This window comes from Anomaloglossus baeobatrachus, chromosome 4 (assembly GCF_048569485.1).
Source record: "Anomaloglossus baeobatrachus isolate aAnoBae1 chromosome 4, aAnoBae1.hap1, whole genome shotgun sequence".
In the NCBI taxonomy this organism is placed as follows: Eukaryota; Metazoa; Chordata; class Amphibia; order Anura; family Aromobatidae; genus Anomaloglossus; species Anomaloglossus baeobatrachus.
Window position 1 is genome coordinate 188,896,317 of NC_134356.1, and position 288,358 is coordinate 189,184,674.

At 44.9% G+C, this 288,358-nt stretch overlaps 1 protein-coding gene across 1 annotated transcript; it reads left to right on the plus strand.

The window, feature by feature from the left end:
• The first annotated feature begins 85,768 nt into the window (after nucleotides 1-85,768).
• DRD1 (dopamine receptor D1) lies at nucleotides 85,769-220,838 on the plus strand. The gene is made up of 3 exons (XM_075342343.1): nucleotides 85,769-85,874; nucleotides 86,226-87,050; nucleotides 218,431-220,838. The coding sequence occupies exon 3, from the start codon at nucleotides 218,887-218,889 to the stop codon at nucleotides 220,240-220,242; it is 1,356 nt and encodes a 451-aa protein (XP_075198458.1). The 5' UTR covers nucleotides 85,769-85,874; nucleotides 86,226-87,050; nucleotides 218,431-218,886; the 3' UTR covers nucleotides 220,243-220,838.
• The last annotated feature ends 67,520 nt before the right edge of the window (nucleotides 220,839-288,358 follow it).

Below are 288,358 nucleotides of genomic sequence, written 5' to 3' on the forward strand. Positions count from 1 at the left end.
CAGACCTAATACTGACACACAACTAGAAGTAGCCGTGGGATTTGCCTACGATGACCTGGTCGCCTAGGCACAGCCGGAGAACTAAATATCCTTACAGAGAGAAATATTAGAAAAGCTAATCTGCCTCGGAGCAGTTCCCAAAGATATAGATAGCCCCCCACATATAAAGACTACGGTGATATAGGAAAGCACAAAACACATAGCTAGAGAACAAATACAGCAAAGATGAGGCCCAAACTATCTATATAGGATAGGAAAGAGCACTGTCTGCAGCCGTAAAAAACCCTAGTAAATAACAGCACACTTGATATGGAAAAATACTGAGCCTACACAGGCTCTCCCCCACTATATTAGTACTCTGGTACTGGGATCCAAGAAATATGCTAATATAGTGGAGGGACTGAATTTAGTACCAAGCATGAAAAAACACAATACATAGCTGAACATGGAGCAAGGCACACAATTATTCCCTGCAGGGAATGATCCAACTCCACCCAGAACTCCACAAGGCAAAATCCGTAATTAAACATTAGTATCAAAACAGAAAAAACAATAAGCAAGTGAAAACCATCAGCAGAGGTACAAAGACTAACTTATCTGAGACGAGTTCTTTTATACACAGCAGGAAGGGCTGGCTGCAGATTATCTTTAGCACACAAGAGTTACATTGAGCACCGGCAAGGAACAAGAGCAAATTACTCAGTTGTATAGGCCCATTCAGAATGAGCTGATTGACAATCCTTCTCAGCTGGCTGGTTCCCATTCAACAAGTCAACTGCACTACCAGCACTGACCACAAGAGGGAGCCCCAAACCAGAACCCAATTTGAATGTATTCACAATACCTATATGTGTGAACTAGGTACTAGCTTAAAATTGTTTGCAGCAGCTGTTACTAGTTCATTGGCTGCAGAGGGTCGCTGCACAAAGTGCTCCTTGATGTTTAATTCTTTCATGTGATGTGACTAGAGTTTTGTGTGTCTTCTCTGTTAGGGTTTACTCTTTCCCCTTTAGGACCCTGTGGAGGTTTTTTTCCTTTCAGCTACTAATCAATATCCCTTACCCTCTGTGTCTTTATATACATGCATTTCTCCTTGGTATATTGCTGGGGATAAAGTTAAGCTACCATACGGTCCTCATTGCAAGCAGTTGACTTGTAATCATCTGGAGAATCATTGTATGTTGCTATTCCTCTCCCTAAGTCATCCTGGAGAACATTTGTTTGTTTGCTTACCCTAATTGTTTTCACAGTTTCTTTTTTAGGACTTATTGGGGTTGACAAGCGCTCAGCCCACCCTTTCTTTACCTAGGACCCAGTTCAGCGTTAGCTAGGGCCAAGTATTCTGCTTGGTGCAAAGGTGAAGAACCTATCTAGGGATGTCAGGGAAGCCAGTGTCCACCAGAAGGTTTAGTCACAGAGCAGCATTTCCCCCTCCTCTAGGCACAGAGTTTCCCTCTTCCCTCCCATTTTCGCCATTTGCACGGTATTACCCCACACCAGTTGTTGAGGCTAATCATGAAAGTTGGCAGTCACTCTATGTGACTGCAGACTAGTGAATTCTAACATCACATGCAGTGCGTGTTGTGAGGATTCTACACAGCCAGAGGTGAGACCGAGCAGTCATGTGACCGCAAGTATGCAATATGCATATCCTGGCCACATTATGACTAGACATGCTTAACCTCAATTAATTCAAATGCATTAAGCAAGGCAGCACATGTTTAGTTAGAATGTGTTCATAAATATGCATATCCCATACGTGTGGTCATATGACGCTGCCGGCAATGTGATTCATGAGTCACATAGAGTGACTGCAGACTTTTGTGAAAAGCCTGGACAACCCCTTTATGGGGGTGTTCTCATGTTTAAAAGTTATCCATTATACATGGGATCTTCAGCACTCCTATTAGAATGAATGGTGAGACAGTGCACATGATTGACCTCTACTCCATATAGCCAGAATCAATGGAAGCTATGGCAGTTGAACCCCCACTTATTGTAAAGTTATGCCCTATCCTTTGAATAGGAGGTAATTTTTAATCTTGAGAATATCCCTTTTAGGCTCATTCGCATGGCAGAAGTTTTACTTAAACACACACAAAATATCCGATTTTCATTTTCATCAGTGTTTTGGATCAGTATGTCATCAGAGTTTGGTCACCATCAGTGTTTAATCAGTTTTTCTTCTATTCAAAAAAATTTGATGGAATTTTCTCAATCTTCTCAAACTTGTTTTATCACTCACATAAATTCGGACATGTGTTTGTGTTCTGTGTTTTTATGATGTAAGAAATACACGAGCATGTGAACAACCCCAGATGCTATCCGTAAAAAACATTGACAGAACTCGCACATATAAAACTGACGTCTAATGAGTAGTGATGAGCGAGCATGCTTGTTACTACTCGGTACTCGCACGAGTATCACTGTACTCGGTCTACTCGGCGGGGACCGAGTAATCTCGCGATACTCGTGCTGTACTCGTGGTCTTCATTTCTGCATGTTGGCGCTCTTTTGAGAGCCAGCCCTCATGCAGGGATTGGCTGGCAGACCACTGCAATGCCACAGCCCTGTTAGTTGTGGAATTGCAGTGATTGGCCGGCCTGCACAGCGTGACCGAGCCTTTATACCGGCGGGCGCGCTGTGCTCTGCTCACAGCTATCCAGACAGTCAGTGCAGGGAGAGGGTCGCTGCTTCAGGGAAAGGTTTGCGGCCCTTTATAGCTATTTCCGTAGCAGGGCTGCAAACAGTGTGACCAAAAGTCCTTCTCAGGACTATTCTAGTTGTATACAGGCAGGCAGGGTATAGCCAGGTCGGAGTACAGTAGCAGAGTCCTTCTCAGGACTATTGTTGCTGTATACAGGAAGGGTATAGCCAGGTCTGAATACAGGCTAGTGACCAAAAGAGTCCTTGTCAGGATTATTGTAGCAGTATACAGGCAGGCAGGCAGGCAGGGTGTATAGCCATTCCTAGTGGTGACCGTATACCAGCCTTCATCATATCTGGGGCTGGTGTACACAGTCTAAAACAGTCCTGATAGTGTCAGACTTCTCAGTAATTGTCGCTCCTAAAAACCTGTTAGGTTCTTATAGCGTCCGTGCTTGCATTTAAAAACCGCACGTGTGTGCCTGTCGGTGGCAGCGTACAGGTGCACTTGTGTGCGTTTTTCACAAACTATTATATAACGCACAAGTCTAGTGTATAATACACGTCAGTCAGCAGTGGCTGATAGTGTCAGACTTCTCAGTAATTGTCGCTCCTAAAAACCTGTTAGGTTCTTATTGCGTCCGTGCTTGCATTTAAAAACCGCACGTGTGTGCCTGTCGGTGGCAGCGTACAGGTGCACTTGTGTGCGTTTTTCACAAACTATTATATAACGCACAAGTCTAGTGAATAATACACGTCAGTCAGCAGTGTCTGATAGTGTCAGACTTCTCAGTAATTGTCGCTCCTAAAAACCTGTTAGGTTCTTATTGCGTCCGTGCTTGCATTTAAAAACCGCACGTGTGTGCCTGTCGGTGGCGGCGTACAGGTGCACTTGTGTGCGTTTTTCACAAACTATTATATAATGCACAAGTCTAGTGTATAATACACGTCAGTCAGCAGTGCCTGATAGTGTCAGACTTCTCAGTAATTGTCGCTCCTAAAAACCTGTTAGGTTCTTATTGCGTCCGTGCTTGCATTTAAAAACCGCACGTGTGTGGCAGTCGGTGGCAGCGTCAGGCTCCATATTGTCCCTGGATAGAGACGTGCATGATGGCCTGTAAACATGAAGTGCCCATTGTAAGGAAGTGGGTCTATTGTAGTATAGCCCTTAGGCAGGGCAGCCAAAAATTTGGAGGCTCCACATTGTCCCTGGATAGAGATGTGCATGAGGGCCTCAAAACATTGTTCCCATTGCAAAGGAGCGGGTCTCCTGTCATTGTAATGCCCATTCTGAAAGAATGGGCGAAAAAATTTACCACTGGGGGTATACCTGAAACAACGGCTTAACTATTGTAACGGTCATCATGATGGCGCATGAGGAGAAGGAGGAGCAGTCCAGCGATTAGCCAAAGTCCAGAAGTGTGTTACCATGGGTGAGTAAGGGTACATGGCAAATTCCCGTTACAAACTTTAAATTCCGCTGTCATTTGCTGGTGGTGTGGTGAAGTCTGGCCCAATCCAACCCTTGTTCATCTTGATCAGAGTCAGCCTGTCAGCATTTACAGTTGACAGGCGGGTGCGTTTATCTGTAATGATTCCACCTGCGGCACTAAAAACACGCTCTGACAAAACGCTAGCGGCAGGGCAGGCCAGGACTTCCAAGGCGTAGAGAGCCAATTCATGCCACGTGTCTGTCCAGCTTGGATACCCATTAATTGTAAGGCACAGAGGAATGTCGGAGTACACTTGTTTGATCTGCAAGGTACTCCTTGAGCATCTGGGCAAACTTAGGATTTCTTGTGGCACTACCCCTCACCTCAGGGGCTGTGGTATGTGAGGGGCTGAGAAAACTGTCCCACATCTTAAAGACTGTTCCCCTACCTCTGGCGGATTGGACTTGTGCCCCTCTCGGCTGTACGCCTTGGTTGTCCACTGATTCCTGACCTATGCCGCTAGCGTTTTGTGAGGGGAATGCTTTGCCTACTTCCGTGACTATGGCCTTCTGGAACTGCTGCATTTTGCCTGACCTCTCCGCCTCGGGAATAAGAGACATAAATTTCTCCTTTTAGCGTGGGTCTAACAGTGTTACCAACCAGTAATGATTGTCGGCCAAGATGTTCTTAACGCGAGGGTCACGAGACAGGCAGCTTACCATAAAGTCAGCCATGTGTGCCAGACTCTTAACAGCCATCACTTCAGTATCCTGACCAACACGATGACTGAACATGCTGTCCTCCTCCTCCTCCTCCTCCTCCTCATCATCTACCCTGTCCTCTGGCCAGCCACGCTGAACCGAGGATATGACTGCATGTCATATCCTCAATTTGGCCAGAGAGTTGCTCCATGTCTTCATCCTCCTCCTCGTCATAGTCCTCCACTGCACGTTGTGATGAGACGAGGCTGGGCTGTGTGTTATCACCCACACCCACTACTGTTTCTTGTTCAAACTCATCGCGCTCCGCCTGCAATGCTTCATGGTTGTTTTTTGAGCAGAGACCATTTTAGAAGGCAGAGAAGCGGTATGGTGACGCTAATAATGTCGTCATCGCCGCTCACCATCTTGGTGGAGTCCTCAAAGTTTTGGCGGATGGTACATAGGTCGGACATCCATCTCCACTCCTCAGGTGTTATGTGTGGAGTTTGACCCATTTCCCGACGGCTTAGGTGATGCAGGTACTCAACAACTGCCCTCTTCTGCTCACATATCCTGACCAACTTGTGCAGAGTTGAATTCCAACGCGTGGGGACATCACACAGCAGTCTGTGAGCCGGAAGATGCAAACGGCGCTGAAAGCCGGCAAGGCCGGCTGAAGCAGTAGGTGACTTTCGAAAATGTGCAGACAGGCGGCGAACTTTTACCAGCAGATCAGACAGCTCTGGGTATGACTTTAGAAACCGCTGAACCACGAGGTTGAGCACATGGGCCACGCATGGAACATGTGTCAGCTGGCCTCGCCTCAAAGCCGCCACCAGGTTCCGGCCATTGTCACACACGACCTTTAGGTTCAGAGTTGTGAGCCAGTGATCTGCCTGCTGTTTCAGAGCTGTCCACACCTCTTCTGCATTGTGGGGTTTGTCACCTATGCAGATTAGCTTCAGCACTGCCTGTTGCCGCTTCGCCGAGGCAGTGCTGCAGTGCTTCTGTGTCGCCCTGGACAAGCCAGGGGCCACAGAGCACAACACTTAAACACCCCACACTCCCTGCAGGCATATCATAGTCAAAACACAAAATCCTTGTTGCCTTCCCCAGGGGCTGTTGTCCACACCAGGGTGTGGAGCCAGGCGGTTGGTCTCCACCCACCAAGGAGGAGGGAAAACACAGGCAGTGAGAGTTAAGCTAAGGAAGTGGAAGGAGGAAAGTAGTAGAGAGGAGAAAAGTGACAGCAAAGAGCCTGAAGTTGGTCCGGGTGTGTGGCCCGGACAGGACAGCAAGGTTGGCAGGATGTGGTGACCGTCTGCAGTGGAGGCCGATTGGAGTCTGCCGTAAGGACCGTGGACGGGTGGTGACCCGGCCGTACCGGACCGGTATACAAAGAGAAACCAGCACCATTGGCAGAGGACTTTCGAATCCCGGCAAGGCTTGGTGTCGCCGTGAATTTGCCAAATCCGTTAGTGAAGGGGACCTCAGGGTTTCCAAACAGCCAAGTCCCGATAGAAGGCAACCGTCCAACCGTGAAGGGGAGACACCGCCACCGCCAAGGGCAACCGTCTCCCAGGGCCAGCGCCTGTGGGCAAAAGGGGCTCCTCCGGCCCATATCCAGGTCGGGGAGCGGGTTACCGGTGGGAAACCATCACTACCAACACTGAACTTAGGTGCAGGGAGAGACAGTCATCACTAACCTGCAGGGAGGAACAACCGCAGCCGTCCGAGGGACCCGTCCATCCAGCCACTTGTTTTACCGTGAACTGTGTCATCATCATTGGGCTGAGTGAGTACCTCCGTGCCGTGCGGCACAGCGCTGACCCTGCGACCCTGCACCTCATCAGTCCCCGCAACCCGCCTGTCATCCATCTCTACCCCATCACCGGGCCCCGGGACAACCAACCCCCCTACCCACGGAGGGGAGAAATAACAACAAAGCTGCTCCCTGTCACAGGCTCCCGGGATCCCCGTCCAGAGCAGCGGTGGTGTCCACACAATCACCACAACCGTGGGTGGCGTCACGGACAATATCCCCAAAACCCAAACCACCCCTTTTCACTCACGGGCGAGTAGCGCCGCTCGAGTCCCCGGGATCCGGCCATCGCTCGAGCCAACGAGCAGCAGCAGCCGTAGAGCAGCGGCAGCCGGACCCGAGCAGTGGGAGAGCGCACCGTCCCCTCCTCCGCCCGCGACACTTCCAGCTTGGGACTGGTGTGGAGGGTAAAGTGGATCAGGATGCGCAGGAGGAGGAGGAGGCTGAGGAGCATGACATTCCGGAGCTGTAGAGTGTGGGTGAAACCCTGACTGAGGTAGGGCCTGCAAAACTTGGTGTGTGAAGGACGTGTTCCGTCCCTCGCTCAGACTGGGTCCCAGCTTCCACAATATTAACCCAGTGTGACGTCAACGAGATGTAGCGGCCTTGCCCACATGCACTTGTCCACGTGTCTGTGGTTAGGTGGACTTTGGCTGAAACAGCGTTGTTCAGGGCACGTGTGATGTTTTGTGACACGTGGTTAATGGTTATGCAATGCGGGGACGGCACACCGGGAGAAATAGTGGCGGCTGGGGACCGAGTAACGTGGGACAGCTGCCACCATCAGGTCGCGGAATGCTTCTGTCTCAACCAGCCTAAAAGGCAACATTTCCAGCGCAAGCAGTCGCGAAAAGTTAGCATTTAGAAGTGTGGCATGTGGGGCGTTGGCAGTGTATTTGCACCTGCGTTCAAAGGTTTGCTGAATGGATAACTGAACGCTGCGCTGGGACAAGGACGTGCTTGATGATGGTGTTATTTCTGCGTGGGTAACTGCAGGTGCAGGGCCGGAGGAGGCTTGTTCGCAGGCAGCATGGACAGGGTATTGGCTCGCATGCACAACCAGCGAAGACGTAGCAGTGACATCAGCAAGCACTGCTCCTCGACTCTGTTGTACTTCCCACAAAGTCGGGTGCTTGGCTGACATGTGCCTGATCATGCTGGTGGTGGTCAGGCTGCTAGTTTTGGTACCCCTGCTGATGCTGGCATGGCAGGTGTTGCAAATGGCCTTTTTAGAATCATCTGGAGCCAACTTAAAAAACTGCCAGTGTCAGAGTTCCTGGTTTTCCAGTTTTCTTTTGAAAGAGCTTGCCCTTTGTTAACATGGAGTTTTCTGTTCTGTTGCCCTACTTCCTGTCCATCTGTTTAAAAGCCGCCCCTAAAGCTTAGTCCAGTGCCTGAGTATACTGCTTCCTGTGTGCTCCTGCCCTGCTGCTTTTGGTTCCTGATTGTTATTCGGATCCTCTTGGAAAACAACCGACACCGACTCTGGACTTCATCTGGTATCATCTAGCTGTGCCCGGACTCCGTTTGCCGTCTTTGGTCGGCACTTCTGCCCGGTTCCTTCCGTTTAATACCACTCTGGACTCACATCACGTACGGACATTTTTGGACTTACCTATTGCCCTTTTGTGTCCCGGCTGCTGCGCATTTAGGCCTTCTGGGGTGATTGCCAGACAGTCCCTGTATAGGGGTTCGCTCTTGGTGGTCTCCCTGGGGGAGTCCGGTGCGCGGTCCCGTGAATTCCCTTTCGCTCCGTCCCTGGAAGGTATTTCCTGTATTTATGTTCTACTGTGTTTTTGTTCCGTTTATGTACATATTTGCTGGTTGCATATTATAAACGTCTTGCACCAAGAACTCGTCTCTGGTTGTCATTGCCCTAACGCAATCGAAATCCTCAATACATACAATAGTATTACAGCCAGACTCGGGAAGACCTAACATTTGTACAGGCACCTTGTGTCGTGTTGTTCCGGGGAAGAGTTGCCTGACGTCTGCCTGGGGCCACCACTCTGCTTCTTACTGCCTGTTGAGATGCTACGCCTCCCTCCCCCTGTGCACTGCTGTCCTCGCTCTGCATATCCTCCTGCCAGGTTGGGTCAGTTACTGGATCATCCACCACGTCGTCTTCCTCTTCCGCACCCTGCTCCTCCTCCTGACTTCCTGACAATTGTGTCTCATCATCGTCCACCCCTTGTTGAGACACGTTGCCAACTTCGTGAGAACGTGGCTGCTCAAATATTTGGGCATCTGTACATACAATCTCGTCATGGCCCACTTCAACAGGAGCTGGCGAGAGGCCAGAATGTGTGAATGGAAACGTGAACGAACAGCTCTTCCGAGTGTCCAAGTGTGGGATCAGTAATGTCCGTGGACGTGTACTCGGCCTGGTGGTAGGAAGGAGGATCAGGTTCTGAAATGTGCGGTGCAGTATCGCGGCTACTGATACTTGACCGTGTGGAAGACAGAGTGTTTGTGGTGGTGCCAATCTGACTGGAAGCATTATCCGCTATCCAACTAACAACCTGTTGACACTGGTCTTGGTTCAAGAGCGGTGTACTGCTGCGGTCCCCAAGAATTTGGTACAGGACGTGCGAGAGAGTAGATGTGGCCCTTTGTTGTGGCGAAATTAGAGCTTGCACACAACCTCGGTCTCTGCCTGCACCACCATCACGTCCACTTCCTTGTTCGTTGACAACGCCCTTGCGCATTTTGCAATGCTGTGCTGATGTGTATTCACTAGACTTGTGCGTTATATCCAAGTTTTTGCAAAACTCACACAAATGCAGCGGAAAGCTGCCACCAACAGGCACACACGTGCGGTTTTTAAATGCAAGCACGGAGGCACTAAGAACCTAACAGGTCTCTATCCAGGGACAACGTGGAGCCTCCCAATTTTTGGCTGCCCTGCCTAAGGGCTATACTACAATAGACCCACTTCCTTCCAATGGGCACTTCAGGTTTACAGGCCCTCATGCACGTCTCTATCCAGGGACAACGTGGAGCCTCCCAATTTTTGGCTGCCCTGCCTAAGGGCTATACTACAATAGACCCACTTCCTTCCAATGGGCACTTCAGGTTTACAGGCCCTCATGCACGTCTCTATCCAGGGACAACGTGGAGCCTCCCAATTTTTGGCTGCCCTGCCTAAGGGCTATACTACAATAGACCCACTTCCTTCCAATGGGCACTTCAGGTTTACAGGCCCTCATGCACGTCTCTATCCAGGGACAACGTGGAGCCTCCCAATTTTTGGCTGCCCTGCCTAAGGGCTATACTACAATAGACCCACTTCCTTCCAATGGGCACTTCAGGTTTACAGGCCCTCATGCACGTCTCTATCCAGGGACAACGTGGAGCCTCCCAATTTTTGGCTGCCCTGCCTAAGGGCTATACTACAATAGACCCACTTCCTTCCAATGGGCACTTCAGGTTTACAGGCCCTCATGCACGTCTCTATCCAGGGACAACGTGGAGCCTCCCAATTTTTGGCTGCCCTGCCTAAGGGCTATACTACAATAGACCCACTTCCTTCCAATGGGCACTTCAGGTTTACAGGCCCTCATGCACGTCTCTATCCAGGGACAACGTGGAGCCTCCCAATTTTTGGCTGCCCTGCCTAAGGGCTATACTACAATAGACCCACTTCCTTCCAATGGGCACTTCAGGTTTACAGGCCCTCATGCACGTCTCTATCCAGGGACAACGTGGAGCCTCCCAATTTTTGGCTGCCCTGCCTAAGGGCTATACTACAATAGACCCACTTCCTTCCAATGGGCACTTCAGGTTTACAGGCCCTCATGCACGTCTCTATCCAGGGACAACGTGGAGCCTCCCAATTTTTGGCTGCCCTGCCTAAGGGCTATACTACAATAGACCCACTTCCTTCCAATGGGCACTTCAGGTTTACAGGCCCTCATGCACGTCTCTATCCAGGGACAACGTGGAGCCTCCCAATTTTTGGCTGCCCTGCCTAAGGGCTATACTACAATAGACCCACTTCCTTCCAATGGGCACTTCAGGTTTACAGGCCCACATGCACGTCTCTATCCAGGGACAACGTGGAGCCTCCCAATTTTTGGCTGCCCTGCCTAAGGGCTATACTACAATAGACCCACTTCCTTCCAATGGGCACTTCAGGTTTACAGGCCCTCATGCACGTCTCTATCCAGGGACAACGTGGAGCCTCCCAATTTTTGGCTGCCCTGCCTAAGGGCTATACTACAATAGACCCACTTCCTTCCAATGGGCACTTCAGGTTTACAGGCCCTCATGCACGTCTCTATCCAGGGACAACGTGGAGCCTCCCAATTTTTGGCTGCCCTGCCTAAGGGCTATACTACAATAGACCCACTTCCTTCCAATGGGCACTTCAGGTTTACAGGCCCTCATGCACGTCTCTATCCAGGGACAACGTGGAGCCTCCCAATTTTTGGCTGCCCTGCCTAAGGGGTATACTACAATAGACCCACTTCCTTCCAATGGGCACTTCAGGTTTACAGGCCCTCATGCACGTCTGTATGCAGGGTCATTGGTGAACCTCAAAATTTTGGACTGCCCTGGCAAAGGAAAATACTACAAAGACTCAGTTCCTCAAAATGGGCACATTAGACTCAGAGGCCTTTATGTACGTCTCTTCTCAGGGACATCGGAGTGCCACACAATGTTTTACGTAAAATCTTTTATGTATTGATCTCAAAAAGTAACATACATTAGCTCTATCTCACTATTGGGTATGTGCCCTTAACATTTCCGCCATGAAAATTCATTTTGGTGCCATTTTGGAAGGTTTTCTGGTGAGTCCGTAAAAATGGCGTAAAACGCGGACAAAATTGTTCACAGCTGTGACTTTTGAGTGATAAATGCTTCAAGGGGTCTTCCCCATGCTGTTGCCATGTCATTTGTGCACTCTTCGGAGACTTTTGTGCCATTTTTAGGGTTTCTACATGCTGCCGGTGGTCATTTCACAAAAATACTCGGGTCTCCCATAGGATAACATTGGGCTCGGTGCTCGGGCCGAGTACACGAGTATCTTGGGAGGCTCGGCCCGAGCTTCGAGCACCCGAGCTTTTTAGTACTCGCTCATCACTACTAATGAGCCATTATTCACACTTCAGGGGGATGTAATCGGGCTCTTGAGTTTTCCGTAATATAGCCAATACAGCTTCAAAGTCCATTCAGTTTAAAAAAAAATAGTTTGATGTATGTTACTACTACGTACTTGGTCCTCAACATTATCTAGTCTCGTCTGCGTCTTCGAAACAAACTGAACTTCATGTTTGAAAAATACAAGTTGCTGTGGAAAAGAGATCGTGCAAACACAGAATACTTCTTTCCAAAAAATTGAAGAAATGAGGCACTGACTGGTTTGCAGAAAATTTGAAAAGGCTGGTTTATTCAGGCATGGGGGAGGGTGCAGGGATAACGTGCACACGGATAACGGCCGTTTCGCACCGATTGCCGATGCTTCCACGGGTCCTTGGTTCTCAAGAACACGCTGAACACCTGAACAGGTGTAACAAGGCAGAGTGTTGGCCTCATGATTCAACTAGTGGATATTGGAGTGTGATCGTTCATTTTTTTCAAAAAAATAGTGCCCAGTGTTCCTTCTATTTTTGGTGGATTTACAGAATACTTCTTTAGGCCCGTTTCACACGTCAGTGAAAAACACTGACGTTTTTCACTGGCGTGTAAAACAGGCATATGTCCCTACGTGTGCCGTGAATCACGGCACACTTGGGTTGTCTAAGTGCAATCCGGGCTCCGTTTGCCGTGGCCCGTGATTGCACTTATAGATTAACTCACCAGTGTGCGCTCCCGCTCTCCATGGTGCTGATCGCTCCCGCGGTGCAGCATCCGGCCGGCGCTGACCCCTGCAGCAGCTGCTTCCGGGTCGGCTGTGTCGTGCATCATGAATATGCGCGACAGTAATGAGCCGGCTCAGAAGCAGCAGGCTGCACGGGCTGCAGAGGACATCGCTGGAGCCGGGTGAGTAAAAATGATTTTTATTTTAAAAGCACGTTTTTTTCTGGCACGTGTCTCACGGATCACACCACTGCGTGGTCCGTGGGACATCAGTGATGCCAGAAAAAAATGGACATGTCTCCGTGCGGCAATCACGGACACGCGGGTACGCTGCACGGAGACACGTGCAGTGAAAAATCACTGATGTGTGAGCAGACTCATTCATTATAATGGGTCTGCGTATGTCAGTGATTCTGGTACGTTTAAAAAAAAGCACAAACGTCCCAGAATCACTGACGTGTGAAACAGGCCTTAATCTGAGTTATTTTGTTAGTTTATGTTGTATTATAGGTTTTTATTCTAATTTTATTAAAAAGTAACAAAAGATGTAATAAAAACTGTTCAAATACATAAAACTAACAAAAAGTATACAAGGTTATATACATTTTATGTTTAAAAACATCTCTGGGCACAATAAAAATACAGACACAATGGGGCAGTTTCATCAAAGTGTTTTTTTGCCAGAAAACTGAAGTAATAACACTTAAAAAAGTTACAGATTTTTTTCTGCAATGGGAAGTTGAACAAAAATATTGCTATTTTTTACATTTTCACACAAGTATCAAGCAACTCTGCTAAAATAAAGATTTGTGCATGATCCCTTATATTTGTAAAAAAATTCCCCACAGGATTAGTCTTCCAAACAAAGCATGGTTTATTGTATTTGCTTATATTGCTATATATTCTTCAGACACAAGATGGCAGAATTATATCACCTTTCATTGAAAATAACGCACATAGTAACATTGGTTGAGTTTTTGGTGTATACTCTTTCATGCACAGTGTTTGGTCTCAGATTTGTAACCATGGAGTTCATTCACATATCCAGCTGCTTTATCACTTTAGATGTTTGCCTGTTTGTTCAGAGAATAATTTTATTCAAATAATATCTTACATCCGTAGGGCTTGTTAACACCTTGCTATATACTCTGCTGAGGCTGCAAGGATATTTTAACTAGATAATAATAGGAGTAGGTTGATTTTAAAGGGAACCTGTCATCTGTTTCATGCCTTCCTAAATACGGGGTATAAGAATCAGACACTGACTGTAGCCGGTTGTGTTTTATTCTGAAACACTGGCATTCCAGAGAGATCATACTTTGAATTGCCAGCTGAGAATGATTTGCCTCTGCTTACTAGTCCGATGTAGTTCCTAGGAGGACATCTCTGTGCTGGAAGTGGCAAAATTTCAAAATTCTTTCACAACTCTGTATTGTGCGACAATTGTGCTACTTTTCAAGGCATTTTACCAACGTTTTCTGGGATAAAAGCTTTAACGAATCAGTACTATATTTTCAAGTTGCCTTTTCAAAGTAGTTTTATTCAGACATGCTGCAGAGTTTCAGAACATGAAAAAAGCAACAAAAAAGAGGAATAAATATCATTAGTTACAGCAAACATGGAACTGCAGCTGTACACTACCTAGGCCAAAAACTACTACTCCAGCAGGATACAGCTAAGTCCTCACTAGGTGGAGGCATCACAGGTGCTGGAGGAGCAAATCACACACACGCTTCTAAAACATGGAGGGGGCGATTGCTGGATGGTAAAACTGCACACTGATGGTTTGCATAGAGCGCTGTTCACACTAGCAGACCCACAGTCTACTATTAGATCAGGTGGGCTGCCAAGCCGTACTCCATCTGTGCATCATACAGGGACACGAACTCTAATATGCAAAAAATATGAGGTTTTTAGTTGGTGTTATGGCCATAAGACGGAAGCCTACAACCCTCGTCACGGGAACCTCATACTTGTCCCTACACTATATATAATATAATAAAAAGAGTTTCAGAATAATACATACCTGCTTAGTCAGTCAGTGACTCATTCATGCGTGGTTTGGGCAACATGAATCTGATCACAGGTTCCCTTTAACATTTGTTAGTAGTTAATAATGGCAGGCTGTTGGTGGGAATATTTACAATTTGTGCCTAATCAGATGAAATTTTAAGGCTTTTTTTGACTAGGTTACAAGATTTCTACTATTAGAGTCGCCCACAGGTTAACACCTACTATGGGTGGGCTACTATGAAGAAATGGGCTATCAGACCTTCTCATAAGCAGAGCTTGGCATACTCCTTTTGATGCACTATATACAGACACACCACATAGCCTAGGTCGTAGAACTAAGAGACCCATTAGACCTAGGAAATGACCAGCTATCAGGCTACTGAGAAGACTGCCAAACAGATTTAGTCTGAGGAAAGGCAGAAGTCTAAAACTGAAAATAGTTTTTTTCCGTCCTCCATTTAAATAGTTCAAATAAATCTATTTTTAAATTTCAGAACAAAGGAAAAGAAAAACATAGAAATATAAGGATAGGACGTGAATCCCATGCATCTTTCCAAATTTCCTTGGTTATACCATAGGTCATACACCTATTTGGAATCTGATATCTACTGTCTCCATCTGTTTTTTTTATATGTGGATTTATTGCACCTTTGTGATCTATTAGTAAATTATGGTCACTCATTTAATTGTTTATATATTTTTTATTTCATTATTTGATTGTCTATTAGTGATGAGTGAGCACTACCATACTGGGGTGCTCAGTGCTCATAACAAGTAGTTGGCTGCTCAGATGGGTGCAACTCGAGTACCTGAGTATAATAGAAGTCAATGAGGAACTCAACCATTTTTCCAGGAAATCTGGAAATCAAGAAAAATGAGTTCCCCATTGACTTCCATTATAGTCATGTAATCGAGTACAGAGTAAAAGATTCGGGAGAGACACGATGAACAAGAGTAGGTTTTGGTCTTTCCCTCGGGGTAGGTCCATTTACTTAAGGCAGAATTTATGGATGTAGGAGCAGCCACATCCCAGACTGTGGTGAAGAGATGATGAAGCGATCTCGGATTCTGCCTCTATTGTGGTCGCACAGTACATGTCCTTAAAGACTTCAAGCAAACAAGCCATTTGGAAACACCAAAGTCTGGGTTGTTATTGAGTAGATCACATGGTACCATATTATGCCTCAGAAAAAGTACTGCTGAATGTGGAATGACTTTTCCAAAATTAGTCAGTATCTACATCTGCTTTCATTGACTGTGGGTCTGTTGCTAATTTAATTAATTCAGGACTGGTTCTAAAACTAGGATTAGGAACAGTTAGGTTGGAAGAATCCATTCAAATTGTTGTCACTGACAGGACACTGTTACTTCAGAACCTTGTCCAACTGGTAACGGTGGAGTTCATGCCCACAGTGGGAAGTCTTCATGCTGAGTCCATCTCCTGTTATATATTGGATAACTTTCCTGGGGATTGTGGTTGGGAATTCCATAGCTGCGTATTCATAATCCTCTCATTGATTGGTGTCAGAGAGATATTGTCAAGTGGGGTTATTTTAGCCATACCAAATGTCTTATTTATGTACAAGTTTTCTCCGCTAGTCTGGAGGGTCTGCGGGGGTATATGAAGTACTTCAGAGATGTTTTCTCGTTAAAAGAGGCAGAGGTAATACCTCCTCATCATCCTTATGACTGTGTTATCAATTTTATCGCTAATGCCAAATTACGGAAAGTAATTTGCGAGGTCCTGAACAGACTGCCATTAAAGATTATGTAAATGAAAGATTACAGAAAGGTCGTAATCGTCCTTCATCCTTGCCTGTAGTTACTTTGTTGAAAAGAAAAAAAAAAGAGTCTCCATTCTTACCTCGATTTCTGTGAATTAAACAAAATTACAATTAAGAATACCTACCTACTTCCACGTATCCCCAACTTATATAATCAATCCTATACAAATGGTTTTCCAAACTTGATTTTAAGGCCCCGTTACACTCGTTAGTGATGTCGTTGCGTCTGACACGTACGAGCGACCGCTAACGATGGAAAATATTCACCAAATCGTCCATTGTTGACACGTCGTTCATTTTCTAAAAATCGATGATTGTTGAGGACGCAGGTTGTTCGTTTTTCCCGAGGCAGCACACATCGCTACATGTGACACTTCGGGAACGATGAACTACAGCTTACCTGCGGCCGCCGGCAATGTGGAAGGAAGGAGGTGGGCGGAATGTTACGGCCGCTCATCTCCGCCCCTCCGCTTCTGTTGGGCGGCGGCTTAGTTACGCCGCTGTGACGCTGCACGAACCACCCCCTTATAAAGGAGGCGGTTCGCCGGCCACAGCGACGTCGCTAGGCAGGTAAGTCCGTGTGACGGCTCCTAACGGTATTGTGCGCCACGGGCCATAAGTAATTGGGTTCAACCTCTGGACTGTAAAGCATTGCAACATTTTATGGGATTTGCCAATTACTTCTGAAAATGTATTAAGAGTTTCTCAAAGATTGTTAAACCTCTTACTGATCTCACACGTAAGTAGACGGATCTTAGGGTTTGGTCATCTGATGCTTTTGGGTCCATTATTAAATTAAAAAAGTTGTTTATGTCTGCTCTTGGTCTTATTCAACCTAATCTCCAGGAGCCATTCATTGTGGAGGTGGATGCTCCTTAAATTGGGGTAGGGGCTGTATTGTCTCAAGGTCCCAAAACGTCAACTAACTTGTAGCATTATGTATTTTTCTCAAAGAAATTCTCATCTGCTGAGAGAAATTATGTTTGGAACTGTGATTATTTGCATCGCCATTTTTTTTATGTATTTTTCATGTACCCATTAGTCATTCACTGTCAGTTGCGTTATTTTTATTGGTCATGTTTTGTGTTAGATTATCTGCAGCTCCATCTTTTTATTATATACTCACTATTTACCCACCTCTTTTGTTTATATTTTTACTTCATCCGTTTGTACTCATTTTGATAAATACACTTATCCTACTCATATGTCCAACGCACTTATCATTTTACTTTTATTTATTCCCCTAGTTACAATCCTTCCATCCTTTATTGCCATGGTAACCCAGTCCTCTTGTGCACGTGCATGTTTGCCAACATATTCCTGGACAAATCTCTATGGCTGCTGATCCAGTCATGTGACCCAGCTTGTGCTCACATGATTTTCCTTGCATGTGTGGCAGCCTTGGTCTCATCGTCATCACCCAAAATGCGCCTGGAGATAGGCCTGCCCCCAATTTTGTCATTGTGCTGTGCTCCAATAGAAGAAAAAAATAACCCAGCTTCTGGAATAATATAAAATCTTGTGCAAGCTTTATTTTAAATGACGTAAAAAATGCTTGTTATTACAGGGGACAAAATAGGGAGCCCATGTGCGGTTGGATTATTTTTTTCTTCTATTGGATCCCTGCACTACCAGAGTGTTATCCTTGCATGCCGGACCTTGCCACAGCTGAGCTGGATCACCTTCTTTTCCTTCTGTCTGTGCTGTGCGCCTATTGGGGCTGAGGACTCATACATGGTGTTTGTACCATTCATGGGAATAGGCTGTGGATGGACAATGTTGATACCTGCCTGTTTTATAGTTTCGCGTTTTATCACTCCTTTCATGACGTCTACCTATTGGAACTTAGGACTTACCTCTCGCCTTTTGCCCTCCATGTGAGAACTAGTTATGTATGACTGTAAATATCAGCTCTTGCAGGTTTGATGCCACCCCCAGATTAAGGCAACATGCTAATATGCGCATCAGAGCCTGTCACCACACTCTGCAGGAGATAACATTACTATAGAGCTCTCTCTTGTTTTACCTTTTTCTTTCTGAGTGTTACTCCATGATAGCCATCTTGCAACAATTCACTGACATATAATTGTTTATCACATATTACTAATTGTGTTATATTCCTTATACTTTTTGCATGTATTTTTGCAGGAACTAAAGAGTTGAGTGTGTGTTTCCTCAAGGAAAGAGTTTAGAAAAGATGTCAGATCAGGTGACAAATGTGTTGCAGTTACTAAATATAAGGAAAAGGGGAAATATAAGGAAATATGGAGGTATTTCTCATGAATTAGGGGATGGTGTCACGACGTGCTCTTCTTTACTAGCAGATGACGATGTTTACTTGCAGATACTGCAGATGTCAACTGAGTATGTCTTCCATCCACCAACTGTCACAGCTGTCTCTCTACATTATGAGACTAGTGACAGATTCAGGACTTGAGAGTCATTTCCATTCTTGACTTTCAATATTAAACGTGTTTCCTTTCCTTTGGCAGTCATAGGATTAATGTCAGTTTTCTTTCCAGCAGCTTCTGACTCCTGGTAAGGTGTTTCCAGTTTGGGACCTCTCCCAGTCCTTTTATATAACCTCTACTATCTGCAGAGGGTGCCAGTTATTCTCTCTGCCATTTGGATGCTGGGCCTAGAGGTGGAAGGAGCTGCTGAAACCCTCTCTTGAAGTTGCTGTGGTGGCTGCAGTCTTAGGGCTGACTACAGGAGTCTGTTGTTATGTTTCCCCATGTCTGTCTTCCTTCCCTAGTGTGTTGTTTTAGTGCAGTGGTGGGGCTAGCGTCCCTTACCTGCCCACTCACTGGCTCAGATTCCTGCTTGGAGACAGGTGAGGAACCTGTATAAGGACTGGTTATGAGTGCAGGGTACAGCTGCAGGTAAGTGGAGGAGGTGTCCATCTTCCTCTGGCTAGTCCTAGGGATCTCCGTTATTAAAGTGTTCCCGGTGAACCCTTTTTTGTTGTGGTATTTCCCCTGTCGTTATGTGTTTTGGCTCACGCCTGACCCTCTTCTGGTCCAAGTCATGACACCATCCCCTTACATTAATTCATGACAAATAACTCCCTTTTGGTTTCTGTCTGTCCCTTACCTCCAACCATTAATTTATTCTTCCTTTTCTTTTATGACTTTTTAAATCTTAATAACAAGTTTAAAAACAAATCAGGCTGTAATCTCTATTTTGTCATTCATTTTCAGTGTATGCCGTTTGAAACCTGCTCCTATTTTCAGGCTTCTCTAATAAGTACCTGCCCCTCCCAGGAAGCCCATTGTGACTTCCATGTGTCTGGGATACAAACAGATGTGACAAAGCCAGGAATATCAAAAACAATATGCTTTTCTTAATAAATACTTTCATTTTTTTTCTAGATTTTATTATAATTGCTTAATAAATAATAATTATTCAATATTAATATTTTTTTCCATCGTACATTCTCTTTAAGTCACCCCATTAGGGGTTCACAATGAGGATTGGAGCATTGTGGTCAGGCTACCTTTTTTGGTACGGTTACGCGTGTTTTCTCAAGTATGCTGACCTTAGATGTACTTGAATATTCCATTTAGATTTATTACGAATGTCTAAATATACACTTCATACTCATCTCAAATTATTAGTATCCTGTAGAATAAATACATAATGCTGACAAAAGTGACGAAACACATTCAACTTACAAACTTCATTCCTCTACCTTTCAGTAGCTGTATCTCCAGACTGTATCCAATGAACCTCCCTCCGTAGGAGTTTAATATTAACCCCTCTAGTGTTGCACGTTACCTGTTCTAGCACCTGCAGCGAAGATCGCTTGCATTGTGCTTTTTTCTCTCAAAAATGTCGTGCCACAGTGGTTTCCTCATGTTTTTTCTCTTTCTCATTACCATCTAATGTGCCTTTCAATAACATTTCTTTATGCAACCTGATCACAGATCTATTTTCATTAAGGCACAGTTTTACTACTAGAGTTGATTACCCTATATTAGACATCCCACATAGATATATTACCAATTTGGTGTAGCTGAGAATTTGTCTGTTCCTTGCCATAAGCTTAAAGGTAAAAACACAAGCTTGCTGTTTAAATTGGACTGTTGGCATCTTATTGTTTCCAATTGACAATACTGTGCAAGAATATAGCTCTCTGAAGCTTTGTATACTAAAGTATTATTTTAAAAATTTTACATAAACTAAAAAATATTTCTGTCAAAATTGACAATTTTTTTAGGGTTTAGTTTGTAAAATAGGGTCACTTATGGGTAGGTTCTGCAATTTTTGTACCTTAGGAGCTTTGCCAATCTGACATGGCATCTGCAAACCAGAGCAGCAAAAACCTCACTATCATATGGTGCTATTTCCCTTCTGAGCTTTGTACTGTGCCTCAAACAGTAGTTTTCCACCCCATATGGGGTATTGGCGTACACTGGAGAAAATGCGGAACAAATTGTACAGTCCACTCTCTCATGTTAACTTAACCCCTTCACGACCTTTGATGGATCTAGCCGTCATGGTGCCCTGGTACTTAAAGACCCATGACGGATACATCCGTCATGGCGAAATTGCGGCCCCAGAGCCCCGGGCACCACGATCGGTTTTCAAAAAATGTAGATTCGGGAAGGAGAGGACTTGTACCTGACCTCAGGAGGGGTGGTGTCTCCTTCCCGGACCTACGGAGGCTGTGATTGGCTGAGCGGCGTTCGTCAGCCAATCACAGCCAGTGTAATGTTTCAGCCATTGAAAATGGCTGAAGCATTGAAATCCAGCTATGTCAGTGCAGTTGCAGCACTGGCCATTGGCTGGAGCTCGGTGAGCTGTACTGCACCCCCCAGCCCGGCTCTGATTGGAGAGATCGGCCTTGTGACTGATCTCTCCAAGCACCGTGCATCTGGGACCGGGTGAGCTCACTGTAGGAGATCGCTCTCCTTAGCTTCTCCCTTCGTGGAATCCGAGGAGAGTGATCCCTGCGGGTGCCCATCTGTGAGTCACAGCCCCCGATCCACCGCTGCCCTCCTCCATCTGCTTTGCCCCTGCTCTCCCGCTGCACCCCTTCATGTGACGCCGCTACTCAGCAGAAAGAGAGCAGCGGCGTCAGATGCAGGGGGTGGCACAGCGGGAGGAGAGCAGCAGCGTCAGATGCATGGGGGCATCTGACGCCGCTGCTCTCCTCATGCTGCACCCCCCCCTTGCTTCTGACGCTGCTGCTTTCTTTCTGCTGCCTCCTTGTATCCGCTGCTGCGCCGCCCCTGCATCTGCCGCTCCACTCCCCCATCAGCCACTGCACTCTCCCCATCAGCCACTGCACTCTCCCCATCAGCCACCGCACTCTCCCCATCAGCCACCGCACTCTCCCCATCAGCCGCCGCACTCTCCCCATCAGCCGCCGCACTCTCCCCATCTGCCGCCGCACTCTCCCCATCTGCCGCCGCACTCTCCCCATCAGCCGCCGCACTCTCCCCATCAGCCGCCGCACTCTCCCCATCAGCCGCCGCACTCTCCCCATCAGCCGCCGCACTCTCCACATCTGCCGCCGCACTCTCCCCATCAGCCGCCGCACTCTCCCCATCAGCCGCCGCACTCTCCGCATCTGCCGCCACACTCTCCCCATCTGCCGCTGCGCCCCTGCATCTGCCACCTCACTCCCCAATCAGCCTCTGCCCCCTCCCTGATCTGCTGCCTGCTCTCTTCCATCCCCTTAATCCTCTGCCCCCTCTCCCCCTCCCAGATCTGCTGCAATCCTGCTGCCTAGATCCATTCTGTAAGGTAGCTATCCCCAATCTTACCTCCAACTCCCCTTCTACTCTTCCCCTCTCCCCCCCTTCCTCCGCCGCTCCTGCATCCATTGTGCCCTCACCCCACCCATCCTCCGCCGCTCCTCCATCCGCCGTACCCTCTCCCATCCTCCGCTGTGCCCTCTCCCATCCTCCGTCGCGCCCTCTCCCATCCTCCGCTGTGCCCTCTTCCATCCTCCATCCATTTTTTTTTCCATCCCACCTAGTCCCCCTCTTTTTGCAGCACATCCGTGCTGAAAGAAATACAAATAAACTTAGTTTAGGGCCAGTAAAATTATACTGTAGTAATCGTCAACTACAGTATTTTTTACTGAATATTGTAAGGGTCAGCCCAGTGTCACACATGAGAACGATGCAAAAGTCTCACACCGCATCATCCGGCACGGTCGCTCACTTCCAGACAAGAGTGTGCGGCTGTGCTGGGTGATGCGATGCGAGATTTGTGCATCGCTCTCACGTGTGGCACTTGCCGTAGTGTCAGTTGCAGGTGCTTTTATATATATATATATATATATATATATATATACATATATATATATATATATATATATATATATATATATATATTATAAATATATAATATAAATATATATATATATATATATAAATATATATAAATATATATATATATATATATATAAATATATATATATATAAATATATATATATATATATAAATATATATATAAATATATATATATATATATATATATATATATATATATTTTTTTTTTTACTGACGTCTGTATTTTTTATTTTGCCAAACTAATATTTCTTTGTATAGGAGGGTCTAGGTTCCAACATGGGGTCACATGTGGGGGAGCTCCACTGTTTGGGCACATTAGGGTGATCTCCAAACGCAACATGGTGCGGCTAACGATTCAGGCTAATTTTCCATTTAAAAAGTCAAATGACGCTCCTTCCCTCTGGAGCTCTGCCGTACGCCCAAACAGGGGTTTTCTGCCACATATGAGGTATCAGCGTACTCAGAACAAATTGCCCAACAAATTTTGCAGTCCATTTTATCCTGTTACCCCTGTACAAATTAAAAAATGGAGCCTAAAATAACATTTTTGTCGGAAAAAAAGTACTTTTTTGTTTTTTTGCCTCAATGTATGAAGCACGTGAGGGTTCAAAGTGCTCATTCCCCATCTAGATTTATCCCATGGGGGGTCTAGTTTCCAAAATGAGGTCACTTGTGGGGGAGCTCCATTGTTTAGGCACCTCAGGGGGTCTCCAAACGCAACATGGTGTACGCTAATAATTTCAACCAATTTTGCTGTAAAATGGCGCTCCTTCTCTTCTGAGCCCCGCCGTGTGCCCAAACAATTACTTTCCACCACATATGAGGTATCTGTGTACTCAGGAGAAATTGCACAATACATTTTATGGTGCATTTTTTCCTGATACTCTTGTGGAAAAAAAAGCTACCTGGTTGAAATGACAATTTCATGGTAAAAAAATATATATATATTTTCACGGCTGAACATTCTAAACTTTTGGGAAGCCTCCAGGAGTTCAAAGTGTTCAGTAAAGATCTAGATTCCATGAGGGGTCTAGTTTCCAAAATGGGGTCACTTGTGGGGGAGCTCCATTGTTTAGGTACCTCAGGGGGTCTCCAAACACAACATGGCATCCACTAACGATTCCAGACAATTTTGCGTTTGAAAAGTCAAATGTCGCTCCTTGCCTTCCGAGCCCTGCTGTGCGCCCAAACATTTGATTTCCACCACATATGATGTATCTGTGTACTCAGGAGAAAATGTACAATACATTTTATGTTGCAATTTTTCCTGATACCCTTGTGAAAAAAAAGCTGACTGGTTGAAGTAACAATTTCGTGGTATTTTTTTTTTTTTTTATTTTCACGGCTCAAAGTTATTAACTTTTGTGAAGCCCCCAGAGGTTCAAAGTGCTCAATAAACATCTAGATAAATTCCATGAGGGGTCTAGTTTCTAAAATGGAGTCACTTGTGGGGGAGCTCCATTGTTTAGGCACCTCAGGGTTTCTCCAAACGCAACATCGCATCTGCTAATTATTCCAGACAATTTTGCTTTCAAAAATTCAAATGATGCTCCTTCTCTTCCGAACCTTCCCGTGCGCCCAATCAATTGATTTCCCCCACATATGAGATATCGGTGTACTCAGGAGAAATTGCACAATTAATTTTATGGTGCATTTTTCCTGATGCCCTTGTGAAAATTCTAAATTTTATGGCTAAAGTAACATTTTTGTGTAAAAAAGTAAAATTTTCATTTTTTCCTTCCACATTGCTTTGGTTGCTGTAAAGCTCCTAAAGGGTTAATAAACTTCTTGGATGTAGTTTTTAGCAGTGTGAGGGGTGCAGATTTTAGAATGGGGTCACTTTTGGGTATTTTCTGTCACCTAGGCCTCTCAAAGTCACTCCAAATGTGATGTGGTACCTAAAAAAATGTTTTTGTAAATTTTGTTGGAAAAATGAAAAATTGCTGATGAAATTTGAACCCTTCAAACTTCCTAATGGAAAAAAAAATTGTTTAGAAAATTGTGCTGGTGTAAAGTAGACAAGTGGGAAATGTTATATAGTAACTATTTTGTGTGATATATCTCACAGGTTTATGGGCATAAAATTTCAAATTTTGAAAATTGCGAAATTTTCGCCAAATTTCCAAAATTTTCACACATAAATGCAAAAAATATCGGCCTAAATTTACCACTGACATGAAGTACAATATGTCACGAAAAAACAATCTTAATCGCCAGGATCCGTTGAAGCGTTCCAGAGTTATAACCTGTCAAAGTGACACTGGTCAGAAATGTAAAAAATGGCCCGGTCTTTAAGGTGAAAACAGGCTGGGGGCTGAAGGGGTTAAAGGGAACCTGTCACCAGATTTTTCACTATTAAACTAAAAGTGTCGCCTTCTTCAGCTCCTGGGCTCCATTCTATGGAGGTGTACCTTGTGCCCTGACTCCCCTTCCAGACCCCAAAAATAACTTTATAAAACATGACCGATAGGTATGCTAATGACCTGTGTGGCTCAGATGGGTGTGCTCATTTTCTGCTCCTGTCCCCACTCCTGCCATGTTTCATTGCATTTTCAAATCTCGCGCCTGTGCAGTTATGTCCGTTCGCGCAGGCACAGTTCGCTCTGCCATACCGCGGGCAGAGCAGAAAACATAGCTGCCCTCGCATGCACCGGTGAGCTAAATGCGCAGGCGTGGGATTATGGTCAGAGCTGTGTATGACCTCACCAGCGTCATCCTCGTAGCTGACCTAATCCTCATGCCTGCGCATTTAGCTCACCGGTGCGCGCGAGGGCAGCTATATTTTCTGCTCTGCCCTCGATATGGCAGAGTGAACTGCGCCTGCAGGAGCAGACATAACTGCAAAGTCGCGAGATTTGAAAATGCAACGAGGATGATGACGGAGGCATCATCACTTCAATCAAGAAAGGAGGATGGCGACCAGCAGCAGGAGGGGGGAAAGGAGCAGAAAATGGGCACCCTCATCTGAGCCACACAGGTCATTAGCATACTTAGGTCATGTTTTATAAAGTTATTTTTTATTTTTGGGGTCTGGAAAGGGAGTCAGGGTACAAGATGAACCTTCATAGAATGCAGCCCAGGAGCTGCAGAAGGTGACACTTAGTTTAATAGTGAAAAATCTGGTGTCAGGTTCCCTATAATGAAAATTAATAATTTGGGGCTAAAAGAACATTTTAGTGGGAAAAATTGAAAGTTTCATTTTTTTTTCTTTCCACGTTGCTTTAATTCATGGGAAGCATCTAAAGGGTTAATAAACTTCTTGGATGTGGTTTTGAGCACTTTGAGAGGTACGGTTTTGAAAATGGTGTCACTTTTGGGTATTTTCTGTCATTTAGCCCCTCAAAGTCACTTGAAATGTGATGTGGTCACGGAATAAATACATTTTTACCACACAAATGTTGTATTTGCAATAGAGTTTACATTTACACACAGGGAAATGGGTAAAAATGGCATCAAAATTTATCATACAAGTTCTGCTGAACTTGGCTATACCCCACATGACTGTACATTACTGCTTAGCCACGTGGCGAGACTCAGGAGGAAACGAGCGCTATTTGAATCTTGGAGCGCAGATTTTAATAGAATAGTTTGTGGACTCCATATTCAGAGCCCCTAACTGCTAGAACAGTAGAATCCCCCCTCAAGAGTCCCCATCTACAGGTGTAGTAATGTTTTTGACTTCAAAATTGCAAATCTGCTATTGTAGTGTTTCTGGAGACCTCCCCCCCAAATTACATGGTTTACAGTAATGCCAAACATATGAACTCTAAATCTGGATTACGTACACTGGGGGGCTCAAGGAGGGGGCATTTAGATTTGCAGGCTCAGAATTCTCTAAATTTCTTTTGGGGGGAGCTATTTCACTCTTCTAAAGATTTTGTGTCACCAGTATCATGGAAACGTCCTATATTTCCATTAACAGATTACAGATCTGAGTGAGGTCTTCTTTTCAAAAGTGCACTGTGGCTGACTGTACTTTTATAGTACAGACTGAGTTCAAGGTTAATCTCTCTTAAGCCTTATTTTAGGAAATTTTCCGTTGGGGGTTTGGTCTAAATCATGTTCTCAGCGGGAGAACACAATGAAAATATACTGTGTCAGTAATCCTTACTGTGGGTACGTATGGTGCGTTCTCCCACACAGGACACTAGCATCTCCACAAGATCCAGAATGTGAGGAAGTCTGATTATAGGCACGCACCTTTATTGTTTTACATTTCAGGACATAATAATAAAATAAAACCTGCCCTTAAAGCACCACTCCATCAATGTTTTATTCAGTTTTTTAAATCTAAGCCCCCTGCCCCTGGTATTAATCTCACCCTCTGGCGTTTTGATGCTTTGTCAGTGCCTCTCTGGTCCCACTGCACCATCTTGTAACTGTAACTTCTGACTGGTCAAAGTCAGAAGTTACTTCACAAGCTCACAATGTATATCTATGAAAGCTAGAACTTTGTTCTCATAGACTTATATTGAGTTGTGACTTCTGGCGCACTCCAGCAAACACTGGAGCTACCAGCAGGTCACAAATCACCCGAGCCTGACAGTAGCTACAGTAATAACAGATAAAGACAGCATCAGATGAGTATAAGACAGGGGTCAGGAACTTATATTTTAAGCACTTCACCAGCAAAATATTGAAGTAATTGTTATCTTTATTTGTTTATCAATTCCGTACATCGTTTTGAAATCAACTATTCTTTACGACATTGCTTATTCATTCCTGTGATTGGTTAGCTGCATAACATAATTGGGTCTATATAAGATCCGATGATGCCATACTCCACTCACTATACCCCGAAATAGTGTAGAGAGAGTGTTACAATCAGCGCCGCCATTGCCGGAAGCAGCCTGCTGCGGTTCCTGTTACGCCCAGGCATCAGCTTCCATTTTTGGCTGTGCCTCGGGTCGTCCAGCTGGCTGGTTATTCCTCCACGCCTAAGTGTAGAGAGGTGGCTAGTGTGCATGCGTATGCCGATTTACCCCAGCCAGAGCCTATATCCAGTGTTTCACCTAGTCAGCATGCTCAGCCTGTTAGTTCCGTTCCTGAGGCTAAGTCCTCAGTTTACTACTAAGCATGCTTACACACATTGTGTGAAAAGCCTCTTTACCCAGGTACTTGGCCTTCATGCTGTGTCCAAGTCCTGTGTTTTTCCTACTGAGCATGCTCAGCCTGTTAGCCCTATTTCTGAGGCTAAGTCCTCAATTCAGGCTACTGAGCATGCTCACACACTTAGTGCAGTATCTGAGGCTAAGTCCTGTGAGGACTTCACTGGGCATGTCCGTGATGTCACAGGGCCCGATAGGCTGGATAGCATTAGGTGCCCTGATGATGTGGCCACTCCGGACTGGCTCGCGGAATCCAGCCCCTATGACTTGGCACCCCATCATTGGTCTTCTGACAATGACTGGTAGGGTGTTTGGGGGATTGCTGCGATTGTGTCATTAGTGACGCGGTGGGTGCGGATAGGCTACTGGTGACATCACTAATGATGTGGAACTCCGCCATTGGCTCCTGTCGGTGCCATCTTGTGTGACGGGGTGTTTGGGGTGGACCTTAGTTATTAAAAGATCCTGGAGAGCGCACCCCAGTGCGCAGTAATCACACATGAACCCATATGTTTGCTCAGAGAGGATTGGCAGCTATTGCAGCCTTACAGCCTTAGTACTGGAAGCAGTAGGTATGGTTAGGCATCCGGTGCCCTTCGCCGCCAAGATCCACGGTGAAGCACGGTAGGGCCAGTCATCCCGCTTTCCCTCCTGCCATTCCAGTCTTGCTGTAGCAGTCCAGTGGTGTTAACTGGGCTGTGTCTTCTGCACCTACTGTCCTGCACTAGCATGGTCTGTTACCCCCAGGACTCTGTGGAGTTAATAGGTCATGGTTTGGGTGTGTGGGCCCTGTGGCATTAATAGGGTTCCTCTCAGGATTGTGTCAGGGTGGCTCTGGGCGGTAGCTGTGATTGAAGCTTGAGCCTTGAATGCCCTGTCCACACTCACAGGGTAGGGGATATTGTGTTTGGCGGGGGTGTGGACCTGGCTGGGTTCGTGGGTCTGTCATACCTCTTGAGCGGCTGCATGTTGCCACTGACTACGGCGACCCAGGTCCTTACCACAGTAAATACAGAGAATCAGACAAAAAGTTGTTTTTTAACCTTTCCTTTAGTTCAAAGCAAACAAAGTTACAAGTGTGGAAGCAGGCACATATCTTTAGCACAGCTTCTTCATTGTACTTTTTCAGATAAATAACAATAAAGTTTCTCAAATTTATTTTCCTATCGGACTACCTTTGCTTACCTTTTCTTTAGAGGATCTCCAAGGGTTTTCTGCAAGACGCTCCATTGAAAGACAAGGGCCAGGGGAATGCCTTAGTTCCAAGGAAGAGCCTTAAGCTCAAAGTTGCAATCAAAGGTTCCGGACACAAAAGTGGATCCTTGCCGCATCAGAGTTGGTGCTTACTCCTGCTAGGAAGGGTCAGATGCCTGGCTTGCAGTACATCCATTAGCACAGTCTTCAGATTTGGGAACATTCGTTTAATCTATTTCGAAGCTTCACATCTCTTGTCAGTAGTTGCCGTCTCCCAGAGAACTTCAAAATGTCATACCATTGTTCTACTGTTTCGGAGCTTACGAATTTACCCATTTTCTGCAGCCTTTAAATAAAACTTGAACCTGCATGTATGTTCTCAACTCAAGTCAAATCTCTTCTGAATCTAAAAGGGAGTCAGTCTAGTTCTCCAACGGCATACAGAAGCTCTTCACCCTCTGGGTTATTCCCACAAATTCACTACTTCTTTCCCTGCTGTAACCTAATTGCTGAGCAGTCCTATCTTAACAACAACCTATTATTTACATTCCTAACAATGCTACATTTAGCAGTACATTATATACTATCTCATCCTACATTACAGTCTAATCTTATACCTACATTGCTACATATCACATATATTGTTATACTCTATCAATATGCTTGTGTTTTCAGGGACAAGAACCTGGTCACATACTCACAAATGGACGTTGTGTTATAGCATTACAGTCCTTGCTGGTGCTACGTTAAATGAACAGTCCTTTTCAGGGCTAATTCAAATAGATTCTATTCTCTAATATCGCTCTTAGCTTGAATTAGTGTAGGGAGAATTGCTGGAGAAGGGATAATGTATTAGAGGCATCTAGTTAGGGACTATTGCCTTATAGTTCTTGGTGCTGGCACGCACAAATAAAAGTCCTTTCAGGGCTAATTCAAACAGATTATATTGTTTTATAATACCTCTCTTAAGGTGGCTTTACACACTGCAGCATCGCAAACGACATCACTGTAACGTCACCGGTTTTGTGACGTAATAGCGACCTCCCCAGCGACATTGCAGTGTGTGAAACACATCAGCGACCTGGCCCCTGCTGTGAAGTTGCTGATCGCTACAAATCGTTCAGGACCATTCTTTGGTCCTTTGTTTCCCTCTGTGCAGCATGATCGCTAGAAACTCTCAGTGTGTAAAGGGGACTTAAATGTGCAGGCAGCAGGAGCCGGCTTCTGCGGACACTGGTAACCACGGTAAACATCGGGTAACCAAGAAGCCCTGTCCTTGGTTACCCGATATTTACCTTCGTTACCAGCCTCCGCCGCTCTCACTGTCAGTGCCAGCTCCTGCTCCTTGCACGTGTCAACATAACAGAGAGCAAAAGAGAAGGGTGTTTGATACTGCGCCAAAGGATCACAGGAACAGATGTTTAGATTAATGCATCTTTATTTCATCCAGGTCTACGCGTTTCCGGAGCCACTGCCCCCTTCCTCAGGACCGTCAGGAAAGACAAAACATCAAATCTGTCCTGGTGGACACCAGCATGCAGATAAATAGACAAGATAACATCATGACACCACCCCTTCTTGAAAAAAAGGGGTGGGAGGAAACAGTAAAAAAAAAAAAAATAAATGTCCATGCTGATGTACTAAATGTATCTTTACAAATAAAATTAAACCATGACTGGTATCACATAATCGCAAATGTCAGTCAGGATACACATATTGGGTCAAGAAAAATAATAAATTATGAAAAACTAAAAAACCTGTGTTTGTTCAGTGAAATGTACAAAAATATATATGAATTTATATATTCCATAGTGTATATATGTCAACATGTGTGTTTTATACATATGAATCTGCAATCAACAGAAGAGAGTCAAGAACCCACTCCTGTCGGGCGTTCAAATGATCACCATACATAAGAGAGTGGAGGCATAAACCGGTGCAGCCACCCCTGTGTGACACATTAAACAGGAAATGAAAAGACAAAATCACTAAAATAGTGACAGTGAAGGATCAAGTGAAAGACAAGGATAACCTGGAATTTAGAAATGAAAAAACCTCCAGATGGGCTCCAGACTTTGAGGATCTACAGGCAGTTCACCAAAGTTCATAAACGTGGGAAAATGAGTGACTGCGCCTGCGTGCAAGGTCTGTCTCAAGAGCTCGCGGGTCAAAGGAGTTCAGGCCCGTGGGAACCAACCTACCACGCCTGCGTGATTCCCGACTCGTAGTAAGCTTACAAGTAGCAAGTCCTACATATTAGTATCCGTGCAGTGATCGCTAGAAAAACAGCGCTAGCAGTTGATGAGTGCTGGGAACACTGAGAGATAAGAGGAGATTAAAGTGAAAAAAGGAACAGAGACACTAGGAATTGAAATCAACCGTGAATATATAAAAGACATATAGAAGAAAAAGAAATAAACAATAAATAGGGGAAAAACAATTTTTATATAAACTATGCCGTGGGTTCATAAAACTAAAATAGAGGTATAACGCACCTTATTTTCGAGGCGCAAAAGAGTGAAAAGACACCAAGATCAAGGAAGAGATCACCCTGAAACTAATAGTGTGCTGGTATACAATCATAAAAGGAGGAATGTATATGTCACTAAAACTAGTGTATATGTATGTATACCCATGCGTTCATCTCCATCAATAAATAAGTAAGTGAATAAATAAATAAATTAGTGGAAAATATGCATTCTGAAACAACCATTATAAGAGTGTAAAACCCATATCATATATATTATATCAATTACATTAAAACTACGCTATAAAAATATTATATAAATATAAATACAATGATAATGATTAATAAAAACAGCGATAGACCTGATGGTACTGGACCATAAAACAACCATAAAATATAACAATAAAATCACACTGATATAGGTGTGATATATATATAAAAAAAACCTTATAACAACAACAAAAAAGTATGCCATAAAACTCAATTAAAATCATAATAAAACCATCCGGAGAAACAGATCAATGCTAGACTTGATTTTAGTGGAATAAATCCGTGATTTCATTTAGACCTTGGGGTTTTAAAGTATTCAGCTTATAAATCCAGTAGGTTTCTTTTTTATTTAGAAGTCCCATCCTATCGGGAACATATGGGGGTATCTGTTCTATAGGGGTAACCTTCAACTGGATTTTTTTATTATGAAATAGAGTGGTATGACGAGAAAGTCCATGGAGCATGAATCCCACCTTTATATTATGTCTGTGTGAGTTTATTCTGTTATGTAGAGCTTGTATCGTTCTGCCTATATATATGCACGTGTAGCAGAGTACACATCGGGTAATTAACCCCATGTGTGCTGTAACTATTAGAGCAGGGAGCCAGTGCTAAGCAGTGTGCGCTGCTCCCTGCACGTGTAGCTACAGCACACATCGGGTAATTAACCCGATGTGTGCTGTAACTAGGAGAGCAGGGAGCCAGCGCTAAGCAGTGTGCGCTGCTCCCTGCTCTCTGCACGTGTAGCTGCGTGCGCTGGTAACCAAGGTAAATATCGGGTTGGTTACCTGATATTTACCTTAGTTACCAAGTGCAGCATCGCTTCAGTGCGTCGCTGCTGGCTGGGGGCTGGACACTAGTTGCTGGTGACAGCTCACCAGCAACCCGTGTAGCGATGCTCCAGCGATCCCTGCCAGGTCAGGTTGCTGGTGGGATCGCTGGAGCGTCTGACTGTGTGACCTCTCACCAACAACCTCCTAGCAACTTACCAGCGATCCCTATCAGGTTGTATCGTTGTTGGGATCACTGGTAAGTTGTTTAGTGTGACGGTACCTTTAGTCCGAAATTAGTGTAGGGTAATTTCTGGAGAAGTCATAGCATATTAGATGCATCTAGTCAGGGAATATAACCTTTTGGTATGTTGCTGCTGCCACGTACAACCAAAAGCCCTTTGATGATACCATAGCTGTAGAAAAAGAGACATGGACCGCACATCCATAAATCATAATTTGATTTAATGCCACTGAATGTTAGATGTGGTTGATCTTAGATGTGGTTGATCTAATACCACTGAGCATGAAGTTCTTGGTTTAACATTCTAGTCAGTCTGTATGAAGCCCACTGCCACATCACGATGAATCTGTTAGTGGGTCCCTAACTAATTTAAGCCTAAAGGCCCTGTCACACACAGAGATAAATCTGTGACAGATCTGTGGTTGCTGTGAAATTGTGGACAATCAGTGCCAGGTTTGTGGCTGTGTACAAATGGAATAATATGTCCATGATTTCACTGCAGCCACAGATCTGCCAAAGATTTATCTCTGTGTGTGACGGGGCCTTTAATGCTGCGGCGTTGTGCACCAACACTGCCACAGTGACAATGCACCAGCAGGGCAGGTAACCTGGTGCCTCAACACCCATGCTGCGCTTAGTCCCCAAGACTCCAAGCCACACCACTCCACAGACACAAAACCACCGCAACAATGTCTGGCTGCTACAGATCACAAACACCCTGTAAAAGGAGCTGGACAACTCACATTCCACAAGCTCCAAGTCAGTGAACTGAGAGCAAAAAAAAGGCAGAACATCTCTTGCAGTCTCTTGGTGCTTAAAAATGCCTGTGCCAAATGGGAAGAGTGGTTGTACAATTAAAACAAAAGAGGGGACAGACCATGCAGTATACCAAAGCTGTAGAAAAAGAGACATGGACTGCACATCCAAAACTCATAAGTTGATCTAATGCTGCTTGGCAAAAATTTATGCACCTGAACATGAGGTTCTTGGTTTAACATTCTGACCAGACTTTATGAAGCCCACTGCCCCATCATGGCAAAACTCTGAGTTGGTCCCTAACTTTAGTCAAGCTTTAAGATGCGGCACCATAGGCCAAACACCGCTGCAGCAACAGTGCACCAGAAGGCCAGGTGACTTGGCATCTCACTACAGCAGCTGTAATGCTGAGTCCCCAAGACTCCAGGCCGTACTGCCACCACAGACACAAACCACCGCAAGAATGGCTACTACAAGGCACAAACACCCTGTGACAGGAGCTGGACAACTCACCTTCCATAAGCTCCCAGACTGTGAACTGAGAGCAAAAAAGGCAAAATCTCTCTTGCAGTCTCCTGATGCATAAAAACGTACAAATAAAAGTCTTTTCAGGGCTAATTAAAATAGCTTATATTGTCTAATAATACCGCTCTTAGGGTGGCTTTACACGCTACGATTTCGCTACAGCGATCTCGTTGGGGTCACGGATTTTGTGCCGCACATCCAGCCGCTGTAGCGATCTCATTGTGTGAGACTCCTAGGAGCAATTTTGGATCGTTGCAAAAACGTCCAAAATCGCTCCTCGTTGACATGGGGGTCCTCTCCCAATTATCGCTGCTGTCGCTGGGGCGAAGTTGATCCTCGTCCCTGCGGCAGCACACATTGCTACGTGTGACGCCTCAGGAACGAGGAACCTCTCCTTACCTGCCACACGCCAGCAAAGAGGAAGGAAGAAGGTGGGCGGGATGTTCATCCCGCTCATCTCCGCCCCTCCGCTTTGATTGGGCGGCTGCTTAGTGACGTCGCTGTGATGCCGAGCGAACCGCCCCCTTAGAAAGGAGGCGGTTCGCTGGTCACAGCGACGTCGCCGAGCAGGTAAGTACGTGTGACGCTGCCATAGCGATAATGTTCGCTACGGCAGCGATCTCCACATATCGGCATAATGATAGGGGCGGGTGCTATCACGCTCGCCATCGCTAGCATCAGCTAGCGATGTCGCAGCGTGTAAAGCCCGCTTTAGTCTGCAATTAGTGTAGGGTTAGCTTCTGGAGAAGGCATAGCATATTAGAAGCATATAGTTAGGGAATATTATCTTTCTGTACGTTGTTGTGGTGTCACATACAGTGGGGAAATAAGTACCGTATTTTTTCGGATTATAAGACGCGCTTTTCCTCCCAAAAATTTGGGAGGAAAATATGGGGTGCATCTTAATCCGAATATTGCTTATCTGGAATGGTGGAGAGGGGTTGCAATGCTGCAGGCGCTGCGCTGGGCTGTGGGTATTGTGCTAGGGCTGCGAGTGCTGTGTCCACGGGCGCCATCCTGACTATGTTGGCGGTGCAGACTTCAAATAATGGCGCCTGTATTCGGCGCATGTGCAGATGAAGCTCTCAGCTCAAGATCTTATCTGCACATGCTCCACCTTTGGCCCATTGATCTTCCAGCAGTGGACTTAAAAGAAATGGAGCCAGGAGCTGGCACGTGTGCAGATGAGATCTTGAGCTGAGAGCTCCATCTGCGACTCAAGTCGCCATTTTTTTGAAGCCTGCATCGGCGGCAAGTTTATGGAATTAGCCTGACTCACTGCACCTGCAGCGAACATCTGGGACACCCGCAGCACCACCTACAGCATTGCCCTACTCCACCACCTCCCCTGCCTCATGTGACCCAGATCCACCACCGCTGGGTCAAGGCGTTTAGTTGATTGGCCTTTCCTTAATCCTCTTCCACCATTTCACCCAGACTATATTTTGACCAGCCAACACTGTCATTTTTGAGTTTCTTACTGTCTATTTAGTTGAAGAAAAGTGTTGGATTATTTTTACTTTTCTGCCATGAGTCTCTCTGTATCAATCTTTGCTGCTCTGATTTGTTTTTTATTTTTTCGATAATTTATTTAATTTTCTACAACAAGTATTTAATGCCTCATCGCTACCCTGTTGCTTTAATTCTCTAAACGCTTTCTTTTTGTCATTCATTGCACCCCATCCAGATCTATTTTGCCATAATGGTTTCCTCCTATTGCTAGCTTGTTTATTCCCATAGGATATACTGTATATTGTGCACAGGTCCTATTCAGGAAACTTATAAAAGTGCCCCATTTGCTTTGTGTACGTTTATTTCTCAGGATATTGTTCCAGTTTATTGCACTAAGTTCATCTCTTATAAGTTGGAAAGTGTCTTCCTGAAATTTAGTGTCCTTGTAGCCCCTCTACTATACATCTTATTAAAGGATACATGAAAACTTATTATTTTGTGATCACTATTACCCAAGTGACTCGTAACCTGTAAATTTGATATGCGGTCTGGCCTATTGGTTAATGTTAGGTCTAGCAGTTCCCCACATCCTGTTCATTCCTGAACCAGTTGTGATAGGTAAGTGTCCTTCATTATTGTCAAAAACCTGTTTCCCTTGCTGAACCAGTAGGTCTCTGCTCCCCAATTTATTTCAGGGTAGTCGAAGGCCCCTATGATAATAACTTCCCCTTGATTTGCTGTTTCATCTATTTGCCTTATGAGTATAGTTTTTTCTGTTTCCATTATATTTGGAGACTAGTAATAAACCCCTATCAGTATTTATTATTCTTTCTCCCTCCCGCTATCTCCACCCATAGGGACTCTACATTTTCTTTCGCCTCACATATATTTTCACATAGGATGGGTTTTTGGGGATGATTTTACATATAAATACACACTTGCCCCTCGCTTGTTTGTACTGTCATTCCTGAACAGACTATATCCCTGTAAATTAACAGCCCAGTCATAGCTTTTATCCATCCAGGTCTCCATAATTCCCATCAAATAATAATTTGTTTCCAACAATATTAATTCTATTTCCTCCACCTTGTTAGTGAGGCTTCTGGCATTAGTGTGCATGTACCTTATATATTTTTCTGTACCTTTATTCTTACTTAGTGTATTTACTGTCTTCTCCCCTCCCCCATGCCACTCTCAATTTCAATAGTTTTGCCCAGGTAAAAATAGCAACAAAAAGAGGAATAAATATCCTCCAAAAATTAAGCATTACTTACAGCAAATAAGGGCAGTAGTTGTACGTCGTCCAGGCCAAAAACTAGTACTCTATCAGGATGCAGCAGGATGCAGGATGCAGCTATGCCCCCACTAAGTGCAGGCATCACAGGTGCAGGAGGAGCAAATCACACACACACTTCCAAAAAATCGAGGGGGCTATTGCTAGATGATAAAACTGCACACTGATGGCTTGCATAGAGCGCTGTTCACACATACAGATGCATAGTCACAAGCCCGCAGCCTATTAGGTGACGCCCATACTATTAGATCAGGCGGGCTGCCAAGCCGTACTCCGTGCACCATACAGGGACAGGAACTCTAATATGCAAGGCCTAACATAAAGGGGCCTGGCTGCATCCTTTACAAAAAAATATGAGGTTTTAGTTGGTATTATGGCCAGAATACGGAGGCCTACAACCCTCGTCACGGGAACCTCATGCTTTTAGGTCCCTACACTAAATATAAACATATCAATATGTACTTTATATATATTTCTGTATCTTTATTCTTACTTAGTGCCACTCTCAATTTCAATCTTCCCCTCCTGTACAGTAAATGCCCTCACCCCCAATCTCTATTTTAAACACTCCTCCACCCTTCTAGCCATTTTTTCCCCAGCACAGCTGCACCCTCCCCATTGAGGTGCAGCCCATACCTAGCGTAGAGCTTATAGTCAACAGAGAAGTTGGCCCAGTTCTTCAGAAACCCCAAACCCTCCTTCCTACACCAATTCCAGAGCCACTTATTTACCTCCTTAACCTCCCGCTGCCTCTCTGGCATGGTATGATATGTGGTACAGGCAGTATCTCAAAAAATAACACCTTTGAGGTCCTTGCCTTTAGTTTACAGCCTAATTGCCTGAAATTATCTTTAAGGACCTTCCATCTACCTTTAACTTTGTCATTTGTGCCAATGTTCACCATGACCGCTGGGTCCTCACCAGCCCCTCCCAGTAATAAGTGAACCCAACCTGCAATGTGCTGAACTCGAGCGCCAGGAAGATAACTCACTGTTCAATAATCCCTGTGTTTTTCACATATTTCCCTTTCTGTTTCCCTAATAATGGAGCTCCACTACCATTACCTGTCTGGCTTGCCCTGCACTCCTGTTCCCCCCCTTACTGAAGCAGATACTCCTCCAGCTTTTAGAAGACATGTCTTGGTGCATCAGTGCTACTCTTATACTGACACCCCCTCTCATCTGCCAACTTAGTAAAATTTTTGGGGTGTGCCAGATCAAGACTAGCCTCTTTGGCACTCTTTCCTCTACAATGCCTTCTAGCTGTGACCCAGCTAGTTATCTCACGGTCCTACAGCTCCATACTAGCATACTCCCCCACATCTATCCCAGTGAGCATCTGCTCAGTCAGCAACAAACTCCTTTCCATTGTCAGTGGATCTCAAGGTTGCCAGCTGGTCAATTTAGATCCAGTACCTTGGCTTCCAAATGTACAATGTGCATATATCTTGCACACAAGTACACACCCATAAAAGGCTGTTCAAGGATTGCATAAATGGGATGGCATTGTCAATAATGGAGCACATTTTCCTAATGGGGATTGAAGAAGAGAGAAATATAAAACAAATGAATTAAACAAATACAAACAATTCAGTACAAGTTACTCTTCAAAACTCCCTGGTTTCATTCATAAAGCAGGTAAAATACTGGCCAATTTAGCGAAAAATAGGATTATAACTCAGGGACCCATGCAAATAAAAAATCAAAAGGGGGAGATACACAAAAACACTCAGACAATAATTGAGACATTAGGCACGTATTATAGAAACCTTTATTCGTCAGAAAAGCGAGACAAATTTCCCGATAATAATCTTTTATCTAAAGTGACACTACCTCGACTCACAGAAAAGCATCGCACTTTTCTGAATGCCAAAATTACGGGGGAAGAAATATTGGGGACAATTAACTCCATGCACAATTATAAAGCCCCTGGCCCTGACGGATTTACGGGAGAATTCTATAAAACAGTAAAGGAAGAGATCTTACCTACATTACTAGAGCTGTATAATAGCATATTAGACGGTAATAACAAAATAATAATAACCGGGCATATATAAAATTGATCCCTAAACAGGGGAAGGACCCGAAGGATCCTGGTTCGTACAGGCCCATATCACTTATCAACCTAGATATGAAGATAATGTCAAAGATTATGGCAAATCGTCTAGCTATAATTCTTCCCCAACTGATTTCCCCAGCACAGGCCGGTTTCATTTAGAAAAGATCAGGGACACTAAATATTAGAAAAGTTCTTCTTGTCCTGGATAGGGTTAACCTTCGGCCTTTAAAAGGAGAATCTCCCGCTTTGCTTACAATAGATGCCGAGAAAGCCTTTGATAATATTGAGTGGTCATAGCTTTATAGAGTTCTAGATGAAATGCGTTTTTCGTGGTCATTTTATACCTACATTAGAGAAATTTACACAAATCCGAAGGCTCAAGTATACATTCCAGGATATCTGTCAGCCCCTTTTCCGTTACTGAAAGGAACCAGACAGGGTTGCCACCTTTCCCCATTACTTTTTAATCTGGCTCTGGAACCATTGGTACGATTGTTATCTACACATAGCACCTTCCAGGGTATTTCTGTAAATAATAGGCAAATTCAGTCAGCTTTTTTTGCGGATGATATTTTGCTTTTCCTTTCGAATCCAGCTCAGCAGGTCCCCGAGATTTTACAAATTTTGCAAGAGTTTGGAGCGTACTCAGGCTTCAAGATTAATGCGTCAAAGTGCGAGCTTCTATACCTGGGAGGGACAAATGTTCAAACACGGGAGCAGAACCCTTTTGAAGGAATTACAGTGGCTAAGTCATATATCACATACTTGGGAGTTAAAATAGGTAAGGTTCCTGCAACCCTTTATAGTCTAAACTATCCACCCCTTCTGAGCCAAATAGAGCAAGATCTTAAAAGATGGCACGACCTTCCATTTAACCTAATTGGTAGAGTCCACCTAATTAAGATGATGTCGATATCAAAATTAATGTATCATCTTCAAACACTTCCCCTGCTTCTCAAGCATAAAGATATTGTCCAGCTAAATAGAGCTTTTTCACACTTCATTTGAAGGGGGAAACGCCCTCGTATAGGGCTTAAGAAGTTGATGGCATCTAAGGTTCATGGAGGTCTGAGTTTGCCGAACATTCGGGGTTACAATATAGCCTGTTTGACTAGATATATATTGGATTGGATTAAAGGCTCTAGGCATTATTCAGCGTTGGAGCTTGAGAGAGACTATGCACAACCTTGGGATCTGGTGGCATTACTTCATACTAGGCAGGCTAATCTCCCAGTGAAAATCAATCACTCTTCCTTATTTAAAGATACGATTGCAGCATGGAAGGCGTTGAGGAAAAATTACAAACTTCCCCATAAAATATCCAAATACTTGCCTATATGGGGGAATCCGGAGTTTGTGCAGGGGACAAGCAATAAGCTGTTTGAAGAGTGGAAGGTGAGCGGTATAAGGACTGTTGCTCATCTCTTGCACACCTCAGAGCCTAGATGGTTGAGTAGAGACGAAATAATAGCGCAGTATGGCTTGGGGCCTAACCAACTAATCCAATATGACCAAGTGAGATATAGTATTATGACTCAGTTACATGTTGTGACCCAGGAGGTAGTATTTAATTCTTTTGATTGTTTGGTAAAGAACTCAATAACTTCATCATCTATCTCTTTTCTTTATGGAGCCATGCATGATCTACTAATAGGACAGCACCCGGAAGGTTTATTTAAATCTTGGGAAAAACAATTTGAGGACCTGTCTATGGGGGTAAAAATTACGGGAGGGTGGAATGTTCTTCGTAAATCAATTTTAAATGAGCATTGGCGAGAAACCCAATTTAGAATTATGCACAAGGCAATTTATGGTTTAAATCTCCCTCCATCAGAAACAAAGCCAGACAGGCTTACATTTTGCCCTAAGTGTAAGAGTAGTGGAACTGATCTCCTTCACGGGTTGTGGTCCTGCCCCCATTTGAGTCTATTATGGTCACAGATCAAAAGTTGTATACAAAAGGTGTGGGGTCTTGAAGTTCGTCTCTCAACTGGGTTCGCTATTTTTCACCATTGGGAGGAGGGGAACGATACTAAAGGGAAGATGACTAACCCACCCAGACTTATACATGTGATACTTCTGGCAGCCAAGAGAGCGATACTTAAAAATTGGTTGGAGTCTAGGGTCCCCACGATTGAAGAGATCTTGGGTCAGCTCATGCATCTTCCTGAAATAGAAGGATTGGATGCAGAAAGGAGGGCGGATAGAATACGACAGCACTTTAACAAATGGAAGAAATTCATACTGGCCTATTGTACTCGGGATGAGATAGTCAGGATTATGTCACCTTTCAAGGACACAGTCTGGTATCATACTGAAAAATTGAAGGATACATTGGATGGCTTGGAGGTGGGGGAGAAAGGTGACTAAAAGGAGAGGGGGAAATAACCGATTTGAGTGGGACTTCTTTATTGTATATCATTACCATGTTCACAAGGGTTCAATGGGGGGAATGATAAGAATGTTGGGTTAAGGGGTCGCTGCTTTCCTTTGCTTTATCTTGCCATGTTACGGTTATTGATTCTAATAACTGGTATGGAATTTGAGATGATCAAACATGACAATGTAATGTTTTTGAATTGAATTTACAATGCTGAATTCACTTATGCCAGTGTTATGTTATTGAAAAATTTGAATAAAAATATAGTTAAAAAAAAAAAACAACTCCCTGAATTCAAAGTCACTGAATCACAAGTCACACACTTAATCCAAATCACACTTTTACACATATCACACTCGCCCGCTGTTTACCTTTTCCATTGCATGCAATACAACCTGCAACTCACTGGAATGCTTGCCAAGTGAACAGAAATGATTGTACCCTTAACTTAATATTTTGATGCACAACCTTTGAGGCAATCAGTGCAATCAAACAATTCCTGTAACTATGTATCGATGAGACTTCTGCACCTCTTGACAGGTATTTTGGCCCACTCCTCAAGAGCAAACTGCTCCAGTTGTCTGGTGTTTAGAGGTTGCCTTTTCTAGACGGCATGTTTCAGCTTTTTCCAAAGATGCTCAATAGGATTTAGGTCAGGGCTCATAGAAGGTCATTTCAGAATAGTCCAATGTTTTCCTGTTAGTCATTGATGGGTGTTTTTAGCTGTGTGTTTTGGGTCATTATCCTGTTGCAAGACCCATGATCTGCAACTGAAACCAAGCTTTCTAACACTGGGCAGCAAATTTCTCTCTAGAATCCCTTGATAGTCTTGAGATTTCATTGTACCCTGCACAGATTCAAGACACCTGCTAGATGTAGATGTAGCAGAGCAACACCAGAACATAACAGAGCCTCCTCCATGTTTCACAGTAGGGACAATGTCCTTTTCTTTCTATGCTTCATTTTTCCGTCTGTGAACGTAGAGCTAATGTGCCTTGCCAAAAAGTTCCATTTTGTTTCATTTGTCCATAGGACAGTCTCCAAGAAGCTTTGTGGCTTGTCAACATGTAGTTTGGCACATTGCAGTCTGGCTTTTGTATGATTTTGTTTCAACAATTGTGTTCTCCTTGGTTGTCTCCCATGATGTCCACTTTGGCTCAAACAACGACAGATGGTGCGATCTGACACCGATGTTCCTTATGCTTCAGGGTCACCTTTAATCTCTTTAGAAGTTTTTCTGGACTCTTTGTTACCATTTGGTTTATCCATCTCTTTGATTTATCATCAATTTTCCTCCTGTGGCCATCTCCAGGGAGGTTGGCTACAGTCCCATGGATCTTAAATTTCTGAATAATATGTAAAACTGTAGTCACAGGAACATCAAGCTGCTTGGAGATGGTCTTATAACCTTTACCTTTAAATGCTTGTCTATAATTTTCTTTCTAATCTCCTGATACAACTCTTTCCTTTTCTTCCTCTGGTCCACATTGAGTGTGGTACACACCATGTCACCAAACAGCACAGTGAGTATCTGTAGCCCTATATACAGGTCCACTGACTGATTACGAGATTATAGAAACTTGTGATGCTAATTAGTGAACACACCATCATTTAACATGTTCCTTTTTTCACATTATTTTCAGGGGTACCATCATTTCTGTCCAAGCCTATTTCATGAGTTTTATTTTTCATTTTTTTTTAATTCTGTGGAACAATAGTTGAAAAGCAATGTCTGACTTTCATGTGTTCATTTTCGTAGATTTTTTATTTATTACTTTTGTCAGATTCAAGTTATTTCTGTTACCATTATGTTTTTTTTTTTTTTTCATTAAACGAGGGGTACTACCAACAATTTTGACCATGTGTGTTTTACCAATTGGTGCTGTAACTTCTTTTTCTGTGCTTGTGACCCTGTTCACATTTGTGAATATTCCCTTGTGATGTATTGCTCTCATGGCCCTCCATAAGGCCCCCTTCACACGTCAGGGAAAAACACTGACATTCTTCACTGACGTGTAAAACACGCACATGTCCCTCCGTATTCCATGATTCACGGCACACGTGGGCTGTCCATGTGCAATCCGTGATCCGTGATTGCAAATGGACATTACTCACCTGCCTTCACTTCTGCTCTCCATGGTGCTGAACTCCTCGGCTCTGCAGCGTCCGCCCACCGCTCTCTGCAGCTACTTCCGGGTCGGCTGTTCCTGCTTTCATGAATATTCATAAGCCGGGCAGGAGCTGCAGAGAGCGGAGGCTGCACAGCGCGTCGCTGGAAGGGTGAGTTGAAAATGTTTATTATTTCATATGTCAGTGTTTTTCTGGTACATGTTTCACGGATCACACATGGATCACACCATAGTGTGGTCCGTGGGACATCAGTGATGCCAGAAAAAAACTGACTTGTCTCCGTGCAGAATCACGGACACGCGTGTACGCTGCACGGAGACACGTTCAGTGAAAAATCACTGATGTGTCCGCAGACCCATTGATTATAATGGGTCTGCGTATGTCAGTGATTCTGGTACATATAAAATAAAGCACATACGTACCAGTATCACTGACGTGTGAAGGGGGCCTTAGTTGTTTCTTTCCTCACTTTGACCTGCATTGTTCAGTCACATATAGTTAATGATTCCTTCGTATTATAAAGTAACATTAATATTGTTATTATTTTAATACATGTCATGCTCCATTGGTGTTTTTTGATCACTCCTATTTTTTTGTGATGTTGTAACCTAACAACCTGTTGCCTCTGCTCTCGAACCATGCTTGAACTTTTGATTGGTTTGGATAAGAAAAAAATAGAATCTCTTGAAGCCGAAATTGAACAAATCAACACTGAAATTAGATCTAAGTTGTCTAAGGAGGCTATTGATGCCCTTGAGAAGGACATACAAAGAGAAAGCACAGAATGGGAGAATGATCTAAAACAGTTTAAACTTAAAAAATTCCAGCGGGATGTCATTGATCATGAAACCAATAATGTATTTAGATGGCATCAGAAGAGGAGGTTTGGTGCAAGATCAAGATCAAGATCCCAACAGAGAACTAATTCATTCTCCTCGGATGATCGCTCAAGGAGCCCACATCCGAATTTAGATCATCTCCCACTTAATGATCCCCCTGAAAGGTCTGTGACGGGGGCAATTATGACATGCAATTCCTCAAAAAAGAAGGGAAACTATCCAACAGGGGGCATGAAGGATTTTGGCCCCAAAGATAACCTTAAGGTAATTAACCTTTCAGATAAAATACTGACTCGAGAACAACTTGAAGTGTTACAGTTGGGATTATCCTTTTCACCAGTGGCCAAATTTGACAGTTTTTTGGCCATTAAAGATGTTCAATTGTTCAGCCGTAAACTGCTATACAAAAAACACTTTGCAAGGAATAGAGATGGAGTGGAGTTGGCTGCTCTATCTGCACAAGTCAGTCTTTTGGAATCCCTATTGGCTGAACAAGATGAACCGATTGGGGCTAAGTTTCCGCAATCAATTAAAAAAAGATCCACGGCCTTTCCCCCTTTGTTGTCCTGTCCCATGATAGAACTCTTTACTAGATTAGTCATTCAAGATTTGCGGAAACTTCCTGAAATACGATCACATGATAATCTAAATCAGAAACAACGAAAGGCGATTGATGAACTATCTAGGATGAGGGACATTGTGATAAAACAGGCCGACAAGGGGGGCAACGTCGTGGTCTGGCCCACTGTGAAATATGAGCGTGAGGCATTCAGACAACTGAATGACCGTAAATGCTACCAAAAATTGGATAATAACCCAACTGTCTCATTTCAAAATGAATTAGAGGGGATCTTGAAAAGAGCCCTTGATGGGAATATTATACCACAATCAGTTTTTGATGGGTTAATTAATAGGCTTCCAACAACACCGACCATATATTTTTTACCAAAGGTCCACAAGGACATTGAAAATCCGCCCGGCAGACCCATCGTTTCGGGTATTAATGGCTTGTGTGAGCCCGTCTGTGTCTTTTTGGACCACTATCTAAAGCCCTTAATGTTGGATTTGCCCTCGTATATAAAGGATTCTACTGACTTTTTGGTCCGCCTGCAGGATTTACACTTGGATAAGGACACTATAATGTTAACTGCAGATGTAGAGTCTTTATATACGTCTATAGCACATAGAGATGGATTAAGGGCGGTGGAATTCTTTCTGTGCACTACGCTTCTTGATAGGTCTTTGATTGATCTCCTTCTCACCCTGCTTAGATTTGTCCTCACCCACAACTACTTCCTCTTCAGGGGGCGCTACTACCTCCAGGAGAGGGGCACCGCTATGGGGGCGTCTTGTGCGCCCTCGTATGCGTGCCTCTTCCTGGGGTATTGGGAGCGCCTGATACAATTCCCTGAGGAGGATGGTGGTATGATAATATTGTGGGTGAGGTATATAGATGATGTGTTTGCTATCTGGCAGGGTGAGCGGGAGAAATTGGATTTATTTATGTTGGCATTGAATGATAATGCCCTTAATACAAATTTGACCTATCATTTTAGCACGGATTCCATTGAATTTCTGGACGTAAGAGTCGTGAGGAGTGAGGGCGGCCTTATCAAGACGGACATTTACAGAAAAAGCACAGCCGTGAACTCTCTTCTGAGTGCCAAGTCGTCTCACCCCCCACAGGTCATCAACTCAATTCCAACAGGTCAGTTCCTCAGGGCCCGTCGTATATGTTCAGATGTTGATCTCTTTGAGGGACAAGCTTTGGAATTAAAGAAGTGGTTTAAAAACAGGCATTATGCCGATAAAGCAATACAACATGGATACGACAGGGCCAGAGCCACTCCTAGAGATGATCTTTTGACTTCAGTGGGGAGAAAAAACGATGACCAAGTGAGGTTAATTACACCTTACCATTCTCAATGGTACAAAATGAAAAAAGTGATAGAGAGGTATTGGCCCTTATTACTATCAGCTAGGGATCTAAAATCTGTATTATCAGACAGGTCAGCCATCACTCCCTGGAGGTCCAAAACTTTGAAGGACATGATAGTGAAGAGCCACTATATACCACCACCCTCTAATTTCTTGGAGAGAACTAGGGGCCCTAGATGGGACTCTTCATGTTGTGGTGACTGTGGGGCCTGCCCACAGATGGAGAGGACATCCACTTTTCACAATTCTACAAATGATAGAGCGTTTTAAATAGTCCATAACATTAACTGTAGGACGGCATTTGTGGTCTACTGGGCAAAATGCCCTTGTGGGATAATATATGTGGGCCTCACTTCTCGTGAGTTGAAAGTGAGGATCCTTGAGCATATCAGGGATATCAAGAGGGCGGCTGGAGTGACGAAACCTGAGGAATTTGAATTATTGAAGAATATTCCAAAACATTTTAAGGAAAACCACAATTGTAATTGGCGCCTTTTGAAATTCCGTGGAATTGATAGGGTTTATCTGAGCCCGAGGGGGGGTGACCCTAAGAAGATTTTGGCACAGAAGGAGGTTAGGTGGATCACGATTTTGGAGACGGAGAAACCCAGGGGGCTGAGTGATTTTATTTCCTTTAAGCCTTTTTTGTAGGATTGGGCCTTTGGATTTCTCCGTCCCACTATGTGGTCTTATTTTTGACTCCTTGATCCTTCCATCATGCCCTCTCTGGCTTTGTGGTCTCTCCGATTTGGCTTTTTTGATTCTGTTTTGACTGGATGTTGATCCAGAAATTGCGCTAGTACTGAGCTGTTGCCACTGTTTATCTCACTTTTTATATGGGTTGTGGTCATTTTATTTATATGTTTTCTTACACAGAATTCTGCATGTAATTACATTCAATATGGACGGGATGAAATATCTGTGAATATGTGAAGGATTTTGCGGATTATTAAGGCTTATACCCTGGAGGAAAAGAATACCCGAAATTGAGATGTATCTCTTCAGAATTAATGCTCAATTTGGATGTGTTCTGCGTGAATATAATTGTGTGTGATCATATGTGGAAAACATCTATTAGGATTAATAGCTATTATATATATGGGACTTTTTCCCCTGTGGTCTATAATGTATTGTTCATTATGAGATTTATTCCCGGTGTTATAAAGGGGTTGTCCACTAGGTGTCAGAACCTTATGTATATTTATGATTGCTTATCTTGACAATGTACAAACGCTATGCTTAATGAGTGTGGATGTCCCCTTTATGTATTTATGGGCCTCCCCTATGTATAATCCTGCCTAATAGTCCACTATAATCCCGTTCAACATGTTTTATTTGTCCGTACTTTTGCCATTACCTTTGCCCTCTCTCAATATGGCCACCCGGCCACACTGATGTCAGAGCGCGCTCTGCATGCCGGACCCGCCTCTCCTCTCTCGCCGGCGCCCAATTGTGGGATGCTTCCCGCACATGCGCGGGATGCCTCCTGGGACGCCGGCGGAAGTAGATGATGCGGCTTCCGCCGTGCGGCGTGCGCCGCAATGGACATCAGGTGGGCTTTTTGGCATAAATAAGTGACCCTACAGCTACCCCAGCACCTCCTGACGAAGCAAGAGGCGAAACGCGCGTCGAGGTGCTGGGCGCTGTGGTCTGCCACCTGGGTTGGCTAAATTTATGATTCCTGATATCCATCAGCCTTAACGGAGGTCCCTGTCTCTTGGCATTAGGTTGCTATATACATGCTATTTATGCTATGATGATATCCTTGAATGTTGCTTTGTCATTGACGATGGGGAATGTGTTAACCTCATGATTACCTCTAAATATGGTTTTTGGGCTGCATAACTGGCTGCTACCTAACGTCTATGCTCTAGCTGGAATGTTTAATCATTGAATTGCACTTGCACTTTACTCCATTTTACTCCAGTTATGCTAGGATATCGGATTTATTTTCATTGATACCCAGGGATTTATGCATATGTATTGACATTTAGATGAACATATTGGCTGTTCCACACTGCACCAGATTGTCTTTTTGTAAGGTTTTATGGGGTAGATTTTAATTTTTTGTGAGTACCAGCAATTAATAAATTTTGTATTAAAAATATGATGAAATAAAATATGACAAATTTTCTAACTATAATGGTTGCCTTATGAATTACTGAATGGTCATACCTGCAGAACACACCTTTTTCGGTTGTATATTTGATAAATATGGTGGGATTTGCGCAGTCAAATTTCTAGATTGATATGGATCTTTATCTCTTTTTTTGGTTTAATTGTAACCTAACTTGTCTACATGTAATACTTTATCTAGATATCCAAATTTAATGAACCGACCATAACACCTTGGGGCAGACAGTCGCTCTTTTATTTTCTTGGACTTGTAAACAGAGAAAGCAGGAACCTCAGAAACGCAAGACAAATGACTATTTCAGTTTGTATGCTGAGATTATACCTTTTTATTAAAATCGTATACTTCTTTAGTTACACATTAATAGAAAGATATATCTTAATATTTTATCGAGCTATAAACCAGTATTGCATTCTGGGAAATACTACATTTACTTCCTAGTATTAACTAATGTAATCTTAATAATTTATTTGATTGCTACTTGGCTTAAAAGCTTCAGACAGATTCATTTTGTAGGATAAAGTACTGCAAGTTATTAGAGAGCAGTGCATTGTACCCTAAGGTAAATGCAAACTATAAGGAGATTATATAGTTGTCTCACTTTATTAAGTGGAGGACGTCCGATGGTTAGGCCTATTAAACTAATCACAATGCTAGATCGGAGAACTTAAGAACCTGTGGCTATTGTCATGGATGTAATTGTGAAAGAACAAAGTTTGATCACATATGCAAACAATTTCAAGCTGGGAAAGTGCACTGGTTTGCATGAGCGCACCCAGCCCAATGCTATTGTTTGGCAATTCCATCTCTGAACTGTCAGTGTCTACAGTACTGGTACCTCCAACATTGGATATTTCAGGCCAGGCCAAGAATGACTCTAGATGATCAGACTAAGCAACCATAATGCGTCTATGTTTTCTATTGCATTAATGGACTTTTTTTACATGTATGCTGAAAAAAAGCTCCAAATGTTGTTATAACGATGGCGTATGCATTTCGAAGCTATTATAGCATCTTTTTCATGGCTATAAGATCATGTTTATACTTGTTATATCTTTTAATGGATATGTCATATAGTGGATTCATTATAGGGAACCTGACAACGGATATACAGTATGCTACCCGATCCATAGGCAGCATTTATAAGACACTGGCAGCATGATTTCAGAAAATCATACTTTATATGCGATCCAGGGACCGAGCCACATGGGAGACTAGTTGGAAAGAAGTGCCCCCCCCCAACGGCTTCTCCCTAGCCACTGGCAGTGATTCAAAGATATTTTCTTATATACACACACACACACACACACACACACACACACAGTGTGAGACCTGTCACTCAAGGGAAGTAGACAGGGAGAAGGTCATGAGAGCTGGCATATCCGACTAGGCACCCTTTTGGGTTTTTTCCCCAGTATGTTTTTCCCTGAAACGCGGCAGCATTTTAGAGACAAACATACCTGACAGAAATCATTCAGCCAGTCTGTGATGCATGCTGTCCATGGATTGGAGTGTCTTGAATCCTCTCCCACTTCAAATTTAAGTGTCATAAGTGTCATTAAGTGTCAAGATAGATTTATAGTATTTAAAGATTCCATAAAAATAATATATTGTCTACGGTACTGGCGCATGGCAAATCTGATGACAATAAGTGGTCAAAATCTGACCTTAGAAGACTCTCAAAGTTTCCAAGAGATAAAGATAACTTCATGACCCAACATGGCTTTATGATGGATCAGTTCTATTAAACTAATCATACCAGCGTCTATGAGGAACTAAGTTCTATACTCAACCAGAGTAAGACCATGGATGTTGTTTATCTGGACTTTTCAAAGGCATTAGATACAGTGGCACATAACAGGTTGCCATATAAGAGAACTATGTGACTAGGGGGGAAATGTATGTAATAGAGTTAACTGGCTCAGTGAAAAGAAATAGACAGTGGTTATTTGTGGAACACACTCTGTTTAGGTCACAGATAACAGTGGGGGTACCACAGGAATCAATATTGTGTCCTGTTCTTTATAATATATTTATTAAAAGGGTTTTCCAACACAAGGCAAACTTTCAACATATACACAATAGCTCGTTTCATTATGTGACCACAAATATGTGATTTGTATACTTTTGCCATGTACTAACTAGCTTCTCATTCACTTCTTTAAATAGAGCATGTTTTGTTCACCTTTGTTACTGGTCAGAGTGGTCATAACATGAGCACAAGTATGTGATCTCCATGCTTCTTGTCTCGTGCCCACTAGCTTCTCATCCACTTCCCTAAATACAAAATGTTCTATTTGGCTGTGCTAGATGATTTAAGTGGTCATCATATGACTGTAAGAATGGGATCTACATGCTTGCGATCATATCCTGACCAGCTTATCATTTGCCTCTCTCAATAAAACATGTTTTATTGAAAAAAGCGAATAAGAATCTATTCAGTATGTTATTGAAAGTAAGCAAATCACATGCTTGCCTCCCTAATTAGAAAATTATTTATTGAGAGAAGCTAATCGGTACATGCCCGCAAACAGGCAAATAGCTTGCAGAGCTCAAAAGAACATGTTCTGTTTACAGAAGTGGATGAGACACTAGAGATTGTGAATCGCATGCTTTCAGTCATTTGCTTACTACCTTCTTATCTGGTTCTTACAATAGGACATTAGAACATGCTCAACTTGAAGAAGATGCAAAGTAAAGCTGGGTTCACACTAAGCGACAGCGACAACGACGTCGCTGTTACGTCACCATTTTCTGTGACGTAGCAGCGACCTTGTAAGTCGCTGTTATGATCGCTGCTTAGCTGTCAAACACAGCAGAAGCAGCGATCATAACGTCGCTGTGCTACATGTGCAGAGAGCAGGGAGCCGCGCTTAGCGCTGGCTCCTTGCTCTCCTAGGTACAGTACACATCGGGTTAATTAACCCGATGTGTGCTGCAGCTACATGTCACAGTGCAGAGAGCAGGGAGCCGCGCTTAGCGAGGGCTCCTTGCTCTCCTAGGTACAGTACACATCGGGTTAATTAACCCGATGTGTGCTGCAGCTACATGTCACAGTGCAGAGAGCAGGGAGCCGCGCTTAGCGAGGGCTCCTTGCTCTCCTAGGTACAGTACACATCGGGTTAATTAACCCGATGTGTACTGCAGCTACATGTCACAGTGCAGAGAGCAGGGAGCCGCGCGCACTGCTTAGCGCTGGCTCCTTGCTCTCCTTGCTACAGTATACATCGGGTTAATTACACGATGTGTACTGCAGCTACATGTGCACAGAGCAGGAGCCGGCACTGGCAGCAAGAGCGGAGGCTGGTAACGAAGGTAAATATCGGGTAACCAGGGAAAGGTCTTCCCTTGGTTACCCAATGTTTACGCTGGTTACAGCTTACCGCAGCTGCCAGACGCCGGCTCCTGCTCCCTGCTCGCTTCATTTCGTCGCTCTCTCGCTGTCACACACAGCGATGTGTGTGTCACAGCGGGAGAGTGACGACCAAAAAATGAAGCTGGACATTCAGCAACGACCGGCGACCTCACAGCAGGGGCCAGCTCGTTGCTGGATGTCACACACAGCGACAGCGACGGGACGTCGCTGCAACGTCACAGAAAATGGTGACGTAGCAGCGACGTCGTTGTCGTTGTCGCTGTGTGTGACACCAGCTTTAGTTTGCATGTGCCCATAAGTCAGCAATTTGCATAGTTTCTTTTTAAATAGAAATTTAGAAATTTAATATTGAGAAAAGTGGATGAAAAGCTAGTCGGCACATGGGCACAAGCATGCAAATCAAATACTTCAACCAATCCGGAGAGCCGGTTCCTAACAATGCGTATATTACAATACACACTGTTAGTATTCGGCAAGCTGCACTGCTTGCAAATGTTAGCACTGGGGAGGAAATATCCTTTAAAGACCTTTTAGACAGCATACAGATCAATATTTGCAGATGATACTAAGCTTTGCAAAATAATCAACACAGAGGAGGATAATTTATTATTACAGAAGGATTTATGTAGGCTGGAGGCTTTGACTGAGAAATGCAATTGAATTTTAATATGGAAAAATGAAGGGCATTTGGGCCAATAAAACAATATGTACAATTATGTACTAAATTGTAAAACACTGGCTAAAACTGTCACTGAAAAAGACTTGGATGTATGGGTGGACAGCAAATAACTATACAAACTAGTGTCCGGAAGCTGCTGCCAAGGCTAATAAAATAATGGGGAGCATTAAAAGATGCATAGATACTCATGAAGAAAGTAGTATTCTACATATGGCCTGACTTGTAACTTCTATAGAGAAAAAACTGTGTACAATTTGTGGCTTTAGTGTATAAGAAAACCTAGAACCGGTGCAGGGAGGAGCAACCAAGGTTATTTAACTCCTTACTAGCGTATGACATACAGTTACATCATATGCTCACTCCCTGACTTAGATGTTGGCTCGAAGCCCAAATATATATCACATATATTTTGTTTTATTGCATAGTCAATTCCCTAAGGTTATGTGCCTACTCAGGAGATGCTGCGTCTGGACACAGCATCTTCCTGTTCCAGAGACGCTCTGCTAGAGAATGTGTCCATGCCCACAATCAGGGTTCAGGGTGCTGTGCACTTATTCTGTAATCTTCTGCCTAGAACACTCGCAGCTCCACAAGCATAAATTGGCATGCTGTGACTCGGAAAGCCACGCCACATGTCAGCTTATGTTGCATCTAAAAGAAGCACAGTCGGCATCGGTTTTCTATAAATCCCATCCATTCTGCTTGTTCTGTACAATTCAGTGTTTTGAACTCAACGACAATATGCTGCTAACATAACGTCTTCCTGAAAGTGGGCACATACACTTATTCCATACTTTACTTTTTGCACATGTACATACTGTCATATATTGGCCCAACAAAAGCCAGAAAGACACTTGGTTAATAAACTTGTTAAGTGCGCATGATCAGAGCTATCCTGGTATTCACACTAAATGTAGAGCAAAAAAATGGAGTGAGTGGGCCTTAGAAACATACGGGGAAACTTTTCCATAATTTTGCTGCAGCGATGGTACGATGCTGTTCCTTGTTCCTGCGGCAGCACACATCGCTGTGTGTTACGCTGCAGGAGCGAGGAACTTCACCTTACCTGCCGCCGTCGGCTCTACGGAAGGAAGGAGGTGGGCGGGATGTTTACATCCTGCTCATCTCCGCCCCTCCGCCGCTATTGGCCGCCTGCCGTGTGACGTCGCTATGACGCCGCACGACCCGCCCCCTTAGGAAGGAGGCGGGTCGCCGGCCAGAGAAACGGTCTTAGGGCAGGTGAGTGCATGTGAAGCTGGCGTAGCGATAATATTCGCTACACCAGCTTTCACAAGATATCGTACCTGCGACGGGGGCGGGGACTATCGCGTGCGACATTGCAGCATCGGCTTGCGATGTCGCAACGTGCAAAGCCCACCTTACTGTAGGTAGTTGTGAATATATGATAGCGAATGCAAGTGGTATGTAGAAAAAAAGGAACTAGGGCATACAGTAATTAATACCAATAGGCAAAATTAATCCCAAGTGAAACAAAACTGAGACATTGAGCAATAGCCCAAGTGTAGATGATTCAACACACAAAAAGGAAAAAATAGAGCAAACAGTTTAAAAGTAGATGTAAGGTTGCAATGGAAGTGTGTAACCAATTAATGAAGAGCAAAGTGTTAAGATTAGCCTTCAAGGTTTACATGATGTGTCAAAAAGAGATTGGAAGTCTTTCAGAATATTAGTTGCGTTGGAATATTGGAGTCATTGTGTTAAACAGAATCTGGTCGAGATTAGAGGTTAACATAAGTTTCCGAAAGCACAAGATGATAAATACAAGTTTGAAACCTTCATTAATTATAACAATTCCACAAAACATGACACAATGTCTATTAAGATACACTGGAAAGTATCTAATTGGAACCTTTCATGCTTCTTTCATTAGACTTAGGGGTACTTTACACGTTGCGACATTGCTAGCATTGGCTAGCGATGTCGAGCGCGATAGTACCCGCCCCTGTTTCACATGCGATATGTGGTGATTGCTGCCGTAGCGAACATTATCCCTACGGAAGCTTCACACGTACATACCTGCTCGGCGACGTCGCTGTGACTGCCGAACTATCCCTCCTTCAAGGGGGAGGTGCGTTCGTCGTCACAGCGACGTCACCACGACGTCACTAATAGGCCGGCCAATAGAAGCGGAGGGGCGGAGATGAGCGGGACATAACATCCCGCCCACCTTCTCCCTTCCGCATTGCCGTCGGGACGCAGGTAAGGAGATGTTTGTCGCTCCTGCGGGTTTACACACAGCGATGTGTGTCTTGCGGCAGTAGCGACAAACAACATCGTACCTGCAGTCAACCTGACATTATGAAAATGACCGACACTACACAGATGACTGATTTTCAACGCTTTTGCGATCGTTTATCGGCGCATCTAGGATTTAGGATATAGGATCGTTACCGGCGCCAGATGTGTGTCACTAACAACGTGACCCCGACGATATTCGGAAGCGATGTCGCAACGTGTAACGCCCACCTTATATTCGTAGAAATGTTTGCTATAGATGCGTGCATCTGTGCTCATTCTGAGGTTTCAATTGTCGCTCTTAAATCTGATTGCCATTTTTACATTTATGGCTCAGGAATACCTTATTGATCCAACTAGAAGATTGGGAGGAAGGCAAGCTAGGTTTAAAGCTTGGTTTGTGATCACTGGTGCTGCAAATATATAAGCAAATTCTAGAGGTTATTTTGAGTATAGTGTATCTCATACTGAAAGGCATTATTAAATTGTTGGGTATAAGATTGTTGATGCATTTTTTGCAGAAGACCAGGTGAAGAAATCTATTGGAATTTAGGGCTAGCTGCCGTCTCTAAACCATAAGTAAATCTGGGATATTAATTGGACCTGCAAAATAAAATTTTATAGACGGTACTCTTAATGGGAACCTGTCACCAGTTTTTTTAGTATTGACCCAAAGGTATCGCCTTCTGCAGCTTCTGGGCTGCATTTTATGAAGGTGCACCTTGTTCCCTGACTCCCTTTGCAGACCCCAAAAATAACTTTATAAAATCTGATCGCCACATATGCAAATGACCTGTTCTGGTCTTTTTTGGCTCCTGCCCCCCCTCAAGTCACTGTTTACTGTCCTCTTTCGATGATTTACATGCCTGATGCCTTCGTCATCATTCACGTATTGGGCTGAATCTCGCGTCTGCGCAGTCATTCCCCGCTCACACAGACGCACTTCGCTCTGCCCCATTGCGGGCAGAGCCGGAAACATAGGTGCGCTTGGGTGAGACTGTGAGCTCCCTCACAATCTTGCGTCCACCCAGAGAACTCATGGGCTCACGCAAGCACATCTATGTTTTCGGCTCTGCCCGCAATGGGCAGAGCGAAGTGCGCCTGCGTGAGCCAGGAATTATTACGCAGGCGCGAGATTCAGCCCAGCTATGTGGATGATGACGAAAGTCATCCACGTCAATCATCAAAGGAGGACGGCAAACAGCGGCAGGAGGGAAGAAAAGAGCCGAAAAAGAGTATGCCCATTTGACCAGAACAGATAATTGGCATACGTGGCGGTAAAATTTTATAAAGTTATTTTTGGGGTCTGTAACGGGGGCAGGGGGCGCCTCAGGGGTTGTAGCCACGGTCTCCCGCCCAGGGGGCGGCAGGCTGACCCCCGGCCCGGCTGTCACTGTTGAATCAGAGGTGTTGTTTGTGGGACAGAGTGTGGGTGGCAGGGACACATGCATGTCGGTACCTTGCTTCTCAGTGACACCTTTTCCTTTCGGCTCACAGGCCTCTTCACCACTTTCAGTAAAGAGCCACAGACAGGCAGCTGGTAAACTAAGAGACATTTTATTGAATGTAGATTCTTCTTTGCACTTTCCAGCAGACAGACACTTCAGTTACAGGTTACACTTCTTGCTGACGGTTTCCTCTTTCCCCGGTAACTTTCCCTCGCCTACAGGGGACATACGTTAACCCCCTAGTAGCTGCAATCTGAACCCGGATTTACTCTGAGGCAGATCTAGCGCAGACTACCGGCTCCGGATAAGTTCTCCTCTCTCCACTTCTTGCCGGGGGACTACTTCTCCTCCTCTCTGCGGGCATTACCCGTGTACTTTCACTTCTTTGTCCAAGCACTCACTCTGGCTGCTATGGGCACCACCCGTGTACTTCTACTTCTTTGTCTGGGCACTCACTCTGGCCGCTACGGGCACTACCCATGTACTTTCACTTCTTTGTCCAAGCACTCGCTCTGGCTGCTACGGGCACCACCCGTGTACTTCTACTTCTTTGTCAGGGCACTCACTCTGGCTGTCTGCCACGGTTCACTCCCACACTCTGTCCCGTCGCCTCGGACGTCTCTCTTCAGTCACATCAGACTACACACTGCTCTGCACACTGCTCTGCTTCAGAGCCCTCCCTTCCCCACCTAGGCTGCTCCTCCTTCCTTCCCTGCCCCAGTTACCAGGGGAACCACTGCTCTATACTGGCACCTAGTGGGGAAACCGTTCACTAGCTACAACAACAGGTAACATTTCTACCATTAACACTTGCCACCACACCATGTGGCGTCTTCAGGGGGGGGAAACGTTCCTCCACTACTCAGGGGTCCGACTACCCCTTACATTCCTCCCCTCTTTAACCTTAGCCTCCTGGCGAGGTTCCGCACCTGCAAGACAACATATGCAGAAAACATACACACATGTTTCTTATGCAGTATTCTTTCTTTTCTCAATACCAAAAAAACTTTAAAACTATCACATAAAAGCACAACAAATTGGCACACAAGTCCGGTGCCCGGAGTCCCTCCAGGGAAGCTCCCGGTCTTAGTTGAACATCTGCCCGGAGGCCCTCCTCAGGCGCTCCCGGTCTTAGCTGGTCTTCTGCCCGGAGGCTATTCCCAAGCGCTCCCGGTCTTTAGGTGAGCAGAAAACAACAGAAATAAAAGAGTTCTTACTTTAACGGTCGCGGGAGGAGTCCATGCAAAGTTCTGCATTATGCTACTCCCGGGTTCAATACTTTTAACGCTGCTTGAGCTGTAAACATTCGCCGGCTCCTAACAGCACCGGCTCTCAACAACAAACAGACGTCTCTTCCGGATGACCACCTCTTCACGCTGGTTGGTATGCACGCAGCCATTCGGCCCGCTGGGCCCTCACATGGTTGGAGAGTGACTGTCCAGGTAAGCGGGGTAGCCTACGAAACGGCTCATAACCCAGCGGCTCCGGTGCTTCCTTCTCCGGTTCAGGCCCTTCAGCCTCCTGCGGGGGTGAGGGGGTAGCTGGACAGGACCGCAGTGGGCTGCCGACAACAACTACCGAGTGCGACACCATACTCTGATGTATCGCCAGTAATGCCGATGCTTCTCTTGGCTTGTCTCCAGCCGTAGGTTCGGCGGCCGCTTTTGGCGCGACCGTCGGGGTACTCTTCGGCCCACAGGCTTCAGCGGGCACTTGCTTATGCTGAGCGCGCCACGCTCTGTTCTCCATTCTGCTTGGCCCAGGTATTGGAGTTTGCTTCTTCTTCCACTGCCGGGGTTGCAATGGCGCCGAGGGAGGTGGAGGCGGTTCTTCTTCTCGCACTTCGGCCCATACTCCACCCCCGGCCTCACTCACCAGGTACACGCAGTGCTGGCAACTCCTTCTGCTTCTTGCAGCGCCGCCCACGTCTCTATACCTCTGCAGCTTCTTGGGGCAGGTACCGCCCCTCTTTGGGCGGCGCACTCCGGGCTTCTTCCTCTCAGGTCAGCCCTGCACTTTTCGTTTGGTGCCAACTTTTCGCGCCTCCGCTGAGTCCATGAGGACGGCCGCCATCGCGCCGCCATCTTGTGGCCTGTTCAGCACGTCAGGCACCACTTGATCTTCCTCACAGTCTCGGGTCGGGGTTCCTTGCAGGCAGGCTTCACCCTGCTCGCAGCGCCACTTTGTAACGGGGGCAGGGGGTGCCTCAGGGGTTGTAGCCACGGTCTCCCGCCCAGGAGGCGGCAGGCTGACCCCCGGCCCGGCCGTCACTGTTGAATCGGAGGTGTTGTTTGTGGGGCAGAGTGTGGGTGGCAGGGACACATGCATGTAGGTACCTTGCTTCTCAGTGACACCTTTTCCTCTCGGCTCACAGGCCTCTTCACCACTTTCAGTAAAGAGCCACAGACAGGCAGCTGGTAAACTAAGAGACATTTTATTGAATGTAGATTCTTCTTTGCACTTTCCAGCAGACAGACACTTCAGTTACAGATTACACTTCTTGCTGACGGTTTCCTCTTTCCCCGGTAACTTTCCCTCGCCTACAGGGGATATACCTTAGCCCCCTAGTAGCTGCACTCTGAACCCGGATTTACTTTGAGGCAGATCTAGCGCAGACTACCGGCTCCAGATAAGTTCTCCTCTCTCCACTTCTTGCCGGGGGACTACTTCTCCTCCTCTCTGCGGGCATTACCCGTATACTTTCACTTCTTTGTCCAAGCACTCACTCTGGCTGCTATGGGCACCACCCGTGTACTTCTACTTCTTTGTCTGGGCACCCACTCTGGCTGCTACGGGCACTACCCGTGTACTTTCACTTCTTTGTCCAAGCACTCGCTCTGGCTGCTACGGGCACCACCCGTGTACTTCTACTTCTTTGTCTGGGCACTCACTCTGGCTGTCTGCCACGGTTTACTCCCACACTCTGCCCCGTCGCCTCGGACTTCTCTCCTCAGTCACATCAGACTACACACTGCTCTGCTTCAGAGCCCTCCCTTCGCCACCTAGGCTGCTCCTCCTTCCTTCCCTGCCCCAGTTACCAGGGGAACCACTGCTCTATACTGGCACCTAGTGGGGAAACTGTTCACTAGCTACAACAACAGGTAACATTTCTACCATTAACACTTGCCACCACACCATGTGGCATCTTCAGGGGGGGGGAAACGTTCCTCCACTACTCAGGGGTCCGACTACCCCTTACAGGTCTGCAAGAGGAGTAAAGAACAAGGTGCACCTTCATAGAATGCAGCCCAGGATCTGCAGAAGGTGATACTTTTGGGTCAATACTAAAAAAACTGGTAACAGGTTCCCTTTAAGCCCTTCAACCCCGGGTGATTTTAGGTTTTAATTTTAGTTTTTTCCTCCCCTTCCTCCAAGAGCCATAACTTTTTTATTTTTCTCTCAATATATCCATATGATGGCTTTTTTGCAAGACACGTTGTACTTTTGAAAGACACTATTCATTCTACCACATACTTTACTGGAAACTTGAAGCAGTGATTGGCCAAGGGGGTTAAGGGGTGAATGTGAAAATACTATTTTAAATAATATAGTATTGCCAACAAATGAGTAAAATTATTGCTTAATGTTAATCTATGAAGTAGTAGTCGATCCATAAGTAATAGTGCATTTTGTTAGGAACTGCATATTCTGTAAAAGATTTGCTATGTATATTTTTTTTTATGTATGTCTGTTTTTTAAAGTGGAACCATGTGAAATGTATACCCAAGGGCATGATTTTTACGGGGATTTATGCTTGGCTATAAAAGTAGGTATGAAAGGCCCAGCAAATGACAACATTGCTTCCAATTGCATTGATCAAATCACATCACAAGGTTTTTACCTGGAGCATCGTAGATGACTTTGTAGGGAGCTTTCCTGGTGTCTGCCTCAAATTTACTTGATTTTGTCAATATGATGAATAAATAAGGCTTGATGTACTTTTACGCTTACAGTTTTGTAGATGACATTATTAGGATATTCTGATTAAATGTACCAGCTAATGATCTGTTTTACTCTTGGACATATTTTACTATGTTTGCTATTTATTGTTTTCACATTCAGACATATTGATTTATTTTATATATATATATATATATATATATATATATATATATATATATATATTTTTTTTTTTTTTTATTTTTTTTTTGGGGGGGGTAATTTTGCCAATTTTCTGTACTGATTATTTTCATTAGTCTCTTTATTACATACAAGATTGCAATGACAGGTAACACTGATATTTATGTAATTAAGACTTACCTTACAGATATTTATATAGTATTTAGGTGATGGTCATACAGTGCCTTGAGAAAGTACTTATATTCCATAAATGTTTCCATATTTTCTCACATTACACTCACAAACTTAAATATATTATATTGTGATTGTGTGTGATATACCAAAACAAAGTAACAAGACTTTGGGAAGAGTGCAAGAAATTACACATGCTTTTCTAAATATTTAAAAATATAAATTATAAATACAGCTGTTCTGTAAAGGACTCAAAGGTGTGCTTGAGAACATTAGTGATCAAAAACCAAGGAACACACCAGACAGGTCAGAGATAAAGTTGTGGAAAAGAGTAAAGCAAGGTTAAGTTATGAAAAATAGCCCAACCTCTAACCATCTCATAGAACACTGTTCAATCCATCATTCAAAAATGAATGAGTAGGAAGCAACTACAAACCTTCCAAAACATGGCCTTCAACCTTAACTGACATCAACAGCAAGGAGAGCACAATTTAGAGAAGCAGCCAAGAGTCTCATGGTCACCCTGGAGGAGCTGCAGAGATCCACAGGTGAGGTGGCAGAATATGTCCACAGGACAACTATTAGTCATATTCTCCACAAATCTGTGCTTTATGGAAGAGTGGAAAAAAGCGAGCTATATTTGAAAGCAATTCAGAAAAAGTCCCATTTGCAGTTTGCAAAAAACATGTAGGGCATACAGCTAGCATGTGGTAGAAGGTGCTTTAGTCAGATAAGAGCTAAGTAGACTTTTTGGGCTACATGCAAAATGCCATGTTAGTCAGAAAACTGGGTCTAAGGCCCTGTGCGCACGCTGAGGTTTTTGCTGCGGATTTTCCGTGGTTTTGCTGCATGAATTCTTCATAACCTTTCTCCAGTAATTCCACATCAAAACCTAAAAAAAAATGGTGTGTGCACACTGCGTTTTTTTCCTCTATACGTTTTGCTGCAGAATTTCTGCAGCAAAAGAATGAGCATGTCACTTATTTTCTGCAGGTATCTGCGTTTTTTGCCATAGATAATGATAAAAACCGCAGAAACCAACCCGTAGAAAAACCGTGGCAAAACCGTGGGTGCGGTTTTACCGCGTTTTTTGCCACAGGTGTGGTATTCTGCCAGAGGGTGCGGATTTTGCCGCGGGTGCGGTATTCTGCCAGAGGGTGCGGATTTTTCTTAAGAAAAGTCCATTTCCTAGTTCGCACATAGCCTAAAGGGGAAGCTATTCTCATTGTGGAGACTGCCACATTATTCCAGCATGCCTGTAGTGAGGAGATTTTATGCCACAATGCTCCTCTGGGAAATATGCAAATTGTCTCTTCAGTGAGGAAGTAGATGAACTCTACTGCCATTGGAGGTAGCAATGCTAAAAGTCAAAAGTGACCCTTTAATGAGCCTTGTCATATGACTTACAATTTATGCCAGATCAGAACCATAATCTGCAGACATGGTGTCTTGGGATGGCTGCCCCTTGTCAATGCAAAGTATGAGATCTGATCTGGCTGTATGAGAAGTTAAGGCATGGTCTAAAGGAAAGCTATTCTAATTGCGGAGACTGACACACCATTTCAGCATGCCAGTGGTGAGGAGACTTCATACCGCAATGCTACTCTGGGAAGTATGCAAATTGTCTCTTTAGTGAGAAAGCAGACGAACTCTAGTGCTACCTATTGGAAGTAGCAATGCTAAAAGTCAAAAGTGACCCTTTAATGAGCCTTGTCATATGTCTTAGGATTTATGACAGATCAAACCCTCAATTTGTGGACACGGTGTTTTGGGATGGTTGTCCCTCATTAGTGCAAAGTATGAGATCTGATCTGGTTGGATGAGCGGCTAATATGGGGTCTAAAAGGGAAGCTATTCTCCTTAAGGAGACTAACTCACTATTCCAGCATGCCAGTGGTGAGGAGACTTTACACTGCAATGCTCTTCTGGGAAATTTGCAAATTATCTCTTCACATTTGTCAGAAAACTAACACTGCACATCACCCTGAAAACACTAGCCCCACCATCAAACGTGATGGTGTCAGCATCGTCCTGTGGGGAAGCTTTTAATCAGCAGGGACAGGGAAGCTGGCTAGAGTTGTTAAGAATATGGATGGAGCTAAGTCCCTGGCAATTCTGGAAGAAAACCTGTTAGAGGCGTCCAAAGACTTGAGAATAAAGCGTAGATTCACCTTCCAGGAGTTTAGCAACCCTAAACATATTGCCAAAGCAACAATGTAATGGCTTAGATCAGAGCATATTCTTGTGTGTGAATGGTCCAGCCACAGTCCAGACCTAAATCCAATTGAGAATCTGTGGTAAGAATTGAAAATTGCTGTTCATAGATGCTCTGATCCAATCTCACTGAGCTGGAGCCATTTTGCAAAGAAGATTAAGCACGAATTTCAGTCTCTAGATGTGGAAAGCTGATAGAGACATACCCTAAAAGACTTCTAGTAGTAATTGCAGTGAAACATGGTCTTACAAAATATTAACTAAGGGGGGCTGATACAAATGCACCACATCACAATTCTCAGATTTATATTTTTGAAACTATTAGAAAATCATGTATCATTTCCTTTACACTTCACAAATACTTGCTACTTTGTGTTAGTGTATCACATAAAATCTAAATTAAACAAGTTCAAAGGATATAAATACTTTTTCAAGCGTCTGTAACTCACCACTCGCCGACTGTTTTATTATGGCATCAAAGAGCCCCTAAGTCTGTTATTAACCCTTTACCGACATCTTCAGTACATGTATAGTGCAAGTTGGTAGCAGGTGTATGGAGCAGGCTCATGGGGTGAGCTCGCTCCATACACGGTAGATAATGGCTGTGTGTTGCAGCCAGCACCTTCCTCTAACAACGATGGCTGGCACCCAGCTCATCCCATTATTAACCATGCCGGTATGGGTTTGCTCCCTTCTATGCATCCATCAGCTCACCCTCAATGTGATCACGGGGCGCAGATGGGTTGGTATTACAAGTGGGGGTATGTTGAAGACCTCAGTTCCTGTTAAGACAAAGCTCCCTTGAAACTCATCCTGTGATCGAGCTTCAGAGGAGACCATAATATTTCCTATGTACAACAATACTATGGTATTGCTGTATATAGCACAATCAGAGAATCAAAGGTTCAAGTCCTCCAAGGGGACTAAGTATACAGTGAAAAGTAAATAAAGTAAATAAAATATTTTGAATTTTTTTTATAAAAAAACCTCATAAGTTCAAATCACCCCCCTTTTTCGTATATTAAAATAAAAATGCTAATAAAAAAAATGCATTCATGTGGTACCCACAGTCTTATAGAAATTGGCACAAATTGTGAGATACAGAATATGAGGGCATAAAACAGCATAAAACGATTAGAGGTTTAAGGGGTATACCATAGTATGCATGTCTGATTTTAAATATTGTGAATATGACAGCAGAAAACAATGTAGGATTCTATTTGTGATGCTATAATACAGATATATTCTTGCCTAGAAACTTTAACTCTAGGTGACATGTGTAATATGGCCCTGTGTAATACGGCCACTTGTTGCATGAACATGCTCTTTGCAAATGGCTCAGCCGCTTGAATTTAGCCTTACAGTAAAGTCATGTTTCAAGGGTTTATCCAATACTTGGACAACTGCTTCTCAATCAGTGTCATGCCAGAGTATACAGATGCTCAGTGTGCAGTGCAACTCAAGTGTAACAATGCGAATGGTAAAGAAGAAAGGCTCCTGCGATGTGGAGAAGGGACAGTAGACACCTTCTGCTACACACTTAAGTCTGTACCCTATGCTCTCTAATGTCCCTATGCAGGTCCTTCTCCCTGACACCACCACGTGCCTAGACTCTTGCTCGCCCTGAATTCCCACTGGTTAGTGAGAAGGCCAGCGATAACACTAGTCTCACCATTGCAGTAATACAATATAGACACAAAAAGGAAAACACTTCAAGCTCCTCCAATGTAGCTAAACAGCACAGGTCACGACTCCTCAGCTTCTTCCAGAGACAGATGGACAATATAGAATAAGAATCTATTACCTATTAATAGATTAAAATTACCTATTAGTCTATGATCATCTGTACTATTAGATGATAAGACATGTGAATTTTTATAGCAAAGTGGGGAGTGGTCACAAAAGAGCTGCCCCTGAGATTAAGGCTACAAAGGACAGCCAGAAATGAAATGGTCCTTAGCTCCTACATCACTAAAAATAAAGTAGATTCACTTAAATACAAGTTGTAGACCTGTAAACAATAAGGCATTGTGACTTTCTGGTCCCAGAGGTCTACCCAGAGTGGGACACATTAGGACAATCAGTCTGTTTCCTAAAAAATATAGCACTTGGCCAATCAGGGGCAACTTCACTGTCCCTTCCAGACATTCGGAGAAAATGAGAGAACAGGCACAGCTCTCACTTCCTCTGGACGTCAATTTTACCTGAAGGAGGGGACAATGAAGTGGTGCAGGGATTGCATGGCATAATAATGTCACATGAGCCATGAGAGAAGCAGTGTCAACACCGCCGGAACAGAGCCAACACTAAAGGGGAGTATAGGTGTTATTGTTTTACTCAAGGGAAAACATTCTCATTGAGAAAAGGTTTTCCTCGTAGTGGAAATCCCCTTTAATTGTGGGTAAAAATTCAATATACAGATTTGTTTTTATTTACTTTGCTATAGTTTTATATTTTGCTGAACTAGCAGATATTGCAGAAATGATAAGGTTTTAAATTAGTCTGTATTGTCACCAACCTGTGTGCCATTTATAGTATCATAGTTGTTTGCACAGTGTTGGAATTTGATGTGCCTTCCGATTGCTGTGTGGTTCACTGTCACTGCATCTACATCGAATTAATGCATCGTTATTTTCTGTTGGACTCTATCTTTTATGGCAGATTCACATTTTTATACTTGGTCTTAGCGTGGGTGGCTTACATAAGCAAATCTAGAGTTTCACTAAAATATATATATATTTAGATGAAACTCACGTCAAGAATTTGAGAAATACATAGATATTTGGGTATCGGTCTTTAGCAATCATATTGTAAAGGTTTTATCTATAAAGTAGCTTAAGAATTATATTCATTAAAAAAATAAAATAAAATGATTGGCACTAAACTTCTAGGTATTTCTTATATTATAGTTTTCTTCAAAAATGCCATGAAGGTATTGAAAATATGCGATAAATGGTAGGCCGGCAAACTGTGTATGTCTCCTTTTCATTTTCCAGTCTGCTTAAGCAATTTAAAAAAAAAAGAAAAAAAAGAAAAACCTTTAAGAATTCTGTCAGCCTATTTAATGACAACCCCAGGGGAGCAATAATTTTTGGCCTCTGTTACCCTTGAACATAAATGCTTTCTCTGAAGTGACAGATAAACACATAATTGTTGTACCCTAGCGTTTAATAAATTATGTACTATCCTGTTTTGTTTTACATTTTTTTTTTTTAAATGTCCTTCTATTAAATAATTTTCCACGTTAGAACGACATGAGAAAATAAATTGCCTTTGCAGGTATTTTGACATTTAACATCTTCTTGTGCAATTATATCAACCAGCAATATAAGCCAGTAATTCTGTAAAGATAACACTGTTCTACAGGGAAATTGGTTCAGAGACAAATACAGTTAACCCTAACTAATTTTGTAGTGCTGAAAGACAATATAATGCTTAAATTTGCTGATTGGCTTTAATTTTTAAGATCCAGAAGAGGATGTAATTACTTATGACACCTTTTATTTAGGCTTATAGAAAAATTGTGTCTTTATTATTTCATCATTGTTATAGCAATGTTAGTAGCTAGTCTATTACATCATCTATTTAGTCTATTGAACCTTCGGTATTCTATCATCTCAGGGTGACCAATCAAAAAATGCTTCCTGGAAGAAGCATCGCTGATGCAAAACGTGCGTTGAGTGTGTGGGACACCATTACCTTTCTCCTGCTGACTCCCATATAGGTATATTGCGTGTTACCATAGGACCTTCCTTCGTATAGCTATGTGTTCATAATGTGACGTCTATTTGACATCTCTTAACACACTTTTGTTTTTACTTTGTGACTTTGCCAAATAAGTTTTTTCATGCATTAATTACATAATTGGCTATATGGTTATTATTGGCTGGTCCGGTGTAGTTATTCTTTATACTATACGAGGAGTGCTCTGGCTAGGTGTTCCCAATATAATATCTACCCTTTGAGGGGATCTGTTTTTGGAGACATTCTTGTATTTTAACATTTTTATCTATCCAATAAAGATTTAATTGGTTTATGCGATTGCATATGTTGTTGGTGTCTTATGGTAAGTGGTTTATCTTCCCACTCTTATTGATTGTGTTATTGGTGTTCTTAAAGATGATGACTACTGCATGGGAAGCATTTGCATTACTGGTAACTAATTTTTGGGGAAACTCAAGAGCAGATAATTATGATGAGTTGTTGGAAAATCTCCTACAAACATATAAGGATCTTTTCTGTAACGTGTCCTTAAAAATTAGTTTCTTACATTTGCATCAAGACTTTTTTCCACCAATCTGTAGAGCAGTTAGCGACGAGCACAGTGAGAGGTTTCACCAAGATATTGCAGCTATGGAGAAAAGATATAAAGGAAAATGGAATCCATCAATGCTTGCAGATTACTTTTGGATTCAATGCAGGAGCACAAGAGACAAGCAAAAAAGTGTTGTCACTGAATGAGGAACTAAAAAAAAAATGGATTTGTAAATGTTGTTGGCAAAAAGAAAAAATGCTGATAACACCTTCTAAGTTCCTAACAAAAATATGATGTTTTGAAAATTATGCATTTGTAAAGGAGACATCTAGTAAATTTAACTATTTTATGTAATATAAGTCTCTGGTTTAAGGGCAAACACAATTCAAGGTTTGAATATTGCAAACATTTAGATTTCCATCAAATTTTCGATATTTTCACAAATACACCCAAAAAATATAATTCCAAATTTACCATTTGCATAAAGTATAATATGCCATGAAAAAAACATCACAGAATCAGCGTTCCAGAGTTATTAACACATAAAGTGACACTGGGCAGAATTGAAAAAATTGTCCCGGTCAGGAAGCTGAAATCAGGCTTGGGGGTGAAAGGGTTAAATTCAAGAGGTGAAATCCTAGTAGAATCGCCATTAAATGATCTTGTGAAAAAAAATCATGGTGACCGGTGTTATTGCCCAAAGCAATGCTAAATTTTACATCTACAAAGCTTAAAAAACAAACAGGAAAGCATACAGTGAGGGGATCTGTACATGTGAGGTATGCTTGGAAGTGACAATCTCACTAAGGGGTACTTTGCACGCTGCGACATCGCTACTTCGATATCGTCGGGGTCAAATCGAAAGTGACGCACATCCGGCGCCAGTAACGACGTCGCAACGTGTAAAGCCTAGATAAGCCTATAAATGATCACAAAAGCGTCGAAAATCGGTGATCTGTGTAGCGTCGGTCATTTTCATAATGTCGCACCAATAGGAGATACGATGTTGTTCCTCGTTCCTGCGGCAGCACACATTGTTGTGTGTGAAGCCGCAGGAGCGAGGAACATGTCCTTACCTGCCTCCACCGCCAATGCAGAAGGAAGGAGGTGGGCGGGATGTTTACGTCCCGCTCATCTCCGCCCCTCTGCTTCTATTGGCCGCCTGCTGTGTGACGTCGCTGTGACGCCGCACGACCCGCCCCCTTAGGAAGGAGGCGAGTCGCCGGCCAGAGCGACGTCGCAGGGCAGATAAGTTAGTGTGAAGCTGCCGTAGCGATAATGTTTGCTTCTGCAGCTATCACAAGATATCGCATGTGTGACGGGGGCGGGTACTATCGCGCTTGGCATCGCTAGCCGATTCTAGCGATGTTGCAGCATGCAAAGTACCCCTAACAGTCAGGGTATTAAACTGAAACTTGGCTTTATTTACACCAGACACTTAATTAATACCTGCATGTCTGGCTCTAAGGGGTACTTCTCACATAGCGAGATTGCTAGCGAGATCGCTGCTGAGTCACAAGTTTTGTGATGTACCAGTGACCTCATCAGCGATCTCGCTGTGTGTGACACTAAGCAGCGACCTTGCCCCTGCTGTGAAATCGCTGATCGTTACACAGTGTTCTGGTTCATTTTTTGCTAGTTGGTCTCCCGCTGTGCAGCACACATCGGCGTGTTTGACGGCGGGAGACCAACGAGCACCGATTCTGTGTAAGCAGCGTACGCTGGTAACCAGGGTAAATATCGGGTAACTAAGCAAAGCGCTTTGCTTGGTTACCTGATATTTACCCTGGTTACCAGCGTACACCGCTTAGCACTGGCTCCCTGCACCCATAGCCAGTGTACACATCGGGTCACTAAGCAAAGCGCTTTGCTTAGTTACCCGATATTTACCCTGGCTACGTGTGCAGGGAGACAGTGCTAAGCGGTGTATGCTGGTAACCAGGGTAAATATCAGGTAACCAAGCAAAGTGCTTTGCTTAGTTACCCGATATTTACCCTGGCTACCAAGCACAGCGTTGTTACTGGAGTCGCTGGTTGCTGGTGAGATCTGCCTGATTGACAGCTCACCAGCGACCATGTATCGACGCACCAGCGATCCTGACCAGGTCGTATCGTGGTCGGAAACGCTGGTACATCGTTTAGTGAGACGGTACCCTAACTATAGATATAAATATTTGCTCACCTATAGCAAAAAAGCAAAATATTGTATTCAGTGAGATAAGCTTCCCAACACAGGCTGCTGTCTTCTTTGGCTCTCAATGGCTTATTTGCTGAACCTTTATGGCTCAGTAACAAGTTCAGTGGCTTCACAATACTTGAAAGGAATGGTAGGTATAGCACCTACAGACCATTCCATAAATAGGCTATAGAATAGATAGAATAGATACTACAGTGGCTAAATAGACTAGAATTTCTGAGCGAAACCAGATTTTTTTTAGACTTTTTCTTCTCACTCAGTTTATCCATCACGTTCAAAATGAGATTTGCTGAATGAATGTAGCCAGAATCTAATATACTCTCTCCATCAATTTTCCTGGTGTGGGATTTTCAGCAGAAACACAAGTAAAATCTTTTGTTCCACAAATGGACATTAGCACAAGTCTTAGGCCACAAGAAGCTTGAACTCTTAAGATGCGGTACCTACGGAAGGACTTTAGGGGAATTCTTGATGCTAACACATTCACATGATTCTTTCAATGTCTCTTTCTTTTTTTGTGTTGCTACTTTTTGAAGTCTCAGTGGTCACCTAAAACTTCACTACAAAATATTTTTTGACACAGTCATGTACATAAATATGCATCAGTCACATTAATATAAAACTTGTGTTAACTATATAATGATATCACTGTTCTGAGATGTTAAAAATAAATATCAATTCAGATCTATAAAGTATATCAACATACAGTGTCTATATAGAGATGTATGGATAAAAAATATATGTAAAGCATATATACGTACGTATGTAAAACCTACACACACAAATATATATGTGTAAGTAATCAAGACCTATAAATCAATATATACATAGTCATATCATACTATTGGACAAAAGCACTCATTTTGAGTAAAGAGACCAGCAGCAATGAATGGATATAAAGTGCAAAGTGCTGCTGAAAAGAAGAACCAGGTGGTGTTACAATATATAAAGTGTGTATGGTGCCATAATGAAGTCCAAATACTACCTGATGCAGGGGAGAGTCAGAACATGTGGCGCCCACCCGACGCTTGTTTTGGTGTCACTTTCTTCGGGGTGGTCATAACAAGCAAGTGGCAAGAAGACAGAATCATTTGGATTTTTGTGACTGGCTTGTGGAATCTTGCAGGTCACAATGTGAACCCATTCATGGGATATAGTGATCTTTGGCTGTGTGACCTGTTTGTACTCATAGTTAGTTTGTTGTCCCAACCTTGTTTAGAGTAATATGTTATGGCATGACTATTCCACAGTGTATTCTTACATATATTATATACATGTATATTATTTTTTGTTGTAAACTTTATGTTGCTGAAAACAAAAAATACTTTGTAAAAAAAATGTCACTAAAGTACTTGACACTGCACAACAAAAACCTTGCAAATAGGCCTTAAAGGTAAATTGCTAAGTAACAGAATGTTTCTGGAGACATGTTACATGTTAGTTTTTTACTAGCTCAGGCTTTGTTCACACTTTCATTACTTCTTTCCATTCTTTCCAGGTTTCCATTATAGTCTGACCACCAGGCTAGTTCGGCACACGACTGTTCCAGTAGAAACGATGGAGACCGGAGGAACCCATACAAGTCTAAGGGATGCGTCAATATCCATTCCAAAATCAATCTTCACTAATTGTGATATCTGTCATGGTTCCTCTACACACTGAAGCCATGACGTCAATGTGAATGGAGCGTCAGATCTTCTGCTAATAAAAACCAAGAAACAAAGGAATGAATAGCAGAGAGCTTGAATGATCGCAGGATTTCTTGTTACTGTGGATAACCACCCACCAGGGAAAGCATTAAAGTTACCAGTCAGCATTTGTTGTAAAAAATGGTAAATATCAACCATTTACCATGAAAGGCAGAAATAGATGCATCTTATATGGAAATGACTTTCCGGCTTGATCCTGCATTAATGCTTTCTCAGTCCCACGTTCCCTTTTAAACTATCACTTCTCCTTGGGGACTTATTACAAACCTATTTATACCTTTTTATAAAAGCATCAGGATTCAGTTTTGCCTGACAGCTAAAATAAACTGAATGGAAATGAATGTTCGGTCGTGTTGACACAAGGTTTACCTTTAATATATGGATCGCTATTAGTGCATTTCCATGTATTTATAAAGGTATTTATCAGTGAACGCCGAATTATCAAATAATATTGTATAGGAAACATGAGACAGGACAATAATTAAACAGGTTTTCCCAAGAACAGAATTAATTTTAAAATTGATTTTAAGCAAAAAATGTTTGAATAATAATTTCCACAATTGGATGTTATATAAAATGTTCCTGTGCTGAGATAATCTTATACATGTGCCCCTGCTATGTACTGTGTAATGGCTGTGTCTGACTATACAGGAACATGGTCTGATAATACCAAAGCTCCTGTGCTGAGATAATCTTATACATGTGTCCCTGCAATGTACTGTGTAATGGCCGTGTCTGACTGTACAGGAACATGGTCTGATAATACCAAAGCTCCTGTGCTGAGATAATCTTATACATGTGCCCCTGCTATGTACTGTGTAATGGCCGTGTCTGACTGTACAGGAGCATGGTCTTTTAATACCAATGCTCCTGGCCAACGGAGGATGCAAAACAGTATAAAGACATTAAAGAACAGGTGATTCTTTTTCTGAGGTAAAACATTTCACTTCCCATTTTTAAACAATGTTTTACCTAAAAGAAAGAATTATTTTCAATCCCGTTCTGTAAAGACTATATACTCTTTGGTGTCCTCCCCGGCCCAGGAGATGTGTTATGATCAGACCATGTCCCTGTACCGTCAGACACAGCCATTAGACAGTACATAGTGGGGACACATATATAAGATTATCTCATCACAAGAACATTTTTGTTAAACATATCCAATTGTGGGAATTATTATTATTCCAACAAGATCCATTGATTAAAATCAACTTTTAAATTAACTTTGGGAGGAAAACCCCTTTAAGGTTTGGTTATTTTATGATTACAATAACTAAAATAAAGAAGTAGTTAAAGGAAATTTGCTTGTTGCTTTATTTTTGGAAAAGCCCTCTGCTTTGATATATAGAGGGGTCGATGCCTCTAATAGGACACATGGTCAGCCGATCCCTTATATTTTCATGTGTGGTTCTAGGAAGTAGAATTGTCGGTGATGCTGTTGGTAGGGGGCCATCCTTATATATCACTGAGCTAAACATTAATCTTTCTTAATTTCATGAAATGTATTTTTAACCATTATTTTGCGCAGGACTATCTAGCAATATATTGCACCAGTAGTAGCTACTAAATTAGCAGAACTACTAAAATAAATATCTATTGTTGCACTTTCTCTTAATAAACAGCAGAATATAGCCAGTTTTTAGGAAGGGGTAACAGTTCAATGTCTTTCTTGCTATTGTCAAATCTAGCAATTATATATAGCAGAATATATTTTGTTGATATCAAATATTAATCTCATTGACGTCAATTATTAATCTCATGGTCTCCGTGTATTTCCAACACACAATTTTGGTGGGCACATCAGGAGACTACTAACAATAGTTGGCGGCCAAGATATGCGGCTCATATCATCTCCACCAGAGTCATAGTGTCATTATGGTGCTAGCTATTGCTAGTAGTCTCCTGATGTGGCCGCTGATAATTGGGAGAGTGTAAAATATAGAAACCAATGAGTTTAGTGATTAAAATCAATTAGACTAATATTTGATATCAGTAATATATCTGTATCCAGTGATACATAAAAGCAGGTTCAACCAGATTTCACAATTGCAAGAGAAAAATTTAGGCGTAAAAACTGGCTGTACATTGTAGTCGTTCTGCTAATATAGTTCCTACTACTGTTAAAATATATGGCTGGATAGACCGAAATAAAAAGTGGGGGAATTGTATATAATACATATTGTAATACTAGTGGTCTTCTAAGTATTTTTGGTCCTTGAACAGTCAAAGGTAGCCATCCAAATGGATATCATCTAGGTAGATTAGCACCTATGAAAACTATCACGGAACCTGAGGAACCTTTGAAAGAAAAGTTAAGTACGCCACATTGTATAATCCTAAAATAAAGGCAGAGTATTCAAAATATCATACAATCTTTACTATATCGAGATTTAAAATACAAGGGATAGACGTTGCAGAAAGGAAAAAAGTCTTATTGTACAGCTATAATGCGTCTAAAAAGTGCAAGTGCCAAAAATGAGAAGATACCTATGAAGACTAGGAAAAAAGTCATAAATAGCAAATGGGTGTCCTCTCTGTACTGTTCTGTTAAACTGTTAAAACATAATATTTAATACTAGAAGGTGGCCCGATTCTACGCATCGGGTATTCTAGAATTTACGTATTGTGTAGTTCATGTATGATTTTTGTTATATATATATATATATATATATATGTTGTGTGTAGTTACCAAGTGTTTGTGTAGGCGCTGTACATGTTCTGGGTGTTGTCTGGGTGTGACGGGGGTGAGAGCGGTGTTGTATGTGTGTTGCGTTGTTTGTGGAGCGCTGTGTGTCTGTAGCGTTGTGTGTTGCGCGGTTTGTGTGTGTGTGGTGTGTTTTGGGGGGAGGTATGTTTTGTGCAATGTGTGTGTTGTGCGGTATGTGCCTATATTTGTGTGTGCCGCGGTGTTTGTGTGTTGGGTGTTGTGTGTGTGCAGCGTTGTCTGTGTGTGTAGGTGTCTGTGTAGGGCAGTTGTTTGTGGTTCCCAGTGTGTGTGTGTGTGTGTGTGTGTGTGTGGTGTGTTGTGCACTTCCCATTGTGCTCCATCCCCCATGCTGCGCACTTCCCATCGTGCTCCATCCGCCATGCTGCGCACTCCCAAACGTGCACCATCCGCCATGCTGCGCACTCCCAAACGTGCACCATCCGCCATGCTGCGCACTCCCAAACGTGCACCATCCGCCATGCTGCGCACCCCCAAACGTGCACCATCCGCCATGCTGCGCACTCCCAAACGTGCTCCATCCGCCAGTCTGCGCACTCCCAAACGTGCTCCATCCGCCATGCTTCGCACTCCCAAACGTGCTCCATCCGCCATGCTGCGCACTCCCAAACGTGCTCCATCCGCCATGCTGCGCACTCCCAAACGTGCTCCATCCGCCATGCTGCGCACTCCCAAACGTGCTCCATCCGCCATGCTGCGCACTCCCAAACGTGCTCCATCCGCCATGCTGCGCACTCCCAAACGTGCTCCATCCGCCATGCTGCGCACTCCCAAACGTGCTCCATCCGCCATGCTGCGCACTCCCAAACGTGCTCCATCCGCCATGCTGCGTACTCCCAAACGTGCTCCATCCGCCATGCTGCGCACTCCGAAACGTGCTCCATCCGCCATGCTGCGCACTCCCAAACGTGCTCCATCCGCCATGCTGCGCACTCCCAAACGTGCTCCATCCGCCATGCTGCGCACTCCCAAACGTGCTCCATCCGCCATGCTGCGCACTCCCAAACGTGCTCCATCCGCCATGCTGCGCACTCCCAAACGTGCTCCATCCCCCATGCTGCGCACCCCCCATTGTAATCCATCCCCCATGCTGCACCAGCATCAGCCCCTCTCTGTCCCCAGCCTCAGCCCCTCTCTGTTCCCAGCCTCAGCCCCTCTCTGTCCCCAGCCTCAGCCCCTCTCTGTCCCCAGCCTCAGCCCCTCTCTGTCCCCAGCCTCAGCCCCTCTCTGTCCCCAGCCTCAGCCCCTCTCTGTCCCCAGCCTCAGCCCCTCTCTGTCCCCAGCCTCAGCCCCTCTCTGTTCCCAGCCTCAGCCCCTCTCTGTCCCCAGCCTGAGCCCCTCTCTGTCCCCAGCCTCAGCCCCTCGCATCCACTCACACACACCCGATCGCATCCACTCACACACACCCGATCGCATCCACTCACACACACCCGATCGCATCCACTCACACACACCCGATCGCATCCACTCACACACACCCGATCGCATCCACTTACAGACACTGACGATATCGCACATACGCGCTGATACTCACAACATCCGGACATACCACATGCCTCTGGCCATGTGATCCTCCGTCAGGTCCTGGAAGATCACAACAGCACAGTATCGAGGCCGAGAAGCAAGCGATATCGCCGGATGCTGTGAGTATGTAGATGCGATGTGTGTGTGAATTGTGTGTGAGGTGTTTGTGAGAGTGAGTGCGATCTGATGTGTGTGTATGCGTGTGTGTGTGCTGTTATGTTTGTGCGTGTGGAAGTCGCGCCGCTGCAGGACCTTCATTTACTGGTAACTATGCAAGCATGGTTACCAGCACAAGACGTCCCCCGCTCGCACGGGAGCCGACACCAGCATACGGCGGCGGCGTACGCTGATGTGGGCTCCCGTTGGGGAGGGGGAAAAGGGGGGGGGAGTACAGTACTCACCTGGGATTCGTGGGTCCGTGACCGTGGCAGTTCGGGCAATGCGGGGGGGGGGGGGGGGGAGGGGGGGAGAGCTAACGTCTATTGCGTGAGTGGGGCGGGGCGTGGCGTGGGCGAGTTGCCAATGCCTGCAGGGTGCCGGGGCGAGAGGCCAATCTGTGGGGGGGGGCAGAGCCTGGGCGAGCGGCTGGCCAATCCGTGTGGGGGCGCAGCCGGGGCGAGAGGCCAATCCGTGTGGGGGGGCGGGGCCATGGCGAACCCAGCGGCCAATCAGCTTTGTGTCACCGTAAGGACATGTCACGGTGACAGTGTCACGGTGACACTGTCACCGTGACACTGTCACCGTGACACAATTTTGGAGCATGACAGACAGACAGACAGAATAAGGCAATTATATATATAGACTATGACAGTTATTATTCTGTCATTGATGTTTACTTGAAAATTACACTTATGTTACCAATGACTAAATATCCCATATATTATATGTGCATCTGTTTAAAGGTTGTTTCACTTATTACAAGTAGCAATTATTATTATTTTTTTTTTCATAGTCTTCATATGGAACTTATACTGTTAAGCACTTGCACGGTTTAGATGCCACCATTTGATTATTGCATCATAGGTGTACAATAGGACTTTTTCCTTCCTGCCTCACCTTTCTTTGTATTTTATTACATCTCTCTTTTATCATGTTTAATTTGATATAATAAAGATTGTGTGAAAGTTGGATTAGTCTCCCTTCATTATAGGATTATAATTAGGGATAACCGAATATCGCAAATATTCGGCAATATTCGGCTTCGTGAATATCCGACGAATAGGTTGCCGCTATGCGAATATTCGATGCGTAATGTAAAGGGCACTTTACACGCTGCGATATCGGTACCGATATCGCTAGCGAGCGTACCCGCCACCGTCGGTTGTGCGTCACGGGCAAATTGCTGCCCCTGGCGCACAACATCGCTAACACCCGTCACACGGACTTACCTTCCCTGCGACGTCGCTCTGGCCGGCGATCCGCCTCCTTTCTAATGGGGCGGTTCGTGTGGCGTCACAGCGACGTCACACGGCAGCCGTCCAATAGCAGAGGAGGAGCAGAGATGCCGGACAATGCCGCCCACCTCCTTTCTTCCTCATTGCCGGTGGACGCAGGTAAGGAGATGTTCGTCGTTCCTGCGGTGTCAAACACAGCGATGTGTGCTGCCGCAGGAATGACGAACAACATCGTACCTGCAGCAGCAACCATATTTTGGAAAGGAGCGACGTGTCAACGAGCAACGATTTTCACGTTTTTGCGCTCGTTGATCGTCGCTCCTTGGTGTCACACGCTGCAATGTCGCTAACGGCGCCGGATGTGCGTCACTAACGACGTGACCCCGACGATATATCGTTAGCCATGTCGCAGCGTTTAAAACACCCTTGAGTCTATGGGAAGCCCGAATAGTTGCTATTCGTCAACTATTCGAGTTTCCCATAGACTTAAATTGTGTATTGAATATTCGCAAATAGTCGAATAGTGGCGACCTATTCATCAAATACGGGCGTTGCCGAATATTTGAGGTATTCAATCATCCCTGATTATAATGTCTTTGGAGGTCCTTACCTAGCTATTAAGTTTCCCCATAGGTTAAATACTCATCACTTTAAACAGAAGATACCATGTAAAGTGTTGGTATGTACACACTGTACACGTCTCATGATCTGCATGCAAGTCTTTGTTTCACCTCTGTTCACATTGAAAACAATAGTAGAATAGAGGAAGATGATAAGGAGACAGTTAAAATGTCATGCATGGTAATTCACAATGCATGCAGCATACTTCGGTCATTTCAGGTCAAACCTGCTAACAGTGGAATTTGTGACACATTGGGATCAATGAGTCTAATTTCTGCTCTCAGTCTTTACTAACAGTCAGTGCAGTGCATTGTCCATAAACCATCACAATGATGATACTCTTCAGTATAGAACTGAGCTATAGAAGAAATTATAATATAAAGATTTTCTAATAGAAAATCATATATATTTTATCTTTGGGTACAAACTCTAATGATAAGATTCTAAAAGCAATACAAACAGATCACTAATGTCGCGTAAGGTAATGCTAAAACTGCCAATGTAATCAACTGGGATTGATTGTATTCTTAATTGGACAAAAGTGATTACTCTCTTCTTTCTGAGATATGTCAGTGTCTTGAATCAATTGTATTTTTAGATTGTATTATTGATGGACTTTTCAGGTTTCACGCCTGACGGTATGACTTAAAGGGAATCTGTCAGGTTATTTTCTACTACAAAATTAATGGTATCCTAGAATAGGGCTGGGACAGCCCTTTCAGGATCAGTAACTTTTATTGCTCTATCTTCTTCTATTATCTTGCTGTAAGCCCCTGAGAATTCAGTGTCGTCTGCTTGTCAAGCATATGAAAATCCAAACTGATTATGCCATGCTCCTTACATCCACATCTCCAGTGCTGACATTAGTAATAGTAAAAATCTTCACTGTCATCTGTTATCACTGCCATAGGTAGGCATGGGGAGTAGTGCATAATGAGTTTGGATTTACATATGCTTGACTAACCGGTGCAGGACACTGAATTCTCCGTGGCTTACAACAAAATAATGAGAGAAGGTAGAACAATAAAAGTTACTGATGATGAAAGGGCTGCCCAAAACTCAAGTCTCAAATGCTTTTTATTTGTCTTCTTCTATTTACTTAACCATTAAGGTATCAGCCAGGGCCAGACTGGTACTAAAATTTAGCCTTAACATTTGAAAGTATGTAGCGCCGCTGAACCTAACAGGGCACTACAAGGTACTGCATCCTGCCAAAGATGCATGGCCTACCCCCAGGGACCTGGAAGACCAGTGCCGGTAACAGCAAAACACATTATAATCCGAGTTTTACCCCATCCCCACAGACTGGTGACAGACTAGAATTTGACCCAATGGATGGCCACCCAGGGGTGGAGCCGATCCAGTCCACTAGACAACGACCAGGTGGGAGGGGACAACAGTTAGTCAGTTAGTTAGAGTTAGTAATGGAAGTGAGAGGAGATGGACGTAACTGCACTGACACGGGAGTGTGACGGTGACCTGAGGGCCCAGGCGTGTGGATGCCGATGGAGTACGGCAAAGTACTCCTGGAACCATAGCCCTGACGAGGCACAGGGCCCTAGGTCAGGCAAACTCTCCAGGCAGACCGCATAAAAATCTGCACAGTGAGGGGACAGTCCAGGACCTCACTGACCCTAGAAGTCCGGGGGCACCAGCAGTAACGGGAGAGCCAGGGACCGGAACCAAACACTGTCCCTACAGGGTTCACACTGCCCGCTGTACGGACCAGAGACTGAGACACAAACAGGAGGGGACCCCAAGACAATCCAAGCCACGGGGATCCACCAACTTGAGAAAGGTGGAGGGGAAAGAATCCACCGGGTCATCAACCGGCACTGGAACTAAGGGAACCAGAGGTGAACACCAGCCATCCTCCGGGTACCAGTTACCATCTACTGTGAGTGAAGAGAACCAGTTACACAGCAGCTCCTCGTGTGGCCTACCATTCTATCCACTCCTAACTTCATCAACTAACCCCCTGGGGCCCAGCCCTACTTGCGGAGGGCCCAACATCCAGGCTGCCCTCACATCAGCCCCAGTGGGAAGACTGTGCAGCGGCAGTTCTATCACCATAACCGCAGCCCGCAAGCGGCATCATGACATAAACTTTATTAACTTTCCCTCTGTAAATAAACCCCTTTTTAAAGCGACCCCCAGGGTCGCGGAACCGGGAAACGGCCACCCAGTGACACATCACAGTAGTTCACTGCCCGGGACCGAGAAATCAACATTTACTGCAAGAACAATTTTTACCAATAATACTGCCATATACATCTGTTGTATTATTTTCTGCAGCGCTGATGTCACTTCACAATGCTGCAGCCAATAACTGATCTCATCAGTTCTGCCTGAGTTAGTAAGACAAGCCACTGAGCTCAGTTATTGGCTGCAGCATTGTCAATGTGACATCAGCACTTATCAATTACTGAGGACTCTAAATTTCCATCTTTTCTGTGGTTTCTAAAACGTGAGCTTCCCACAATAAACTTCATAACTTAACTTGATACATAGTCATAGGTAGATTCATGGGTGACCCAGATGTTAAGCTAATGAATACCTAAAGCAAGTCTAGTCCTGGGCTTTTGGAAATGCACATGCACTGACTTTTTATAAATATACATCATGAAATAAGCACAGAATTTTAGAACTTAACATAAAATGTTAAAAGGTTGACATCTACTGGGAAGCAAACATATATCTAATTTAAAATTTAAAGGGTCTCACGCTAGCAAAGCCAGAAATCACTAGTTACACTGCTGCTGGATGTGTATGTGACACAGGAGTCATTCATCCATGGAACACCAGAGCCAAGGTGACATTGTGTATATGTCTATGGAATTAAGATGAGGGGTTGTTTTAAAGGGAATTTGTAGTCAGATTTTTGCTAAAAAATCTGACAGCAACATTATATAGAGATAGATACCCTGATTCCGGTGATGTATCATTTAATGAATTAGGTACAGCGGTTATTAAAGGGACAGAATTTCCTCTACTGCAGATATAGCAGGTGTTGTATAGATAGATGTTGAGCTACTTGTAACCCATTCCACACCACTGATTTCTGTGCACATTGAATTTAATATAGGGACTCACAAGTATGGCGACCCTGGACGCTGAGTTGCGAGCTTGTATATCTTGGCCAAAATATGACCAATACCTCTTGTATTTTTATTTCGGTAATATTTTTCATCTTTATATTGCTCAAAAAAGTTCTATTTTTTTTATTCTTTTCCTTGTTATGCAGGATGCAGCAAGGCACATTAGTTTTGGTTGGGAGAACTGGGATGTCTATCCTGGTGGATGCACTTATATATGCTGTAAGGCAGACACCGTGCTTCACACGTATCTGTGACTGGCGCCTTATGCAAACTTTATTTGTGTGCATGTACAATCTATGAATTAATAGGTTTTGAGTGGTTGTTTCATCAGTATTTTACACCTGTGCTGCCCTTACGTTTATAATGGGGGCCTGCTGCATCCTGCTATTGCATTGGTAATCTGGTCTTGTGTTGATAATAGCTGCTTCTTATTCTTGATGCACAAAATATAGTGACAGAGAGCTGCTAATCAGTGGTGGAGGCAGGGTTGGACTGGGAGGCAGGAAGCCAGTTGTCCTGTAATGATAATCTCCTGCTGATAAAACACTCATTGTATTGAAACAGTTAAAAACATCTTAGTAAGTGATACATCACTGCAATCAGGGTCTCTGCTCCTACATCATGATACTATCAGATAGCTAAATCTTGCTGACAGATTCCCTTTAAAGACTGTCAAAGTAAAACATTTGTTTTCAACCCGAGCATGTCAGTACCCCATCTGCACTTTTCTATCCTGGTGCTTCCTGTGCTGTACTACTTCTGGTACACCGGTGTACCGCGAGTGCAGGGCAAGAATGGCAATAACTGGCAACAGAGGAGAGAGGGAGATAAATCCCGCCTGCCCCTCTGCAGCATCAGCCCGCCCCTCCTCAGAGCCAGCCCACCCCTCCTCAGCGCCGGCCAGCCCCCCGCAGCTGAGGTCCGATCGCACAATCGGACCTCAGTTGCAGTGACACTTGCATGACACTCAGCTCCTGCTGTGCTGCCAGTGTGAGCAGAGTGTCATGCGAGGATCGCAGTAGTCCCCTATGTGGTCCCGGCCTAAAAAACAGTCTCGAAATCATCGGGATCCGTTGAAGTGTTCCAGAGTTATCACATAAAAGCGACACTGGTCAGAGTTGTAAAATTTGGCATGGTCAGTAAGGTGAAAACAGAATGGATGGTGAGGGGTTAAAGGCAAAAGAAGAATATTCATACTCTTGGTAGGAAAATTAATAATCCTAATAACGCATTTGCTACAACATAATGCAAAGGTTGATACAATCAAAGAAGGGAAAGAAATCTATATTGTATCATCTGTTGTCTATCATGGTGCCATTTTTTTATACCCAGTCATTGCATTGTAGAGCTGTTAAGATTATTACTATTATTCAGCATCCACCCAGAGCGAAAACTGCAGGAAAAATACTTGATTCAACTACTCATTGGAACATCAATTTTTCAGGAGTTTTTCGTAGATCATTCATCATTTTTTCAGTTCAGAGACAGATGGATTTACTGTAGTATTTACTAGAAACTATCAGTAGCAAAAGCCATTATCTCATCTATAAAACACTGATAGTACTGTGAAGAATCACCTGCCTGTAGGTGTACAAGACAAATGCACAGCATCTCTGGCCACTGATGTAACAATGTTATGAAAAGCTACAGAAATTGGACAGGGCTGCCTTTAGTATTAAATGAATTAGCAGGTGCACAAACATATACAAACTCTATATAACAGCCCGCTCGCATAATGTTCGTCTCATTACAAAATGTTTCATTTTTGTGCAGTTAAAAACACATGACATTTTAAAGGTTGTATGATTTTTTGCTTAAAAAGGCACAAAAAAGTGCAATTTTTAGAAAATTGGTACAAAAAACAGCAAGGAATGCCACAAGAGAAAAAATAATAGTCATTAAAAATGAAGAATTAGGGCCTGTGTGTTAGGTGTGTTCATTATATGATTGCCTCCAAAATAAAGATTCTGCTTAACCAGCCAAGAGATAGGTTTAAAAGGCTAGTCTCAAGTTTGAAAGTTATCCCCTATCTTTGGGATATGGGATAGCTTCCAGATCACTGATGGCTCTACTGGCATACCATATAAGAAAAATGACAGCGTCCCAATGGATCAATCCATCTTTAAACCATCAACCATAAACCATCAAGGTCAGACGTTTCGACTATAGAGTCTTCATCAAGCTTAGTCCTTAGCAATTCTGAAAACCAGTGCTGTGAAAAGCCAGAGGTGAATAGATTGGGGGTCAGTCATGTGCACTACTGCTCAAATCACTCTTAAGGGGTTAGTCTGAAGGCAAAAGGAAACTTCATTTAAATCCCTATCTTTTTAATGCTATAATCTAAACTATTGTATAATATGCTCACATTAAAAATGCCCTACTGTTCCCTAACTACAGTATCTGACAGCTATTCTTTTTTTCTGTTTTCTGTCTCATGATGATTCACTTGAGAATCCCAGTGCATGCTGGGTTACTCAAACAAAGTGTCATCAGGGGGCACTCTGTGGCAGTTACCATAGCCTCTTTCCATCCCTGAAATGAAGCTTCATCAAGACGATCGTTTCTAGGGCTTCTCTGTCCCAGCTGTCCCTGATCTTTCCCTCCTTGCTCTGAGCTTATTGGCTCAGATCTGTAATAATCAGCCGGTAACAGTGCAGTGTCTACATGCAGGAGACCAAAGACGTCACCAGCGGGGAATGGCATTAGTCTTTTGCATGCCAACTATAGACACTGCTTTGTTACCAGCTGATTATTATAGACTTCAGATAATAACGGAGTGGGTTCTGTACACGGTGCAGATCGCACAATGCACAACGCAGGGAGGGACAGACAGCAGGGACAGCTGGGACAGACAAGAGGGAGGGACAGACAGCAGGGACAGCTGGGACAGAGCAGGGAGGGGAACAGACCAGCCCCTGAAATGAAGCACCATGATGATGCTTCGTTTCAGGGAAGGGACAGAGTGTTCACTACCACAGAGTCTGCCCCCTGATGACACTTTGTTTGAGTATCCCAGCATGCACTGGGATTTCCAAGTGAATCATCATCAGACAGGAAGTAGAAGAAAAGTAGTATAGTAGTTAAATAATGTAGTCAGGGAACGGTAGGGAATACAATTATACTGAAAAATAGCTTAGATTAAAGGATCAAATAGGGATTTAAATTAAATTTCCTTTTGCCTTCGGACAACCCCTTTAGTGGGACCGCCAGAGAGAACCAGACAGGCTCACCTTGTCTTTTTAACTCCCGTTAGAAGAGATGGAGCACTAGTGTGAATGTTCGACCTTTGCTCCTTTCAGTCAGGGACCTTCAGATCTCTGGTTGTCAGGATGATTGTCCCACATGTAGGGGATAACTTTCATGCTTGAGAATACCTTTTTAAAGTAACTTTGAGCTGGTTTCTCACATCTGTGTTTTATAATCTAAGTACAGGCAGGCCCCGGATCTCCTGACCTCATCGGCCTCATATCTTACACACCGGATGAGCATTACACCTGCACCTGCGCTGTCCTACAAGATTAATCTTAGCTCTGCAAAGACATCAGAGGTCATCTAAGTTTGGATTACTAAAACTGCAGGGTTGTGAATTAAATAACAATATTCAGAAAGAGCAAAAAAGGAAATATTTGTAATTGTATCAGATTCATTTTTAATAAAGTTGGTACTGCTGATTATATCTGTGTTCTTCCAGGGATTCTGATCTTTTGAGGACAAGATTATTTTTTATTACAGTGCACTATGAGCATCTTACTATACTTTATTGGGACTTCTTCCATTGGTGACCCTTCATAGCTGTCATGACTCTCTAATGTAATTGTCAAAGTATACATTTTCATCATCTCTTCTCTTTTGGAGCATACACTCTTAATGCTAAGAGCATATTGCAGAATTCCTACATTGTATATAACCTTAACCCCTTCACGTCCTGCCGATTTTCGCTTTCCGTTTTTTTTTTCGACATTCTTCTTCTGAGAGACCTAACTTTTTTTTATTTTTCAGTCATTATGGTCATATGAGGGCTCATTTTTTGCGGAACGAGCTGTACTTTTCAATGAAACCATAAGTTTTACAATATAGTGTACTGGAAAATGGCAAACAAATTCCAAATGCAGAAAAATTGCAAAAAAAGTGCGATAGCACTATTGTTTTTGAGATATTTTATTCACTGTGTTCACTATATGGTAAAACTGATGTGTGGGTGTGATGCCTCAGGTCAGTGCAAGTTCGTAGACACCAAACATGTATAGGTTTACTTTTATATAAAAGGTTAAAAAAAATCGAAAGTTTGTCCGAAAATGTTTTACGCCATATTCCGTGACCCATAGCGTTCTCATTTTTCAGGATCTATGGCTCAGTGATGGCTTATTTTTTGCATCTCGAGCTGACATTTTTAACTGTACCGCAGATGCTACGTTTTGATCGCCTGTTATTGCATTTTGCCCAAAAGTCGTGGTGACAAAAAAGCGTAATTTTGGAATTTTTTTGCTGCTACGCCGTTTATTGATCAGATTAATTGATTTTATATTTTGATAGATCGGGCATTTCTGAACACGGCGATACCAAATGTGTATATATTTTTTATTTTTTTAAACCCTTTAATTTTCAATAGGGTAAAAGGGGGGTGATTTGAACGTTTAGAGTTTTTTTTTTTTTTTTTTAATTTTTTAAAACTTTTTTTAACTTTTTTTTTAAATTTTACTAGTCCCCCTAGGGGGCTATAACGATCAGCAATCCGATCGCTCTGCCCTATCTGCTGATCATAGCTATACAGCTGTATATAGCAGATACGGTCACTTTCTGCTTCACTGGGCTCTGGGCCAAGTGAAACTGAAAGTAATTCATGTGTAGTACAGGAGTCATCACATGACCCTGTGCTACCATGACAACCACCGGAAGTCACTTGATCACATCACGTGACTTCCGGTATCGTCGGGTAAGTAAAAGTTTACCGCCGATGCCGTTATAATAGCGCTGCCACATATTGACAGCGCCATTTAAGGGGTTAAATGGCCCGAGCAGATAACAATTCTGCTTGTGCCTAGCAGGCACACATCTCAGCTGTGAAAATCAGCTGAGATGTGCGCCGATCGCGGCATGCTGCCAGCGGCAGACCGCGGGCAGTCACATTATGACCGCTAGGACGTAATATTACTGCCCGCAGTCGTTAACGGGTTAATCAATACATGTGTGGTTAATATAAAGGAGCGGCACATGAATTATTCCTTCTAAAGACAATACTAAGGACCAGGGGGCACTTACTGCGAGTGGAAGAAAAGAGATTCCAGCAGCTAAATAGGAAAGGGTTCTTTACAGTTAGAGCAGTCAGACTGTGGAATGTCCTACCACAAGAGGTAGGAATGGCAGATACTATAGCACCTTTTATAAAAGGTCTGAATGATTACTTCAGTATGCTCAACATTATCGGTTATATATGATTTAATAATACAATGTATAATTGGTGTAGGAAGGTTGAACTAGATAGACCTTGGTCTTTTTTCAACCTACGTAGATATAGAATACAGGCTTACCAATTAATTGGATAGACAGGAGTCTTCTGTACCATAAACTCAATAACTATTATTAATGTATGCCATCATTACTTTTCTTGGAACCAGTGTACCAAAATATATTTTGGCTGATTTGCTGTGAATTTTAGGTTGGCATTTTAATAAATTACTCTTCTAACTTCATGAAGTTAATGAAATTTAGTGTGTGAAAAGTTACAAAGATTAACACCTCACTGTAGTGTAATTCAATGATCTTCATATCCTGGAGGGAAAGCCGTATGTTCCTAAATTTGTGGCATTGTGATGAATCAGGCTCCTCCGCTGTGCAGTGGTTCTGTGCTTTGACCACGAGAGGGCGCCCTATATACATATTCTCTATACAGGACGTCAGCTATCTAACAATGGACTGAAGAGCAGAGCAAAGCTGGAGATACTACAGCACTCTCAAAGTGAGGAACACAAGACAGCATTGTTTTAACGGGAAGGCTACTTTCATCTCCAACATGATGAGGTCGGAATCATCTTAAGGATCAGCTGAATTCTTCAAGATCCATGTAAGTGATGCTGGCTGGATGAGAAGTGTTATGAAGCTTAGTTCCTCATGTCTGCCTTCTGTATACTGTACCTTTATTTATTTCTATCTGATGGCATGGAAAGATATAAAAAATAAAAGTCTTGCAGTTTATATGAAAGAGGTTTTGTTTTATTTATTCGTAGTTTCATTGGAATGATACGTTGCTTCTTTTTTTAAGTTTTTGTCTATATGGCTGTTTAGATGACGGCTGGCTTAATTTATTCTCATGCGTCTTGTAAAGATATGATAAGATAATATTTTCTGTATATTTTCTATTTTGCACTCAATTGTACCTTTATGTCTTGTTACTGTGTCATGTAACTAATCTTAGGAGGAACTGACTCACCAAAGATTTTGGACATTGAATGTGTGCAACTCAGGTAGACTTGAGGAAGACGAGGCCATGATGATGTTTCGTAGACGTGGACCTTACAAACATAGCTCATCTGCTCTCTCCTAGTCATTTGGCTCATTCTGGTTGAAACTGATGCCACTGATTGATGTAAAGATGCTGAATGATGAGAATCTATCCGAAAAAGTAGCATCTACAGGACTGAAACCAGGTATCTCCTCCCTGGACCCCTCTTTTATTTACACAAGAAGAACCTTCAGGGATCCAAACATTTAGAGTCAAATCATGATCCCCAGATAAAACTTCTTTCTGCCATCTAAACTACTTCTGTGACTTTGGAAAAAGTCTATGGACAAATGTTAAACAAGCAATTCCTAAGATATGGAGTGATGACGATGACTACTACTGAGGCGTAACATCCATTTATGTCCTTTGGAAGGCGATTTTGCACTTTTACTTAAAACCGTGTTTGAAATGTGAAATCTTAATACCCTGTTACCACCACGTTATGATTAATCTCAAGGCTCGGTTGGTCATTAGTGAAGGAAATTGGGACACTGATGAAATATAAGCTCTAAGGACATCTATTGTTTGTGTGGCCGTCTAAATATATTCGGAAACTTTACAGTGAATTAAGGAACAACTTGATCTCAAGCCCATAAATGACAAGCGAGAAGAATGTAAAAGTATCGTCAGAGTGTGGAAAGGATCCGGGATATAATTCGACCATTAAGGAAACATATTAAGACAAAACAAGATCCCCTGGTCCTGCTTCTGTGAAGGATCCAGCTTTAGGTACTCCAGGTACAGTATGACCATGGCTTTACATTGCTTGTGTGAATTTGGCTTTAGTAAGGCAGCCAGGCAGTGCAAAGCATGCTTAATACCATCTGCAGCAGCCAAGGCAAAATAAAATAAATAAATAATGCAGTGACATTTATTCTGTGTGATACATTTAGGGCTGCCGTGTCCTGCCTACAGTGTCCTAGATATGCAGACCGTAATAATGAAGCCTAGGACGTGGGCTTTTAATGGCTGAACTGTATGGGAGCCTGTAATAAGGATGTTCAAGGGTAATTGGGAATCATTTGTTCTTACAAATATACAAACCTATGGAGGACAGCTGATGTGTAACACTCGTCATGTGGAAATGTCATTTTGGTGAAAAGATGCCCTTTGAAAGTTTCTTGGCTTGTACTGACGTGTATGATTAATTGGCTATTGGAAAAAGGCGGAAAAGGTATTACTTATTTATCCTGTTATTAGTTGAGCATATAACACCAACCTATATTGCAGTTCTCTACACACACAAACACATACACACAAATATACACACATACATAGAACACACACACTCACACACGTAGAACACACATACATAGAACACACACATTCATAGAGCACACACATACTCACACACAGAACACACACACATACACACACATAGAACACACATACATAGAACACACACACATACTCACACACGAAGAACACACACATACATAGAACACACACATACTCACACACAAAGAACACACACATACATAGAACACACACACATACTCACACACATAGAACACACATAGAACACACATACATAGAATACACACACAAAGAACACACTCATACATAGAACACATACTCACACACAAAGACCACACCTAGAACACACATACATAGAACACACACGCATACTCACACACAAAGAACACACACACATACATAGAACACACACACATACACACATAGAACACACATAGAACACACATACATAGAACACACACACAAAGAACACACTCATACATAGAACACATACTCACAAAGAACACACCTAGAACACATACATAGAACACACACACATACTCACACTCAAAGAACACACACATACATAGAACACACATACATAGAGCACACACACATAGAACACATACATAGAACACACATACACACAGAACACACACATACATAGAACACACATACTCACACACATAGAACACATACATAGAACACACACATACACATAGAACACACATACATAGAACACACACATACATACACACAAAGGACACACATACACACACATAGAACACACATACATAGAACACACATACTCACACATATAGAACACATACATAGAACACACACACTTACTCACACATAGAACATACACATACACACACATAGAACACACACATACATAGAACACACATACTCACACACATAGAACACTCACACACACATAGAACACACACACATAAAACACACACATATACTCACACACAAAGAACACATACATTAAAGACATACACACACATACACACACATAGAACACATACACACACAGAGAACATGCCTATATATATATATATATATATATATATATATATATATATAACACGTGTATATATATATATATATATATATATCATATACACATATATATACTGTACATACACAGACACATATAAATATAAAACACACATATATATATATATATATATATATATATATATATATATAATGCACACTTATATATAACATGCACACACATATATATTCACGAACACATATAAGTATAACACACGCACACATGTACAGTATATAGAACACACACATATAAATATAACATATATATATATATAACACACTGACACACATACACACACTGAGGTGTGATGAACATCTAACACTTTGATTTACTAATATGTGAAACATTCTGCTAAATTGTCTGATCTTTTGGATGTAGCAGAGTTGAAGTTATCATAGCAGAGCTGAATTTGTCATTTGACTCTCAAAGTCTATTAGCGTGAATAATACAGCATACATACCTGACGTTTTACTAAAAATCCACAGATTGCACCTGATATCAGCATAAGTTCAGCCAAAAGACAAACGCAGAACTTCTACATCCGTAGTCAAATAGTCTAAATTGCTTGTTTTGTTCTCCATCACGATGGTTAATTGTTTCCATAATTGATTTTTTTCATGGACATTTAGTTTATTAAAACACTAAATTTAAAGTTTATGTGTAGAAATAAAAAAAGTCCACGTTCCATTCTTTTGCCAGACAGTCCCTAATTAGCTGGCGTCATCATTTCACTGTTGGGCTTTTTGCTGTGCCCTAGAAGTATTCGCATTATATAATGAATGTCATTACAGAGAAGCAGCTCCCTGTATTATTCTCCAGTATTGAAGTGTTCGGAGTATAATGAATGCTTTAGATGATAGCGGATTTCATTTATACAATATTTGTAAAGAGGACAACGCAAACCAATAAATTTTACGGACTGAAAATGGCCAAGTGCATTCATGTGCTTTGTAGACAAATGAATCCATCTTCCTTTATCGAATGAGTCAAGTATTATGTAACTAAAAGCTTTAGTCTCAGACCTAGCATTATAAAATGGTAACCAAGCGTTAACTGTGTGGATACAGCTAAAAAATACATACCAGTTATATACATCATTGAAGTACCAACAACAGATACATTGAAAAATAAAAAATGTGCAGCTATGTTATAGCCTATGTGGAGTAAGATTGTGTTTTTATTATAGTATATATAGTATATCACAAAAGTTAGTACACTCCTCACATTTTTGTCACTATCTTATTATATCTTTTCATGGGACAACTCTGAATATATAACACTTTGATACAATGTAAAGTAATCAGCGTACAGCGTACAGTGGTGTAAATTTGGTGTGCCCTCTAATATCAAAACCTCTGCCAACAAAAGGGAGTACACTTCTAAGTGAAAATAGTCAAATTGTGCCCAATTAGCCGCTTTTCCTCCCTAATGTCATGTGACTCATTAGTGTTAAAGGTATCAGGTGTGAATTGGGAGCAGGTGAGTTAAATTTGGTGTTATCCCTCACACACTCTCTCATACCGGTCATTAGAAGTTCAACATGGCACCTCATGGCAAAGAATTTTCTGAGCATCTATTAAAAAAGAAGTGTTGCTCTACATAAAGATAGCCTAGGCTATAAGAAGATTGCCAACACCCTAAAACTGAGCTGCAACATGGTGGCAAAGAGTATATAGTGGTTTAGAAAGACAGGTTCCATTCAGAACAGGCCTTGCCAATAAGGTCAACCAAAGATCTACAGGCAGGTTTTTTTTTTTTCAAAATAGACGTATGAGTGCTGCCAGCATTACAGCAGAGCTTACAGGGGTGGAGGGTCAGCCTATCAGTGCTCAGACTATACGCCGCACACTGCATCAAATTGTTCTGCATGGCTGTTGTCCCACAAGGAAGCCTATTCTAAAGATGGTGCACAAAAAAACCCGCAAACAGTTTGCTGAAGACAAGCAGACTAAAGCCATGGATTACTGGAACCATGTCCTATGGTCTGATGAAACCAAGATAAACTTATTTGGTTCAGGTGGTGTCAAGTATGTGTGGTGGCAACCTGGTGATAAGTAGAAAGACAAGGGTGCCTTGTCTACAGTTAAGCACAGTGGTTGGAGTGCCATGGTTTTGGGCTACATCAGAGCTACTAGTTGTGGACAGCTACAGTTCATTGAGCGAACCATGAATGGCAAAATGTATTGCGACATACTGATGCAGAGCATGATCCCTTCCATTTGGAAAAATTATAACTACCCCAAACACACCTTAAAGATGACCTCTGCCTTGCTGAAGAAACTGAGGGTAAAGGTGCTGGACTGGCCAAGCATGTCTCCAGACCTTAACCCTAGTGAACATCTGTGGGACATCTTCAAATGGAAAGTGGAGGAGCACAAGGTCTTACCATCCACCAAGTTCATGATTTCATGGAGGAGTTTAAGATGATTCCAGTGACTCCTGTGAAGTTCTAGTGAATTCTGTGCACAAGAGAGTTAAGGCAGTTGCTTGAAAATAATAGTGGCCATATAAAATATTGCACTTTGGGAACAATTTTGCTATTTTCACTTAGTGATGTACTCACTTTGGTTGCTAGTGGTTTAGACATTAATGGCTGTGTGCTGAGTTATTTAGAGGACACACCAAATTTACACTGTTATACAAGCTGTACACTGACTACATTGTATCAAAGTGTCATCTTCAGTGATGGCCCATAAAAAGATATAATAAAATATTTATAAAATTTCACTCCACTGATATAAAGCAGATTTGTAGCTGGACTTCTTTATCTGGGGCAAATAGTCTATGTCAATTTCCCCATCCCTATTAAATTCACTATTACAACTTAATGGATTTTTCCCATTTTAGCATGTTATTACTTATCCATAGATTACCTGGTTGACTGCTGAAACCCCCAACCAACCGTGCATAAGCTTCACCATCTAATTTATTGTTTGTGGGATTTCTAGGGAGAGCCAAGCACCATGCGCAGCAGGTACTCACCTATCCTAATCTCTCTTGTTCTCTCTCTTACTACATATACAGTATATATAAAATGTTAGGTGAGTATATATGGTGAATAACTCACAAATTTATATAAGGAAGTAGAGTTCTGAAAAATATATTTGAGAAATCCACTTCCTTATATAGATTTCCTGTGAGATCAAACATATATTATGTTATACAGAGTACACAGACAATTCTGCATATACAATTAGCATTGAGAGTACATATAGGTCAAGCTGATATATCACTTATATATACAGTACGGTTCTACTTCCCACCTAAATAGCACTGCTATATTAGAGCCCACAAAAATTTTAGATCTTAATCTTGACGTAAGAAAATGCAGACCCCTAGATTAATGTAGAAAAAGAGTTGTCAAATATTTAGTGGTGCCTCACCATATAGCCCATGGTAATGCTTAAATTAAAACATTCCCAATTTAGCTTTTATTTGACTCCGGAACTCTATATAATATTATAAAAGTACAAAATGGGTGAGTTATGTTGCTTATTCAGAGATTGATGCAGCCATATAAAGGCTTGTATAGCTTATCACTTCTATAGAAACTGCCTCCCTAGCCGTGGCAGCTCATATTTTTGAAGCACTACTTTAGACCACAAACCAGATCTCAAAATTACTTTTTAACTCAAGTCAAAACCCTCAAATTAATTCAGACCTCTGATATATTTTTAGACCATAGATTGGACACCAAAATTATTTAAAAACCTGTAAATAAGACTGCAATTCAAGCACATCTCAGATCAGACCATAAAATTAATCAGACCCAAGGCCAGGCCCGGCAGTATCATTTTGTGGAACCTCAAACCATATAGATGTGTCGCCCAGGGCTATGGGGTACTCGGTCCCTGGCCGTATAGTAACGGGGTATGCTGTGTCACGGGTGTTTGCTGTCCGTTGCCTGGTTCCGTAACCCAGGGTGCTTTTGTCGTGGGCGGAAGAGGGGACGCTGCGCTCTCCCACTGCTCGGGTCCGGCTGCCGCTGCTGCTGCGGCCACTGCTGCTGCTCGCTGGTGGCTCGAGCGGTGGGCCGGATCCAGGGGACTCGAGCGGCGCTCCTCGCCCGTGAGTGAAAAGGGGATTGATTGGTTGTGGGGGTTTTGATTATGGATATTGTCCGTGACGCCACCCACGGTTGTGGTGATTTTGGTGACACCACCGCTGCTCTAGACGGGGATCCCGGGAGCGGTGACTGGGAGCAGCTTTGTTGTTATATCTTCCCTCCGTGGGTAGGGGGGTTGGTTGTCCCGGGGCCCGATGATGGGGTAGGGATGGATGGCAGGCAGGTTACGGGGCCTGGGAAGGTGCAGGGTCGCGGGGGCAGTGCTGTGCCGCACGGCACTGTGGTACTCACTCAGCCCAATTATGAAGACACAGACACCTAAGATGTCTGTACGGTTCCAATGGGTTCCCACCGGTAACCCGCTCCCCGGCTTGGATATGGGCCGGAGGAGCCCCTTTTGCCCGCAGGCGCTGGCCCTGAGAAACGGTTGCCTTGGCGGTGGCGGTGTCTCTCTCACTCGGTTGGACGGTTGCCTTCTGTCGGGACTTGACTGTTTGGAAACCCAGGAGGTCCCCTTCACTAACGGATTTGGCAAATTCACGGCGACTCCTAGCCTTGCCGGGGTCCGAAAAGCCCCTGCGAGATGGTGCTGGCTCCTCTTTGTGTACCGGTCCGGTACCGCCGGGCCACCGCCCGTCCACGGTCCTTACGGTAGACTCCAATCGGCCACTCCTGCAGACGGTCACCACCGTCTGCCAACCTTGCTAATCTGTCCGGGCCACACACCCGGACCAACTTTAGGCTGCTCAACTACTACTTCCTTCTGCTCACTTTCACCTCTCAAACTCATCTGCCTGGTTTTCCCGCCTCCAGGACTGTAAACTCCTCGGTGGGCGGGACCAACCACCTGGCCCACCCCCTGGTGTGATCATCAGCCCCTGGAGGAAGGCAACAAGGGTTTTGTGTTCTGGCTTTGGTGGGCCTGCTGGGAGTGTGGGGTGTGTGGGTGTTGTGCTCTGTGGCCCCTGGCTTGTCCAGGGTGCCACATTCCCCCTTAGTTAAATGCAGACCGCCGCGGGCTGCCCGTCCATCACCGGTTTTATTTTCACCAACTGAAAAAGATAAAAAACGGTAACAGACATACAAGTAAAATAACATCTTCCCACATCAGGAGGTACTCTTACTTAAACGTTACTAACGGTTGTAAACGGTTACGGCTTCCGCTCTCTCCCACCCAAGCAACCTGGCCCTGATGCTGCCCCTAAGCAAACAGGCAGCACCCCTTGACCCCAGTCCTGCACAAGTTGCCCGAGCGGGTTCTGTCCTTTTCAGGGGACCCACGTCCATGGGGAACCCCTGAAAACCCCAGAGGATTGCCACTGGTTCCGGTGGTGGCTGGGCCCCAGCCTGCTCCACTGCGGGCCCTTCCTCCAATCTGCCTCTCCGGAGGCGGTAATGGTGGAAGCTGTAACAAACATTTTTATTTACATGCCACTAAGTTTGTTGTTGCCCTGCAAGTTCTTGGGCTTGTTCATAAGTGGTTTCTTATGTAAAGTGGTGAAGGGGGTCCCAAATGGGACCAGCTGCCGGCTACGACCGGTTCCAAATCACGGTTGACAATCAGGTAACTTTTTCACGGTATCATTTACTTATCATTTTCAAACTTTCAAACTTTAAAACACACACTGTGGTCCCAACGGGGATGGTGACAACGGCATTCTGCTGCCCTTTACTCCGATTCTTCAGTGTCTGCTGGGGGAGGGGACGCGGTGGACACCCGGGCCTCTTGGCTGCCCCTCAGCTTGGCATCCAGCGCAAACCACCCCCTCTCCCCACAGTGCCGGGTGTACTGCACCAGGTCGCCCGGCATCAGGTTACGGCCTGGGTGCTCCTCCGGCAGGTGGGTATTAACATCCCGCCGGGCTATGAATACTTCGGCCTCCAGGCCCGGCTCATATATGAAGCCAAAGCCCCGGCGGACATCAAACCACCTCACCTGCCTTTCATACAGCGGGCCCCGGACACGGAAGGTCGCTTGTCTCAGGCTCTCTTTCTCCCGGATTGCACGGGCCACCAACTCCGCCTTCTTCCTTTCCCTCTCCTCGATTTCTGGGCCCAACGGTATTGGCTCCCTATCCCAGTACGGTGCTGCTGCGAGCTCCGGCGCACGGGTCGGGCCCCGCGAGACCTGGTGAACACTGCCCACTGCTGGTGATCTGGGCGGAAGGTCCCGCGGTAACTTGGCCTTGGGCGCCGCCTTGCAGCGGCAACCCGGCGCAACCTCAGCCGAGGTGTAGGGGATGGGCACAAGGGCTTTCTTCCGCTGGGCCTTCGGCACGGAGCAGGCTATTGGCTCCGGCTCGGGGAATCTCTTGGGGGATGCCTCCGGTTCGGGTTTTGGGGCTTTCCAAGGTAGCACCTCGGGTCGGCTACGGGCTCCGGCTACAGGTCGGTCTGCCGGGGCGGACATGCTGGGTATCGCTACCGGTTGCGGTGGTAGCGGGCCTAGTGGCGGGGTCACGGCAGCCGGGACGGATGGCGAGGGAGGCAGTAGGGCGAGAGGGTTCAGACCGGGTCCCGCAGCCACGATGACTGGCCCACTAGGGGTACCGGGGCGTGGGTCACTCACCCTCCCTTCCGCAACTTCTTCCTCGCGTCTGCGCACAGTCGCTATGACCTCCGTCATGTCGGTCTCCCACTCCTCCAAGAGGAGCTGCATCTTGACCTACAGCCTCTGATAGAGCTGCGCGGTCTGGATCTCCACCCACGCCGCTGTTCCAGGCGCGGGGGCTACGGTGCTTCGGGACGGCATGTACATCTTGCTGGCGGCCTCTCCCAGGAACAAGATGGCCGCAGGGTCCTGGCGTCCCTGCTTTTATAGCCGCGCTCACATGCAACCAGCCGCCATTTCGTCCCCCTTAGTCTCTTTACGGCTCCTCCTCTATCGGGGCGGGGTTTAGGCCTTCGCGCCTCCACTACTCGAGGAGACGCTTGAGCGGGAACTCTTCGCGCCCAAGATTGCGGCTCTTCAAATTTTCCGGCCGGACATCTCCGGCGGTCACACAAGGCGCACTTCCACCAATCGGTAGAATGGTAGGATCCTGTTCGTGATGCCAAGTTGTCGCGGGCGGAGGAGGGGACGCTGCGCTCTCCCACTGCTCGGGTCCGGCTGCCGCTGCTGCTGCTCGCTGGTGGCTCGAGCGGTGGGCCGGATCCCGGGGACTCGATCGGCGCTCCTCGCCCGTGAGTGAAAAGGGGAATGATTGGTTGTGGGGGTTTTGATTATGGATATTGTCCATGACGCCACCCACGGTTGTGGTGATTTTGGTGACACCACCGCTGCTCTAGACGGGGATCCCGGGAGCGGTGACTGGGAGCAGCTTTGTTGTTATATCTTCCCTCCGTGGGTAGGGGGGTTGGTTGTCCCGGGGCCCGATGATGGGGTAGGGATGGATGGCAGGCAGGTTACGGGGCCTGGGAAGGTGCAGGGTCGCGGGGACAGCGCTGTGCCGCACGGCACTGTGGTACTCACTCAGCCCAATGATGAAGACACAGTTCTCGGTAAAACACACGGCTGGATGGACGGGTCCCACAGACGGCTGCGGTGTTGTTGCTCCCAGCGGGTTGGTGGCAACTGCCTTTCCCTGCACCTAAGATGTCTGTACGGTTCCATTGGGTTCCCACCGGTAACCCGCTCCCCGGCTTGGATATGGGCCGGAGGAGCCCCTTTTGCCCGCAGGCGCTGGCCCTGAGAAACGGTTGCCTTGGCGGTGGCGGTGTCTCTCTCACTCGGTTGGACGGTTGCCTTCTGTCGGGACTTGACTGTTTGGAAACCCAGGAGGTCCCCTTCACTAACGGATTTGGCAAATTCACGGCGACTCCTAGCCTTGCCGGGGTCCGAAAAGCCCCTGCCAGATGGTGCTGGCTCCTCTTTGTGTACCGGTCCGGTACCGCCGGGCCACCGCCCGTCCACGGTCCTTACGGTAGACTCCAATCGGCCACTCCTGCAGACGGTCACCACCATCTGCCAACCTTGCTGATCTGTCCGGGCCACACACCCGGACCAACTTCAGGCTGCTCAACTACTACTTCCTTCTGCTCACTTTCACCTCTCAAACTCATCTGCCTGGTTTTCCCACCTCCAGGACTGTGAACTCCTCAGTGGGTGGGACCAACCACCTGGCCCACCCCCTGGTGTGATCATCAGCCCCTGGAGGAAGGCAACAAGGGTTTTGTGTTCTGGCTTTGGTGTGCCTGCTGGGAGTGTGGGGTGTGTGGGTGTTGTGCTCTGTGGCCCCTGACTTGTCCAGGGCGCCACACTTTTTAATGGGGAGTGTTTACAGGGGAGATTAAAGTCATTGGTGTGATGCCACCTGCGGGTTGCGGTTAAGATGGTGGAACCGCCGCTACTGAGTTGATTATCTCTAGGGCTGGTGGTAATGGCGGCTGTGGTGGTAGGCCCTCCGCAGGTAGGGCTGAGCCCAGGAGATGTATGGAGACTTTCGCTGAATAAGGGAGGCCACACCGAGGGTTGCAGTTTAACATTTCTTTTCTCACAGTTAGGCCCTTGGATGGCTGGTTCAGATCCCTGTATTTCCAGTGCCAGTTTGATGACTCGGTTGCTCTGTCACCGGCACCCACAGTGTGGTTGGTTCCCCGTAGCTTGAAGCAGGTTTGGCGGCCCTGACAGTCTTTTGGCAGTCTCCTCATCCATACGGCAGGCAGTGTGGACCCTGTAGGGTCGGTCTGTGCTCTCGATCCCTAATCTGCTGTTTACTGCTTATGCCCCCGGACTTGTGGGTCATTGAGGCCCCTGAAGGTCCCCTCACTGTTCAGGTATTTGCCAGGCCGTATGAAACTGACGCCTGACCTAGTGCACTATGCCCCGTCGGTGCTCTGGTCCCAGTGGTACTCGGGTGTACCTACCCTGGCGACTACTCTCCTGTGCCCCCGGGTCACCGTTACACGACCCAGCTCTAGGTATGTCTCTACACTTCAACTCACTACTGCTGACTCTACTTGACTGCTCTTAGTCCCTTCCCACGAGGCTGTCTAGTCCCCTGGACTGGCTCTGCCCTCTAGGTGGCCATCGCTTTGGTGTCTGACTAGCCAATTACCCCTGGTGTAGAGTGGAAACTGGGAGTTTGGGGTGTGCTGATGTCACTGGCACTGGTGTTCCAAGTCCCTGGTGGTAGGCCCTGCATCCCGGTGAGGATGCAGTTGCTAGTAGTGGCATGAGTGGTTCAGGGGCACTACATAGACACAAAAGTCTTGGACTTTAAGTACTTGATGCACTGTGTGGCTACCTCTAAAATCACAATATATTGGTGTGCGCCCCTGCAGCGGTTGAACCGCTTGGATCCGGGGGTGGTGATTACTGGTCGCTCGAAGGTCTCCAGACCCGGGGGCTAGGGGCCACACTCAAATGAAGAAGGGGGTATTTACAGGGGAGGTATAAATACTGTAGTTTGTGACGCCACCTGTGGTGTACAGTAATTGGGAGTACCACCGCTGCCGTTGGGATCACCCGGGTGATGGAGTGGGGCAGCTAGGTGACATGACCCTCCACGGGTAGGGGATTACCCCGGTAATCTGGAAGGTAGTGTGAGGTGCAGGGGGAGCGCAGGCTCGCTGGTTGCATGGGTTAATTAGGTACTCACTCAGCAAATAAGCAGACGCTGACAACAGGGTAAACCAAGTCTCTGGCTGCCGCTGTCTCCTGAGGGGAGCTCGTCCGGGTACCATCCCCTGCAGCATTGCCTTGTGGTCCGTGACCTGCCTCCTGGCACAGAATTTAGAGTGTCCTTTATGGCCATCAGTGAGCTTTCCGGGCCCCGCTCCCCACTGTGGCTAAGTGAAGGAGCCTGCTCTCAGGGGCTCATGCTCGGGATTTCAGTGGGCCGCTTGTGTGGATAGCCCTATCCCCCCTCGTTGCGCTAGTGCCCACGATCTCTGAGCTTCGTGGGAACAATCCATAGAGGTCCTGTCCTCCGCAGGTTAATTGCCGAGTTGCCTGAAGCTTCTCCCCGACCTAGGGTCCGTGTACCCTGTCGTGCCTTTGGTCCTGGACCGGTGATTAGGCCCAGGCTGCTGACCATCCTCCAAGACAGGTCCCAGGCACCTAGCCTCAATCCCCTGTGACCGGGGTCCAACTCCTCTAGGTCCAGACCACCGTCTGTGACCTAATTTGCTTCTCCCCTGGGTGCTACAACTCCCCTCTTCCTCAGAGCTCCTCACAGCTTGAGGGCTACCACTGAACTCTGGGGAGCTGCTACTCTCAGCTCCTCACTCACTGGGATCTACTTCTGTTCTTCAGGGAGCTGCTTCTCCCAACTCCTCCCTGTTTGGGAGCTCTCACTGTTCTGCCTGTCAGCTCTGCTCTGCACTTCCTCCCTCACTGAATTCTCCCCTCCCACCACTCTGTCTGACCCCTAGGTGGAGTGCCCTATTCCAGCTTAAGCAGCCCACTGGAGTGCCTGACAGGTGTGGAGCGAGGTGTAACTAGGATTTGTGAATGCTTGTGGAGGCAGTACTGCAGGTTAGGTTCCCAGAACCATGGGGGGTCGACCTCTGCACGGGGAGAGAAAGATTGTGCAGCACCCTGTGACGACCTGACTAGTCCAAGGCGTCACATTCCCCCTTGGTGAAACGTAGCTTGTCACCGAGCTATAGGACATCCAGAGGTTTAGTTTTGGTTATCTAGTAAAGAGAAAAATATAACAGTTTTATTAACAATTCCTCATCCCTCACAGGGGAGGCACATTACTTAAACATTACATTTAAACTCTTAAGCGGGCTTTACACACTACGATATTTGTAGCAATTGTTAGCGATATCGTACGCAAAAGCACCCACCCCCGTCGTGCAAACGATATCGTGTGATCGCTGCTGCAGCGAACCTTATCACTACGGCAGCGTCACACGCACTTACCTAGTCGGCGGCGTCGCTGTGACTGCCGAACAATCCCTCCCTCAAGGGGGATGTGCATTCGGCGTCACGGTGACATCACCACAACGTCACTAAGGGGCCGGCCAATCAAAGCGGAGGGGCAGAGATGAGCGGGACGAACATCCCGCCCACCTCCTTCCTTCCTCATTGCGGACGGGACGCAGGTAAGGTGAGGTTCCGCGCTCCTGCGGTGTCACACACAGCGATGTGTGCTGCCGCAGGAACGAGGAACAACATCTCTAAACAACCATTAACAATTTTTGGTTTTAGGACTACCTCTCCATGGTGAACGATTTTCACCACTTTGGAGGACGTTTAAGGTCGCTGGTAAGTGTTACATGCTGCGATACCGTTAATAACGCCGGATGTGCATCACTAACGATGTGACACTGACGATAAAACATTAATGATATCGTAGCGTGTAAAGCTCCCTTTAGAGTTAATTTTTAACTAAGAACCCTGGGAACGCTACCGGTTGTAGCGGTAGTCTGTGCTCAGCCTACTCTACTACAGCACCTTCCTTCTACAGTCCATTCCCATTGTCCCTCTCCCTTCAACCAGCCACCCAAACAACCTGAAACCCGCTGCTTCCTACTTGGTTCCGTGACAGGGTTGAAGTCCTGAAGGCATAAAAGACGACTCTCTAGCAGTCCTGAGTGACCTGGTAGCCGTTACCCTTTTGCACCAACCTCCACCAAGGCTTTCTGATGCCGTCTACCAGCACCGCACCATCCAAGGCCCTGATGGCCCTCTTCCTGTAACAAAGCGTGGAAAAAGGTTCAACAAGGGTGACGCAGTCTATTTGCAGCATAGACTTCTCCTGTCACTTTCCATCAGAGACCCTTTAGCCGAACCCTGAAAGCCTCCTCCTTTTTAAACTGAACACTGGAGAACGTTCAACAAAGGTGACAGTCCAGACAACCGTTTTCAAACTGTTTACGAATTTGCAGTTTTCGGCCCCTTAGCGTCGGGCACCTCCTGGACACACTCTGGCAAAGTGTCCTGGTAAGCCCCAGCGGCGACATATAGGCACCACCACATCCATGGTATCAGCTGGGTTTCATCATCCGAAGTGGACTCCTCATCCACCTCCATTATCTCTAACCCTTGAACTGCCCTCGCCGACAGGGACATTCGGTAGCCGTTTCCTCCATAGCGTGGCACCCATGCAGCCTCCGGAGTGCTGGAACCTGAATCTTCCTCCATTTCCTCTGGTTCCGATTCTTTAATGACCAGGATAATCTGATCGGGGCTTAAGATTTGGCAGCCCTCAATGGGAGGTGAAGCATCCACTGCAGGTGTTGCGAGCAGCACATCGGGGGCAGCCGCGGCCGAGGACGGAAGAGGCACAACAGTGGCGGTGGCCGGGGGCAGACCGGGCTCTGCGGCAAGGTAGGCCAGATCAACCGGAGCTGGGCTTCTGCTTACCCGCTCCACAAGCAGGGCTTCTCTTTCTTGGACCTGCTGCAGCTGCCCTCCGTATCCTTATCCGGACTTCCGTCCCCTGAGCAGCATCCCCGGCTGGGCAGTCGCGCTCCGGTGACCTGTCTTGTGCTGCCATCTTGCCTCTGCGGTGCCCAGGAATGATATGGCAGAGTCCTGGCGTCCCTGCTCCACTTCCGCTGCTACATGCGTAACGCCCCGTTGGTTTTCGCCAGCCACTCACTGTCGCGCTGGGGCACTCTGGGAACTTCCGGTTCCGGCCACACTCTCAGGACGAAGGGCAGGTCTTCGGCTTTGCGCACTTTTGGCCTGGAAGATGGCATTTTGGCGCCAAATATGGCGGAATCTGGTTAGTGGGTCCTGTCCGAATCCTGTTCGTGATGCCAGAAATTTGAGGTTTGCCGCCCCTGCAGCGGTCAAACCGCTCGGTTTCGGGGGTGGTGATTACTCGTGGCTTGAGGGTCTCCAGACCCGGGGGCTAGGGGCCACACTCAAATGAAGAAGGGGATATTACAGGGGAGGTATATATAGTTCGTGATGCCACCCGTGGTGTACGGTAATTGGGAATACCGCCGCTGCCGTTGGGAGTACCCGGGGTGATGGAGTGGGGCAGCTAGGTGATCTGACCCTCCACGGGTAGGGGATTACCCCGGGACGCTTGATGGTGGTGTGGAGTGCAGGGGGAGCGCAGGCTCACTGGTTGCAGGGGTTAATTAGGTACTAATTTAGCAAATAAGCAGACGCTGACAACAGGGTAAACCAAGTCACTGGCTGCCGCTGTCTCCTGAGGGGTTTTATGGGAGTAGTAAAGCATGCTAGTGCTTTATTTATTAACCTAAACTTCAAAACTGTCTCCACCACAAATGTATTCAGAAGTCAAGTGGAAGTTCTTCAAGTAAGTGGAAGTCCAGGAAATAGATAACTATGGTATTTAATTTTGATATATCATAAATATTTCATATGGTAATTAATAGTTCCTTGAAATTTATTGTGGTAGTTGTGTCAGTCAGAGTGTCCCTCTACTTTAAATTTCATACAATTTTAAGTCCTGGATAGGGATGAGCATACCCGAGCTGTAAATTTTGAGGTTTGTACATGACACCAAGTGTCCATGGTTCGAACTCGAACATGCATTTTATTGCATGGGGAAGAAACCTGTAATCTGCTGTGAACAAAGTATGTAAATAACAATAAAAAAAATTACTTGGGGTCCTCCCTACTTTTTATATACAGCATAGGTAAGGCAGACAACTGTAGGCCACAGCCCTCAACTGTCTGCTTTATGTTAGTTGGTTATCAAAAATAGAGGGGATCCCATATTGTGTTTTAAAATTAATTATTTAAATAATACAAAAAAAATGGTGTGGGGACCCCCTATTTTTGATAACCAGCCAAGGTAAAGCAGAAAGCTGGAAGCTGGAATTATCAGGCTGTGAAGACTTATGGATATTTGGCCCTTCCAAGCCTAATAATAGCAGCCCACATCCGCCCCAGAAGTGTTGTATACATTAGATGTGCCAATTCTGGTGCTTTGCCTAACTTTTCCACATTGCCCTGGTACAAAGGCACTTGGGTAATACTTTTGGGGTTTATATCAGTTGTCAATTGACAGCTGTCATCAAGCCCAGGGGTTAGTAATGTATAGACATCTATCAGACACCCCCATTACTAACCTGGCAAGTGTACAGTTTTAAAACACACACACTGGGAAAAAAAAAAAAGTTTATTTGAATAAAGACTCCCCCACACTTTTTCGTTCACCTATTTATTAATTCAAAATAAATGCTCAAAGTTCCGATGTATCCATAGGAATCGATGGGCTTTGTGAGAGATTACATTATTGGATTATGTCAGAACTTCAACGATTTCTTTCTAGTGTGTTTGTTTTTTAACTGTAAACTTGATGGGTTAATAATAGGGGTGTCTGATGCCTATCCATTACTTACCCCTGGGCATGATGCCAGCTTTCATTTCACAGCTGACATCAACACCTAAATGTTTTATCCCAATTGCTTCCGCTCCAGGGAAATTGGGAAGAGCTGGGTAAAGCACCAGAATTGGCTCATCTAATGGACAAGCCACTTCTGGGGTGGATGCAGGCTGCTATTTTTAGGCTGGGAATGACCAAATAACCATGGGCCTTTCCAGCTTGATAATACTAGGCCCCAGTTGTTTGCTTTACCTTGGCTGTTGATCAGAAATAGGGAGAACCCCATGCCGTTATTTAAAAATATTTAAATAAATAATTTAAAAAACTGAATGGTGTCCACTCTATTTTTGACAACCAGGTAAAGTAGACAGCTGAAGGCTGCAGTCCACAGTTGCCTGCTTTACCTACGCCAGTTATCAAAACTGGGGATCCCAGGTAATTTAAAAAAAAAAATCCCTATCCAGATTTCTTTGCAGGGCAATTTTCCTACTCTTATCCCCATTTTGCTTCTTTTTGCAGCCCCCTGGCTCTTACTACGACCTTTTTACAGCTATTTTACAGCACCAAACTAAGGGTCTCTATTGACATATATTGGTTCAGTTAGGGTCTGGGGTCAAGTTTGGGTCAAGTCCTGGTCCGAAATAGAGATGAGCAAACCCGAGGTTTGGTGTTAAGTGTTCTAACATTTTATTAAAAAAACAAACTTCGGGCTTGGAGTTTGAGCATCGCTGTGCTTGGGTACGCTCAGCCTGCTTGCAGTGTTTGAATGGCTCTCACCTGGGGGTAACAATAGTGTGATTGGATGTAGTGTGCACCAGAAAAAAAATGGAAACCCTATCCACCTGCCCCCAGAAGTGATCTGTTTATGGCTGGCTGCATGTAGGCAAAGACCTGAACTGCCCAATTAGTGACTTCCATTGAGTTTCAGGTCATGTTCGGGTCCCAAACCAAACTTAAATTAACATTTGGATGACCCCACCGAACCAAATTTCTATGGGTCTGCTCATCTCTAGTCCTAAATCAAACTTTTAACTAAAGGCCAGCTGAACCCGGTGAACCGAAACTTCCATGGTTCCGCCCATTCTTTACAGTTTCTATTAATAATATACAGGACATACATTACATTATTATATCAAATTAACAATTACATAATGTTTAATAAGCATTCATTAAAAGCAGTAGTATATAATAGATGAGTCAATAGTTAAGAAAATGCACACATAATATGCAATCAATCCACTAGGTATAGAGCAACAAATTTTTCTTCCCTTGAATAGTGTATGGATGCACCTAATGCTACATCATCAAGTTCAGAAGCCACACCAGACACCCTAAATCTTTAAGTTCATTTAGACCTCCTATATTTAAGCGATCATCCACTCCAGTGCTGGTGTCAGCACAACCCACATTCTGGCTAGAGCGTGGGCCCGTTGCTGCTTGGGGACCCACTCAGTCCAGATTTTCAATGGAGATACATGTACAGTAGATGTGCAAATATGGAATGGGTTCAAGTACTGAGCCCGCTACATACAGAGCAGGTGCCAGATTTGTTATACATCTGGTACGCAAGTCTAATTGCTGAGACTGAAGCTAGCTTTTTTCACAGCATTTTAACCTGTAGATGACATTGTCAATGTACAGTACAGACCAAAGGTTTGGACACACCTTCTCATTCAAAGAGTTTTCTTTATTTTCATGACTCTGAAAAGTGTAGATTCACATTGATGGCATCAAAACTATGAATTCACACATGTAGAACGAAATACTTAAAAAATTGTGAAACAACTGAAAATATGTCTTATATTCTAGGTTCTTCAAAGTAGCCACGTTTTGCTTTGATTACTGCTTTGCACACTCTTGGCATTCTCTTAATGAGCTTCAAGAGGTAGTCACCGAAAATGGTTTTCACTTCACAGGTATGCCCTGTCAGGTTTAATAAGTGGGATTTCTTGCCTTATAAATGAGGTTGGGACCATCAGTTGTGTTGTGCAGAAGTCTGGTGGATACACAGCTGATAGTCCTACCGAATAGACTGTTAGACTGTTAGTATTATAGCAAGAAAAAAGCAGCTAAGTAAAGAAAAACGAGCGGCCATCATTACTTTAAGAACTGAAGGTCAGTCAGTCCGAAAAATTGGGAAAACTTTGAAAGTGTCCCCAAGTGCAGTGGCAAAAACCATCAAACACTACAAAGAAACTGGCTCACATGAGGACCGCCCCAGGAAAGGAAGACAAAGAGTCACCTCTGCTGCGGAGGATAAGTTTATCTGAGTCACCAGCCTCAGAAATCACAGGTTAACAGCAGCTCAGATTAGAGACCAGGTCAATGCCACACAGACTTCTAGCAGCAGACGCATCTCTAAAACATCTGTTAAGAAGAGACTTTGGGCAGCAGGCCTTCATGGTAAAATAGCTGCTATGAAACCACTGCTAAGGACAGGCAACAAGCAGAAGAGACTTGTTTGGGCTAAAGAACACAATAAATGGACATTAGATCAGTGGAAATCTGTGCTTTTGTCTGATGAGTCCAAATTTGAGATCTTTGGATCCAACCACCGTGTCTTTGGGCGACTCAGAAAAGGTGAACGGATGGACTCTACATGCCTGGTTCCCACCGTGAAGCATGGAGGAGGAGGTGTCATGGTGTGGGGGTGCTTTGCTGGTGACACTGTTGGGGATTTATTCAAAGTTGAAGGCATACTAAACCAGCATGGCTACCACAGCATCTTGCAGCGGCATGCTATTCCATCCGGTTTGCGTTTAGTTGGACCATCATTTATTTTTAAACAGGACATTGACCCCAAACACACCTCCAGGCTGTGTAAGGGCTATTTGACTAAGAAGGAGAGTGATGGGGTGCTACGCAAGATGACCTGGCCTCCACAGTCACCAGACCTGAACCCAATCGAGATGGTTTGGGGTGAGCTGGACCGTAGAGTGAAGGCAAAAGGGCCAACAAGTGCTAATCATCTCTGGGAACTCCTTCAAGACTGTTGGAAGACCATTTCCGGTGACTACCACTTGAAGCTCATCAAGAGAATGCCAAGAGTGTGCAAAGCAGTAATCAAAGTAAAAGGTGGCTACTTTGAAGAACCTAGAATATAAGACATATTTTCAGTTGTTTCACACTTTTTTGTTAAGTATTTCATTCCACATGTGTTAATTCATAGTTTTGATGCCTTCAATGTGATCTACAATTTTCAGTCACGAAAAAAAGAAAACTCTTTGAATGAGGTGTGTCCAAACTTTTGGTCTGTACTGTAAATTGCATTGTCATGGCAGTTGGAGATCTACTAAAGGCCCCCATTTCTGCCATGTCTGTACACATATAAAGCCTAGCCTTCATAACAGATACATTATGAAATTTTGTGATGCACTGCACAATATTACATGAATTATGGAGAAAATACAACCAGCTTCCCACGCTTGAATTGGGCATTCTTCCGGGTGCACTGTGGATTGTGATCACCTTTCAGTATTTTTTAATTTCTTGCAAAAGAACCGCCATGCAGAATGTGTTGTCGATGTGCAAACACAAGTGATTGCGATTTTACCGCACTTCTTGTATTACTGCACATGTGAAATAAAGAATTACATTATTTCACTAAATGGATGTGCTGGACAACTTAATTTCATATTGCAATATAACAATGTAGTATGCACATACATAAGGTCAAATCAATCCCTCTGCTCCCTTAAACTAAATAAAATCTAAAAACTAAAAAATGGCACATATTTGGTATTACCAGGTGTGGAACTGTAAAAAATGAATAATAAATGAAAACATCTTTTGCATACCTTGAACAACAAAATAAAATCTAAATACCAAAATTGCAGTGTTTTGGTCACTTTAGCTCTGATTTATTAAAGCGGTGGTCCATTACTTTCAAAGGTAGGTCATCAATACCAGATAGTTAGGGGTGAAACACCCGACATCCTGCCAATCAGCTGTTCCTGGTGGCAGTGACGGCCAGATATTCTTGGTTACGAACGGGCACAGCACAGTTCTGTCAACGTCATAGTTGCTGCAGAGAGGTAATAGAGATCCAGCCGTATTCAGTTATTGCACCACTCATTACTTTTCATGATTAAGGTCGGTTTCACACATCCGGCTTTTCGCTGGTTTGCCGGATTCGGCGCACGCCAGTACAGTGTATACAGTACAATGGCAGCGCTGAAACTTCAGGGTCACATGCTCCGGTCACATGACAGTATGTAACCGGAGCTTGTCACGCTGCCATTGTACTGTATACAGTGTACTGGTGTATGCCAAATCCGGCAAACCAGCGAAAAGCCGGATGTGTGAAACTAGCCTAAAGGGTACTTTACACGCTGCAATATCAGTAACGATATCGCTATCAAGCATACCTGCCCCTGTCGGTTGTGCGTTACGGGCAAATCGCTGCCCGTGGCACTCAACATTGCTAATACCCATCACACGGATTTACTTTCCCTGCGACGTTCCTCTGGCCGGCGATCCGCCTCCTTTCTAAGGGGGCGATTCGTGCAGCATCACAGCGACGCCACACGGCAGCCGTCCAATAGCAGAGGAGGGGCAGAGATGAACGGCCGGAACATGCCCCCCAACGCCTTCCTTCCTCGTTGCCGGTGGATGCAGGTAAGGAGATGTTCGTCGTTCCTGCGGTATCACACATAGCGATGTGTGCTGCCGCAAGAACGACGAACAACATCGTACCTGCAGCAGCAACGATATTAAGGAAATGAACGACTTGTCAATGAGCAACGATTTTTCACGTTTTTGCGCTCGTTGATCGTCGCTCATTGGTGTCACACGCTGCGATGTCGCTAACGGTGCCGGATGTGCGTCACTAACGATGTGACCCTGACGATATATCGCTAGCGATGTTGCAGCGTGTAAAGCACCCTTAAGTCAGGCAGGCTTAACCTACCTCAAGTGTGTTGATAGAGGTGGGTAGGACTGGTGTGAAAATGACAAAACTCACAAAATTATTGTGAAACTTGAGTTCCTTCAAATGTTTGTCATGTTGAAGGTATTTTATACAGAAAAAGGACATAACAACTTCATGAATCAGAGCCCTAGTCTCCTCCCCTCCAAAAAGTGGAAAAAAAAATATGAAAAAGTTATATGGACCTCAAGATGGTAATAATAAAAACTACAGCTTGTACCCCATAGACAAGCCTTCTTGCAACTCTATCAACTAAAAGAGTTAGTATATTTGGAATGTGAGGAGGAGAAATAAAAAACAGAGATAGCCCCATATACACTATATACCTGGAGCCGGCCATGCTACACTACCATAGTAAATTTGATCATATTCTTAATGCCCTCCTATCTGCTGCCTTTCCTTCTGTATCTGCAATCAGTACTCTGTTTTGTTCATGATGAAAAAAGTTGTAGCACAGGCACGGGAAGCACTGCATTAAAGGGTGTTTCCCCTAAGAACAAAGATCATTTTAAAGTTCATAATAATCAATAGATCTTTGAATAATAATTTTTCCACAATTTGCTTAAAAAAATGTTCCTGTGCTGAGATAATCTTATATATGTGTCCCTGCTATGTACTGTGTAATGGCCGTGTCTGACTGTACATGGACATGGTCTGATCATACCACAGCTCCTGGGCAGGGGAAGGCTGCAAAGGAGTATACAAACATTATAGCACGGGAACACAGCTGATTCCTTCTTGAGATAAAACATTTCCCTGCCTGTTTTTTTTTATGTTTTACCTCAATGAAAGAATTATTTGAAATCCCGTGCTGTAATGTCTTTATACTTTTCTACTTCCTCCCCTGCACAGGAGCTGTGGCATGATCAGACCATGTCCCTGTACGGTCAGACACAGCCATTACACAGTACATAGCAGATAAACATAGATAAAATTATCTCAGCAAAGGAACGTTTTTTTAAACACATCCAATTGTGGGAATTATTATTATTATTCCAAAATCTATTGATTAAAATTAACTTAGTTCATGGGTAAACCCCTTTAAACCTATACTATGCCTCCCATATCTTTCCTTTGGTGTGAGGTGGATGGGTGCTGAAGGTGACGGTACTTTGTTCATGTTAAAGCAATAAAGCAAAAAAATGTAGGTAGGTATGGTTCAGGCTTTCCACATTTTTCACTATGGATTTGCAATGACGTTTTTGTACGCTGATATAGAAGGACTAGCAGCAGAGAGCAGGTCATTAGGTACAGACACAATTAGTACAGGAGCCGAGAGGTGACTTTCATACCAATCCCAAAATTAGAAATCTGACTTAATATCAGACCCCAGATCAGATCAATATATCAACCGCAGTCCTGACTCCTATATTAATTTGTCAAATTAAAGAGGTTGTCCCACAAACAAAGTTTATTTTAATCCATAGATCTTGGAATAATAATAAGTTCCACAATTGGATGTGTTATATAAAATATCCCTGTGCTGAGATAATCTTATATCTGTGTCCCTGCTGTGTACTGTGTAATGGCTGTGTCTGACCGTACAGGGACATGGTCTGGTCATATTACAGCTCCTGGGCAGGGGAAGAAGTACAAGAGTATACAGACAACAGGGTAAGATGAAAAATGACCGCAAAACAGATGCTATACCGGATGTTCTTTATTCAATCTTTGTGCAGGATAAAAATCGCGGCGGGAGGAGACCTGGATACCGGCCCCTCACAGAGGACGACGGCCGTTTCGCCTGTAAATAGGCTTCTACGGGTGGTGGACCCGTAGAAGCCTATTTACAGGCGAAACAGCCGTCGTTTTTCATCTTACCCTGTTGATTGGATCGTATCTCCATACTTGACCAGCACGCTGTGTCCGGAGTAATTCTTATACTGGTGCTGAAAGCTCCTGCAAGTGAAAGTTCATCATCCGGGTAACGGAGACGCACGAGTGGTGCAGGACTCAGCTTCTTATTGCACGTATGTACAAGAGTATACAGATATTACAGTACAGGATCACAAATGATTCTTCCTTTGAATTAAAACATTTTTTAAAAAACAAACAGGGAAATAGTTTTCCTTACAGAAACCAGAAGCTATGAACAGATGTTTTAATGTCTGTATACTCTTTTGCATCCTCCCTGGCTCAGGAGCTTTGGTATGATCAGACCATTTCCCTGTACAGTCAGACACAGCCAATTACACAGTACACAGCAGAGACACATATATAAGATTATCTCAGCACAGGAATATTTTATATAACACATCCAATTGTGGAACTTATTATTATTCCAAAATCTATTGATTAAAATCAACTTTAAAATGGACTTTGTTTGTGGTAAAACCCATTTAAATATGGAAGGGAGCCATATTGTGCCCCTGACATTATGTGCCCATTTGCTTCCTTGGCATAAATTAAAATAATGTACACAAAGATGGCTAAAATATATATTGTCAGATAGGGATCTCAATATACCACGCATTACACTATCAAATAGACTAGACCTCCTCAGTACTGCCTATGAGTTTCAGTAAAACCACAGGAACACCTAGTCCCATTATTTTACAGTGACTTGGGGCATTGTTATATTGCTTATTTCCCATTTTATCTAATTTTTTCATGATTTAGGCTAGCAATACAGATGAGATTGCTGTAAGATCGAACAACAAACTACTCTGTCTCCCATACACAGGAACACTCAGCTCAATACAGCACTCAAGAGGAAGGGAGGAAAAAGCTGCTGTCACGCACTACTGATGGCAGCAACTTAACAGGCATTGTATCTCTAATTGTTGATTCTTCTCTCACACATCATCTGTTGGGGATGAGCCGATCGCCCTCAAATACATCAGATCGATAGGTGAGCCCATAAAAATTGGTAGATTAGGCCAACTTTCATCTAATGTATTTAGAGGCCTTAAGTGAATCCACCAATGATAAGGAATTTGCTAAGGAAATAAGGAGAGCGCAATGGGGTGTTATCGAAATTAAGGTAATCATACCAGTTGGTTCCGCTCACCTAGTGGGCTTGTGTGAGACACAACACTTAGGCTGCCTTCACACTTCATTCCTCTCCCCGTTCAAGGGTCCCGTCAGGGCTTCCGTCTGAACCCCCCGCAAAATGGGTTTCAAATGTATGCGCCGACGGGGCAACTTACTATAATTGTGCAGACGGAGTCACTGTATGCTATGTCATGCACCATTTTGTGAGTATACGCCTATTAAAGGCGGACACCCAGACACAATCTACTACGTCTGGGTGTCCGCCTCCAGTAGGCGTATACTCCCAAAAATGGTGCACGACAGAGCACACGGTGACGCCATCTGCACAATTATAGTAAGTTGCCCGGTCGACGCATACGTTTGAAACCCATTTTGTGGAGGGTTCGGACGGAAGCCCCAATGGGACCTTTGAACAGGGAGAGGCCGCAGTGTGAAAGCGGCCTTAGAGGGTATGTAACAGGATTCCAGATGCTGCAGCTTCACAGTTCAGCAAATTCAGTTTGGTAATGCAGGTAGTTTAGAGATAGCGTGTGACCTGTGCTACTGGTGTGTATCTGATAAAGGAGTAAGACTAAGGTGAAGGTATTATATGTTCCTATAATCAGGATCTCTTGAGTTTTGATGCTGCAGAGTTTCTGCATCATCTTCACACCTTAGTTTACTTGCATTTTTTCATTGCGTTTTTGTTAGTTTTTGACGCTGCTTTTTAATCCCATTTTGGATGCTGCCAGTTTTGTCTCTGTTTGATGTCTCATCCTTTAACTAAAGCTGTTTTGTTTTTGGAACTTTTTAGTATTGATATCATTAGGAGCAGATTACATGTGGTTTTTGTGCGTCTCCTCCACATAAATGCACCAAAAACGAATGTGTGTCTGTTACCTGTGGATTTTCGACATCTAATGCGTGTCTATGAGGAAAATCCACACAGAAAACATACCATTCCCGCAAGGGAAATTGAAATGCTGCAGCTTGGAAAAACGCACCATAGGGGAGTTTAAGGAGAGTAAAAAAGAAGCTCAGTGTGTATGAAAGTTCTATTAATCTTCCCCATTTTGCTTGTACTGTAAAACACTGCATTTTGGAAAATACGGTGATCGGGAGAATTTAATAGTGCAGTTGTTTCTCTACGCGTTTCAAAGTATTCCAACTGCTTCCTCAGGATAACCAGTGAAGAGATTCCTGAAGAAGTTATAATAGTTCAAAACGTGTAGACAATAAACCGCACTACTAATACCATTGCCTGATTCTGAGACACCTTGATCAGATTACACACTAGAAGCACAGGTCACCCGCTATTTCCAAACTACTCGCAACACCATAGATAAAGATTTATGTTTGTGTTGCAAAGCAAATATTGTTATATGATATCACTTTTCAACTTTCAAGGGAACTTGAGAGCTAATACATGCTGCCCGATCCATAGGCAGCATGTTTCATGCTCTGGCTGTGTGATTTCACCCAGGTATGTTTGATTCTGAAACTTTGCAGCATTTTAGAGAAAAACAGAATGTAAATGCCGCCAGGAATTGAGCCGCAAGGGAGTCTAGTCGGACAGGCAGATTCCCGACGGCCTCTCCTCACTGCTGCCAGGGACTGACAGGTCTCTCCCTGCGATTGCTTGTACAGACTTGTCACTCCTGGTGGGTGGGCAAGGAAATGCTGCTGAGGACCCAATGGTCCATCAAGTCTCCTATGTGGCTCGGTCTCTGGCAACTTTTCCATTAAATCATTCTCTGAAACACAGCAGTGTTTGGAAGTCAAACATACCTGACTTAAATCATGCAGCCAGTGCCTGATACCCCTGGATCGAAGAGCATGTACAGCTGTTAGGTTCCCTTTAAGGATCTCATACACATTACACTAATGTCAGCCAAAGCTGCTGATATTGGCTGATAGTCTAATATGTATGGGGTTCTCCCAGCAGATTATTTCAGAGGATATAGGAATACATCATGCCTGATTTCAGCTTGCTGATCCTTTTATTCTCAGAGAAATAAGCTGCTGCCAAATATGTCTGGCAGTGCCTCTCTCATGGAGAGCGCAGTCAGCAGAACAAGCACTCCAGGGTATTGAAAAGTTGGCTGAATCATCACTCAAATCATCATTTGACTGGACAACTATCTAAAGTGTATGGGGCCTTTAGCTTTATTATGACATTAATTCTCAACTCCATATATTGTTCCATGTTTTTACCTATTTTGGGTTAGAGAGAATCTGGCCATGCTGTCCTTCAATGGGATTATCTAGAGGATGGCCAGAATGTAGCCTCCATTTTACACATCTGTAGCTTTCAAAATATTATCAAAACTATTACATAATAATAAATTTAATAACACTAATAGTGAACTTCTGTTTTATTTGCTTTGTAAGATTTTTACAATTTAGTGCTCTTTAACCCCTTAAAGACATATGACGTATAGGGTATATATATCATATGCCGGTTGTCCTGACACGCAATCTGAGCTAACATGTTTGCTGGCAGTTGATAACTCTGATAATCAGCCATCATCTAACTATGACAAGTGTGAGTGGAGCATGAGCTCTTCCCTCACTTTTAAACTGCCAATCTGTGGCATTAACAGCGTGCAACGGGCTGCACCTTTCTAACTGCTCATTGGTGCTCGTGGGTTGCTGTGCAAGCCAGGGGTCTGTTGAAAGCCCTTGTGCCTGTCATGACAGTACTCCTAGGAAAGCCAGACACTTAAATAACACAAAAACTATGCGTGTTTGGTATCTCCGTAATCATGCTGATATGGAGAATCATATTGCCAGGTCATTTTTACCATACAAGGAAAAGTGTAAATATAAAATCCAAAAAACAATTGAGGAATTGCCTTTCTTTTGCTATGTATTCACACTTGTAATTTCTCCCGCTTCCCAGTGGATCATATTATTATTATTATTATTTATTATAGCACCATCAATTCCATGGAACTTTACATGTGAAAGGGGTGTGCATAATAGGGACAAGTACAATAATCATAAACAATACAAGGCACAGACTGGTACAGGAGGATAGAGGTCTCTGCCCGCGAGGGCTCACAGTCTACAATCATATGATAAAATAGATGATGTTAATAGCACAACTCGTCCTTCAAGCAACAACCCTGATATGGCTATACTGATGGAAAAATAAAAAAGTTAACGCTCTTGGAAGAAGGGGAAGAAAAAATTATAATACAAAAACAGGATTGCTCGACCCTTAAGGGGTAAAATGCATAATCTGCTTGTTTTATGGTACTCATTAAGACTAACGTTCTCCAGTCTCATTTACCGAGGATGCGGAATTACAAAGCACCAAATTAATTAAAGCATTGTTGCATCAAATATATTAAACCATGCCAAAATTAATTCTCGTCCTTACTTACACATCAGTATTTTATTCAGTATTTTGTTAGTGCTTGTAATCCAAATCCTGGAGTGGCTCCAAAACTCAAAAGAGGTGAAGATCTTTCAATTCAAGTTCTTCTCCCAGTAGATTCCGCCTGACTTTAATTTAGAAATACCAACAAAATATTGACATAACTGAGACTTCAGAAAGATTATATTTTATTTATAATAATCTATTACTGATAATTCTTTAGTAAGCAAAATCAAACTTTTAAAAGACATCAATTCAGCATTTTTTTCGTTGCTTTCCATGTTGAGACAATACTTGATTCATGCAATGTTAATTTTATTACACCGCGTGCAGAATTATTAGGCAAGTTGTATTTTAAAGGATTGTTTTATTATTGATCAGCAATTATGTTCTCAATCAACCCAAAAGACTCAAATATCAAAGCTTAATATTTTTGGAAGTTGGAGTGGGTTTTTTTTAGATTTGGCTATCTTAGGAGGATATCTGTTTGTGCAGGTAACTATTACTGTGCAGAATTATTAGGCAACTTAATAAAAAAACAAATGTATTCCCATCTCACTTGTTTATTTTCACTAGGTAAACCAATATAACTGCACAAAATTTAGAAATTAAAATTTCTGACATGCAAAAGCAAAACCCCCAAAAAATTAGTGACCAATATAGCCACCTTTCTTTCTGATGACACTCAACAGCCTACATCCATAGATTCTGTCAGTTGATTGATCTGTTTACGATCAAGATTGCGTGCAGCAGTCACCACAGCCTCCCAGGCACTGTTCTGAGAGGTGTAATGTTTTCCCTTCCCTGTAGATCTCACATTTTATGAGGGACCACAGGTTCTCTATGGGGTTCAGATCAGGTGAACAAGGAGGCCATGTCATTATTTTTTCATCATTTAGACCTTTACTGGCCAGCCACGCTGTGGAGTAGTTGGATGCATGTGATGGAGCATTGTCCTGCATGAAAATCATGTTTTTCTTGAATGATACCGACTTCTTCCTGTACCACTGCTTGAAGGAGTTGTCTTCCAGAAACTGGCAGTAGATCTGGGAGTTGAGCTTCACTCCATATTCAACCCGAAAAGGTCCCACAAGTTCACCTTTGATGATACCAGCTCATACTAGTACCCCACCTCCACCTTGCTGGCGTCTGAGTCGGAGTGGAGCTCTCTGCCCTTTACTAATCCAGCCTCTGGCCCATCCATCTGGCCCATCAAGAGTCAGTCTTATTTCATCAGTCCATAAAACCTTTGAAAAATCAGTCTTAAGATATTTCTTGGCCCAGTCTTGACGTTTTATCTTATGTTTCTTGTTCAAAGGTGGTAATTTTTCAGCCTTCCTTACATTGGCCATGTCCCTGTGTATGGCACACTTTGTGCTTTTTGATACTCCAGTAACGTTGCAGCTCTAAAATATGGCCAAACTGGTGGCAAATGGCATCTTGGCAGCTTCAGACTTGATTTTCCTCAATTCATGGGCAGTTATTTTGCGCCTTTTTTGCCCAACATGTTTCTTGCGACCCTGTTGGCTATTTGCCATGAAATGTTTGATTGTTCGGTGATCACACTTCAAAAGTTTGGCAATTTCTAGACTGCTGCATCCCTCTGCAAGACATCTCACAATTTTGGACTTTTCAGAGCCCATCAAATCTCTCTTCTGACCCATTTTGCCGAAGGAAGTTGCCTAATAATTAAGTGCACCCTATAGAGTGTTGATGTCATTACACCACACCCCTCCTCATTACAGAGATGCACATCACCTGATTTACTTAATTGGTAGTTGTCTCTCAAGCCTATACAGCTTGGAGTAGGACAACATGTACAAAAATTATCATGTGATCAAAATACTCATTTGCCTAATAATTCTGCACACAGTGTAGTTATGATCTACTACTTTTATATATATTTTTTAAATAAAACATTTTATAATTGAAAAGTACTTTATTTTTATTTTTTAAAAAAGGTTTCTCAAAATAATGTTTAACTTTGTTTAACTTTTTTTTTTAACATTTGGTCCCATTAGGGGACTTGACCATGCAATTGCTTAAAAAAATGATGTAATATACTGCAATATTTGTCTACTGCAGTGTCCCTCAACTCCAATCCAGGACCGGTTTTAGACAAAGTGGGGCCCTGGGCAAAAGATTATAGTGGGGTCTGATATGCTAACATAGTGCACCATCACACTCAAACATTTAAGTTACATTGACATGCACTTCAGACTGGTAAATGAGCACTATTGACAATGTTCAAGTCCTTTGATGCTTGTTTTCCGACCTCTTTACATGGTATGATGAATAATGTTGGGTGCAGTGCGATCACTAATTGATCAATCTCTCCACATATATTGTCATGTTATCGGCAGATCTTCTGCAGTTTTCACATACAGTATATACAAGTATACAGTTAAGGCCCAGTCACACACAACGACTTACTAGCAATCCCGAAAATGATGCGACCTGATAAGGATCGCTGGTAAGTCGCTGGGAGGTCGCAGGTGAGATGTCACACAGTCAGACCTTACCAACGATGCAGGAATGATACAGGTCGCAGTAGCGACCTGTATAACGATCTCAGCAGTCACTGTGACCCTGTCACACAGCGTCAAACACAGCGATGTGTCCTGCTCAGCAGGACATCGCCTTTGAAGAAAATGGCCTGGACCATTCTGCAACGACTAGCGATCCACAGCAGGGGCCTGATCGCTGGTAGGTGTCACACATAACGAGATCGCTAACGGGATCGCTACTGCGTCACAGAAACCGTGACTCAGCAGCGATCTCGCTAGCGATCTAGTTATGTGTGACGGTACCATTAGGTCCAGAAATATTTGGACAGTGACCGGATTTTTGTGATTTTACATCTTCATGTCACTATTTTGATGTAAAATGAAACAACTGAGGTGCTATTGAAGTTTACACTTTCAGATTTAATTGAAGGGGTTGAATAAAAATATCCTATGAAACGTTTAGAAATTGCAACCATTTTTCTACAAAGCCCCCTCATTTCAGGGGCTCAAAAGTATTTTCATAAATTTACCTTACCATAAATAAAATGTTCATTTTTAATACTTTATACAGAATTCTTTGCAGTCAATGACTGACTAAAGTCTGGAAGCCATGGACTTCACTAAAGTTGGGTGTCCTGCTTTGTGATAGTTTGCTGGCCTGCAATGCAGCTGACTTCAGTTGATGCTTGTTTGTGGGTTTCTGCCTTAAGTTTTGTCTTAACACTAGAAGTCCCAGAAATTTCGAGCTCCCCCTGAAGTCCCGAAAGAGGGTCAAATGACCCTTAGTCCAAATTGAATAGAACTAAGTAGAAACTAAATGGCTAAACTCAATTGAAAACAACAACCTCCTGTGGTGCGACAGTGATGGCCTTAATTACAGAATGAAAGACAGTGATTATAGGATGTTAGCTAAAGTCCTTCAGGTCATTCGACCCGTCTCTGGGTTCCAAAGGTAGAACTGTTAAATGACCCCTCTTTGGGACTTCTAGTGTTAAGCATGTGGAATGTATATTGTATGGGGTTGAAATATCTGGTAATTGACTCAGTCATTGCAAAATATTCCACGTCTTTGCCTTTAAAAAAATCTCATGGGTTGCTTGTGCAGTATGTTTTAGGTTGTTTAGGTCATTATCCATCTGTACAGTGAAGGGCTGTCCAATCAACCTTGCTACATTTGGTTGAATCTAAGCAGAAAGTGTATCCCTGTACACTTCAGAATTCACCCGGCTCCTTCTGTCTTCACTCACACCGTCAATAAACAATAGTGACACAGACATGAATGACTGGCCATCACACTGCCTCCACCATGTTTTACAGAGGATGTAGTGTGCTTTGGGTCATGAGTCGTTCCAAGCCTTCTCTATTCTTCCTTTTTCCCATCATCCTTGTACAGGTTGATCCTAGTTTTATCCATTCAACAAATGTTTTTCCATAACTGAGCTGTCTTATTAGATGTTTTTTTGCAATGTGTAATCAGGCCTTTTTATTTTTAAGCCTGATTAATGATTTACACCGTGTAGTGAACCTTCTCTATTTGCTTTCATGAAGTCTTCTCTTTAGCGTAGACTTAGATACTGAAACACGTAATTCCTGAAGAGTATTCAAAACTTCTGTGGATGTTGTGAAGTAGTTTTTCTTCCGCATGGAAAGGATTCTGCAATCATCCACCCTTGTGGTCTTCTGTGGATGTGCAGGACGTTTTGAGTTCCCAAGCTCAGTCGTCTGCACTTTTTTTGCAGAATGTACAAATTGTTGATTTGACCATTACTAATATTTCTGCTATCTCTCTGATAGATTTCTAATGTTGATCTATTACTTTTTGAAAGCTCCTTTGACCTCTTGTTGTGGGTTTAAAGCAACAGCTTCCAAATACAAATGCCACACCTGGAATCAGCTCCAGAACGTTTACCTGCTTAATGGATAATAGATTAACAAGGATCTAGCTCATGCAGCCATTCAAGAGCTTTTGAGATAATTGTCCAATTACTATTGGTCTTTTGAAATAGAGGCTGCTACATACAGTTGAAACCAGAAGTTTACATACACTATCTAAAAAGACACATATGCATGTTTTTCTGACTCTTTGACATGAAATCAGAATAAACCTTTGCAGTTTTAGGTCAATTAGGATTACCAAACTTGTTTATATTGCCAAATGCCAGAATGAGAGAAAGAGAATGTTTTAAGGCATTTTTATTACAAAAGTTTACATACATTTCATTTGTATTTAGTACCATTGTATGACTTGGGTCAAACGTTTTTTTTATATCCTTACACAAGTTTCTCACAATAGTTGGTAGGAATTTGGGAGAATTCCTCCTGACATAACTGGTATAATTGAGCCATGTCTGTAAGTCGCCTTGCTCGCACCTGCATTTTCAGTTTTGCCCATATATTTTCAATAGGATTAAGATCAGGGCCTTGTGATGGCCACTCCAAAACATTCACTTTGTTATCCTTAAGCCACTTTGTAACCAGTTTTGCAGTATGCTTTGGGTCATTTTTCATTTGGAAGACCCATTTCCTGCTTAAGTTTTAAGTTCCTGGCTGATGTCTTGAGATGTTGCTTCAGTATTGCCACATAATTTTCTTTCCTGATGATGCCATCTATTTTATGAAGTGCTCTAGTCCCTCCTGCAGCAAACCAACCCCACAACATGATGCTGCAACCCCCGTGTTTCACAGTTGGGATGGTGTTCTTAGGCTTCAAACCTTCTCCCTTTTTCCTCCAAATGTAACAATCATCATTATGGCCAAACGGTTCAATTTTAGTTTCATTAGACCACAGGACTTGTCTCCTGTGTGCATTTGCAAACATTGATCTGGCTTTTTTTTGTTTCTTTTGGAGTAATGGCTTCTTCCTGGCAGAGTAGCCTCTCAGCCCAAGTTGATGCAGTATTTGTCTCACTGTGGATAATGACACAATGTTACCAGCTTCCGCCAGCATCTTCACAAGGTCTTTTGCTTTTGTTCTTGGGTTAATATGCACATGTCTGACCAAAGGGCATTCATCTCTGGTACACTGAACCTATCTCCTTCCTGAGCAGTATGATGGCTGGAAATACCCATCTTTTTAGTACTTTCATATAATTGTTTGTACAGATGAACGAGACACCTTTAGGTACCTGGAAATTGCACCCAAGGATAAACCAGACTTACGCAAGTCCACAATTCTCTTCCTGAGATCTTGTTTGATTTTTTTATACTTTCCCATGATGCTACACAAAGAAGCAGTGTGTTTCAGGTGTGCATTAAAATACATCCACAGGTATGTCTCTAATTAACTCAGATGTTGCGAATAAACCTATCAGAAGCTTTCAAAGACATATCATCATCTGGGCTGTCCCAAATTGTTTAAAAGCTTAGTACTCTTAAGGCCCCGTCACACACAGAAATAAATCTTTGGCAGATCTGTGGTTGCAGTGAAATCACGGACATATTGTTCCATTTGTACACAGCCACAATTTCACTGCTACCACAGATCTACCACAGATCTACCATAGATCTGCCACAGATTTATCTCTGTGTGTGACAGGGCCTTTAGTGTATGTAAACTTTTAACTTTGCAGAAAGTAGTAAAAATGCCTTTAAACATTCTCTCTCTCATTATTCTGGTATTTGGCAAATATAAATAATTTTGGTTCCTAATTGACCTAAAACAGGAAAGATTTATTCTGATTTTATGTCAGCTAGTGAGAAAAACATGCACATGTGTCTTTTTAGATCGTGGATGTAAACTTCTGGTTTACATCCATTACTTCTAGTTTATAGTTTCAACTATAGATACCAAACACGTACATTTTTAAAAAATTAAATTGATGAAAAGATTTCTGAAATTTTCCCAAAATCTGCAATATTTTCATTTTTTAGAATATGGGTCTTTGTGGTGGCTTATTTTTTAGGCCTTGAGCTGACATTTTAACTGATACTATTTTAGGGCAGATATAATGTTTGGATCGCCTTTATTGCAGTGATGCAGTGGCCAAAAAAATGTAATTCTCGGATTTTTATTTTTTTTCTCATTACGCCATTTACCAATTGCATTAGTTTATTTTATACTAGAAGGTGGCCCGATTCTACGCATCGGGTATTCTAGAATTTACGTATTGTGTAGCTCATGTATGATTTTTGTTATATATATATATATATATATAGATGTTGTTGTGTGTAGTTACCAAGTGTTTGTGTAGGGCGCTGTACATGTTCTGGATGTTGTCTGGGTGTGATGGGGGGTGAGAGCGGTGTTGTTTGTGTGTTGCGTTGTTTGTGGAGCGCTGTGTGTCTGTAGCGTTGTGTGTGTGTTGCGCAGTTTGTGTGTGTGTGGTGTGTTTTGGGGGGAGGTATGTTTTGTGCAATGTGCGTGTTGTGCGGTATGTGCGTATATTTGTGTGTGCAGCGTTGTCTGTGTGTGTGGGTGTCTGTGTAGGGCAGTTGTTTGTGGTTCCCAGTGTGTGTGTGTGGTGTGGTGTGTTGTGCAGTGCGCGCGCGTATGTGTGTGTGTTGGGGGGAGGTGTGCACTTCCCATCGTGCTCCATCCCCCATGCAGCGCACTCCCCATCGTGCTCCATCCCTTATGCTGCGCACCCCCTATCGTGCTCCATCTCCCATCCTGCGCACTCCCAAACGTGCTCCATCCGCCATGCAGCGCACTCCCCATCGTGCTCCATCCCCCATGCTGCGCACTCCCAAACGTGCTCCATCCGCCATGCTGCGCACTCCCCATCGTGCTCCATCTCCCATGCTGCGCACTCCCAAACGTGCTCCATCCGCCATGCTGCGCACTCCCAAACGTGCTCCATCCCCCATGCTGCGCACTCCCAAACGTGCTCCATCCGCCATGCTGCGCACTCCCAAACGTGCTCCATCCCCTATGCTGCGCACCCCCCATCGTGCTCCATCTCCCATCCTGCGCACTCCCAAACGTGCTCCATTCGCCATGCTGCGCACTCCCAAACGTGCTCCATCCGCCATGCTGCGCACTCCCAAACGTGCTCCATCCGCCATGCTGCGCACTCCCCATCGTGCTCCATCCCCCATGCTGCGCACTCCCAAACGTGCTCCATCCGCCATGCTGCGCACTCCCCATCGTGCTCCATCTCCCATGCTGCGCACTCCCAAACGTGCTCCATCCGCCATGCTGCGCACTCCCAAACGTGGTCCATCCGCCATGCTGCGCACTCCCAAACGTGCTCCATCCGCCATACTCCGCACTCCCCATCGTGCTGCATCCTCCATGCTGCGCACTCCCAAACGTGCTCCATCCGCCATACTCCGCACTCCCCATCGTGCTGCATCCCCCATGCTGCGCACTCCCAAACGTGCTCCATCCGCCATGCTGCGCATTTCCAAACGTGCTCCATCCGCCATGCTGCACACTCCCAAACGTGCTCCATCCGCCATGCTGCGCACTCCCAAACGTGCTCCATCCGCCATGCTGCGCACTCCCAAACGTGCTCCATCCGCCATGCTGCGCACTTCCAAACGTGCTCCATCCGCCATGCTGCGCACTCCCAAAGGTGCTCCATCCGCCATGCTGCGCCAGCATCAGCCTCTCTACCTGCAGCATCAGCCTCTCTCCTCCCAGCATCAGCCTCTCTGTCCCCAGCATCAGCCTCTCTGTCTCCAGCATCAGCCTCTCTGTCTCCAGCATCAGCCTCTCTGTCTCCAGCATCAGCCTCTGTGTCTCCAGCATCAGCCTCTCTGTCCCTAGCATCAGCCTCTCTGTCGCCAGCATCAGCCTCTCTGTCCCCAGCATCAGCTTCTCTGTCCCCAGCATCAGCCTCTCTGTCCCCAGCATCAGCCTCTGTCCCCAGCATCAGCCTCTCTGTCCCCAGCATCAGCCTCTCTGTCCCCAGCATCAGCCTCTCTGTCCCCAGCATCAGCTTCTCTGTCCCCAGCATCAGCCTCTCTGTCTCCAGCATCAGCCTCTCTGTCCCCAGCATCAGCCTCTCTGTCCTCAGCATCAGCCATTATTAATATATGGATGCACAGTACGGGGGCATTATTAATATATGGATGCACAGTACGGGGGCATTATTAATATATGGATACACAGTACGGGGACATTATTAATATATGGATGCACAGTACGGGGCATTATTAATATATGGATGCACATTACGGGGGTATTATTAATATATGGATGCACAGTATGGGGACATTATTAATATATGGATGCACAGTACGGGGACATTATTAATATATGGATGCACAGTACGGGGCATTATTAATATATGGATGCACAGTACGGGGACATTATTAATATATGGATGCACAGTACGGGGCATTATTAATATATGGATGCACAGTACGGGGCATTATTAATATATGGATGCACAGTACGGGGACATTATTAATATATGGATGCACAGTACGGGGTATTATTAATATATGGATGCACAGTACGGGGACATTATTAATATATGGATGCACAGTACGGGGTATTATTAATATATGGATGCACAGTACGGGGACATTATTAATATATGGATGCACAGTACGGGGACATTATTAATATATGGATGCACAGTACGGGGACATTATTAATATATGGATGCACAGTACGGGGCATTATTAATATATGGATGCACAGTACGGGGTATTATTAATATATGGATGCACAGTACGGGGACATTATTAATATATGGATGCACAGTACGGGGGCATTATTAATATATGGATGCACAGTACGGGGACATTATTAATATATGGATGCACAGTACGGGGACATTATTAATATATGGATGCACAGTACGGGGTATTATTAATATATGGATGCACAGTACGGGGACATTATTAATATATGGATGCACAGTACGGGGACATTATTAATATATGGATGCACAGTACGGGGACATTATTAATATATGGATGCACAGTATGGGGACATTATTAATATATGGATGCACAGTACGGGGACATTATTAATATATGGATGCACAGTACGGGGACATTATTAATATATGGATGCACAGTACGGGGACATTATTAATATATGGATGCACAGTATGGGGACATTATTAATATATGGATGCACAGTACGGGGACATTATTAATATATGGATGCACAGTACGGGGACATTATTAATATATGGATGCACAGTACAGGGACACACACCCGATCGCATACACTCACACACAAAGACACACACACTGACGATATCGCACATACGCGCTTATACTCACAACATCCGGGGATATCACATGCTTCTGGCCATGTAATCCCCCGGCAGGTCCTGGAAGTTCACTGCACAGTATCGCTGCCGAGAAGCAAGCGATATCCCAGGATGTTGTGAGTATGTGGATGCGATGTGATGTGTGAGGTGTGTGTGAGAGTGATCTGATTTGTGTGTGTATGTGTGTGTGTGTGTGCTGTTATGTGTGTGTATGTTCCGCAGCTGCAGGACCTTGATGTGTGGATGCAATGTGATGTGTGTGTGAGGTGTGTGTGAGAGTGAGTGTGAGCCGGTGTACACTGGTAACTATGATACACATCGGGTAACTAAGGGACCTTAGTTACCCGATGTTTATAATGGTTACCAGCTTTCACGGCCTCCGTCAAGATCCCAGCATCGCAAGGTTATGTCTGGCGCTGCCGGGATCCTGACGGAGCCGGTGTAGAAGCAAGCGATATCCCAGCATGTTGTGATGTGTGAGGTGTGTGTGAGAGTGAGTGTGAGAGTGAGTGTGATCTGATGTGTGTGTGTACTCACCTGGGAATCGGGGCTCCGTGTCAGTTGGGCCAGAGCGAGCGTACATTGCGTGAGGGGGGCGGGGCCTGCAGAGAGCCGGGGCGAGAGGCCAATCCGTGTGGGGGGGCGGGGCCATGGCGAGCCCAGCGGCCAATCAGCTTTGTGTCACCGTAAGGACACAATTTCGGAGCATGACAGACAGACAGACAGATAGACAGACAGACAGACAGACAGACAGACAGACAGAATAAGGCAATTATATATATAGATTTTGATAGACTGGACTTTTACAAAAGCAGCGATACACAATATGTGTTTTTTAATTGTTTTATTGCTATTTTTAGTGTAGCTCTTGCTATAAACCTTGGGGGCCCACAAGGGAAGAAGCCCTGGGAAATTGCGCAGTTTGTGCTCCCGTTCTAATCCTCAAGAGTTACCAAGAGTGCTTGTTTCAGGATTTTCCTCATATTGCACAGATAATGGAATTATTATCTGTGCAATGCTAAGGAAATCCTGAAACCATGCACTGCTGGTGGCCCTAGAAGGCTGGAGTTTGGGAACATTGCTCTAGTGTGATGTTTTATACCTACTCTGCATCACCGAAAATAACACCTACCCCATTAATAAGCTCTAGCAGGACTTTGGGGCTTTTTTGAGTATGCTTAAAATATAAGCCAAACTTTAAAAATAAGCCCTAGCTAAGGTTCCATAAGGAAGTGTCCAAGCAGCTAAAAAAGTTAAAGAATACAACAGGACTTTTCAAAGAAAATAGATACCCCCAAGAGAGAGCAGACACGCCCAAAAGAAAGCAGACCCCCTCCAAAAAAATTGCACTCAGCAGTCCCGAAACAAGTACACTTGGCAAGTGCTGATGGAGGATAGGCTCTCACACAGAGATCTTTGTCACTGGCAGCACGCCGTTCCAGCTGCATTGCACTACAGCGCTAACAAACAGATTGGCTACCAGTGTCAATCCACACAAGTGATACTGCTTCCAGTCACGGGGAGTCAACGTTTCAGGGTAAAATTCAGAGGCAACCCAGCAGGCTTTGACTTTCTGGAAGGGTCTAATAGAAGTATTGACATGGTAAACCTGCAAGCCATTGTTAACTATCCAATTATCATTGAAACCCATTGGCACCCCACATTCAGGTTGCAGGTGTACCAATAGGGTGATATAGGGATCCCCCTGATTCTAACTGCTTAAATGCTGCCATTACAGCTGATAGTGACAACTAAGGGGTTAAACAGCCAACATAAATCTCTAATCTCAACTTTTGCAGCAGAATGTAAGGTGTAAAACAATGTGAGCTTAGCTCCTAATAGTAAAACAACCAGGGCAGTAGATATCTGACAAATTGCACATACTTTATAGTGCATATGCTATTTATGTTATATGCAGTGGATATTGCCTAGGGATTAATGCTCCCATAGAAGTAATTTTTTTTGTCTATGAGGCTATTATAAAGCATATCTTTGAACTTCTGAAAATATACTAAAGCAATGGCTCTAGGCAGTAGCTGCCCCATTAATTATGTACAAGAAGTAGAATGAGAAAAAAGTGCCCATTGGATAGAATTATCTGTGTGAATGTATGAAGAAAAATGTGCCCAGGTACAGGTTTGTAAATGTTTTCCCTGGATAGTACAGTAAGATCATTGTAGTTAGTGGACTGTATTTACAGGGTAAATGGGCACATTGGACAGTGCTAGTGTCGCGGGCGGAGGGGACGCGCTCGCCACGCTCGGGTCCGGGGCTTCTGCTGCTGCTGCTCGGTGGCTCGAGCGGTGGACCGGACCCGGGGACTCGAGCAGCGCTCCTCACCCGTGAGTGAAAAGGGGGTGGTATGTTTAGGGAGATTGTTCGTTACGCCACCCATGGGACGTGGTGATGATGGCACCACCGCTGTTGGTAATGGGGATCTCGGGAGAGATGATAGGGTGCAGCTAGGATGTTGTTCCCTCCGTGGGTAGGGGGTTGGTGATCCCGGGGCCCGGTGGTGTAACGTGGAGGCTGGATGGCTGGGGTGCAGGGACTGCACGGCGCGGTGCCGGACGGCACTGGTGTACTCACTCAGACAATCACTGACAGAGTCTCTGGTAAACCAAAATGGCCGGATGGACGGGTCCTGCAGCCGGCTGCAGTGTTGTTGTTGTGCTCTCCCCGGACGGCTGATTGTGGCTGTCTTTCCCTGCACCTGTTAAGATGTTCTTGACTCCTGTGGTTGCCCACCGGTAGCCCGCTCCCCGGCGTATAGGTGCCGTAGGAGCCCGTTTTGCCCGCAGGCGCTGGTCCTTGAATCTCTAGCCTGTGGCGGTGGCTGTATATCCTCTCTGGGTTGACTGTTGCCTTCAATCGGGACTTCGTTGTTAGGAAACCGATGGGGTTCCTGTCACTTTCGGATTTGACTATTGACGGCGGCTCCAAGCCTGGTCGGGCTCCGATGGCCCTGCCTGTGTGCTTAGCTTCACTCCGTTCCCCGATCCAGTACCGGCAGGCCGACGCCCGACCCCGGTCCTTACGGCTCTGCGGAGTTCCACCAACTCCTGCAGACGGCCACCACCATCTGCCAACCTTGCTGTCAGTGCCTGGGCTCCGACCCAGACACCTGAATTGTTTACTCCTCTCACTTCCACCTCCAACACTAAACTGTCAATTTTTCCGCCTCCAGGCCTGTGAACTCCTCGGTGGGTGGGGCCAACTGCCTGGCTCCGACCCACCTGGTGTGGACATCAGACCCTGGAGGGAGGCAACAAGGATTTTTGATTGACTGTTGTTGTTGCCTAGGGTGGGGGGTGTGTGCATGTTGTTATGCATGTGACTACCTGGCTAGTCCAGGGCGTCACACTCCCCCTTGGTAAAATGCAGACCGTCCGCGGGCTGCCTGTCCATCACCGGTTTTATTTTTCAAACTGTAAAAGATAAATAACATATGAAAACATTCAACATACGTATATTTAGAAATCTTCCCTTACGGGAGGTGCAGTGCTTTAAGGTTTCAAACATTGAACATTTTTATTAAACGGACGGGTTCTTGGTCATCCGCTCCCCCACCCAAATAACCTGATCCTTGATGCTGCCCCTAGGAAATGGGCAGCACCCCTCTTCCCCAGTCCAGGTCCAGGTTACCCGAGCGGGAACGGGTACGGTGTCTCGCACCCGGCTGTCACTTCAGGGGACCCCACGTCCAGGGGGACCCCTGACCCCTGGAGGATGGCCACCGGTCCTGGTGGTGGCCGGGCCCCAGGCTGCTCTGCTGTGGGCCCTTCCTCCAATCTGCCTCTCCGGAGGCGGCACGGACGGAAACCAGTCCACAAATTATTTACAGGCCCACAAGTTCGTGGGTGGCCTGCAAGTTCTCAGCCATGTTCATGAGCAGTTTCTCATGTGGGCGGTAAAACACAGAGTCCCTCCGGGGACAATTTGCCGGCAACGGCCAAGATAATCACTGTCGACAATCAGATGAAAACTCGGTTTGACTTGCATTCATTCATTCAAAGTGCTGAGGGTCCCAATGGGGACAACTTGGATGCAACGGAGGACGGCTGCCTTTACTTGAGGTCACACTCATCAAGGACCTCTACCAGCTCAATATCCGGACGGCACGGTGGAGGAGGGGGCTGGGGCCGCATCTGCACACCGCGGCTTTCCCTCTGTTTAACGTCCAGGGCGAACCAGCCCCTCTCCCCGCAGTGTCGGGTGTAGGTCACCAGGTCACCCGGCAACAGATCGCGACCTGGGTGGCCCGTTGGGAGGTGCGAGTTCACGTCGCGGCGAGCCACAAATACTTCGGCCTCCAGGCCCGGTTCATAAATAAAGCCAAACCCCCTTCACGGGTCAAACTGCCGGACTTGGCCTTCATACACCGGGCCCCACACCCGAAAGGTGGCATTGTGGAGAGCGTCTTTCTCCTTGATAACTCGCGCCATCACTTCGGCCCTCTGCTGCTCCCTGGCGGCAATTTCTCGGCCCAACTAGCTTGGTTCCCTGTCCCAGTAAGGGGCGTTGACATACCCCTGCGCTCGGGTCGGGCCCCGCTGGACTGTGCCCACACCGGCCATAACCGGTACTCTCTTGTGGGGGTCCTGCGGTGATGTGGCCTGGACTGCTGCTTTGCAGTGGCGGCCCGGCGCTGCCTCAGCCGAGGCGTGGGATTCAGGGATAGATTGCCTCACCGGTTGGGCCTTCGGGGCCGCAGCGGCCGGTTCTTCCACGGCCAGGCAGACTGCCGGGGCCGGGACGGTCTCGGGTGCGGCTACCTCCGGGGCCGATGGCTTTGCTCCACGGACGGGCACCTCCATAGGGACCTTCCACGGCAGTGGAATCGGCACGGGCCATCTCCGGTCAATGCCCACAGGCCGGTCTTCTAAGGCGGGCGGGTTAGATTCTGCTACCGATGTTGGGAGTAGCGGACCGAGTGGAGGGGCAACAGCAACCGGTAAGGATGGCGGGGGAGACAGGAGGGTGAGTGGACGCAGACCGGGCCCCTTGGCCGCAGTGACCGGTCCTTCTCGGACACAGGGGCGTGGGTCGCTTACCCGCTCCTCCAACACCGCCTCCACCTCGCGTCTCCGCACGGCCGCTGCCACTTCCTCCATCTCGGCCACCCAGCGCTCCATCAAGAACCGGACCTGGGTTTGCAGGTGGCAGCACATTTGTGCGGTCCGGGTTTCCACCCACGCCGCCGTTCCTGGCGTGGGCTCGGGAATTTCGGCATCAGCGGACGGGATGGACATGCTTGCTGGCAGCCTTCCAGGAACCGGATATGTTGCAGAGTCCTGGTGTCCCCGCTTTTTATGCCATCGGCTACGTTAGGCAGGCTTTCACCCGCCCCCCTTGGTTCTTTCTAGCACTTCCGCTTGTTGGGGGCGGGGCTTCTCTTTCACGCCTTCCCCGCTTGGGGAAGATGCTCGAGTGGGAAATCTTCATGCCAAAGATGGCGGCGCTTCAAATTTTTCGGCCGGACGCCGCCGGCGGAGACCATGGGGCGCACTTCTACTGGTAAGTAGATCGGTTCTATCCTGTTCGTGACGCCAAGTTGTCGCAGGCGTAGGGGACGCGCTCGCCACGCTCGGGTCCGAGGCTTCTGCTGCTGCTGCTTGGTGGCTCGAGCGGTGGACCGGACCCGGGGACTCGAGCAGCGCTCCTCACCCGTGAGTGAAAAGGGGGTGGTATGTTTAGGGAGATTGTTCATGATGCCACCCACGGGACGTGGTGATGATGGCACCACCGCTGCTGGTAACGGGGATCCTGGGAGAGATGGTAAGGTGCAGCTAGGATGTCCGTGGGTAGGGGGTTGGTGATCCCGGGGCCCGGTGGTGTAACGGGGAGGCTGGATGGCTGGGGTGCAGGGACTGCACGGCGCGGTGCCGGACGGCACTGGTGTACTCACTCAGACAATCACTGACAGAGTCTCTGGTAAACCAAAACGGCCGGATGGACGGGTCCTGCAGCCGGCTGAAGTGTTGTTGTTGTTGTGCTCTCCCCAGACGGCTGATGAAGGCTGTCTTTCCCTGCACCTGTGAAGATGTTCTTGACTCCTGTGTGTTGTGAATGTTAGTTATGTCTTGGCTGCTGGGAGGCTCCCTCTGGTGGCCAGGAAGGGTTTGGACAGAGACCAGGTGTGTTGTGCAGTGGGTGTTTCCTTTCCTAACTCTCTGCTTATTTAAGTCCTGGTCTGATTGCAGGCTGTTGCCGGATGTCAGTTGTTCAATGTATCTCTAGCCTGCTTAATCCTGCTCTACATCACATCCACTCCAGATAAGTTCTTGCTCTTTATTTATTGCCTGGTTCTTTTGCTTATCTGGGTTTGTCATTTGTTGTGGTTGGTTTCAGTTTATTTCCTTCCAGGGATTTTCCCCCTCAGTGGATTGTTGAGGAACTCCCTGCAGTTCTGTGTGGAGTATAGCTCCTTTGGGTCCATGTGTTTATGGCTTGTTGAATTTGTTATAATTCTTGTTTTCTGTTCATTGGTATGACAAGGGCACCTAGTATAGGACGGAGATCTGAGGGCCTTTTTGTACTATCAGGAAGTTGGTATTTTGCAGGGTTTTTCTCTGGCTACCATCAGTCCCTTTTCTGTACTTTCCTATTTTAGTCAGCGGGGGCCTCACCTTTTGCTAATCCTGTCATCTACCTGTGTATTGTGTTTTTCCTATATCACCGCAGTCTTTGAATGTGGGGGGCTTGCTATTCTTGTCTATTTTCTGAGGCAGAAAGTTATTCATCTTTCCTACCTTTAGGATAGTTAGTTCTCCGGCTGGGTCTAACCAGACCCTGGAGACCTATTTGCGGTGTTTTGTTTCTGCGGATCAGGATGACCGGGGTTTCGTTTTTGCCTTTGGCTGAATTTGCCTTTAACAATAGAGCTAGCTCTACCACGTTGGTGTCCCCCTTTTTCTGCAATTTTGGGTGTCACCCTAGGTTCCTCTCAGGGCAGCTTGAGGCGTCTGACTGTCCGGGGGTCGATTCGGTGGTCAACAGAATGCAGCAGATTTGGGGGCAGGTAGTGGATAAATTGTTTCAGTCCCAAGAAACTGCCCAAAAGTTTGCCAACCGGCGTCGGACTGTTGGTCCCCGGTTTAAAGTAGGGGACATGGTGTGGTTGTCCTCTAAAAATATTCCTATGAGAATTCCGTCTCCTAAATTTAAGCCCAGATTTATTGGACCTTATAAGATTTTGGAGATTATTAATCCTGTATCTTTCCGTTTGACTCTGCCTGCGTCATTTAAGATTCACAATGTCTTCCATAAGTCCTTGTTGAAGAAACATGTGGAGCCGGCAGTTCCTGCAGCAGCGCCTCCTGACCCTGTTTTGGTACAAGGGGATCTGGAGTATGAGGTTGAAAAAATTCTGGATTCCCGTTGCAGTAGGCGTCAGCTTCAGTACCTTGTGAAATGGAAGGGTTATGGGCAGGAGGATAACTCTTCGGTTGTGGCTTCTGACATTCATGCGGACAGGTTGGTTCGCGCCTTCCATCATGCTCATCCCGAGCGACCCGGTGGCATGGGTGAGGGTTCGGTGACCCCTCCTCAAGGGGGGGGTACTGTTGTGAATGTTAGTTATGTCTTGGCTGCTGGGAGGCTCCCTCTGGTGGCCAGGAAGGGTTTGGACAGAGACCAGGTGTGTTGTGCAGTGGGTGTTTCCTTTCCTAACTCTCTGCTTATTTAAGTCCTGGTCTGATTGCAGGCTGTTGCCGGATGTCAGTTGTTCTTTGTATCTCTAGCCTGCTTAATCCTGCTCTACATCACATCCACTCCAAATAAGTTCTTGCTCTTTATTTATTGCCTGGTTCTTTTGCTTATCTGGGTTTGTCATTTGTTGTGGTTGGTTTCAGTTTATTTCCTTCCAGGGATTTTCCCCCTCAGTGGATTGTTGAGGAACTCCCTGCAGTTCTGTGTGGAGTATAGCTCCTTTGGGTCCATGTGTTTATGGCTTGTTGAATTTGTTATAATTCTTGTTTTCTGTTCATTGGTATGACAAGGGCACCTGGTATAGGACGGAGTTCAGATCAAGCGATCTGAGGGCCTTTTTGTACTATCAGGAAGTTGGTATTTTGCAGGGTTTTTCTCTGGCTACCATCAGTCCCTTTTCTGTCCTTTCCTATTTTAGTCAGCGGGGGCCTCACCTTTTGCTAATCCTGTCATCTACCTGTGTATTGTGTTTTTCCTATATCACCGCAGTCTTTGAATGTGGGGGGCTTGCTATTCTTTTCTATTTTCTGAGGCAGAGAGTTATTCATCTTTCCTACCTTTAGGATAGTTAGTTATCCGGCTGGGTTCGCGGTGCACAGGATGTTAGTTCACCCCTCGGCTACTTCTAGTTGTGTTGGTTAGTAAGGGGATGGCGGCCAGATTAGTTGCCAATGCTCTTGTCACCTTTTTGCCAATGATTTGTGGTGATCTTCCATGGTTCCGGATCATAACACCTGTGGTTGCCCACCGGTAGCCCGCTCCCCGGCGTATAGGTGCCGTAGGAGCCCGTTTTGCCTGCAGGCGCTGGCCCTTGAATCTCTAGCCTGTGGCGGTGGCTGTATATCCTCTCTGGGTGGACTGTTGCCTTCAATCGGGGCTTGGTTGTTAGGAAACCCCTGGGGTTCCTGTCACATTCGGATTTGGCTATTGACGGCGGCTCCAAGCCTGTTTGGGGTCCGACGGCCCTGCCTGTGTGCTTAGCTTCACTCCGTTCCCCGGTCCGGTACCTGCGGGCCAACGCCCGACCCCGGTCCTTACGGCTCTACGGAGTTCCACCAACTCCTGCAGATGGCCAGCACCATCTGCCAACCTTGCTGTTAGTGCCTGGGCTCCGACCCAGACACCTGAAGTGTTTACTCCTCTCACTTCCACCTCCAACACTAAACTGTCACTTTTTCTGCCTCCAGGCCTGTGAACTCCTCGGTGGGTGGGGCCAACCGCCTGGCTCCGCCCCACCTGGTGTGGACATCAGACCCTGGAGGGAGGCAACAAGGATTTTTGATTGACTGTTGTTGCTGCCTAGGGTGGGGGGTGTGTGCATGTTGTTATGTATGTGACTACCTGGCTAGTCCAGGGCATCACACTAGCAGGTTGCACAAGTCTATCAGATAGTAACTGCTTCCCTTGGATGATACAGGGTAAATGAGCCCATTAGACAGTACTGGCAGGGTAAGTAGCACAAGTTTACAAACAGTTACTTCATACACGACTAGTGAATGTTCACATTCGCCAGGTTCTGATGTGATCCAAATTGTAATGTCCCATGGTGCCCATCGATTCCTATGGGGCTGAGTTCTGAGAAGTTTCTCAGAACAAAGCTGGATAGGTCATTGTCGGTCAGCTGTAGCCCGGAATTTCACACGAGCGATGACATCACTGAGTTACTAATGTTAATGCTCATGAGAAATTCCTGGCTTTTACTGACATGTAGTAACCTATGCAACCTCATTCTGAGTAAGTTCTCAGAACGACACCCCATAAGATTTATTTTCAAGTAATAAATTTGTGAATGAGGGAGTGTGGGTTGAAGCCTTTATTCAAATTAACTTTTTTTTCCCTTTATCTGTGTTTTTAATACGATGCTTACCGGGTTAGTAATGGGCTTTATGCCAGCTGTCAATTGACAGCTGACATCAACTCCACAAGTATTACCCCAAATGCCACAGCACCAGGGCAATTGGAAAGAGCTGGGTAAGGCACCAGAATTTGCACATCTAATGGGTGTTCCTTCAGGGGTGGCTGCTGGCTGCTAATTTTAGGTCATTAAGGAGCAAAAACCATGGGCCTTCCCACCCTGATAATACTAGCCCCAAGCTGTCTGCTTTACCTTGGCTGGTTATCAGAAATAGGGGGGAAATCACGCCAATTTTTCAAATGATTTATTTAAATTATTTAAAAAATCAGAGTAGGATCCCGACTATTTTTGATAACCAACCAAGATAAAGCAGAGGGCTGAGGGCTAAGGGTGGCAGCCCACAATTGTCAGTTTTACCTGCTCTGGTTATCAAACATAAGGAGGAGCCCTCATCTCTTTGTTTTATCTTTATTTTCCAGAGCAACGGACAGGCAACTTCCACATGCAATAAAGCTTTTTGATTGGCTGTGCTGCAGCCATTCAACAAATTTTATTAACCTATGAATATTACCCAAACTCTTGAACAATTACTTTTTTTTTAGTCTGTGTTCGAGTCTGAGACCCAGACACCCGGTGTTGTGTTAGGACACTGAACTTTACAGTTCGGGTTCGCTCATCCCTGTACATGACCATTATCAAAATTAAACCTGTCAATGTTTTTGGGTAATAGGCTATGGTAGCAAAGTTAAAACTAAACTCTCTATTATTTCCCTATGGGCCCCATTTTAGAAAATAAATCCTTATATTTGCATGTTTGGCAAGTATAGCGCAGCAAACAAAATCCGTCATGTCAATTTTTATAGCAGCTGGGAAGTAAATTAAGAAATTGCTGGATGTAATGTAATTTTATATAATTGCTTTGAGGCATATTCCACTTTTACAGTGTCATGTTGGTGGTACCTGTCCCCAGTAATCACTATAGAGAAAGTAGTAAAGTTTATCTAGCATATTCCCTACACAATGGTTTGTGCTAAATCATCCCCTGTAAATAAAGAAGACTAAAGATGTTATTTCATGCAGTCACTATTTAAGTTAGTAGTATGGGAACGTGTGCTTCCTTATTTTGACCTGATAGCTGTAACTCTTACTAAATAATCACATATATAGTGATTTGCTACTTACCATCATGGAAATATACCCTTAGGGGCACTTTGCACACTATGACATCGCAAGCCGGCAGCTTCACATGCACTCACCTGCCCAGCGACGTCACTCTGGCCGGCGAACCGCCTCCTTATTAAGGGTGCGGGTTGTGCGGCGTCATAGCGATGTCACACGGCAGGCAGCCAATAGAAGCGGAGGGGCGGAGATGAGCAGGACGTAAACATCCCGCCCACCTCCTTCCTTCCGCATAGCCGGCGTGAGCCGCAGGACGCAGGTAGGAGATGTTCCTTGCTCCTGAGGCTTCACACACAGCGATGTGTGCTGCCGCAGGAACGAGGAACAACATCGTAACATCTGTATTTCCCAATTCATGGAAATGCTGGACCCTACACCGATGATACGATAACGACGCTTTTGCGCTCGTTAATCGTATCATAAAGGATTTACACAGTATGATATCGACTGCGACGCCGGATGTACATCACTTTCGATTTGACCCCACCGACATCGCAGCTGCGATGTCGTAGTGTGCAAAGTGCCCCTTAGTGTAGAGTCGTAAGCTAAAATACGTCTCACCCCAGATTGTCTACATATATGATTTGGAAACTGCTGTATAAGAAGAAGCTGAAATGCTTAGAAAACCTTTAAAGGAATCTGTCATATCCAGTAACGCTATTTACCTGCGGATATAGGGATAATCTACAGGTTAATAGTGTTATGAAAGTTCCTAACAACAGTTGTGAAAATGTGGTAACTTTACAGTGCATCAGTGGAGAGCGAGCTGTCAGTCAGTGCCAGCTGCCACTCTCAGTGCTGTGACCGGTCACCCTGCATGACTGAAAGTCTCAGGAGAAATAAAGTTCATCTTCTCCCAGATGCCGCAATTTCAGTACTGTGGCTGGGCACCTTCATAATGCCACTAACTAACTTGCAGATTAATCCTACACCTGCAGGTTAACAGTATTATTTGACCTGATAGATTCCCTTTAATATCTCCCATTTCTTCATAATGTTTCTTATTGACATATTGCAGGACAAAAGCAAACAGCTGTGTTGTAGTTAAAATAAGATCTCTAATTTCAATTGAAAAAAAAAATGTAAGAAACATTGTTTAGTGATCCCAAATAATTGTTACCATTTTTATTCAACTGAAAGAAGAACTATACTTCAGTATAACAGCCTGCAGGTAAAATAAATGCTAAACGGTTATGAACAGAAGCATGGTCACTTTGATAGCCAATATGAAGCCCAAAAACTATGTAATTTAGGTTCCACATGGAAATGAACTAAAAGGCCTGAGAACCACTCCATAAATGCTTACATTTGGGGCAGGGTTTGCATTTCATGGCTCAGGCCACAGGATTGTCCCAGCAAAAGTAAAACTGTTTGCAAGTATACATACTGATAAGAAAAAAAGATAACTTTTATTAACACTCCCATCAAGGTTTTTATTCTCTTAATATATTGCAATCATTAATTATGTAGCACTGTGTACTTTCAATTGATCATTTTCCTATTTCTCCCATAACGTATTGTATTTTCTCTGCTCTATATAGAAACAGGAAGTCTCTTGTCCCTGTATGAATCATTCCCCTCTTTAACGCCTGATTCAGCTGCTCAACTTCTCCTTCTCTGCCTGGGACTTTTGCACTGATGACTTATACAGGGTAAAAGAGACTTCCTTTTTATACATAGAGCTTATGTGACGCCCTGGCAAAACCAGGTTGTCACAGAGACTGCATAAATCTTCCAGGTGCAGGACTCCATCCTCCTTGGCATACCAGCACAAACCCATCCCCAGGTACACAACACCAGCCAGCAAAGCCTAGTCACCCCCCATGACAATAGGGACACACAGGTGGGCGGGGCCAAGAAGATGGTGATGCCCACCTAGGGGTCCTGAGGTGTAATGGGAGGGAACAAGACAGTCAAGTTCGGAGGAGAGAGAGGAAGTGAGAGGAGTGTGAAGTGACAGGGTAGTCAGGTGTTGGAGCCCCTGGACTACTGGACTACTGACTAGTTGGCAGTCGGCAGACAGGGCCACAGGCAATGGAGATCCGGTTGCGGGAGACCTTAAGTGGACCAGGGCAGGGTTGTAGCCCGCCGGTGCCGACAGCGGGAATCCAGTCCAGAGGCTGTGCACAGTTGGGGTGCCTGGACCCCAGGGCGAGGGCTGCTTCAAGCCCCTTGTCAATTAGCCAGCAGGGGACAAGATTCCATGTCTTGTCCCACCAGCAAGCCCAGAGAGCGAGACGGAAGCCCAACGAGTGAGATAGGGTTCTGCAATTGCCTGCTAAGAGCCCACGGGTCAGTTCTCGCGGGCGACAGCTCCCAACACACAGAATCACCGGGAGTGGACTTCCCCGTTTCAAACGGAGTAGTCAAACTAAGGACATAAACACTAAGTGCAGGAGGAAGGGATCGCTGTTTGCTGTACCAGGGTTTGGGACCCGAATACACCCGCCGGAGGTCACCGGTCACTGGCAATTTGGTTTACCACTTGGACTTTGTGGGAATTTCTCTAGAACTGTGAGTACACTAATACTACCCGGTCCAGCCCTGCAGAATATGCTCCGCAGCATCCTTCCCCCGTACACCTGGGCCCCGGGACAACACCTCCCTTACCAGTGGAGGGGAAACCATCCTGCTGCCCCACTCCATCAGCCCCAGGCTCCCCATACCAAGGCAGCGGCGGTGTCACCAACCACTGCAACCCACGGGTGGCATCACTAACAAACTCTTCCCTTGTAAATACCCCCCTTTTTATTGTTGTGGGCGGCGGGCTGCTGCGCAAGCCCCGGATCTGGATGCCACTTGAGCCACAGCCACGATCCCGGATCCAAGCACCTCGGGTAGCCTTCCCTGCCGTGGTCAGTCACCCCTGCCCGCAACACTTAGAAGCATTCAGCTACAAAGTTATTCAAAACATGATGTTTTACACCAAATAGAAAAGAAAAGAATTAACTGGTAGAAAGGCAAAATGAGCAATTGTTCGCACACAGTGCTATATAATATGATATTCACAATATGTTAACAGGATGAAAACTTACATTACAATCCTGTAATTTGCTGAACTAACTGTTGGGTCGGTATTATGTACAGTACAAAATGTGACTTTTGTTTAAACCATAAATTATATTACTGCCGTCTATAAATCAGAGCCAAAGAGGTTTAGTCATTTACTAGAGTGATATAAAATAATCTCATAAGACTTCTCAATGACTTCTCACAACTCTAAAATCGGATTAGTCTTAAGTCTTAGTATTAATTTGAAAGACACCAGACGAAAATTCCCATTTTACACATACTTTTGAGAGCATTGTCATTCGCTTAGATTTTCCTATATGGTAGAACAATTCTTTGAAGACAGGGAACAAAAGTTTATAATGATTTCAACAAAGAAAAATGAAATGTAAAAAGTTTCATGTCAGAACTAATGAAACATTTTCATTTCGAGCAGAAGTTTTAACGGAGTTCTGAGGCACAAAATCTTTTGTTGTGTCTGTATTTTCTTGTCGTTGTCCCTCTTGGGGATTATCTATCAAAGTGTCCAAGCTTTAAATAGAAAATTACAAACTCTGGAAGCGCCAATCCAAATATTTCATTTGATATGACATTCTCACAATCTTCTTGATCTATTTATACACTTCTTGGATTTTAAGATTTCTCTTTTTTTATGGGAAACTGGCAGAAGCACTCTGGATTTTCCTGCACAGATTGATGTCATATTTCTAAACTGTCTGGTCTATCATTTTCTACGGCAGATTATTATTGAATTTGTCCAGAAAACTTATTTATCAGTTTCTACTACTTCATTGAATTAAAAAATATAATAAAGTAAATCTGATTTTGAGGCTATTGTAGTTTAGCAGGTATCCTGGGGTACAGACAGGAAAGCCCTCAAAGCATTTGGTAATGGTGCTCTGAGTGGACAAAACAAGTATAAATCCAAATTGGTATATATCTACATACAAAATCTTCCAGAAATTGGATACATATATTTATTTCTGAAATGATGAACCATAAACTGAGAATGTCATATGAACTGAAAAACTCTTAAATGGATATGTTTTCAGATTTTATTATTCCTCACAAAACCCTATAGATGCCAATACATATTTCAATCTCTTCAGCTAAACAACCGCTATTCCTATGGATACCACCCCATATACATGTAAGTCTGGTTCACCTAAAGAGATGTGTTTTCAAACGGAAGAGGATATTCACTCTCAGACACCTCTGAGGAAGACAGGATTGGGCATTAAAATTCAGCATATCCAATTTGTTTCTCCTCTTACTTAAAGAGCCATTCTCATTCGTCCTTCCACTGTAGCTGAATGCTTCCACTGTAGCTGCATGCTTCTTCGGCCCACACGCCAGCTAACATCTGTGCCATCCCGACTGGCCAGTTCCTAAGAATGAGATGCATCTGCTTGTCCAATGATACGTGTGAGGCTCAGTCGGCCGACGTCGGGCGTTGTTTCCGGGAGCAGGGCTACAGTGGAAGGACAGTGAAAAAGGGCTATCTCAGGGCTTAAAGAACTTAGGACGTAACTTCTCACCTACAGATACAAAGAAACATCATCTAATAATGAACCTAGGTTGTTACGAGGGGCTGTCTGATAATAAAACCTAAAGGAATATCAGACAGTCAGGGTCCACCGTGCAAAGACTCTGCTGCAGACTATGGCAGAGTGCAATACCTCTGTTAAACTCACAGAGGAATATAATTAGTAAATAAGGCAATTCCTCCCTTACTTGGAGGGTGTGTGAAATGGTCTCTGTTAATGATCACAGAGACAAAAGCAGTGAGTGTAAAATGGCACCTACCTAGGTCCGTTCCTCTAGTGGTGCCAGGAGACGGAGAGCAGCGTAAGCCGCACAAAGCTCCTACCTGCGTTCGCTCCACTAGTGTGCGAGGACATGAACCACTAGATATGGCACCTGCCTAGGTCCGCTCTTCTAGTGGTGCAAAAGAGATGGACAGCAGCGTAAGCCGCATAAAGCTCCTACCTGCGTTCGCTCCACTAGTGTGCGAGGACACGAACCACTAGATATAGCACCTGCCTAGGTCCGCTCTTCTAGTAGTGCAAAAGAGATGGACAGAAGCATAAGCCGCACAAAGTTCCTACCTCTGTTCGCTCCCCTAGGGTGCGAGGATACGAACAACTGCCAGACGCAGTATAAGGAACGTTACCCTAGCGGCAACGTCCACCTACGAGTAGAATCACAAGGCCCAGCCGGACCATGTGCCTCAGGCACCTGCCTATGTCCGCTCCCCTAAGAGGTAAGGATACGGACTGCAGCCGAAGCTGTAAGGTATAAGAATGCTACCCTGCCGGTAGCGCTCACCTAGCATAGACAGAGAGATGCCTAGAGGAACGTGCACAGAGCGTCTACTCTCATGCATGAACCAAGAGGACTGAGCGCCGTGCGGCATGCGTCAGGGTCTTATATAGACTCTGTGCCTCATCCAAGATGGAGGACACCAGAGCCAATCCGCTGCCAGAACGACAGGAATGACGTCACGCTGGCCTATCACCGAGCAAAGCGTCACAAGCACATGACCAGCGACCAATCGGCATAGAAAGTGTCAGAGACATGTGACCACGTGTCACAAGCACATGACCAGCGGCCAATCGGCATAGAAGGTGTCAGAGACATGTGACCTCGTGTCAGCGATGATGTCACCCGCACATGTGCAATGGCTCCAAGATAGGACTTAGTCTCCAGCGCTTGCACATGTGCAGTAGCAAGAAATCTGGACATAGACTCCAGTGCCATAGCAACTGTAACATAGGTTCATTAGTACTTACAATCATGAGTGGGGTACCATGAGGGAGATACTCCACAGACACTGGCAGATACTTTTATCAGATCCAGTGCTCTCAGGAATCCTGATGGATGCCACACTCATGACGGTGAGGCGTGCTCGCAATATAAAGGACATGTTGGTGAGGAGCCATTATGTACTGAACATACAGAATCCTTTTAGTACCCGCGGCCCAACTATGGGTTGTTTTAGGTGCGGCCACTGTCTGGCATGTAACAATATTGTTCATAGCAAGACATTCTTCTCCTCTGACCACAAAAAGAAATTTGACATTCGGAAATATATATCATGTGGTACAACACATGTTGTATACTTTGCCACATGTCCGTGCTCCCTGAATTACGTGGGGTTGACTTCGCGTGAGCTCCGCGTCAGAGTCAGGGAGCACGTGTGCGACATTGCAGCAGCTATTGCGATTGAGGATTTCACTCTTCTCAAGACTCTCCCCCGTCACTTCAAGTGGTATCACAATTGTGATTTTACACTTCTTGAGGTGCGGGGGATTGATTCGGTCAATTGTGGATCTAGGGGGGGGAGATGTCAAGAAAAAACTTGCCCAGTGTGAGGCCCGATGGATTAGTGCTCTGGACACCCTTGTTCCTAGGGGACTCAATGAAGGCATCACTTTTGTTCCTTTTTCATAAGTGTCTCTCTCCATGTCCTCTCTCTGGGGATACTTTCACCACTGTTTTTTGATTATTCATTAATTTTTTAACTTAATATTTATTTTTTCGTCACTTTGTTTATATATGGTTTGCTCCTTTTTTGGCCTATATACCTTATTGCCCTTACTAACTATATGCCTTGCTCCATCACATTTAGGAACAGGCGGCGTTTAATACTGACTGACTAAAAACCCGTTTTTGATATCCCAGAAGTCCTGGATTCATGAATTACTGATTAAGATATATTTTCTGGAATTTCACAAATAGAACTAATATCATTTTTATATATGGATTCCAGGACTCATTCTGGCAGAAAATATCCATAATATGAAGATTGATTTATTGGATCGATTTTTATAGGAATTGATGGAGGTTCCTGTTTGTTTTACACTGCAGCCAGTTTGGCTCCGCCTCACTCGATCATGTGACCGGTCATGTGTTCTCTCTATGTGTATGCTTAATTGACTTCCTGTTCTGCCGTCCCACTGTACGTACGAGCTGGCTGGTTCCTCCCCTCTCCCTGATGTGACCGCGGGGGCGTGTGCGTGGGATATGGTTGATGCATCCCTGTTTCCCATGCCTGATGGCACTCTCGTCAGCGATGGGGGCAGTACTGGTCCCTGCAGCGCGTCATAGAAGTGGGCGGTACTCCTGGACGTCATTTTGCAGGCGGGCATTATATAAAAAAGCTAGGCCTTGAACGCATTCACAATCGCCTTCCCTCCCTGATGAAGCTGTAACCACAAGGGTATTTATATAACAGCGAAACGTTCATTGGATGGTTTGGTGGCTTATCTGTAAGGGGATCCCCTTTTCTGGGACATGTAGCACCTTTTGCACACAGCACCTTTTTTGTGTTTTTTTTTTTTTTTTTGCTTCCAGTAATCGGTTTACCACTGATTGCCATATCTGTACCCTACAGGCTATATTTAATATTGCTGGTATATGTCCAATATAGTCTTTCAGGGCTTTGCATACTCCAACTTTTGGCAAGATGCAATAATTTATGTCTCCTCTATTTTTGCAAAGTGTTACGCATGATGTATCAATGTATGACATATTCCACATGAGACAGTTGTTATTGGCTCAGATATGCACTTTACCGCTATGTAGCTGTTTTTCTGTCCTTGCTTAAGGGTCACTCTTCCCCTTTCCATGGTGTTTTTAATGGTTTTATTTTTATGGCCATTCCTTCCTTTTTGTCTGTCTTGTGTATTTGTATATTAATATATGTTATATGTTTCTACTGCAGTCTCAAGTGTAATTTTATTGGGGTGTGTCCATCAGTACCTAAACATGTAACACCATTTAAAAAGTCACTTTCCCCTGGTCGTGTGGAGGAAGGCTATTAGGGTGTGTATATTTCCACTATTTACAAGTCTCAGTTCAGCATAAACCATTACCCCGATTGCCATTGTTCAGCATATCAGCTGATGTGGTTATCAGAGTAAGATCTGAGATGATCTCTGTTCTTGTGGACAGTGGCGTATGAGCTAACATGGATTTTTACTTTGCTCAGACCCGGGGTCTGTCCTGTAGTACATTAACAAGGTTTATCATGATATCACAATATTGGCCATTGATTCTACTTCTCTCAGCCAGAGAGAATTTTCCCAAGCCGATATACATGATATAAACTTGCAGATAGGGACTTTTCACATGGAGCGCCTGTACTGCTGTCTTGGAGGCTCTTCCCTCTCCCATTGTCTCCCTGGCTGAAAAGACATAATCCAGTGATTAATCAGCGGTCAAGAGAAGGGTTTAATTGGTGCAGTTTTTTAAAAGCAATTGCTTGGGTGCTACCATCTCTACCATGTTTATAAAAAACCACACCCTCTTGTCGTACCAAGATGATTAAGCTGTTGTCAGAAAAAAGGAGCGATACCCTACCCTCACCCCAGGTTAATATTAGGTCTCAGGGCTCCCTCAGAAGAGGTGGTCGAGGGAGGGAGGTCATTTCCACTAAGTGCCCTGTTCCTGAGGGTAAGTTTTGGAAGACACAGAGGACGCCTCTGTTGTCTGTCCTTCAAGGAATTGTTCTTCTGTCTGTCCTTCAAGATTTTTTTTTCTGCTAACAAACACATGCATGTTAATAAATACCCAAGTCCAGACCTGGGTTAGAATGACTATGTATGGGTGCCCGCTAAAAACATTGGGTGTTAGTGTTCATTTGGGGCTGTGGGATTGAGGTTTATAAGTTAGTATAGATAGAGGACATTATTAATCCTATAGTTGTTCAGCTGGAGCTACCCCTGGTACTACATACCCATGATATTTTTCACAGGTCATTGCTCAAGAGATTTGTTGTATCTCCGGAGCCTAATTTATTACTTCCATCTCCAGTTTGTGTTTTTAATGTTTTTAAGAGTCATGTGACAGCAGAGGTGAATACTAGTCTGTTGGTGTGTCTCTTCAATAGGTCGTATCTGGACAAGTCTGGTGTTGAGGGACCTGAGGCCCCTCATAGAAAGGGGGTACTGTCATGAATATCTTCCTTCCTTGTGATATTTTTGATGGTTCTGGGATTTGAGCTCCACATTAACTTGTGAGGCTCAATATATTAAATGTGTTTGCTTTATCTTGGTGCTGTAAGAAATAATGTAATTTTCCTTGCTAGTAGCACCTGGTTTATTCACCCCACGTGCAGCCGGTTTGTGACCACTCCCATCTCCTTTAAATAGTCACAACACTTCACCTAGTGCCAGAAGTAGAACATTCATTTTGTTCTGTCCATGTGGAGGGAGGAAGTATTTAAGAGCTGCTGGGGCTTTTGCTGCAGTTCTGCTGTTCCGAGCCATTTTTTTCCGGAAGCCTAAGGGTCTGCTGCGCCATGTAGTTTTCTAAATATTCTTTTCCCTTTTTCCCCCTGTTTTCCTACCTACCCTTATGTTTTATTATTGCAGCGGTGATACTAGTGCTCTCACCAGCCTTTTCACTAGCCAGGGTGCGTATAGGGCAAGTGAGGGCCTAGGTACGTTATCGGCGATGTAGTGAAAGAACCGTATAGAGACATTAAGGAGTGCAGGGACAAGCCACAAGTGAGTGCAGGTGGTAACCCCTCTATCATCTCCCTAGCATCAAGGCCCACCATTTTATTATGTCGCAGGTTTACCCTGTTTGTGGTGGTGTTTGTCGGGGGCTCCCATATACGTGGCAGAACTCCAAGAGTCACAGCATGATAATATATTGAAGTACTTAAGTGAAATGCAAAGTAGCTTGTTTTTATATGCATTATACAAAATATTCCCCCTCGGGGACTTCATGGGAGGAATTGATCTTTTTTGTGCTTCAGTTTGCTGGTATGGAAGATATATCGATGATATGCTTATTGTATGAAGGGCTGATGTATTTGCCTTACAGATATCTATGAGGTACATCAATAATGATAAAATCAATCTCAAACATATGATTACTTTTGAATTCAAAGCTTTTGAAAGTCAACATATCACAAGAACATAGAGAAAACCTATATCTGGCAAAGCTACCATTCACTTTCATAGTCACCACCTATCCCATACTATGTATTAGATCCATCCCAGTCAGGGAACTGGGCAAAAAGTAATTTCATTAACAATATAGTTCTCAAACATGAATATAGTGTTTTATGAGACAGATGAAAGAATGGAGGTTATACCAAGGGATTATTATAAAGAGCAGCTAATATATTTATTAACAAATCACACGACACACAAGACACACATAGTTATTAGTGCATCATTAAGAAAAAATAATTATAAATAAAATCAACAAAAACCTAGGCTAATTGTACAATACAGTCCCTATTTCAATGATAATGAAGATAATGCTGGATATCTACATCTTTTGAATGTTGACCCCATTCTTAAGTCTTTAGTTAAAAATGGCATTAATCCCTTAATATAATATTGAATACTTGTATGTGATTGCGGAATCTCAAGAGAGATAGCTCCCGCCACTCACGCCTGATATTGGCTATATTACAGTCAGAATTTATCTCTAGCAGATGTGGCCAGAGATTCAGCTGTCATAGATTGGAGATGGAAACGCGCATTTCTGCTCGCCCTTACCAGCCCCTATTAGCACCCTGTAATGTGTTTGCAGGGTTGCACTCGGTTACTATAGCAGCTGGAGGCCTGCTGAAGGCCCCTGTTGCCGCCAACTTTATGCTCCTTTGAAGCTCAGCTATTGGCTGAGGTCACACAAGTGTATGAATCAGACAAGTGCAATGAAAGAAAATCCCGAATAGCACTCAGACCAATGTAAGTCAATGTTGCCAGTCAGATCTGCTAGTTTTTCCTTAGCTCCTATCGGACTGAGGAAAGATATCACAGCTTGCTGTGAATAGCAGCATATCTTGGATAACGTGCATGGATGTATGTGAAACATCAGACTGCACATGGATGGCATCTGAGTGCAGTCCGATATACAGAGACATTGGAGACAGACAGGCAATGGAGAAGATGGAGAAATAAATCTCTCCTTCTCCCCTGTTGTCATTCTAGATATGGGAAAGTATGTGTACAGTGACAGGGAAGGGAAACCCTGTGTCTAGGAAAGGGGGAGATGGTGACCCCTGACCAAACATTCTGCTGGCCCCTGGCTCCCCTGACAACCCTGGATAAGTTCTGCAAATATGTGGTGAGCAGGATACCTGACCCTTACTGACCCTAGAATTGGGCCCTAAGTAGGCAATGGATAGGATGAGCACTTAATCAACTCCACTGAGCTCTAAAGAAGACACAAGGAGAACACACAGGAGAAAAAACATGAACAACTTATCTCCAGATGACTCAGGGAGATGGGCAGCAACAAAAAAAATGTTTCTTTAGTTGGATACAAAATGACTGCTTGCATCCAAAGCCTGTATAAATTTTTAACTCTATCACCAGCATGCACAAAGGGGGAATGAAAGTATTTAAGAACACCAAGGAAAGACTTATGATTCACAGCTGAAAAGTGTGGAATTCCACAGGGTCCTAAAGGGAAAGGGATTAACCCAAGCAGAGAAGAAGAGAATGTCAGGGAGCAGTTTGTGTAGCCAAATGCTGCAACCTTCTACGGCCGGACACAAGAGGACCCTCTATCAAGCATGACACACCCGTGACACCTGTAAACTGATTCTCACATTTGATAAAATTAGGGCACATTTGAATGACACTCGGCTCACTCTCGCAGCAGAGCATGAGCCAACTGACATCAGCATATCACATCTGATGGTATATGCCAGTGTGATCGTGCCTTATGACGTGCTTCAAAGGAGACTAAGATTTATACTGTATATTGCTAAACTTTGGATTTTCAGTATTTATTCTAAAGGAAGAGATAATTGCAGGTTCAAGTCCCCCAAGTTGACTAACAATAAAGTAAAAAAATAAGAGTTTTTAAAAATATCAAAAAAATCCAAAGTTTCAAATCACCTCTTTTTCCTCCATTCAAAATCGACATAAAAAATATATTTATTTAGTATTATCAAATTCATAAAAGTCCAACATATCAAAATATAAATTGAATGAACCCAATCAATAAATCCTGTAATGAGGAAATAATCCAAATGCTAGAAATGCTTTTTTTTGGGGGGTCACTACTTTTCCTTAAAAATGCAATAAAAACAGATCAAAATGTTGTATGTAATCGAAAATTCTATTAGTAAAATCGTCAGATTGTCACCCTGCTGAAATTATTGAAGAACAAAAATGTTGCAGTCTCAGACAATGGTGACACAAACCCCTTAGTTGTTTTTTTTTTTTTTTTAAACTTGTGTATTTTTGCTTAAATAAAAAAAAAGCATTAAAGTTGAGTATCGCCGTAATCATGCTGATTAGTGAGCAGTACCATGCTCAGCTGCTTGGTACTCCATAAGAGCAGTTCGATGCTTGGATGACCCATCTTAGCATCCAGCTGCTCTTAACCAGTACCAAGCACATGAGCATAGTAGGGCTCGCTCATCTCTTGTGCTACTTACAGAATTATGATTCAGTATAATGTTTACCACAGAAAGTACCCTATAGAAACAAAACATATAAAATCAAATCAAAATGGCCTTTTTAGACACCTCTCCATTACTAACACCAGGGCTTGAAGCCAGCAGTCAATTCACAGCTAGCATCAACCCCATAAACCATTACCCAATTGCCATTGTACCAGGACAATTGGGAAGAGCTGGGTTCAGAACCAGAATTGGCAAATCTAATGGATGCACCACTTTTGGGGTGGCTACGGGCTGCTTTTCCTTAGGCTTGGAGGGGCCAAATAACCATTGGCCTTCCCACCCTAATAATACCAGCCTCCAGCTGTCTTCTGTACCTTGTCTGGTTATGAAAAATGGTTGGGACCTCAAGCTGTTTTTTAAATTATTTATTTAACCCCTTCAGCCCCAAGCCTATTTTGACCCTAAAGACCAGGCCATTTTTTGCAATTTTGACCAGTGGAACGCTTCAACGGATCCCAGTGATTCTGAAATTGTTTTTTCGTGACATATTGGGCTTCATGTTAGTGGTAAATTTAGGCCGATATTTTTTGTGTTTCTTTGTGAAAAAACAGAAATTTCGCAAAAATTTTGAAAATTTTGTAATTTTCAAACTTTGAATTTTTATGCTCTAAAACCAACGAGACATATAACACAAAATAATTAATAAATAACATTTCCCACATGTCTACTTTACCTCAGAACAATTTTGGGGAAAAAAAAAAATTAAGGAAGTTATAGGGGTTCAAAGTTTATGAGCAATTTCTCATTTTTACAACAAAATTTACAAAGCCACTTTTTTTAGGGACCACATCACATTTGAAGCGATTTTGAAAGGTCTACATGACACAAAACACCCAAAAAGTGACACCATTCCAAAAACGGCACCCCTCAGGCTACTCAAAACAACATTCAAGAAGGTTATTAACCCCTTCTGGTGCTTCACAGTAACTAAAGCAATGTGGAAGGAAAAAATGAACATTTTACTTTTTGCAACAAAAATGTTAATTTAGCCTCCAATATTGCATTTCACAAGGGTAGCAGGATTAAATGAACCCCCAAAATTTGTTGGGGCAATTTCTTCTGAGCACGCAGATACCTCATATGTGGCGAAAAAACCACTGTTTGGGCGCACCGCAGGACTCGGAAGGGAAGGAGCGTCATTTGACTTTTTGAATAGAAAATTAGCTGGAATCGTTAGCCCGCACCATGTTGCGTTTGGAGAGCCCCTGAGGTGCCGAAACAGTGGAGCTCCCCCCACATGTGACCCCATTTTGGAAACTAGACCCCTCATGGAATTTATCTAGATGTTTATTGAGCACTTTGATCCGCTGGGGGCTTCACAAATGTTGAGCAGTGAAAATAATAAAAAATATTTTTTACCACAAAATTGTTACTTCAACCAGGTAGCTTTTTTTATTCACAAGGGTATCAGGAAAAAATTGCACCATAAAATGTATGGTGCAATTTCTCCTGAGTACACAGATACCTCATATGTAGTGGAAATCAAATATTTGGGCGCACAGCAGGGCTCGGAATGCAAGGAGCGTCATTTGACTTTTCAAACGCAAAATTGCCTGGGATAATTAGCGTATTCCATGTTGTGTTTGGAGACCCCCTCAGGTGCCGAAACAGTGGAGCTCCCCCACATGTGACCCCATTTTGGAAACTAGACCTTCCATGGCATAGAAAAAGAAAAACAGGGCGCACGCAACGAATGTTCTGCAAAAAAAGGGGGGGGGGGACTAGGTGGGATGGAAAAAAGTCCTGTCCAAAGTCGAGTACGACTGCAGGACGATTGCTGATCAGGTACCTAATTGTTCAAGTTTTTTTTTGTTTTTTTTTTTATTTGTGGTGCACAAAAAAAGCAAAAACTAGAGCAACAATTACGTACCTGATCAGCCAATCACGTAGCTGATCAGCACTTGGCGGCAAGCAGGGTAGGGGAAGAGGATGGGAGAGGGAGTGGGAGATGCGATTGGGGATAGTTAGAAAAGAGCCACGAACAATACTTACAGGATGGATCAGAACAGTGGCAGATGGGGGGGACAGCGGCATATAAAGGGAGCATCTGTGATTGTGAGACGGAGGGTGGCTGGGATAGGGTGGAGGCGGCTGGGATAGGGTGGGGGGCGGATGGGAGAGGGCGCAGTGGATGCAGGAGTGGCAGAGGATGGGGTGAAGGGGGGATGGGTGGGAAGGGGAGTGGGAGGTGAGATTGGGGATAGTTACCTTACAGGATGGATCTAGGCAGCAGGATCACAGGAGATGAAGGAAGGCAGCAGATCGGGGAGGGTGAGAGGTGGGAGAGGGAGAGGGAGCGCAGCGCAGATCACGGGGGAGACAGGTGAGCAGAGCACAGATCACGGGGGTGAGAGGTGAGGGAGCACAGATCACGGGGGTGAGAGGTGGCGGGAGAGCGGACAGCAGATCACGGGCGGTGACAGGTGAGAGAGCACAGATCACGGGGGTGACAGGTGAGGGAGCACAGATCACGGGGGTGACAGGTGAGGGAGCACAGATCACGGGGGTGACAGGTGAGGGAGCACAGATCACGGGGGTGACAGCTGAGGGAGCACAGATCACGGGGGTGACAGGGGAGGGAGCACAGATCACGGGGGGTGACAGGGGAGGGAGCACAGATCACGGGGGTGACAGGGGAGGGAGCACAGATCACGCGGGTGACTAGGGAGGGAGCACACAATCACGGGGGTGACAGGGGAGGGAGCACACATCACGGGGGTGACAGGGGAGGGAGCACACATCACGGGGGTGACAGGGGAGGGAGCACAGATCACGGGGGTGACAGGGGAGGGAGCACAGATCACGGGGGTGACAGGGGAGGGAGCACAGATCACGGGGGGTGACAGGGGAGGGAGCACAGATCACGGGGGTGACAGGGGAGGGAGCACAGATCACGGGGGTGACAGGGGAGGGAGCACAGATCACAGGGGTGACAGGGGAGGGAGCACAGATCACGGGGGTGACAGGGGAGGGAGCACAGATCACGGGGGTGACAGGGGAGGGAGCAAACATCACGGGGGTGACAAGGGAGGGAGCACACATCGCGGGGGGTCACAGGGGAGGGAGCACACATCGCGGGGGTGACAGGGGAGGGAGCACACATCACGGGGGTGACAGGGGAGGGAGCACACATCACGGGGGTGACAGGGGAGGGAGCACACATCACGGGGGTGACAGGGGAGGGAGCACACATCACGGGGGTGACAGGGGAGGGAGCACACATCACGGGGGTGACAGGGGAGGGAGCACACATCACGGTGGTGACAGGGGAGGGGGCGAGTAGCCGATCACGGGGGTGAGAGGTGGGGGGAGTGGGCAGCACATCACGGAGGGGGCGCCAGCCGATCAAGAAGGGGAGTGGCGGGCAGCGCATAACGGAGGAGAGGGGGCGCGCAGCGCATAACGGAGGAGAGGGGGCACGCAGCGCATAACGGAGGAGAGGGGGCGGGCAGCCGATCACGAGGGGGAGGGGCCGGGCAGCAGATCGGGGAGAGCGGTGACACTGGCAGACGGATGAGGGCAGCGGCGGATCGGCAGGGGTGGGGGTGCGGGCAGCAGATCACGAGGGGTGAGGGTGCGGGCAGCAGATCGGGGAGACAGGTGGCAGATCGCGGAGGGCAGCGGCGGATCGGGAGGGGTGGGGGTGCGGGCAGCAGATCGGGGAGACAGGTGGCAGATCGTGGAGGGCAGCGGCGGATCGGGAGGTGTGGGGGTGTGGGTAGCAGATCACAAGGGGTGGGGGTGCGGGCAGCAGATCGGGGAGACAGGTGGCAGATCGCGGAGGACAGCGGCGGATCGGGAGGTGTGGGGGTGCGGGCAGCAGATCACGAGGGGTGGGGTTGCGGGCAGCAGATCGCGGAGACAGGTGGCAGATCGCGGAGGACAGCGGCGGCGGCGGATTGGGAGGTGTGGGGGTGAGGGTGCGGGCAGCAGATACGAGGGGTGGAGGTGCGGGCAGCAGATCGGGGAGACAGGTGGCAGATCGCGGAGGGCAGCGGCGGCAGCAGATCGGGAGGCTTTTCGCCAGTTTCATACAGTGCAATGGCTGCGCGGCAACTTCCGGGTCCCATGCTCCGGTTACATAACAGCATGGGACCGGAGCTTGTCGCCCTGCCATTGCACTGTATACACTCACTGTGCTGGCGTGCTGCAGGGACGACAAGTGACGGTGACGGGGGGCGGTCACCGGCAACAGGTCCATAGTGATTGGAGAGATCGGTCACAAGGCCGATCTCTCCAATCAGAGCTGCTGGAACTGGGGGAGGGTGATCCAGTGAGGTCACCCAGCTCTAGCCAATGGCCAGTGCTACAGCTGCACTGGTCAGGGCTGGATTTCAATGTTTCAGTCATTTTAAATGGCTGGAACATTACAGTGGCTGTGATTGGTTGAGCAGCGTTCATCAGCCAATCACAGCCTCCGTAGGTCCGGGGAGGAGGCACCACCCCTCCTGGGGTCAGGTACAGGTCCCCTCCTTCCCGAATCTGCGGTTTATGATAACTTTTCGCAGTCACCGGAGGCTCCGGTGCTGCGATTACGCCATGACGGAAAGATCCGTCCTTGGTCGTTAAGGCCCAGGGCACCATGACGGAAAGATCCGTCCATGGTCGTGAAGGGGTTAACTAGTTTAAAAAAAACAACTTTGAATCTTGTCTGTTTTTCATAACCACTCGAGGTAAAGTTGACAGCTTAGGGTTGCAATGCACATCTGCTGCTTTTCTTGTGCTGGTTATGAAAAATAGGGAGGACCCCACATCATTTGTTTTCCTTTAATTATTTATTAATTCAACTAAATAGCGTGACAATCTATCTATCTATCTATCTATCTATCTATCTATCGATCTAGCATTTGTCTATCAAACATTTGTTCATCTTTCCACATGTTTAACACATAAAAAAAACTTCCATTTCTGTTGTTTTTTTCCGATACGTGTCACGTGTATAGATTTCACACATATGCTATCCGTGGGATGTCTGTATTTTATCTGTGCTGCTGGAAAAAAATGGACTTCTCTCCATGTGGTTCACATGGATATGGAGGTGTTTCATACAGACATGTGAAAACACAAAGTTGTGAAAATACCCATCGATACTAATTAGTATGCGTGTGAACATGTATGCGATACATGTGAAAGCGGATATCACATGTATAGGAAACATGGATCTATGAAGGGGGCCTAAGATATTGTCAAACTAAATATATATTCTGATGAGAAATAAAAAAAAAATCCATGTAAGATTTGTTTTATACTCAAAAGATAACAACATTCTCTGATTTAGAAAATTAGAGAGAATTTCTTATTAAAGAATTGTTGAACTGTGATTCCGACCATTTTATGTTCATTATTGAATGCTCTCATTGTAATCTAAAATATGTCGGCTGCACAAGTACATGATTAAATGTCACAATAAGAGAATATTTAAATGACATTTCTCAACAATCAAATTGCAAAACATCTAACGCGGTCAAGCAATTTATTCACATGCATAATACAAATCTTTCTACACTTGTGATATAGTCATTGATCAAACACCAGTTTACATTTGCATTGGTAATAGAGAACACACTCTACACAATATAGACACTTATTGGCCTTTTACCCCTTTATACATGATTCACTTTAGATTTTCACCTTAAAGGGAATATGTCAATAGGTTTTTGCTATATAATCTGAAAGTAGCATAATATAGGACAAGAAATCCTCATTACAGTGATGTATGATTTACTGGGCTGCTTGGTGTAGCTTTGCTAGAATTCCTTTTTTGTCATGTAGATGTAGCAGAGCTAAGAATTCTGAGCTGTGTATAACCCTGGCCACACCCCTGATTGGCAGCTTCCTGTGCACACCAAGCAGTGACTGAGTTACTAATCAGTGGTGGAGGTGGGGTTACCCAGGTTAGCCTGACTACTCTGCACATAACAACTAGTCCTGTAGTGATAATCTCTTGCTAATATAAAAACTGATTGTATTAAAACTATAGCACATAGCCACAGCCCAGTAAGTGACACTTCCCTGGCATCTGGCTTTCTTGCCCTGTGTTATCCTAAAAATCTGCACACAGATTCCCTTTAAAAATCATATAATCTGATTTTTCAATTTAACTTATTTGTGATGTTTTTAATTAATTTTCCGGTTTATTGATCAGTTTGATTTTACTATATATTTCTGAACAGTTTCATAAGACACAATAAATATGTTCATAAGACATAGCCTTGTACACATTAATGGATCCAAGTGTCTAGGTGCAATGTTGCATTAATTATGGATTAAGAACATTATCACATTTGAAATGTTTTAACAACATTGGTTACTGCATTACCATGTTTTAATTGAATCTTAATAAACAATGGATTTTAACCATTAAAGGGAATCTATCAGCAGATTTTTGCTAGATAAAGTGAGGACAGCATGCTGTAGGGGTTAAAACACTGAATTCAGACATGTGTAACTTATTAAACTGTGTACTGTTGCTTCCAGACAATGAAGGTTTTAACACTAGGTAACATCCCCACCTCTGATAAGTAGCTCATTGTTAATATTCTTTGTATACAGAGAGTGTAAAGTGGGCGGAGTTAGATCTGAGCTTTGCTACATACTAATTCTAATAACTCTTTGTGCATCACAACTGCTGCACCCAGTAAATTAAGTGACACATCACTGTAATCAGGGTCTCTGTCTCTACATTATGCTGATCTCAGATGAGTGAGCAAAACTCTGGTGACAGATTCCCTTTAACATAAATTATACTCGGGATCATCTCATGACGAAATTGAGTTTTGGGAAGACCTTTCTTTAATGTGAATCCGGGGTGACTTAATTCACACTTGGCTGGAAGACATCAAACAAATCTGTCACCATATTTTGCAAAACAACACTGCGTACATTGTTAAATTTACGTTATGATGAATCAGGGGTCCTTTTCTTGAAAACCCATGTCAGAATAATTATTGCCTTGCGAAAGTATTTGGCCCCCTTGAATTTTTCAACCTTTTCCCACATTTCAGGCTTCAAACATAAAGATAAGAATTTTAATGTTATGGCGAACAATCAACAACAAGTGGGACACAATTGTGAAGTTGGACAAAATTTATTGCTTATTTTTTATTTTTATAAAAATAAATAACTGAAAATTGAGGCGCGCAATATTATTTGGCGCCTTTAAGTTAATACTTCATAGCGCCACCTTTTGCTGCGATTACAGCTACAAGTTGCTTAGGGTATGTCTGTATCAGTTTTGCACATCGAGAGACTGAAATACTTGCCCATTCTTCCTTTGCAAACAGCTAGAGCTGAGTGAGGTTGGATGGAGGCGTTTGTGAACAGCAGTTTTCAGCTCTCTCCACAAACTCTCGATTGGATTCAGGTCTGGACTTTGACTTGGCCATTCTAACACCTGGATATTGTCACGGCCGGGCGGTCGGGCAGACCCAGGAGGTGGATCCACTGGACCGAACTCGAAGATGGTGGTAGGGAGTCCGGCAGCTGAAGCACTGATGGGCAGCAGAACAGTCCGTGCAAGTGAAGACAGCGGAGGAGTCCCTGGGACCACGGAGTCACAGATAGTAGTCCTGGTGACGTAGCTCAGGTTCGGAAGCCGAGATGATATCAGGCGGGGTCCGGAACCTCAGGAGCGAGATGACGGGTCACCGCAGGGATCCGAGATGGTACGGACTGTCAGATGGCAGACGGACAGTGTGCGGGGTTCAGGATACGGCAGACTGGATGGCGAGGCAGGTACGGCTCTACAAAGAGAGATAGGTGAGTACAGGCACATAAACACCAGGAGACCTGACTCCTAGCTCAGGGAACACGAAGATCAGGCCCCGCCCCCTTGGACAATAACCCCCTTTATACCCAGTACCTGTTCAACCTCATTTCCTGTTAATGGACGCTGGCCCTTTAAGAAAGGGTCAGTGACCGCGCGCGCGCCCTAACGCGCATGCGCGCCGCCCGGGTGCCAGAAGCCAGGGAAGGAGGCTGAGAGGAGGACGCAGGAGAGCCGGCCAGGTCCTGGGAAGCCGTCGGGCGCCGGGATCGGGGCCCAGGGGGCCTGGGACGGACGGAATCCGGGGGCTGAGGAGCGGGCAGCGTGGCAGGTGAGCCGGGGAGCGGGGGTGAGGACCCGGGGAGCGTGACAGTACCCCCCCCCCACGCCCCCCACCCCGCAACCGGGACATGAAGGCACGGATAAGAGGAGTGCCCACGTTCTCCCTGGGCTCCCAAGACCTATCCTCAGGACCATACCCTTCCCTGTCCACCAGGAAGTACTGCCGACCTCGTACGGTCTTCATGGCCACGATATCCCTTACCGCATAGATGTCGTCATCGGCAATAGGTGGAGGGGCCGGACTGGCAGCATCGGAGAAGGGACCAAGGATAACCGGCTTGAGCAGGGAGACGTGGAATGAGTTGGGTATCCTCATCGTGGCCGGGAGCTGTAGCTTGTATGAGACCTCATTGATCTTGCTGAGGACCTTAAACGGCCCTATGTAGCGAGGACCCAGCTTGTATGATGGTATCTTCAGGCGGACGTACTGGGAAGCAAGCCAGACGAGGTCTCCAGGAGAGAAACACGGAGGGTCCAGACGTCTCTTGTCGGCGTGTCTTTTCATCCGCAGGGAAGCACGCCCAAGGGACGATTTGACAGAGTCCCAAATGTTTGCAAAGTCACGGGCTATTGTATCTGCAGCAGGGACATCCGAAGAGGGGGATACAGGCAATGGGATGGAAGGCTGAAGCCCGTAAACAACATGGAAGGGAGAGCTGGAGGACGACTCACTGAAGTGGTGGTTGTGGGAGAATTCAGCCCAAGGTAGCAGGGCGGACCAGTCGTCATGATGGGCATTGACGTAGTGACGTAAGAAAGAGGTCAAGATTTGATTGACCCTCTCTACCTGGCCATTAGACTGAGGATGGTATGCAGATGAAAAGTCCAGAGTCACTCCCAGATGGTTACAGAGAGCCCTCCAGAAGCGGGAAGTGAACTGAGTTCCTCTGTCTGATACGATGTGTAATGGAAAGCCATGCAAGCGGAAGATGTGTTGTATATAGGCGTCCGCGAGTTCCTGAGCAGAGGGCAGTCCAGCCATAGGGACGAAATGGGCCATTTTAGAGAACCGATCCACCACGACCCATATGACTGTGTGTCCGGATGACAATGGCAAGTCCGTAATAAAGTCCATAGCTATGTGTTGCCACGGAGCTGAGGGTATCGGTAGAGGCAGAAGACGGCCATAGGGCAGGTGTTTGGGCGTCTTGTTCCTGGCACAAGAGGAGCAGGCAGAGACAAAGGCGGCGACGTCAGTGCGAAGGGATGGCCACCAGTAATGGCGTACAATCGCACCCCATGTTCTCTTCTGGCCTGCATGGCCGGCTGTTTTTGAGGCATGACCCCAGTGTAACACTTTTAGCCTGTCGGTCTCCGAGACATAGGTCTTCCCGGGTGGTATTTGGGCCAGAGTGACGGGAGCCACCGGAACAATCTTGCTAGGAGGGATGATAGGTTGGGTAGTCTCTTCCTCCTGCTCCATGGGCATGAGGGACCTAGACAAGGCATCGGCGCGTACATTCTTGTCCGCGGGTCGGAAGTGGAGCTGGAAGTCAAACCTGGCAAAGAATAAGGACCACCTGGCTTGCCGTGGGTTCAGTCGCTGAGCGGACCGCAGGTATTCCAGGTTCTTGTGGTCCGTGTAGATGGTCACGGGGTACACTGCTCCTTCCAGGAGGTAGCGCCACTCCTCCAGAGCTAGTTTGACCGCCAATAATTCTCGGTCACCGATGGTGTAATTCCGTTCAGGTGCTGAGAAGCTCTTAGAAAAGAAACCGCAAGTCACCATCTTCCCGGAGGAGGATTTTTGCATGAGCACTGCTCCGGCTCCTGAGGAGGAGGCATCCACCTCCAAGGTGAACTGGCGGTTTAACTCCGGTCGGTGGAGTACAGGAGAGGAGGCGAAAGCTCGCTTCAAAGAGCAAAACGCGGCGTCGGCCGCAGGTGACCAGTCCTTTGGTTTAGCCTCCTTTTTGGTCAAAGCGGAGAGAGGAGCAGTCAGGGCGGAGAAGTGCGGGATAAACTGGCGGTAGTAGTTGGCGAATCCCAGGAACCGTTGGATTGCCTTCAGTCCAGAAGGAGGAGGCCAGTTGAGTATGGAGGAGACCTTCTTTGGATCCATCTGCAACCCAGTACCCGAGATGATGTATCCCAGGAAAGGGAGAGAGGACTGCTCAAAGACGCACTTCTCATATTTGGCGTAGAGACGATTCTCTCTCAGTCTTTGTAGAACCAGCTTTACGTTCTCTCTGTGGGTCTGGAGGTCCGGAGAGAAGACAAGGATGTCATCCAGATAAACTACTACACAGAGGTAGAGGAGGTCCCGGAAAATGTCGTTCACCAGTTCTTGGAATACGGCAGGAGCGTTACACAGACCGAAGGGCATCACGCAGTATTCGTAGTGCCCGTCGCGAGTATTAAATGCGGTCTTCCATTCGTCCCCAGAGCGGATACGAACTAGGTTGTAGGCACCCCGAAGATCCAGTTTGGTGAACACACGGGCTCCTCTGAGCCGGTTGAACAATTCGGGGATGAGCGGTAGGGGGTACTTGTTTTTTATGGTGATCTGATTCAAGCCCCGGTAGTCAATGCATGGGCGAAGGTCACCCTCTTTCTTCTTAACGAAGAAGAAGCCTGCTCCCGCAGGAGAGGAGGATCTCCGGATGAATCCCTTTGCCAGGCTTTCCGTGATGTATGTGGACATGGCCCTGGTTTCAGCTGGAGACAACGGATATATCCGTCCTCGAGGTGGTGTTGTTCCTGGGAGCAGGTCGATGGCGCAATCGTAGGGACGGTGTGGCGGAAGTACCTCAGACTCCTTCTTGTCAAAAACGTCCGCGAAGGACCAATAGGCCGAGGGCAGTTCCGGTAGGTTCTCTGGAGCCGGGGGACGTCGGATTGGTTGTAGGGACTTTAGACATCTCTCATGACAGGCAGAGCCCCAACGAGTGATTTCGCCAGTACCCCAGCTGACTGATGGTTCGTGTGTCCGCAACCAAGGAAGTCCCAGCAGGATTTGATGGGACATGTGTGGAAGGACGTAGAGAGCGATGTTCTCGGTGTGCAGAGCACCTATACGCAATTCCACCGGCTTGGTGATCCAGGAGATGGTATCAGAGAGGGGTCTCCCATCCACCGAGGCAATCACTAGGGGCTTATCGAGTGGAGTAACAGGCAGCTGGTACTTGTCCACCGTGGCCTGCTGGATAAAATTGCCTGCTGCTCCGGAGTCGAGGTATGCCTCAGCCGTGAAGCGCGTCTCTCCTGTTGACACTTGTACCGTCCACATAACCGGGTCTGAGAGAGTCCCAGCACCTAGGGTGGCCTCTCCTACCAACCCTAGGCTTTGGAGTTTCCCGGCCTTTCCGGACAGGAGCGTAAGAGATGAGTGCCCTCTCCGCAGTAAAAGCAGAGGCCTTTGGCGAGCCGCTCTGCTCTACGTTGGTCAGACTGTCGTACTCGGTCAACCTGCATGGGCTCGTGGACAGGAATCCCAGCTGTTGATGAGTGAGGCACAGAGGACTTCTGTGGAGGAGGGGAGTGCCGTACTGCACGTCTCTCACGATACAGCTCTTTGGAGCGTTCCTGGAAACGAATGTCCACTCGAGTGGCTAGGGCAATCAGGGCATCTAGGGTGGAGGGCACGTCACGACCCGCCAACTCATCCTTGATGCGACTCGAGAGTCCTTCCCAGAAGGCGGCTGTCAGGGCCTCATTATTCCACCCGAGTTCAGAAGCCAAAGTACGGAAACGGATGGCATATTGGCCCACCGTCAGTGTTCCTTGACGTAGGCGGAGGAGGGATGAAGCAGACGCAGAGGCGCGTCCCGGCTCGTCGAAGGTGCTGCGAAAGGCCTGCAGGAACTCTTGAAGGTTCTTGGTCATGGGGTCCTCCTTCTCCCACAAGGGGTTCATCCACGCCAGCGCCTCGCCCTCCAGATGAGACATTATAAAGGCGACCTTGGCTTGGTCAGAGGCGAACAGATGTGGCAGCTGCGTGAAATGAAGGGAACACTGGTTTATGAAGCCCCTGCAGGTCTTGGGATCTCCAGCATAACGAGGTGGTGACGCCAAACGGAGACGGGAAGCATCTGAAGAGGCTGCCACTGGTGCGGGAGCCATGGCTTGCCTAGCTGGGGACCTGGGTGCCGCAGGCGTCATTGATGCTTGTAACGTGTACAGGCGGGTGTCCACGGAGGTCATAAATTGCAACATGCGGGTCTGGACTTCATGCTGACGTTGGAGTTCCTCTTGCAAGGCCGCTAGTGCTGCAGCGGGATCCATGGCCTGATCTTACTGTCACGGCCGGGCGGTCGGGCAGACCCAGGAGGTGGATCCACTGGACCGAACTCGAAGATGGTGGTAGGGAGTCCGGCAGCTGAAGCACTGATGGGCAGCAGAACAGTCCGTGCAAGTGAAGACAGCGGAGGAGTCCCTGGGACCACGGAGTCACAGATAGTAGTCCTGGTGACGTAGCTCAGGTTCGGAAGCCGAGATGATATCAGGCGGGGTCCGGAACCACAGGAGCGAGATGACGGGTCACCGCAGGGATCCGAGATGGTACGGACTGTCAGATGGCAGACGGACAGTGTGCGGGGTTCAGGATACGGCAGACTGGATGGCGAGGCAGGTACGGCTCTACAAAGAGAGATAGGTGAGTACAGGCACATAAACACCAGGAGACCTGACTCCTAGCTCAGGGAACACGAAGATCAGGCCCCGCCCCCTTGGACAATAACCCCCTTTATACCCAGTACCTGTTCAACCTCATTTCCTGTTAATGGACGCTGGCCCTTTAAGAAAGGGTCAGTGACCGCGCGCGCGCCCTAACGCGCATGCGCGCCGCCCGGGTGCCAGAAGCCAGGGAAGGAGGCTGAGAGGAGGACGCAGGAGATCCGGCCAGGTCCTGGGAAGCCGTCGGGCGCCGGGATCGGGGCCCAGGGGGCCTGGGACGGACGGAATCCGGGGGCTGAGGAGCGGGCAGCGTGGCAGGTGAGCCGGGGAGCGGGGGTGAGGACCCGGGGAGCGTGACAGATATATTTATTTGTGAACCATTCCATTGTAGATTTTGCTTTTTGTTTGGGATCATTGTCTTGTTGGAAGACAAATCTCCGTCCCAATCTCAGGTCTTTTCAAGACTCCAACAGGTTTTCTTCAAGAATTATCCTGTATTTGGCTCCATCCATCTTCCCATCAATTTTAGAAAAGCAGGCCCAAATCATGATGCTGTCACCACCATGTTTGACAGTGGGGATGGTGTGTTCAGAGTAATGAGCTGTGTTGCTTTTACGCCAAACATATCGTTTGGCATTGTGCCCAAATAGTTCGATTTTGGTTTCATCTGACCAGAGCACCTTCTTCCACATGTTTGGTGTGTCTCCCAGGTGGCTTGTGGCAAACTTTAAACAATACTTTTTATGGATATCTTTGAGAGATGGCATTCTCCTTGCCACTCTTGTAAAGGCCAGATTTGTGCAGTGTACGACTGATTGTTGTCCTATGGACAGACTCTCCCACCTCAGCTGTAGATCTCTGCAGTTCATCCAGAGTGATCATGGGCCTCTTGGCTGCATCTCTGAGTATTCTCAGTATTCTCCTTGTTTGAGATGACATTTTGGATGGACGGCCGGGTCTTGGTTGATTTGCAGGGGTATAATACTCCTTCCATTTCAATATGATCGCTTGCACAGGCCTCCTTGGGATGTTTAAAGTTTTGGAAATCTTTTTGTAACCAAATCCGGCTTTAAACTTCTCCACAACAGTATCAGGGACCTGCCTGTTGTGTTCCTTGGTCTTCATGATGCTCTCTGTGCTTTAAACAGAACACTGAGACTATCACAGAGCAGGTGCATTTATACGGAGACTTGATTACACGCAGGTAGATTATATTTATCATCAGCAGTCATTTAGGACAACATTGGATCATTCAGAGATCCTCAATGAACGTCTGGAGTGAGTTTGCTGCACTGAAAGTAAAGGGGACGAATAATATTGCACGCCCCACATTTCAGTTTTTTATTTTCGAAAAAAGTTTAAAATAACTAATAAGTTTCGTTCACCTTTACAATTGTGTCCCACTTGTTGTTGATTCTTCACCATAACATGAACATTTTTATCTTTATGTTTGAAGCCTGAAATGTGGGAAAAGGTTGAAAAATTCAAGGGAGCCGAATACTTTTGCAAGGCACTGTAATCTTGTTTTTCCTCCCCATCTTAAAATTAGTATTTTATGAGTCCAGCTAGAGCTATTCAGCCATTTTGACACTGATTTTCAAAGTAAGTACAATAACCTCACACGGTCTAAGTCTTTTCAATGCCTAAAGGTGGTGTCACACACAGCGACAACGACAACGACGTCGCTGCTACGTCACAATTTTCTGTGACGTTGCAGCGACGTCCCGTCGCTGTCGCTGTGTGTGACATCCAGCAACGAGCTGGCCCCTGCTGTGAGGTCGCCGCTCGTTGCTGAATGTCCAGCTTCATTTTTTGGTCGTCGCTCTCCCGCTGTGACGCACAGATCGCTGTGTGTGACAGCGAGAGAGCGACGAAATGAAGCGAGCAGGGAGCAGGAGCCGGCATCTGGCAGCTGCGGTAAGCTGTAACCAAGGTAAACATCGGGTAACCAAGGTGGTTACCCGATATTTACCTTCGTTACCAGCCTCCGTCGCTCTCACGCTGCCAGCGCCGGCTCCTGCTCTCTGCACATGTAGCTGCAGTACACATCGTGTAATTAACCCGATGTGTACTGTAGCTAGGAGAGCAAGGAGCCAGCGCTAAGCAGTGTGCGCGGCTCCCTGCTCTCTGCACTGTGACATGCAGCTGCAGTACACATCGTGTAATTAACCCGATGTGTACTGTAGCTAGGAGAGCAGGGAGCCAGCGCTAAGCAGTCTGCGCGGCTCCCTGCTCTCTGCACATGTAGCTGCAGTACACATCGTGTAATTAACCCGATGTGTACTGTAGCTAGGAGAGCAGGGAGCCAGCGCTCAGTGTGCGCGGCTCCCTGCTCTCTGCACATGTTTCAGCACAGCGACGCGTGTCGTTATGATCGCTGCTTCGGCTGCTGTGTTTGACAGCTAAGCAGCGATCATAACAGCGACTTACAAGGTCGCTGCTATGTCACAGAAAATGGTGACGTAACAGCGACGTCGTTGTCGCTGTCGTTTAGTGTGAACCCAGCTTAACTCAGTTGTTATCCTGAAATCTGATAACTGATCTGCTTTAGGCCTGCGACACACATCCGTGCTGCCGGCACGTGTTTGTCATTTTTTACACGTACCGGCGGCACGGAGACACGTTAACCAATGCTACCCTATTGTAGCAGGCACACAAACGTAAAACCACACGGAACGTGTGTCCGTGTGCGTTTGTACGTGTGTGCGTTTTTCAAAGCGCTGACATGTCAGTGATTTCTCCCGCAGCACGGGTGTCACACGGCCCGCACCCGTACCACACGGGTGTAGTGTGGATGCGGTCCCGTGTGACACGCGCCGGAGAAAACACACATGTCAGTGAAAAAAAAAAAAACATTAACTCACCTTCTCCAGCCCTCCTGCCTCTGCCGCTGCTGCCTCTTGCTGCCGACCGCCGCTCATTATTCTCATTGAATATTCACTTCACTGCCTGACAGCAGCAGCAGCGGGGAGACGGGAGGGCTGGAGACCGCGGATCAGCACCACGGACAGCAGCGCGGACATCAGGAAGGACCAGGTGAGTATGTTAATTACCGGTTCTACGTGTGCTATCGCGGATAGCACACGTAGAACACACGTGTCCCGCACGTACCAGAGACACGTACTTACCTGCACGCAACACGCAGGGAAAATACGTGTCTCTCGGCACGTGCGTGAATTTCACGTGAGTGTGGCAGAGGCCTTATACAGTTTAAGAAAATCCTATCTAATTAATGCAGCAGTTTTGAGAACTTTGCATGGAAGGACATCTGCAGGGTTATAAGTTTCATTGTTTGCTTTACATTAATAGGAGCATAAATTTTATGGATCTACACTAGTTATAATGAAGTGTTATTTTTTTGAACGCGCACAATATAAAATACAGTAATGAATGGAGTCAATAGTGTATTATTGCTAGTCTGTAAATTTAACTCTATATAAGTTATAATATATAATATAACAGGTCTGCTGAAGATAGAGCACACATCATGACAGTCAAGACATTGATGTTACATAGGGAGTAAATAAACCAAACACCTTTATATGATAGGGAGTGGAAACTCTACAAGGGTTAACAGTATATGTGACCCTAGTTCTATCCCTATAGTGGTGCAAATCTCATTCTGCCCCCTAAGCCTAAAACTGTATTCATAGTATTAGTATCCATAGTATATTCGTGCTGTTCTATACAGATGACTTTCCAGCAGTAATTATCATCAGACAGGATAAAAATGAGAACACTACGGGTTTCGGAATATGGCGACCAAAGTGCTATTCTTTTTCTTGAAAAACGTATTAATTTTTTTTTCCCCACATAGATAAAAGTAAAACTAGACATGTTTGGTATCTCCAACTCATACTGACCTGGGGAATCATATTACCTTGTCGGTTTTACTATATAGGGAACATGGTAAATAAAAAAAACATAAAATATATGTGGAATGGCACACGTTTTGCAATTTCCCTGCAGTTGATTTTTTCTCCCTTTTTCCAGTAAAATATGGGTCAGAATAAATGGTGTCATTCAAAAGTACAACTTGTTTTGCAATAAACAAGCCCTCATATAGTTGACTGAAAAATAAAAAACATGGCTCTTGGAAGAAGGGGAGGAAAAATGATTAGTGGTGAAACGGTTAAGTTGGAAGTTATATATAAAGAAAAATGGTATAAGTGAAAACACCAAATCATCCCGCAAAAAAAATAAGACCTAACCTCTTTTGGAAAAAAGTTACAGCTCTCAGAATATGGTGATGGAAAACCAAACCAAACCAAACCAAAGGCGATGGAAAACCAAACCAAACCAAACTGTTGGAATTTTATCTTTGATGTGTAAAAGTAACAAAGAATAAAACATGCTATAAATCTGGTATATCTATAATCGGACTGACCCAATAAGTAAATCAGTCTTATCACTTTTATCGCTTGATAAACTATGAAAAATTAAAAATATATATAAAATATTTATAGATTTTGCTGTTTTTTGTTTTATTTTGTGTCTAAAAGATCTAAAAAAAAACAATCAAAAAATGTTATGTGCCCCAATATGGTACCAAAAAAAATCTTCATCTCATTCCTCAAAAAATAAGCCCTCATACAGTCCTGTTTGCCAAAAAAGGGTATAGATCTCACAATATTTTGACAAACAAAAAGCATTTTTAACGTGTCATAGAGCAAAAGATAAAAAACACCACATATACACATATATATATATATATATTAATTTTGTATTGTCTCATATTGTCTGTACATGTCCCCTCTGAATTGTAAAGCGCTGCGGAATATGTTGGCGCTATAGAAATAAAAAATATTATTATTATTATTATTATTATTATTATTATATCTGGTATCTCTGTAATCTCATTGACCCGAAGAATAAATCTGTCTTATTACTAAGGACCATATCACACATCAGTTTTTTTGCATCAGACACAATACGTTTTGTGTTTGATCTGTCGCAGATAGTGTGAAAACTGATGCTTGTAAAAACTACATGAACCCATCCCGGGAAGGTAGAGAGAGGGGGAGAGGGAGGGAGAGAGAGAGAGAGAGAGAGGGGGGGAGAGAGAGAGGGAGAGAGAGAGAGGGAGAGAGAGAGGGAGAGAGAGAGAGGGAGAGAGAGAGAGGGAGAGAGAGGGAGAGAGAAAGAGAGAGAGAGAGGGAGAGAGAGAGGGAGGGAGAGAGAGAGAGGGAGAGGGGGAGGGAGCGAGAGAGAGAGGGAGAGAGAGGGAGGGAGCGAGAGAGAGGGAGAGAGAGAGAGAGGGACAGAGAGGGAGAGAAGAGAGAAAAAGATAGAGAGGATTGGAGGGAGCGAGGGAGAGAGAGAGAGAGACAGAGACACCAGATATGAATTTACCCTTCTGAGCATGCTCAGTTGCTAAAAGACGGATCCGTCACTGGATTCCGTCATTTGATGGATTTTGACGGACTCCGTGCCCATAGGATTCCATTATACCAAACGACAGACCCCGAAAGATCCATCGCTGTCCGTTTTTTCGACAAACATAAAAAACGTTACATTCTGCGTTGCTTCCGTCCGACGGTCAGTCATTCCATGATTGATCCGTCACGAGACGGATGCAAGGCAAGGCCATCAGTCACAATCCGTCGTTAATATAACTCTATGGGGAAAAAACTGAACCCTGCTAAATATTTTGCAGGATACTGTATTTTCTCAAGGCAACGGATTGTGACTGAGGGTAAAAGACAGAATTGTGAAAGCAGCCTTAGGGGCACTTTGCACACTTCGACATCGCAAGCCGATGCTGGGATGCCGAGTGCGATAGTCCCCGCCCCTGTCGCAGCAGCGATATGTGGTGATAGCTGGCGTAGCGAAAATTATCGCTACGCCAGCTTCACATGCACTCACCTTGCCCTGCGACGTCGCTCTGGCCGGCGACCCGCCTCTTTTTTAAGGGGGCGGGTCGTGCGGCGTCATAGCGACGTCACACGGCAGGCGGCCAATAGGAGCGGAGGGGCGGAGATGAGCGGGATGTAAACATCCCGCCCACCTCCTTCCTTCCGCATATCCAACGGAAGCCGCGGTGATGCCGGTAGGAGATGTTCCTCGCTTCTACGACTTCACACACAGCGATGTGTGCTGCTGCAGGAGCGAGGAACAACATCGGAACGTTGCGTCGGCATAATTATGGTTTTCGCCGACGCTGTACCGCTTATACGATTACGACGCTTTTGCACTCGTTAATCGTATCATCTAGGCTTTACACACTACGATGTTGAGAGCGACGCAGGAAGTGCATCACTTTCGACATGACCCCACCGACATTGCACCTGCGTGTATAGTGCTGATGATGGGAGAGGAGTCGACGCCAGCGGCGCAGGTGGACACAGGTTATGCTCACCCACTGGGATGCGTTACCTTGACAGATGCAGAACCACAGGCTGAATGCAGGTGGTAAGTATCTCACAGATGAAGTACATTCATTCAGCTACAACCAATGGGAAGACACAACACCCTTTTTTAGGCCCCTTCTGTCTGAAGACCACTGCCAGACATAGCTATGAACGTCTGGTTACTGTTACCCCCAGTTTAGTTTTATGAGTTTGTGTGCTTGTTACCTGACTACTTTTCCTGCTTGCTGTTTAGGTACCTCGTTGGCCGATTTGCATTTCACCTCTGCTTGTTTTCTGATTAAGTCCTGTCCTTCCCATTCTGTTCCTCTTCCTCAATTAATGTTTTGACCCTGCATGACTACTATTCTCTGGAACTGCAGCCTTCCACAGGTATTAATCAACTTTGGCCCTGTGTCATTCAACATCACTGTATAGGGATTAAAGGGTTTCAGGGTTCTGGGGGTCCAGCTTGGTGAGTGGGTTCCCTCTAGCCTATCCTTTACAGCCCATCTGAGTGTGTCAATCCAGGCAGGCGTTACACCGTGCCCTCGACAGAAGGACATGTAGGCCGGGATAGTGTTTTAAAAATTGCTGGAGATTCGGATTCAACACGTGAGCCATACAAGGCACGTGTGTCACATTGCCCTGAAGAAGGGCCGCAGACTGTTTAGCATCATTGTCGCACCTCGCATTCCCTGGCTGCTGGTTGAGTGGAGACAACCATTGATGAAACTCGGTCTCACTCTACAGAGCTAACCATCCACAATTCCTCAGCGGTGTCTCACATTTCCCCTACATTTCAAAGTAAACATTTGACCGCCTGATGGCCTTGAGCTCTGCTGCCAGCATAGTAAGGAGGTGTGTGGGATTCCTTGGGCACAGTTACAAGGAAGGGTGGCCTGACCACACAGGGTTTGGGCTGAGGTGCAGGAAAAACACGAGGTTGATGAGGCAGAAGCAGTGGAGGAACTTGTACATACAGAGGAAGGATTAAAACACACAACTCGTGGGGATGGAAGGGATGGAAAGACTTGTACAGCAGACCCTTCTCCATCTCTCACCATAGTTACCCAGTGCCCAGTCAGCAACATGTAACTCCCCTGTCCATGCTTACTGGTCCAAGTATCTGTGGTGAAATGCACCTTGTCACACACAGAGTTTCTCAAGGAATCGGTGATGTTGTGTGCGACCTGCTGTGGTAGCGCGGGCACGCCTTTCTTGGAGAAGGAGTGGCGAATGGCCATCGGCTCTTGGGGCACTGCAATGAGCATAAGTCTCGAAAATCCTCGGTCTCAAAAGGGTGTAAAGGCAGCCTTTCTGTAGCCAACAAGTTGCAGATGCTGAAACTCAACCTCTTAGGCATGTCATGCCCTTCGAAAAGCATGTAAAACACAGCGAGGGGACTCCAACCACAGTCTCCCTCGTTGCCACTAATTGGGCCACACACACCCCACTTGACTGGCATCAATTGATGTCTCTTTTCAAAATGAAACAGATGCTTTGCATGAAACACTCTCAAAAATACGCGTGCCTTTCGCCTCCCCTGGCTGACCCAGGGGAAGAAAAGTCCTCTGAGAGCCATGTCCACATTGTCAGTGGACAGACTCGTGTGCTTATCTGCCAGCAGACCCCCAGCAGCACTGAAGACAGGTTCCGAGAGAACGCTGGCTGAAGGACACGACAAGATCCCCAAGGCGCACGTGGCAAGCTCAGGCAATTTATCCAGATTGGAAGCCTAAAATGAGCAGGGCTCAAGTTGCACAGTAATGGCATCGATGTTTCCTTGCATATACTCATATATCTGTGTCTCCTCTTTTTCCTTGTCCTGCTCTTTTGTTTTCGCATGAATATATGTCCTTGTCACTTTCCCATGTGTTTGTGTTGTGTTGTGAGTTGTTTGTCACCTTTTGGACACCTTTGAGGGTGTTTTCTAGGTGTTTTTATGTGTTTGTGATTGCCTGCCATTGTTTACTATGCGGTTCGAGTGGTTCGTCGACCGTTCGCCAAACCGAACTCGAACGAGAGCTCTATTCGGCGAACCGAACTCGAGCCGAACCGCGGCCGGTTCGCTCATCTCTAATTGCCACGTTCAGAAGAAATTAAGTACAATGGGGCATTTTTTACCTATTTCGCTTGTGAAATTTGGAAATCTCGGGTGAACAACATTTTAGTAATAAAAATGTAATTATTTTTTCTTCACCACCAAATAGTATAAAATTTTGTGATACACCTGTAGTGTCAATATGCTCACTGAACCTCTAGATGAATTCATTGATGGGTGCAGTTTGTAAAATGGGGTCACTTGTGGGGGGGTTTCCACTGTACTGGCTTCCCTTATTCACTTTGTACTGTGACTCAAAAGTAGGTTTTGACCACATATGGGGTATTGTCATAGGAGAAATTTCACAACAAACTGTATGTATTTTTTTTTTATTTCACAGCATTATAAAATTCTATAAAATTATAAAACATAAAATGTTTTTCATTGTTGGAATTTTCCACTGTTTAAGCACCTTAGTGGCTTTGCAAATGTGACATGGCAAACGCAAACCATTCAAACTAAATCTGAACTCAAATATGGTGCTCCTTTCCTTTCCTGATGTAACTTGGCAACCGAAAATCATTCCAACTAAATCTGAAATCAAATATGGTGCTCCTTCAATTATACACTTTGTCTTGTGCCTCAAAAGTTGTTTTTAACCACATATGGGGGTATTTGTAAACTCATGAGGAATTGCAAAACAAATTATATAGTGCATTATCTCCTGTTAGCCTAGAGAAAATGAAAAATGTGGAATTAAAGCAACAGGTTTAGAGTAAAAATGTATTTTATCATTTTCACTAATCACAGTTATAAAATTCTGTGAAGCACCTAAATTCCTGAGGGGTCTAGTTTCCAAAAGGGGGTCACTTGTTGGGGTTTACACGGTTTAAGAACATCAGGGACTCGCCAAACGCAACTTGGCATCTGCTAACCATTCCAGCCAATTATGCGTTCAAAAAGTCAAACAGTACCATTTCCCATCCAAACCCTGCTGTGCGCCCAAACTGTAGTTTTCCACCACCTATGGAGTATTGGTTACTCAGGAGAAATTTCACAACCATTTGTAGGGTGCATTTTCTCCTGTTACCCTTGTTAAAATGAAAAATTTGTGGCTAAAGCAACATTTTTTGTGGTAAAAATGTATTTTTCATTTTTACAGCTCAACGTTATAAAATTCTGTGAAGCACCTGGAGGTTTAAGGTGTTCAACAAACATCTTTATAAATTCTTTGAGGGGTCTAGTTTCCAAAATGGGGCCACTAGGGGAAAAAGGTTCAACTTAGGAATTTTAGGAATCTCAGGGGCTCTCCAAACACATCATGGCTTCTGCCATTTATTCCAGACAATTTTGCACTCTAAAAATCAAATGGCACTCCTTTTCTTACGATCCCTGCAGTGCGTCCAAGTAGTAGATTTCATCCACACATGGGGTATCAGTGTACTCAGAAGAAAGTAAACAAGACATTGTATCGCGCATTTTCTTTTGTTACACATGTGAAAACGCAACATTTGAGCTAAAGTAGCATTTTTGTGGGCAAAAGTAACATTTTCATTTTTTCCTTCCACATTGCTTCAATTCCTGTGAAGTACCTAAAGGGTTAATAAACTTCTTGGATGTGTTTTTAAGCTGTTTGAATGGTGCCATTTTAGATTAGTATCCCTTTTGGGTATTTCCTGTCACAATAGCCCTTCAAATTTACTTCAAATGTGATGTAGTACCTAAAAAAAGGTATTGTAAATTTTGTTGGAAAAATGAAAAGTTGCTGATAAATTTTGAACCCTTCTAACGTCCTAACAAAAAAAGATATTTCAAAAATTGTGCTGATTTAAAGTAGACATGTGGAAAATATTATATATTAACTATTTTGTATAACATAACATAACTCTGGTTTAAGGGCAAACAATTATAAAAAAAAAAAAAAAAAAAAAAAAATTTTTGCCAAATTTTCTGTCAGCCAAATGCTCAACGTTCGGGCATAGCTTAAGCATACACAGATAATCTGGCACTGAGTTGACCTCAGGTGAGTTTATAGAGTTCATCTGTGGTAAGTTCATTGAGTTCATTAAGTTCACCTCAGGTCACAGCTGGGGTACCATTGGAACCATCAGCTGTCACCTCAGGGGAACTCACTGATGTCACCGATCTCACAGCTGCGGTTCCATCAGTGTGTCCCTGATGCAGCAATGCTCGATTGCATTTTCTAAGGTGACCGCACACTGCGACCTCAGATGTAGCAAAGCCGGAATCGTCGTGGGACGTTGTGGTGTGGAATATGTCGGACCTGCAAAAATGTGTTTGGGGTTAATAAATTGGAGAAAAAGGGTGTTTGTTTTTTCTAACTAAAGATTTTTTGTCTGTATTTTGTGTTTATTTTTACTAACATGATGGAGGGTTTCATGGACTCTTACCCATTACTAACTTCGAGGCTTTGAGGACAGCTGGGATTTTTTGAAAAATGACAGCTGTCATTAACCCCTTATATTACCCTGATTACCACTGCTCAAGGGCAATTGGGAAGAGTCAGGTAAAGCACCGGGATTGCTGCATTTAATAGATGTGCCAATTCTGTGACTGCTGCTGGCTATCTTAACCCCTTCAACCCCCGAGCGTTTTCCGTTTTGTTTTTTTTGCTCCGCTTCTTTTGAGAGCCGTAACTTTTATATTTTTCTGTCAATATTGCCATATGAGGGCTTGTTTTTTGCGAGTTGTTCTTTTAAATGAAACCATAAGTTTTACTATATAGTGTACTGGAAACCAGCAAAAATATTCCAAGTGTGGAAAAACTGCAAAAAAAGTGTGATCTCACATTAGTTTTTGGGATATTTTATTCACATTGTTCAGTATGTGGTAAAACTGATATGTCGGTGTGATGACTGAGATTGGTGTGAGTTTGTAGACACTAAACATGTATAGGTTTCCTTGTATCTAAGGGGTTAAAAAAAATTCACAAGTTTTCCAAAAAAAAGTGGTGCACGTTTTGTGCCATTTTCCAAAACCTGTAGCGTTCTAATTTTTCGAGATCTATAGCTCAGGGATGGATTATTTTCTGCGTCTTAAGCTGACGTTTTTAATGATACTATTTTTGTGCAGATGCTACATTTTGATCACCTGTTATTGCATTTTGTGCAAAACTTGCGGCAACCAAAAAACGTAATTTTGGCGTTTGGAATTTTTTTGCCGCTACGCCATTTACCGATCAGATTAATTGATTTTACATTTTGATAGATTGGGCATTTCTGAATGCGGCGATACCAAATATGTGTATATTTTTATTTTTTAACCCTTTAATTTTCAATGGGGCAAAAGGGGGGTGATTTGAACTTTTAGGTTTTTATTTTTTAAAACTTTTTTTTTACTTTTTTTTTATTTTACTAGTCCCCTTAGGGGGTTATATGGATCAACAATCTGATCGCTCTGCCATATCTGTAGATCTCAGCTACATAGCCGAGATCTGCAGATATGCTGCTCTAAGGCCCCGTCACACACAGAGATAAATCTTTGGCAGATCTGTGGTTGCAGTGAAATCATGGACATATTGTTCTATTTGCACAAAGCCACAAACCTGGCACTGATTGTCCACAATTTCACTGCAACCATAGAGCCGCCGCAGATTTCTCTCTCTGTGTGACAGGGCCTGTACTCTCAGTGCTGGCACTATGCCAGCATTGAGAGAAAGTGACTCATGTTAGCTACAGGCATCATCACATGACCCTGTGCTACTATGGCAACCACCGGAAGTCACGTAATCACGCACGTGACTTCCGGTGGGGGCAGCGGTAAGTAAAAGTAATGGCCGCGTGCATATACATCTCGCTGCCCGATTTTGTAACTTGCAGGCACACATTTCAGCTGTTGAAATCAGCTGATATGTGCGCGGATCGCAGCGGCCTGCCCATGGCAGGGGGGGGATTAACCTCCCATGATCCATGACGGATATATCCGTCATTGGTCGTGCAGGGGTTAAGGCTGGAGAGAGCCCAATAACCATGGACCTCCCCAGCCTGAGAATACCAGCCTTCAGTTCTTTGCATTATCTTGGCTGAATATCATATTTGGGGAGGACCCAAGGCAATGTTATTTAAATAGTTAAAAAAAGCCGCATGGGGTCTTTCATATTTTGATATACAGCCAAGATAATGCACACAGCTGGGGCTGCAGCCTCTAGCTGTCTGCTTTATCTGTTCTGGCTATCAAAATACAGGGGACCCCTGCCATGTTTTACAATTATTTATTTAGCACTCCACTTCAGGACCCAGACAGCTAGTGTGAGAGCAACCTATAACAGATGTCGACACGCCGGCAGTCTGACTGTAACCAATCACAAATACTGTCAAAGAGAGTTGGTGGGGGGAAGCAGTGCATATTTAATAAGTGGACCCGGAAACTTGATATGTATTACTGTCCTGCTTTAATCCCTGTTTTGCTTCCTTTTTTGAATAATTTTATCCAGGTGGTAGAAACCAAACAGTAGCAGGGACTTCCCTAAGAAGTCCATGTTTGGGGTCCGTGCATGGATACTAGGTGTCTAGTATGGAGCCTGAACTCTACAGTTCGGGTTTTCCCATTGTGCCGCCCCTGCAGCGGTCGAACCACTCGGGTCCGGGGGTCTGCTGTGGCTCGAGGATCTCCGGACCCAGGGGCTTGCGGCCATTCAAATGTAAAAGGGGTATTTACAGGGGATAAGACTTTGTGACGCCACCCATAGTTCGCGGTAAGGGGAGTACCGCCGCTGCCGATAGGAGTACCCGGGGGAGATGGTGTGGGGCAGCCAGATGACGTTCCCTCCACGGGGAGGGGAGGCCCCGGGACTCTGGATGGTGAGATGCTAGTGTAGGGGAGCGCAGGGCTGGTTGGAAGCAGGGGAGAACCATGTACTCACTCAGGCAGTGATGGTGATAATGCGACCACAAAGCAAACTCTGACAGCAAGGTAAACCAAGTCTATAGGTGCCGCTGCCCTCTTGGGGAAGCCCGTTTGGGTATCCGTCCCCGATAGTACTGCCGGGTGGTCTGGAGCCTGCGTTCGTGCACAAATTAGAAGTGTTCTCGTGGCCTGTTGGCGTAAAGCTGTCCGGACCCTGCTCCCTACTTGTTGGTAGTGGAGCTGCACTCTCAAGGGCTCACGCTTGGGATTTCTGTGGGCTGCGTGGGTTGGAAAGCCCTATCCCCCTCGTTGTGCTAGTGCCCCTCATCTCTGAGCATCTTGGGGACAGTCCATAAAGTCACTATCCTCCGCAGGTTAATTGCCGGGTTGCCTGAAGCTACTCCCCGATCTAGGGTCCAGTACTATGCCATTCTTTTGGTCCCAGACCAGTTATTAGACTCGAGCTACTGACCGTCCTCCAAGACTAGGTCTAGGCACCCAGCCTCAATACCCTGCGACCGAGTCTCTGACCACTGTCTGCGACCCAACCTCTAACTCCCAGGGAGCCACACATTCCCCTAGCTCCTCACTTCTCGAGGGCTACCACTGTTCTGTTCTACTTTCCTCCCACCAGTCTGCCTGACCCCTAGGTGGGCGGCCCTATTCCAGCTCAGCAGCCCACTGGTGTGTCTGACAGGGTGTGGTGTGAGGTGTGGTTGGGATTTGGATGCGGATGGAGGCAGTACCATAGATTGGGAATGCAAAACCATGGGGGGTTGAGCCCTTCACTAAAGGGCAGGGAGTGCAGTACCCCGTGACGTCCTGATTAGTCCAGGGGCGTCACACCTTCACTACTCTTGAGATGCACACAGCTTTCCAGTTTCTCTACTTCCTGTTTTTTGTCAGAGTGGGTACCAGACCTGTAGTATTAGTAGATCTATAAAGCTCAGTACAACTAAAGGCCACGTCTCACTAAGCAACATCGCTAGCAACATCGCTGCTGAGGCACGACTTTTGTGACGCAACAGCGATGTTGCTAGCGATGTTGCTGTGTGTGACATCCAACAACAACCTGGCCCTTGCTGTGAGGTTGCTGGTTGTTGCTGAATGTCCTGGACCATTTTTTAGTTGTTGCTCTCCCCTGTGAAGCACACATCGCTGTGTGTGACAGCGAGAGAGCAACAACTGAATGTGCAGTGAGCAGGGAGCCGGCGTCTGCGGACGCTGGTAACCAATGTAAATATTGGGTAACCATGAAGCCCTTTCCTTGGTTACCCGATATTTACCTTCGTTACCAGCATCCCCAGAAGCCGGCTCCCTGCTCCCTGCACACATAGCCAGACTACACATCGGGTAATTAACCCGATGTGTACTCTGGCTAGGAGTGCAGGGAGCCAGCGCTAAGCGGTGTGCGCTGGTAACCAAGGTAATATCGGGTTGGTTACCCGATATTTACCTTAGTTACAAAGCGCAGCATCGCTTTCACGCGTCGCTGCTGGCTGGGGGCTGGTCACTGGTTGCTGGTGAGATCTGCCTGTTTGACAGCTCACCAGCAACCCGTGTAGCGACGCTCCAGCGATCCCTGCCAGGTCGGGTTGCTGGTAGGATCGCTGGAGCGTCGCTTAGTGTGACGGTACCTTAACACATCCAGCTATCAGTGGTTTGTTGTGGAGTCTCCACTGCTATCAGTATATTTACATTGTAAGATAAAGCATTTGAACAAGCACACAGTAAAAGTTGTTATTAGGGAAACTGCTATGGGAAAAGACAATCGTGGGGCTGCAAATTTTGCAATATTTCTAACAACAACATGTCAGGAGCTGAGATGAAAGAGTAGGGTAGTTCACGTCTATACAGAAATCAATGGGCTGGAAAGAGACAACTGGGATGTTAAAAATTAAACCCTTCTGGCATATAGCTATTTTAAGCCAGGTTCAGGGCAGGCACTAGTGGCCGTGCTCCATGAAAACCAGTGGTACGCTATGTAAGATAAATACTTTTGCAGCAGGAGAATGAAAGAAAAAGCAAGTCAATCGCAGATTTGCTTATTTTCCTGCTGTCTAACTAACTAAAGCAATTTAACTTAAGAATACCTCTTTAAGACCCAAAGAACTTTAGGTATTAAAGAGTTAAAGTTTTACTCAAACTGCCATATTACAGATCTTTGCTGCGAACCCATACTATACCATTAGGTGCCATATGATTTAGACTGAGGTAAATTGAAGTTGTTTTTCTCCAAGATCCATATGAATCAGGAATTAAAGTAGGAAAAAAGAAAGCACACAGTACAATAGGGTCTTAACCACGTATAATCATAGAGGAGAGACAGGGATGTGTGACGCTACTGTCAAACATAATATATATACAAATATATCGGACTCAGCAGTGTCCACGGGTGTGCATGAAAATTAACCAAGAGAAGCGGATTCATTCTGCGCTGCTGATTTAAAATGAAGATCCAGGACAAGAATTTCAAGAAAAACGTTTATTGACACTGAACCATTTTCTTCATATTCCTGTCCTGTATCTTCATTTGAAATCAGCGGTGCAGATTGACTCCTGTGGTTAAGGAAAAAAAGTAATTGCATTCTCGATTGAATGTCAAGTATTGAGATTTTATTGACTAGAAGTTTTGTTTCTGGTGGAAAAATAAAGTTCTTCTTACCATTTTATGGTCAGAGATAAACTCTATAGGCCCCCTTACACACATCTAACGATATATCGCCGGGATCACGGATTCCGTGATGCACATCCGGCATCGTTAGCGACATCGTTGCGTGTGACAGCAAGGAGAGACCGTTAACGATGGAAAATACTCACCAAATCGTCCATCGTTGAAATGTCGTTCCTTTTCAATATATCGTTGATTGTTGAGCACGCAGGTTGTTCGTCGTTCCCGAGGCAGCACACATCGCTATGTGTGACACCTCGGGAATGACGAGCTACAGCTTACCTGCGGCCTCCGGCAATGAGGAAGGAAGTAGGTGGGCGGGATGTTACGTCCCGCTCATCTCCGCCCCTCTGTTTCTATTGGGCGGTCGCTTAATGATGCCGCTGTGACGCCGAGCGAACCACCCCCTTAGAAAGGAGGCGGTTCGCCGGCCACAGCGACGTCGCTAGGCAGGTAAGTACGTGTGACGGCTCTTTACAATGTTGTGTGCCACGGGCAGCAATTTGCCCGTGACACACAAATGACGGGGGCGGGTACGCTCGCAAGCGATATCACTAGCGATATCGCTGCGTGTAACGGGGCCTTTAAACAGGACTCATCTGATCTTCTGATAGGACTGTTTTACTAAGTACTTATTTATTCCTATATTATATACAATCCTAGAACTGTGATTTGTGCTGTTCCTGTTACTCCTGTTAGAAATGATTGCCACACATTGAACAGAACTGCACATTTCACTTTTTTACATCCGGCCACCAGCAGAGCTAGTAAAAGTTCAATGGTGGGCATGTTAGGTGTCAGACTTTCACTTATCTAATATTGATGACCTTTCCTAAGAAAAGCCTGATGGCATCGGAGCTGTTGTTGAGTAAACGGTGGAGCAGATTTCTTAATTCTGACCACTTCTTAGCCAAGACAGTTTGTAAATGAGTCAAAGTTATTAGAATGTATCATGGTGAATGACAGATCCTGCACACTGTAGTAGGTTAAAAGTGAATACCCACAGAGATGCCCTCACTTTGGATATGCCACCACCATGACTACCATCAGGGTTTTCAGACATTCTTGAGCTTTCCCCAGTAAAAGCAGTGATGGCATCAGCTTCTTCCAAGCTGACCAGAGAAGGATAAAATTTGCCCCAGAAGGCCTTTTGACTGGATGTCAGCTCAGCTCTTTAAGGCCTAGGATACACGGTGAGAAAAATGGTGGGAGTGGACTGCGATAAAAAGTCGCATTCCACTTGGACCAATATTAGTCTGTGGGGAAGCTCCCATGAGCGATTATTTTCTCAGCCCTAATCAGACCGAGAAAACAGTCGCAGCATGCTGTGATTGTAATATGATCCTGTTCCACTTGCACCCATTCATGTCTATGTTGTGAGAAAAACATTGCATTGCACTCGCATTACAGCAGAGTGCAATGCGATTCTCGTATCAGCCGGCAATAGAGGTCGATAGGGAGATAAATCCCTCCTTCTTCTCCGCAGCTCCGACCCTCACCTCCATAGCGCTGGCCCTCCCTCCACAGCGCCGGCCCTCCCTTCCGCAACTGTCATCTGATCGCATAATCGTACCACAGTCACATGACATTTGCCTCCCACTGTGTTGAGAATGTGAGCCAAGTGTCATGTGAGGACTCGCAGTAATCCCCGTGTGGCCTCGGCCTAATGCTGATGCCACTAACTTCCTCATTTGATAACATTGCCTCCTCAGCACACTGCTCTGTTTCCCATGTCCTATCTGTGACTGAGACGAATGATGTATATGTTCCATTACTCCTGCCACTTCCTTCATGGTATTAAGGTTCTCGGAGGTAAAGAAGGCTAATTTGTCCACCGTATTTTTTAGTACTACCTGGACTGCTGGCACCCACTGCTAGCAGCTTCCACATTTTTAGCTTAACTTTAGCTTTAACTTCCCAACTTTTAAAGGCGGACTCTGATATTTTTTAGTTTTTTGTGTTTTGTTTCTGATGTCCTTCGACAGTACTTTGGTCTTCACCATAGTGGAGTTTGGAGTGTGACTGTTTGAGGTTGTAGACAGGTATATTTTATACTGATAAGAAGTTCAAACAGGTGCCATTACTACCGGTAATGAGTGGAGGACAGAGGAGCCTCTAAAAGAAGAAGTTACAGATCTGTGAGCGCCAGAAATCTTGCATGTTTTAGATGACTAAATACTTATTTTCCATCATAATTTGCTAAATCTTGCCAAATCAGACATGGTGATTTTTTGGATTTGTTTTCTCATTTTGGCTCTCATAGTTGTGGTCTACCTGCGAGGTCAATTACAGGCCTCTCATATCATTTTAAGTGGGAGAAATTGTACAAATGGTGGTTGACTAAATACTTTTTTTTCCCACTGTATGTATGGAAGACCGACGACTAAACTAAGACAAAACTGTGGACTAAAAGAATATTTATTATATACACACCAAAAGTCTTTAGTTTGTAATCAACTGTCTACAAAAACACAGTAATATTACACAATACACAAGCAAGCCCACCTTCCTTAACTGTCCCTAGATAGAAATCAAGTGGTTAGTAGCTTGTGAGAAATGCCGTACCTGCTGCTGACTTGTAGTCTCCTAGAGAGCCTTGTTCTGAGAATGTTTTCAGAACAAAGCTCCATAGGAATCAATGGGCATTTTGGGACATTACACCGTTGGATTACATCAGAACTTCAAGGATTTATTTGTAATTAAGAAATTGGTGAATGAGGGAGTGTATGGGAGTCTTTATTCAAATAAACAGTTTTTAGCTATGAGTGTGTGTTTTTTTAACTCTACACTTGCCAGGTTACAAATGGGTGTGTCTGATAGATGTCTTTCCATTCCTAACCCCTGAGCTTGATACCAGCTCTAAATTCACAGCAGAAATCATCCCCAAAAGTATTACACCAATTACCATTGCACCAGTGCAAGCGGGAAGAGCAAGGCAAAGTTCCTGAGTTTGCAAATCTAATAGATGCCAATATTGAGCCAATCTCCACTCATGTAATAACAAATGGAAAAACCAGGTACTTCTTCAAAATCAAATGAATATTAAGCTATGAAGAATAAAATATAATTTTAAAAGGTATATTTTATTCTTCATAGCTTAATATATATCTAATGGATGCACTAATTCTGGGGCAACTGCCGGCTGCTATTTTTAGGCTGGGGAGGTATCAAATAACCATTAGCCTTCCCAGTCTGACAACAGGAGCCCTCAGCTGTCTGCTTTAACTTGGCTGCTTATCAAAAATAGGGGAGACCTCACATTGTTTTTTAAATTATATAAATAAATTAAAAAAAACAAACAAACGTGGGGTCCTGTTTATTTTTGATGACCAGCTAAGGTAAAGCCAATAGCTGAGGGCTGCAGCCCATACTTGTCTGCCATACTTGTGCTGGCTATCAAAAATAGGCGGGACCTCAGGTCATTTTTTTTACTTATTATTCACAGCAGCGTACAAGCTTCGTCCCCATACAATAGAACTTATTGATTGGCTGCGCTGCTGCCTTTCAGCAAACTTTATTAGTATATGAACAGCAACTGAACTCCATACTTTTTTATAAAAGTCCATGTTAGAGTTCATGTTCCAGACACCAAGTGTCAATTGTGAATCCCAAACCTTACTGTTCTTGTTCTCTCATCCCTATTTGTGACATTCTAAAATTTCCTGCCTCAGCTTTTAGAGTGACTTTGATAGTCCTTACTGACTGGCTGCACTATACCATGTGCTTTGATAACTGCACGGCATTATGGGGAATTCTGTGCAGCCACACCTGAGGTGATGTAAGCCTTAAAAACCGAAAAAACAAAACTAAAAACAATATTTATTAGTATATAGTATTAAAATACTCTTAAAACCAGAGCGTAATAACTCTTAAATTGCCAAGTAGTAAACTAGTCACGTGAAGTGAGTGGGAGGACAAAAGAAGGTAGAGCCAACTAGTGAAAAGAGGAGCGCTGATTATCTCAACACTCTAGATAGAACTCTAGGTAAAATAACTCTAGTCGCTGTCATTTTCACCAGGTAATTAACCTATTGTTATAGGGAATTAGGGAAGAAGATAGTCTATCCCTCCCTTTTACCTACCTACCAGCGGAGGTGCACCATAAAGTATTGGGTACCCCCCGCTCCTCGTTGGCTCTCCCTATTCTGTCCCTTCGACCCGCAAGTCGCAAGAAAACCCACCACCAAGAATGGAAAGTGCAAAATAGTCAACAGGTCACTACCATGATCTGGTTACCAAATATTTTGGCACCCCAGATACAGCTTTTTCCTGCACAGTAAAAAAGAGGAAAAAGATGATGCTTGTTAATGTTTTTTGCATCAAATCTAGAAATCCATAGAAGATGAATTAAATCTTTACTAAAATCTGGTCGTCATAAATGTGATAGCCAGAATACAACTGTATGTATATATATATTCTTATACAGTCATCCAGGTGATAATTGGTAGTAATAATAAATAATCCCAGCAGGGAAACTTATCTGCTAGGATCACTGATAACAAATCCCAATCCCGACGCGTTTCCCCCCTATATTTATTTTAGGGGTTCATCAGGGGAAGAACTAAGGATTTCATATCCGATTCATCAGTTTCATCATTTTTCTTTCTTAGTTAGTTTGGCTTTCCTAGTGGTATCAGACCGACATCAGACCGACATCAGTAGCCTTTGGTAGAGGGCAGGTCGTCTGACATGCGTTACCTGCTGGTGCTACGGGTGCAATGACCCCAAGGCACCAGGCGAAAAAGCAGTATAATAGTGATGTAAGCCTTGCTGGCTGATGCAGTCTTCAGCAATGTGTAAAGTGGCACCAGGCATTTCTTCAGGTAATATGGGTGAATTAAATTGCATATTGTTTGAATTTGCTGGGACCTTTACATTTTATGAAATTCCACACACAGTCGATTCTCATTGTAGCGATTCTCTCATCTCTATACCATATCAAGGCTGAAGCCTTTTGGATGACAAATTGTTATAGTGACAGCTGGAAAATTCCTTACGGTATTAATGTTTATGAGACTACGTTCGTTGTTCCATATTAGTTGTGCATTTCAGGTAGATGACAATGAAATAAAGTTTTATTCTTGACTACCCGTTAAAAATTGATGGAAGAGACCAAAGCGCAAATAGGGTCTTATACTAAAACAACTGTGAGCAGAAATGCTAACACGGTACAAAGATATACTTTACCTGTAACAGAAATGCTGTAAGGGATAGACTCACTTGGTGTGGTTGTGAGAGTCACAAGCACTATAATGGTGTACAGCGGCAGCAGAACCTACGTGGAGATGCAATTCAAGTTGGAGAGAAAAGGGTTACTGCTTTTTCCTCCGAAGATATGGCTATAAGAAATATTTTAAAAAGCCATTAGGGCATCCTGCTTAACCCCTTCACGACCATGGACGGATATATCCGTCATGGAGCGTGTCCTGTTAAGCCCCGCCCCCTGCTGCGGGCAGGCGGCGGCGGTTGGCACACATATCAGCTGTTTTCAACAGCTGACATGTGTGCCTGCATGTTGCGGGTGGAATCGCTTCCATTTGCAATATTTAACCCCTTAAATCTTGCTGCCAAAGTCTGGCAGCGAGATCTATATGTGCGCGGCCATGATTTTTACTTACCGCCACCCCCACCGGAAGTCATGTGCGTGATCACGTGACTTTCGGTGGTTGCCATCGTAGCACAGGGTCATGTGATGATGCCTGCAGCTATGAAGTTTTACTTTCATTTTCCCTCGGCCGGGAGCAGAGGGAAACAGGAAGTGACTGAATCTGTTTACAGCTGTATAGCTGTGATCAGCAGATATATAATAGCGATCGGATTGCTGATCGCTATAGCCCCCTAGGGGGGCTAGTAAAATAAAAAAAAATTTAAAAAAAGTTTTAAAAAATAAAAAAAAAAATCTAAAAGTTCAAATCACCCCCTTTCCCCCCATTGAAAATTAAAGGGTTAAAAAATAAATAGATATACACATATTTGGTATCACCGTGTTCAGAAATGCCCGATCTATCAAAATATAAAATCAGTTAATCTGATTGGTGAACGGCGTAGTGGCAAAAAAATTCCAAACGCCAAAATTACGTTTTTTGGTCACCGCAAGTTTTACGCAAAATGCAATAACAGGCAATCAAAATGTAGCATCTGCGCAAAAATGGTACAATTAGAAACGTCAGCTCGTGACGCAAAAATAAGCCATCACTGAGCCATAGATCCCAAAAAATGAGAACGCTACGGGTTTCAGAAAATGGCGCAAAACGTGCGCCACTTTTATTGGACAAGCTTGTGAATTTTTTTAACCCCTTAGATACAAGTAAACCTATACATGTTTGGTGTCTACAAACTTGCACCGACCTCAGGCATCATACCCTTACATCAGTTTTACCATATAGTGAACACGTGAATAAAACATCCCAAAAACTATTGTGCCATCACACTTTTTTTGCAGTTTTTCCACACTTGGAATTTTTTGCTGTTTTACAGTAGACCATATGGTAAAACTTATGGTTTCATTTAAAAGTACAACTTATCCCGCAAAAAACAAGTCCACATATGGCAAGATTGATGGAAAAATAAAAAAGTTACGGCTCTCAGAATAAGGGGAGCAAAAAACAAAAACGCAAAAGCGGAAAGTGCCCCGGGGCTGAAGGGGTTAATGACCCTTTCCTGGGAAAAATTCTTCCCAAAGTGCCTAACTTCACCTTTAGGAGGACTCTGACACTCCAAAATACAACACTCCAAAATATACTAGCCCCCAGCATGCTGAGACTTCCAATACAGGAGAGAGTCTTGCTGCTTATACCTATGGGCTCATATACACTGGAGATCAAAATTAGTGAACACTATGTATGATCACTTGCTTTTTTCAGAATTAATGTAATCTACATTGATCAACATTTGAAAGTTTTTTTGTATGGGGTACACCATTCTACTAGAGCAGTGTTTTACAAAATATCCAAAGTTATCAACATAAAACCTTTATTTTACCCAAAACGGGATGATCATAATTAAAGAACAACAATGACTGTAACACAGAGAAAGATTATAACTACATAATCTGAAGGTAACAACAGTCCCCAATCAGTAGGAAGTGTACAAGTCTTTGCTTTGAATAACTTCAGCACATCTGCGGCACAGGACATCACTAGTCTCTCACACTGCTCTGGTGTGATTTTGGTCCACTCTTCTAGTCTCTCCCACAGTTCTTTGACTGTTGTGGATTTCTTGGCCATAACTTTGTCACCAAGGATTTTCCAGAGGTTTTCTATTGGGTTTAGATCAGGGCTGGCCATTTCATTGTTTCTATGTTTTCTGTTTCAATTAACTGCTTTCCCCGTTTTGCTGTGTGACAGAGGGCATTGTGCTGCATGAAAATTGCTGGCTGATTGAGTGATGAAGGGAAGTAAGGAACCAGGTGTTGTTGAATAAGGTTCTGATACACACTTGCATTCATTCTGCCATGTAGCTGTATGAGAGGTCCAACTCCTGCTGCAAAAATCATTGCCCAAACCATGACACTTCCTCCACCACCTTACACTGACTTTTTAACACACTTTGTGTTCAGTCTTTCCCCAATTTTTTTGACGAACACATTGTTTCCCATTAGACCTAAATAAATTAAACTTGCTTTTATCACTAACATTAGATGTGGACCACTTCTCTTCTGTCCACACAACTTGCACCTTTTTATTTTTTCTGCTATTATAATTAATTAAATAGGGTTTGTCAGATATTTAAGGAACTTAGCACCAGTTGCCAGATTAACACCAATAACATGCAGGTATCTGAACGTGTTCTCTAATTTTGATCAGTGTTCTTTTACATTTATATCATTTACATTTTAAGTATCTGCCTTACAATAAATTCAATTTATGAAATAAGCTTAAAACAGTGATAGTTTTGCAAAAGCTCGATAGTTCTAGAAACGTTCGAGAACGGTTCTAGCAGCAAAAAAACAGCTAATTCCTAGCTGGCTTTCCGCTGTAATAGTGTAAGTCACTCTGTGACTCACACTATTATGAAATTTCAGTGTATAGTGTGCGGGAACAGCGCCTTCAGATCACTGCTGTTTGTATAATGGCGATCGCCATTTTTTTTTTTCCTTGTCTTCCTTCCCTAAGCGCGCGCGTGTAGTGGGGAGGGCCATTATGGCAGCCAATCCCAGACACACACACAGCTAAGTGGACTTTTAGCCAGAGAAGCAACGGCATGTGTGATAGGATGTCCATGTCACATGTCCCTGCATTATAAAAACGGACATTTTCCTCCAGCACGCCATTATCTGCCTTCTGCGTCCTTGGTGTCAGACATCACTGGCTCAGCTCCGTGCTGAGTCCTATCGCCGATACAGCTGTATGCGCTCCATACACAGCGCTGGACAGCTTAGGGAGAGCACTTTCTATCAGTCCTTTTACGGGCTCATACCGGCAGGGTCAGAGCCATAGGTGACAGGTCCTGAAAACAGAGACAGCGTCTGTGTAGCTAAGGTCAGGGATTTCCTCGCTGCATTTCCCCATTAGGAGGGAATAGAAAGGCAGGCTTCCATTCCTCTACCCAGAGCCCCACAATCCTGGCACTGTACCCTCCTGTCCTCTGCACACTTCAACTCATTATAACTAAGCCATTATACTAGCAAACACTGAGTGTACCTAGTGGCATCCTAAACGTGGCTATTGGACTTCTGTATTGTCCCACTAGTGCACAGATATTTGCAGCACGTCTGCCTGCATTGCACACTCAAACTGATAGTTACTAAGCCATTATACTAGCAAACACTGAGTGAACTTAGTGTCATCCTAAACGTGGCTATTGGACTTCTGTATAGTCCCAGTAGTGCACAGATATTTGCAGCACGTCTGCCTGCATTGCACACTCAAACTCATTATAGCTAAGCCATTATACTAGCAAACACTGAGTGTACCTAGTGGCATCCTAAACGTGGCTATTGGACTTCTGTATAGTCCCACTAGTGCACAGATATTTGCAGCACGTCTGCCTGCATTGCACACTCAAACTGATAGTTACTAAGCCATTATACTAGCAAACACTGAGTGAACTTAGTGTCATCCTAAACGTGGCTATTGGACTTCTGTATAGTCCCAGTAGTGCACAGATATTTGCAGCACGTCTGCCTGCATTGCACACTCAAACTCATTATAGCTAAGCCATTATACTAGCAAACACTGAGTGTACCTAGTGGCATCCTAAACGTGGCTGTTGGACTTCTGTATCGTCCCAGTAGTGCACAGATATTTGCAGCACGTCTGCCTGCATTGCACACTCAAACTCATTGTTACTAAGCCATTATACTAGCAAACACTCAGTGAACCTAGTGGCATCCTAATTGTGGCTATTGGACTTCTGTATAGTCCCACTAGTGCAAAGATATTTGCAGCACGTCTGCCTGCATTGCACACTCAAACTCATTGTTACTAAGCCATTATACTAGCAAACACTCAGTGAACCTAGTGGCATCCTAAACGTGGCTATTGGACTTCTGTATAGTCCCACTAGTGCAAAGATATTTGCAGCACGTCTGCCTGCATTGCACACTCAAACTCATTGTTACTAAGCCATTATACTAGCAAACACTGATTGAACCTAGTGGCATCCTAAACGTGGCTATTGGACTTCTGTATAGTCCCACTAGTGCAAAGATATTTGCAGCACGTCTGCCTGCATTGCACACTCAAACTCATTGTTACTAAGCCATTATACTAGCAAACACTGATTGAACCTAGTGGCATCCTAAACGTGGCTATTGGACTTTTGTATAGTCCCATTAGTGCAAAGATATTTGCAGCATGTCTGCCTGCATTGCACACTCAAACTGATAGTTACTAAGCCATTATACTAGCAAACACTGAGTGAACCTAGTGTCATCCTAAACGTGGCTATTGGACTTCTGTATAGTCCCAGTAGTGCACAGATATTTGCAGCACGTCTGCCTGCATTGCACACTCAAACTCATTGTAACTAAGCCATTATACTAGCAAACACTGAGTGTACCTAGTGGCATCCTAAACGTGGCTATTGGACTTTTGTATAGTCCCACTAGTGCAAAGATATTTGCAGCACGTCTGCCTGCATTGCACACTCAAACTTATTGTTACTAAGCCATTATACTAGCAAACACTGATTGAACCTAGTGGCATCCTAAACGTGGCTATTGGACTTCTGTATAGTCCCACTAGTGCAAAGATATTTGCAGCACGTCTGCCTGCATTGCACACTCAAACTCATTATAACTAAGCCATTATACTAGCAAACACTGAGTGCACCTAGTGGCATCCTAAACGTGGCTGTTGGAATTCTGCATCGTCCCAGTAGTGCACAGATATTTGCAGCACGTCTGCCTGCATTGCACACTCAAACTCATTGTTACTAAGCCATTATACTAGCAAACACTGAGTGAACTTAGTGTCATCCTAAACGTGGCTGTTGGACTTCTGTATAGTCCCAGTAGTGCAAAGATATTTGCAGCACGTCTGCCTGCATTGCACACTCAAACTCATTGTAACTAAGCCATTATACTAGCAAACACTGAGTGTACCTAGTGGCATCCTAAACGTGGCTATTGGACTTTTGTATAGTCCCACTAGTGCAAAGATATTTGCAGCACGTCTGCCTGCATTGCACACTCAAACTTATTGTTACTAAGCCATTATACTAGCAAACACTGAGTGAACCTAGTGGCATCCTAAACGTGGCTATTGGACTTTTGTATAGTCCCACTAGTGCAAAGATATTTGCAGCACGTCTGCCTGCATTGCACACTCAAACTCATTGTAACTAAGCCATTATACTAGCAAACACTGATTGAACCTAGTGGCATCCTAAACGTGGCTATTGGACTTTTGTATAGTCCCACTAGTGCAAAGATATTTGCAGCACGTCTGCCTGCATTGCACACTCAAACTGATTGTTAATAAGCCATTATACTAGCAAACACTGATTGAACCTAGTGGCATCCTAAACGTGGCTATTGGACTTCTGTATAGTCCCACTAGTGCAAAGATCTTTGCAGCACGTCTGCCTGCATTGCACACTCAAACTGATAGTTACTAAGCCATTATACTAGCAAACACTGAGTGAACTTAGTGTCATCCTAAACGTGGCTATTGGACTTCTGTATAGTCCCAGTAGTGCACAGATATTTGCAGCACGTCTGCCTGCATTGCACACTCAAACTCATTATAACTAAGCCATTATACTAGCAAACACTGAGTGTACCTAGTGGCATCCTAAACGTGGCTGTTGGAATTCTGTATCGTCCCAGTAGTGCACAGATATTTGCAGCACGTCTGCCTGCATTGCACACTCAAACTCATTGTTACTAAGCCATTATACTAGCAAACACTGAGTGACCTTAGTGTCATCCTAAACGTGGCTGTTGGACTTCTGTATAGTCCCAGTAGTGCAAAGATATTTGCAGCACGTCTGCCTGCATTGCACACTCAAACTCATTGTTACTAAGCCATTATACTAGTAAACACTGAGTGTACCTAGTGGCATCCTAAACGTGGCTATTGGACTTCTGTATAGTCCCAGTAGTGCACAGATATTTGCAGCACGTCTGCCTGCATTGCACACTCAAACTCATTGTTACTTACTAAGACGTTATAATACCAAAAATTGAGTAAACTTAGTGGCATCATAGAACTGGCTGTTGTATTCCATTAGTGCCCCACTGGTGCCAAGTTATTTCTAGCACCTGTGCAGGACACCCTCCTGCTCTGTTTTTAATAAGCTATAATGATAGCAAAAAATACTGCCATTTAGTGGCATCATAGAACTGGCTGTTGTATTCCATTAGTGCCCCACTGGTGCCAAGCTATTTCTAGCACCTGTGCAGGACACCCTCCTGCTCTGTTTTTAATAAGCTATAATGATAGAAAAAAATACTGCCATTTAGTGGCATCATAGAACTGGCTGTTGTATTCCATTAGTGCCCCACTGGTGCCAAGCTATTTCTAGCACCTGTGCAGGACACCCTCCTGCTCTGTTTTTAATAAGCTATAATGATAGCAAAAAATACTGCCATTTAGTGGCATCATAGAACTGGCTGTTGTATTCCATTAGTGCCCCACTGGTGCCAAGCTATTTCTAGCACCTGTGCAGGACACCCTCCTGCTCTGTTTTTAATAAGCTATAATGATAGAAAAAAATACTGCCATTTAGTGGCATCATAGAACTGGCTGTTGTATTCCATTAGTGCCCCACTGGTGCCAAGCTATTTCTAGCACCTGTGCAGGACACCCTCCTGCTCTGTTTTTAATAAGCTATAATGATAGCAAAAAATACTGCCATTTAGTGGCATACAAAAAGTGGCTGTTGGACTTCTTTATTGTGCCACTTATGCCAAGCAATCTCAAGCACCTCTGCATTCTACCCTCATGCACATTTAGCTGTGCTAATTTTATAGCAAACTCAGGGAATTCCTTGCTGCATTTGATCATTAGGAGGGATAGAAAGTGAGGCTTCTTTTACTGTCCTGGTACCCACAGAACACGGCCACTGTACCCATCTGTCTACTTTTGCCACGCTATTTAATTTGCCCAAAGAGCTGACTCTTTTTCAGCCATCCTAAAATTGTCTGGAATACTAAGTTAGTGTTCCTTTGCTGCAAAGCAAGGTACAACACATTCTACTCTCCTTTCCATTTCTGGAATGCAATTATTAACTGCAGGTAGTCCAGCCAATCTGTGACGAAGGTGCAGGCGTGGATATAATGTAGCCTGCATCCAATGATGGTTCTCTCGATGTCTGACAGCTCAACAATACCTTCTGTTTCCACTTCCAAAACAATTGATGACCTGCCAATCACACTCCCTGTTGCGGGTAAAGGAGTGGAAGTTCAGTGTGAAAAACCACGTGTGACTGCTGTCCCCACAGTCACAGAGGATGAAGAGCACGCAGATGCACTTGATGGGGCAGGCGGTGGTTGCACAGGCACGCTAGGCCGCATTGTAGCACAGTGAAATTCACATTGCGACTTATGCTTCATTTTAAGTTGTGTACATGGTGGGCTACCCAGTATGTAGCAAAACCAGGCAACAGGAAAAGGACTCTAGGCAGTTGGGTTGATAAATGATTGTTTAACTTTACCAAAACAACAATAAGAACCATGCATACAATTTAAATAATTGAACAATCTATTCTGTTGCCTACTACCTGCTAATCCCTCTGTGTAGCAGTAATTGTGTGTTTGTGCGTGTGTGTGTGTGTGTGTGTTTGTTTGAACACGACTTACCAGTGGCGCATCACAAGAGCTTCCAAGTTATCTACCTAAACATAGTCAAAACACATTACCCCCCTTGAATACCCTTGTTAGCTGAAGCCTCACAGATAATGCAGATGATAACAGTGTGAATGCAAACCACACAGCTCTGCAACACAGTCATGGAAATCTTGAAAAGCAACAGTCAATGCAAACATGTGTTGCTGTCCCTCTATGATTTAAACTGTACAGGCCAATTTGACAGTGCAGAGGCAGCAAGTCTTATTGTCTATATAGTTGGCCTACCCAGAACAGATATGTGTTTTGCTAATAAAACAAAGTGTTGCGTGCCCGCATTATTGTCTGGGCACAGCCTACCGTACCCGGGTACTGTGATGTCCAGTTTCCAGAAATACAGACTTTATGCTCCTCTCACGGTAAACAGTATAGACAGCACTGTAAGAATGTTGGTCTGTGGCACAGGATGTTGCTCACTGGCATTACGGGGCTCATCATCAAAGTACAACATGACTCCCCTCACAATTGAACGAAGTGTTTCCGCGGTGGCTCCTTGCTGTAACACACACCTTTAGCTTTTCCATCTGTTCATAGATAGCATCTCCAAGTCCACATCCGAAGAGCAATTTGATATTGCTATAGTGACCAAACCAAGGCAGATACAAAAAAACAGCAGCCCCTTGTGTGTAGTCTGCAACAATGCATGCAATGGCAAATAAGCATGTTGCATTGACAGTGGCTAAAGCTGAGCAATACACCTTCACGCTATCAATTCATATCCATGTGACACTTCATGGAGGAACTACTCAAAGGTGTGAGTTTTTGCCTTCTACGTACAGATTGTTGACAAATCTTACAGATTCCATGACTTGGGTGATCCTTTGCGATGTCCAAAATTTCACAGGCTAGGCAAGGCTTACAGCCCATGCGACCTGCATAGCCAACACGACGTCTGCTCAGAGTCAAAGTTGTGGTCCAGGATTCAGTTGTTGACGTGCTTCCAGTACTTTATCTCTGGCCAGGAAGACGCAACGTAACCTCATCGTCAGTAGCATCCTCCTCCACCTCCTCTACTGACCTCATCGACTGGCTGACTTTGGTTTGACAGTAAGTGTGGTCTCCAACCTCATCAATAACCCTGTGTGTTTTAATTCCCCTCGTCCTGAGTCCTCCGAGAAAACCTCTTCCTGCCCTGACCGAATAGTAAAGTTGTCATTCCAATCAGGTATCTGTGCTCCTCATCATGTTCCCCATTGTCTCCACCAGGAGGATTGACTTTTTGGAAATGAGGGTGTAGATTAGGCTCAGCACCTTCTTCATCGGGGCCTGGATCCCACTCACAAAGCTTCTGGCCATCTGCACAGATCATTTCCCCTGTCTCATGGAACTCGCTACCTCAACACGTCAGATTATCTGCTACACCCGCAAGCTTCAAACTGAATCTGAAAACTCATCTGTTCAGAAATGACTATAACCTTCAATGACACCACCACCATACGTACTTGACGCTCAACCTACACCACTCCTACTGTCTCCTCACAAAAATCCTTTAGAATGTAATCCCGCAAGGGCAGGGCCCTCTTCCCTCTGTACCAGTCTGTCTATAGTTACTTGTATATGTATTCTGTATGTAACCCCCTTCTCATGTACAGCACCATGGAATCAATGGTGCTCTATAAATCAATAATAATAAAAATAATAATAACTTCCTTGTCTGTACTCATTGCAGCTTTGGAGCAGACCTCTGATTCCCAGGCTATAGTGCGACTGAACAGCTATGCAAACTCAACCATCTCTGTTACCCCATACTCAGCAGGGCTGGTGGAAACTTGAGAGCTGTTAGGAAGCAAGTGCGATTGGATTGACACCACAGAGGAATGGAGTATTTGGGATCTTGAAATTGGGGTGGAGGAGAGGCCACTTTATGGAGCACTTCAGATCCATTGAAGCAGCTGCTGTTTAGGCCTCATCTACATTTGTTAGCGATGGTTGTGTCCGTGAAAAAAAGGATCATATCAGATTATCCATGGGAAGAAGTACACCTGTCCTTTTGGATGGTATTTGTTGTTACAAAACCTGTAACCTGAAGCCTTCTGCGGTTTCATTTGCGCCCAGGCGTCAGCTGCCATTTAGGGCTGGGCCTTGGGTTGTCCAGCTGGCTGCTTTCTCCTCCACGTCTAAGTGTGGAGAGGCAGCTAGTGCGCATGCGTGTGCCGATTTACCCCAGCCGCAGCCTAACTACAGTGTTTCGCCTAGTGAGTATGCTCAGCCTGACTGTGCCATTGCTGAGGCTAAGTCTTCATTTCGGGCTACAGCGCATGCTCCCACACTTAGTGCAAAAAGCCTCTTTGCACAGGTACTTGCACTCCGTGCCTGGTCTAGGTCCTGTGTTGTGCCTAGACACCATAAAGCTGATAGTCTTTTTTCAGACACTGTATTTCATGCTACTGAGCATGCTCAGGCACTTACTGCATCAGAGACTATGTCCGGTAATGAACTCTTTGGCCCTGCCCCTTATGTGGGGGTCCCATATAGACCACAGGGCATCAGGTGTCCTGACAATGTGGCCAGGCCACTCCCAAATGGCTTGCAGAGGCCCGCCCCTATGACTTGTCACTGCATTATTGATGGTCAGACGATGACTGGTGAGGTGTTTTGGTCATGGCAGCCATGAGGTCATCATTGAAGTTGCGGTTCCAAATAGGATGCTAGTTATGCCACTCATTACGTGTCACTCTGCTTTTGTCTCCAGGAGGTGCATTGTGGTTCACCCTGTGTTGGGGCGGACCCAGGTTATAAAAGGGGCTGGAGCCAACAAGGAGGTGCGCAGTCTTTTATTATGCTCCGAAAGAGCACACCTCCATGTGTTGAACCCATTGCGGCTTTAGACCAGAGGTAGGCAGGGATAGGGTGTCGATGCAGGCCACCACCACAGTTGGTAACGCAGAACGGTTAAGACCAGCTCCTGTCCTACCAGTCCTGCTTGTGCAGCCCAGTGGCATTAACAGGCCTGCTGCTGCTGATGCGCCTGCTGTCCACAGGTGTGGCCCCTACGCACACGGTCAGCGTACTCAATGGCCCCTGTGTTGTTAACAGGGAGTTCCTGGGCTGGGTGGGCATGTGGACCCTGTGACGCTAACAGGGCTCCCAGTCTCCAGATCCGAATGGCGTCTAACTCGGTTCAGGCTACTATTAGTTTCATAGCCACACAGCTCTGTATCCTCCACCAAACCTTCCAGTTGCCAACCTCTCCTTTTCCATCTGGGAGCACGGTGGACACTGATTGCTGATGGGGATATATACCTTTCTCTTTCTTTTCTTAATAATTTTCGGTATATAGCGGTAACATAGTATATACCACCTTATCCAAATCTTCCAGTCCCACTGTAACAGATGGTGTTTCTTCAGCAAATGTTACTGTTGCTTAACCACCAAATCCACGGACAAAAACTTTTTTCCCCTTTCCAACACACCTGTTCCCCTTTCCACCAGCATCTGTCCTTTTTCAACTCATTTTGTATATGACCAAAAGTGCAACTCTGCAGGGACACCGTACTCAATGCCATCTCAGCACAGCAGCCAGCCCTCGGTCCCTCAGATGTGGACAAGTAAAAGACCATTTCCTCCTATCCATGACAAAGCGTTGAGATTCACTCTGTGCAGCACTGGTGTTTAGTGGAAAAGCAGATCTAAGATTGCGTACCACCTTCTGCAGATACTCCTGTATACGTGCGTCCATTTCTATGGCAGGAATTATTTTGCCAAATTTTGTCTTGTACCGGGGATCTAACAGTGTGGCAACCCAGTAGTCAGGATTACTTTGAATTCGTACAATCCGAGGGTCATGTTGTAGGTAGTGCAGCAAGAAGGTGCTCATGTGTCTTGTGCATCCAGGAGGACCAAGTCCTTGGTGTGTTGGTGGCAGAGAGGTGAGAATCGTGCCTCCTTCCTCTGCCCTCTCCCCACAACCTCGCACAACCGAAATGTGAGCAATCTCTCACTCATCTGCTGAGTCTTCCATGCCCATCGCCAGTTCGTCCTCCATTTCTTCATGGGCTCCTGCACCTTCCTCAACACTTTTTGCTGATACTATGCGCCCTTGTTAATCCCTCTCCCTCACCATGACTGCCGCCTAGGTGCCGCTGACCATCTGGACCTCGTAGATCTTGTTATCCCTTCCGCATATGACTCCTCCTGTACTTCCTCCCCTTCCTCTTGTCCCAACACCTGACTCCGAATAATAATTACAGTGTGCTCCATCATGTAGATGACCAGAATTGTCACGCTGAGAATGGCATCGCCAGTGCTAAACATCTTCGTCGACATTTGTAAACTGTGTAGAAGGGTGCATAGGTCCTTGATCTGACACCACTCCAACAGCGTGATCTGCACCACCTCTGGATCAAGTTATCCCAGGCTATATGTCATAACGTATTGCAGCAGGGTTCGGCGGTGCTGCCACAAACGCTGCAACATGTGCAGATTAAAATTCCTGCGTGTCGGCACATCGCATTTCAGGCGTGTAACCACCAGACCTAAAGACTTCTGTAGCGACGAAAGTTGTTGAGCTGCTGTGTGCGCACAATGGAAGTGAGCACATAGCGAGCGTGCCCGCTGCACAAGGCCATGTAGGCCGGGATGGTGTTTTAAAAATTGCTGGAGAATTAGGTTCAACACGTGAGCCATACAAGGCACGTGTGTCACATTGCCCTGACGATGGCCCGCAGCCAGGTTTGCATCATTGCCACACACGGCTGTTAAGTCACCAACGGAGTCCGCTCCGTCAATTTGTACTCCGGTCGCCAGGTGACAACGTGTTCCTTTCATGCATAGTGCTGATGATGGGAGAGGAGTCGATGCCAGCGGCGCAGGTGGACGCAGGTTATGCTCACCCACTGGGCTGCATTACCTTGACAGATGCAGAATCTCTGGCTGAATGTAGCTGGTGGGTATCTCACAGATGAAGTACCATCATTCAGCTACAACCAATGGGAAGACACCACACCATTTTTTATGCCCATCCTGTCTGCAGACCACTGCCAGACATAGCTATGAACCTCTGGTTACTTTTACCCCCAGTTCAGTTTTATGATTTTGTGTGCTTGTTACCTGACTACTTTTCCTGCTTGCTGTTTATGTACCTTGTTGGCCGATCCGCATTTCACCTCTGCTTGTTTTCTGATTAAGTCCTGGCCGTCCCATTCTGTTCCTGTTACTCAATTAATGTTTTGACCCTGCCTGACTACTATTCTTTGGAACTGCAGCCTTCCACAGGTATTGATCACCTTGGGCCCTGTGTAATTCCTAATCCCTGTATAGGGGTTAAAGGGTTTCAGGGTTCTAGGGGTCCTGCTTGGTGAGTGGCTTCCCTCTAGCCTATCATTTAAAGCCCATCTGAGTGTGTGGATCAAGGAAGGCGTTACACCGTGCTCTCTGCAGAAGGCCATGTGGGCCAGGATAGTGCTTTAAAAATTGCTGGACAACCAGGTTCAACACGTGAGCCACACAAGGCACGTGTGTCACATTGTCACAGCGAAGGGCCGCACCCATGTTTGCATCATTGTCGCACCCGGCCTTCCCTGGCTGCTGGTTGAGTGGAGACAATCATTGATGAAACTCGGTCTCCAGAGCTAACCGTCCACAACTTCTCAGCGGTGTGACTCACATTTCCCATACATTTCAAAGTAAACCTTTGACCGCCTGATGGCATTGAGCTCTGCTGCCAGCATAGTAAGGAGGTGTGTGGTATTCCTAGTGCACAGTTACAAGGAAGGGTGGCCTGACCACACAGGGTTTGGGCCAAGGTGGAGGACCCACACGAGGTTGAAGAGGCAGAAGCAGTGTATTAACTTCTACATACAGAAGGATTGACACATCTCGTGGGGACGGCAAGACTTGTACAGCAGACCCTTCTCCATCTCTCCCCACAGTAACCCATTGCCCAGTCAGCGACATGTAACGCCCCTGTCCATGCTTACTGGGCCAATTATCTGTGGTGAAATGCACCCTGTCACACAGAGTTTCTCAAGGAATCAGTGATGTTTAGTGCGACATGCTGGTGTAGCGCGTGCACGCCTTTGTTGGAGAAGGAGTGGCGCCTGGGCATCGGCTCTTGGGGCACTGCGATGGGCATAAGGTCTCGAAAAGCCTTGGTTAAAAAGGTTGGAAAGGCAGCATTTTGGTAGCCAACAGTTTCCAGATGCTGAAAGTCAACCTCTAAGCCATGTCATGCCCTTCTAAAAGCATGTAAAACACAGCGAGGGAACTCCAACCACAGTCTCCCTCGTTTCCACTAACTGGGCCACACACACCCCACTTGACTGGCATCAGTTGACCCCCATTTTCAAGCTTACAAAGATGCTTTGCATGAAGCACTCTCAAAAATACGCATGCCTTTCGCCTCCCCTGGATGACCCAGGGGAAGAAAAGTCCTCTGAGAGCCATGACTTGTTCATCTTGGTTCTTTTTTCAAAAGCGAGGGGACTCCAACCACAGTCTCCCTCGTTTCCACTAACTGGGCCACACACAGCCTACTTGACTGGCATCAGTTGACCCCCATTTTCAAGCTTACAAAGATGCTTTGCATGCATCACTCTCAAAAATACGCGTGCCTTTCGCCTCCCCTGGATGACCCAGGGGAAGAAAAGTCCTCTGAGAGCCATGACTTGTTCATCTTGGTTCTTTTAGAAACACAGCGAGGGGACTCCAACCACAGTCTCCCTCGTTGCCACTAATTGGGCCACACACACCCCACTTGACTGGCATCACTTGACCCTCCTTTTCAAAATGAAAAAGATGCTTTGCATGAAGCACTCTCAAAAATACGCGTGCCTTTCGCCTCCCCTGGATGACCCAGGGGAAGAAAAGTCCTCTGAGAGCCATGACTTCTTCATCTTGGTTCTTTTTTCAAAAGCGAGGGGACTCCAACCACAGTCTCCCTCGTTTCCACTAACTGGGCCACACACACCCCACTTGACTGGCATCAGTTGACCCCCATTTTCAAGCTTACAAAGATGCTTTGCATGAAGCACTCTCAAAAATACGCGTGCCTTTCGCCTCCCCTGGATGACCCAGGGGAAGAAAAGTCCTCTGAGAGCCATGACTTCTTCATCTTGGTTCTTTTTTCAAAAGCGAGGGGACTCCAACCACAGTCTCCCTCGTTTCCACTAACTGGGCCACACACACCCCACTTGACTGGCATCAGTTGACCCCAATTTTCAAGCTTACAAAGATGCTTTGCATGAAGCACTCTCAAAAATACGCGTGCCTTTCGCCTCTCCTGGATGACCCAGGGGAAGAAAAGTCCTCTGAGAGCCATGACTTGTTCATCTTGGTTCTTTTAGAAACACAGCGAGGGGACTCCAACCACAGTCTCCCTCGTTGCCACTAATTGGGCCACACACACCCCACTTGACTGGCATCACTTGACCCTCCTTTTCAAAATGAAAAAGATGCTTTGCATGAAGCACTCTCAAAAATACGCGTGCCTTTCGCCTCCCCTGGATGACCCAGGGGAAGAAAAGTCCTCTGAGAGCCATGACTTGTTCATCTTGGTTCTTTTAGAAACACAGCGAGGGGACTCCAACCACAGTCTTCCTCGTTGCCACTAATTGGGCCACACACACCCCACTTGACTGGCATCACTTGACCCTCCTTTTCAAAATGAAAAAGATGCTTTGCATGAAGCACTCTCAAAAATACGCGTGCCTTTCGCCTCCCCTGGCTGACCCAGGGGAAGAAAAGTCCTCTGAGAGCCATGTCCACATTGTCAGTGGACAGACACATGTGCTTATCTGCCAGCAGAACCCAAGCAGCACTGAAGACAGATTCCGAGAGAACGCTGGCTGCAAGACACGACAAGATCCCCAAGGCGTACGTGGCAAGCTCAGGCAATTTATCCAGATTGGAAGCCTAAAATGAGCAGTGCTCAAGTTGCACAGTAATGGCATCGATGTTTCCTTGCATATACTCATATATCTGTGTCTCCTCCTCTTTTTCCTTGTCCAGCTGTTTTGTTTTCGCATGAGTATATGTCCTTGTCACTTTCCCTTGTGTTTGTGTTGTGAGTTGTTTGTCACCTTTTGGACACCTTTGAGGGTGTTTTCTAGGTGTTTTTATGTGTTTGTGAATGCCTGCCATTGTTTCCTATGCGGTTCGAGTTCGGTTCGTCGAACGTTCGACGAACCGAACTCGAACGGGACCTCCGTTCGGCGAACCGACCTCGAGCCGAACCGGGACCGGTTCGCTCATCTCTAATAATGAGACCAAACTGACTCCTAACAATTGATCAACTGTACCTCGTCATTACAAGACTTCGAGCAGGATGTTCTCAAACGGAAGTGGCCACTGAGCTTAGAGTATCACAGTGTGTCATCAGTGGGTTGTAACCGAGAGACTGGATGAGTCACAGAAAGGCATAGAATTTGACATAGTTTGGCCACATCCCACACCGATGACCGCTTCATTGTGAACAATTCTTTTCAGACCTGATGATGAATGTCACACAACTACAGGCACATGTAAGGGTGGGCAGAGATACCCAAGTGTCATATCATAGCATTTAAAGCTGTTAAAATCAGCATTGTCTGCATGCTAGATAGCCTGCAAGGGTACCTGACCACACCACCACCAGGCAGAAGTGTCATTGTCTTGCTGATTGAGCGATCAGTGGACCTCCGTGCTTTTCAATGATGAAAGTTGATTCACACTAAGCAGAAAAAATGGCTACCAACAATGTTGGAGTGGTCAAAGAGAGCGCTATGCATCAACCACTGTTGTCACCAGATGAGGCGTTGGTGATAGTGGTGTTACATTGTGGGCAGGTGTGCCTAGTCAATACAGAACTACTCTATACTTTGTGAATGGTACAGTGACCAGCCCCTACTACTTAAATTACATAATTAATCCAGTCATTGTGCTTCTACATGAATAACACAGGTCTAATTTCATCTTCATGGATGACAATGCTCCAGCTCATTGGGTTTGCATCATTAGGGAATGGCTGCTGGAGACTGGAGTGGTCTGCAATTTCTCCTATCCTGAACCCCATAGAAATCTTATGGACTCAGCTGAGTCACCATGTTGAAGCTCATGATTATGTATCTCAGAATCTCAATGACCTGAGAGTGGGATGCCATGCCTCAACAGACAATAACTCCACTTCTGGACAGCATGAGACATCGTTGTCAAGTTGTGTTTGATGGTCAAGGCCACATGACAAGTTATTGAGATATTGACATTTTATTTTTTGGGGGGTGTATATATGTTGCGGGTGGTGGCCAGACTGTAGCTAAGGGGCTGCTCGTAGACGCTTGGATCTGGGGCTTTATTGTGGCTCGAGTGTGGACCGGACCCCGACTCGAGCAGCGGTCCACCGCCCACAAGTGAAAAAGGGTTATTTACAGGGGAAATTGTCTGTGACGCCACCCGTGGGTTGCGGTGATGAGATGGTGGCACCGCCGCTGCCTCTGGGGACCATGCCCAGGACTGATGGAGCGGGGCAGCAAGGTGGGATCCCCTCCACGGGTAGGGGAGGTGTAGTCCCGGGGCTCAGGGTACTGGGAGAGGTTGAAGGGAGCAGTCTTTAGGAGGCAGGAAGTGGAGCACTTACAGTTGGTAGTCGTGGTGCTGGATGAGGCTGTGCTCATGTGGAGGGTCAAGAATACACAGAGTCCTTTTGTCAACCAACTTGCTAAATGGCCGGTCACCTTTGGCGGGTGTTTTCGGGTCCCACAGCCAGATGTACAGCCAGGGCCCTTCCTTCCACTCTCTCTGTCTGTCTCTCTCGTGTCTGGACTAGTCCGCTCGAACGGCCTCCAGAGCGAGTCACCACTCTCGGCACCGGCAGGCTACAACCCTGTCCCGGTCGCCTCAGAATCCCTGCAACCGGATCTCCGTCGCCTGTGGCCCTCACTGCCACCTAGTTCAGTAGTCCAGGGTTCCAACCCCTGACTACCACCTTCTCCAGGGAGCTCCAAGCTTCCCCTGTCAGCGCTTCACTGACTGCAGTACAACTAAAACTAAATTCTGCTCTGTCACTTCCTTAACTCCTCTCGCCCCCTCCCTTTTTCCAGGTGAGGGGGTGAGTAGGGCCTGATTGGCTCGTGTACATCTGTGTGGGGATTGTGTAGCTGCCAAGGAGAATTAACTCTTTCTGTGACTACCTGGTTTTGCCAGGGCGTCACATATACACCACTGCTGTTGGCTTTTGTTTCAATAAATTGTCTGAGATGAGGAAATCTCCACTACTTGCTTGTACTTAAATGCCCAACTTTCATAACTTATCACTGTAACATGAACTTTTTACGTTTTACATGAATTTCACCCGAAGGCCATATATTCCTAACTTTTTGTGAGTAGTGTATTTTTTAATGTACTTTAACAAACAATCATAATTTTATTTCAGTGGCAATTAGTTTTATTTCCTGAAACATCAAGCTGCCAATAAAAGGATAAAAATCTGTTTAATATCTTCTTTTAATTGATGAACCTGCTAATTGTACTTTATAACTTGTATGTCCTAGATTTCTGTTCGATGTTTTCATTATACAACCCCTGACTCTTTAATGAGAGAAAAAGCAGGCTTAACATAGGCTTGCTAGATAATTGCTGGAAAATCATTAATATGCTGCTTGCACATTGACATCTTGTCTAGGCGAATGTACCACTTAAAAGCTTTGCTCAAAATGTGATGTACAACATAGGTCGACTTTTGATTTTGTATATACAGAAATAATGGTGTAATTTATTAATACAGAGATAAAATGTATAATCTATACTTGGTACAAGGGCATGCTTCCCCTCTCTGAGATCTAGCCATTTTGTTCATATAGTGTACCAGACAGGTTTTTGTGCAGTCGGGCCTGCGGTCCTTCTCTGCTCCATCTACATAGAGGTTGTATGACACCAAGTGAGGTTTTAATATTAGAGGATTAGGGACCATCCCGATTGGGGTATACAGTCATATGAAAAAGTTTGGGCACCCCTATTAATGTTAACCTTTTTTCTTTATAACAATTTGGGTTTTTGCAACAGCTATTTCAGTTTCATATATCTAATAACTGATGGACTGAGTAATATTTCTGGATTGAAATGAGGTTTATTGTACTAACAGAAAATGTGCAATCCGCATTTAAACAAAATTTGACAGTTGAAAAAGTATGGGCACCTCAACATAAAAGTGACATTAATATTTTGTAGATCCTCCTTTTGCAAAAATAACAGCCTCTAGACACTTCCTGTAGATTTTAATGAGTTCCTGGATCCTGGATGAAGGTATATTTGACCACTCCTGTTTACAAAACAGTTCCAGTTCCGTTAAGTTTGATGGTTGCCGAGCCTGGACAGCACGCTTCAAATCATCCCACAGATTTTCAATGATATTCAGGTCTGGGGACTGGGATGGCCATTCCAGAACATTGTAATTGTTCTTCTGCATGAATGCCTGAGTATATTTGGAGCAGTGTTTTGGATCATTGTCTTGCTGAAATATCCATATCCCGCGTAACTTCAACTTCGTCACTGATTCTTGCACATTATTGTCAAGAATCTGCTAATACGGAGTTGAATCCATGTGACCCTCAACTTTAACAAGATTCCCGGTGCCGGCATTGGCCACACAGCCCCAAAGCATGATGGAACCGCCACCAAATTTTACTGTGGGTAGCAAGTGCTTTTCTTGGAATGCTGTGTTTTTTTGCCTCCATGCATAATGCATTTTTGTATGACCAAACAACTCAATCTTTGTTTCATCAGTCCACAGGACCTTCTTCCAAAATGTAACTGGCTTGTCCAATGTGCTTTTGCATACCTCAGGCGACTCTGTTTGTGGCGTGCTTGCAGAAACGGCTTCTTTCGCATCACTCTCCCATACAGCTTCTCCTTGTGCAAAGTGCGCTGTATTGTTGACCGATGCACATTGACACCATCTTCAGCAAGATGATGCTGCAGGTCTTTGGAGGTGGTCTGTGGATTATCCTTGACTGTTCTCACCATTCTTCTTCTCTACCTTTCTGATATTTTTCTTGGCCTGTCACTTCTGGGCTTAACAAGAACTGTACCTGTGTTCTTCCATTTCCTTACTATGTTCCTCACAGTGGAAACTGACAGTTTAAATCTCTGAGATAACTTTTTGTATTCTTCCCCTGAACAACTATGTTGAATAATCTTTGTTTTCAGCTCATTTGAGAGTTGTTTTGAGGAGCTCATGATGCCACTCTTCATAGGAGATTCAAATAGGAGAACAACTTGCAAGTGGCCACCTTAAAAACCTTTTCTTATGATTGGATACGCCTGCCTATGAAGTTCAAAGCTCAATGAGGTTACAAAACCAATTTAGTGCTTTAGTAAGTCAGTAAAAAGTAGTTAGGAATGTTCAAATCAAGAAATTGATAAGAGTGCCCATACTTTTGCAGCGTTCAAATTTTGTTTAAATGCGGATGGCACATTTTCTGTTAGTACAATAAACCTCATTTCAATCCAGAAATATTACTCAGTCCATCAGTTATTAGATATATGAAACTGAAATAGCTGTTGCAAAAAAACAAATTGTTATAAAGAAAATGGTTAACATTAATATGGGTGCCCAAACATTTTCATATGACTGTACATTGGGATGTAGGGATGGCTTTACACTTTTTATAATCAAAAATAGTGTGTACTAAGTACCCTATGTTATTTTTAAGTAATATTTATTTTTACTTATTATTTACAGCAGAGCATATGCTTATTTTGTTTCTATCATTGGCTTTGGGAAATGACCACAGTGTGAACATGCTTTTATGCAGTGCATGTATGCCAACTTCTACTCTGGCTCATGTCTCTGGTTATGCCATGGCATAACCTTTGTTTGGCAGAAGAGTTTCTTGCCTAGAGTAGTGTACACCAGATTCATCAACAGGGTGTGTGCTAACCTGACAAAGGCTAGAAGAGCAGCGCTTGGTGAGATTCTACAGCTTTTTCTATTCACTGGGATAAATAAAATGAGAAACCCACCCCAGTCAGTTTTTATATATTTATTTCTTAATAGTTTATATACTCATCATTTTGGTATTGATGTTAAGACTTCTCTCTGATCGTAAAGCAAAAATACTTCTGCCTATGAGCAGAGCAACTCAAACTATTGCCTAAGGAGAGAAATAAAGTGACAGTTCTTATCAAAATGATCATAATGGTATAAGACAGTGCTAATGCCAAGTTGATTAAAACTATATTAAGATGAGACATAACTTCTGAAATTCCCAGGGTATTCCTCCAGCACAAATTCTAAATACCATTCTACAGTCATGGCCAAAAGTTTTGAGAATGCTACAAATATTAATTTTTACAAAGTCTACTGCTTAAGTTTTTCTCATGGCAATTTGCATATACTCCAGAATGTCATAAAGAGTGATCAGCTTAACAGCAATTACTTGCAAAGTCAATATTGGCTAAGAAAATGAACTTTAACCCCCAAAACACATTTCAACATCATTGCATTCCTGCCTTAAAAGGAGCAGCTAACATTGTTTTAGTGATTGTTCCATTAACACAGGTGTGGGTGTTGATGAGGACAGGGCTGGCTATCAATCAGTCATGATTAAGAATGACACCACTGGACACTTTAAAAGGAGGCTAGTGCTTAGTATCATTGTTTCTCTTCAGTTAACCATGGTTATCTCTAAAGAAACACGTGCAGCCATCATTGCTCTGCACAAAAATGGCCTAACAGGGAAGAGTATCGCAGCTACAAAGATTGCACCTCAGTCAACAATCTATCGCATCATCAAGAACTTCAAGGAGAGAGCTTCCATTGTTGCCAAAAAGGCTCCAGGGCGCCCAAGAAGGACCAGCAAACGCCAGGACCGTATCTTAAAACTGTTTCAGCTGCGGGATCGGACTACCAGCAGTGCCAAGCTAGCTCAGCAATGGCAGCAGGCTGGTGTGAGTGCTTCTGCATGCACTGTGAGGCGGAGACTCTTTGAGAAAGGCCTGGTTTCAAGGAGGGCAGCAAAGAAGCCACTTCTCTCCAGAAAAAACATCAGGGACCGACTGATATTCTGCAAAAGGTACAGGGAGTGGACTGCTGAGGACTGGGGTAAAGTCATTTTCTCAGATGAATCCCCTTTTCGATTGTTTGGGACATCTGGAAAACAGCTTATTAGGAGAAGAAGAGGTGAGCGCTACCACCAGTCTTGTCTCATGCCAACTGTTAAGCATCCTGAAACGATTCATGTATGGGGTTGCTTCTCAGCCAAGGGAATCGGCTCACTCACAGTCTTGCCTAAAAACACAGCCATGAATAAAGAATGGTACCAGAATGTCCTCTAAGAGCAACTTCTCCCAACTGTCCAAGAGCAGTTTGGCGCCCAACAATGCCTTTTCCAGCATGATGGAGCACCTTGCCATAAAGCAAAGGTGATCACTAAATGGCTCATGGAACAAAACATAGAACAAAACAGAGATTTTGGGTCCATGGCCTGGAAACTCCCCAGATCTTAATCCCATTGAGAACTTGTGGGCAATCATCAAGAGACGGGTGGATAAACAAAAACCAACAAATTCTGGCAAAATGCAAGCTTTGCTTATGCAAGAATGGACAGCTATCAGTCAGGATTTGGTCCAGAAGTTGATTGAGAGCATGCCAGGGAGAATTGCATAGGTCCTGAAAAGAAGGGTCAACACTGCAAATATTGACTTGCTGCATTAACTCATGCTAACTGTCAATATAACCTTTTGGAACTCATAATATGATTGCAATTATATTTCTGTATGTGATGTAAACATCAGACAAACACAATTAAAAACCAGAGGGCAACAGATCATGTGAAAATATAATTTTGGTGTCATTCTCAAAACTTTTGGCCATAACTGTACTTTATTCCTATGCTCCTAATCACTTTGAAAAATAACATCTCCTAACCTTGAGATTAGGTAATCCATTCTTACAGATGTATCAGTCCTTAAAGAGGGTGCTGAGCAATAAATATAACACTATTTTTGAAGAAAGATACTGCATTATGTGATTAGGATAACTTTTGTTAAATGACATACACATTTTTTGGGTAACAGTAATGGGCTATTTATTGGTCTGGCTAAGCTCAGACCAATAAATAGCCCATTACTATTACCCAAAAAATGTATTTGTTTCTGAAAACAGTTATGTTCAATGGATAAATGTTATAAGGGCTCTATTTTGTAATAGGTAGAAAAAGATCAGGAAAAGTGATGAGTGAGCACTACTATACACTAGTGCTCGGTACTCATAACTAGTGATGAGTGAGCACTACCATGCTCGGGTGCTCGGTACTCATAACTAGTGATGAGTGAGCACTACCATGCTCGGGTGCTCTGTACTCGTAACTAGTGATGAGCAAGCACTACCATGCTCGGGTGCTCGGTTCTCATAACTAGTGATGAGTGAGCACTACCATGCTCTGGTGCTCGGTTCTCGTAACTAGTGATGAGCGAGCACTACCATGCTCTGGTGTTCGTTTCTGGTAACTAGTGGTGAGCGAGCACTACCATGCTCTAGTGCTCGGTACTCATAACTAGTGATGTGTGAGCACTACCATGCTCGGGTGCTTGGTACTCGTAACTAGTGATGAGTGAGCACTGCCATGTTCAGGTGCTCGGTACTTGTAACTAGTGATGAGTGAGCACTACCATGCTCGGGGACTCGGTACTCGTACCTAGTGATGAGCGAGCACTACCATGCTCGGGGCTCGGTACTCGTATCGAGCAGTCAGATGCTCGAACGGGCTCAATTTTGTACCGATTATAATGGAAATCAATGGGAAACTTGAGCATTATTCCAGATCTTCTTGAAAAATGCTTGAATTTCCCATTGACTTTCATTATACTCGGTACACGAGTCACGCCCATCCGAGTGTCTGACTGCTCGATAAGAGTACTGAGCACCCGAGCATGGTAGTGGTCACTAATCACTAATCAGGATGTTTTCAGCTTAATGTGCTCCTTCACTAATAACTAGCATATAAAAGGGGTTGTTCACTACTGGACCCCTCCTTATTAATGGGCCCAGGCAGGTGAAAAAAAATCAAAATAATAATTTTTACTTCTCGGACTTACATCTTTCCTTTGTACTCAGCGCTGCAGCCACCCAAATATCTACAGTGTTTATATTTCCATAAGCTGGAAGAATGAAGGATTATAAATTACAATACAAAGTGGCAGAATAATCAATGATGTTGGTAAAGAAACTGTTTTTGTTGCCCAGAGCATCCAGTCACACTACGGATATTATTTTATCAGAGTAATTTAAAACTTCACCAGAACATTATCCACATTAAATTGTAAGGATATCTCTGAAGTTTCTGGGCACATACCACAAACTTTATCGTCAGCACTGCAAAGGGTGATATCCGGGGTGAATACCTGCTGAATATAGTACATGGTATGGATCAGTGGTCAGTTTACTCTGCAGATTTTTTCCACAGCATGTGGATAAAATTTCATGACATCATACCCATAATGGTGGTACGGGAATACATTTTGGATTTTCTGTCTGGGAAATCTAAAGCTTGTATTTCCCATGCGAAGAAGTTTGATAAATGAGAATCAAAATATATACAAAAGCTAATCATATAATACTAAGTTCAGTGACTGAATTCTGGAAATTAAAAGTAACCGTGGCATGCTATCTTCTCTGAAAACATGAGAAGAATGTTTCTAATAATTGTCGAAGCAAGCATGAAGCTGAAATCAGAGAAAAGCCAGATAACCTGTGAAAAGAGACTCAGCTCAGGCTCTCGTGATTCTCACTTTATCAAGACCCACATAAACCAACATTGGGTTCTGACATAGCTTCCCCTGCGGCCATTTCTCATGGTGGCTTACACTTTTCCCATTCACTGAGACCTGAAAATAGACATGGTGGCTTACTCCTGTCCCCACAGTGCACTTTCCAGGTCATCCCCGCAGCTCCATCACTCTCTTTCCCCTCTTTCAAGGTCCACACCATCAGGTTCTAGCTCTTCCATCCCCTTCCTCTCAGAGTGGCAGTTATATACCATCCCCCAGGCAAACCCACCCAGTTCCTTGACCACTTTTCAGCCTGGCTGCCGCACTTCATGTTCTCAGGATTACCAACCCTTACCCTAGGAGACTTTATCATCCCCATGAACAGCCCCTCCTCCCCATCTGCATCCCAGCTTCTATCCCTTGTCCTCTCACAGCTCAAATCCTCTGAGACACAAGAAGACGGCACACCCTTGACCTGGTCTTTGTAATCCTTTGCTCAATCTCTTACTTTGATAGCTCACCTCTTCCCCTCTCTGATCACAACCTCCTGTCCTTCAAGCTCTCAAACCCTTACTCACCCCAGGACACTCCCACCTATCACACATTCAGAAACCTACAGGCCATCGACTCCCAGACACTTACAGACTCTCTACACTCATCACTGTCCTCTATCTCCTCACTTTCCTGTCCTGACCTGGCTGTAAACCACTACAATGACACACTCAGAAGAACCCTACACCAAGTAGCACCCCTCACCCTCAGAATCTCCAAATACAGAGTAAAAAGCCTTGGCTCACATCGCAAACTCAATTTCTACAGTCATGCTCTAGGAGTGCGAAACGCCTATGGAGGAAAACCTGCACACCAAAAAACTTCATCCACTACAAATCCATGTTAAGAATCTACAACGCTGCCCTTCACCTTGCCAAACAGAACTACTTCACCACCCTGGTCTCTTCACTATACAACAATCCAAAAAAGCTCTTCAACACCTTTCACTCCCTCCTCAGTCCCAAAGCATAGACCCCAATCACAAACCTTCATGCAGATGACCTGGCCTCGTCTTTCACAGAGAAAATAGAAAACAACCGCCGAGAGATTGGCCCCCAATCACCAAGCGTCGTGATTTCTATCCCTCCCCACATCCAATCCAGCTCACTTTTCACATTTGACCCTGTCACAGAGGAAGAAGTCTTCAGGTTCCTCTCTTCTTCTCATGCTACCACTTACACTACTGATCCCTTTCCCTCACACCTACTCCAGTCCCTCTCTCCGGTCGTCACTACTCACCTAACTAAAATCTTCAATCTCTCTCTCTTCTGGTATTTTCCCCTACTCCCTCAAACACTATATCATTAATCCATTATTAAAAAAAACCATGTCTTGACCCATCTTGCGCAAACAACTCCAGACCAGTCTCCAATCTCCTCTTCATTTCCAAACTCTTGGAGCGCCTGGTCTATTCCCACCTCACCCGCTACCTCTCCTCGCACTTTCTTCTAGATGCTTTACAGCCTGGTTTCCGCCCCCTTCACTCAATAGAAACTGCCCTCGTCAAAGTGACCAATGACCTATATATAGCAAAATGTTATCGTGACCACTCTCTGCTTATTCTTCTTGACCTCTCTGCAGCCTTCGACACTGTTGACCACCATCTCCTTCTCTCTTTGCTCCATTCAATCAGCCAAAAGGACACTGCTCTCTCCTGGTTCTCTTCCTATCTTTCTGGCTGCTCATTCAGTGTATCATTTGCTGGCTCGACATTTTCTCCTCTTCCTCTCACTATTGGGGTCCCTCAAGGTTCAGTCCTCAGCCCTCTTCTTTTCTCCCTCTACACTGCTCCAATTGGACACACCATCAGCAGATTTGGCTTCCAGTACCATCTTTATGCTGATGACACATATCTATACACCTTATCCCCTGACCTCACCCATCCCCACTGTACTACAGAACACCAGGGAGTGTCTGACTGCAGTTGGCAACATCATGTCTGCTCTCTATCTGAAACTTAACCTTTCCAAAACTGAACTTCTTCTATTCCCTCAGTCTTCTTACCATCTTAAACGCGACGTCTCCCTCTCTATGTGTGGCACCACGATAACTCCTAGGCAACAGGCTTGCTTTCTGGGTGTTATACATGACACCAATCTCTCCTTCACCTCCTATATACTATCTCTTGCCGTTTTCACCTCAGGAATATCTCTAGAATCCTCCCCTTTCTCCACAATGGAGATTTGGTCTAACGTCACTGGGGAGAGCTTATGAAAAATCCTGGAGGGAAGGAGAAGACGAGGCTCGTCAATCTCTTCCTGGGTAGAAACCATAGAGCGAGACAGGGCGTCTGCCTTGTTATTCTTACTCCCAGACAGATAGTTGATGGAGAAGTGAAAGCGGGAGAAAAACAAGGACCAGCGGGCTTGGCGAGGATTCAGACGCTGAGCGGTTTGTAAGTACGTCAGATTCTTATGGTCTGTATAGACCTGGAAAGGATGTTTCGCTCCTTCTAGCAAGTGACGCCACTCCTCCAAGGCTAATCTCAGGGCGAGCAGTTCCCTATCCTCAATGGTATAGTTTCTTTCTGCCGGTGAAAAGGTTTTAGCAAAGAAGAAACACGGCCTTTTTCTACCTACACCGTTCTTTTGATACAAGACCGCACCAGCACCCACTGAAGAGGCATCAACCTCCAAGAGGAAGGGCTTATTCTCATCGGGTCTTTGAAGAATGGGAGCAGTTGAAAAGTGTCTTTTTACTGCCGCAAAAGCCTGGGATGTCTCAGTAGACCAGACTTTTGGATTAGCACCTTTCTTAGTCAAGGCAACCAAAGGGGCCACCAAAGTGGAGAAATGGGGTATGAACTGCCGGTAATAATTTATGAATCCTAAGAAGCGTTGCACGGCTTCAAGGAATGAGGTTCGGACCATTCCAGGACAGCAGAGAGCTTCGCAGGATCCATAGCCAGACTCTCTTGTGAGATAATGTAACCCAAAAAAGGCAAGGATGACTGCTCGAATACACACTTTTCGAGTTTAGCAAACAATGAGTGCTCCCTTAAACGGGAAAGGACACGAACGACATCCTGACGATGAGTCTCCAGATCAGGACAAAAAATCAGGATGTCATCCAGATACACCACGACGGAGGATAACAGTAAATCCCAGAACACATCGTTTACGAAGTCCTGAAATACTGCGGGTGCATTACATAAACCAAAAGGCATGACGAGGTATTCATAGTGACCATCTCGGGTGTTAAAAGCGGTCTTCCATTCGTCACCCTCTCGAATTCGTACCAAGTTATACACACCCTGCAGATCCAACTTTGTAAAAACCTGAGCTCCTCTCAGTCTGTCAAAGAGCTCCGAAATTAAAGGTATCGGGTATTTGTTCTTTATTGTGATTGCGTTGAGACCCCTGTAATCTATGCAGGGACGCAAATCACCCTCTTTCTTCCGAACAAAGAAAAACCCAGCTCCCGCGGGAGAGACAGACTTACGAATGAACCCCTTCTCTAAACTCTCTCTTGTATAGGTCGACATGGCCTCCGACTCAGGTATTGACAGGGGGTAAACCCTGCCCTTAGGTGGAACCGAACCTGGGATAAGGTCTATGGCGCAGTCATACGGCCTATGGGGTGGAAGAACCTCAGCACCCTGTTTGGAGAACACGTCAGCGAAATCCAAATAGGGTGTAGGTATGGGAGAGAGATCAGTTGATGCAACCGCAACGACCATAGGTGTAAGGGAAGACATCGGGACTGACATTTCGAACCCCAACTAATAATGCTGTCGGACTCCCAGTCAATTAGAGGAGCATGAGTCCGAAGCCATGGGAGACCCAGAAGGACGTCGTCTATACCCTCAGGAAAAACAAGAAAAGAAATCTCCTCTATGTGACCCTGAGACAGGGAAAGGCGCAAGGGAACTGTCCTCAATGTAATGGAGTCAGACAACATAGTCCCATTAACAACACGGACAGGAATAGGCGCCTCTAACATGATAGAGGGAATATTGTGTCTCTTTACAAATCCTGAGGACACAAAAGTCCCGTCAGCTCCGGAATCCACAAAACATAACATATATATATAATATAATATAACATATAGGAGGACCAGACTTGCGTAGTCTGGAAGATGTATGACCTAACTCCATGGGAGTGGGAGATGTTTCAGATGCTGAGGAAGATGGTGGTGGACCCTCAACAACTGGAATAGCCTGATGCTTAGGGCGTGAGGAAGAGACCTCGAGTCTACGTTCCCTATGGCGTACGTTGATCCTCGTTGCTACTGTGATCAAGTCCTCCAGAGAAGCAGGGACGAGTAGCAAGGGCATCCTTGACATAGCTTGCCAACTCTCTCCAGAAGATAGGAATCAACACCTTTTCTGGCCAGTCTAGTTCTGCCACCAGAGTTCTAAAAGCAATGGCATAAGAACTAGTGGATAACGAACCCTGATATAGATCTAACAGTCTCAGGGCCGCATCATGGGTAACTTGCGGACCCATGAATACCGCTTTAAGAGCATCAAGAAAGTCTTGATGTCTCAGAGTAACCACATCAGAGCACTCCCATAGGGGAGTCGCCCATTCTAAGGCTTTGTCCTGAAGTAAGGAGATGATAAAGCCTACTCTTGACCTCTCCGTAGAGAAGCGAGAAGAGTTGACCTCTAGGTGTATCTGACACTGACTAATGAAACCACGACATGATCTGGCATCGCCAGAATATCTGTTTTGCAGAGCAAGTCGAGGATCATGTGCAGATGTCACCATGGTCTGAGGTTTATCCTCTATACTCTTGAGCCGCGACTCAAGTACTTGTATGTAACAGTGTAACTGCTGATATTCTGCCATAACTGCCAGACCCTTGGCTCAGTCCTAATGTTACGGGGGGCTGTCTGATAATAAAACCCAAAGGGATATCAGACAGTCAGGGTCCACCGTGCAAAGTATCTGCTGCAGACTATGGCAGAGGATAAGGGGTATCTTGTACTACGGAAGCAGTACTGACACTGATACGTCTCAGTGACACTAGAGCCAATCACGGCGTGTACTGTTAAAGTCACAGTGACTACCGTATTTAGCATTAACGTAAAAGGGATAGGTTAATGTGTGAGGAAGAGTATATAAGTGTGCCGCTGTAAATAGTAGTAGCACAAGTGCAGAGTGCAATAACTGTTAAACTCACAGAGGCATATAGTTAGGAAATAAAGCAATTCCTCCCTTACTCGGAGGGTGTGTGGTATGGTCTCTGTTAATGATCACAGAGACAAAAGCAGTGAGTGTGAAATGGCACCTACCTAGGTCCGTTCCTCTAGTGGTGCCAGGAGACGGAGAGCAGCGTAAGCCGCACAAAGCTCCTACCTGCGTTCGCTCCACTAGTGTGCGAGGACACGAACCACTAGATATGGCACCTGCCTAGGTCCGCTCTACTAGTGGTGCAAAAGAGACGGACAGCAGCACAAGCCGCACAAAGCTCCTACCTATGTTTGCTCCCCTAGTGTGCGAGGATACGAACAACTGCCAGACGCAGTATAAGGAACGTTACCCTAGCGGCAACGTTCACCTACGAGTAGAATCACAAGGCCCAACTAGACCATGTGCCTCAGGCACCTGCCTATGTCCGCTCCACTAAGATGTAAGGATACAGACCGCAGCCGAAGCTGTAAGGTACAAGAACGCTACCCTGCCGGTAGCGCTCACCTAGCATAGACACAGAGATGCCTAGAGGGACGTGCACAGAGCGTCTACTCTCATGCATGAACCAAGAGGACTGAGCGCCGGGCGGCGTGCGTCAGGGTCTTATATAGACTCTGTGCCTCATCCAAGATGGAGGACACCAGAGCCAATACTCTGCCAGAACGACATCAATGACGTCACGCTGGCCTATCACCAAGCAAAGCGTCACAAGCACATGACCAGCGACCAATCGGCATAGAAGGTGTCAGAGACATGTGACCACGTGTCACAAGCACATGACCAGCGGCCAATCAGCTTAGAAGGTGTCAGAGACATGTGACCTCGTGTCAGCGATGATGTCACTCGCACATGTGCAATGGCTCCAAGATAGTCTCCAGCGCTTGCTCATGTGCAGTAGCAAGAAATCCGAACATAGTCTCCAGTGCCACAGCAACCGTAACATATATATTCTCAATAGGCATAACAGGCAAGTGGGAATCGTATAGCCTGTAAAAGTGGGCACATTTGGTTTTCCCTATAGTACCGGGATAACAGTTAGAATTATGTGTCCTGATTGAAATATAGTGGCTTATATGAGTCTACATGAGAGTAATTACTCATTTAGTATTGGACACTTTTTGATATTAAAATATAGCAGTTTTGACTGAAGTGATAAATGCCAGTCTTACTGCTAAGCTAGTATCTGAACCCACTTATTTGTAACTGTGTGGTTCAGATAGGCTTCTAATATAAGTGTGGAATCGGTTATCTGAGTTTTTAAGCATTTATTAATAAAGATTAAATTTTATACACTGTCCACACAGCCAGTGATTTTTAATATTAGTGGACAGATCAATAGGTCACTGCAGTGACAAAGAATCACAATTTACTCAGCTTCAGACGCTCCTAAAAACGCATCTTTTTAGGGTGGCCTATGACACTCCCTAGCCAAATTAATTCACATAGTCTGTCCATGACCTCTCAGAACGCAACTCCATGTCAAACTGCACCGCACCCAAATGCATCTCAAGGTTCTGGCTGACTGGTAAAGGCATCCTTTATCTATCCCCCATTTCCTTGAGATGGCGGGATTGTCATTATAAATAAGCACTTGCACCTTGTCCCCCCATCTCTTTGTAGATTGTAAGCTCTCACGAGCAGGGTTGTTTTTTTTTCCCGACTCTATTTATTGTATTTCCTATAACTGTTAATTGTTTGTATATGAACCTCCTGAATTTTAAAGTGCTGCAGAATATGTTGGCACTATAGAAATAAAGATTTTTTGTTATTATTAATATTATTACACGTTGCATAAGCACCTTAACAGTAACTGAAAAGGAAGGGACCTACTGTGCTTATCAATGCCATTTGTCATAAAAAAAAAATCTGTCAGCAGGTTTTTGCTATGAATTCTGAGGACAGCATGATGTAGGAGTTAAAACACTGTAGGGAATGTCACTTTTTAGCCTTTGTGCTGTTGTTACCACACAATGAAGGTTTTATCACCAGGAGATTATCACTACTCATACTTCAGTGCTCATGAGCATTTGTCTGACCCCCACCTGTGATAAGCTGCTAACTGTCAATATACAATGTACACAGAGAGCTGTGGTGTGGGTGGGGTAAGCTTTCTGAGATTTGCTACATATTACATCTGAGACTTGTGATTGTGTCACAACAACACCCAGTACATCGTTGGCATCAGGGTCTCGTTTCTTACATTACGCTTCTCTCAGATGAGGTAGTAAAAACCTGGTGACAGATTCCCTTTAATTAATGGAAGATAAAAAGAATAAGCACATTTTAATTAAACTATTGGCATAATAAGTAATGGAGAAGGGATTGTTCTCCAATTTTTGCATTAGTTAATGAAACACAATTTGTGTATGTCTACCCCAATAAGTATATGATCAATAAAGCTGAATTCAGTACCTAGGCAGGAGAAATTGGCTGATACAATTGGAAATATGTATCTCACGTTAAATGACGTGTTTACAGTGAATGAAGTATGGTAAAGGAAACAGTTTAGTAATGAACAGGAGACTCTTCATAGTTAAAACTTATATCAGACAATATATTCTGCTGTCTGTGGCAAAATCATACAATTATAGAGTAAAAGGAAGCAGTGAATGTTTGCACAGCATTCCTGTACTCATTTTGAAGGAAAATAGACATATATGCAATACTAATATATAGCAGCTTTCTTGTATTAATTATAATAATCCGTTACTAAATACATATGTCAGACTGCTCATAATACAGGTCCCGTGAACCTCTGAGGATACGGAACACAGACCACAAATGTAGTTTCTTATTCTAAGATTTTAAAATAAGTGATGAATACGGTTTATTAGCAGCATTCACTTTACACTATTGTCTTTCATTTCATTGGTAGGATAAGAGTTGAATTACTGCAGCCCTTTACTTTCACCCGGTTGAGTTCAGTAGTAATTAAAGTGATATGATTATAGCAGAATTGTCTCTAATACAAGCAAGTAGTCTCTGTCATTGGAGAGGGTTGAAGTGACAAGTATTGTGAGCTAACAGCGGCTGTGACTGGGTTATACTGAATTTGTAACTGGCTAGGTGCTAATAACAGGTCACTGTTAGTTAATTAGGAGATGTCTGCTGAACAAACTGCTGAGTATTATATGGTAAGACTCTTGCATAGTGATTCGAGGATTGAGTTTGAGTTGAATTTTCTGAAATGTGTGGTTTAATGCAAATTTGATTATGTAGAAATTTAAATTGTGATTTTAACAAAAAAAATAAACTTGCCCAGCACCATCTCCCACACTGCTGAAACATTGGAGAGTGGTTTAATATTTTACATTGCTGTGGGGCTTCCCCATAATGCCTGTCATGGGATATGAAATGACAGAACAGGGGCTCCTAGGCTGGTCCTCAGGCTTGAGACCCTGTGCTGTCCCTTATCTCAGAGGTAAGCTTGATGGTAGCTAGGTCCAAGCCCCCATTGTGACCCTGACTCCTATCTGAGCCCTAATCTTACTCCCTCTCTTCTCCATCTTTGGGGCAGGCTGGAAACACAGTAATAATACCCCACAGAACTGACACGGACAAGAGAGAATGAAAACTCACACACACTGCACTCAAGCACAAATGAGAGAATATACGTGTACAGGGAATAAAGAAAAAGGAAGGAAGTAAATGCACAACAGGGGTACTTCTACACCACTCAAAATGACAACTACAGATCACCAACAACTGGATCACCACTAAGACCAGAATTGCTGAAGCTATTATTAGCAGATACTAGAAGAAACCAGTATATTCAATAAAAAGGAGACAGCTGCACGTAGCAGTTAGCAACCTGAGCTCCTAGTTCCTGCTCACCAGTCTGCATGAATTAAATTCTGCATGGCTGAACACCAGTAACCCTGAATCAGCCGACGCCTGGCTCTGGCTGAATAACTCTGAAGCATCAGGTTGCTTGTCAGACTCTGTAGTGTGAACAGAGTCTGAAGTAGCCATGCCACCAAGTGGGTGCAGAACTGAACATCACATGACAATGCCATGCAGCTATATCTGGCAGATTATCACACCTTTGATAGAGGCGTCAGGACTGGGCCATCATAATAGATCAGAGACATTTTCTATTCTCTTTTCTGTAGTGTGTATGATCTTAGGGTCAGTGAGGTCCTTTCTCTCTCCTTCTATCTTCTGTGCAGTGTAAGCTTTTATGGTCAGCGGGGTCCTCTCTCACAAGCAAAGTTTAAGCTGTCTTCTCTTTCATCACTTCCCCATCTATATTTTCAGAGCAATTACAAGCTTTACAATATTAAATGGGTTGCCAACTACTAGGAAAACCTCAATTTTTTCTGCGTCCAAGGAGAAAGAAGTCTTTGGTGATTGGGTGCGGGGCTAGCGTGATGTGACAACCTTACGTGAGTCCCAGGTTCTTGAGCCATGGCACCACTCAAAGAGAGCTGGCTCTGGAGACGAGTATAAACTTTTGTATTTTACTTGGAAGAAATATGAAAAATGAGGAGTTTTCCCAGTAATGGACAACCCGTTTGTGATTAATTCTCACAAATCAAATTTTTTGCAAATTTTGCAGTCTGTGTTTTTGAATTTCAAAAAATACTACTTTCATCTGTAGTCATGACTGTGGATGATGCTTAAGGATCTGTTTGAAGGTTTTGTTGTTTACTAAAGATAATTATTAATCCTTAGCATGTTAATGTCTTTGCAGTCTTGAAAATGTTGCTGTTTTTATGTTTCAGTGTCTTGCTATTTTTAGTAAATGGTACATTCTTGTTTATATCTTTTTTTGCATACATTTTTATGCTTATTCTGATGTGGATTGTCTCATTTAATTTAAATTAGTTATTCAGAAAAAGTATCTGCATGAAATGTCTGAAGCATATATTGTGGTATAATTAGGCAGAGAGGCTCACATAGCAGAAGTGTATCCAGCAGCCAAAACAGAAATATGACTCTTCCAATTAAATTCTATTCCTTTAAAATCCATTTCTGGTTCAGGCTTATTTTTTTGTACACTGTAACATAACTGTACTTTACATCACAATCACTGTATGCACATATAGAGAAGGCTCAAGAGCTGAGCCCGCTCCATACAGGGTAGAAGCAGGCTGTAATGCACAGCCAGCATCTGCCTCTGATATATCTTCAATTGTTGCTGTTTTACTATTTAAATGCCACTGCCCATAATTGACTACTACATTTAAAAAGCTTGATCCCCAGTACACTGGCTCCCATAAGCCTCCCATGATGTGATCACGGACCAATGGTATACGGTGACATGATGTAGGCCTACTGAAGCCCCCTGATTTCACCTTCTTTGTACTCCATTGGCTCTAGAGGCTGAGTTTCAGAGCTGCAATTCATACTATATACTACAATGCTGTGGTTTTTTAGTATATAGTATAAGCAATCAAAGAATCGCACTAATAAATAAAAAAAAAGAAAAACTTTTAGAAAAATATAAAAGTTGAAATCATACAATTTTTTCTATTGTAATATAGATACAAAACAACAATAATAATAATAAACATAATTGTTATCAGCTTATTCATAGAACTCAGGTCTAGCAAAATATCACATTTAAAACAGATTTAACCCATCCCCCAAATAAAATAAAAAAGCCAGATTTCAGTCATCACAGTTACCCTAAAAAATGCAATTAAAAGTGATCAATATATTGAATGTACCCCAAAATTGTATCAATAAAAATGTTAACCCTCACACAGGTACATCATTGAAAAAAAAGTAATGGGTCTTAGACATTGACAATACTATTTTTTTATTTTTTTACAAATATCTAATTTTTATTCAGCACTAAAATATAGAAAAATATGTTTGGTAGTGCTATAATTTTACTGACCTAAGGATCTAAACCTGACAAACATTAGGGGTATTACAGTTTTTTCACAATTTCTCCAACTTGGATTTTGTTTCCTGTTTTTCAGTAAAATTGATGCTGTAATTTTAAACTATAACTCATCCCACAAATAAAAAGTGCACATGAGGAATTATTAATGTAAAAAAAAAAACTATGGATCTTGGAAAAAGTAAAGGAGAAAATATAAAATTAAAAAAGAAAAAAATTAGCTGATCCTGAAAGGGTTAAAAAAGCTGGAAAAATAATTAGGGATGATCGAATTCCAAAAATATTCGGCTTTGCGAATATTCGCCGAAAAGGTCACCACTATTCGACTATTCGCGAATATTAGATGCGTAATGTAAGTCTATGGGAAACCCGGATAACAACTATTCGGGCTTCCCATAGACTTACATTGCGTATCGAATATTGGCATAGCGGCAACCTATTCGGCGGATATTCGCGAAGCCGAATATTTGTGGTATTCGATCATCCCTAAAAATGATGCTTTGGAAAAAAATCAGTAAAATCACCTCTGATGGAAAAAATTGACACATGGACGAAACACTGATGAACAACAGCCCATGATTTTACGTAGAGAATAATCACGGACATCTGATTGAGGTCTAAAGGGGGCTTTACACGCAACAACATCACTAACGAGATGTCGTTGGGGTCACGGAACTCGTGACGCACATCCGGCCTCGTTAGCGACGTTGTTGCGTGTGAAACGTACGAACGACCGCTAACGATCAAAATTACTCACCTAATCGTTGATCGTTGACACGTCGTTCTAATCCCAAATATCGTTGCTGTTGCAGGACGCAAGTTCTTCGTCGTTCCAGACACCCCAGGAATGAGGAACAACACCTTACCTGCGTCCTCCGGCAACGAGGTGGGTTTGTCTTTCTTTCGGCTGCTTCTCCGCCCCTCCACTTCTATTGGACGGCTGCCATGTGACGTCGCTGTGATGTTGAACGAACCGCCCCCTTAGAAAGGAGGCGTTTCGCTGGCCACAGTGACATCGGTAGGCAGGTAAGTACGTGTGACGCGTCCGAGCGATGTTGTGTGCCACGGGCAGCGATTTGCCCATGACGCACAACCGACGGGGGTGGGTGCTTTCACCAGCGACATCGCTAGCGATGTCGCTGCGTGTAAAGTAGCCTTAATTCTCAGAAGTGATGTGGTTTTCAGAGGTCGGAGAAGCAGGGGTCATAAGTGATGGCATATTCTATCCTTTTACAATATTCCTTCACAATAAAATGGTACAGAAGCATACAAATGCAGGCATAACTGTGCATCTCATATCTAATATTAGAAAATATATTAAGCATAACAATATAAAATAAAGGCTAGGATTTCATGTAATGAGAGCATAGAAATTCCACATAACATTCAGAAGTACAAAAAAGAACAAAAATATTCTTCTGCTTTGAGTCGTTCCTTTCTTATGTTCATGCATTTTCAAATCCAGGCCAAGACGTGAGTGCTGAAATAATATTTCTTGTCACGTTGTCTTAATGACTATAAAAGCTACATTGACTATAAAAGCTACATTACAGCACTTAAGAGTTTTACAAGGCTTGAAAAAACTGAGGTTTAGAACAGTGTAGGAAGGACTTTTATGTGCAACATTACTTTCTGAACATAATACAAAATATTTTTTTTCTTTCAACAGCTTGATGAAAAGAACTTTTGGTAAACGGAATCACCGAGAAACGGAAACATCGACCAGGATGAACTCACCATTATCGCACTGATCTTCAGACTGAGATGTCCTTTGAATGCCAAACATAAAGATTAAGTCAAAACATAACACAGAAAAGAAAAAATACAGTAGAAAGCGAGGTCCAGTAACAGTGACGACTGCACTGGATCAATAGCCTATTTACGACTGCTGGAAGAAGAGCTTTGGATGTTGCATATGTCGATAACAGTAAAGAATGTTAGTGACTGGCCTTTCTTGTTAAAGGTATCAACTCAGTGATGATTTCTAATGGCTCTGGCATGGGTATAAACATTTTTAAGATGTTTTGGGAAAGTCAAGCCTACAGGCAACATGGGGACTTGCCGGGCCAGATTTTCTAGCAATAACTGTGACTTCTGAAATGATTCCATTTTACAAGGAGGCAATATGACTATAAATATCACCAGCATGGATGGAGACATGTTATTTGCAGAGAAAGATTCTTCTTTCCGCATAGTAATGGGTTGTTTGCTCTCAGTTCTAATACTTTCAACTCTTCTGGGAAATACCTTGGTCTGTGCAGCCGTCATCAGATTTCGACACCTCCGGTCCAAAGTGACCAACTTTTTTGTGATCTCCCTAGCTGTGTCTGACCTTCTGGTTGCAATGTTGGTTATGCCTTGGAAAGCTGTTGCAGAGATTGCCGGCTTTTGGCCATTTGGTTCATTCTGTAACATATGGGTTGCCTTTGATATAATGTGTTCAACGGCCTCTATTTTAAACCTTTGTGTCATCAGTGTTGACAGGTATTGGGCGATCTCCAGTCCATTTAGATATGAGAGGAAAATGACCCCAAAAGTAGCCTTCATAATGATAAGTGTTGCATGGACCTTATCAGTTCTGATATCTTTCATTCCTGTGCAGCTCAACTGGCATAGAGCAAAGACTACAAGCTTTTTTGACCTAAATATTACCTTACAAGGTAGCACAATGGATAACTGTGACTCCAGCCTAAATAGGACATATGCAATTTCTTCATCTCTCATTAGCTTCTATATACCAGTGGCCATTATGATTGTAACCTACACCCGGATATACAGGATAGCTGCAAAACAAATTCGGCGCATCTCAGCTCTCGAAAGAGCAGCAGTGCATGCCAAGAATTGTCAAAGTAGCACAGGGAATGGAAGTAGCATTGATTGCCAACAGCCGGAAAGCTCTTTGAAGACGTCATTTAAAAGAGAAACAAAGGTCTTGAAGACATTGTCAGTGATTATGGGAGTTTTTGTATGTTGCTGGTTGCCCTTTTTCATATTGAATTGTATGGTGCCATTTTGTGACCCAAGTGTATCCACAAGTGGAGCAGAGCCATTCTGCATCAGCTCTACCACATTTGACATTTTTGTGTGGTTTGGTTGGGCAAATTCTTCACTGAATCCCATAATCTACGCTTTCAATGCTGATTTCCGCAAGGCTTTCTCAACATTGTTAGGCTGCTACAAAATTTGTCCTACATCCAACAATGCTATAGAGACGGTTAGCATAAACAATAATGGGGCAGTTGTCTATTCATGTCAGCAAGAGCCCAAAGGTTCAATTCCAAATGAGTGTAATTTAGTTTACCTAATTCCACATGCTATTATTTGTCCTGAAGAGGAGAGTCTGAAAAAAGAAGAAGAAAGTGGTTTATCTAAAAGTATGGACAAAATGTCTCCTGCATTTTCTGGGATCTTGGACTATGATGCAGAGGTCTCACTAGAAAAGATAAATCCTATCACACAAAATGGGCAATCCAAAACCTGAGAAACAGCCTGGGTGGACATACCCAATAAACTATTAATGGAGACTTCTAGATGGACACAATTCAGATCTTTGTTAGATAGACCATCTGACTGAGCGATCGATTTCGAAAAATGCATTCCAATGTATTTTGTATACGTGTTAATTTTTGTGATGTTCACAGGAAAATAAGCTTATAAATATGAGGCCATTAGTAATTATTTTAGATGGTGCATACAGTGTATACTGTATTATGAGAATGTGTTTATGCTTATTGCGCAGACTTTGGACTGAAGCATCGTCCTTGACTAACAAAGCGAGGGGTTTTGAACTTTAAGGAAAGTAGGCCCCATACTTTGTAAGATAAATAAAATAACAAACTCAGCAGGTGCTACTGACCCTTACTTGGTCCAGCTCTGGCTCCCGGTTGCTACTCCAGTTCTGGTGTTTTGACTACAGCAGTGAATCCGTGTCAACGGCACGTATCGCAACCCTAGGCTATCACTAAGCTCTGTGCTTATGAATGGAGGTTGAAATCATGTGACACTGATCTCAGTGTACAAGCTGCTGGGCTCACTGACTGGCTAGAGTGATGACATCACATCAATAGTGGACACCACCTCTCTAGCCAGTCACTCAGCCCAGCAGCTTGAACACTGAGTTCAGCATCATGTGCTGTCAACCTCAGTTCACAAGTCACCACTGTAGTCGAACCACCGGTACAAGAACAGTGATGAGGAGCTAGCACTGCACCCAAGGACGGTGAATACCTGCTTGGTTTGTTATTTTATGTATTTTTCACTGTTTGGTGCCCATTTTCCAAAAGTGAAGAACCCATTTAAAGTGTACAAAAATGTTGGCATGTAGAATAAGCCGAACCACTAAGTGGGAACAGTAAACCCATTTGATTAGTATTCTCAGTAATCAACACCTGAACTTAATGTTTGTGCTTTTTTTCAATTTTAGGGTAATTTGATATACATTCATGATGAACACTTGAGATATAAATTCATGATGAAGACTTGAGATGCAATGAACTTCGTTCATTGACAGATTACCAAACATTGTAGATAACCCCCCAAAAAAACTATATAAAAGCATAAAAATTTAGATTTTATGCAAAAACTCACGCAGGGAGACAATGGGGTAAACCTACTTCTACTTTGTCTTTTATGTAGCAGGTTTATTCTACAGTAATATATTATTTTGGTATGAAAAATAGCTTTCCTCTAAGAGGAAGAAAGTTAATGCCACCTATTTACCTATTAAAAGGTAACTACCCTATAAGTCCATGTCTATCTTTACCAAGCCTTGCCACAAAACTTAGGATACTTAGCCAAAGAAGAGTTTTTATAGTAGAGCCACAGCTTTGTTCCTCTTTGAGAAGAGCTAAGTTGCATACTTCTTTTATTTTTTTTACCAGAAAGCATTGCTTGGTCAGTAAGTCTCCTTGTGCCTCTTTTGTAGGCTACATAAGGTAAAATAGTACCCCCTATTTTAGTATAGTATAAATAAATACTACTATAGTACTACTATAGTATAAATATATACTACTACTACTATAGTAGTAGTAGTAGTACCCCCTACTACTACTACTACCCCCTTTTCAATTTAGTGCTCAGAAGGAAAAAAGTTTGTGCACCACTCTGACTGTGCTAATAACAGGTGGATTGTTTCAGATTTTCATTGCACATTGCATTAACTGAGATGTCCTGCAGCCATAAGGAAGGAATCACTGTAATGGCAGATCAGTGGTAGAGCAAAGCAGAATGAGGAAATCATTAATTATTGCTCCTTTTACCCCATGTTAAATTTGATCTGGAGCACAAAGATGATATAAACTTATGTTTAAACACTACTTGCCTGTTTAAGGCATCTTATTACTTAAAGAAAAGCTATCACCTGTTTTTTCCTAAATAATTCACTGGCAGCACATTTTGGCTCTCTGTAGAAACACCCTACAACACCTTTATGTAAATCCAGTTGCCCCTCATATGTAATAAAATGTCTTGTATAGTTGGTGCATGCTGTATGCTAAAGGGCGCTGAGTGGTCCAGTGGGCAACTCCAGTGCATGCTCGTTGTCCTCTCTGTACTCTCCCTTCACCTTTTTCCATGGATGACATGTCCTGTGCATGTGCAGCTAAGGAGATTGCTTTGCCCTCTGCTGGTTGGAGTGAATAGCATCTACACAAAGCTAGATCACAACTACACATGCACAAAATTTGTGACAACTGTGTGAATAACATAGGAGACATCATCAAAATCATTCATGCACAAGGTGATTGCAATAACAGAGGAGTGACCAGTTTCTAGAGATGCCCATTAGATAATTTCTTGTCCATTAGCATATAGCTGGAGACAGTTACACAAGATATTTTATAGGGTGTGTGACCTATTGACACCCAGAGCCCGCATTACTGGTATAATGACAGCCAAAGCATTTCCACAGAAATCAGATGGAGACAGTATACCAAAATCCATGGGGTTTCTCCCCTACCCCCATTCAGATCTGCTCTTCTGTGTGGGGCTACTCACAGAAGTCACCACCTAGAGACCTGCTCTTCATTCCGTGTTTCCCCACAAATAAGACATTGTCTTATATTATTTTGTCCTGAAAAATGTGCTAGGGTTTTTTTTTTTGAGAAATATGGCTAAGTTTAGCCTAAAAAGAAGGCAGATAGCCCCTGGAAAATTGCACTTACTAACCCTAGACATTTGCGTTGTTGTCAGGTCCCCCTGCTGTCCACGGTGGTTGCTCTCGATACTGGCAGGATGCAGTATCACTCACACAGAGATAGTGAGAGTGGCGTGATACTGCAACCCGATGTGTGTGTGTGTGTGTGTGTGTGAGAGATAAGTGATACTGCGATCGTATGTGTGTGTGAGCGGAATATTACTGCCATAAGATGTGTGGGTGAGTGGTGATACTGCGATCGGATGTATGTGTGTGAGAGCGGAATGTTATTGCGATAAGATGTGTGTGTGAGAGTGAAATTATACTGGTATCCGATGTGTGTGTGAGAGCTGAGGGATACTGGGACCCAATGTGTGTGAGTGTGAAAATGGAGGGATACTGGACCTCATCACTGTGTGTCTGTGTGTGAGAGAAAAGAGGGATACTAGACCCAATCTGTGTGTATGTGAGAGTGGAAGGATATTGGACCCGATGTGTGTGTGTGAGTGGAACAGCGAGGGACTTGACAGTGATGCAGGTCACTGTGGGAGAGCCCATCGACAGACGGCACTTGCCAACTGAAAGTTGTTTGGGGTCTGGTATGTTTGAATTTTTGGGGGGGCTGTCTGCTTTCTTTTGGGGCTATCTTCTTGCTTTTGGTGCTTTCTTCTTTCTTTTGGGGGTGTCTGCTTTCTTTAATGAAATGTCCTGCTGTTTATTCAACTTTTTTAGCTGCCAAGACACTTAGTTATTGGACTGCAACCAGGGCTTATTTTTGGAGTAGGGTTTAAATTTACATTTTTATTAAAGAATACTCCAAAAGGGCAGAAACTTCCTGCTAGGGCTTATTTTCAGGGTAGGTCTTATTTTCTGGGAAACACTGTAGCTGTTTGCTATACCTGGTTCTTATCCACAAACCTGGAAGACAACCGTGAGCCACATATTAGAGGCCTGTGAGCCACAGGTAGCTCCCAAGCTGCCGGTTGGGGACCCTTGATATAGGGAAACACTGGTGACAGGTTCCCTTGAACTTGGCTTATCATAGTTATGTCCAGAAAAATACATTTGCTTATTGAAATTATACTTTAATGGGACAAACAAATCCTTAGTGACTAAACTTCACAAAGTTAATATAGTAGATCTCTGGATGTCGCTATGACAACCAGAATGAAAATATCTAATTTACATTACTGTCTGTGCTCTGAGAAGAAAGGTTATAAAGATAGATATTTGTTATTTAATATATACATAGAATTGTATTAATACTCATTTCTAGGCACCTTCCAAAAAACAAAGTTAAACAAGGTAAACCAATGAGACTTAAGCGGGCTTTACACACAGCGACATCGCTAGCAAACTCGCTGGTGAAAGCACCCGCCCCCGTCGGTTGTGCGTCACGGGCAAATCGCTGCCCGTGGCGCACAACATCGCTTACACCCGTCACACATACTTACCTGCCTAGCGACGTCGCTGTGGCCGGCAAACCATCTCTTTTCTAAGGGGGTGGTTCGTGCGGCGTCACAGTGGCGTCACTAAGCGGCTGCCCAATAGAAGTGGAGGGGCGGAGATGAGCGGGTCGAACTTCCTGCTCACCTCCTTCCTTCCTCATTGCATGCGGCCGCAAGTACGGTGATGTTCCTCATTCCTGAAGTATCACACATAGCGATGTGTGCTGCTGCAGGAACGACGAACAACCTGCGTCCTGCAACAGCAACGATAATCGGGATAGGAACGACTGGTCAACGATCAATGATATGGTGAGTATTTTTGATCGTTAATGGTTGTTCCTGCGTTTCACACGCAACGACGTCGTTAACGAGGTCGGATGTGCGTCACGAATTCCGTGACCCCAACGACATCTCGTTAGCGATGTCGTTGCGTGTAAAGCCCGCTTTAGAGCCATGTTTGTATTTCAAAGTTAACTTTTTTTTTAATTTTTGGATTAAAAACCGAGAAACTTAGGGATATAGGAAAAAATAACAGTACCCATAGTAAGAGTTTTCAGGGTGGCTTCAAGGGGTTGTCTCATTATTTTACATAGGTAAAATTTCAAAGTGCTTGTAAAACAAGCAACTTTGCAATGCATTTGTTATTAAAAATCCCTTCGTATTTTTAAGAATGGAATGATTTTCCATTTTATTGATTACAGCTGTTTGCCTAGTCTAGCAGACAACTCTGTGGTTTATCAGCGGTGACCAGTCTTCTAGGAAAGTAGCGAAGCAAGTTCTATCCAATAGAGCTTGTATAAGCTTCTCTGATGTTGGCCAGATCGCTAAATCCAGTTAGGATCAGTGCCACTCCAATGCTGAAAGGCAAAGCTACCTCCGCTTGCAGCATTGAAAAGTGCACAGTTTGGACCAACAGCTCAATGATGCGGCTGTTCCTAGCTGTCTCTCAAGCAGGAGCTACCCAGGAAGCATGGAGGCAGCAGAGCAGGATGCTGCAGAAGACGGAAGATTAGATAACACCTTTAAACTTTTACATTTTTTTATGCCCAGGATCATCTTTCATTATTTTGGTCCTAATATTATTACTGATATAAAAACCCCTTTAAAGTGAATGTTATAGATAGATACATACACAAAATTTCACCGACAGTGTACGCACAGTTTATATTTTATCTTAATGCCAAATTTTTGGACACTTTTAAAACTCTGTTGCAAAGTACTGAGAAAAAAATAGAAAATTGCAATGAACTTTAAGGATTTGTTAAGATGAGAGATTGTGTAAAATATTACGTAAATGCCTTTATAATTTCATGTTTGAAAAAGCAAACAAAAAAACAGAGCCTTACAGTAAGAGTGGGTATTTTTTTAAAGATTACTGAAAGCTTATTGTAAACATATACTATTTATTATTTTACATGAATATTTTTGAGATAAAATGAACTCTATAAAGATTTACTTTTATTTAGCTTATTTTAAATAACTCTTTGTGACCATTGTCTACGATTTCACTTTTGCAGTTGGTATTAGATAAGAATCTGTTTTGTCACGGCGGCCATCAGTATTTCTGTGATTTCTCTTTCAAGTAGACTTAGTAGAGTATATTCAGTAGCTCTATTGTAGGTGTCTCATTACTGGAAATCAATGGTACAAGTAAGACATATTGCCATTCATCCAATTCCCTATTAGAGGAGCACTCCCAATAAGTTTTTAAGTCATTAAATATATGTGTATGTGCAGGCAATGTAGTTTCAGTGTGTTAATATACTCACCTACCGCCGTTCTCTCCGGTGTCCGGTGCCTGTCTCCTATTCTCTGTGATGTTATTGCTCTGCAGACTCTCCGGGTCACACTGTGCTCTGTGTGACACAGAAGTGACTTTTACAATGTATGTACGAAAGCAGTGGTACAGGAGAATATTAACGCACTCACACTACGTTGCATGAACATATTGTATACACACAATTTAAACTTTAACTGAATGGGAGTGCTTAAAGTTATGAGTACCAAGCACCCGAGCATGGTAGTGCTCGCTCATCACTAGTTATGAGTACAGAGCACCCGAGCATGGTAGTGCTTACTCATCACTAGTTACGATTACTGAGCACCCGAGAATGGTAGTGCTCAATCATCACTAGTTACGAGTACCAAGCATCCGAGCATGGTAGTGCTCGCTCATCACTAGTTACAAGTAGCAAACATGGTAGTGCTCGCTCATCACTAGTTACGAGTACTGAGCACCCGAGCATGGTAGTGCTCACTCATCACTAGTTACAAGTACCAAACATGGTAGTGCTCACTCATCACTAGTTATGAGTACCAAACATGGTAGTGCTCGCTCATCACTAATTACGAGTACTGAGCACCCGAGCATGGTAGTGCTCGCTCATCACTAGTTATGAGTACCAAGCACCAGACCATGGCAGTGCTCGCTCATCACTAGTTACGAGTACCAAGCACCCGAGCATGGCTGTGCTCGCTCATCACTAGTTACGAGTACCGAGCACCCAAACATGGCAGTGCCCGCTCATCACTAGTTACAGAGCACCCGAGCATGGTAGTGCTCACTCATCACTAGTTACCTAGTACCAAATCTGGTAGTGTTCACTCACCACTAGTTACTTCCTCTGTCTCAGCCTCAATGCCATGCCTGTGGATGCATTAAAGGAAATCTGTCCACTTCTGAAATTATTGCATTTTCCATCAACAAAGAATTCTATAGCATTTTTTCTTAAATCTCTATGTTCTGCTTCTACTCTCTTATTTCCCCTAGAAATTTATGAATAAATTAAAAACTGGATGTTACCACTTGGGGATATATTAATCCTTACTATAAAGCGGGGGTCACACAACTCTATCTTCTCCATTCGAGAAAGACGGTCCTATTATATTACTCAGACTCTGATCAGAGTTTGATCAGACTGGGATCCATTTTTCTTTGATGTAGAGAATAAAAAGAAAAGGTTTTCCGTCTTTATTCTTTAAGTCTGTGAAAATCAGACTGCACTTGGATGTCATCCTAGTGCAGTGCAATTTTTTTCATAGAGCCATATATTTGAATGACTGAGCAACATCTGATTCTCAGAGACAAATTGTGCAAACTTTGATTTTTTTTCAACAAGGCAGAAATCCAATGTTACTAACCGGTAGCTGTACAAATCATCTTTTACTTTATTGACTTAATCCATAAAAACACAAAAAAATTGAGAAATTTAAAAACTGATTTGTTTTGAGTGTATTATGCACTCTGAAGCATAGATTTTTACAGCTACCGGTTAGTAGTGCTGGATTTCTGGCTTCACCCGCTGATCCAAGTACCTCCTGGTCTATGGTGATTTCGGCTTCCTTGATTCTCAGGCGGGTGAGCTCTAAAACTTCTTGTTTTGATTTTTTTCTCAAACCACTCGACCTGAGGAAAAAATTGGACATGTCACTACCTCATTTAATAACATTGGTCCGAGTAAGAATACATTTTTTGACGAAATTACAATCGTCAGCACGAGCCCTGATAGTGTCCAATCAGTGTGGACTATACCAAAGTGTGTACAGCACACCCTGTGGACAGGAGGAATAATAACACCCAGTTATTAATATATTCATAAACGTCAAGGAGAAATAACAAAGGAACAAGCCAAAACAAAACTATAAAAGTAGATTCGTTGATAGAATTGTTATTTAATGGAGAATACAAGTATTTTTTTATTCTGGCATGTTAGGAGAACTGACAGATGTACTTTAAAGGGGAATTTTAGTGTTATTACTACTGCTTAAACTACCAAAATTCCTTAAATTGTCTGTTCCTTGGCACCGTAACTTTGGGAATAGTCCACATGAGGAAAAATAGAATTCCCCAGGATTGACTTGACAAGATAGCAAATACATCTCAAAGAATAACAAATATGTCATTACAAGATAAGCCTTTTTAGAGGATGGTTGGCAATTGGGAAAAGAAGCACAAACCCCTCAGGGCCCTATTTGTGCAAATGAGGGCTGGCAACTGAATGATTGTCAGGCGCTTTCATTGCTTCAAACATTAGCTGTTTAGTCAGAAAATAAATGTGCTGTGGGACTAACTTAATGTGTTTTTCTAGGAATTTACAGAATAATTTGGCTCCTAAGATATTTCATATAATATTTAACACATGGAGCATCATGTGCCGCCATCATTCTTTGGTGTAAGATAACTCTTGTCCAAAGTATTGACACATCTCTGGACAGCAGCAATTAATGGTTACCATGGTCATGTGATGTTATCACTACGAGTATTAATGTTTAATCACCATTAAAGACAAAGAGAATTAGTTTAAATGGCAGAAATTTGAAAAGGAATATAAAGTTAACTTGCCTTTATTTTTAACCCTCGTAAATTGTCACTCTACCTATTGTATACGTGAGTAGCATTGTAAACGTGTCTCTATAAGCAATAGCTGCATTATGGAAAAGTACTGTGACTGCTGTATATCCTGTAGTTACTTCTTTGGAGTCATGGAGGAGGAGCTGCTTGGCTGAAGAGTCACGGTCTGGCCTATAAGCTTGATCATTCTTGCTTGGGTGATGTCCCTTTAGGCACAAATTTAACACAGTATTTTAATAATCGATTTCAGGCATTTTCTCATAAACAATCCCTATGTTTATGGATCAGTCATCTTAGCTCTTCAGCACAGTAGCTTCCTCTTCGTTAATCCAAGTAGGTAATTAAAAAAACAACGCATACAGCCATTATTGTACTTGTTTTACTGAATGCATGTATTACTAACACTAAGGCGGGCTTTGCACGTTGCGACATCGCAAGCCAATGCTGCGATGTCGCATGCGATAGTCCCCGCCCCCGTCGCAGGTACGATATCTTGTGATAGCTGGCGTAGCAAAAATTATCGCTACGCCAGCTTCACATGCACTCACCTGCCCTGCGACCGTCGCTCTGGCCGGCGACCCGCCTCCTTCCTAAGGGGGCGGGTTGTGCGGCGTCATAGCAACGTCACACGGCAGGCGGCCAATAGCAGCGGAGGGGCGGAGATGAGCAGGATGTAAACATCCCGTCCACCTCCTTCCTTCCGTATAGCCGCGGCAGGTAAGGAGATGTTCCTCGCTCCTGCGGCTTCATACACAGCGATGTGTGCTGCCGCAGGAACGAGGAGCAGCATCGTACCTGTCGCGGCAGCGTAATTATGAAAAAGTCGGAGCCTGCACCGATGATACGATAACGACGCTTTTGCGCTCGTTAATCGTATCATCTACCATTTACACACAACGATGTCGAAAGTGACGCCGGATTTGCGTCACTTTTGATTTGACTCCACCGACATCGCACATGCGATGTTGCAACGTGCAAAGCCGCCCTTAGGCTATGTGTGCACTACAAAGTTACTATTTCTTAAGGAAAATCCGAACCCTCTTAAAGAATCTCGCACCCGCGGTAAAAAATGCACCAAAACCGCAGCAAAATCCGCATGCGGTTTAACCGCGGTTTGCCACGGGTTTACCGTGGATTTTCCGCAGGTTGGTCCCTGCGGATTTTTACCATTATATATGGCAAAAAACGAAGGTACCTGCAGAAAAGAAGTGACATGCTCATTAATTCCGCAGCGGAAATTCCGCAGTAAATCAGCGGGTATAAAAAAACGCAGTGTGCGCACAGCATTTTTTAAAGGATTTGCTGGGGAATGACTGCAGTAATGTTAGACATATTTTCTGCAGCAATTCCGCTGCAAAATCCGCGGTAAATCCGCAGCGTGCGCACAGGGCCTTAGAAGGACATCTTTAGAAAGTTATTCAAGTACAATATTAGATGGTAGGGGAGACATTTGGGGATTTAAACAAATGGCAAGCTTATTTTTAGGCTATGTGTGCATGCTGAGTATATGGAGCAGAACTTTTTCTGCATCTTCTGGCAGAAAAACGCACGAAAAACGCGTTGCATTTTTTTGCCATTCATTTTTCATAATGAAGTCAATGGAAGGAAAGGCTGCCAAAAATGAACCAAAAATTGACTTGCTGCAGATTTTTTTCTGCAAACAAATCTGCAGGAAAAAAATAAGCAACACGAGACTTCAGAAATCTCATAAGGATATGTATGCAGATTTGTGACAAATCTACATTAAAAAAGCAGTGTGCACATGGTCTTAGAATCAGTAATGTGACCATAGTGAAACGCTTATTTTTTCTATTTCATGTCTAAAAACACCATTTTAATTCCAACTAATTCTTATTACTCTACAAGTTAGATGTCATACGTTGTCATTAAAGTTGAGTAAGTAACTATTTGTTCTCGCTATACTCATAATGAATACTTTCTAATACTTGCGTATTCATTCTGAATAGCGTGTGCAATGCAAGTCAATAGGGAATACTCGTAATGGAAGGAGTAACCTGAATGCTGTACTATTCACTACTCGCACAAATACAGTATTCAGGTTACTCGTTACTCTGTGAGTATTCCCCATTGACTTGCATTGCACACGCTATTCGGAATGATTACGAGAGTATTAGACAGTACTCGTTATGAGTATAGCGAATATGAATAGTTAGGTACTCGCTCAACCCTAGTTGTCATCTTATAGTTTGTTCAGCAGTATATTAATTTTAAACTGCTACTGCAACAGTTTCCAGCCTTACTATGTTCATTTTCATCCAATAACCTACAATAAAAGCCATTTTGTTATTAATCATCTATTGTGTTGTATTAGTCAATACAGATGACAGAAAGATTTAAAGGGAACTTGTTACCATTATCTTGCAATCCAATCTGCAGGCATCATGTTATAGAGTTGAAGGCACTGAGTATATTACTACATAGTTTTGTGAGAAAAGATTCAGTATGTGCTTTAATTTTTCAAACCACTGCTTTTTGGGGATTTTCAGTCCAGTGGGTGGTCCTATCAGTGATTGACATCTATCTCTGTATGCATATTTCTACAATCACTGATTGACAGCTTTTTCTGTATGCATATTTCTACAATCCGTGATAGAACCGCCCACTGGACAGAAAATACCACAAATAGCAGAGGATTAAATGAACTGATTATAAATTACAAAACTGATAGCTTCTTCTATCTCCATGCTGACACAGTTTTGGCTGAAACATGTAAACCCACTCTAATAAGGAGTAAACTCTAGAAGTTAGATACTGTAGTATTAATTCAATTGTTGAAAGGATTGTGTGTTTTAGGCTCTGAAAGTAATCATCCTCTCTTAGGCCACTTTCACACATCCAACACTCTCAGTCGGAGTAAGGACCACAATGCCCAGTTCATCTGCAGGTCTCCAGAGTCCGAGTAAGGACCGCAATGCCCAGATCAGCTGCAGGTTTCCAGAGTCCGAGTAAGGACCACAATGCCCAGATCAGCTGCAGGTTTCCAGAGTCCGAGTAAGGACCGCAATGCCCAGATCAGCTGCAGGTCTCCAGAGTCCGAGTAAGGGCCGCAATGCCCAGATCAGCTGTAGGTCTCCAGAGTCCGAGTAAAGTGGGCTTTACACGCTACGATATATCTAACGAGATGTCGACGGGGTCACGTCATAAGTGACGCACATCCGGCCTCGTTAGTGATATCGTAGCTGTGACAGCTATGAACGAGCAGAAATATTCACCTTCTCGTTCATTGCTGACACGTCGCTCATTTTCTAAAAATCGCACGTCCTGTTGTTCATCGTACCCGGGGCAGCACACATCGCTCCGTGTGACACCCCGGAAACGATGAACTGCAGCTTACCTGCGTCCCGCCGGCAATGCTGAAGAAAGGAGGTGGGTGGGATGTTTACGCCCCGCTCATCTCCGCCCCTCCGCTTCTATTGGCCGGCCCCTGTGTGACATCACTGCGACGCCGAACGTCCCTCCCCATTCAGGAAGTGGATGTTCACCGCCCACAGCGAGGTCATTTGGAAAGTAAGTACGTGTGATGGAGGGTTACAACATTGTGCGACACGGGCAAGAAATTGCCCGTGCCGCACAAACGATGGGGGCAGGTGCGACCGCAAATGAGATTGCACAAGAAATTGTAAGGTCTAAAGTAGCCTTAAGGATCTCAATACCCAGATCAGCTGCAGGTCTCCGGAGTCCGAGTAAGGGCCGCAATGCCCAGATCAACTATGGGTCTCCAGAGTCCGAGTAAGGATCTCAATGCCCAGATCAGTTGCAGGTCTCCGGAGTCCGAGTAAGAGCCGCAATGCCCAGATCAGCTGCAGGTCTCTGGAGTCCGAGTAAGGATCTAATGCCCAAATCAGCTGCAAGTCTTTTGACCCGAACTCAACAGAATCTTGGCCCAGACTCAACATTATGTCTTTGAGGATCTATTTTTGAGATCAGGAGACTAGCGGCTTGTCCGGACATTTCGGTCCATAGTTGAACCGTGAATGTTGGACATGTGAAACTTGTCTTAAATATATCCAATGCAAAAAAAAAAAATCTAATCTCCTTAGGGTACATAGTAAATGGTAGTGTTGTTATTATTCTTAGGGAGGTATTGATGTGTTTGTCCCTGCACAGGATCTATCTTTAGGAGACCAGGTTGGTTTTTTCTATCCATAAAATGGCTTAAAGTATTTAATCTTTGAAAATACAGTATATTTGCAGCACATGTTAGCAAATCAAGTATTAGTGATCACTTGTGAATGATTACATTTGCTTTTCTCCAGCTCATCGACTTGTGCAAATTATAGACTCTAGAAAAAAGTGACTGGATGTTGCATATTTGTTGCAGTCCAATATGAAGAAGTTTCAATAATTAGATGACATTTTCTTGGTTTTATTTTTGTTACAAAATAATTTATGTGTACTGTCTATTTTATTAATTAAATTGTTGATGCAAAATTGTTCAATTGTTTTGCTTATGTTTAAAAGGTCGTGTTTTCTGCACACAATTATTAATTTAAAAAAAATTATACCAAGGTTTTAATTTTGGGTAGTCATATTCATGGTGAATTTATTATTGTGGTTTCCCAGGTAAAAATGATGAACTGGGTTAACAGTGGTAATAATCAGAACAAATGGCCTTAAATATTTTTCCTTTCTAAGGGAGAAACATGTCGTGCTGTTTGCGCACTTCATGTTCAAAAAAGACTGCAAAGTACCCCAATTCTTCTAATATTTTGCTGGTCCACTGTTCTAAGTATCAGATAGGGATATGGAGTTACTCGGTTTGAGTAGCTTTAAACAATAATAAAAATAAAAAAAGATCTTGAGTGGTTTACAAATCAATTAAAATTACTAAAATACCTTAAAAGGAACCTGTCACCAGATTTGGCCCCTATAAGCTGCGGCCACCATCGTCGGGCTCTCATATACAGAATACTAACATGCTGTATAATAAGAGCCCAGGCCGCTGTGTATAATGTAAAAAACATTTTTATAATACTCACCTAGGGGGCGGATCTGTCCGATGGGTGTCGCTGTTCTTGGTCTAGCACCTCCTCCATCATTTGCAATCTCCATCCTCCTGCCCAGCCCCATGCATGATGCTTACGGCGTCATTTATAAAGAGTACTCCATTGCGCTCTTGGGCATACGCACTTTGATCCACCCTTCTGAGGGCAGAGCAAATTACTTTAATGCGCAAGCACAAGAAAAGGTCACAAACCACCTGCGCATGCACACTACAGTACTTTGAACTGCCTTCTGCCAAGCAGATCAAAGTGCACCTGTGCAGAAGCGCTATAGAGGCCTCACTGTAAATGACGCCGGATGCATCATGAATAGGGCTGAGCAGTAGGACGGAGATCGCAAAAGATGTAGGAGGTGCGGGACCGGAGAGCAGCTACACTTATTGGACCGATCCGCACCCTAGGTGAGTATTATAAAAGTGTTTTTTTATTGTATACAGTTCAGCCTGGGTTCTTATATACAGCATTCTAAAATGCTGTATATAAGAACACACTGGTGGTGGCTGCAGCTTATAGGGACCAAATCTGGTGACAGGTTCCCTTTAAAGGGGTGGTCCAAAGGAAAAGTGGTATTCATTCTAAATCCTTATTTCATTGCCATAATCTACACTACTTTCTAATATACTTGTATTAAAATTCCTTTCTGTTCCCTGACTACACTAACTGCTATTTAATATTTTCCCCACTTCATTTTTGATGATGCTTTGTTTGAAAATCCCTGTGCATGCTGGGATACTCAAACAAATCACCATCAGGGTGAGGCTGCTATCACTTCCACAGCTTCTGTCCCCTTCCTGAAATGAAGCAAAATCAGTTATCTTTGTTTCCGGGAATGAACTAGTCCCTGCTCGATGTGCTCTGTGTAATGTGCACAATTACAGCACGAGCTCTGTAAAGAGAAGTAATGAGCTGGCAACAGAGTGCTTCAGAATGCCCAGCATGCAGAGACCAGTGATGTCACTTGTTACTGCTGATCTGGTCTAACAACAGAACGCATGCTGTCATTGTGCTTATTGCACAGTACACAGCTTGTCTAACATGGTGTGGGGTGGTAGTCGAGGGTGAGGGATGAACTCCAGACGCCCCGATATGCTACATGAAAACTGTGGACCTAGCTGGGTTTGTGGGTTGTTGTGGTGGAGATGACACCTGTCAGTAGGCCGCATGTTGCCGTTGCCTTTGGCAAGCCAGGACTGGACCACAATGAAATTGACATGGAGACCAACAGTTCTTAACATGCTATAGTTTTTTAGTTAACACTTTCTTCAGTTTTTGAGGCACAACTGTACATATTAGATAGCGGGTACACAACTTATGCACATCTTCAGCTACACAGCATGGCATCTGACACAGTTCTTGTTCTAGGTGGGTTGTTGGTGATCTTTCTGGAAGTGAGCTTTCCATCACATCCCAGCCACACACAACAGCACAGTCTCTGATGGTCATCTTCCCTCTCATCAGGTCCACATCTTTCCTCACATAAGAGGCTCCAGGGGGTTGGAACACTACCGCAGGAGTAGAGCAGCAAGCTGCCAGACTCTTCTGGGTGAAGGTCTCTTTGGCCCATAGAAGAAGGGGATAGGGTGTATGCCATAGTGTCAGCAGAGAGCCTTAGGCTCGCAGTTGCCAGAAGGGATCCAGCCTGGAAAAGTTGAACACATCACATGCCAGTGATTCTAACCCCATGCCTTGCCATACTCTGGCTCCTTCAGTATGGAGCTGTTTGTCCAAGGGTAGGTCTCTAACCCTCCAGTTGTTCTGTCTCATGTTACAGTCACTTCACATGATCATGCTATCTCACTCCGGTCTCAATGTCATAGCTACCACGAGGAGGTTTGGCCTTGGCCACGTGAGAACAGGAGAATCCTCCAGTGGGCCTCTTTGTAATACATCACTTCCCTTCAAACATAATCAGCAGTTGGCACAATACACTTGTTTCACTATGTGCAGACAAAAAAGGCATCTCAAAATTAATTTTACAAACTACCCAGTATATTATTATATAGAAGCATAGGTATATTTGTGAATGTAATATTTGCATGTAGTTGATCAGTGTGCCCCAAGAGTCAATATTACTGGTGGGCCTCTGCCATCCCAGTCTGACACTGGTCACAAGTTAAATCAATGTGAAGAAGACTGAAAAGACAAAAGGCACTAATAGGGTGCTAACGTTAAAAAACATCTGTAGACCCCCTGCAAAAATGGCACCACTGCTGTACTACACTCACTAAAGGCAGCCATCAATCCTCCCTCACAGAAACAGCAGTTAAACTGCTCCATAAAGCATATTATGTCCTGGCTACGCTTAAACTTCTTTACCCACATGTATCAGATCAATGCTTCAGGGGCTGTGGCAGGATTGGAGAAATAAAACATATATGGTGGGACTGCCCAAGAGCTCAAGCCTCCTGGAATAATGTTAAGCAGCTAATCCACAATACCTTGGGAAGCAACCTACATCTGGGCAAATCCACTCTTTTATTAGGAGATAAGCCAGTGGGACTATACAACAAATCATTCTGTCTCCTTTGCTACATTACAATGGCGATGAAAATTCACTTTGCCTCTAAATGGAGATCCTCTCATTTGTCAATTCAGGCAGTGAGGGATATGCTTGATAAGATAATGTTATATGAGCGTATCGATGCAACACGGTCAGACAACTTGGAAAATTTTCTAGCCATATGGACCTGGGTAGATTTCCATCAGGATTGCGGCAACAACCTTTCTCAAGTACTATGCTTCTCCCCATGAGCCACCCCCAGTTTGAAAGACCCATGGATATGTGACTTTGGTGAAACGGAATAGGTGCTGGTCAACTCTCCAACCTTCCCCCCTCTTCACCTTCCCCTCTTTCCATATAATCTCTATGTCAGTCTATTCTCTTTTTACCTCTCACTATGTAGCTTGTATTAGATTCTCTGTTCTCTTCTCTCTCTTAATTTTTAATTTTTTAATTTTTTATTTTCTCGTTTCTTTTTCTCATAACAAGTACTTTCACTCGTAGTAACCCCGGATAAGGGAACGTATTATTTTATTTTTTTAGATTGAATTGTTGAAAAAAATAAAATATTTGAAACTAAAAAAAGTTTGTAGGAAAAATCAGATGTGCTTAGCTGATTCAGTTGTGAAAATAGTCACAACTGCTATTGAAAGCGTGTAGGTTATGGCTGCAGCAGGCACCGTGAGGAGTTAGCATCAAAACATCAAATAGAAGTGGACTCCCACGCTGTCGTAAGAAGATGGTCATCAGTAATGGTTAAATCATTTTTTTTATGCATTTGAGAGATCACATCTCCTTCCTCAGATAAATGTACATGTATGATTTTTGTCTGTAGGTTTAATGTATAGGTCACTGATAAGGCAATTGTCGTTATCAATAATGACCATGGTGTCAAGAAAATTGATAGATTTTGGATCCCGGTGAAGGGTGAATGTAATGCCAGGTAATGAATCATTCAGATGCATTAAAAACAAAGAGAGGTCATCAAGGCTACCATCCCATATGCAAAACACGTCATCGATGTAGCGTTTCCATGTCTTGATATGTGCTGTAAAAAGGGGATGGGGATAGATGTATGATTCCTCAAAATACAACATAAAAATGTTTGCGTTCGGAGGCACAATGTTACTCCTCATGGCGGTGCCTTCTTCTGAAGGTAGATAATATCCTCAAACTGAAATTTTTTGTGAGCACAAGATCAAATAGATCCTTGCAGAATAGTTTTGTGGGGGTATCTAGTGTAGTGTGTTCATCCAGGAAATAGGAAATGACCTCTATACCCCTATTGTGATCAATACTGATATAAAGGCTATTGACGTGACCAAAGTGCTATTTTGGGGAATGGAACCAAGGGTTCTGAGGATATTGAGAAAATGCTTGGTGTCCTTAATGAATAATGAAATGATAGGGATGTATGGTGTCAGTATTTTTTCAACTGTAATTGCAAGGGGTGAGAGGATAGAGTCTTGGCGACAATTGGTCTTCCGGGCTGGTTTTGTAAATTTTTGTGTATTTTAGGTAGGGTATAAAGAACCGGTGTGATCAGGTGGTGATTGATCAAAAAGTCTGCAAGTTTCTGGTCGATGATGGAGTTATGCTGATGGAAGTTGACAACATCCCTGATGGAGCGGCAACTTGTGTGGTAGGGTCCCTAGGACACAAGGTGTAGGTGGTTGTGTCAGTAATTTGATTACGTATCTCCGACATGTAATATGATCTATCTAACACCACAATTGCTCTACCTTTATCAGCTAGTTTGATAATCAGATTCTTATTATTGCTAAGATGTTTCAGAACCTGGGACTCTTCTGGGGTTATATTGTGATTAATATGAAGATGTCCTTTTTCAATGTGTTTAACAAGGGTACTGATGTCAGATGAAACAAGAGATTAATTAAAGAATGTACGTCTGGAACACCAATGGTGTGAACAGGGTGAAAGACTCAAAAATATACAACTATACAATAGGATAAAGAGTTGCACACCAGTCACAATGTATAGGGGAATAATGAAAAGCAAAACTGCTATGGGAATACTAGACTGAAAAATACAATTGACTATCTGAAAAAAGTGAAAAACATGAAAATGGTATCTGCATAACTGCAATGAATAATAGGAATGAGAGATATTTAGCCATTGTATTGATCAATGCAAAGGAACCCCAAAACCAAACGCCAAGGTAATCTCTATTTTTGGGGTCCCTAACCTATGTGTAACCTCACCTGCAGTTAAAAAACTTGCTCTGTATGGAAAGCAAAGGACCAAGCTATATATGTGAAATAAGACACATGGCTATGGGTGGGGCAGGGTTCTCAGACAGAAAATGCATACTAATTAAAGAATGTACATCTGGAACAGCAATGGTGTGAACAGGGTGCAAGATGAAACAAGAGAGACGTAAGTTTCTATTGGATGGTAATGTCTAGGGGGTTGAAAGATACTAGGGAGCTGGAGTTTTAAGTCACGCAATTTAATGGTGTCAGTTATGGTGTGACGGGGATTCTCAATAGTGTCATTGGCAGAATGTTGAAAATGTGCCTTCAGTCGGAGATTTCTGAAAAAATTGTTCAGCTCTTGTTCCAGGGTAAAAGTGCTGAATGAAGGTGTGGGACAAAATGTCAAACCCTTCTGAAGGACATAAAACACAAAAAAACTGAGCTGAAACAATGTTCAGTAAACATGCAACATTAAGCATGTGAATTGCAGCCTTAAGACTAGAAAAAAACCAAAGAGAAAATTGCATGAAAAATACCCTGACTATAAATAAATAAATTGCAAGTGCTTAATAACAGGGTACTTAGTGTATACATTTTTGCAAAAAGGTAAAAAGCTGTCTCACCTCGTCAAGGTGTACCCATCTGAGACAGTCCCTAACCTACTGAAGTTAAAAACATTATCAATACCTGACTTGTGTCATGTCAAACTCCAATATGAATGGTGGCAAGTGGTTAGCTGTGTCCCAGATTAAATACACAGTGAAGTGAGACGCAATTAGTTGTTCAGTCTCAGTATTAGGAGGGCTGCGCCCCCAACTTGCAAAAAAGCAAGATAACAGACAAAAAACACAAAAAAACTGAGCTGAAACAATGTTCAGTAAACATGCAACATTAAGCATGTGAATTGCAGCCTTAAGACTAGAAAAAAACCAAAGAGAAAATTGCATGAAAAATACCCTGACTATAAATAAATAAATTGCAAGTGCTTAATAACAGGGTACTTAGTGTATACATTTTTGCAAAAAGGTAAAAAGCTGTCTCACCTCGTCAAGGTGTACCCATCTGAGACAGTCCCTAACCTACTGAAGTTAAAAACATTATCAATACCTGACTTGTGTCATGTCAAACTCCAAAATGAATGGTGGCAAGTGGTTAGCTGTGTCCCAGATAAAATACACAGTGAAGTGAGACGCAATTAGTTGTTCAGTCTCAGTATTAGGAGGGCTGCGCCCCCAACTTGCAAAAAAGCAAGATAACAGACAAAAAACACAAAAAAACTGAGCTGAAACAATGTTCAGTAAACATGCAACATTAAGCATGTGAATTGCAGCCTTAAGACTAGAAAAAAACCAAAGAGAAAATTGCATGAAAAATACCCTGACTATAAATAAATAAATTGCAAGTGCTTAATAACAGGGTACTTAGTGTATACATTTTTGCAAAAAGGTAAAAAGCTGTCTCACCTCGTCACGGTGTACCCATCTGAGACAGTCCCTAACCTACTGAAGTTAAAAACATTATCAATACCTGACTTGTGTCATGTCAAACTCCAATATGAATGGTGGCAAGTGGTTAGCTGTGTCCCAGATTAAATACACAGTGAGACATGAAGCTAAGTCTAGATGATAAGTGTTGCTGTATAATGTATGAGGCTGTAAATTTCTTAGGACAATATGACGGATTTATTTCTACGCAATAGCTCCTTCTTCAGGATTTATCACAGTTGTACATTATAAAACATAAAAATTAATTCAATTGTGATCGTTCATGAATTAAAGGGAAGGACATGTATTTGTGTGGGTACAAGTGATTGTGAGGAAATATTATAGATGATGTTGTCCCTACCTGGGATCGTGTGACCATCCTGTTACCCCTTGCGGGAGGATTATTTGCAGTCCTGCTTTCCCTGCCCATTGAAATAATTGGAAAAAATGGCGCATGGTCGTCTGTATTTTGATACACAGCGCAGATAAAACAGATAGCTACAGCCTGCAGCCTCCAGCTGTGTAGTCATGTACATGCAGTCAAAAAGAAGGGCTTGGAAAGGAAACCATATTTGGAAATTTTGGAAAGCATACAGTTAGGTCCAGAAATATTTGGACAGTGACACAATTTTCGTGAGTTGGGCTCTGCATGCCACCACATTGGATTTGAAATGAAACCTCTACAACAGAATTCAACTGCAGATTGTAACGTTTAATTTGAAGGTTTGAACAAAAATATCTGATAGAAATTGTAGGAATTGTACACATTTCTTTACAAACACTCCACATTTTAGGAGGTCAAAAGTAATTGGACAAATAAACCAAACCCAAAAAAAAAATTTTTATTTTCAATATTTTGTTGCGAATCCTTTGGAGGCAATCACTGCTTTAAGTCTGGAACCCATGGACATCACCAAACACTGGGTTTCCTCCTTCTTAATGCTTTGCCAGGCCTTTACAGCCGCAGCCTTCAGGTCTGGCTTGTTTGTGGGTCTTTCCGTCTTAAGTCTGGATTTGAGCAAGTGAAATGCATGCTCAATTGGGTTAAGATCTGGTGATTATAATGGGGAGATAAGGTATGCACACCAGTGACTATGTAAGGGGAATACATGAAATAGCAGAAACTGCTGTGTGAATACTGACTTGAAAAATCCAATAGCTATATGTAAGAGTGAAAATGTGAAAAATGGAATCTGCATTACTGCCATAAACATATGAATCAAGAGAAATTTAGCTACTGAATTGATCAATGCAATAGAGCCCCAACACTACGCCAAAGTATTTCTCTACGTTGGGGTCCCTAGCTTGTGTGTGTCCTCTCATGCAGTTAAAAAACTTACCGTGTATGGGAAGCTGAGACCCAGGCTATTTATGCGTATGATATGGATTGGCAATAGGTGTGGTTGGGGAGAGTTCACAAACGAAAAACTACTAACAATAAGGAATAACGTTTGGAACACCATTCTAAGTCTGAACTGGGTGCAAAAACCTAAAAAAAAAAAAAAAAAAAATGGATTTTGGTCCTTTTCCCTTTAAGACCCAGCGGAGCCCTTCTTCCCTTCAGCTGCTAATCATCTGTATTTCCCATTGGGTGCAAATAATCTCTTTTTACAGCCTTATGAGCATCAACAACACTTTTATGAGATCCCCAAAAATCTCCTTTGTTTGTGCCATGATACATTTCCACCAGCATTTTGTAAAAATCAGACTATTATAGATCACTTTTCTTTGAATAAAACAGGTTACCCTCTCACACCTGTTTGTCATCCCACTGATTTAAAACACCAGACTGTAATGTCGCCTTTAAATTATTCGCTAGTTTAAATTGTTTACATACTTTTACCTCTCACAGACATGTCATATTGGTTAATTTTCCTCATTTAAATTGTGACATTGTCTAATTTTTTTGACTCATTTGAGTTATTTGGTTTCTTAAACTATGTTAGGTTTTTAGGCCTTCTGTAAAAGTTTTAGGTCAAATTTATGCAGACATATGAAGCATTCGAAAAGCTTCACATGCTTTCAAGCACCACTGAGAATACTATATTATAGTATAGGATAGTATTCTCTGCATATTGTCCTGAGGAAGAGGACGGATATGTCCTTGAAACGCGTAGACCTGTGAAAATAAAGAAAAGAGATTTACTAACTTCATCTGGACTCCTGTGGTTTGGCGCGGTATTTAAACCTGCTTTTCTCCTGCTGTCAGAAATCACTCCGTTCCGCTGCCTTCCACGCTACTTTTATGCTGTCAAAGGGGTTGTGACTGGCACAACCACACCAGGTGAGTGTTCCTGCTAACATTCACCTCCCATTGTCATACTGGGTAAGACCCTATTGCGCCTTATCTTGCCACAGCTTTTTCGCTTTCTGGATAAGGTCTTGTTAATAATAGGATAAAGATTAATTGAGGAAAAGGCACAGACCCAATAAAAGTGCAGTAACGCAGTAATAAAACAGGTAAAAAAAAGTATTGAACATGTCACCATAAAATTGTCATCAAATGTCGGTAACAACCCATCCAATCCACATAGGCAAATAAATCAAACCATATACTGTATGTCCATATATCATCCATCTATGTGTAACAATGAGAAATGACACAGGAAAAAATATATAAAGGTATGTGCGTGCACTGCAGTTTTGTGCCTTCACCAAAAAACACACACTCTGGCAGAAAAATGCACCCTGTGCAAAAATGCAGACTTTTTAGCACTTTTCTGTGCATTTTTTTTGTGTGTTTTGTCCCATGCATTTTTTAGTAAATAGTGATGGGCAGACTCACAGATGCCCAGGGTTGGCGGTCTAACCGGGTTTAAAAAAACAAACAAACAAAAAAACGGTTCTGGCCCAAAATTGATCCTAGGTATCTGGCTGGAGGCCAATCCCCATTTGTCTATGTGAACCAGAATCTGGCATTTAAAAATGATGGAAGAAGGGATAGGGGGAGAGGTGCAAGCGCATTATACTTTCTGAGTCTACAGCATGGCTGTAACTGCTCCCATAGCCGTTCATTTTACTTCTGGGGCTGCTCATTAGCCTCATACATATTCACTGCTTTCCCCGCCCACCGGTTTGTGTGATTGGTTGGAGTCAGACAGTGCCTTTTCCACTATGTGTGTCTGTATCGTACTGTAAAAATAAATAAATTAAAAAAAAAATTGGTGTAGGGTCCCTCCATATTATAACACCCAGAACAGGTAGAGCCTATGGCTACAGGTTGCAGCCTCCAGCTGTGTACTTATCTTGGCTGCATATCAAAATAAGTGGAAGCACATGCAACTTTTTTAGCTAAATAATTTTAAAAAACGGTATGATTTTCCCCCCAATTTTGACACCCAGCCAAGATAAAGCCAAACAGCTGGGGGCTGGTATTCTCAGACTGGGGAGACCCATGCTTATTGGGCCCCGCAGCCTAAAAATAGAAGCCTACAGCCACCCAGGATTGCCACATCCTTTAGCTGCAACAATCAAAGAACTTTACATGGCTCTTCCCAATTCCCTGGTGCGGTGGCAATAGGGGTAATAAGGGGTTAATGTCAGATCACAGCTGCCACAATGCCCTAGAATAGTAATTGGAGGCATCTATGAGACCCTCATTACTTACCTGTAAATGAAAAGAAATAAACACAAACACTGAAAAAATCCTTTATTTCGAATAAAAGACAAAAAAGCACCGTCTTTCTCCAATTTATTAAATCCTAAAACACCCAGGTCTGATGTAATCCACATGAGGTCCCATGATGATTCTAGCTCTGCTACGCCTGAAGGCACAGTGCGCAGGCATAGAACAATGACCACCCGTTATGAGATTCAGGCACGGAAGGTTGAACTAGATGGACCTAGGTCTTTTTTCAACCTAAGTAACTATGTAAGAATGAGCCGTAGCGATCAGCGGTGATGTTTCTCAGGTTAGTTGCGGTCACAGCTGAAGATTCCCACAGTCAACCTGTGACCGCAGGTAACGTGACCTCAGGTGACATTAAACTCAGTATATGGAGAGAAGGTATGCACACCAGTGACTATGCAAGGGGAATACATGTAATAGCAGAAACTGCTGTGTGAATACTGGCCTTAAAAATACAATAGCTACATGCAAAAATGAAAAAATGAGAGTGGAATCTGCATTACTGCCATGAAATATGAATAAAGAGAAATTTAGCTATTGAATTGATCTATGCAACAGAGCCCTAAAACCTCTTCACGGTATTCTCTTATTTTTGGGGTCCCTAGCTAATGTGTGTCCTCTCATGCAGTTAAAAAAATGTCTTTATTTGTTAGTAGTCTTTCGTTTGTGAACCTGACCCCACCCATACCTTGCCGGTTCACATTATACATATATAGCCTGGGTCTCAGCTTCCCATACTTGGTAAGTTTTTTGGGGCTCTGTTGCATTGATCAATTCAATAGATAAATTTCTCTTTATTCATATTTCATGGCAGTAATGCAGATTCCACTCTCATTTTTTCATTTTTGCATGTAGCTATTGTATTTTTCAGGCCAGTATTCACACAGCAGTTTCTGCTATTTCATGTATTCCCCTTACATAGTCACTGGTATGCATACCTTCTCTCCATATAGTGATTTTTTTTTAGGTTTTTGCACCCAGTTCAGACTTAGAATGGTGTTCCAAACGTTATTTCTTTATTTATCGTTAAACTCAATGACCTGAGATCAAGTTACCTGCCATCACAGGTGGTGGACCGTGGGACCCTCCAGTCGTGTCCACAACTAACCAGAGTGACGTCATGGCTGATTACGTGGCTCAGTCGCTGCCTGCAGCATACAGTTGGCAGTTATTGTTCTATGACTGCTCACTGTCACTTTATATGTAGCAGAACTGGGATCGTCATGGGACCACATGTGGATTATCTTTGACCTGAGTCTTTTGGGGTTAATAAAGGGATGAAAGATGGTAGATGTTTGTCTTTTATTTCAAATAAAGGATTTTTTTTGTGTTTTGCTTATTTCTTTTCACTTACAGATTAGTAATGGAGAGTCTTATAGACACCTCCCATTACTAATCTGGGGCTTAGTGGCAGATGTGAGCTGCCCCTTTATTACACCAATTGCCACCACACCAGAGCTGGGTAAAGTGCAAGGACTTTCACATTTAATGGATGCAACAATCCTGGATGTCTGCAGGCTGCTATGTTTAGGCTGGGGTGGCCAATAACCATGTGTCTCCCCAGTCTGAGAATACCAGCCCCCAGCTGTCGGGGTTTATCTTGGCTGGATATCAAAATTGGTGGGACCGCTCACCTTTTTTAAAATTATTTATTGAAATAATAATAAAAAAAATCCACATGTGGTTTCTCTGGGGGGCTGCAGCTTTTAGCCATAGGCTTTATTTGTGCTGGGTATCATAATATGGGGGACCCTACACCAATTTTTTTAATTTATTTTTATACTACGGACCCACAGACATGGTCTGTGATTGGTTGCAGTCAGATGCTGTCACACAGGCCAAGGGCGTGTCTGACTACAATCAATCACAGCCGCAGTGTGTGGAGACATGGGGGTCAGTGGGTGCTCTCGTCCACTGACTGCCTTTAGAAAGACAGCATGGCTCAGGGCTCATTCCAACTGAATACCCGACCTCCTTAACCGTGGGTGGAACACTACTCAGATAACACAGGATGAGGGAATCACAATATTAAGACTTTATTGGATCCCCAAACAATTAATGGCACATAGAACATAACCTTCAAAACCACAAAATGCAACCGACAATAGTTTATCACCCGTCCCCTGGCTCACCAGGGATTAGAATGTCTGTGCCTTAGAGCTTTCAGGGCTACTTACTCCTAACCAGCAGCACCCTACTTTTGGTGGGAACCCACCGAGAATGGAATAACGCCAGATTTCGGAAGCTGTCTGAGGACCGCAAAGCCTGTAGTCAGGTGACTGGATTGTCCCAAGCTAGATTCCTTCCTTAGGTAGTCTTTGATATCTCAGCTGAATCCTTGCATTCAATGCTGAAGTCCATATTATAATCTAGGTTCGGTTATGGCTTGCCAATTGGATTAGCGGCTCCTAGATTGGTAGCATGTAGCAAGTGTCTACCCCGGCAATGGCCAGTCCTCCTTCTTATACCCCTGAGCTCTCCATTCAGATCATTGGGGTCTTCACGATTGGTGGATAAGACTGAGCTCTTTTTGGCTAGATTTCCAGCTGTGTACAAAATATCCAGAGATGAGGGAGATACAGCTAAGTTACATCACATCTAGCAATTCACATAGTAATACAATGGGGGTTCGCATAATTGATTTATCTGGGTGTCTGCTCTTCACTGGCTAAGGCAATTACATGAGTCAACAAGAACTGTAACACTAGACTCCTAAAGGCCACTTCACACTAAGCAACATCGCTAGCAACATCGCTGCTGAGGCACGACTTTTGTGACGTAGCAGCGATGTTGCTAGTGATGTCGCTGTGTGTGACATCCAGCAATAACCTGGCCCCTGCTGTGAGGTCGCTGGTTGTTGCTGAATGTCCTGGACCATTTTTTAGTTGTTGCTCTCCCGCTGTGAAGCAGACATCGCTGTGTGTGACAGCGAGATAGCAACAACTGAATGTGCAGCCAGCAGGAGCCGGCATCTGCGGACGCTGGTAACCATGGTAAACATTGGGTAACCAAGAAGTCCTTACCTTGGTTACCCGATATTTACCTTCGTTACCAGCATCCGCCGCTCTCACGCTGTCAGTGCCGGCTCCCTGCTCTCTGCACACGTAGCCGGAGTACACATCGGGTAATTAACCCAATGTGTACTGTGGCTAGGAGTGCAGGGAACAGGGAGCCGGCACTGGCAGCGTGAGAGCGGCGGACACTGGTAACGAAGGTAAATATCTGGTAACCAAGGTAAGGGCTTCTTGGTTACCCAATGTTTACCATGGTTACCAGCGTCCGCAGAAGCCGGCACCCTGCTGCCTGCACACGTAGCAGAGTACACATCGGGTAATTAACCGAATGTGTACTGTGGCTAGGTGTGCAGGGAGCCAGCGCTAAGTGGTAACCAAGAAGCCTTTTCCTTGGTTACCCGATATTTACCTTTGTTACCAGCGTCCGCCGCTCACACGCTGTCAGTGCCGGCTCCCTGCTCCTTGCACACATAGCCAGACTACACATCGGGTAATTAACCCGATGTGTACTCTGGCTAGGAGTGCAGGGAGCCAGCGCTAAGCGGTGTGCACTGGTAACCAAGGTAAATATCTGGTTGGTTACCCGATATTTACCTTAGTTACCAAGCGCAGCATCGCTTCCACGCCTCGCTGCTGGCTGGGGGCTGGTCACTGGTTGCTGGTGAGATCTGCCTGTTTGACAGCTCACCAGCAACCCGTGTAGCGATGCTCCAGCGATCCCTGCCAGGTCAGGTTGCTGGTGGGATCACTGGAGCGTCGCTTAGTGTGACGGTACCTTAACAGAGTCCATGTACTCACACAGTGATTAGCAGCAAAGCAGTGAATATGCATGAGGATATTTTTAAGCGTTGAATTGTGGCCCCATAAACTTATATGGGGACTGGAATTTGGCCAGATATATGAGATCAATTCCAGGCCAGAACCAGGTTTTTTTTTAACCTAGGTAGACCTGCTGATCTCGGTTATCTGCGAGTCCGCCCATCACAATGTGATGGTCAAAAACTCACAAAGAATTGACATGTTGATTCTTTTTTTGCATCTAAAACTGCACGGAAAAAACAAGCAATGTGTGTACAGCATTTCTAAATTCTAATAGACTTTGATGGGAAAGGAAAGACATGCAGTTTTGCGTAACAAATTGCACCAAAAAATGAGGCAAAAATGCAGTGTGCGTGTACTGCCCCGCGCTCGGCTACAGCCGAGCCGCTCGGATCCTGGGTCGTTGGTGGGTGGCTCGAGCGCCTCCGGACCCGGGGTCACTTCGCTCTGAAAGGGTGCTGGCACTAATTAGGGGGGTGGTAGGTAGGTGTACGGCCGGAGCCGTATTTAAGTTTGTGACGCCACCCACGGGATGTGGTGAAGGTGTAGACACCACCACTGCAGTTACGGGGCACCCGGGGGAGATGGTTATGCAGCAAGATGTTAACCCCTCCGTGAGCAGGGATGATGGCCCCGGGACTCGTTGGGTGAAAGTAGCTGGATGGTGCAGGGTGGTGCGCGGCCGGATGGCACGGTTGTACTCACTGTTATTGACACACACAAGTCTCTGGTAAGCAAAGTTGATGGTGGTCGGTGCCCGCAGCCGGCTGCATCTGGTCCCCCACCCGGTTAGGTGGTCTTTGCCTTTCTCCTGCACCGTGTAGTGTATGTGTAGACTGCCTGCGCTTCAGCGACGGGAGTCCGCTCCCCCACTTTGTATATGTCGGAGGAGCCCGTTTGCCCGCAGACGCTGGCCCGTGGGATCTCTCTGCCTGTGCAGTGGCTTTCTATCCCCCTCGGTGGGCTGTTGTCTTCAGTCGGGACTTGGGTGGGAAAGGACATATAGTCCAGACCGCAATCAGTGAATTAACTCAGTCCAGTGGATTCTGGACCTCGTTTCAGGGTTGGAGTAACCCCCCTGTGTGCTCCGGTTTCCGGATCAGTTCCCTGGGTCGGTACCGGCGGGCCACTTCCCTGTCCCGGTCCACCACGGTTCCACCGAGCCATCTTCCCGGCTCCTGCAGGCTAAGGCCACCGTATGCCTCCTAGCCAAGGTATGAGGGCTCCGACCCTGGCACCTGTCAGACTGCTGCAGACCTGCTACACAGGCCTGCTTCCACTCTCCTTCACTCCTGTCACTAGTCCAACTACAACTCAACTCCACTGACTTTTCCTGCCTCAGGCCCTCTGAACTCCTTGGTGGGCGTGGTCAACCGCCTGGCTCCGCCCCCTGGTGTGTCTATCAAGCACTGTGGAAGGTGACTAGGGTTTATGGTTTGGCTGGTGTTACCTTGTGTGGGACTGGTGTTGTGCGGGGCGCTATCCTTGACTACCTGGCTAGTCCAGGGCGTCACATGCGCATAGAGCCTACTGTCACACTAAACAACATACCAGCAATCTCGACAACGATACTGTGAGGGCCGGGGAGGACTGGTAGGCACAGGAGGTGGATCCACTGGACAGAGCACCCCACCTGGAGGGCAGGGTACACGGTAGCTGGAGCACTAGCGTGGCACTAACGGGAAGAACCAGGTCACCAGGGTCATGGAGTCCCCTAGGACAGTACAGGAACAGGTGCAGGTATCAGGAAGCAAAGACAGGACTAGGTCACTAGGGTCACAGCGTACTTTAAGGCAGTAATACAGGAAACAGGAACAAAAGGACCTGAGCACCTAGCTCACAAGACAAAGCAAAGAAACACAAGCTATGATTAGGCCTCGCCCACAAGGAAAGGCCAATCTTATATACCCAGCACAGCCTCAGGTCATTTCCTGTTGCAGCAGTGCTGGGCCTATAAGACCAGATGAGTGGGCGCGGCCCGGTCCTATACAGAGGCATCAGTCAGAGTCAGACTCCTGAGACCAGTAACAGGACTCATGGGAGCATGAGCGGGAGAGGCAGCCATGACCGGTGGACGCATGGACCGGACCAGTGAGCAAGGAGCGGTGGTGCGCTGGCGAGGCTGGATCAGTGGGTATGGAGCGGTGGTGCGATGCAGGTGCGACTGGCTCAGTGAGCAAGGAGCGGTGGTGCGATGGTGAGACCGGCTCAGTAGGTAAGGAGCGGTGCCGAGGCATCGGGAGCGTGACAGATACAACCTGATAGGGATCACTGGTAAGTGGCTAGGAGGTCGCTGGTGAGATGTCACACAGTCGGCCCTTAACAACGACGCACCAACGATCCGGCGATCCATGACAACTTGTACAACAACATCGTTGGTCACTGAGACCATGTCACATTGAACGATTAGCAACATAAAGGCATGCATCTACGTTGCCTTTTCCGCGTCCCCCCTGCTCCTATTGGTGGTCGTAAGTGCGTAGTGTCTTGGCGTAGTGACTTGCCTTGCTTCCATCCAAAGGTTCGGGATTGCAGATCGCAGTAGAGTCCTCCGGGCTGTGAATCCGCAAACCAGCACACAAGCCTGGAGGCGTCTAGTACGATCCGAAAAGCAGTATGTGGTTGTGAACAAACGACGGAAGTGCGACCTTGTTGACTTCTTTTCAAGTAACGCTGTAGTCGTGACCACCAATAGGAGTTAAAGAGGGCGTTGTAAAGAAAAGGCAAAACCACGCCTGCATCGCTGAATTCTGAGTCGCCAATGAAGTTGCTCGTTGTTGATATGGTGTCAAACATGTTGCCCAGCAGGACACCAACAACCAAAAAATGGTCCAGGCCATTCAGCAACAACCAGCAACCTCACAGCAGTGGCCAGGTTGTTGCTGGATGTCACACACAGCAACATCGCTAGCAACATCGCTGTTGCGTCACAAAACCCGTGACTCATCAGCGATGTTGCTAGTGTTGGACGGGCAGCCCGCGGACGGTCTGCATTTTACTAAGGGGGAATGTGACGCCCTGGGCAAGCCAGGGGTCACAGGTCATTGCACCACCACACCCTACATCCCAGTTAGGAACACCAAAGCTAACCAGAAATCCTTGTTGCCTTCCTCCAGAGGCTGATGTTCACACCAGGGGGTGGGCCAGGCGGTTGGCTCCGCCCACCGAGGAGTTCACAGCTCTGGAGGCGGGAGGTACCAGGCAGAATAGCTCAGGGAGAGCTTGAGCAAACAGCAAAGATTAGCCCAGGCAGGGCTTGAGTGAGGAGCTAAGTGAAGGAGTAAACAGGTAGTGAAGTAAAGGGAGTAAAGTGGTAAAGGAGGAAAGCAAGAGTGGTGACAGGAAAGAAAGAGAGTGAAAAGCCTGAAGTTGGTCCAGCTGTGTGCAGGACCGGGCCAGCAAGGTCAGCAACGACGGTGACTGTCCAGAGGGGTGACTGTTCGGGAGTTCCTGTAAGGATCGCGGACGGGTGGTGACCCGGCGGTCTGGAGCAGCATGCAAAGGACAGTCAGCACCAGGGCAGGGGCCTCTCGGACCCCGGCAAGGCTAGGAGTCACCATAATTTGCCGAATCCGTCAGTGAAGGGGACGTCGATCCCCCAACAACCAAGTCCCGATTGAAGGCAACAGTCCAACCATTAAGGAGGAACACCGCCACCGCCAAGGCACCAGTTCCTCAAGGCCAGCGTCTGCGGGCAAAGTAGAGCTCCTCCGGTCCAGCTTGAAGCCGGGGAGCGGGTTACCGGTGGGATCCCATCGCTACCAACTTAGAAACATCAGGTGCAGGTCAGAGGGACATCACTGTTACCTACTGGGAGAGCAAGTGCAGCTGTCCGTGGGAACCGTCTTTCCAGCCGTGTGGTTTACCGTAAAACTGTGTCAACGTCTCAGGCTGAGTGAGTACCACAGTACCGCAAGGCACAGTGCTGCCCCTGCATCCCTGCGCCCACCAGGCCCTGCATCTCCCTCACCATCACCGGGTCCCGGGATCACCAACCCCTACCCACGGAGGGGCAACGCAACATTTCGCTGCTACACACCATCATCCCCGGGCCTATAGAGCAGCGGTGGTGAAATCACCACAACCGTGGGTGGCGTCACGGACAATAAACAATTCCCACACCCAACAACCCCCCTTTCACTCACAGGCGAGGAGTGCCGCTTGAGAACCCCCGGGATCCGGCCCACAGCTCGAGCCACCACTGAGCAGCAGCCACCGGACCCGAGCAGAAGGGGTGAGCGTGGTGTGCTGACACCCTCCTCCCCGCCCGCGACAACTTGGCGTCACGAACAGGATCTTACCGCTCTGCCGTTTGGTAGAGGTGCGCCTTGTTACTGCCGGAGGTATCCGGCTGAAAAATTTCAGAAATCGCCATCTTTGGCGCGAAAAGTTCCCGCTCGAGCGTCTTCTCGAGTAGCAGAGGGGCGAAGGCCAAAACCCCGCCCCGAGAGAGGAGGGGACGGAAAGAGCTAAGGGGGACGGAAACAAGATGTCTGCGCCCGACGGAGCCGCTGGAGGAGCGGTGGTCGCAGCCGCAGTGGCACCCGCGGATGGAAATGGGCCTGCCCAGGTCCCGGCCGTACTGGAGGTGCCGTGGCCCCCGCGCTCGCTCAGGTCATGCCGTTCTCCTTGCCCTATGCGCCCGGAGCTGCCTGGCTACCGCAGTATGACGGGAAACCGGATGCCTTACAGGCCTTCCGGAAAAAGCTTAACCCGTTGCTAGAGCTGTATCCCCTGACTGATAAGCAACGTGCAGCGATAGTGCTAGGCCAGTTAACCGGTGCGGCTGAGCAGGAAGCGGAGACCTGGGCCGAGGGGGACCGGCTCTCTGTAGCCACCATCTTTGAGAAGCTACAGACTGCCTTCGAGACCCGGACTGAAGCTGAGCTGAGGATGCAGTTTTACCAGTGCCGACATTGGGCTGGGGATAGCATTCGGGACTATGCTTTAAGTCTGCAAACCGCCCTCCGCACGCTGAAGCGGGTGAACCCTATTAACGAGGCGGATAGCAACAAGATGTTGGTAGAGCAATTTGCGCAGGGGATGAGGTCCCCTGAGGATCGTAAACAACTCCGGCTGTGGGCCCTGGAACACCCTGATGTGGACTTTGCTGTGTTAAAGGAACGGGCCATTAAAGCGCTACAGCCCCCAGCTGCAGAAGTTCGGGAACCTGCCCCGTGGCCCGTCGAGACGGCCCCCGTTGTGGGGGCCCCTGCCCTACCAACCTCTCCAATAACTACAGCCCCAAGCAGCACAGTGGAAGAACTGGCAGCCCAGGTCCGTCGCATGGACGGAGACCTCGCCAAGATCCTTGCTGCACTACAACCTCTGACCAGATCTCAGCCTCCAGCACAGATACAGCTTGCTGACAGCCCCGAGGATGTTCCCTGGATGCAGCGGAGAAGTGCTAATAACCCGCGGAGCAGACCTCCAATCTGCTACAAGTGCCGTAAGCCTGGTCACTACTTCCGACAGTGCCCGTTAAACGAGCAACCCCTGGGGCCCCGGGCCAATCCTCAGGAGTAGAACATCGTGGCCCCCCGGACTGGCGAGATCGATATATCGGGGCCCGACCCATCATCCCCGTGGCTGTGGACGGTATACCGGTGATGGCTCTCTTGGACACTGGATCACAGGTAACCACCATACCATACACGTTGTATCAGCGGTATTGGGGAACGGACGAACTGGCACCCCCAGATACTAGTATAACACTGATTGCTGCCAATGGACTTCCATTGACCCAAGTGGGGTATAAACAAGTGGCTATGACTGTGGGGCAAGCTGAACTACAACATCAGGGTATGATTGTGATCATGAATGAACCCAGTGATCATAACCCGAAGATAGTGCTAGGAACCAATGTGATGGAGCACTGTATGACTGATGTGTTAACCCTATTACAACAGCTGGCCGCCACAGCAGCAGGAAGCCGGCAGAGAGCTGTGCAGCGTGAGATCCGGCCTCTGATGTACCGCCAGCATGTAAGCTCAACAGGAGGGGAGATTGGTGGAGTGAGAGTAATGGATGTAGCTCCGTTGACTGTGCCCCCTAGGAGTGAGATGATGATTTGGTGTAGGGCAGCAGTAGGGCCACAGGGGCGTGATTACCCGGCCATGATGGAGCCCATACCCTCTGATCATTGGCCCACTGTAATGGCCGCCCGAGGGGTGGTGGATGTGAAGAAAGGGAGAGTGCCTGTGAGGGTGTTGAACTGTGGAGAGGAAGAAGTCAGGCTTCCCCGGTATGCCACCATTGCCAAGCTGCTCACCCTCGACCCTCACACTATCCATGATGCCAGTCCATCCACACTCCCACCTACCACTAGCACTTCCCCACCCCAGGGGGAGACAAAGGAGTGGCACCAACAGCTACATGTAGGCACTGATGATACCCCTACACATCACAGGGCAGGGGTATACAGGGTGGTGCAGGAGTACGAACAGGTTTTCAGTAAGCACCCCCTAGACTTTGGGCAGATCAAAGGGGTCCAACACCACATCCCCACCGGTGAACATCCCCCTATCAAAGAGAGGTATAGACCTATTCCCCCTGCACACTACCAGTGTGCCAAAGATATGTTGAGGAATATGAAGGAGGCAGGGGTTATCCGGGACAGTTGTAGTCCCTGGGCCGCTCCGTTGGTACTGGTCAAGAAGAAGGATGGTACCATGCGGATGTGTGTGGACTACCGGAAGATTAATCAAATAACCCATAAAGATGCCTATCCACTACCTCGTATCGAAGAGTCTTTGGCTGCACTGAGAACTGCAAACTACTTCTCTACCCTTGATCTCACCAGCGGGTACTGGAAAGTGGCCGTGACCCCAGAGGACCGGGAGAAGACCGCCTTCACCACCCCGATGGGGCTCTGTGAATTCAATAGCATGCCGTTCGGGCTGTGAAATGCCCCCGGAACCTTCCAACGGCTGATGGAGTGCTGTCTGGGACATCTAAACTTCGAGACCGTCCTGTTGTACTTGGATGATGTGATTGTTTATTCCCAGACGTACGAAGCCCATCTGGAGCACCTGGCCGAGGTGCTCGCGTCCCTTGCCAAGTACGGGATGAAATTGAAGCCCTCTAAGTGTCACCTGCTGAAACCCAGGGTGCAGTACCTAGGGCACGTGGTGAGTGCAGACGGTGTCGTCCCCGACCCTGAGAAGATTACTGCCATCCAGAGCTGGCCGAGACCAACTACAGTGAGGGAAGTAAGGCAGTTTCTGGGCCTGGTGGGGTACTACCAGCGCTTTATAAAGGGGTACACGAAGATGGCTGCCCCCATGCAGGATCTCCTCGTGGGACAGACCAAAGGTGGTAGACCCATTGGAGCCCCACTGTTGTGGGAGGACAAGCATAAGGAGTCCTTTTGCCAGTTGAAGGCGGCCTTGACCGGAGAAGAGGTCCTGGCGTACCCTGATTATGGGCGCCCGTTCATCCTCCACACAGACGCCAGTAACGTGGGACTAGGAGCAGTCCTATCCCAGGTCCAGGATGGAAAGGAGAAGGTGATTGCCTATGCTAGCCGAAAACTCCGGCCGACTGAAAGGAACCCTGAGAACTACAGCTCCTTCAAGCTCGAGCTCTTGGCGTTGGTATGGGCTATCACGGAGCGGTTCCGCCACTACTTGGCGGCAGCAAAATTCACCGCGTTTACGGACAACAATCCGCTGACTCACCTGAACACGGCCAAGTTGGACGCGCTGGAGCAGCGGTGGGTAGCCCGGCTAGCCAACTATGATTTCACCATAAAATACCGAGCCGGTCGTGTCAACATAAATGCTGATGCACTCTCCCGAATGCCCCATTTGTCAGAAGAGGGATGCGAGGATGACGACCTTGAGGAGATCGAGTTGCCTGCGTTTCACCAGCCGCCTACTGAGAGGGTACAAGTACATCAGCAACGGGTGGATCTGGACCCACGGCCCAGTCAAGAGTGGCAGGAAGCTCAGAACCAAGCACCGGCTGTTCGCCTCGTCAAGACTCTGGTGGAACAGGGTGCTATGGGAATAGACCCTGCCGCTCCAGCCGAAGCCCAACGCTTGTGGAAGGAACGGAAACGGCTTTACCTACACCAAGGGAGGCTGTACCGTGAGCTGATCAACCCGAAGACCCATGAGAAAATATGCCAGTTGGTCGTCCCTCAGGCTGATGTGGCTACTGTCCTGCGGGCATACCATGATGGTGCTGGACACTTCGGGTGGAAGAAGCTGGAGATGCTGTTGAGGGAACGGTTCTATTGGAGTGGGATGTGTGAATCGGTGGAAGCCTGGTGCCGAGAGTGTGGTCCTTGTATGCTGAGGAGAAAGGACGAGACTAGCCAGAGGGCGCCCCTACACCCAATAGTCACCCATCAGCCGCTGGAGCTGGTCGCCCTAGACCATGTCAAGCTCACCCCCAGCCGAAGTGGGTACACCTACGCATTGACCATTGTAGACCACTACTCAAGATTTATGGTGGTAGTCCCCGTTAAGGACCTAACTGGTCGAACTGCTGCTCGAGCGTTCCAGGCTTATTTTTGCCGACCCCATGGATACCCAGAAAAGGTGCTGACTGACCAAGGCCCGGCCTTTGAAGCAGAGGTGTTCCACGAATTCTGCCAGTTGTACGGCTGCAAGAAGATCCGGACCACTCCTTACCACGCCCAGACCAACGGCATGTGTGAGAAGATGAACCACTTGGTCCTGGGGCTCCTCAAGACGCTACCACTGGAAGAACGGAACCTGTGGCCGGAAAAGTTACCCGACTTGGTCGACATGTACAATAATATCCCGTCTAGCTCGACGAAGTGCACCCCAGCATATCTGATGAGGGCTCGGCCTGGCCGCCTGCCGGTGGATCTGGAGATGGGGTTGGAGGCCCCAGAAGCGCTCCCTTCGACAGCGGAGTGGGAAAGTCGGAGGAGAGCACAATGCCGGCAAATCCAGGAGTATGTGGAGAAAAACCTCAGTCGAAGTCGAGAACAGCAGGAGCACCGGTTCAATCAGAAGGTGTCCGCGAGTCCTTTCCAGCCAGGAGATGTAGTGTTGAAGCGGAAGAGGAAGACCCACAAGCTGGATGATCAGTGGGAACAAGTTCCTTATGTCATACAACCCACAGAATGGGGAGATGGGAAGGCCTACCAGATCAGTCGTGACCAAGGGGGCACTCTGACCACAGTCTCCCGGGACCATCTAAAAAGGTGCCCACCAGCATTGAGGGCAGAGGCTGAAGTACCGGTTCCTCCACCAGCAGAGAAGGCAGCAGAGGTAATCCACACTGTAATGGGTGACTTCCCAGCAAACTGGCCTACACAGAACGGCGCAGTGATTCTTCCAGTGATACTGTTCCCACAACCCGTGGATGAAGAAGTAGTGGAAGCGGTCAACCGTGAGCCAGAACCAGTGCCAGTGCCCAGGGATGAACCTGTACCCAGCTCCCCTATACCTCCGCCTGCTCCACACTATAGCAGGGAGGAGGAACCGATTGTTCCCTCTACCCCACTGTCTAGCCTCACTGACACCGGGCCCTGGAGGTCCACCCGTCCCAACCTAGGTAGACCCCCACTTAGGTACAGGGAGACCGTCCTGTGAGTAAAAGGTGTCAGGGAATGTAAAGAGTTGTTTGTTTGTTTGAAAGTTCTGCTAATGATGAAAATGATTACCGAGTACCTAACCTGATTGTTTGCTTGATTTGCAACCGGCCGGAGCCGGCACCGTTGTCCCCGTGGGGACCGTTTAAAAAGTTTGCATGAGGAACTGCTCATGGACAAGCCCGTGAATTTGCAGGGCAACCACAAACGTTAGTGGCTTGTAAATAAGTTGTTTACCATTACCGTTTCCGCAATGCCGCCTCCGGAGAGGCAGGTTGGAGGGAGGGCCCTCAGCAGAGCAGGCTGGGGCCCAGCCACCAAAGGAACCGGTGGCTACCCTCTGGAGGGGAAGGACAGATCCCGCTCGGGTAACGTGTGCTGGGCTGTGGGTCAAGGGGTGCTGCCTGGGCTTTAGGGGCAGCATCAGGGCCAGGTTGCTTGGGTGGGAGAGAGCGGAAACCGTAACCGTAAACCGTTATGCAACGTTTAAGAAATGTGCCTCCCGTTATGGGAAGAGTTATTAAAAATGTATATATGTTACCGTTTACCATCTTATATTTTGCAGAAAAATAAATCCGGTGTTGGACGGGCAGCCCGCGGACGGTCTGCATTTTGCTAAGGGGGAATGTGACGCCCTGGGCAAGCCAGGGGTCACAGGTCATTGCACCACCACACCCTACATCCCAGTTAGGAACACCAAAGCTAACCAGAAATCCTTGTTGCCTTCCTCCAGAGGCTGATGTTCACACCAGGGGGTGGGCCAGGCGGTTGGCTCCGCCCACCGAGGAGTTCACAGCTCTGGAGGCGGGAGGTACCAAGCAGAATAGCTCAGGGAGAGCTTGAGTAAACAGCAAAGATTAGCCCAGGCAGGGCTTGAGTGAGGAGCTAAGTGAAGGAGTAAACAGGTAGTGAAGTAAAGGGAGTAAAGTGGTAAAGGAGGAAAGCAAGAGTGGTGACAGGAAAGAAAGAGAGTAAAAAGCCTGAAGTTGGTCCAGCTGTGTGCAGGACCGGGTCAGCAAGGTCATCAACGACGGTGACTGTCCAGAGGGGTGACTGTTCGGGAGTTCCTGGAAGGACCGCGGACGGGTGGTGACCCGGCGGTCTGGAGCAGCGTGCAAAGGACAGTCAGCACCAGGGCAGGGGCCTCTCAGACCCCGGCAAGGCTAGGAGTCACCATAATTTGCCGAATCCGTCAGTGAAGGGGACGTCGATCCCCCAACAACCAAGTCCCGATTGAAGGCAACAGTCCAACCATTAAGGAGGAACACCGCCACCGCCAAGGCACCAGTTCCTCAGGGCCAGCGTCTGCAGGCAAAGTAGAGCTCCTCCGGTCCAGCTTGAAGCCGGGGAGAGGGTTACCGGTGGGAACCCATCGCTACCAACTTAGAAACATCAGGTGCAGGTCAGAGGGACATCACCGTTACCTACTGGGAGAGCAAGTGCAGCCGTCCGTGGGAACCGTCTTTCCAGCCGTGTGGTTTACCGTAAAACTGTGTCAACGTCTCAGGCTGAGTGAGTACCACAGTGCCGCAAGGCACAGCGCTGCCCCCGCGTCCCTGCGCCCACCAGGCCCTGCATCTCCCTCACCATCACCGGGCCCCGGGATCACCAACCCCTACCCACGGAGGGGCAACGCAACATCTCGCTGCTACACACCATCATCCCCGGGCCTATAGAGCAGCGGTGGTGAAATCACCACAACCGTGGGTGGCGTCACGGACAATAAACAATTCCCACACCCAACAACCCCCCTTTCACTCACGGGCGAGGAGTGCCGCTTGAGAACCCCCGGGATCCGGCCCACAGCTCGTGCCACCACTGAGCAGCAGCCGCCGGACCCGAGCAAAATGGGTGAGCGTAGTGTGCTGACACCCTCCTCCCCGCCCGCGACACTAGCGATGTTGCTTAGTGAGACGTGGCCTTAAGACTAGAGTTGAGCGCGGTTCGTGGTTCGTGGTTCTCCAGTTCGCGGCTCGAGTGATTTTGGGGCATGTTCTAGATCGAACTAGAACTCGAGCTTTTTGCAAAAGCTCGATAGTTCTAGAAACGTTCGAGAACGGTTCTAGCAGCCAAAAAACAGCTAAATCTTAGCTTGGTTTCTGCTGTAATAGTGTAAGTCACTCTGTGAATCAAACTATTATCACATTTCAGTGTATAGTGTGCGTGAACAGCGCCTTCAGATCACTGCTGTTTCTATAATGGCGATCGCCATTTTTTTTTTTTTTTTTCTTGTCTTCCTTCCCTAAGCGCGCGCGTCTTGTGGGGCTGGCCAGCATGTCAGCCAATCACAGACACACACACACCTAAGTGGACTTTGAGGCAGAGAAGCAACGGCATGTGTGATAGGATCTGCATGTCACATGTCCCTGCATTATAAAACCGGACATTTTCTTCACGATCGCCATTATCTGCCTTCTGCGTCTTTGGTGTCAGACATCACTGTCGCAGTTCCGTCCTTTGTCCTATCGCCGATACAGCTGTATGCGCTGCATACACAGCGTTAGACAGCTTAGGGAGAGCACATTCTAGCAGTCCTTTTAAGGGCTCGTACCGGCAGGGTCAGAGAGCCATAGGTGACAGGTCCTGCAAACAGCAACAGCGTCTGTGTAGCCCAGGTCAGGGATTTCCTCCCTGCATTTCACCATTAGGAGGGAATAGAAAGGCAGGCTTCCATTCCTCTACCCAGAGCACCACAATCCTGCCACTGTACCCTCTTGTCCTCTGCACACTCCAACTCATTCTAACTAAGCCATTATACTAGCAAACACTCAGTGTACCTAGTGGCATCCTATCTGTGGCTATTGGACTTTGCTATAGTCCCACTAGTGCAAAGACATTTGCAGAGCGCGTCTGCCTGCGTTGCACACTCCAACTCATTCTAACTAAGCCATTATACTAGCAAACACTCAGTGTACCTAGTGGCATCCTATACGTGGCTATTGGACTTTGCTATAGTCCCACTAGTGCCAAGACATTTGCAGCACGTCTGCCTGCGTTGCACACTCCAACGAATTATAACTAAGCCATTATACTAGCACACACTCAGTGTACCTAGTGGCATCCTATACGTGGCTATTGGACTTTGCTATAGTCCCACTAGTGCAAAGACATTAGCAGAGCACATCTGCCTGCATTGCACACTCCAAGTTTTTTAAACTCAGCCATTATACTAGCAAACACTCAGTGTACCTAGTGGCATCCTATACGTGGCTATTGGACTTTGCTATAGTCCCACTAGTGCCAAGACATTTGCAGAGCGCATCTGCCTGCGTTGCACACTCCAACTAATTATAACGAAGCCATTATACTAGCAAACACTCAGTGTACCTAGTGGCATCCTATACGTGACTATTGGACTTTGCTATAGTCCCACTAGTGCCAAGACATTTGCAGAGCGCATCTGCCTGCGTTGCACACTCCAACAAATTATAACGAAGCCATTATACTAGCAAACACTCAGTGTACCTAGTGGCATCCTATACGTGGCTATTGGACTTTGCTATAGTCCCACTAGTGCCAAGACATTTGCAGAGCGCATCTGCCTGCGTTGCACACTCCAACTAATTATAACGAAGCCATTATACTAGCACACACTCAGTGTACCTAGTGGCATCCTATACGTGGCTATTGGACTTTGCTATAGTCCCACTAGTGCCAAGACATTTGCAGAGCACATCTGCCTGCATTGCACACTCCAAGTTTTTTAAACTCAGCCATTATACTAGCAAACAGTCAGTGTACCTAGTGGCATCCTAAACGTGGCTATTGTACTTTTGTCAATTCACAGTATTGGAACGTTATTTGCAGCACGTCTGCCTGCATTGCACACTCTAACTTTTTTAAACTCAGCCATTATACTAGCAAACAGTCAGTGTACCTAGTGGCATCCTATACGTGGCTATTGTACTTTTGTCAATTCACAGTATTGGAACGTTATTTGCAGCACGTCTGCCTGCATTGCACACTCTAACTTTTTTAAACTCAGCCATTATACTAGCAAACAGTCAGTGTACCTAGTGGCATCCTAAACGTGGCTATTGTACTTTTGTCAATTCACAGTATTGGAACGTTATTTGCAGCACGTCTGCCTGCATTGCACACTCTAACTTTTTTAAACTCAGCCATTATACTAGCAAACACTCACTGTACCTAGTGGCATCCTAAACGTGGCTATTGTACTTTTGTCAATTCACAGTATTGGAACGTTATTTGCAGCACGTCTGCCTGCATTGCACACTCTAACTTTTTTAAACTCAGCCATTATACTAGCAAACACTCACTGTACCTAGTTGTATCCTAAACGTGGCTATTGTACTTTTGTCAATTCACAGTATTGGAACGTTATTTGCAGCACGTCTGCCTGCATTGCACACTCTAACTTTTTTAAACTCAGCCATTATACTAGCAAACACTCACTGTACCTAGTTGTATCCTAAACGTGGCTATTGTACTTTTGTCAATTCACAGTATTGGAACGTTATTTGCAGCACGTCTGCCTGCATTGCACACTCTAACTTTTTTAAACTCAGCCATTATACTACCAAACAGTCAGTGTACCTAGTGGCATCCTAAACGTGGCTATTGTACTTTTGTCAATTCACAGTATTGGAACGTTATTTGCAGCACGTCTGCCTGCATTGCACACTCTAACTTTTTTAAACTCAGCCATTATACTACCAAACAGTCAGTGTACCTAGTGGCATCCTAAACGTGGCTATTGTACTTTTGTCAATTCACAGTATTGGAACGTTATTTGCAGCACGTCTGCCTGCATTGCACACTCTAACTTTTTTAAACTTAGCCATTATACTAGCAAACAGTCAGTGTACCTAGTGGCATCCTAAACGTGGCTATTGTACTTTTGTCAATTCACAGTATTGGAACGTTATTTGCAGCACGTCTGCCTGCATTGCACACTCTAACTTTTTTAAACTCAGCCATTATACTAGCAAACAGTCAGTGTACCTAGTGGCATCCTATACGTGGCTATTGTACTTTTGTCAATTCACAGTATTGGAACGTTATTTGCAGCACGTCTGCCTGCATTGCACACTCTAACTTTTTTAAACTCAGCCATTATACTAGCAAACAGTCAGTGTACCTAGTGGCATCCTAAACGTGGCTATTGTACTTTTGTCAATTCACAGTATTGGAACGTTATTTGCAGCACGTCTGCCTGCATTGCACACTCTAACTTTTTTAAACTCAGCCATTATACTAGCAAACAGTCAGTGTACCTAGTGGCATCCTAAACGTGGCTATTGTACTTTTGTCAATTCACAGTATTGGAACGTTATTTGCAGCACGTCTGCCTGCATTGCACACTCTAACTTTTTTAAACTCAGCCATTATACTACCAAACAGTCAGTGTACCTAGTGGCATCCTATACGTGGCTATTTGACTTTGCTATAGTCCCACTAGTGCCAAGACATTTGCAGAGCGCATCTGCCTGCGTTGCACACTCCAACTAATTATAACGAAGCCATTATACTAGCAAACACTCACTGTACCTAGTTGTATCCTAAACGTGGCTATTGTACTTTTGTCAATTCACAGTATTGGAACGTTATTTGCAGCACGTCTGCCTGCATTGCACACTCTATCTTTTTTAAACTCATCCATTATACTAGCAAACACACAGTGTACCTAGTGGCATCCTATACGTGGCTATTGGACTTTGCTATAGTCCCACTAGTGCCAAGACATTTGCAGAGCGCATCTGCCTGCGTTGCACACTCCAACAAATTATAACGAAGCCATTATACTAGCACACACTCAGTGTACCTAGTGGCATCCTAAACGTGGCTATTGTACTTTTGTCAATTCACACTACTGCAAATCTATGTGCAGCACCTCTGCATGACAACCTCGTGCTCTGTTTTTAATAAGCTATAATGATAGCACAAAATACTGCCATTTTGTGGCATCATAGAACTGGCTGTTGTATTCCATTAGTGCCCCACTGGTGACAAGCTATTTCTAGCACCTCTACATCACACCCTCATGCACATTTTGCTACGCTAATGTTATAGCAAACTCATGGAATTCATTGCTGCATTTCATAATTCGGAGGGATAGAAAGTCAGGCTTCCTTTAGCTTTTCCTTCTGTTCATAGACAGCATCTCCAAGACAAATTTCCCCTCCACGTCTAAGTGTGGAGAGGCAGCTAGTGCGCATGCGTGTGCCGATGTACCCCAGCTGCAGCATAATTACAGTGTTTCGCCTAGTGAGTATGCTCAGCCTGACTGTGCCATTCCTGACGCTAAGTTTTCATTTCGGGATACAGCGCATGCTCCCACACTAAGTGTGAAAAGCCTCTTTGCACAGGTGCTTGCATTCCGTGCCGGGTCTAAGTCCTGTTTTGGGCATAGACACCATGCTAAAGCTGATAGTCTTTTTTCAGAGACTGTATTTCATGCTACTGAGCATGCTCAGGCACTTCCTGCATCAGAGACTAGGTCCGGTAATGAACTCTTTGGCCCTGGCCCTGATGTGGGGGTCCCATATAGACCACAGGGCATCAGGTGTCCTCCCAAATGGCTTGCAGAGGCCCACACCTATGACTTGTCACCGCATTATTGATGCTCAGACGATGACTGGTGAGGTGTTTGGGTCATGGCAGCCATGAGGTCATCATTGAAGTTGCGTTTCCAAATAGGACGCTAGTTATGCCACTCATGACGTGTCACTCTACTTTTGTCTCCAGGAGGTGCATTGTGGTTCACCCTGGTTTGGGGCGGACCCAGGTTATAAAAGGGGCTGGAGCCAACAAGGAGGTGCGCAGTCTTCTATTATGCTCCGAAAGAGCACACCTCCATGTGTTGAACCCATTGCGGCTTTAGGCCAGAGGTAGGCAGGGATCGGGTGGTGGATGCAGGCCACCACCACAGTTGGTAACGCAGAACGGTTAAGACCAGCTCCTGTCCTAACAGTCCTGCTTGTGCAGCCCAGTGGCATTAACAGGCCTGCTGCTGCTGATGCGCCTGCTGTCCACAGGTGTGGCCCCTACGCACACGGTCAGCGTACTCAATGGCCCCTGTGTTGTTAACAGGGAGTTCCTGGGCTGGGTGGGCATGTGGACCCTGTGACGCTAACAGGGCTCACAGTCTCCAGATCCGAATGGCGTCTAACTCGGTTCAGGCTACTATTAGTTTCATAGCCACACAGCTCTGTATCCTCCACCAAACCTTCAAGTTGCCAACCTCTCCTTTTCCAACTGGGAGCACGGTGGACACTGACTGCTGATGGGGATATATACCTTTCTCTTTCTTTTCTTATTAATTTTCGTTATATAGCGGTCACAGATTATATACCACTTTATCCAAATCTGCCAGTCCCACTGTAACAGATGTTGTTTCTTCAGCAAATGTTACAGTTGCTTAACCACCAAATCCACGGACCAAAACTTTTTTCCCCTTTCCAACACACCTGTTCCCCTTTCCAACAGCATCTGTCCTTTTTCAACTCATTTTGGGATATGACCAAAAGTGCAACTGTGCAGGGACACCGTACTCAACGCCATCTCAGCACAGCAGCCATCCCTCGGTCCCTCCGATGTGGACAAGTAAAAGACCATTTCCTCCTATCCATGACAAAGCGTTGAGATTCACTCTGTGCAGCACTGGTGTTTAGTGGACAAGTAGATCTAAGATTGCGTACCACATTCTGCAGATACTCCTGTATACGTGCGTCTATTTCTATGGCAGGAATTAGTTCGCCAAATTTTGTCTTGTACCGGGGATCTAACAGTGTGGCAACCCAGTATTCAGGATTAGTTCAAATTCATACAATCCGAGGGTCATGTAGGTAGTGCAGCAAGAAGGCGCTCATGTGTCTTGTGCATCCAGGAGGACCAAGTCCTTGGTGTGTTGGTGGCAGAGAGGTGAGAATCGTGCATCCTTCCTCTGCCCTCTACCCACAACCTCGCACAACCTAAATGTGAGCAAGCTCTCACTCATCTGCTGAGTCTTCCATGCCCATCGCCAGTTCGTCCTCCATTTCTTCATGGGCTCCTGCACTTTCATCAACACTTTTTGCTGATACTATGCGCCCTTGTTAATCCCTCTCCCTCACCATGAATGCCGCATAGGTGCCGCTGACCATCTGGACCTCGTAGATCTTGTTATCCCTTCCGCATATGACTCCTCCTGTACTTCCTCCCCTTCCTCTTGTCCCAACACCTGACTCAGAATAATAATTACAGTGTGCTCCATCATGTAGATGACCAGAATTGTCACGCTGAGAATGACATTGCCAGTGCTAAACATCTTCGTCGACATTTCAAAACTGTGTAGCAGGGTGCATAGGTCCTTGATCTGACACCACTCCAGCAGCGTGATCTGCACCACCTCTGGATCAAGTTATCCCAGGCTATATGTCTTACCGTATTTCAGCAGGGCTCTGCGGTGCTGCCACACACGCTGCAACATGTGCAGATTCCAATTCCTGCGTGTCGAAACATCGCATTTACGGCGTTTAACTGCCAGACCCTAAGACTTCCGGAGTGATGAAAGTTGTTGAGCTGCTGTGTGCGCACGATGGAAGTGAGCACATAGCGAGCGTGCCCACTGCACAAGGCCATGTAGGCCGTGATGGTGTTTTAAAAATTGCTGGCGAATTCGGTTCAACACGTGAGCCCTAAAAGGCACGTGTGTCACATTGCCCTGAGGATGGCCCGCAGCCAGGTTTGCATCATTGCCGCACACGGCTGTTAAGTCACCAACGTAGTCCGCTCCGTCAATTTGTACTCCGGTTGCCAGGTGACAACGTGTTCCTTTCATGAATAGTGCTGATGATGTGAGAGTAGTCGATGCCAGCGGCGCAGGTGGACGCAGGTTATGCTCACCCACTGGGCTGCATTACCTTGACAGATGCAGAATCTCTGGCTGAATGTAGCTGGTGGGTATCTCACAGATGAAATACCATCATTCAGCTACAACCAATGGGAAGACACCACACCCTTTTTTATGCCCATCCTGTCTGCAGACCACTGCCAGACATAGCTATGAACCTCTGGTTAATTTTACCCCCAGTTCAGTTTTATGATTTTGTGTGCTTGTTACCTGACTACTTTTCCTGCTTGCTGTTTATGTACCTTGTTGGCCGATACGCATTTCAACTCTGCTTGTTTTCTGATTCTTTCCTGGCCGTCCCATTCTGTTCCTGTTCCTCAATTAATGTTTTGACCCTGCCTGACTACTATTCTCTGTAATAGCGGTGTGACTCACATTTCCCATACATTTCAAAGTAAAGCTTTGACCGCCTGATGGCATTGAGCTCTGCTGCCAGCATAGTAAGGAGGTGTGTGGTAGTCCTTGTGCGCAGTTGCAAGGAAGGGTGGCCTGACCACACAGGGTTTGCGCCAAGGTAGAGGACCCACACGAGGTTGAAGAGGCAGAAGCAGTGTATTAACTTCTACATACAGAACAAGGATTGAAACAACTCGTGGGGACGGCAAGACTTGTACAGCAGACCCTTCTCCATCTCTCACCATAGTTTGCCAGTGCCCAGTCAGTGACATGTAATGACCCTGTCTATGCTTACTGGTCCAAGTATCTGTGTTGAAATGCACCCTGTCGCACACAGATTTTCTCAAGGAAGTGGTGATGTTGTGTGCGACATGCTGGTGTAGCGCGGGCATGCTTTTCTTGGAGAAGCAGTGGTGATTGGGCATGTGGTACTGGGGCACAGCGACAAACATAAGGTCTGTAAAATCCTGTGTGTCCACTACGCGTAAAGGCAGCATTTCGGTAGCCAACAGCTTACAGAGGGATAGAGTCAACCACTTAGCTTTGTCATGGGTCGCAGTAAGTGGCCTTTTATTTGACCACATCTGAGGGAAAGAGATCTGGCTGCTGTCTGTAGACGGTGTTGAGTAGGGTGTCCCTGGAAAAATGCAGGTTTGTGAGAAAAGTGCAGGCGGAGACATGATGTTGCCTTCATCTTGCCTTCAGATCTGTTCATCTTGTATCATTTTTAAAAAACACATCAAGCAAGGGTTACTCCAAGCGGAGTCTACCTTTTTTCCCAACATTGGGCACACAGACACCCCATCAGTGGCAGCACTTGTGCCCTAGTTGCAAACAGGATGTTTTGATTTGCATCAAGCACATTCCAAATCCACAAGCATTTACTCTCCCCAGGATGACACAGGGGTAGTAAATTCCTTCTGGATCCATGACTTGTTCATTTTGATGAACGTCAGTGTGTCCACATTGTCACTGGACAGACGCGTGCGCTTATCTGTCAGCACACACCCAGCAGCACTGAAGAAGACACGTTCAGAGACAACGCTGGCAGCTGCACACGACAAAATCTCCAAGGCGTAACTGGAGAGCTCTGTCAATTTTTCTAGATTTGAAGCCCAAAAGGAGCAAGGCTCCATTTGCAAAGTCATTGCATCGATGTTCATTTGGAGATACTCCTGTATCATCCTCTCCATCCGTTGACTATGTGTCAGACTTGTTGTCTCTGGTGGCCTTGCAAAGGAGGGTCTAAAAAAATTATGAAAATATTCCATAAAATTGCTGTTACCAGCACCAGATACGGTCCTACTGGTACGGGTAGACTGTTGAAGATGACGATGCCGTCCCATGTTTGTCAAGTTACAACTGGGAGAATCACTCCCTTCACCTGCACGGTTGTTTGGTGTAAAAGCCGAGCTAAGATCGAGTAACAGCTTATGCTGATACTCCAGCATACGTGCGTCCCTTTCTATGGGTGGAATTATGTCACAAAATTTGGACTTGTCCCGAGGATCTAATAGTGTGGCAAGCCAGTAGTCATCATCACTTCTAATTTTGACAATCCGAGGGTCATGTTGGAGGTAGTGCAACAAGAAGGCACTCATGTGTCTTGCGCAGCCATGCGGACCAAGTCCACGCTGTGTTTGTGGCATAGAGGTGCTAACCGTTCTTTCTTCCTCTGACATCTCCCCCCAACCTCTTTCAACTGAATTTTGACCAAGGTCTCCCTCATCCGCTGAGTCTTCCATGTCCATGGACAGTTCGTCCTCCATATCTTCATGTCCTCCTGCACCTTCCTCAACATCTCGCCTGCTACCATGCGCCCTTGTTGATCCCTGTCCCCCATGGTCCCATGCCTGCCGCGTTGGTGATGATGAACGTCTGGACCTTGGTGATGTTGTTGTGTCTTGCGCATATGAATCCTCCTGTAGTTCCTCCCCTTCCTGTTGTCCCACCCCCTGACTCCGAATAGTGTTTAGCGTGTGCTCCAGCATGTAAATGACTGTAATCGTCATGCTGATAATGGCATTGTCAGCGCTAAACATATTCGTCGCCATGTCGAAACTGTGCAGAACGGTGCATAGGTCCTTGATCTGAGATCACTCCATCAGGGTGATCTGCCCCACTTCTGCATCTCGTTGGCCCAGGCTATACATCATGACGTATTGCACCAGGGCTCGCCGGTGCTGCCACAGTCGCTGTAACATGTGGAGAGTTGAATTCCAGCGTGTCGCCACATCGCATTTCAGGCGATGAACCGGCAGGCCGAAAGACTTCTGGAGCGATGCAAGTCGCTCAGCTGCGGCGGTTGAACGGCGGAAGTGAGCACTGCAGACAGTTTACGTGCCCTGGTCAGAAGGCCATCTAGGCCGGGATAGTGTGTTAAAAATTGCTGGACAACAAGGTTCAACACGTGAGCCATACAAGGCACGTGTGTCACCTTGCCCAGGCGAAGGGCCGCACCCAGGTTTGCAGCATTGTCGCACACGGCCTTACCAGGCTGCAGGTTGAGTGGAGACAACCATTTATTAAACTCGGACCGCAGAGCTGACCACAACTCCTCAGCTGTGTGACTCTTATTCCCAAGACATGTCAAGCTAAAGACCGCCTGATGCCGTTGCGCTCTGCTGCCAGCATAGTAATGAGGGGTGCGTGATTCCTTCTGCGCAGTGAGAACGCTGGTGGCCTGACCAGGCAGGCTTGGGGCGGAGGTGGAGGACCCAGATGAGGTGGAGGATGCAGAAGCAGTGGCGGAACTTGGACAGACAGAGGATTGACACACAAGTCGTGGGGACGGCAAGACTTGTGCAGCAGACCCTTCACCATCTATCAACATAGTTACCCAGTGCCCAGTCAGCGACATGTAACGTCCCTGTCCATGCTTACTGGTCCAAGTATCGGTGGTGAAATGCACCCGTTCACACACAGAGTTTCTCAAGGAAGCGGTGATGTTGTGTGCAACATGCTGGTGTAGCGCGGGCACACCTTTCTTAGAGAAGTAGTGGCGACTAGGCATCTGGTACTGGGGCACAGCGACAGACATAAGGTCTCTAAAATCCTGTGTGTCAACTAGGCGGCAAGGTAGCATTTCGGTAGCCAACAGCTTACAGAGGGATAGAGTCAACCTCTTAGCTTTGTCATGGGTCGGAGGAAGTGGCCTTTTATTTGACCACATCTGAGGGACAGAGATCTGGCTGCTGTGTGTAGACGGTGTTGAGTAGGGTGTCCCTGGAAAAATGCAGGTTTGTGAGGAAAGTGCAGGCGGAGACATGATGTTGCCTTCATCCAACGTAGGTGCTATCGATGTCTGAGAGAGCTGTACACACTCACTTGTTTCCCCTTCCAAACCAACTGACGACCTACCAAGCAAACTGCCTGTTGCGGTTACAGTGGTGGAAGTTTTGCGTGGAAAAACAGGTGTGACAGCTGTCCCCACAGTCCTAGAAGATGAAGAGCGCGCGGATGCACTGGAAGGGGCGGGCGGTGGATGGTTCGCTCCGCTAGGCCGCATTGCAGCACAGTGAGCTTCCCACCGGGACCTATGATATTTATTCATGTGACGATTCATGGAAGAAGTTGTCAAACTGCTGAGGTTTTGACCTCTACTAAGAGAATCATGACAAATTTTACATATCACATGATTTGGGCGATCTTTTTCTATGTCAAAAAAGGAACAGGCTAGGCAAGGCTTAGAGGCCATGCGACCTGTTGATGCACCCCGAATAATGCTCATAGGCAGAGTGGTGGCTGAGGATGCAGTTGTAGACGTGCTACCAGTGCTCCGACTCTGTCCAGGAAGGCGCAAGGTAATTTCGTCGTCGGTTGCATCCTCCTCCACCGCCTCTGTTGACCTCCTCGAGTGCCTGACTGGGGGTTGACAGTAGGTGGGATCTAGAACTTCATCATCAATTGTTGTGTTTGCACTCCCCTCCCCCTCAGACCGAGCCTCTTCTTGCCCTGACCGAATATTTAAGTTGTCATCCCAATCGGGTATCTGCGTCTCATCTTCATCAGTATGTTCCTCATTGCCTATAACCACAGTTGTTGGAAAGGCAGCATTTTGGTAGCCAACATTTTATGAAAGTCATTTGCATTTTATGAAAGTCAACCTCCAAGCCATGTCATGCCCTTCTAAAAGCATGTATAACACAGCGAGGGGACTCCAACCACAGTCTCCCTCGTTTCCACTCACTGGGCCACACACACCCCACTTGACTGGCATCGGTTGAGCTCCCTTTTGAAAAAGAAAAAGATGCTTTGCATGAAGCACTCTCAAAAATACGCGTGCCTTTCCCGTCCCCTGGCTGACCCAGGGGAAGAAAAGTCCTCTGAGAGCCATGACTTGTTCATCTTGGTTCTTTTAGAGACACAGCGAGGGGACTCCAACCACAGTCTCCCTCGTTGCCACTCACTGGGCCACACACACCCCACTTGACTGGCATCGGTTGAGCTCCCTTTTGAAAAAGAAAAAGATGCTTTGCATGAAGCACTCTCAAAAATACGCGTGCCTTTCCCGTCCCCTGGCTGACCCAGGGGAAGAAAAGTCCTCTGAGAGCCATGACTTGTTCATCTTGGTTCTTTTAGAGACACAGCGAGGGGACTCCAACCACAGTCTCCCTCGTTGCCACTCACTGGGCCACACACACCCCACTTGACTGGCATCGGTTGAGCTCCCTTTTGAAAAAGAAAAAGATGCTTTGCATGAAGCACTCTCAAAAATACGCGTGCCTTTCCCGTCCCCTGGCTGACCCAGGGGAAGAAAAGTCCTCTGAGAGCCATGACTTGTTCATCTTGGTTCTTTTAGAGACACAGCGAGGGGACTCCAACCACAGTCTCCCTCGTTTCCACTCACTGGGCCACACACACCCCACTTGACTGGCATCGGTTGAGCTCCCTTTTGAAAAAGAAAAAGATGCTTTGCATGAAGCACTCTCAAAAATACGCGTGCCTTTCCCGTCCCCTGGCTGACCCAGGGGAAGAAAAGTCCTCTGAGAGCCATGACTTGTTCATCTTGGTTCTTTTAGAGACACAGCGAGGGGACTCCAACCACAGTCTCCCTCGTTTCCACTCACTGGGCCACACACACCCCACTTGACTGGCATCGGTTGAGCTCCCTTTTGAAAAAGAAAAAGATGCTTTGCATGAAGCACTCTCAAAAATACGCGTGCCTTTCCCGTCCCCTGGCTGACCCAGGGGAAGAAAAGTCCTCTGAGAGCCATGACTTGTTCATCTTGGTTCTTTTAGAGACACAGCGAGGGGACTCCAACCACAGTCTCCCTCGTTGCCACTCACTGGGCCACACACACCCCACTTGACTGGCATCGGTTGAGCTCCCTTTTGAAAAAGAAAAAGATGCTTTTCATGAAGCACTCTCAAAAATACGCGTGCCTTTCCCGTCCCCTGGCTGACCCAGGGGAAGAAAAGTCCTCTGAGAGCCATGACTTGTTCATCTTGGTTCTTTTAGAGACACAGCGAGGGGACTCCAACCACAGTCTCCCTCGTTTCCACTCACTGGGCCACACACACCCCACTTGACTGGCATCGGTTGAGCCCCCTTTTGAAAAAGAAAAAGATGCTTTGCATGAAGCACTCTCAAAAATACGCGTGCCTTTCCCGTCCCCTGGCTGACCCAGGGGAAGAAAAGTCCTCTGAGAGCCATGACTTGTTCATCTTGGTTCTTTTAGAGACACAGCGAGGGGACTCCAACCACAGTCTCCCTCGTTTCCACTCACTGGGCCACACACACCCCACTTGACTGGCATCGGTTGAGCTCCCTTTTGAAAAAGAAAAAGATGCTTTGCATGAAGCACTCTCAAAAATACGCGTGCCTTTCCCGTCCCCTGGCTGACCCAGGGGAAGAAAAGTCCTCTGAGAGCCATGTCCACATTGTCAGTGGACAGACACGTGTGCTTATCTGCCAGCAGACCCACAGCAGCACTGAAGACAGGTTCCGAGAGAACGCTGGCTGCAGGACACGACAAGATCCCCAAGACGTACGTGGCGAGCTCAGGCAATTTATCAAGATTGGAAGCCAAGAATGAGCAGGGCTCAAGTTGCACATTAATGGAATCGATGTTTCCTTGCATATACTCATATATCTGTGTGTCCTCCTCTTTTTCCTTGTCCAGCTCTTTTGTTTTCGCATGAGTATATGTCCTTGTCACTTTCCCATGTGTTGTGAGTTGTTTGTGACCTTTTGGACACCTTTGAGGGTGTTTTCTAGGTGTTTTTCTGTGTTTGTGATTGCCTGCCATTGTTTCCTATGCAGTTCGAGTTCGGTTCGTCGAACGTTCGACGAACCGAACTCGAACGGGAGGTCCGTGCGGCGAACCAACCTCGAGCCGAACCGCGACCGGTTCGCTCATCTCTACTTAAGACCACATGTGGAGAGCTACAGAAAGACCTCAAATCAGCAAATACAATTATTTTAAAGAAAACTTTAAGAAATGCACTCAACCTCATTGGCCTGTATGCACACTCAGAAAGCAAGATTCTATTGCAGAACAAAAGCATCTTTAAGCACAATTATACTTTGTTCACAACATTTAGACAAGCCAGTTAAATGCTGGTAGAATATAATCTGGTCAGATGAGATCATAATTGAACTCTTTGGGTGCTATAATAGACACCATGTTTAGAGGCATTTAACACCACACCAACAGTGAAGTTTGGAGGTAAGAAGAACATCATAGTTTAAGGATGGATGAATGGACAAATGTACTGAGACATTCTTGATGAACATCTGCTGCCATCTACCAAGATGATGAAGATGAAACAAGGGTGAACATTTTAGCATGACAATGATCCCAAACACACAGCCAAGGAAACTCTCATTTGGTTTCAGAGAAAGAAAATAATGCTGCTAGAATGCCCAGCCAATCACCTGATCTAAAGGCTGCTTTACATGCTATGGATTATCTGACGATCTCTTAAACGATGTGACATGCCCAGATCGTTGTTACGTTTTGCCGAGATCGCACATAGGTCGTTTATTAGCGGTCACGCGTAACAATGTCAAAAATGACGCAACATCGTTCAGCGATATATTGTTTGACCAAGGCGGTCGTGTGGATGTTGTTCGTCGTTGGCAGGGTGTCAAACGTACCAATATGTCTGCTGCGATCCAAACGACGAACAATATTTTAAAACTGAATGACGTGTCAATGATCAACGATTTTCAACCTATTTGCGATCGTTCAGAGTCGCTCGTAGGTGTCACACTCAACGACATCGCTAACGATGCCGGATGTGCGTCACGAAAACCGTGACCCCGATGACATATCGTCAGATAAATCGTAGCGTGTAACGCCAGCTTAAGTCCAATAGAAAAGTTATAGAAGGAACTAATGCTCAGAGTTCATAGAAGGAGCACATGGAACCTTCAGGATTTGAGTAGTGTTTGCATGGAAGAATGGGCTGAAATTACACCTGACCAATGCATGTGACCATTTTTTCCATAGAAGAGGCACCAGCAAAAACTTTTGTACAAATTATTAGCCTCTTTACCCCTAAGCATGGTTTTCACTTTCATGACCAGGCAATTTTTGCAATTCTGAGATTTATATGTAATCCTTGGTGTAAATGCTCAGCATAGGATAAATATGAGCCTCACCATAGTGCGATCTTTTGGAGGCAGAATAAACAAATCAACAGAGGTTGAAGAATTGGCTTTATTTATTTATTTTATATACCATTCACCATACAGTATAAGTGAGAAGGCGGCTTTATTCCTTCAATCGGTGCAGCGATACCAGATTTATATTGTTTTTTAGGTATGGTAACTATCACAGTAAAAACGCTTTTTTACAAAATAAATGCTTACTTGCATCACTGAATTTTGAAAGCTATAGTTTTTTTTTATTTTTCTGCTTACAGAGTCATATGAAGGCTTGTTTTTTTGTGCAAGATTTTATTGGTACCAGTTTGGGCCATATAATATTTTTCATTGCTCTCTATTCCACTTTTTGTGAAGCAGAATCATCAAGAAACAGCAATTCAGTTTTTTTTTTATGCCGTTCATTGTGCCGTAAAAGTGGTAAGACATCTTTATTCTCCAAATCAGTACGATTACAGTGATACAACATTTATATCATTTTTTTTGCCACTTTTACACCATAAATTTTACAGATATAAAATGTTTTTACATTGCTGTATTGCAGGGATGGGGAACCGTATGCGGCCCGCCATGTCCTTTTATGCGGCCCCCGGGCAGATTTCCAGGGGCGGCAGCGCTCTAACCGCCACCGCCATCTTGCGGGCTGCCGGCCCTTTAAATCCGCACTTACGCTGCTTGTGCGAACCAATGCGTCTCCCACTGGCAAGTGTCAGCAAGCTCAGAACTTACTTTGTGGGCGGGTTTAGCTTCCGTCCCCCAGTAGCTTCACAGCTTCTAGCGGTGTGTGCCCGCCCTCTGCAGCTCTGTGCCCGCCCTCTGCCCTCCGGAGATGCACGCCCGACCTCTGCCCTCCGGAGATGCGTGCCCGACCTCTGCCCTCCGGAGATGCGCGCCCGACCTCTGCCCTCCGGAGATGCGCGCCCGACCTCTGCCCTCCGGAGATGCGCGCCCGACCTCTGCTTTCCAGAGATGCGCGCCCGACCTCTGCCCTCCGGAGATGCGTGTCCAACGCCTGCTCTCCGGTACTGTGAATCCGGCGCTGCTGTGTCCAGTGTGTTGTGACCTCCTCCCCCCAGAGTTGCATGCAACCCTCAGTGCTGTGTGCCCTCCAATGCTGTGTATCACCCCAGGTTTGTGTGCAGCCCCTCTTGTTGTGCCTGTGCTCTGTGCCCCAGCCCCTCTTGTGGTGCCTGTGCTCTGTGCCCCAGCCCCTCTTGTGGTGCCTGTGCCCCAGCCCCTCTTGTAGTGCCTGTCCTCTGTGCCCCAGCCCCTCTTGTGGTGCCTGTGCCCCAGCCCCTCTTGTGGTGCCTGTGCCCCAGCCCCTCTTGTGGTGCCTGTGCTCTGTTCCCCAGCCCCTCGTGGTGCCTGTGCTCTGTGCCCCAGCCCCTCTTGTGGTGCCTGTGCCCCAGCCCCTCTTGTAGTGCCTGTCCTCTGTGCCCCAGCCCCTCTTGTGGTGCCTGTGCCCTGTGCCCCAGCCCCTCTTGTGGTGCCTGTGCTCTGTGCCCCAGCCCCTCTTGTGGTGCCTGTGCCCCAGCCCCTCTTGTGGTGTCTGTGCTCTGTGCCCCTCTTGTGTGTCTGTGCTTTGTGCCCCTCTTGTGGTGTCTGTGCCCCTCCGGTGTTGTGTATGCCCCCAGCCCCTCCTGTGTTGTGTATGCCCCCAGCCCCTCCTGTGTTGTGTATGCCCCCAGCCCCTCCTGTGTTGTGTATGCCCCCAGCCCCTCCTGTGTTGTGTATGCCCCCTGCGTCTCCTGTGACTTATACTTCACATTGGAGAAGCTGGGGCATATACATCACATTAGAGTAGCTGGGGCATATACATAACAAGAGGGGATGGGGGCATATACATGACAGGAGCGACTGGTGGCATTTACATCACAGGATGGCCTGTAGGCATTTACATCACAGGAGGGCCTGGGGGCATTTACATCACAGGAGCGCCTGAGGGCATTTACATCACAGGATGGCCTGTGGGCATTTACATCACAGGAGGGCTGGGGGCATTTACATCACAGGAGGGCCTGGGGGCATTTACATCACAGAAGGGCCTGGGTGCATTTACATCACAGGATGGCCTGGGGTCCTTTACATCACAGGAGGGCCTGGGGGCATTTACATGTGCCCAGCCCCTTGTGTGATGTATGTGCCCCCAGTGTCTCCTGTGATGTATATGCCCCAGCTTCTCCAATGTGATGTATAAGTCACAGGAGACGCTGGGGCATATTCATCACAGGAGAAGCTGGGGGGCATGCAGAACACAGGAGATGCTGGGGTTATATTCTGGCTGCCACAGTAGGGGTGAGTTAATTAATTGTTTGACCAAATATAGCAGGGTCATTTTCACATTGATAACTTAGTGCGGCCCCCGAAGGTTGGTAGAAATTTCAAAATGGCCCCCGGCAGAAAAAAGGTTCCCCACCCCTGCTGTATTGTAAGAGCTTTGTTTTTTTTTATTTTTTGCTGATGGATTTGTGTAGTGGCTTGTTTTTTGTGGGAAAATATGACGTTTTCAGCTGTACCATTTTTATTTAGATATGATTTTTTATAGCGTTTTATTGCACTTTGTTATGTCAGCTATATGATGAAAAGACAAACTTTTTACTATTTTTTTTTATCGTGTTCACTGAAGGGGTTAACTAGAGTGACAGATTTTACTTTACAAAAATTTACACATTGGAATCAAATCATTTTTTTTTATTTTTTTTGTTCTTTATTTTAAGGTTATTTAAAAAATATTATTACTAATTTTTTGTAACTTTTTTTTACTTTTTTACTTAGTCCCTTTATGGGACATTACTTTTCCACAGTCTGATCACTGATATAACCCAACTGCAGAGCTTGACCACTGGAGTGGATTATATCTGTCAGTTCTGCACTCGAAGCTCTGACACTTTGCCTTATTCACCATGCATCTGGCATGGTCTGTGAAACTCTCCGTAGCTGTGTGACCTGGGGTCATCATGGTGATGACCCAGGGTTATCATGGCAGCAATTGGGTCTCTGTGATCGCAATGCAGGGACCCAGTCACCAGGGAGAGGTAAGCGATTCCTCTCCCTTCCTCCTCAATGCTGCGATCGCATTGATCGCAGCATTTAGGGCTTAAACTGCCGGGAGCGGTGCAGACGCCACTCCTGGCAGTAACATCCCAGTCTCAGCTGCAAGATAACCCAGAGACTTGGCGGCAATCACGGGGATACAGCACGGAACACTGGCGATCGCCATGACGTACTGAGTATGTCATTGGTCGGAATGGCACTGACTTTAATGATGTACCCAGTATGTCCAATGTTAAGAAGAGGTTAATTAAATTTCAGAAAGTATGTTCAATATTGTTTTCCTGTATCATTTTCTCCTTATTACACATAGCTTAATTTATGGACATCTATGGTTTGATTTGTTTGCCTGTATAGATTGGATGGGTTGTCACTAACATCTGGTAAGAAACTCATGTCAATAGAAAATTTTGAAACATATTTACTTAGAAAACTGGTGAAGTGTTCAATACTTATTTCATCAGCTGTATGATAGGCAAGAAATGAAAACTTCCAGCCAATCAGTCATGTGCTTAAAGAAAAGAAATTAATAAAGCTAAACTCCGGCACACATGAAGGAAAAAGACAGAGAAAGAAGTAATGTTCTTTTCCGTTAAGGTTCTTTATTTTCAAAAATATGATGCAACAGCCTTTCTCAGGGAACATGTCAAGTGACGTATCTATGAAATTGACAATGAATAATTATGCACAGAAGGTATCAATGTGACAAACGTCTCTTCTGGGGTAGCAGCAGCTACAAGTACAAATGTACAGAAAATGAGACCTTGGCCCTTGTGTATACTTATTGGTCTCCCATGTAGTGCTCCATGCCCAGGGGAGAGACAAATAAAAGTGTACCAATTATCAGGTCTCACTGTTGTAATAACATGATATGGGTACAGAAACTCTTGATTGGGGTGAATGGTAATACTTTTAGGTAGGGGAGCCTCTTGTAGTGCTGTGAAGATCAAAAGAATCGTAAATGCTAAGGCTATGTGCCCACGCTACGGATTTACCGCGGATTTTGCCGCGGATTTGCCGCGGATTTGCTGCGGATTTCCCGAAAATCTGCAGCAGCGGCACTTACAAGCCATTTCAATGGCATTTTGGAAATGCTGTGTCCATGCTGCGGATTTTTCCGCTGCGGATTTGCCGCGGATTTTGATCCGGAATAATCTGCAGCATGTCAATTGTTTGTTGCAGATTTGGTGCGGATTTTGGGTATAGAATGGGGAAAAAAAAAAAAAAAAAATCCGCATCAAAATCCGCGACAAATCCGCGGTAGATCCGCAGCAAATCCGCGGGTGCGGATTTGCCGCGAAAGTCGCGGATTTTCATGCAGAAAAATCCGCAGGTACATTCTACCGTGGACACATAGCCTAAGGTGATGGCTGAACCAGAGGATGGTGGATCCTCACCTACACCTGATGGTAACCAGGACTATTTCAAGACAGTGGTGGCTTCATGATTATTCATTGTCAAATTCATAGATACGTCACTTGACATGTTTCCTGAGAAAAGCTGTTGCATCAGCTGATATGTTGGAACATGGATATCCTTCAATTAATGTTCCTTTTTTAATATAAAAATATGTATATATATATATATATATATATATATATATATATATATTATTGTCCTCTTAATATTGCTGTAATTGTAAAAATGTAGCTTGATCAAATGTAATATACGGTATTATACAAATACCTGAAAGCACTATGAAAAAGTTGAAGTAGTTTGTAGTTAATGTAGTTTGCATAGCCTGTAACAAGAAGTGCTAGAAATAAGAAATTGGTCCTGTTAATGATGGGTTGGATTTTGATGAACTCCAATACTAAAATACAACAGTACTGCTAAATGAATGCACCCAGTTTGCGTTTAATGGAAAAAAGCCATGGGCATTTCGTAACAACGTTTTTACTGTGCAACATTTTAGCATAATACTGCATGATTTATGAAGACAAATAATCCTTTGAAAATAATGGGATTTCAGAATATGTGTTGTATATCTTTATCTCAGTTGTAGCTTTTAGCTGGAAGCCTTTTAATGAGTTATACCAATATTCATAGTGGGTCATTTAAAGTTTCCCAGTGGCAAGACTGGCATGCACTCTGCATTTTTTATTAGCGACAGAAAAATGTCAGTAAGCCACATTTCCATGACAAATCTGCATGACTTACAGAAACTTGAGGGAATGTTCCCATTTTTTATATGCAATACATGGTCAACATAAATTAATCTCCCACATTGGCTTATGCAATGTACCAAGAATATAAAGAAAAATACTAATTACTAACAAGACCATGTGAAGCCAATACATTTAATATATAAAGCTTAGTATACATACACCCCATTGATTCAGGGAACATCATAGACTATGTTTTGACACAAAAATTTAAACCTGCGCTTTACAGTTACTCTCCAAAAAACCTGCCTCAATTAAAGTCAATGGAGCGGCAAGCTACAGGTTATTAATAGCATCTGTGATTGATTGCTATAGGAACAAAGGAAATTGTTAGAATAAGAAGCTTATGTGTGAGGTAAAAAGATGGTGGGGAGACGGATAGAGAGACAGAAAGAGACAGACTGATATAGACACTGACAGAGTAAGAGGCAGACAGTCAAAGAGAGAGACAGACAGAGACAGACAGAAAAAGACAGACAGGGAAAGAGGCAGGCACAGACAGACAAGTAAAGAGACAGACAGGGAAAGATACAGACAGGGAAAGAGACAGGGACAGAGACAGGGAAAGAGACAGGGAAAGAGGCAGAGACAGATGGGGAAAGATACAGAGACAGGGAAAGAGACAGAGACAGGGAAAAAGACAGGGAAAGAGACAGGGAAAGAAAGAGACAGGGAAAGAAAGAGACAGGGAAAGAGAAAGAGACAAGGAAAGAGACAAAGACAGGGAAAGAGACAGGGAAAGAGACAGAGACAGGGAAAGGGAAAGAGACAGGGAAAGAGACAGGGAATGAGACAGACAGGTAAATACAGGGAAAGAGACAGACAGGGAAAGAGACAGAGACAGATGGGGAAAAAGACAGGTAAAGAGACAGGGAAAGAGACAGAGACAGGGAAAGGGAAAGAGACAGGGAAAGAGACAGACAGGTAAATACAGGGAAAGAGACAGATGGGGAAAGAGACAGACGGGGAAAGAGACAGACCTGGAGTGAGAGAGACAGGGAAAGAGACAGATGGGGAAAGAGACAGACAGGGAAAGAGACAGACAGGGAAAGAGACAGGGAAAGAGACAGAGACAGATGGGGAAAGATGTAGACGGGGAAAGAGACAGACAGGGAAAGAGACAGACAGGGAAAGAGGCAGACGAGGAAAGAGACAGATGGGGAAAAAGATAGACAGGGAAAGAAACTGACAGACAAACACAGAGATAGAGACAGACAGACAAGACAGACACAGAGATAGAGAGAGCTAGAAAGACACAGAGATAATGAGACAGACAGACACAGAGATAGAGGCAGACAGACACAGAGATAGAGCCAGACACATAAATAGAGAGAGACAGACAGAGAGAGAGACATAAACAGACAGACAGACATGGATAGAGCCAGACACATACATGGATAGGGACAGACACACAGAGACAGACAGGGAAAGAGACAAGCAGAGAGACAGACACACAGAGACAGACAGGGAAAGAGACAGACAGACACACAGAGACAGACAGGGAAAGAGACAGACAGAGAGACAGACACAGAGACATACAGGGAAAGAGACAGACAGAGAAAGAGACAGACAGAGATAGACAGGCAGACAGGTAGAGACAGTCAGATAGACACAGAGAGACAGACAGACAGATATAGACAGACAGACAGACAGACTGGGAGAGTGACAGAGAGACAGTTACTATCCCGGGCAACGCCAGGTACTACAGCTAGTCAGTAATAAAATACAAAATGTTATATTAATAAAAAGTAAAAAACTTAAAAATAACAATAAAGACTAGGGATGAGCAAATCAACTTTTAGTCAAAAATTATAAAAGTCTCAGTTAGATTCATGATTTGATTCTTTTGGAAATAAGAAATGCCTGGTACCATATCACATATTGCCCCAGAAAGCATATTTACATGATGTCAGGTGCTGCTGCTAGATTTTACACATACACTGCTTTACATAAATGAGTACATTACCTTTGAATCGTAAGATTTTGATCAATGTCTCCAAAATTTTGTTAAAACTAAATTTCATAGAACATTTTTTAACCCAAAACATGAAAGTGTGGTTAATATAACTTTCAATACAAAATCTTCAGTTTTTTTCAAACTATTTGATGCAAAAATAAATACACTCCACATCAACAACTACTCCGTCTAGTATTTTGTATGCGCTCAATGATTTTTAAGGACAGCACCATGTCCTCCAGGCATTGAATGAAAAAGGTGGAGAAATATTGCAATATCTATCATTTTTTCATTATTCAAGGACAACTTCTTTTAGAGCATGGATTCTGGATGGAGAGTGATGCTCATATTGTCTCTTCCTTACTTCCCATGGGTGTTTGGTTGGGATCAGGATACACACTTTCCCACTGATTCACTTTTACCTTGCTCTTCTTGAAAAATTCAACAGTCGCTTTATATGTGTGCTTTGAATCACTGTTAGGTTGAAAAAGTGCTGTCTACCAAGGGTACAAAGGGATGGTTGCATCTTCTCTTTCAATAAAGGGCAGTATATCTGTGAATTAATAATACATCTATGAAATGTAGCTCTCCAACACCAGTAGCACTCATGTTGCCTCACATAGGGACACTGCTACTGCCATGTTTCATTGTAAGCACCATGGATTTTTCTTGGTACTCCTCACCTTTGCGACATCCTATAGTATTGAAGCCATCAGTCCCACAAATATTTATCTTGGCTCTAAAATATAGAGTTGCAGTACTCTTCAGATTTTTCAGTATGGGCCCTGGCAAATTGTCTTCTTTTTTGTGCATGGGCTTTAGGAGAGGCTTTCTTTGTGGACAACACCATTTCTCTGCAGTGTATGCCATACTACAGTTAGGTCCAGAAATATTTGGACAGTGACACAAGTTTTGTTATTTTAGCTGTTTACAAAAACATGTTCAGAAATACAATTATATATATAATATGGGCTGAAAGTGCACACTCCCAGCTGCAATATGAGAGTTTTCACATCCAAATCGGAGAAAGGGTTTAGGAATCATAGCTCTGCAATGCATAGCCTCCTCTTTTTCAAGGGACCAAAAGTAATTGGACAAGGGACTCTAAGGGCTACAATTAACTCTGAAGGCATCTCCCTCGTTAACCTGTAATCAATTAAGTAGTTAAAAGGTCTGGGGTTGAGTACAGGTGTGTGGTTTTGCATTTGGAAGCTGTTGCTGTGACCAGACAACATGCGGTCTAAGGAGCTCTCAATTGAGGTGAAGCAGAACATCCTGAGGCTGAAAAAAAAGAAAAAATCCACCAGAGAGAAAGCAGACATGCTTGAAGTAGCAAAATCAACAGTCGGGTACATTCTGAGAAAAAAGGAATTGACTGGTGAGCTTGGGAACTCAAAAAGGGGTGGGCGTCCACGGATGACAACAGTGGTGGATGATCGCAGCATACTTTCTTTGGTGAAGAAAAACCCGTTCACAACATCAAATGAAGTCCAGAACACTCTCAGTGAAGTAGGTGTATCTGTCTCTAAGTCAACAGTAAAGAGAAGACTCCATGAAAGTAAATACAAAGGGTTCACATCTAGATGCAAACCATTCATCAATTCCAAAAATAGACAGGCCAGAGTTAAATTTGCTGAAAAACACCTCATGAAGCCAGCTCAGTTCTGGAAAAGTATTCTATGGACAGATGAGACAAAGATCAACCTGTACCAGAATGATGGGAAGAAAAAAGTTTGGAGAAGAAAGGGAACGGCACATGATCCAAGGCACACCACATCCTCTGTAAAACATGGTGGAGGCAACGTGATGGCATAGGCATGCATGGCTTTCAATGGCACTGGGTCACTTGTGTTTATTGATGACATAACAGCAGACAAGAGTAGCCGGATGAATTCTGAAGTGTACCAGGATATACTTTCAGCCCAGATTCAGCCAAATGCCGCAAAGTTGATCGGACGGCGCTTCATAGTACAGATGGACAATGACCCCAAGCATACAGCCAAAGCTACCCAGGAGTTCATGAGTGCAAAAAAGTGGAACATTCTGCAATGGCCAAGTCAATCACCAGATCTTAACCCAATTGAGCATGCATTTCACTTGCTCAAATCCAGACTTAAGACGGAAAGACCCACAAACAAGCAAGACCTGAAGGCTGCGGCTGTAAAGGCCTGGCAAAGCATTAAGAAGGAGGAAACCCAGCGTTTGGTGATGTCCATGGGTTCCAGACTTAAGGCAGTGATTGCCTCCAAAGGATTCGCAACAAAATATTGAAAATAAAAATATTTTGTTTGGGTTTGGTTTATTTGTCCAATTACTTTTGACCTCCTAAAATGTGGAGTGTTTGTAAAGAAATGTGTACAATTCCTACAATTTCTATCAGATATTTTTGTTCAAACCTTCAAATTAAACGTTACAATCTGCACTTGAATTCTGTTGTAGAGGTTTCATTTCAAATCCAATGTGGTGGCATGCAGAGCCCAACTCGCGAAAATTGTGTCACTGTCCAAATATTTCTGGACCTAACTGTATGTCAAAGGATACATTCTCCCCAATTTGGCTTTCAATTTCTTTAACTAACTGCAGTGAACTTGCATGTCAATTTTCTTCACTTGTGTTTAGGTGTTCAATTCCATGGTCAACCAGTACATCTCTCTTAGATAGATGCAGCTCCATCTTTGTTACATTTTTGTATTACTTTTGTTACAGTATTCTGCTAATAAGTAATTATGTGCTGATCTTGTAGCCTTCACCTCGTGGAAAGAAAATATTTTCTTTTTTAGGTCTTGTGACATTTCTCTTCCATGTGGTGCCATTAATTAGAGCATGAAAGTGGAAGGGGTTTGCTTTGTTAAGTGACTTCCTTTTATAGTCTACAGTCTGCCTGTTTAATGAATAATGAGACTGATTTATGGATGAAATCTTGTTAATTAGAAATTTTTAGTCTAAACTTTAGCTTTACTACTAAGACTATTATTGAGATGTACTCATATTTTTGTGTGTAATCTTTTTATTAAAGTAAAGTAATAGTTAGGGTTTCACAGAAATCAAAAACACAACATACAAATGGGTACTGCATTGCACAGTCGAGGTAACCTCCTCATAGCCGCAAAATCAATCATTAAGAACAATAGCTGAATTACTACAGAGTACAGTACCGCAACCTAAACCATGAAAAGTCCCCAACAATTGGGACCTCTGGCGAAATGAGGCAAACTACAGAACAAACAACCATGCAGAAGACTTATGGCACATTTTAATGTAATGTGGGTACAACCATGCAATTAAGTGAAAGCTTAGGGCCCATAACCAACTTCATCTACAACAGGGAACACAAGAGAATAAGGAGGTTTTTTTGAAGGTGCAAATATAAAAATGGTTTTATTGATATAGAAAAGTTAACAGACAAAGGTTGCCGAAAAATGTCTGCGATACATAGATAAATGCATAATCAATATACACAACACATAGTTATATGATTGCACAACAACACCTAAAACAATAGCAAAGAGGACAGCTTTCAAAGGTGCAGTGGGTGAGCTTTAACTAGCGCTGTGAATGCACCGCATCCTACCTGTTCACACTCAACCCTCCCTGAAGTCAGAAAAGCAGCCATGGCTATAATAAGTATCTCAACAGAAAAGAGGGAAAACGGTGAGGCATATTACCAATCAGGGTGTCAACGCTGGAAAAAACAGGCCGGTAGGAAAGACTCCAGTGGAGAACCCGACATACGTTTCGCAGTATTTACGATGGCTTAATCATGGGTGGCTGGATGGTGATGTCCTGGCAGGACCTTTTTATGGGCGTGTACGCGGTCACATGACCGCTGTCTCAACCAATACATTGGGCTTATGCGGCGCATGCGCGGTTATGTCGCTCGTTACACACGCCCACCGCTGTGTGTGACAAATTAATATCTGTGGACTTGGATCGCCTACATGGATGTCTTCTAAACATCAAGAATCATTTTGTGTGCATTTGCATTTTGTATCTATTTGTACTGTGTCATACTATATATATCCAAATATTTCTATTTATGATAACTTAGCACAAGTGAGACTTAACCTTTGTTCCTGTGACTCCGTGGATTTCCGTGTGTTGGGCGTGCACATGAACGTTTGTGTCGTCTCCTCCCTGCTCCCACCATGGCTTCTTCTATGCCCATTGTTGTGTGTCTTGGTAACCTTGGTTACTGGACACAGATGTGGGCTCTGACACCGGCGGTGGACGTGTGTGATAAGCGACGTAACCGCGCATGCGCCGCATAAGCTCAATGTATTGGTTGAGACGGCGGTCATGTGATCGCGTACATGCCCATAAAAAGGTCCTGCCAGGACATCACCATACAGCCACCCATGATTAAGCCATCGTAAATACTGCAAAACGTACGTCGGGTCTCTCCTACTGGTCTGCTTTTCCCAACGCTGACACCCTGATTGGTAATATGCCTCACCGTTTTCCCTCTTTTCCGTTGAGATACGTATTATAGCCATGGCTGCTTTTCTGACTTCAGGGAGGGTTGAGTGTGAACGGGTAGGAAGCGGTGCATTCACAGCACTAGTTAAAGCTCACCCACTGCACCATTGAAAGCTGTCCTCTATGCTATTGTTTCAGGTGTTGTTGTGCAATCATAAAACTATGTGTTGTGTATATTGATTATGCATTTATCTATGTATCGCAGAAATTTTTCAGCAACCTTTGTGTTTTAACTTTTCTATACCAATAAAACCGTTTTTATATTTGCCCCTTAAAAAAACTCCTTATTATCTTGTGTTCCAAACTACAGAACAATGTAGCTGCAACAAAGAAAATAGAAGCAAAAGCGAAAGAGTAGAAGGGTTCCCAAGAGAGAGAAGAAAGAGGGATGAGAGGGGGTGGGGATGGTATCCTCAGCGGTGGATGCACAAGAGAAAACCTGCTCTAGGTAGATTGCGGCCTTCCAAGGATGGTCTGAAGTGATAAGGAGTCCAGAAATAGAATCCAGGGGGTCCAGATCTGCAAGAACCTTTCAACTGAATCGTTACATTCTGCCGTTAGAGTCTCCATTTTATGGATGCTGGACATGTCCGCGAACCATTCCTCTATGGGAGATATCCAATATCTAGGGATCACCATGTGAGCAGCCGTCAGACAGTATCTCAACAGGCCCATCCTCTGTGATTTGATTGATCAAGGGATTATCGAAAGCAGGGCCATCTGGGGAGAGCCCACCAAATTCTTCACACTAATTTTATTGTAATCTAAGAAGACCGACTGCCAGAATTGCCGTATGATAGGACACTCCCACCAGATATGCAGTATTGTTCCTCTCTCCATCCCACACCTCCAGCATCTATCATAGACCTCTGGAAATATTGCATGGAGTAAGTGGGACACTTATTCCATCGCGTGAGTATCTTGAATTTTTTTCTTCTGAGCAGCACAAGCAATGGAAAATTTGTGAGTGAACATGAAGGCCTTTCGCCAGTCCTTTCCGGAAATGGATAGTCTGAGCTCTTTATTCCATTTTTCTATATACTTATGGCCTTGCCTATCCATTTCTTTAGTAAGAAAGGAGTATATCAGGTAGAGACGATGTCTCGGGGGAGCCTCTAGTAAAAAGAGATGTTCCAACTGCGGGGCGTGGCAGCAAAAAGTTTACGCCTACGACCCTCCATCAGTACTCATATTTTCAACATGGTTTTGCATGAATTTGTTAGAAAAATTATTTTTAGGGCGTGTGTAAAATATATATTTTTTTTAATAACAATCAATGTCCCGTGTTCTTGGCAATATTTTGTAGTAGGGCATCATATAAAAATGTTGGTTCTGAAAAGAAGCTAAAGATTTTCTTACAAATCAGTTGGGGTGTACTCATTTAAGCTAAACATTAATACCTTACAGCTATCACATCAGAATCAAGTGAAATCTTCATTTCAGTCACGACTGCAGAGTCTGTGTGACTGTGAGTTGATTGATCCATGATATACTGCAGTACAGAAGCTTAATTTTTTGGGGATGCACAACAAGCAAGGATGACAGTTCAGGTCCCCTTAGTGGTATTTTTCCTGATTTCTGAAACCATGGCTAATCTGTCTAAATAAACATTTTACTTTTTTATACCTGTTTTACTAATTCAATTTAGCAAATATACACCCTGGAAGATGCTTTTGTCCCATGTTTCTTTCTGGGTGTGTACTTACTTAGAAACACAACTATTTTTGGTTTCAGATTTCTTTTGTCAAATTTAAAGAAATAATTATAAAAATAAATAAATTATTATTATTAAAAAAAGCAAAATTAGGAGTAAATTAAATGTTTTGAGTTTACATACCTACCATTCTTCTAGCATTCTTCCTTTTGTGGTTATGGAAAGGGAAAGAGACACAGAATAATGTTAATTATAGTGTTCAGAATTTAAAAAACAACGCAAAAAATAATCAACATGTTAGTTTTTACATACCTGTCGTACTAGTCTTACCTGTGTACAACCTTCACCTATACTGTGATCTGTGACTACATGTGGAAACCATGTACAGTTTGGTCCAGAAATATTTGGACAGTGACACAAGTTTTGTTATTTTAGCTGTTTACAAAAACATGTTCAGAAATACAATTATATATATAATATGGGCTGAAAGTGCACACTCCCAGCTGCACTATGAGAGTTTTCACATCCAAATCGGAGAAAGGGTTTAGGAATCATAGCTCTGTAATGCATAGCCTCCTCTTTTTCAAGGGACCAAAAGTAATTGGACAAGGGACTCTAAGGACTACAATTAACTCTGAAGGCGACTCCCTCGTTAACCTGTACTCAATGAAGAAGTTAAAAGGTCTGGGGTTGATTATAGGTGTGTGGTTTTGCATTTGGAAGCTGTTGCTGTGACCAGACAACATGCGGTCTAAGGAACTCTCAATTGAGGTGAAGCAGAACATCCTGAGGCTGAAAAAAAAGAAAAAATCCATCAGAGAGATAGCAGACATGTTTGGAGTAGCAAAATCAACAGTCGGGTACATTCTGAGAAAAATGGAATTGACTGGTGAGCTTGGGAACTCAAAAAGGCCTGGGCATCCACGGATGACAACAGTGGTGGATGATCGCCGCATACTTTCTTTGGTGAAGAAGAACCCGTTCACAACATCAACTGAAGTCCAGAACACTCTCAGTGAAGTAGGTGTATCTGTCTCTAAGTCAACAGTAAAGAGAAGACTCCATGACAGTAAATACAAAGGGTTCACATCTAGATGCAAACCATTCATCAATTCCAAAAATAGACAGGCCAGAGTTAAATTTGCTGAAAAACACCTCATGAAGCCAGCTCAGTTCTGGAAAAGTATTCTATGGACAGATGAGACAAAAATCAACCTGTACCAGAATGATGGGAAGAAAAAAGT

Excerpts from the sequence above, each read along its gene's own strand:
- DRD1 (XM_075342343.1), top strand. The coding sequence starts at position 218,887 with ATGACTATAAATATCACCAGCATGGATGGAGACATGTTATTTGCAGAG.